The 235,587-nt window shown below is 42.5% G+C and overlaps 2 protein-coding genes across 2 annotated transcripts; one reads left to right on the forward strand and one right to left on the reverse strand.

Moving 5' to 3' along the window:
• Positions 1–4,550: 4,550 nt before the first annotated feature.
• On the reverse strand, positions 4,551–170,333 carry LAMA3 (laminin subunit alpha 3). The gene is made up of 75 exons (XM_056854930.1): positions 170,031–170,333; positions 161,626–161,778; positions 144,634–144,751; positions 138,008–138,126; positions 133,945–134,115; positions 127,103–127,200; positions 122,607–122,722; positions 121,520–121,638; positions 114,469–114,559; positions 113,403–113,534; positions 109,975–110,037; positions 107,847–107,987; positions 102,337–102,474; positions 101,317–101,363; positions 100,465–100,564; positions 98,647–98,699; positions 97,642–97,747; positions 96,777–96,876; positions 95,601–95,757; positions 91,088–91,220; positions 87,873–88,018; positions 84,452–84,552; positions 84,192–84,345; positions 80,984–81,144; positions 79,295–79,403; positions 78,428–78,525; positions 77,480–77,651; positions 76,445–76,571; positions 76,224–76,363; positions 75,892–76,007; positions 73,753–73,964; positions 72,966–73,170; positions 69,873–70,017; positions 67,260–67,400; positions 65,602–65,763; positions 64,245–64,346; positions 63,176–63,259; positions 60,094–60,324; positions 52,774–52,887; positions 50,220–50,329; positions 47,376–47,456; positions 45,793–45,899; positions 43,080–43,130; positions 42,572–42,723; positions 41,348–41,458; positions 40,464–40,575; positions 38,973–39,140; positions 37,407–37,603; positions 34,425–34,541; positions 33,938–34,092; positions 31,204–31,345; positions 29,693–29,792; positions 28,092–28,208; positions 27,285–27,464; positions 25,669–25,811; positions 23,991–24,164; positions 22,382–22,533; positions 22,122–22,284; positions 20,599–20,732; positions 19,993–20,146; positions 19,641–19,760; positions 18,473–18,603; positions 17,144–17,264; positions 16,399–16,539; positions 16,165–16,295; positions 14,208–14,339; positions 11,766–11,910; positions 11,012–11,175; positions 10,299–10,491; positions 9,669–9,809; positions 8,246–8,405; positions 7,867–7,997; positions 6,784–6,877; positions 5,643–5,762; positions 4,551–4,704 (listed from the first exon to the last, which is right to left on the reverse strand). The coding sequence occupies exons 1-75, from the start codon at positions 170,331–170,333 to the stop codon at positions 4,559–4,561; spliced, it is 10,068 nt and encodes a 3,355-aa protein (XP_056710908.1). The 3' UTR covers positions 4,551–4,558.
• A 22,986-nt stretch (positions 170,334–193,319) lies between these two features.
• ANKRD29 (ankyrin repeat domain 29) lies at positions 193,320–221,751 on the forward strand. Its single transcript, XM_056854804.1, has 10 exons — positions 193,320–193,365; positions 200,929–201,039; positions 204,425–204,523; positions 207,929–208,027; positions 212,604–212,702; positions 215,544–215,642; positions 217,823–217,921; positions 218,889–218,984; positions 219,699–219,797; positions 221,659–221,751. The coding sequence occupies exons 1-10, from the start codon at positions 193,345–193,347 to the stop codon at positions 221,740–221,742; spliced, it is 906 nt and encodes a 301-aa protein (XP_056710782.1). The 5' UTR covers positions 193,320–193,344; the 3' UTR covers positions 221,743–221,751.
• The last annotated feature ends 13,836 nt before the right edge of the window (positions 221,752–235,587 follow it).

Consider the following 235,587-nt stretch of genomic DNA (forward strand, 5'->3'; position numbering starts at 1 on the left):
ACACTATGCCAGTGATGGCAGTACTTAGTGGTTATTTCCCAGTGCTATTGGACTGTCATGCTAAACTGGCATTACTGGCTTCGTATAACCATTATGATGACGATGATGATGTTGCTGCAGGTGAGCTTGTCACCCTGAACAACCACTTGCTTACTTAGATTCTTGGCGTTTGCCAGGGGCTCAGGGTGGATTATAGTATTCATGGAATCACAGAATCCCATGATAGAAGGGCCTGAAGGTCACCGAGTCATCACATGCCAGCACTTAAATTTCATTGTTCACATTAAACCAAGATCCCCAATGGCTTTTGTTTGATATTGTCTCTGCTTTTATGATTGGCTATCTAGGAAGGCTTTTATGTCACTGGTGTTGTACAGCTCTGCACGCATTTCTAATTGTCCTTCAAATATATCAGTACATGCAATAATTTAAAAATAGACTTCTGCATTAAACATTACTAAATCTTTTAACAGCAGTGCTTAGAGAAGATAATTAGCAATGATAACCATTGTAACTATGGTTCAGTGATATAATTTAGCTCCCAGTTCTAACAAATGCAACTAATGGAACGCCACATTATTTGTAACTCATTTAGGGCCATTTTAATTTTTTTAATTATATAAAATAGCACATGACACTGCCTTGTACTGAGTCAGACCATTGGTTCATCTAACTCAGTATTGTCTTTCAGGTGGACACGAAAAACAAATTTCATCGCATTCCATCCAAATCAGTTGTTCCACAAAGTCTCATTCAACCTAATCACTTTTATGACTACAGTGACCGCCCCCCTAAAAAAAGTACATCCACAAAACACATACGGCTTTTGATTTAACTTCTGTGAGGTTTTGGTTGGTTTTATTCTATTGGGTTTTAACATTTGTTAGCATTTTTAGATTGTTGGATATTGTCTTTTGACTGTATGTTGCAAGCCACTCTGGAAATCCTTGCAAACTAAAAAGTAGAGTCTAAATATTTCAATAAGTGAAGAGAGGCCAAAGACCCTTAAGAAGAAACCTTTTTATCACAGCTTACTCCAGAAAAATGGCATCCTGATTCTCTGAGGTAGAAATTGAACCTAAATTCAATTCTTGAAAAGTTTTTTAAGGGTTAGCAGGAACTACTATGTCTGCCAGTCAATTCCTATCATTCTACTTTAGCTTTGGTTAACATCCCAGATTTCTTAGGTCACTTCCACAGGCTCTTGCTCCACTTTGCCTCCACAACTGCAGCAGTTCTTAAGTGGCTTCGAGACGTTATCTGGCCACCCCCCCTCCAGATTTTCCTCAGCTCTGCTGCACGTTTTCATAAAAGATCCTACTCAAAACAGATTTGTAGAAAATGTGGAGATTTCAGCACCTCCCCACCCACATTCAGTGCTATTCCCTCACCACCGACAGTGGATTTTTAAAATTGTTGGTAGTAAATATTTTACAAAACATTATAGCAACACAGGATATCTGTTTTTAAAAGGCTAGTGGAGACCCCTACAGAGTCATGGGGAATGGTGGTAGGGAGGGGAAAGAACGTGGAATCTCCCTGTGCTTTGGATTCCCAGTAGCAATGACAGCAAACTGAACAACTGCCCCTGTGCAGAAGCAGGCTTACAGTGAAATCATATGCAGAGACATTCCACTAAAATCAATAGGCTTAGGCTGGAGTTACTCTGCATAAGATTATATTGTTAGTCATTGAACACCTCTGCAGGGGATATGGCTGAAAGACTCAGCAAATCAATACCTTCCTATCCCTCACAGAAATGTAGGGTATGAGAATATAAGCAGCATGATAAAACACTTTTAAATTAAAAATTGAAATATGCCAAAGGGCAATTCAAGATAATAATCTCAGGGCAATCTTTTCTCCATGTATGTCATGGCTGAGTTTATGGGATTAACATCAGTGTAGAATGGCATTTAGCCCTGACCTGGATGGCCCAGGCTAGCCTGATCTCGTCAGATCTCAGAAGCTAAGCAGGGTCAGCCCTGGTTAGTATTTGGATGGGAGACCACCAAGGAAGTCCAGGGTTGCTGTGCAGAGGAAGGCACTGGCAAACCACCTCTGTTAGTCTCTTGCCATGAAAACCCCAAAAAGGGGTCGCCATAAGTCAGCTGCGACTTGACGGCACTTTACACCCACACACAGAATGGCATTTATGGTGGCTGGACCTGATTCAATAAAGCAAAAGATTGGTGTTACCCTTGCAGGCAAGAAGCTGTATTTGCTATGCACCTAAGAAACTATGTTTGCTGTAACCGGGTGGTGATGTGCATTTCAGCAGGCTTTCCAAATGGAAGCAAGAAGACAGGCAGGAGGAGACAGGGAGAGCTGGTAGGACAGATAATTGCTAGTCAGAGCAGTAAATAATCACTTGCTTAACGGTGCACTTATATGAATGTAAATGCTGTGATCCCTTTTTAGGATGCTCCCCTCCATATTATGCAAAGTAGAACAGGAAAGGTGGGAAGGTTAGAAAGCAAGAGAAAGTGGCAGGTACTACTTCCCAGGAGCTGCTTTTGCCCTCTGGCCCTCACCATGCTATGCTACAAAGGTTCGGAGCAAACAAGGGGTTGTGCGATGTTTGTAACACATTTATAAATGCGAATCCAAACCACAAAGGTAACCAAAAATTTAACTAGGGCTGCAGTCCTAAGGACATGTTCTTGGGAGTAAGCCCCATTGAATAATATGGCAGTTACTTCTGAGTAGACCAGCTTCGTCTTGCTCCCCAGGGCTCCTATGCAGCAGTTATTTCTATTGTGATTGTTTAGGTTATACTGAAGGGGTGGTGGATATATATACAATATCATCCAACCAGTGTGCCACAAGCAAAGCAATGCATAATCTGCTAGATGTGTTGATGTGGCGATGATGTTCTAGTGATTCGTGATGGGTGAACCAAGGTTTTTCTCCTTTTTTCTTTTTCAATAAGTTGATAAATGTATTTTAACTTGTCTATTTTAGGATATTTTATTTTATTCTCTTCACTTAACCGCATATATGTACCTGCAGTGTTTTGTAATTTTATGCTGGTCATTGGCTATAACAACAATAAACGTTCTAGTGATTAGAAATGAGAAATACAGGCCCAAAGGGGCAATTGCATGCTTACTGGCTTGTTAATTTAAAAAAATATTACGAGACTGTTTTTGGAATTGTTCTATGGACCAACATGCCTACCTACAATTTTTGCATAGTACATGTGGCCATTACCTTCAGTTCTTTTTATTAGGCTGTAACCCTATCAGGTTTGTACAAGCCATTCATTGAAATATCTTCACAAGTAGAATATTTATTGATGGGAATATTTCAATCCACTGAGAACTTTTCCTTCAGAAGCCTGGTAGAAATGAATGGGGCTTGTGCAACTGAGCAGCCGTGTTCTTACAACCTGGAGAACGACCCTGGTCCAAACAGCCTGGTTGTGCACACATCTAGGATTGTGTGCTATACATTGCAACTAGAAGGAGAAATGTGAAAACGCACTTTTACATGACCCAGGAGAGCAACAGTTTAGAAAGGAGAAAAAAATATCTGAGCTACATGCACTAGTATCCCCATGAACACTCCCAAATCTGATGAACGGATTACATTGATCAGTCATGGTATAGCCTGCATGTGAGTGCATGTTGGTATGTGTTTCTTACTGTATAACTCAGTTTCTGGAATACTGTACCTCATACTAGCAGCAGCATCTTTACACTTCCTGTTGTGGCTGCTTCAGCAGAAAATAGCAAAATGAGTATTTGTCAGCGCATCAGTCTCTTATTACCAGATCTTTTTAAACTGGAGATATTGAGGACTGAACCTGGAACCTTCTGTATGCAAAGCAGGTGCTCCACCATTCAGCCATAGCCATTTACCCTAGTGGTGGTGTTATTCAGAGAAATTATACTACACAGAAAAATCATATGCACTAAGATAATGAGCCTGTCCAGTTCTTTGTTTCAAGCTGATGGATACATGGAATGTGTCAGTACAATAAACACCGTGAAGATTTTTTAAAAAGCAAATTGCGTTTATTTGGTCATAGTCTGCTGCAGACTGTCACCTCTGGGTTCCCACTCTTTTTAAAAGTGCTTCAAATTCATGCTATTTTTGTCATTGTGAAATCCACATTTCAGTATAAAAGAATAGATTCAGCAACCCAGAATCATTTTTTATATTTTTATGAAGTTCTGCTTGCATCCCCCAAATCCTCCAGTTCTAATCTAGACAGTACTTGCCTGGGCAAGAGCCTCAGGACTGTGGCTGTTACATCAACGCAATCGCTCTAGTTATGCATCACCGTGGCCGAGAGCAGAACCTCACCAGATTGTGTCATACACAAGGCCATTTTGTATTTCACAGGGGCTCTGTTACACACAATGAACTGTACGCTGAAAAGCAAACAGCATTTCATGAGAAGCCTAACGAAGACAGCACAGTCCACAGATACACATCCTTAAACCAAGACATCCATAGATCGCAAGACTAACACAGGGGATGAGAAGAGGTGAAAGCATATTGTGGCAATTTGTACAGTACTTTAAGAAAATTCACCCTGAATGGTAGACTGTTAATTGACAGGGCACCCTTGTAAGCTGACAATACCATGAATGTCTGACATTTTGTTGACTAAGTGAGGTTTCTCGTTGATTTTAACATCCTTCAGGCAGCCAAGGAACACGTCCTGAACAGGAAGCCATGGGGTTTTCAAATTAACTGTAAAGACAAAGAGGAAAGAAGGACACAAGCAATTTGGTAAAGGGTTGTAGAAAGCATACACCTGATGCAGAAATATTCTTCAATATCTACTTTCTATAGAAGACAGTTTGAATAAAATATGTTAAATTCCCAAGTGAAAATGTTTCCTTCCTTGTAACGCATAAAAGTTTTTTTAACTACTTTGAATATAGCTCTGATTTTAGATAAGCCCACTTCCCTATCATTAAACTTAGGAGCCTCTTTTATTGACTTCAGTGGACTTAGAAGGGTGTAACTCTGTCTGTAGGTTGGGCAGTTTCATAATGACAATACAAAGTTCAGTAGTTGAATTTCTTCTATATTCCTCTCCTTCAACATACTGTGTCTCACACACATAATATATATGTTTCCTGCCTTCTCCAATGGTAGTTAAAGACATCAGAGACTCCACTTGCTTAACCCAATACTGAGGCAATGACCAAGGGAACAGTGGAATACATGCAAGACGGTGAACTGCACAGTGAGGAGGTGGTTGGTTAAACATCCTCTCGTTGTATCCATAACAAATGCAGACGCTATAGGACTGCCATCATGTCTCATATTTCATGCATTTGTATTTTACGAAGTTGGCCTTTAGAAGCACTGTGTTAGGTTGACTTGGGAGTAAGTTTGTGAGTATCGTCCAAGATCTTACTAATACATTATTTCAATTTCTCTCTATGACAGAAAGCAAAATTCCATGAACAAAGTAATCATCACTTCCCGTAGTTGGTGATTAGTTGGATTAACCACAGTGTACACTGTGTGTACCTGAGAAAGAAAATCCTAACTTTCCCTCAAAAGAAGAGATACTCTCAGTTTTCCGCTGTGAGTTCTTCCCTATAAATGTGATAGCATAACCAGGATGTGCAAAACAAAAGTTGCAATATTGTAAGGTTAATTAACAAGGGTCCTACCTGGAATTCTCCCAAAATAAAGTGGTTGGGCTGGTCTGGTAGGAAGTATAGCTGATGGTCCACTTGTGTAATTCCTCTTTGAATCTACAGTTAGATGAACAATGTTCTGCTTCTGAGTAACTGTAAAGAATACAACAAGTCAGTCCAAATCTTTGTCCCACCCATGAATTTCACTAATTTCCTTTCTTCTTAGATGATCCCCTTCTACTTGGGGCAAATTTAGTAATCATATCATGTGCCTGGATTTAAGGCCAAACATAAACTACAGCTGCATGGATAATTAGTTCAGTGCTGAAGCCTTCCATTGCCCCTGACATTTTCCCTCCCCAGGCTGCTTTAACCATTACTGGGTTCTAGACCTTGCAGATCTGAACCTGGAGCCTTGTGGCAGGGGGTGAGGGAAAGCTGGGGGAGAAGTTTCAGCACAAAAGGGGCTTAAGGAAAGGGTTAAACATTCCTTGCTCCTTCTCTGATTCAAGGCACCCCTCTTAAGCACACTTTGTAATGAAGACAAGACCAACTAGTTAACATGACAGACAGATGAAGTGTAACATGTAGTTTGGCCCATAAACATAAGGGAATTTTTGCTGACACTTATTCATACAGGAATGTAACTTGTAAAGCTATTTTATGTGTCTTATTCCAATGATAAAAGCACATCAGATAAAGCCTTTAAAACACAGCAACCAAAGCCAATACCTCTAAGCATTTATTCCAGAATAATCTTGTTGAAGTCTCATTGAAATCTATTTATCAATTTATATTTCATCTTGAAACTCAAAGCAGTATCCATCAGATTCCCATGAAGTATACTATCCAAGCAAAGCCTTACTATCCAGACAAAGCCTTACTTAGCTTCAATAAGGTGTACCATGTGCCTTCCAACAATATCCCAGGAGCACTTCAGGATTATTCCAATATGGTTTATTGATTGAGATCATAATACATTTACAATCAAGAGTTCATAGCAATAGGAAAAACGTAAATAAATGCAGGTTATGTTATGCATTTAAAGAATGTTGATTAAAATGCATAAAATATAGCTTATCTTCTTTTTAAAAAGCAAAGGCATCAAATTTGGGAGCACAAAAATGTATTTTATCCTTTTTCTAAAGAACTGTTCGATGAAACTGTGCAGTACCTGCTACAGTATGCCATTTCCCATCACACAGAGGCTGCTGAGGTGTGACGGACGTTGAAAATTCTCCAGCACCGTTATTTCCAGAGGCAATGAGCTGTGAAAAAGCCATCTTTTGAATTACCAGTAACAAAACATAAAACAAGAGGGCAGACACACCAATATGCTACTATAAAGATTAATTTTGCCAATGCTTTTATTTATTAAGATTTATTATTTGCTTTTCAGCATAAACCTCTTAAATAAATGTATAAATAAAATAATAAAACAATGGGTTTGATCCAGTAATCCATCAGCAGAAGGTGCTGACAGATGCACTTCTTGTTCCCCCAGGAGTCCTTTCCTAACCCAAGAAAGTTGATTCCTGCAGTCAGAAGACCTACCTGGATGAACAAGAATATAATTCAGAGGACTGCACTGAACAGGGAAAAGGGGGAAAATCCCCCCTCCCACTGCTTCCATCTGTAGAGTTGTGGTGGTGGAAGGAGAGGGTATGCAGGGGGTAGGTGTAAGCCCCTCAACCTGTGCACTTTCTAATTCAATACAATACTTCATATATAAATCAGATTACAATTCTTATAATCTAAATCATTAATCTTAATAACATTTCTACCTTAATCAATTGAAGTAGAACAAAACATAACCTTCAATACTTCCCAATTTAAATTCATTTTGACAAATTAAATGCAAAGGTGACAATAAACTTATCAAAAAGTTAGAGGAGGAGAGAAGGGAAGTCAACGTAAATATATGAATTAATTAGTTATATACAATAGAGAAGTATTGTTTATATCATATAATCATCTTAATGAATGTTGGAAACTACTGTAATATAAAAAACAATAAAAAATGTTATATATATATTAAAAAAAAAACCTGTGCACTTTGTTCCCAATCTAAATTGGCTCCACAAACCTGAAAATCTAAGTTTCACCTGGGAACTCCCATTACAAGTCTCCTTGACAGGACCCAAGAACAATGTATTGTATAATCAAGGCCTCAATAATTCAATGTCCCTTGCTACCCCTCCCCAGTGAATGTTGACACTACAGGTCAGGGAGAAAACACAATGAAAGCCAAACTTACTGTGCCTTGTTCCACGTAAACAGTTAAGTAGTTCCTTTGTTTATTGCCAGTATGGATTAAAATACCAGTTAAACTTCTTGGACGAATGTTAAATATGATTGTATATTCCAAGTCCATCGAAAAAGAGTTTTCTGGGATTACAACAATAATTGGAACAGTATATTAGAAAAGATACCAAGGAGTATGTATTCAGTTTTATGTACTCAGTCTCAGCTTGATACTGGGCTTTTTTGCTTAGGAGTGCCAATAAAATGGGTCAGCACTGCATATGCCGAAATCCCTTCATTCATTAGAATGACTGGGTTAATCATGTGTGTAGTGAGAGATCTGAGTGAAAACAGAGCTGTTAATCAGAATTAACAACTCCTTCAATACTCACCAAGGACAATATGTCCCCCTTCATTGAAGAAAAAGACTCCATTTTCCAATGTGTTATCAAAACATGGCAGAACTCCCTTGTTCTGATGATGAATGTGCGAGACTTTTACTCCCACATGAAAGTTTCTCAGGCAACCCACAAAACTTTTTTTGGGTACATTCTGAAAATATAAATTCAGCCTATATTGTGATAAACTGATTGATATGTATTTAGCAATACATCACTAAATACAATATGTATTTAGCAATACATTCATGCAAAGTAACAGAAGAGTGGATTGGCAAATGTATCCCAACAGTTTTTAGGCTAAATGTTTCCTCTTGACCTAAACAGATTTTCAGAAAGCTTATATTCCTATAGTCAGGTATGGCCTGATCTGCGAATATTTAAATCTGCAAATCAGGGCCACACTGACATAAACCAGATAGTTCTGCCAACTTGGGGGACACCCCAGGTCTGCAGAAAAATCAAAAATTGTACAAAAATTACATTGAGGGAGTTTTTAAATCCCCCTTCAAATCCCATCCCACCTACTCCTCTGTTGTCAGGCAGCACCAGCAATTGGGGGTGGGGGGGCTAAGAGCTACACTCAGCCCAGTGCTGGGAGGGAGGAAGGAAGCCACAGCACTGGGCCAGTGGGGTAGGCCTCAAGCCGTGCCGGGATTGCAGATGGCAGTGGTGACACTATGTGGGGTAGCCAGCAGCTGTACCAGGCCCAGCAGCAGTGACAGTGGGTGCTGCAGGAGCCTGGGGGCAGCAAGGAATGAAAGGAAAGGTAAAAGGGGGGAAGAGATCCCCCCATGAGTATCGTGGGTCCCCATTTGTAATGGATCAATTTCAGATGTAATAAATTTCACCTCCCAAAGGATTAAGGAAATTAGAATACAGGTTAAAGGAAGAACAGAACAGAGGAGCAAAAAATCCTGGAGAAAAGGCAGAAGCAGAGATCTAAACCCAGGTAGGGTGCTTATCTGTCCCATCGCTAATGTTTTTAGGGTCACAAGTCATGTTAAACACAGTTAAAACAATTTAACAGTAACAAATGCTGATGTTGACTATGGAAACGTTTACAAATGCTGGCCTGGAATAGCTCTTGCAAAAATGATACACGCAGGGTAGCTTTTCACCAATGAAACAAATAAAATGGGAACAGTGCTCTTAGTTCTCATTTTGATGCCAATCTGAACTAGGCTCCACGTCTCTAAAAGTCCATCGACAATTATCAGTGGGAGTTAAGATGTGTTACAGGCTTGTCATATATTGGCTTTTGCTTATTTACATACAGCTGGAAGAGTAAGAGAAAAGTGTTTACCTGACTTAAAGCTTGGCATTAATGTGGGGTTAAAGGTCAAATACATGTACTCTCTTTGAAGAGCCCAATCATAAAAAAACAAAAAAACAAAACAAAAAAACAGCTCTTTACCTTCAATCTTAATGAAGGAACCCCTCCTAGATAGATTGGTAACTCATTACTGGCAGAGTAATTATGTGGAATGTTGCCTTCTCGAGCCTTTAAGCCATCAATAACAAGACGCGCTCTCTTTTCACCAATGTTGAATGCCACCTTTTTGGGGAGACAAATATAATGTTGAATAAATATATGGGAGACACTAATCTATACTGAGCATTGTCTTGAACCAATACATGCCACTTTTTTCATTCAAATGGAAAATAACAATCCCTGTTTTGTAAGTGATAACAAAACCAAATGCTTTCCCAACTATTTCAATGTTTAACAAGGCTGGAGCGTTTTACCTCTTTAGAAATACAGGGACTATACTGTTACACCGATCTCTTTAAAATGTCTCGTATAATTCTTATCTTCACACACCTTTTAACAGCAGAACAATGGCTAGAATCCTGCCCCCTATGGCACTGGCAGCTTTGCCACTGAAGGAGGTAGTCTGCTGCCATAAATGAAAATGGCAAATAAGGCAAAGAGGAGCCAGTCTCACTCCTTTAAAGAGATACCCCATAGATGGGTCACAGTGGCAGACTCAGGAACTCTGAAGGGTGGCTAAAATACTTTAACCTAAGCAGCTATTGCACTCACATTATGCCACTGCCCATCATTGTATTTGGCTTTGCTTTTTATTTTTATCTTCCTCCCATCTTCAGCGGCAAAAGAAAGGACATAACGTCCTTTTGAAAGGTAAAGAGCCATGTAGCTGCTCTGTAGCATTTTCCCCATGAAGAAGATCAAGCCTCCAGATGATGATGTCCGTACCTCAATTGCAAAATGAGACCTTGAATGTGAAGGGACAAAAGGCATTGGAGAGGATGAAACAGAAATTTATTTATTTTATTATTTACATTTATATACCGCTGTCCTTCCCGGCAAGCCAGGCTCAGGGCGGCTCAACAAAGAATATAAAACATCAATTAAAATCTATATTAAAACATCTATATTAAAACAAAAGAAGCTCTCAATACACTATTATTAGTTTTCATTATAGCAATGTAAACTATGCACAAAGCTCTCTTTTACATCCCCCAAAATTGTGAAATAATCATTTGCCCAAGACCATCCAGTGAACTTTCAAGGCTGAGAAGAAAGCTGAACATGAGAACGCCAAACCCAGGACTGAGCATTCTAGAAATAGCAACAAAAAAGCCATATTAGTCTGTATTATGATTATTGTAATAATTATAATAAATGATATTACTTCTGGCATGCCATAAAAAGCCCAATACTGAAATACCCCACACTTTCAGATTCTGAAGAGACAGGGAGAGAGAGAACAAAATGAAAATTAATCTAAGTACCTGTCTCTTGATGATATTTGGGAAGTTGTAAACAACAGATGAGTGCCAGGGGTATTGCCAAAGTGATATGCTCCAGTGACAAAATTTAACGGAGCACCTAAGGGATAGTTGTCACTGTTTTGCTTCTTGCTTGCATCTGTCAAGTAGATTGTGGGTTTTTTCTTCTGTAAGAACAAGAGAAAATTTAAATATTTTGCTTTGGCGCCTCTAAGAATAAGCAAATATATGAAGATCTTATTATCTTTTATTTTGGGGGGGTGTTTATATGCTTCCTTAAGATTATTTTGTGATCTTACTCAGCCCGTTTGAAAATCTAGATCCAATGAAAATTGATGAGGACTGGATTTCAGTTAATGAGTTTAGGTTGAGGGATTAAACCTGAAATCAGCTAATCAGTTAAGTCAAAATTTTGGCTTGTGGATCAAGATGCTAATCTTTATTATTCATGAATGAATTTTCATTCTAAGCACGAGAAAGTTTTGTGGCAGAACTTGAACTTTATATGATGGTTCCAGTGGATGTACGCTTACTGCTTCACAATATTTTAACAATTTCGAGCTCACACTCCTCTATCCACATTTAGAAACAATCGCCAATTTTCTATACCAAATTTCATATTTTTGCATCCAGAGTAAAAGAGGTAAATAAAGTAAATATGGGCCTATTTGCCTAAGAAGATAACATAAAAGAAGAAAGGGATTCTCAGTTGCACAGCTTTACGAATATTTTCTTGGCAGAACTCTGAGCTCCTGACCTTCAAAACCTTTGAATGGTGGGCATCTGTTAATTCTTTCAGCAGCATCAGCTGTGGTGGCTTCTTTATCATACAGGATCCTAAGGACACTTCAGGAGTCTTCGAAGTGTTTGTTAGATTTTGAACCTGAGGACTGTGTCCCGTTCTGGAACAGGGAGAAGAAATGAATTATGTGATGGTTCATTGCTTCATTAGAGTCAAACTGGCTAAGAGATCCATCAAGCTATACATGATGCGAGAGTTCTGTAACTGGGCCTCCAGTCCAAATGTGTAATTTGGCCCTTAAAAGGTGGCTGCAGAGGGGTCCCAAGTATGGATCAGGACCATGGTACTAGGAAAGGAGGCAGTTAATTCCCACTCCCCAAAGAGTTAACCCCCCCCCCCCACTGTTTTATGCCCAGTAGGAAAGATAGCCAGCGCAGTGTAGTGGTTAAGATGTCAAACTAGGACCTCAGAAACCCAGGTTCAAATCCCCACTTGCGCCATGGAAGCTTGCTGGGTGACCTTGGGCGAGTCACACACACTCAGCCCTGACTCTGGCTAGTATTTAGATGGGAGACTTCCAAGGATTACCAGGGTCATGACAAGGAGGTAGGCAACGGCAAACCACCTCCAAACATCTCTGGTCTTGAAAACCCCACCAAGGGTCGCCATAAATCAGCTGTGACTTGACAGCAAAAAAAATATATAAAAAAATATTTGGCACTTCCCCCCCTTTCTAGAGCTTAAAGCAGCCTTTCCTTCGAGGAACTCAGAGCAGCATACGTTGTTTTCCCTTCTCTATTTCATGCTCACTACAACCATATGAGGTACATAAGGCTGAGAAAGACTCACTGGGTCAACATCACCCCACTTTATAGCAGAGCAGGGATTAGGAGTAGGATGCTCTCAGGCTGAGACTCTAAGCACTATACCACTTGGGTCACAACGTGCTTATATCTACACCAGTGCTACATCAGAGGGTATTTTAAATGACTGTCTGCCCATATGACCCTACCTGCCAGCTTTAGAGGCCCTGCTCTCTACGTCTATACCTTTTAAGGGTTGGATCCAGACAAAAATTTCTGCTAATGGAAGGGAAGGGGAAATTCCCGCTGACTCCACCTTCCCATTGAAGACCCACCTCATGTCATTCTTCAGGGTCTACTATTCCCTCAGGAACACCATTTTGAGAAGATTAATAAGCTGCAATGGGAAAGGGTGGGGGGGAAGGAAACTTCCATCGCAGTGCTGGAAAATTTAGTCTGGATCCAACCCATCGTGAGGTGATTGTTTTAAGGTTCTTTGCATGGATTTTATTGTTCGTTTTGATGTGTTTTTTACTGAACTGCAAGCTGTCTCAGGGATCAAAACAAGGTCAACCGTGTGAGATACCCCAGAGTTTTAAATAGTAAGTAATAACAGAAAGATTTCAGATGGACTCTGCAATATCGAAGTAGGCCCAAAAGTATACCATTATAGCCACATACTGTGGGAGTGCCAATGAACTGGTGCACCATGCGCAAGCCCTGTAAGCCACCATGTGCCTGTATGTAAAATACACTCATTCCACAGGAAAGACTAGGCTTAATCCACAGGCAGTTCAGTTCACAGGAGAAGGATGCACAACCCCTGTACAATATGGGTCATACTGGATCCAACATTACCACTGGAGAAGCAAGTTAACACAGCAGCAAAATATGCTTTCTTCCAACTCAGTCTAGCCCAGAACATGGGCTCCCTACCTTGACCCAACTGACCTGGCCTCCTGGAGCCACACTATGGTAACATTAAGACTAGACTACTATGATGCACTCCACATAGAGGTCTCCCACTGAAGTCAACATGAAGGCTCCCACCCTCCTGGCTTTCAACAAACTATGCAAAACTAAGTTATTCAGGAGGGCTTTTTTACACAGGTAATAGGGCTGCACTGTAAAGAAATGGTTCAGAATGCTGCTTTAATAAAGGGATAGGGACTGAGGATTAATACTACTGTGTATAGTATGTACTGTCTGTTGCTCTAATCCTACTATGTAATTTCTGCATTGTTTAACATGTCATGTTAATACTTAGGCTATGTTTCAGCTCTGTTTCAAATTTCTGCTTGGTTTCATATTTCTACAATCCAAATCCTATTATGTTGTTCACTGGATGTCCTATCCTGTTGATTGTACTGATTTACACTTTGTAATCTCGAGTCTTGGTGAGAAAGGCGGACTATAAATGACGTAAATAAATACATAAATGGGCATCTTATACGTTGACATTTTAGTTCCACTTTCAGGCAGGCAGACATTCCTTCACTGATGTATACCCATACATCATCATCTGTGCCATTTTCATTTGGTTTTGCTCATTATAGATAAGCATTACAGGTTTTGTGAAGAAATATTTGGAAATGTCACTTGACCGATTGTACTTAATCTCCGTATGGAAACCCACATAATGAATTATACACACCTTTGTATGAAGATGTTGGAAATGCAACCTTCAAAATTATTCCCACCCATTTCTATTGGTCGACTTGAAGTTTTCCTTCCAAAGGTTCCCTCTATTGTTGATTCAGGCACATCATTAACAAGCAACCTTAGTCTTGAACAAGAAAAACAGGAGCCAGAGTTAAATTTTCAAAGCAAAACTACTGACCCATGTGAATGATTGTCTTTTGATTACAATTCATTTATTCAGCAGTGCAAATGAATTTACTTCAGTTGAGTCTTTTTCTATACTGGTCTGTGATTAATCCAGGTTATGGCTACAAAGTGGGCATGTGTGTCTCCTTATGCTCCTAGTTTTGCAAAGCAGTGCAAAACAGGAAGCATGGAAAACAGTGCCTGGGTAAAACAGAAAAATGTGGCATAGAGGATTGAAATTCTAACAATGCTCCTTTGCTCTTAAAAGTTGCAACACCAAAGAAAAGTGCAGCATGTTCTGTGGAGAGGCAAAGGGTCCATTTAGGCAATGTTCTCTTCCATGTGGCTGAATGCACGAATCCAAAAGTGTAAAATAATAAACAGCATTATAAATATGACCTTAGATCCTCTGCCTCATAGGAGGATGTGGCAGTGAGTCATAGCTTCTTTTAAAAGGGAGGGCTCTTTCCAGTGTTTACGAATTTTTTGTACTAAACTAACAGTGAAACCCTAAGCAAAGTTACACCCTTCTAAGCCCACTGCCTTCAGTTGACTTAGAAGGGTGTAACTCTAGTTAGCAGTGTTAGAAAAAAATATTATTTCCATTAGAAAAATGATTTGGGAATTCTGCTGATAGTGTGTGAGATGTTCTATCGATCATTTTTCTCAGTTACACATGCCAAGGGGTTACTAGATCACTGGTGTGGAAGATTTTATTAGTCACTAAAAAAATTATTTTGTGATACTGGAAAATGGCAATAAATGAATGACTGATACAGCAGAGAGGACAAACAGCTATGATGTATGTACACAGTATGGCTAATTGTTTTTTTTTCTTAATATGAACTAAAAAATAGAAAGAAAGAAAAAAGACATGTTCTTCGAAATAAACGGGTATATTTTAAAAGTTCCTAATAATGCAGAAAACAGAAAATGTCATCCTCTAAGGTTTTCCCATACAAATAGTATTCAAGCAGCTGGTTCTCATTCTAGTTGTCACGGGACAAGGTTATCACATGCCAAGTTATCTCCCACCAGCAGGGCTTTCATGTGATAAGACATGGTTTGTGACAGCCAATCAGTGATAGAAATTTCAATCAATGAGGTTACTATAAGTTATAATGATTATCACATGAGAATCTAAATTCTGAAAGGTTCTCCCCCCCACAAACCAATTACAAATAAATAGTGGGCACAGCCATCATGATCACTGCATCATTTACACATTTATTATATTTTCCAGCTGAGTGTATAGAACTCTGTCACGTTGCCAGAGAATGAACAGAATGCTTCTGTTGTACCCAATGAAACTTGAAGAAGGAAAATGGAATCCCTGTCTTCAGTAAGCCAAGAGAGCTATCTAAATGTGCTGAATGATCTAGCAATTTCAGTCCTATTTAGATGGTAGTAAGTCCAACTGAACTCAGTGTTGAATAAACTAGCACTGCACTGTATTGCATGCCTGTTTACAGAGCCTCATGTATGCAGGGTCTTCGTCTCACAGAAGAGTGTGAAATGCACTCTGTTAAATGCAGAGCTCTTGATAATAGCCTACGATGTGATGCATCGTACAACATTATTTTATCACTGATATGGCTGCAATGATCAAGAATGGAACTATGAAGAGCATTCTGCAAAGTGTCTCACAAAGCTGTCTTTCATATACACTGTTCACACAAATCCCAATGTAGTTTAATCTATATAAATGTTAATAAAAATCCACAGCATCTTGTCTCTAACAAAGCACACATTTTCCCCCTAATCAAACTGAATATTGGACTTACGTGTCGCCTTGTTTCATCACTGTTACATAATGCATTGTGCCAGCTTCATATTTCTTGCTAGACTGATGTTCTTCATCAGCTAACCTTACAATCACAGAGCCATTCCTCAGGAGAACAGAAAGCACATCAGGCTAAAAAAGAAATTACAAAATATTTCACTTTTTGAGCTCATAAAAAAGTTTAGGTTTGGCAGCAAAGTAATCTGATTATGTCTGGAAAATCTGTATTTCATACCCGTAGATTGTAATTTAATAACGTTCCATCGAGCACCAATGTACAAAAGCCAAATCCAACTTGGAAATCATTGGGAAATGGGAAACCATCATCACTCAAACTAAGTACTCCACGCTTGAAGAAAGTTGCAGTCCTTATAAGCTATAAAAAAACAAATTGTTAATGAATTAGGATTTCACTTTCAGAAGAGTGGGGTTCACACCTACTTTCCCTACTTCTGCTGTGAAGTGAGGTTCTGCTATAACGTGAGGTTAACAGATCTCATGTTTTTGGTGACTTTTTAAATGAATTAACCACAACTGATCTGAGATTGAATTGTCTTAATTGCTGCAGGCCAATGTATCCAGCAGGAGCATGCATCCAGGAGGTAATTAATCAAAATCCAGTCTGAACAAATCTTGTTTGTTAACCACAGAAGTTTAACTAAGCTGAATGAAATTTCATTGGACTCTCAGCTCCCCAAAGACAAAGCATGTTGTAGCCATTTTTATGGCACACTGCACACTGCTTTTGGTTTTCATGCTGTCTTTAAATTTCCATTCTCAGGCATAACAAGGGATAAAAGATGGGCTGTGAGGGGAGAGAGTGAATCAACAGATACGTGCCTGACAGTTACACCATCCAAACAAAACAGTTAACTTATGTTCATGCCACATAGCATCATTCCTCACTGGAATTTCTGTGCACAGATGTCACCAATAAAAATAGTATCGAGTATTTAAAGATGTTATGGTGCGCATATTACCTTCCAATCATCAGAACACTTCCTGCTGACACCAAGAGTATCAGAGAAGGAAGGGGAAGCATCGAAAGAGGTTCTCCAATTCATCATGCATCCACGAAATGGAGGTGTTGATATATTAAAACTGTTTCCAGAAATAAAAAAGCCATAAAGTTTTGACTATTTTTAAATTATTTGCACTTTTTCCTATTAAATATTTTTTAAATCCAACTCCAGAAGAATGTGATATAATAACTTCCATTCAGGACAAAATTTAATTCTGAAGTGTGACAGGCAGCAGTGTTCTTCCTCTTTCGGCAAGTCCTTTGCAGTGAAAGTCAGTTACTTTTAGGGGAATGTGATCCCTGACCTGGTACCTTTCACTTACAAAAAATAATAACCCTATGAAAATTCAGCCCCCCCCCTCCCCAAGCTGGCTACTGCACTGCTTTGACCATGATAATCAGTGTTAAGCAGTTGCACACAGCAACCAAACTATGTCTAGCAAGCCAAGAGAAGTCACTGCATCAGCTCTTGAAATAGCATGATAAGATGTGGGACTCTAACTGAACTTTTACACATGCTGAATAATGAACTTTCAACCCACTTGCAATGTAGTTTAATGATCGTTTGCAGATGGATTTTTATTTTTTTGATTACCCTTGCTGAGATTCTCATTGTTTTATTAACCACTTGTTGAAGTTGGTTTTGCTGTGTTTTTGTGCTGCTATATTTACTCTGCCATTTCATTGGTTTTACTAATTTTACTGGTATTCATTTATACTACATATAAATTTATACTACACGTATACTACATATAAAATGTAGTATAAATGAATACAATTCATTTATTGTATTCATTTATACTACATTTTATATGTAGTATACATGTACATTTAAACTACATTATCCTACATTTACATTTATGCTACATTTTTTTATGCTTTTTATATTTTGGGCAGATTTTATGGAGAACATAAAAGAACTAAATGAACCTCCTTAAAGACCAATGAAACAGGGCTCCCTTCTTCAAGGAGGTAAAAGGTTTCAAGAAAAGTAGCCTTCATTTTAGCTCAACCTTGGAAGGCACTATTAGTCTGAGCCTCTCTTCTACATGTTAATCTAAGTCAGGCATGCATGGTAATACCTATGAACCACCAAGTCTATCAGCTTCAGTATGATTGATGATGTTGCTTTAGCGATACTAAGTAGCTATCAAAAACAGGAGATGTATTGATCCCCCAACAGTTGGCTATATTCAGCTTGGTGGATCACCAGTTGTGTGGGCCTCATCTACATCCATAACAGACTCCACTAGAAATTTAGCTCTTTTCTTTTAAGACCATAACTCACCGTTCTCTTAGAGATGTCGGGATTCCACCCAAATAATATGAATCGAAACGAAACAAAGCTACATCTATTTCTAAAGGCTGTACAGACTTTAAAACCAGGACAATCTTGCTCTGAACAATGACTATACCAATCTGTAAAAGAATAAAACAGATTTAAAACCAACCCCCCAAAAATAAGTTAATATAGAACATCTTACAGTAAATACAAGGTGCCGTCTAGCTGTACACTGGTATAGCTGTCAAGATAAGAAATTCATTTCTGCTTTTCGCTCACTTGAATTATGCGCTTTACAGATGACAGATGACGGGCAGCACACCAAACCACCATCCTAAGCAAAGTGACACCCTTATAAGTCCACTGAAGTCATTTTTATTTACCTCCCATTTTATATATTGCTTTTCAATCATGAGGTAAGTCAAGATAGCTAAAAACGAATTAGCACAAACAGACATCACCAAAGCATGTACGCTAGTAGAATACAAATGAATTAAATATATATATATATATTTATAATCCACATTCTCCATTAAAAAGAGCCAGCCTGGCTTGCAGAACTCTCATTCAAAGCACATACCAATGACACAAGGGAAAACCAGCTTTAAAAGATAAGCTACTAAACAGCAGCAAATATATTAATTTCCAAGTAAAAGAAGCAGCAAATTAAAACAGCTTCTCTATTCATAAAAACAGTGGAAAAGTTAAAACAGTAAGAAAACTACAAGCCAATAATAATTTCGGTGACATGGAAAACATCAAGAATTATTGTTTAAAAAATCAACAACATCATACAATTTACCTAGTAGAAAAATAGCAAGAAAATAATTGAGAATTTCTGCCAAAACAAAAAGGCTTTAGCTGCCCATTTACAAGAACCAGCAGCAGAGTCTAAGCATAAATAGGATCCAGAGTTTCCGACTCTGTGTGACAAAGGGGCTCCTGGTTATGCTTTATGAGGACAGTGAAATATAGGAGGTGGGGTCTGATGCACACCGCCCTGAACCCCTTAGAGGAAGGGCAGGATAAAAATGTATTATGTAAATAATGTTTCAAATACTTACCATACTGAACACAGACACTACATAGTAGAAGTCCACACACCTGTTATGATGTGAAAGTTTGCATCATTTATAAAATACATGATATTTTCTGACATTTCTTTAAAACTTACTGGTTGATCCATTCCATTATTCACAACCACTCCAGATATTCTTTCTCCTGGAGGTTGTGAACCAACTTTGTATCTGATTACTAGATGCCCCTTTTCAATCTCCAAACTAAGGAAGTCATCCTGTAAGAAAGTAAGAATGCCTTTTTGAAATATGTTAGATACACATCTATTTGAAATGTGCATGTTTGCCCATGCTCTGTACAGCAGTTCTGAGAACTTCAGGTTTAATTTTGTTAAGCAAATGAACATACTCTAATAATTAATTCTAAATGTGGTGTTCTATTGCAGTAAGACATTGAACATTAGTCTTTACTTAATGTCATCTTTCCAGATTGCCATATAAATAAATTACCTGGTTTTCTGCAAAAAATACCAATCCTTCATCTGCAGTTGTCTGAATAGTTTGCTCATATCGAACTCTTGATGAAGGAGTACCTGGCAAAACAGGTTTAACATGAGCGTAACCTGTGCCTTCAAAATAAGTCTTAGCTGATGGTTCTGCATATCTGTAATAAGGAAATGTGACAAATGACATTAACTTGCCTTCTATGGGCACAATCAAAATGTGTACCGTAGCGCCCCACTCAGGGCTCTTCTCTGATGCCTCCATCCTGTAACCTTTTCTGTTCCTGGTAGGGCCAGCCTCAGACTGGGCAGGGACGCTGGATCAGGACTCCGGGCATCTCCCTTGCCTTGGACTTTTGCCTTCTCTCTCTCTCTCTCTCTCTCTCTCTCTCTCTCTCTCTCAGGACAACTGATGACCCAAAGTTTAGATACTGTACCCTTTCCCCCAACTTCATTCCAGACAGAGAGAATTACAATAAGATAGAAAAGAACACTCCTGAGAGGTAAGAAAACATTGATGCCAATCTATCCTTGACATGCTATATTAAGTATTGTGAAACGCCAAGTGTGCCTTTACAGGACATACACAAGTGTGTTAGACTTCTGTTTTTACCTTCTGCACGGTTGCACTTCTGTTGTATTGAGATTAAAAGTCCTCTTGAAGTTGTACAGGCTGATTATTCTTTCATTTAAACTATCTAATTCGATGCAGCCTTCATAACGGGGGTAGTCTAGAATTCTAGGCGGCTGCAAGGATAAAAACAGTTTTAATTTAGTAGCATTCCTACATAAACTAGCTACTCCCTGTGTAGATAACTGCAGAAGCACAATAGTTACTCATAAGAATGTAAGAAAAGCCATGCTAGATCTGACCAAGGCCCATCAACTCCAGCAGTCTGTTCACATAGTGTTCCATAGCACCTAATATATTAGGCATGCTCCTCTGTTCCTGGAGAGAACAGGCATGCATCATGACTAGTATCCATTTTTACTAGTAGCCACAAATACCCCTCTCCTCCATGAACATGTCCACTCCCCTCTTAAAGCCCTCCATGTTGGCAGCCATCACCACATCCTGGGGCAGGGAGTTCCACAATTTAACAATGTATTGTGTGAAGAAGTACTTCCTTTTATCTGTTTTGAATGTCTCACCCTCCAGTTTCAGCAGATGTCCCCACGTTCTAGTATTATGAAAGAGGGAGAAAAGCTTCTCCCTGTCCACTCTCTCCATACCATGTATAATTTTATGACTCTGCTCAATCTCCTGAGAGCTCAGTCTTGAAAATGGAGATTCTGGGGGTCACGCTAGGAATTTCCAGAGTATTTCCTTCTCCCATGATTCATTGATGGCCCCCAACTTGCAATATACAATAGTAGCAGCTGCCCCAATAATGAAAGCGGCAAAACCACAGCACCCTCAGAGAAGGCAGGGGTATGTACATACTCGGGGGACTTCCCTTGGCAGGCAGAAATATATTATTACTTTGTCAGTTAGTCAAAAGAAAAAGAAGATCCCCTTTAAAAAAAAAAAAACCAACTACAACTATCTGATGAAGACTAAATAGACTCCAAAAGGAATGGAATGCTGAAAGCAGATGAAAGTTATTGTTGGGGGGGCGGGGGAGAAGGGAGATCAATTTCTCAATCCTATGAAACCTACTGAATCCTGCGGGGAGAGATTTGAGAGGTGGCATGGGATTTCTGAATAGTTAATCCCTCCCATGAGTCCACACTGGACCCCAGCTTGTAAATTCAATATGTTTAACCAAAATAAAAGCCAGAAAATGCAACTGCTTCAGTAAGGCTGAATCAGGAATGGAGGTATTCCACACTCTCTTGATTGCATTACACAGGCACAGGTTTACCAGCTTTACACGGATCCTGACTCTCACTGTGGCTAGCAGATGCAGAAAACATAATGCCAAATCTGGAGAGGATTTTTTACCATAATGCATATTTCATTGTAGAATTCTGCTGCAAAATTTCATTTACTCTTGGAAAATGATTTTTTTTAAGTCACAGGACATACCCTGTTCAGGCTGTGAGATGATATTGCCAAGTTATGGGAAGCAAGGATCAGGGACAACTGTTTTTTAAAAGTGAGTATAACATCTCTGTAAATCAGAAAAACATTACTATAAAGTCTTCTGGGTATCCTCCAACATAGAAGACCACATTGTCAGGATCCAGGTTGAGGAGGGTGTGACTGCTTCCACTGCTGCTATTAAAAGGGCCAAGGCTTGAGGGTGAAGAAGAGGTTGCCCCTTTAACATAATTCAGCTTTGCATACTGATAGATTCTAAAAACGAAACAGGAAAGAAGAATATAGCTCAAAAATCAAACATCTCTGAAGAAGACAGTTCAGGTAAATAAGGGAGGCTTATGGAGTCCTGTACCTCTCAAATTTCACATGATCCAAAATGGCATCCTTGGTCTCACTCTGGTACACCGGTTCAGACACTTCTATTTCAGCTTCATTGCCGCCTAAACTATAGGCACAAATAAGACGGCTGCGCCGAACAGCCATGCCTATATAGTCCTTGGAACTCTACAAATGCAAGTTTAAGTTCATTAATAAGGGGTTTCTTTCACATACCTTTAAATACCTTTCAGTGCAGTAATAAACTAAATAAAGTGGCTGCTTGTGGAGCAAAAAGCACCTGGGCTGCACTGCACACATTACAGTGAATAATACTTTACCACACAGAGAAGAGATCTGCGTAGGAACACTGCCATGAGTGAAACAGACTTAGTCATTGGCAAATCCAGAAATACACCCTGTAATTATTTCAGGGAACTTTTAATGTTTCCTAGGAAAATATTTTGTCTACTATCTTCATTTGCTGAAATATTATTAATTTTGCATTAGAAATTTAAACTATTTAGGCATGACATGACAAAAGACAGGAGCCTCGTGGCGCAGAGTGTTAAGCTGCAGTACTGCAGTCAAAAGCTCTGCTCACGACCTGAGTTCGATCCCGACGGAAGTTGGTTTCAGGTAGCCGGCTCAAGGTTGACTCAGCCTTCCATCCTTCCGAGGTCGGTCAAATGAGGACCCAGCTTGCTGGGGGTAAAGGGAAGATGACTGGGGAAGGCACTGGCAAACCACCCCGCAAACAAAGTCTGCCTTGGAAACGTCGGGATGTGACGTCACCCCATGGGTCAGGAATGACCCGGTGCTTGCACAGGGGACCTTTACCTTTACCTTTATGACAAAAGACCTAAGCAAATAAGAGGATTGTCGTTCTAACATCCCATACACGACACACAATCACAGTTTTCTGGTTTCCTTAGGCAATAGTTATGATCACGAAACCAATTTAGTTCGGTAGTCTAGACATGCCCAAGTTCTGAAATACCTGATTATATTTAATATATGGAACCAATGTATTTTATTTCCTGTCACTTCACATTTGTCACCCAGAATTAAATAGTACTCAACAGGGCATTAGTACGTGTATTTAAATAAACAACTGCTATCCTACTTTGAGCTAATATTGTAGGTAGTAGGCAGGAGACAGAATACGCAAGCATGAACACAAGCCATAAACATACATGAAGTCATAAGGAAATTTTTAAATGTATTTTAAAACTATGTGCCTGAATTTGTTAAATGTTTTATTTGCTTAGAGAATTTTTCACAGCAGCTGCAAATATTAATCAATGAACTGTGACTTAAAGGCACACCAAGTGATTTTCAAAGCTATTTTGTTTTTGGTGTGTCACTGTAATAGGAATGAAAAGTAGAGCATCAGTGATGACCGTTTCTTCTTGCCCCACCAATCTTTTCTGTCAATATCCCCCGCTCCTTCTCAGTCAACCTACCCCCATTTCTCCCTTCCCTTCTGTCAACCTCCTCATTGCCCCCGTCTCCCCTCCCCTTATCTGTCAACCTACCCCCATCCCTTTTGCCCCCCCCCACTTCTCCCTCAATCTACTCACTAAAGGAATCTTCATATATTCAAATAATACAAATGATGGGGACAACAACAAAAGAATACTTACATCTTTGTTACCCAGGTACATAACAAACATGTTGGAAGTTTGTGGGGTATCCAACCTTGAGGTAGGTCTTTGAAGGAATAAAGAAAGGGAAGTGTAGCCTTTCAGGTCCTCAAGAATGCCCGGAGGTCGAACTTCAACCCCAGCACTGCCATTGAACCTCATGGGAATAGCAACCTGTTAAGAATATATATGATATACGATTGATTACATAACAAGTACTGTAATTTTCACATGTATCTGTTCTAAGTAGCTAAGTATGTCTGTAACATACAGTGCAATCCTTTGTATGTTTACTTGGAAGTAAATCCCACTGAGATCAGTAGCGCTTACTCTCAAGTAAGAATGCATAACATTGTAACCTTTAAAAAAATCATTAAAACAACACACGTAAACATTATCAATTTTAAGACATAAAACAAACCAAGAGCTCGGTGCAGCATAAGAACAACATAAAAAGATATCCATAAAATAGCCATCAGGCTAAAAACAGGGCACAAAAACACGTACTAAAAATTCAATTAAAAACTTGATGCAGATAAATGTTTTGGCCTGATGACTTAAGGGCAGAAAGGAGGCACTGGATGAGTCCTGATGGGCAGAGCATTCTAAAAGTGAGGTGCCACCACTGAAAAAGCCCTGGTTCTGGTGGCAACCTGCCCACCTGGCAACCTACTGGAGGGGGGCACAGACAGCAGGGCTTGGGAAGACGATCTTCAGGTAGAATGTTTAGAGTATTAAAGGTAAAAATCAGCAGTCTGAATTGTGCCCAGAAACGAATGTTCAGCCAATGTAGATCTTTCAGAACAGGCGTAATAACGATCCTTGTATAAGCCTCTGACAATAGTTTGGCTGCTGCATTTTGGACCAGCTGAGATTTCTATATAATTGTCAAAAACAGCCCCACATAAAATTCATCATAGTAACCTAACCTAGATGTGATCAGAGTATGGATCACCATGGCTAGATCACGCTTTTTGAGGAATGGCAGCACTTGGCACTACATGCAACAGTAGAGGCCTGGGCTCCAATTATAGGCCAGGATCCAGCACCACCTCCAAACTAGCTACTCCTGGAGGACTGCAACCCCCAACAGAAGATTGATTCCTCAATCCTTGAGAGGCTTTATCATTGACAAACAGCACCCCACTCTAGTCCTAGTCTGAAATTCAGTTTATAGGCCCACATCAAGCCCACCATCATCTGCAGGCATTGATTCAGGACCCCCATAGACCCACCCAGCTCAGCTGTTAGGAAGAAAGAGAAATGGGTGTCATCCACATATGGATGGCATAGTTAGCCAAATGATCTCTCCCAGAAGTTTAATGTAAATATTAGTAGAAAAGAGCAAGAGTCCAGTAGCACCTTAAAGACTAAGAAAATTTCTGTCAGGGATTGAGCTTTTGTGAGTCACAGCTCATTTCTTCAGATACCTGAAGAAGTATCTGAAAAAGTGAGCTGTGACTAACAAAAGCTGCCAGAAATTTTCTTAGTCTTTAAGGTGCAACTGGACTCTTGCTTTTTGCTACTGCTACAGACAGACTAACCTGGCTACCCATCGTGATCAATCCCAATGTTACTATCAAATAACATCTTGAAGTAATATTCTTGAGTGAACATACAATGACAGATGATTAAAAGGAACCCCCTGAGAGATTCCGCCACACACACACACGCACACCTTGTTTGCAGCATCTCTAGCTTGATGGATGAGCTCTCTGATGCGATTCAGATTCTCAGATATGTTACCTATTGGCATTAGTTGTTCGTTGATGCTCGTAATCTTGTTAAATAGATCCGGGAGGATGTTTGTTAAATTTGTTACTGTTTGTAAGATTAAAAACAGGAGAGGGGGGGTATGGGGAAGAATTATTTAATAAAATATCAAATGCGATTAACAATTTGCACAATGAATCACTCATTTATAGTGCAATCCTAATTCATTGAATTCATTGCGTTTAAGGATATAACTGCTTTTTTATTTCTTAAAAATTGTATTATTTTACTTTTACAGTACATACAGCATTAAGCTCTTTTGTATAATACATGTCTATGATAATCTCAAGCACAAATGTCAGTGAGATATGCAAATTATATATAACAATGCATAAACTCATAATTCAGCGAGATCAGCGGAATGTATTATATATAAGGGAATCCTCACCTTACTGAATTATCATATTACAATCATCCAATCACCTAAATATGGGAAATTATTTTAACATGTTTTATAGACTTCACAATAACTCATTACAGAAAAAACTTATCAGCCTCTAAACTCACTCTAATATCGGTTGAGGCACTTACCAATATTTAGCAAACTAAACCAAATATCTACAAATATCTACAAATTTTGAAGCTGACTATGATTTCTGTGTCCACATGTATTTACAGGTTGTAGTCTTATTCATAGTCCACACATACCAGACTTTATTTAACAACTGACTAATGATGGAGTAGATTGCTGCTTTGACTTCTGAGCTAAGATCATCCTGACAGCAATGACTAAATACTGTAAGAGGATTCTCTGATACTTTTCTATTCTAGATGGGGATTCAGCCAAAATATAAACCCCCAGCATTAAATAAAAATCATTTGTGGTCATGATAACTTTTAGCTTGGGTACACAGAGCTTAAGGGTCACGATTCTCTCAGCATGGTTTCCATGCACTTTTTATCACCTCAGTGACATATTGCTGTTTTTACACCTAGAAGCAAAAAAAAAAGGGGGGGGAGAAGCACTTCCTTCCTGAATAATTTCCCTAAGCATGAAAACATTTGTTCGCGGGGAAGGGGGGGGGGATATAGCTGCTCATACATGGCCAGAAGGTGAAGAAAGCGGCGGGGCTTAGTCACCCTCCACAAAGGTGGGAGGGCAACAACGGAGAAAGTCCAACCCTATCGGGCCAGAGTACTGCGCTTTGGGATTCTCAAGCATAGCCCCCTGCTCCTGTTAGCCTCAGACTTTTTCCTTAACATCAGGTCCGTGCATAGGCATTTTAAAGATCAGATTTTTAAAAGAAGCTTTGAGCGAGCATCAAAATCACCCATGCATAAAGGGCCTCAGGGTAGGTTAGTGAATGTTCAGCACTGGAGGATTCAGCCCACTATTATGATCACCCTTCCTCATAGAAACCCTCTCTCCTACACTGATTGTCTGAAAGGGAACAAAAAGAATAAAAATATTTCAACAATCACAACTATTTGTCTTTTACATAAAAGGAAATGCTAAAATCGACCTTTAAGAGTTTATATTGCAATTCAGAAAATATTAGAGTAAGCAAACAAATTATGTACCTGAATTGTTTGCCTCTATCAAAGCTGTGTTGAAGTCAGCACTATGCATGCTTTCATATGTATTTTTTATATTTTCAACATCTTTTTTAATTGGGTTCAGTTCTTCTAGTAGGTTGGCAGTAACATCTTTGGCATTTTGGACCATGTCCCTTGCATTTGTAATCATGCCGTCTATATCCTCTAACAGAAAACAAAGAGGCACACAGATTAATACTTTTCTCCTTCCTTAACATATAAAAAAGAGCAGCATTAGCCTACTGTATTGTCTAGCGACTGATCCATTCTGGCTGGCCTCCCTGACCCTGTTCCTGTCCCATCCCCTCCCATCCCTTTTTCTTTTCCTTCTCTTCCCCTCCCCCCTTCTCTTCCTTTTCCCTTCCTTTTTCTCCCTCCCTCTTCTCTGATTGCTCTCCCAATAATTACTATGAGCATTAGTTCGGAGGGGTAGTTTCTTGAATTTTAACGTTGATAAGGATTTTAAATGTCTGTATAGAGTATTTTATTCAACTGTATATTTTATTGGTTGTCAGCCACCCTGAGCCTAATTTTGGTCGGGGAAAGTGGGGGCAATAAACTAAACTAAACTAGCTCACACTCTTTCAAACAGATGAACAAACACCGTTGCCCGAAGTGGCCCTCCTGGTGGTTCTGGGAATCTCACCCAACCTAGTGCCAAACAATCTCCTTTGGTGTCCCTAAATTTTACCAGTATTTGAGAAAGATTTCTCTTGGGGAAAACATACAGATCCAGTATGTCTAATAAGAAATGCAGACTAAAATACACAGTAGTAAAAATTAAGTTAACACCTCTGTTTATCCCCTGAAGGTCATTTTGGAAGGTTGCAAGTTCTCCCTGTATGGAATTTTTCATGCGCTGAGCGTCTTCAACTCTGCTGTTTACTTGTTTGAGTGCTGGATTGATTCCTGTAAATAAAAAATCTGCCGTTACTCAGCCTGGTAATTATGAACTGCGCTTCAATTTTGCTTTGTTTTTTGTCATGTAAAGGTAAAGGTCCCCTGTGCCAGCACCGGGTCATTCCTGACCCATGGGGAGACGTCACATCTCGACGTTTTCTAGGCAGACTTTGTTTTGCGGGGTGGTTTGCCAGTGCCTTCCCCAGTCATATTCCCTTTACCCCCAGCAAGCTGGGTATTCATTTGACCGACCTCGGAAGGATGGAAGACTGAGTCAACCTTGAGCCGGCTACCTGAAACTGACTTCTGTCAGGATCGAACTCAGGTCGTGAGCAGAGCTTTTGACTGCAGTACTGCAGCTTAACACTCTGCGCCACGGGGCTCCTTTGTCATTTAGGTTGGTCATAAAAAAGGTATTATGTGACTTTGGTTTTTGCTTTGGACCAACATGGTCAATGCAACCTCTTTCTACTTTACTCTCTAGACTGTCTTTCACTACGCTGAGGAGAGTTGAATCTAAAAGAAGTCATATTCAGCTCTGATGTGATTGAATCTGGTCTTCTGCAATTTGCTTTAGGTTTTGGGAGAACATTAGATATACTCAGGAAAGTCATACTTCTGTGCTAAAAACCAAATATTCTACTACTAGAAAACAGCTTTCCTCAGGATCAGAGTGTGATGAGGAAATAGATGGTACAAATAAGCTTCCAGAAAAGCTCTAACTACTTTTATCAGCAAATAAAGCAGCTAGCTGAGGATTAAGCAGCACTGGGGACATTTGAACTCTGTTACATATCATCCCTCAGTGGACAGTACCTCAAATAATGTAGACTGTCACCGTATGATACAGTTCTGTATTTTGCAGATGGTATTCTACAGTCTGGTCACCTCTGCCCCCTTTTGACTTAAGCTCTAATAATAAAATCCTCAAGTAGCTATCATGAAGAGCAGTGCATACACACTCAGATAAATACTATATTAAAAAGTGGCATCTCTCTGATGCTTAATGTTTTGGGGATAATTTTTCCCCTCACATTCCAAACTGTAACCACAACTTTTTCTATACTCTCATTAAAATTTTCTAGGGTCACTAAGAACCAGACAAAACAGTTTGGATCCTCTAAACTGCCAGTGGAAAGTGCTGATGGTGTGTGTGTGAATCTTCCCCTCCTCTCCAAAGCCTCTTCTAACCCCTTAAAGCTTTATTCTTGGGCTCAAGTCTTTTGTTCAGTGCAGTTACTTAGAGCAAAATCCTAAGAAAATCCCACTGCACTCGGTGGGACTTACTCCCAAGTAAATGTACACAGGATTGCAGCCTTAGCCAATGTTTTCTTCAGTCAATTTCAAACTAATGGCTTTCAGCATGAAATGGGGATAGCAAAACCACCTCAGAAAAACTGTGAGTCGGTTCCCAATAAGGCCAAGTTGGGAACAGCAGCCTTAAAATCTTGCAAAACTTTTCTCATCCCTTATCTTACTTATTTTAAAGATACCTTCCAATGTCTTTTGAGCCTTCTGTGCTCGATCTAACAGATTGCTGCTGTCAGTCTTCAGTCTCCTGGCCTTCCCTGCTAGGTCATTTTTGTCCACTGTCTATAATGAAGCATTGTCAAATAAAATGTTAATATGAAATACAAAGAATACATAAAAAACATTTTAAATTGATAATCCATGGTACTACAAACAAGAGGGAATAGTAGAAGTTAACCATTAAACAAGAAAAGCAGAGAGAATAATGAACAAATGGGGAATTTGTGACGGCCACAAACCCGGTTAACTGTTGGGTTAAAGTACTTCTTCCTCTGCATGCTGCATGTCAAGATGGAAGACCAAAGTCTTCAGCTAAGTCCAATTAGTTGTGCTATCCAGACTTGGACTCCTTAATAAACTGAAGTTTGTTTATTTATCAGTAGCTGGGATTCTTAACCAGGATTAAACTGTGATTAAGAATCCTAGTTAATGAGAAAGAAATATGCTCACATGTGGATGTCACAATTAACTGGAGCTAGATGAAGATTTCCATCTTCAATCAGTGCTGCAAAAGGGGAGGAGCAGGAAGGAAGGAGAAACAGAAGCACATGAGACTATGTCTTGTGCACATCACAAACAAGCCATAGTGTGTGATTTCTGAATTAAGTCAGGAATAGGTAGAAGTATAGAAACTCTGTAGCACTTTGCCAGTCAGGGAGCTTTCATCTTCCCCAATTGACTTCTGTTTGTACTGAATGTAATTAAAAGTCTGCTACTCCATACAACCTCCATTAGTTTCAAAGACACATCATTACAAGTATATGCAATGTAGTCATCCTTAACTGAAGGGGCACCCGCAACATATTCTGAGCCCCGGGTCTCAAACCTATGACAACCGAGGTAATAATGAGATGAGATATCTCTGTGCATGTGCAAGTGGTTTTTCATCACAACTAGCTGAATGAATGTAAGTGGCTCTTTTGTATCTAAGGTTAGGAGTAGGGCTTCCCAGTCAGATGTCATTGTCTCCTTGGTTAGCCTGCATACTTGGGTAGTTCGTTGTTACAAATTAGTCAATGCTTTTAACCCACAAAATGTCACATTTATGCAATGGCAACATTTCACGACATACAAAATGTTAAATTTGTGAATGAAAAGTCCCTGTATTCCCAGTAAGAGTTACTTGATCCCACCTGCCCGCCTTATTCCTAATAGATCCCAATGCATAAGCTCAGCCAGCACCACACCTATTTTTCAAAAATTCAACAGCTGGAAAAACACATGAACACATGAAGCTGCCTTATACTGAATCAGACCCTTTGTCCATCAAAGTCAGTATTGTCTACTCAGACCGGCAGCGGCTCTCCAGGGCCTCAGACAGGGGTCTTTCACATCACCTACCTGCCTAGTCCCTTTAACTGGAGATGCCGGGGATTGAACCTGGGACTTTCTGCATGCCAAGCAGATGCTCTACCCCTGAGCCACAGCCCCTCCCCAAAGCGACCTTTATGAAGTGTTTTTAGAATATGCTTACTGATAAGGCTGAATCCGCGGCATTGGCTGCTTTGTTGGCGGCTGCTTCTGCTGCCTTGATGGCATTGATAATATTATCATAGGCAGAAGCGGCTTCCACAGCACACCTCACCAGGTCATCATTACTTGCATTTTTCTTGAGTCTGTGAGAAGAGCATAGACAATGTAGCAATCCAGGGAGTATAAGCTTAGAATCATAGAGTTGGAAGCGACCACCAGGGTAGGGCTGTCAATTCGGTTCGGTCCGAACTGAAAATCAACCGAATTTCCCCTGATTCGGTGATTTTCAGTTCGGACGGATCCGAACTCAAATCTGGCGGGCAACGGGGGGGGGGGGGCCGAATTCAGCGAGTTCGGGAGTTCGCGAATAAATTCGGCCAATTCGGCCCCCCCTTCAGGGCAGCCCGCTGAAAGGCGCGGGCTGCCCTTTAAACTCATCTGCGCCTCCCAGCTGGGAGGCTCAGATCAGTTTAAAGGGCAGCCCGCCTCCCTTCAGCGGGCTCCGCTGAAGGGGGGCGGGCTGCCCTTTAAACTCATCTGCGCCTCCCGGCCGGGAGGCACAGATGAGGTTAAATGACAGCCCGCCCCCCTGCAGGGAAGCCCGCTGAAGGGGGGCGGGCTGTCATTTAAACTCATCTGTGCCTCCCGCCCAGGGAGGCACAGATGAGTTAAAATGACAGCCCGCCCCCCCTGCAGGGAAGCCCGCTGAAGGGGGGCGGGCTGTCATTTAAACTCATCTGTGCCTCCCGGGCGGGAGGCACAGATGAGTTTAAATGACAGCCCGCCCCCCTGCAGGGAAGCCCGCTGAAGGGGGGCGGGCTGTCCTTTAAACTCATCTGCGCCTGGCGCAGATGAGTTTAAAGGGCAGCCGCGCCTCTCCAGCGGGCTCCGCTGGAGAGGCGCGGCTGTCATTTAAAGTCATCTGAGCCTCCTGCCCGGGAGGCTCAGATGAGTTTAAAGGGCAGCCCGCCCCCCTTCAGCGGAGCCCACTGAAGGGGGGCGTGCTGCCCTTTAAACTGATCTGCGCCTCCCAGCTGGGAGGCTCAGATCAGTTTAAAGGGCCCCCGCGCGCCTTCAGGGAATCCCTGAAGGCGCGCTTCGGCCGAATTTTCCCCCGAACTCCGGATCCCCCCGAATTACCGGGGATCCGAAGTGGGGGAGTTCGGACTTCGGACCGTACCGACCCCACAAGGGTCAAATTCGGCCGAATCCGAACTGTACCGAATTTTTTTTTTTTGATAGCCCTACACCAGGGTCATCTAGTCCAACCTCATGCACAGTGCAGGAAATTCACAACTATCTTCCCCCACATCCCCAGTGTCCCCTACTCCATGCCCAGAACATGGCCAAGATGCCCTCCCTCTCATCATCTGCTTAAGGTCATAGAATCAGCATTGCTGACAGATGGCCATCTAACCTCTTCTTAAAAGCCTCCAAGGAAGGAGAGCTTACCACCTCCCAAGGAAGCCTGTTCCACTGAGGAACCGCTCTAACTGTTAGAAAATTCTTCCTAATGTCTAGACGGAAACTCTTTTGATTTAATTTCAACTCGCTGGTTCTGGTCCAACCTTAAAATGTCTTTTTTGTTGATCTTAACACAATACGCAGCTACCAATTAAGAAAACATATGTTACTTAACGTGAGTGGTCTGACACATAGTATTTTAGTACTGAGGTGAGGCATTTGTTGATATGGACACTCCAGCGTCACAAACTATTCAAATCAAATTCCTCAGAGAGCTATAAATCAAGGTGGCCAGTCCCCAAGAACATGTTGCAAGAAACTAGAGTGAGAAGTTTATATAACAGAGTTGGATTCTTTCTCTGCCCTCTTTTCTCTCACACACACAGCCATCCCTGGTTTAAATTTAAGAAAGGGTGCAGTCCCGCCAAAGTTAAGCACTGCTGAATTCCATTGATTCTGCTTTGAGAAAGTTCATCACATGCTTAGTTCTCCCACTGAAATGGGCAGGACTGTGATTAATTGTGTGTTCTACTATACTTAACCTTAGCTGGATCATTCCCAAAATGTTTAGGCTATTGGTGGTACAATGCGACAGGAAGGGGGCACCTAAATAGTATTGGATTTACCATGTATATTAAATTATATTTAGATTTTTTTTTAAAAAATGGTGCTCATTGTGGTGAGCTGCTTTGTATAAAAGAGCATAATAGTGTTCTCTCTACATGGATGGGAATATGGCAGCTATTTTCCTAACTGTGCAAAAAGGCCCCATCTGAAGGTAGTCCATCTGCTCACCTTTGTGCATACATAGCTAGAGATGCCAGGCTTCAGACGATGACTGACAGTAAAAGCCTAATCAGGTCTATTCTATGGGACTTACTTCTAGGAAAATGTCCTTGACATTGTACACTCAATATAGAAATCTCCCTCCTATCTAGGGTTGCCAACCTCCAGGTGGTGGCTGGAGATCTCCTGCCATTACATTTGATCTCCAGGCAGCAGAGATCAGTTCACCTGGAGAAAACGGCTGCTTTGGAGACACTATGGCAGTTCATCCTATTGAAGTCCCTCCCCTCCCCAAACCCCACCCTCCTCAGGTTCCACTCCCAAAATCTCCTTGCTCTCATCCTTAAATCTTCTTACACAGACAAAATAAGGTGTTTTTTTTAAAGTTCACATTTAATACAGGTGAAATAGCATACTATGTACAATGCATTTTGGCAAGATGATTCTTATTCTTAAAGTATTCATCCACAGAAATGAAAACATACTCATCCAGCTGTCTTGCCAGGTCTTGTAAGGAGTTAGCATGTTCTTCAGCCCTCACCACAAGAGCCGTCTTGCTGCCAGCTAAAGAAAGGCTCCTCAGATTTTCCAACAGATCCTTCCTTGCACCATCAAACTGGGCCCCTAAATTTTCATATTCCTAAAGTTTGAGGAAAAACACTAATTTTGGCTGACACTCACACACACACACACAATAGAAAGCAACAAGAAATAAAAGGCGCATGTTTCTTTTGTGCGCCTTAGCTCTTCATGCAAATCCTGATGATTGTGTGCTTTCAAGCATAGCATGGCGGATTAAGCTACAGAGCTTTAGACAAAGATGAAATTTATATAACTTATATTTTGTGGGCAGCTTATTGCTTCCTACAAAGTACAGCCATTTATCGAAACATTTAAAAAAAAAATCCATTACAATGACATTCTTAATTTTTTTTCTGTCTTCACAGAATTAAAGCATTACTACTTCAATACCTCCTTACTCCTCTGCAGTAGTCCAAATATACTGTTCGTTTGAGACAAAGCTGCTTCAGCAGAACTCAAATGATCCAAGATATTGTTCTGTTGAATAGTCATCTCTTCAGTTCGTTTCTGACAAAGAAAAGGAAGCAAGTACTGCATTTTTTAACAGCAGAAAAGGGAGCTTGTGTCATCGTGCGTCACTGGAGGTATAATTAATGTATTCAACTACATATGAATAAGGTACACAATCCAGCCACAGACTGGCTTCACCTACCTATTCCACTCAATTTCAATTTTTTTTCAGTTTCAAATACCTTTATTGGCATAGTACAATTTGCCGTATATAAAAGGATAAAAGTTAAAATAAAATAAAATTAGTATACATCATTCCTTAATGTTGTGATTCTACTTTCGACTAGATCCCCATTGGTTGACTATTATCGTCAGAAATTTTGCCACGTTTTCGGTTATCTCAGGATCCTTATCAGCTAATAGTTTGTGAAATATTTTCGTGTTATTTGAGAAGTTCGAAACTATAGGTTTTATGAGGTTTCCTCTTGGGGAATCATAAAAATGGCAGTCCAAAAGAATATGAGACAGGGAGTCAGGACATCCTATGCAACATCTGCAGACTCTTTCTGCATAAGGTGTTTTCAGGAATCTGCCACGGAGGATCGCCAAAGGGAATGTGTTAGTCCTAGCTTGCATAAAGACTTTCCTGCGCTTAGGATTGTCAAGAGGGTCCAGGTATTTTAAACAGAAATTAGGTGGGAGTCCAAAGTATTGAGGTGAGCAAATTGGCGGTGTTAAAGGAAATTTGCACTGGAACTCGTGATCGGCTAGTCTTTGTTTTATTAGCCTTAGGATATGACTCTCGCTGGACAGAAGCAGGGAGTCCAGGTCGATGCCTATCTGGGCAATTTTCTTTTTTCATCTTGATTGTCCATTCAGAATGTTCAGTCCAGTAGGGGTATTCTAGTAGATATTTTAACAGGGTTGATTCCCCGGCATGGTAATGGATCCGGAGCCAAAATTTTATGGCAGATGACCAGGCCCTAGTTGTTACTAGTTTTTTGTTTCGGAGCAGATAGTGAGATAACAGACACAATTTGGGAGCCCCTATTCCACTGAAGAGAAGATCAAACATATTTAATTATGGGGTTACACTGACCCCAAGACAGGGTGATCCTGAGTCAATTGTGTGTGGGGGTTTTGGAAGTAAGTACAATTTTAGCTTCCTTGAGGATTCCCATTTTCAGTAGTTCAAGAGGGGAATACAGTGGTAAACAGCGTTGACGGTATAACCAACTTGCAATCTGAGAGAGATAAAGGGAAATCACAAGAATGGAAAGAAGGTAATCCCTCCAGACTCAAACTATCTAAGCCTACATCTGGAATACATCAAATATAAAAGTCCCTCAAGCGTGTTGCTTTTTATCAATCTTCTTTTTATTGCTGTTTTAAAGCAGGCTACTAGACTGTCCCACTTGGGGACAACTGAAAACAAGAATTCATAGGTAAGATCAAATTTCCCTTTCTGGGGAGGCTGGTGTTCAGTTCTAATTTAAAAAGAAGCAAGTCATTTTTAGGACAGGCTTTGGACTGGACTACCTCTGAATAAGAATTAAATAGACCATGTATCCCACACATTTCTTCACTTCCATAGCTGCAGGCAGTTAAAAAAAAACTTGGGGGAAATAAGCACAGCAGTATGCATGATGTGCAGTTCTACCCTAAGAAGGGGGTAAAGAGGAGAGGAAAGAAAAGTAGGACTTCTAAAACTTTAACTGTGCAATTCCATGCAGGGTTACTTCCTACCCTTACCCTTAGGTTTACTTATTTTTCCTTTATTCATTAGTTGGATTTGGTGGTTGTTTCCCTCCAACCTTTTTCTCCGCCCCTTCCTGTTTTATTATTTTTTCCTGTTTGATCATTGCTGGGGTGCCTTTCTGGTTTTTAGAATGTATAAGGTTTTAAATTTTATAATGTGTATCTTATATTGATTATTTCCTTCTGTTGGTAGCCGCCCAGAGCCTAGGGTTGCTAACCTCCAGGTGGTAACTGGAGATCTCCGGCTATTACAATTGATATCCAGGTGACAGAGATCAGTTACCCTGGAGGAAATGGCCGCTTTAGCAATTGGACCCTATGGCATTGAAGTCCCTCCCCTGCCCAAACCTTGCCCTCCTGAGGCTCCACCCCCAAAATCTTTAGCTATTTCCCAACCTGGAGCTGACAAAATCTAACTGAGCCTGACTATAGTCAGGAAAGAGCAGAATATACATCTAATAAACTAAATAAATTTCCTTTGAACTTAAACTGGAGTAACTGTATATAAGATGCCACTGTAAGGGCTGAACGGTTCAGATATGAGACATTTGAACTCTGCTTCCTGCAAAACAAGCATTTACCTAGAATGCTAAAGGGAACCCTTCCTTCCCCCAATTGATGCTGCCCTTCACAAAGACATTGCATTGCCATCAATAGGAGGATGAACCCCAGAACTGAAGACACGTTTTCCCCAAAAGCACTGGAGTATTATTTCTTTCAAGTAAAGGAAGTTGTTGCTTCCAAAACAGTTTTGCACTTCACAGGAATATCCTTGAGGCAAAAATGTTCAGCTCAAAAGGAAAAAAACAGAACAGGACGGAACAAATTTGTACATGTCTATATATGACAGTCACCCCAGGTATTCTCAAGATTAAAAAAAAGGGGTCTGGGCATGCTGTTTGAATAAATTATAGCTTTGTCCAGAGAAACCGAACAACTTATGTCAAATGTCTAAGAAATAAAGTAGCAAAAGAAAACAGAAATATCCTTATTCCTAGTTTCATTGGACTACTACAAAATTCTTTAAAGGGATAATAACACAAAACAAAGGATGCCACTGTATTGGGACAGTTGTAGCTTATTTTATCGCTTTCTTTGTAAAGGAATCTGACCTATTCTTCATCCGTTAAGCTAAGGAAAATCTAAAACACAACACAGTGTTACCTTAATATCTTCCAGGAGGACTTTATTCTCTCCATTCAAAGTGTCAGCCAGTTTGGTTTTTTCTTTCGCTTCCTTCAGAGATTCACGAAGATCACTGAGTTTGGATTCATAAGCATTTAATGAATCCCTTATCATTTTAATTAGCCCATGGTTTTTCTCTTGACGCTTTTGTAGTTCATTTTTTACACGATCCAGCACTATTCAATCAGAAAGGGCAGATTTTAGTATTGGATAACAAAAGTACAAATGCACCCCATCTTTCTATGAGCTTTACTGCTGTACGTAGAAGAGCTTCAACAGTTTCAGTCCTCTGTGGTGAATAGTCTTAGGTCTTTTATGCATGGCTGTTTCACTGGCCATCATCCTGCCAATGACTTTGGGTCTTTGCGTTGATTATGCATGCCGTTTCCGGCCGTCAGAGGTCGCCTTGCTCTCCCCCTGAGCTTCCCTACATTTTGCCCATGTTTTCAGAGACCTGTTTTATCTCGAATTTAAAAACGTGAGCAAAATGCAGGGAAACACAAGGGGACACCGAGACAACCTCTGACGGTCAGAAATGGCATGCATAATCCACACAAAGACCCAAAGTCATCAGAGGGGTGACAGTGAGTGAAACAGCCCTGCATAAAAGACCTTAGGCTTGAATTAAATGTGCGGCTGATGACAAAAAAGAGCTTCCCAGTGAGACTTTGCACAGGCTCAGGATCTTATTTAAACTGTGCTGGAATTTCTGCAAAGCACTTATGCATACTTGGTTTGCCCCTCAGCATAATATTTATTCATAACAGCTATGGATCTCTGGCATGCAAACTAAACACACATACCTGGTTTGAACAAGTTGTATCACAGTTTAAATGAAACTTTAATCTGAGGCAAAGTCACAGCACAGAAAACTTCTTAGCCTCGCCAGCATCACATATGGATCAGGCTTTGCATCTCGTCTACACTTGCAGAATGAGATAGTAATAGGGTGGCAGCGTGCTGAGAACACAGAATGGACTGTACCACTTCAGACTTCAGGAAAGAGAGTATATATTCCAAAGTTTGTTATATTCAGGACTGGCCCTATAATGGGGCAGCCTGAAGTGGTCACTCCCAGTGGCAGGTTTTAGGAGGAATCAACCTCCCATCCTACCCATTTTTAAAAAAATGGTAATAAACAGCACTCAAGGACAAGAATTCACATCCTGATCTGGTTAATCTCTTCTTTAGCTTAAACTTCAGAACCCATAACACTAGAATCCATATGGCTTCTTCATTCACATGCTCTTGTTTTCTTTGTCCACTCTACTATCTGTATCTCTGTTCCTTATTCTTCTCTTTTCTCTCTTTCTCTCATACTGACTTGGGAACGTCTGGTATGCTAAAAGATCTCTTGCATGTTGTTTTAATTCTGCTCTTTCCACCTCCAGTTCTACATTTACCTCCATTGCCCCAAGAGAGGTGCAAAGGGCTTCTCCAAACGAGTCCATATTTCTTCTTATGTGCCCAGTCCAAGCAAATCCCTACAAAGCATTTCCTCCTCCCAAGTTGTCACGCAACAGCAAACAATAATTAAGCTCTTACAATTCTCAGCTTTTCTTTTCTCCTTTTCCACTTCTAACAGCTGTTGGCCAAAATGGCGGTTTCGCATCTCTGTGACCATTTCCTGAGCTCGAGCCAGGTCTTTGGCAGCATTTCCCACAGGCAAAGAATTTCCTTCTGAAGAAATGTCAGCTATCTGTTCCAGCAGAACTACAATAAGAAAAAATATATTAAACTGAATGAAATACTTAGACACACTGGCCATTTATGCTTGGTAATCAGCAGCGCGTTCCAGGCCGAAGTGCCCTGCATATTTTTGTTGAGTTTTTCATGCTGAACCATTGTTCAGGAAGTGACTGCGAAGCCGACACATACCTGCTTCGTATTTCTTAAGAGCCCCTTTAACGCGACCTTTTGTGTTTGCTCCCCCCCCCGCATCGAAGAATCCCCTCAAGGAAGCATGCAAAATAACAGCCACACGTTAGCTATGCAAAGGCAGATGCTAATGGAAGGAATGAAGGAGCAGGCGAAAGTGTGTGTGTGGAATTTCTCCTTTTGCATCGGGACCGTGAATAGGCATTTTAAAGGTCGCATTGAAAAAAAGAGCTTTGAGCAAGAATCAAAATTGACCCTGCATAAATGGCCACTGTCTCTCAGACCAGTTTGTTCTTCTTTTAAAACATTCCACACAAATTCAAAAAAGTACCAATCACTCATCATGCCATACTCATGAAAATGCACCAATGTTCAATCCACTCAGCTTTGACCTCTTATTTAATGGAATTATATGTTGCCTTTTCTCTTAAATACCAGCAGGATAAGTTCACCATTAGCAGGGTTATACGTATGGTATGCTTTCCAAAGCAATGCTGCCCAAATGGCATTCCCAATTATGCATTTTCTAACCCACAGTTTTCTACATTGTTATATAGCCATATTTTAACTCTGTTTCTGGTAGTGCTTGTAGGATGCAGCTACTCTTTATGAGGACAATGCACACAGCAAAAAGCTACTAGACATTACAAGTTTGGGAAATAGAAAAACTGTCAGGGACATCCCATTTTCATTAATGATCCTGCAGGAAGCATAATAACATGTACAATCACAGCTGTCAACACCGAAGAAAATATTATCAACTACCAGGTTATGAAAGAGAATGTAGTGAGCCAGTGTGATATAGTGTTTGCTGTGACGGACAGGGCCCGAGACCCAGGTTCAAACACCTGTGCATCGTGGAACTCGCTAGATTACCTCGGACAAGTCATTCTCTCAGTCTAGCTTACTTTACAGAGCTGTTCAGACTATAAAATAGAGGAAGGGAAAAGCATGTATGCCACTATGAGCTCATAGGAGAAATATGGGATAAAAATGTAATAAATCATAAAGGCCACTGCCCATAAGCCTGGCTTTTTATAACAAACAAAATGCAGCAGAGAAGTGCCTAGTATGTCAAATTTCAGTAGAAAATTAAATTATCTGAAATTGTTTCCATAAAACAGGATATGATCAAGTAGGAGCAGAAGCTATTCTTACCATTAACATTGGTGACAACACTTTGTATCTTTGAAATCAAGTCTTTTCCTCTTTGGTTAGTTTTACTAAAATTATTGAACAGTGTCTCTGCTTTTCTGTAATTAATTTCAGCCTAATAAAAAAAACACACACACAAAAAACACACTCTAAGTTAACAACAACAAAAGAGACAGTTAATCAATATTGGGTTAAAGGAGTATTCACTATTGCCATTTAATCAAAATAATATATAAATACATATATTAGAGTAGATCTCAGAAACATTGTAAATTTGACATATAATGTTAGTTAAGATTTTAGAATGAAAATGTATCACAGGCTGTGTCTTGGCCCCCAGGTTCCTCCCTCATGGTCTCAGTTGGACAGAGGAGGGACTTCTGCCATATCTATGTCCTCCTCCTATCCTAATCAATTCTCTCCCATGTCCCCTTTAAAGGCAGCAATACAACTGGCACAGGCCTTTTTGTGGCTCCCCTCCCCTTACAGGGAGGGCTGACAGGCTTGCGAGAGCAGGACAGCCAATACACTAGGCAATAGCTCTTTAAAGGAGCCAGTCGCTGTAGTGACTGCTCCTCCCTCTACCATGAGGGTTTCCACCCAGCCCCTGACAAATGTCAGAAATATGGGGCTTTTAAAAAACATTTTCAAAAACGGAAATATGGGGCTTTTAAAAAACACTTACTGGAATGGCATGGTAAAAGACAATAATGAACATGAGGTCTCATTTGAACATCCTAGAAAAGGCACTTAATTTTTTAACTTTCACTGGAAGTTACCGTCTTAAAACCTCAAAATTTACTAGTAAGTGGAAATACTCATGACAATTTGTGACTTACTACAACATACATAACAATATAGAATTAGACAATATTCAAACAGCCCACCTTTTCTCTTAAAGCATTGACATTTTGGTTAAGGTCAATCGAGTCTGTCTCCAGTTCATCCACTTTTGTGCCCTGAGTCTTAATAGTGGAACGATAGCGGTTCAACTGAGTCTGAAAATAAAGGCAAACAGAAAAGGATGCATGACTGATCCCAGATAAACCAAAAGTTAGTAAACTGTAGATACATATTTTAGTAAGGGCTAAACTAGGCACAGCTGGGGCAGACACATTTCTTTTCACGTGTATGCCTCATTCACATTCATGTCTTAACAATAAAAGAAGCACACAGAAGAGAAGAGCTGAACTCTCTCTTCTACTGTGCCTGTGTTGCACCAGCTATTCAGCTCCCTTTCACTATGGAAAGGCAGAGCTGCTTCATGTTTGTGACTAGTGCCCAATGTAGGAATCACCTTTATGTAAGGCAATCCCACATGGGAACCCTGGGTAGAAGAAGAAGAGTTGGTTTTTATATGCTGACTTTCTCTACCACTTAAGGGAGACTCAAACCGGCTTACAATCACCTTCCCTTCCCCTCCCCACAACAGACACCCTATGAGGTAGGTGGAGCTGAGAGAGTTCTGAGAGAATGGTGACTGGCCCAAGGTCACCCAGCAGGCTTCATGTGGAGGAGTAGGGAAACCAAGCCGGTTCACCAGATTAGAGTCCGCTGCTCATGAGGAGGAGTGGGGAATCAAACCCAGTTCTCCAGATTATAGTCCACCGCTCCAAACCACGGCTGTTAACCACTACACCACACTGGCTCTCTGCATAGGGTTCTCAGTTTCTCTGTTGTTCTTTATACCTTCTCTTTTGGAAAATGGATGATGCATAGCACCTTGTTTCAGTTCCTGGGGTAGAAGAAGAAGTTGGTTTTTATTTTCTCTACCACTTAAGGAAGAATCAAACCGGTTTACAATCACCGTCCCTTTCCCTCCCCACAACAGACACCCTGTGAGGTAGGTGGGGCTGAGAGAGTTATGAAAGAGCTGTGAATGGCCCAAGGTCACCCAGCAGGCTTCATGTGGAGGAGTAGGGAAACCAAGCCGGTTCACCAGATTAGAGTCCACAGCTCATGTGGAGGAGTGGGGAATCAAGCCCAGTTCTCCTGATTATAGTCCACCGCTCCTAACCACTACACCATGCTGGGTAGTCACTTCCTATTTCTTTATTCCTCCCCCCACACACACACACATACAGATGTGGAACATCAGCTTTTTATGTTACCTTTAGGTCCATGGCACGGTTCTGCAGATTCTTCATCTGGCCCAGCACATGGGCATTGGCGTTGAGACTCTGCATCTGGGACTTAATCAGATGGAGCTCATCGCCCATTGTACTCAAATCTTTCAGCAAAGTAATTACGCAGCTATCACAAGCTGAATGGAAAAAGAGTGTGAATTGTCAATTTTTACTATGTGCAAACAACAACATATGGAGCACATTGATGTGACATTAAAAGAACACCCGTCAACAGATTGCATTGCTACATGGAAGAACAAAAACAAGAGAAAATCAAGCCCAAGGTGGCAACCAAAGCCCACAGCCCTCCACTGTGCATGTCTGTCTAGTCTTTTTACAGAGAAGAGTTTCTTTTTTGCTTTCCTTTAGGTACTTTGTGAATCAACTTTTAAAAAATGAGTTTACCTTAAAACAAATACTGTTGACCTTTAAAGTGATGATTAAATGAACTCTTATAAAAAGTAATCTAAACTAGTCAAGCATTATGACTTACAATCACAATCTTCATGAGGATCTACATCTTTTGGTTCTTGACTTATGCATTCTGGAAATTAAAAAGAGGAGTCAGATCATAACCACATCATGCAACACAGGTAACAAATTAAAGAGATTTTGAAATGGTCATTAAAAGGTGATACCATGAGATAGTGGGTGTTCTCTCTATGTTCTGCAAATGACTGTCATTGGCAGGAGACAGCCTCAGACTGTTAAAAATCAGTAATTGCTTCACATCAGAGGGCTTGTTTATGCTCTCTTCAGATATTTAAATCACATCTAGTCCTTATTAGGAGGAACAACGGACTGCAGTCCTTAAAGGGAACTAAGCCTAAACTACATGAAATATCTATGGGGGTTACCGCACTTGTATTCCCAGCGATGTATTAAGAACTTGAAAATGTTTTAAAAAATACTGTTTGCACTTTCTATGTATTCCCACCGATGTATTAAGAGTTTGAAAATGTTATAAAAAATACTGTTCGCACTTTGGCCCCTTTAGCTGTGAAGACGTCTTCCAACCATTTATTAGCCGTGATATCCAAAAACCCTTTTAAAGCGATGTTTTTTATAACATTTTCAAACTCTTAATATATCGCTGGGAATACAAAGTGCGGTAACCCCCTATGTCCAGTACCATGGCCATCTGACTTCATCTTTCCAGTGGAACGTCTTTCAGCCATCGAGCAATTTAAAAGGAATTAAACATAAAGCTTAAAAGCCAACACTGCTGGGCATGCAACCTAGCACTTTTACTCATTGATCACTACACTAAAAAAAAAACCTTTTGGATATATTTTATGATAGGTTTCAGTAAAGTGCCAATTAAATATGATTTTCATTATAGCCTGCACAGTAATAAGAACCACCGAAAGTGATGAAATTAAAGCCTTCGGATAGGCCTAGTACAAGACCACAGTGACATCAGAGCCCGGCTAAAACACACTGTGCTGCTGATCAAAGGTGATTCTACTGCCAATGTGGAGAAACAGAAGTAGCAGTTCAAAACTGGAAATTAAACTGAATACCAATTCAAGGTATTCACTTGTTCTGGCAACCTATTTCAGTAAGAGAGAAGGATTTTAAAAGACATTCTTCAGAATATGTCCACCAATAATATAGTTCTTTTGCGGTATGGAAACTAGTAAAAAAACAGTGTTGCCTTAGGGGAAAAGTCATTGTCAATGCAAACCCCACAGTTTCCTTTTGTGTATGTGTGTTTGTGCTTACACATGTGCAGCATATACAATACAAGATGCTCCCTTAACTACTACATATAGCCTGGTGAGTCGGAATATCTAGAAAACCAAGGGCAGTTCCAGACAAATGTGAACTGCTAGGTCCAGATACGTACCACATGGATATTTGTTCCCCCCCCCTTAAATTGCCCTGCAGATTAAGGTAAAATTATCTAAAGAGTAGGGTCGCCAACCTCCAGGTGGTGGATGGAGATCTCCCGCTATTACAACTGATCTCCAGGTGACAGAGATCAGTTCCCCTGGAGAAAATGGCTGTTTTGGCAATTGGCCTCTATAGCACTGAAGTCCCTGGTGGACGCTAATCTGGTGAACCGGGTTGGTTTCCCCACTCTTATACATGAAGCCTGCTCGGTGACCTTGGGCTAGTCACAGTTCTCTTCAAGCTCTCTCAGTCTCACCTACGTCACAAGGTGTCTGTTGTGGGGAGGGGAAGGAAAGGTGATTGTAAGCCAGTTTGATTCTTCCTTAAGTGGTAGAGAAAGTCGGCATGTAAAAAACCAACTCTTCTTCTTCTTCCATCAAAGCATCATGTAAAAAATGTTTCAAGCAATTTATCCGGTACCCCACGTGAATCATCCAGTTTTAACTAGGGCTTATTTTCCTACACATTGGTAAAATGAAGCAGCATTCCTCCATATCATCATGTCTATACTAATAGCCAAGTTGGCCAAATTTCAGGATACTTACATGTTTCTGAAGATGGGAGGAAGATAAAAATAGGTTCATAAATGGCTCAGAAGGCAAGAATGAGGCAGGGAAAGGGGAGAGGATATGGGGGTTGCTAGAGGGTGGGAAAGAGGAAATATTTTGGGGAAGGGTATACAGGGGAAAGTGAGGTGCCCCCCACAAGTCCTCCCCAAACATCACCATCCAAGGCTCCACTCCCAAATCTCCAGGAATTTCCTAACCTGTAGCTGGCAACCATAAGAACAGAAGGAAGCAAGAAAAGGGGAGAGTCTGGAGGAAGCAGAAATGACATGCCTCCCACAAGTCCTTGAGGGTTCCCTCTTGTTCTGCTTTATCATCCAAAAGACAGCAGTATGAGATGAAGAATTCTCTAGCCTTAAGCTGTACATCATTCCTAGGGATCACTGATGTCACAAGGGAAATAATAAACAAGACTTTTTGTATACCTAACACCACTATAATTCTACATGTGTTTAAACATTATTTTCTGGCCAGCGTCTGCTCTCGTGAGTCCTTTGCATATAGGTTATGAACACAGTGTAGGATTTTTTTAAGTGATGGTAGCTCCAGAGGCATAGATTAATATAGACTTCGCAGAATGTGCTATCTTGGGCAGTTTATTCAAGTGGAGAATCTTAACTTGTTTTTGCACTGGAGCTTCCTGGTAGAGTATTCAAGAGGTTTTTTGTAATACTATTTCCTTCATGTTCACTGTTCATTGAAATTAATTACATTTTCAAGTGGCATCTATAAATCTTTACTTACCCCCAGTCAGGCGATCACAGGTTGCAAGCTGACCATTACTAGGGCAATTACATTTCTGACAGTATCCTCCATATTTCAATGGGTTTCCAAAATAACCAGTAGCACAGCTACAATAAAGAAATAAGTTTTTGTTTTTATTAATTTTACTTCACTTATACCCTGCCCTTTGCCCCAATGGGGACCCAAAGAAGCTGACATCATTCTGCTCTCCTCCATTTTATCCTCACAACAACCCTGTGAGGTAGGTTAGGCCAAAAGTGTGTGACTGACCCAATGTCACCCAGCAAGTGTCTATGGCACAGCCTGGGTCTTCTTGATACTAGTTCAACTCTCTAACCACTACACCCCTCTCTACTACAATGCCTCTCTACTACAATATGGTAACTAAATAGATAATAAATAAATGCATTTTACATGTAACATTTGAACTGGACTCTGCTGGTTGGACAGAGATTTATTAGATTTATTATAATTGCCTATTTCAAGAAATATATTTTACTCGTAGAAAACATTCATTCATAGTTTCTAAACTGGGGTAAAGTGCAACACGAAAAATTTGGTAAGCGCAGAAAGAGATTCACAGTGCAAACCTACGCAGAGTTACTCTAGTCTAAGCCCACTGAAATCGATGGGTATAGACTAGAATAACTGGCATAGGATTGCACTGTCAGAATAGTCGATTGACGATTATCTGGTTTTTCCAATGTAACAGAGGATAACTCATTCAAGACAGTTTTGTATGCTACAAATAACTAATTGACTGTTCCTAACTGTTAGGGTGCCTAAGCCAGAGCACCTGGAGTCTCAACGCAAAATTAGTATTTATCTATGAAATTTAATATGGTGCAATTATATAACTTAATTTCAAGTTTATGTAAGCCAAGTTGAAAAGATAATCAGCCAGCAGAGATGAAGTTTCATAAAGTTGGAATTAAGAGAAAACAGCAGTGCAACATCATAAATAAGTACCACCAATAGCTGCCTGTCTTGGAGATCCATCTGTTCATCTTTAAACTAAGCCAGGACTATTACTCTGGTGGCAGCACTATTACCAGCTGAGCAGAAAAGTTCTGTCTATATTTTTAGCCGCTTCCAGTTCAGAGATACACACTGCAAAGTATTAGTCAAATTTAAATTTCAAGACACTCTTTCCCCACTGCTTAATTTTATACCCTTGCCCATTGTATACACATATATGGGGTCATCCAGACAGAAAAAAAAATCCTTGTGGAAATCAATGAAACTTGACCATACCTTCCTCTGTATTGGAGTAATACTTGACAACAGTGTTCAGATCTGAAAGTTTTGCCATGGCAGGCACAACTCTGAACAATTCACTTCAAAGCCAAGAAGTGTGCAAGACGCACCTCCATTCTCAATCACTGAAGTGAATGTAACAACTCCTGTTTGTAGAAAGCATGGCGTGTGTTTGAAGCCCTGCAGCACTGTGGATTGTGGCCCAACCATGTGAATACGGCATAGCTTAGAACGCGTAACATTACACAACTTGTCATTTGTTTTCCACTGAGGCAATCTGTTTGAACTTTCTATACAAAAACACAGTGGTGAGATCAGACCCATACCTTTCACAGTGCACTCCAGTATACCCTTCTTTGCAGAAGCACTGCATTTCTCCACCATTTTCCACACAGCCAAGAGCAAAGCTATGAGAGACAGAAATGTTGTATTCACGAGATGGAAATAAAAACAATTAATGTTTGTTTATTATTTAGAATGCCTAATTTTTCCTAAAAATAAAGATCTAAAGCTATGTTTATATGGTTTTCAGATTATTTACTATGTAAAATTTACAAATATAAATTGCTGCCAGAATATCAAGTAGGGTTGCCAACCTCCAGGTGGTGGCTAGAGTAATTTATCCTGAAATTACAATTGATTTCAACACTACAGAGATCAGTTCCCCTGGAGAAAATGGCTGCTTTGGAAAATGGATTATACCCTGCAGAGGTCCCTTCCCTCCCTAAACTAGGTTCTCTCCCCCAAATCTCCAGGAATTTTCCAACCCAGAGTGGGCAACCTTATGTACAGTTTAAAAATTAGCAGTCAAAAGGTAACCACTTTTTTTTTTGCTACTGTACTGTGTTATGTTCTTTTTTTCCTCAGTACTGAATGTACTCCTAATCCTCCAGCAAGCATCTCGTCCTTGAAAACAAAGCAAACTTTTCATTAATGAAAGGACACTGATTGATTGCTGAGCAAGTAGAAACCTCTACTGTTCTTCCTGGCATGTCCAGCCCACATAGATTTATGCAAAGGCTCCACAGTTGTATTCAGTGCAGAATTACAATGGATACTCTCCCCGTTCGCCATTCTTGTAAATAAGATTCATTATTTCTTTTGTGCTTCTGTAATAAAGCAGTTCATGCCAGTGACATTCACTGCTGCAGCACCTTATGTTTGATTCAAGAGCATGTGGCACCCATGCAGTTCCCTAGGTCCCACCTCGCTCACTAACACAGTGCAGACACAAAGGGCTCTGTAGCGGAGGAGTTGGTCCTTTCCTCTTTCCCAACAAACAACAGTTTGTTGCTTACATCTCATCTATACACTATTGGACAAGCTGTGCTGCTTGTCCAACAGAAGAACAGACAGCTGCAATCTTCCCTGATCCTGCCCCATCCCTTTATGATCAGGATTAAACTGCCAAAGGATTGTGTGTGTTATGCGCCATCACGCTGCTCCCAATTTACGACAACCCTACGAATTAAGTGTCCTAATTTGAGAAACCAGACTTTGTATGAAGAGATATACAGCATCTCAAAAGATAAAATAATTAAAATGAATAAGTAGGTTTCAATTATTCTTGAATAATAATTCTTCTCCCAAATAGAACATGTACCTCAACATGATTTCTAACAAATCATATGCATTGTCACTTTTTACTCACAGATCAGTTTTAGATCAAAGGATTCAAACCAGTGGTATGTGTGTGTTGTGTTAAGTGCCGTCAAGTCGCTTCCGACTCATGGCGACCTAAGAATCAATGTCCTCCAATATGTCCTACCGTATATACTCGGGTATAAGCCGACCCGAGTATAAGCCGAGGTGCCTAATTTCACCCCCAAAATAGAGGAAAATTAGGCACCCATGTATAGGCCGAGGGGGAAATGCACCCCTCCCCCCCTTGCAGGCTTACCTGACCAGGCTCCAGGCGCGCAGGCAGGCGGTGGCGGCAGCCCCCCTGCGCGCAGGAGGCCCCACAGGGTCATCTGGCAAGCGGGAGGACCGGCCCGGGTGAGGTGGGGGTGGGGGGAGAAGAAGCCGCCGCCACCCAGCAGAAGGCGGGGTGGGGGTGAAGAAACCGCCGCCTCCGCGCAGAAGGCGCGATCGCGCAAAAGGCGAGATCGGGTGGGGTGGGCTGGGGTGGGAAGAAACCACCGCCGCCGAGCAGAAGGCGCGATCGGGGGGGGGGGGGAAGAAGCCGCCACCGCCGCTGCGCAGAAGGCGCGATCGGGTGGGGTGGGAAGAAGGCGGGACAGCCCACCCATCAGCTGGCCGGCGGGGGCGCACTGGGAGAGGGCCCGGCAGGCAAATTACCATATTGACCCGAGTATAAGCAGAGGTGAGTTTTTTAAGCCAAAAATCATGGCTAAAAAACTCGGCTTATACTCGAGTATATATGGTATTTTGGATAGGACCTCCAAAATGTCCCCCTTTTGGATGCACACCTTAATATGGTGAGGGGGTTTGTGTGTGTCAGGGAAGCTGAGAGCAATACTGTAAGGGGTCTAGACTCTATCAAGAGACTAAACTCCTAGCAGAGTCACTCAAGACGCAATGGTCACAGCTGAGACACCAGACCAAGATGCATCCACCCCCTGAAGGGATCAATGCCACATCCACAGAAGAGAACAGCCAGTTCCAGTGGTGGTGGGGGCAGAGGAATCCTTGAAGGTTCGCTACTGGGCAGCAGCAGTAGTGGAAGGTGACACTGGCCGAGGAGCTTTCGTAGACAATGGCAGTGCCACTACAGCTAACCCTGGCTTGTTCTGTGCAGAAGAAGGCACTGGTAAACCACTTCTGACCAACCTTTACCTTGAAAACCCTATGATGAGACAAACCAGAGGTAGCCACCACCATTATCCTTATCATCCTTTATAGACATTTTAAAGGAGAGGAGCACCCCCATCCAATCCTGAAGTATGTTGAGGGTATTTGTAGTGACTTAGACATACAGGTGTGCCTTGTGAAAACCCCAGTACAATCAAAAGTAAGGAAGCAGCAAAGAGGGGGGGGGGAATGCTTGGGACATCAAAATTAGGGTGTTACGCTCTTTTAAAACAAACAAACCAAGCACTAAAATGGAAACAATGCTTAGTGAACGTAGCTCTTTTCGTTAAAACAACGGTCTTAAAATTGGAGCCAAACACAATAAAAACCATATGTCCTACCCAAGCCCACTCTACCTGTTTGAATAAGGGCAGTGACACTCCCTGCATGCTCCTTGACTGGCATCTCCAAAGTAACCTTCTTTGCAATGTTCACATTTCTCCCCCACAGTATTACGTTGGCAGTTCTTTGAAAAAACACAGAGATGTACAAATATATGCATAAACCGGAAAATTAACAGCAACCTAATTTATCAGGTTCCCCATTATTAGGAAGAGAAAATTACAGTTAATCTGCTCCAAGAGTTCATACCAGTTCTTTCACAGATTTATATCAATGCAAAGCTAAGCAATTGAATTGTACTCGATCAAAGAGAAATTGATATGGATAGTTTTACCCAGTTGGTGTCAGACATGTCAGCATATTAGATGCACAGACAGAATGAAAGCTGTATTTGGTAGTGGAAAGTTCCATCAAGTTGCAGCTGACTTCTGATCCATAGGGTTTTCAAGGCAAGAGACATTCAAAGGTGGTTTGCCATTGCCTGCCTCTGTGTGGCAACCCTAGACTTCCTTAGTGGTCTCCCATCTAAGTACTAACCAGGGCTGACCCTGCTTAGCTGCTGAGATCTGATGAGATTGAGCCAGCCTGGGCCATCCACATCAGGACGAAATATGATATCCAAAATAAAAATATGAAACTAATAGTGCAATTCTAAACCGAGATCCACTCTTCTAAATCCACTGACTTCAACTGGCACAGAAGGGTATAACTCCGCTTAGGACTACACTGTAACTTTAAGCTTGGATGGTTATTGATGTTGAAAATTTTGAGGTTTACAAAATTCTCATCTTGGACTGATATAAACTATCCCTCCTCCTGATCTTCCTGTAACTGTATTCTCTTGTCATGGCCTGTCTGTCTCTCCAATTAAAACATGCCTTATGATTCATACAGTCCATGGAACATGCTGATTTGGCTTACGACTCCATTCAACTCAAAGGGGTTTTGTCAAAACCAAAAGTTAAGTGAAGTCCTGCAGAACGGAAAAAGAAAAGGGAAGGAGAGAGGGAATCACCCATGCAATGAATCTGGCAGCATATGCATTTACGCGGGAAAACAAAAACCAAACTTTTTAAAGCTCCCAGGAATAATTTTTAAGAGCAAATCGCTGAGACAAAAGCATTAGAGACAAAAGCACTAGAACATAACAGACCAGAAGATTTTCTGAAGACTGCTGCTGATGCGAGCCCTTTTGCCGCAAAGAGTGCTGATAGTGGTGCATGATGGCAGAGCTGAACATTACCCTCTTTTAGAGCTACTGTCAGCATGGTTAGCTGGGGTCAGGGGGAAATATGCCTGACTGACAAATGCTCTTTCCCAACTCTGTCTGCATTATAACTGTCCATTTCCAATGAATATAACCACATCCCTCTTATGTTGGGCAGAACCAGATATTACAAGTGACACGGATCTGCTGCTGCTACTCTGTGCCTCATCCCGTCTACCTCGTAAAGAATTAAAAAAAAAATTTACAGAGCCCAATGAGACACTACTCTACACCCCAATTTTGGAGGGGTGGGATATGTTGGAGAATACACTGTGAAATGGCTTGTTGTGATAAACCACATCTCATTAAGACAGAAACGAGCAGCGGCAGCTCTGTATCTCTTATGGCATGTACTTCTACAATCACTTGTAAAGTAAAAAGTTAATGTAATCCTAGCTTTACTTGAAGGTGTCAAACCATCATTCACAGCCGCGTTCATGACAATCATTGTGTAAACAAAAAGTAGTCCAAACCAAATTATCCAAGGAGAATGAACTCCAAAACAAGTTATATATTTTTTATAAGATCACATCACATTTTTAACCAGACAGCACCCCAAAATAACTATTAAATACAGGCAGCAACAGCGATTATTGTGCCACATGTGATTTGCACAGCATTTGTTGTGAGGCTTCTCCTCGCTGTACTGGCTCACCTGCCCTCTGCCATCCTGGATGGGTCTGGGCCGGCCTTCCTGCCAGACTCAGAATGGGTAGGAGAGGGAGTTCAGGCACCCTGGTCCTCTCCCCCCACCTCGAGTGAGCACACCTTTGAACACCATAATCCTCTCCCCCTGTGTGCCCCACCCAGTTTTTCCTCCCAGGCCTGGCCCGAAAGCCTCCTTCATGTACCACCCTTGGCCCCACCCCCTGGGCCTTGGCCTCAATCAGGGTTCATCCCCGCCTCTTCCTGGAAGAGATAAAAGGATGGCGGGTACACATTCTCAGGACTACCTGTCCTTTGCTCTCCCTCCTGGGCTTTAAAAGTATCAGGCCCCACCTCCTTCCTCATTTCCCTCTTACCCTGGCCCTTCCTGACCACTGGCCTTTGCCCCTGTGGGCCAACGCCAGGCTGTCCATATCTCCACCCTCTAGCAGGACCCCTGCTTGGTTGGGGACTGATCCTGCCTGCTCTGCCAGGCATGCGTAGAATTCCTCCTCTAGAATGAATGAAGTAAGTAACCCTTATAGACTGGGGAGTTGTGTACAAACCAAAGGCCCAAGAGATATAGCAGAGATTTTAACAAATGAATACATTAAGAACAGCTATACATTTCAGTAAAGATCTTCATTTTTACTTACAATACAAATTCCAGCGCCATCCTGGCATGTGTTTGCATTTCCATTACAATTGCAAGGAACACACCATCCTGCATATAAGCCTTTGTTCTCACGATAAAATCCAGGGCTACACTCCTGACGAGATGAAACGGAGGAAAAAGTTAAACAATTGTTTGGTAGTAACTTTACAGAACTTATTTTAAGCTAGGAAAATCTAACATACGACAACAGACAACTGCTTTCCAATACCATGACATGCCTAAGCATTTCAAAAGGACAACATCCATCCATCAAAAGGACAAAAATCCACCCTTCCACCAAAAGGACAAAATCCATCCATCACAATCCATCCAAAATCCATCACAAAGATCTGAACTAGGGGTGTGCGTAATGAAACTGCCCGGTCGAACATATACACAGAAATGGCTGGTTCACGTTGGTACAGTGATTTCCTGGAACAATAATACAAATCCAGGGTTGTTAGTATAACAACACCCCTGCACCAGTGGGCTTTTTTTTTTGGTTCAGTTTCAGCATTTACCAGCAATGCAACATGCATTGATTCCATTGATTTTCTGTGCAAGGGCATGTCTCCCTTCCAATGAGATCCTTTAAAGGGAGGACCACCAAGCACTCCCAGCCAATCACCTTTAGAGACAAGCTACTTAGAGCTGCTGTTCTCCCTCCCTTGCTTCTTTATGTGGGGCGGAAGCCTTTTGTTCTTTGCAAATAGTATGGCTGTAAAAATGGCTGCAAGCTGGGGGCAGCTTGTTCTGCAATTGGAATGACTGCCCCCAAAGTAGAGTGACGGCCCCTGGGACTCAAACCCATGCTCAGAAACTGGAATGACAGCTCCCAGAGTGGAATGACAGCCCCTAGGCCCAGAGCACTGATTCCAGTCCCAGAGGTCATCATTCCTCTTTGGGTGCTGCCATTCCAATCCCAGAGCATTTTATTTGGGCCCAGGGACTGTCATTTCACTCTGGAGGCTGTCATTCTAGGTACAGGGAAGGTTTCTCATAATCCATTCCACATTTTCACTGCAACATTTGCATGCTGTAATGGATTTCAATGGAGCCTATGCAAGTAAATTGGCATTCCTGGGCCTTCAGATGGCAAGCCTCTCCCCTTATTCTGAATAGGCATTCTTGTCACTATCAGTCTTGTATATCCCCAGACCAACAGAAAGGGATTTGGGGGAGAGGGGGTCTGCAAAGGTTGCCACTTGTACTTTGTGAAAGGAAACAAACAGGCCACAACAAGGAAAGATGGCAAATACAGAATTTTCAGTGGAAAGTAGTGTTGCCAGCTCCGGGCTGGGAAATATCTGGAGATTTTTGGGGCGGAATCTGAGGAGGGTGGGGTTTGGGGAGGGAAGGGACTTCAATGCCACAGAGTCCAATTGCCAAAGGCGCCATTTTCTCCAGGTGAACTGATCTCTTTTGGCTGGAGATCAGTTGTAATAACAGGAGATTTCCAGCTAGTATCTGGAGGTTGGCAACCCTAGTGGAAAGTTATGAAATTTTTATTGTCAGTCACTGGAAAATGCAGACAGGTTTTTTTTAATGCTGCGGCAGGCTTGAGCTCTCCTGCTAGTGCCATTTTAGGATTCAGTGGAGAGAACTGAATCTCCTACTTTGAAAGGCTTCTACTTCGGGGATCTGTAAAATTGACCCACTTTGTCCAATTCACATGAAACTTGGCGGGACTTTCAATTACAGGGAGGACTGTGTGCAAATGTGGTGGCATTACCTTCTTAAATAGAGACCCCAGACCCTCATATACATTCTTCATTGAAAATTATGGTCCCAAACTCTGGAACCACATGCACAAATTCCGAACCAGTAATGTCCTACCCAAAAATAAGCAATCATGGCAACCCCCCCCCAAGTCTAGATGCAGAATGATAATGAATTTTTCATGGTGCACACCCCTAATCTGAACTCTAAAAGGATTCTGAGGCTATGAATAACGCAGGGGGATTTGTATTTTACAAATACTGTTTTGAGAGTAAGACTCTGAAGAGTAAAGTCCTCATTAGATAAGGTTTTGATTTGATTTGTTAAAATCCAGACACAGGTTTGTTAATTAGCATGTACCTAACATCTGTATTAAATTATAGTTTTCAGAAGTACTTGTGGAATGATGTCACTGCTGTATTAACTCATCCTCATTTCCTGACCTGTAGGTATATGAAACCAGGTTTAGACAATGTGAGGCATTCTTTAATATGCCGCACAATCCGTACGTACAGACTTGCCTAAACACAAATAAAGCATGAAAAGTATATTCATCAGCTAAAAGTATTTGGAAAGAAGAATTGCTCTTTTTATTATCAGGAGCTGAAAAATAATAACAAAGAAGCCAAAGAAACACAACTGTTAAAAATGACGATCTGGTCTAGTATGGCAGAATGAAACAACTGTGTAGATGTAACCGCTGAGAAGTCTGCGAGAACCTCAACCACACCCTTTGACAACCTACGGTGATCAAATACCATTCGTTCCATGATCCAACAGTAAATGACAACACGTTTATGTCTCTTTCTGCACCGTGTTTCAAGGCCATACATTCATGGAGATCACTATCTTGGCAAAATTCCCACCTGGGCAGATTCAAGGGAAAGAGTCAGAAATGTCAGGCCCTTTGGACCTCAAAATCTTTCCCTCAAAATAATTGAAGTGAACCACGAGTATTTGCTTTTAACTTTATCATTTTACAATTTCAGTGGTTCTCCCTCAGCCAGTCCCTTTATTTTATCCCACTGTACTCTTCAGTCTCACTCCTCCTCATTATTCTCTGCCTCCTCCAAACAGTTGTGAGCAAGCCTCAGCCACTAGCTGGGTAAAAAAAAAAAAAAAAGGAATCCAGTGTCTTGCAAGATCATCTTGTGAGATTTCTAGTGCCATTTTGGACTGACATAATAAGCAGCCAGACACCAAAGTGTATCATTCACATTATATGGCCTGTTCACAGAATACAGTCCCATTGGTTAAGGATCAGATACCCAAACAGGCTGAACACTGCGTGCTGTGCTGCAACTCCTCCTAGCAGAATGTGAGTTGGAAGCCTTGGATTTTGGCTGGGTTGCTACAACAACTTAGAATAACACTCCAAGTCTCACAAGAGTTTAGGTGCTATTTCTGTAGTCTTTGCAATATTAGCAGTCCATGGTGTATCTGAGATGCATATGCAAATTGCAGGAACCTGGGTTTTTTTTGGGGGGGGGGGTTGCCCCAGTTTGGGCATTGAGAGGAAGATGGATTTTGTTGTATACTTTAAAGTTCCCCCACATATGCGGAATCTTCTCCCCCTTCATGCATGGCCCCATTGTGTAGATTTTACTAGCCCCAAGTAGCCTAGGACTTCAAAATCAGATACATTGATTGCAGGCGTCTACACCTGGCCTACAGGCTTGTGTCCTGAGATTTTAGATATTAGACATTAACTTAACGGCATATACTAGGAGGGAAATCCTTCCTGAACTAAAGACTACATTACAGTATCATATTCACAATGGGACCATAGTTGACACACGTTTACTTTGCACAAAAGCATTTAGATGCTGCACGAGAGAAAAGTGGTTTGGGAGGGAGATACAAAGACTTACTTGTAGACCTATTACATTTGTAAGTAACACATCTATTCATATGAATGAATTTCTGAAAGATCAGACGACTATTTAATCATGAAAACTGCTAAATGCAGATTTTGGAGACTAATTAGCACATTTGTAGACTTTGGCAAAACAAAATCCTAAATGCAGCTGGTGCCATATGAATTTGCTAGTTATCAGGAGCAACCCGTGACTTTATATGAACACATGAAAACCAGGTGCTATCCTTCTGTGCTATATTTGATTAAAGAAGGATTGTGTACCCAAGATTAGTGAATGCAAAAAAGATATGGAATACATGATGCTAAACTACTGACTCCAGTAAGCAGTGAACTGTGTCTGTCCATGGATCTGGGAGCCCTTTCTTTGCCATGCATGCCCTGTTTAGCCCACCGCTCAAGATCTGTATCAATCTAACAGTGCATTCCTAAGGAGAGTTACTCCAGTCTAAGCCCATTCATTTCAATGGGCTTAGACTAGAGTAACTCTCCTTAGAAATGGACTGTAAACTCTTAATCTGTAAAACATTAACTGCATCAATCTGCCTCACAGGATTGTCATGAGGACAAACCCAGTGAAGGCTATAAAGCACTTTGCAAATAAAAAATGCTACATGGATGGCAGTAGTAGAAATTTTAAACTAAGGACTCAATTCACAAGAGGCTATTATCTCCCAGGGTGGCCACCTGCAGGAGTTTATGGTTTGGATTATTTCTAAAATAGCTGCAGAAACAAAACTACGGATGGCCCAATCCAACCAGCTATTAAAGAGAACTCATTATAAACTAAAAGGAATAAAACAGTTTAAAGTAGCCTGTGTTTTCTTCTTACCATCCAGTGAAATTAGCAAACAAAAAAATTAAGAGAAGTTGCTTCTAAAATTAAAGACAATTTCCTTGGACGGTCAAATGCTATTTCCTGCTTATGTCTTGCAGGACAATAAGATGACCCATAAATATAATGATTTTATTTAGCATGCCACACAGACACAGCAAAAGTCAACTAAGACACATGCTTGTTTTGCCTCATGCACAGCAAAATATATACTCCCTATCTGTTTCTGCACTGCCATTCTTTCATCCAAAAATTCAGCACAACAGAAACAAACAAACAAACGTGACATGTCTTATTTGTTTTGAAGAGTTATGGTTTGGAACAAGGATAGCAATCTTCAAGTCCCCAAAAAAACATTCTGGCTGACAATCTGCTACCCTCTTATAATGGTAGAATCTGGTTGAGTGGCTGAGGAATTGCCCAGCTCAAACGTGGAAAGGTACAGAATAACAGCACTAGGTTTTAGAAAGAGAATCCCCATTTGCTGAGAGAACAATGTAGCTCAACGGATAGAGATTTGCTTTTTGGATGTTTTGACCCCAAACGCTGCATAAAATACTTTTGTTGCATGTTTTCAAAGGGAGGGCGGATAAAAAGAGAGAAAGGCACATTACCTGTCTCGGTTTAAAATCCCAATCATTTTGTTGCTGGTGCCCTTGGCCGTGAAGGTAAGGAAACGCTACCCGCTGTTGCATAGCATGTCCCAAACAATGCCTCAGGCCCATGCACAAAATCAGCCATCCTATCATAATTGGCCTCTGCGTTCTGGCCGTCATTTTGCTTAGCTTTAGGCTGCACTGCTCACACGCAATCCTGCACAGCCCTTTTCTTATACTACCTCTTACTGTTTGGCTTCTGACTCAGATAAGCAAGTCTGTATGTGATATGCCCCTCCTTCAAACTCCATGCCCGAGTCAGGTTGTGCAACACATAACAGTTCCTGAGGTTAATGAACCATTCTGTAATTCCTGCAAATGAACGCACACCTGAATTGAGGTGTGGCAGGCATCCCCTTTCCCCTAACACAGTCAGACAGTACTAGATGATTAAAACAGTAAATCACTGGCTGAGTAATTCTGTAGAGACATGCAGGGTGTGGGAGCTACTGGCATGAGTAATTGTATGGCTTCCTTTGGGCTACGGGTTTTTTATAAGCCCAAGAAAAGAAAGCAAAACGGCCCAAAAGGCACGTTAGAGGTAGTGAAAAGTAACAGACCTGGGAAGTTTTTATATGTATATTTAACAAAAGCCTTTCCATGCCAACCAACTGGATTCATCACATACCAGACCGTGACTATTGTCTTAAAATAACCACGGATAGTATTTTCAAAGTGACGTTCAACCCAGAATATTTTATTGCAACTTGAGAAGAAAGCTGACAGACTTGTATAGTAATTCTACATACGTTTAGTGAAAAAAATAGATGGAGAATGATATCTAGGGGAAGGGGCCCTTTTTCTTTAATGATTGTGTAGGAGAAAGTTCAACAGATGCAGCTTTTCTCTCTCCTGTGTAACAAGCTGTATTTGCCAAAATTCCCCCTGGTATGAAGTTACTGTAAGTCCGCCTTTACCTCTGGTCACCCTGAAGGTAAGAGCCTAACAGAATTTTTTTTAAAACTAGCCCAAGGACACTTGGCCATCTGTAGCAAGTAGCAAGGAGAATTTTACTATACAAGAGATGCAGATCATAAGGAAGTCATATGGAAGAGTAAAGATTCTTTGGTACAGCAGTATCTAGGCCAAAAATATTCCAAGCAACTGCCTTTATGTTTCTGTTCAATTCACCGATTAAAATGTTCCTATGTCAGCAACCATTTACAGGTGTAGGGTAAAATGAATGATGAAATTGCTATCTACAACCACCATCAGGGTTGCCAGTTGCCTGGAGAAAAACGTTGTCCCTTCAATAGAGGCTTAAGGTGATGTTATTGACCTCCATGACAGGCAAATCTAACCATCAAAGACCTTTTATGCTTGGCTGTTTCCCTCGCAGTCACCCCTCTGATGGCTTTGGGTCTTTGCTTTGATTATGCATGCTGTTTCCGACCGTCAGAGGTCGCCTCGCCCTCCTCCTGAATTTCCCCACGTTTTGCTTGCATGCGGGCAAAATGTGAAGAAATGCAGGGGGAGAACAAGGTGACCTCTGACTGTCGGAAACGGCATGCATAATAAAAACAAAGACCCGAAGTCGTCGGAGGGGTGACTGCGAGGGAAACAGCCAAGCAAAAAAGGCCCTAGTGTTCTTAGACTCAAATTAGGAATACTATTCTGCATCTCAGCGGGCCTTGAGTTGGCAAGTGCTTGCAAACAACTGAAAAACTCAACATTATGAAAAGATACAAAGGACTTATTGTCAGTCTGTAACTCTGATTCAGTTATTTGCTCACGGTCACTGAGGAAAGCATGCAGCAGAGCTAAAAGTCAACCCCAATTCCAAAACTTAAAAAGGTTTGAGCACAAACCTATTCTCCCTCTTCTGTTCTTGAACATTTTTGACTAAGTTGGAGCAATATCACATGAAGACGTTTAGTAAATACCCATTCATATGGAGGAAGTTCTTTAGCAATGCATGGGTGAAAGAGGGCCCAAACTGCATGGCCATTACTACTGATTGTTAATTTAGGGGGAAAGGGACTCCCATACCAAATGGTAGTAGCACAGAAGAGGGGTTTGGGCTGGATCATAGTCTAAAGGTGCCAGGAAGGATACAAACTAAGGTCCACTATGCAAGATCAACCACTACGCAAGATCAAGGTCCACTATGCAAGTCAACCATCAGTCTCCCATTACTATAGCTAAATCAATAACGGGCATGATGAGTAATGTCTCAATAACGGTTATTATGAGCAATGTCTCATGAATTATACAGAACAGAGAAAAATCACCCACCTGACATGAATCACCAACATACTGAGGAGGGCAGGAACAGGTCTCCACATTGTAGGCAATGTTGCCAGTTCCTGTCCTGCTGGCTTCTTCCAGTCCAACCTCACCCAGTGTTAACCGCTGAGATTCTGTGAAATACAGCCCTCTGATGTGTAATCCATCTAGTCTAGACAGGATCGTCATCAGCTCTTCTCGAGATACCAGCTTATTGGTGTTTGCATGTCTGAAGTTTCTCTGTACATTAAAAAATACAATGGAAGTTTGGCTCTAGGATAAATGTCATATTCTAAGCACGCTCTCTCTAGGCATGTTGATTAAAAAAAAGGAAACTGCTACTGTCCAATATCACTGTAATACAATTCCAGGAGATTCAAGAGAGGGAAAGATCGGGTGCTGATAGTACAGAGGCCCAGGTTCAAATCCCTGCTTGACACAGGCCTCACAAGAGGAAATTGGGCCAGTCATTCTTTTTTAGCACTATTCACTTCCCAGGGTTTTTGTTATAATAAAATGGAGGAAGGAAGAACTGCGTGTGCCACCCTAAGCTTCTTGGAGGGAGGATGGGATGAAACGTTTTCATTTGGGATTCCACTAAAAAGATACTGAGAAAGGAGCAAGGGTGCTAAGCAATAGCTATCTTTTCCTATATATGAACTGCACCTAATGAAAAATAAGCAGCTTTGTTTTATGGTGTTAGTTTCCAATAAACATATTTTCAATTGACTGGAACAACAAGGTCTTGCTACTCACAAAAAATATAATGAAAAGGCAAGCAAGAGTTGGGGCTTTATCAAGGAAGGCCAGTCTCTGGTTCTTGGAATCCAGATCAACCGATATACTTTGGGCCTCACAGGGATGCCAGAGCAGATGGAACACAGACCAGAAGAATCTCTCTCTCTTTTGCCTGAGACTTGTCCTTTCCAAGTTCATTTGTATATCAGAGACTGCTAATATAATGTCTCCCTAATTATGAGGAACCATTTTCACTCTAGCTAGTCCAATCTATTTTCTTTCCATCGGGCTACACATGTGAATCATTATCTGATGGTTCTGAACAAAAAGGCTAATTTCCATATGCTAATCACTCAGACAAGAAGCAGCTGGGAATGTAGCAGTCTCTGCCCTGTACACCTTTCCTGGAATAAGCAAAAGGCCCTTTTCTGAAGAGATAATATGCCATAAAGGACATGTTTGAACGCACTTTCTTGGAATCATAATTAGCTGCTCCTCTGGCCATTGTCAAATGGAAATGAGGAAGTGCAAAAAGGGTTTGGGATATGAATAAAATCGTATATTAAAAAGATCCCACGTCCCTCCACGTTTTAGGGCATCAAAATGTAATATTAATAAAAGGGCTATGGCATAACTATAGTGTGTTCCTCCATAGGCACGTCTCATTCGCTATGCACAGGCAGCATCACCTAGTAAATGCCACTTACTCATGCTGATACTGCAATTTGAGAGGCATTAGTAGACTATGGCTAAGGAGCTAAAAGTAGGATCCACCTCTTACTTACTCTAGCACGTTTTTTAATTCCTGTGGGAAAAATCTCAAGACATTAAAACATGATTTCTTTGGAATGGTCCCCAACCATCAGCAAGCATATGTGTAACTGAAGACAGAAGATGAATGGGGCTTTAATCATTCAACCCTGAACATGAAGCAGACAAGAACCCAACACGACTATTAACTTTTAACAGGAAAAAAATTGCAACAAAACATGGTATATACCTTGATGCTAATTTTACAATTTCACTTTTCCATGCTCCTTACTGCTCTCTAGTGGTGAGAAATCCAGGGGCAGCACTGCAAGATTTGGGGGGGGAGAACTACATACTTACAGTGTCTCTGTATGCTCTATTTATTTACAAGCAAAGCATACTGGAAGCAGGAAAGATTCCTAAAGGAGGCAGCACAATCATTAATTCTAAAGCAGAACCCCAAAAACCATCTGTAGTCACTTTGGATCCTTCTCTGCAACGGGGATCCAAAGTGGCTTACATCCTCCTCCTATCCCGTTTTTATTCTCATAAACACCCTGTGAGGAAGGTTAGGCTGAGAGTGTATGACTGGCCCAAGGTCACCCAGCAAGCTTCCATGGCAGAGTGGAAGTTCAAACCTGGGTCTCTCAGATCCTAGTTAGACACGCTAACAGCTATACCATGTAACATTCCCAGCCTTGTGGAGGTCCCGTTTCCCCCCCCCCCCGCCGCCGCAACAAGCCAGTGAGCAGGGAGACAGCTGAGGTTGTCCAGAGGGCTGGTATCAAGCAAAAGAATCCCAACTTTCCTTGTGAGATTCCTTCTCTGGCCCCCAAAACCCTCACAAGAGTTTGACAGTGCTCCATTTGAACAACTGCCACTACTTCCCAATTAATCTCCTCAAAAAGCCCCTTAGAGTCAGGGAAGCACGAAGCCTAGATAAAGTGTAGCGTGAACAAGCAATCATGCCTGTGGGTAGGATACAGTGCTATCAAAACTAGCACGAAGCCTAGATAAAGTGTAGCGTGAACAAGCAATCATGCCTGTGGGTAGGATACAGTGCTATCAAAACTGCTTGTTTCATTCTGCAACGCATGAGGATATTCCACCACCACCCAATTGGGAAGGGCCATGCCTCAGTGGTAGAGCACGTGCTTTGCATGCAGAAGGTCCCAGTTCAGCCACTGGCATCTCCGTTAAATGGTCTCAGGTTGCAAATGCCTTTCTCTGTCAGAGGGCTGTTTCCAGACAGCATATACAATATTGAGCTAGATGAACCTGTGGTCCACTTTAGGCAAAAGGCAGCTTCACTTGCCCTATTAAAGAAATAGTCCCAACTTGTCCAAACTGCCCATGAGGCTAGGACGGCAGGCCTTCCTTTGACATATACACACTTCATTACAACAGGTTTTCCATGCCAGGTTAATACTTATATTTGCAACGCAGCTTCTTTATATATGCTCAAAATATGTGACTTCAACATTTCAATACGTATTTTGAAGGAAGAGCAATCGTATATGCTGTTTCCAATGCCGTGCTACAAAACAGGCAAAAAGAAAATCATTCTTGATTTTGAAGGAAGGTGAATTCTCACAGTTCTTACCTCAATCAACCGAACCGACCCATAATACTGTCTGCCAGGTGAAGGATTGTTAGGATCCACGTAGATTATTTTCAGCTGCTTTCCCTGTATAAAATATTACCATTTCATCATATAGCAATTATGTGCAGAATGGGCATGTTAATCAACACGGTGCTAACTTTAGATATAGAAGAAGAAGAGCTGGTTTTTATATCCGGCTTTTCTCTACCATAAGGAATCTAAACATGGCTTGCAATCGCTTCCCCTCCCCCGTCACTACAGGCACCTTGTGAGGTACGTGGGGCTGTGAGAGTTCTGAGAGAACTGTGACTAGCCCAAGGTCACCCAGCAGGCTTCATTGTGGAGGAGCAGGAAATCAAACCTGGTTCTCCAGATTAGAGTCTGCAGCTCTTAACCACTACACCACGCTGGCTTCTCCAGCTTAAATTCTAGTATTAGCAAATCTGAACAGAGAGGAACAAAGTGCAGTCAACACCAAAATAGTTTTGTGAAACTATGAATCGTAACTACAATATTTTATATATTGTGTCATTTAAAAAACAAACAAACTTAAAAGCAGCACTAAAGCTCTGTTGTGCCTGCCACAAATTCTCATTTGTCTGTGACATCCAAATTAGGTACAGGACAGGACCTGGGCAGAGATTAAGAGCAGCCTTCATCCCTCTCCCCCGTCAGCCTTCCCTCACAAGAAACAGCAAAGGCTCAAATAGAAGTCGGTGTTTATTTGACTGCTAAAGTATCTCCTCTACCTAAAGATTAAACCTTTTAGTAGATTTTCTTTCACAGTTTGCACTTCCCCACAGTCAGAAGAGAAGGAAATTTTTAAGCAAGGAGTGGGAAAGGGACTATGCAAGGGCAAGGGCAGCTTTCATTGAGTCACCTGATAAGACTATGAAGTTATCATCTGAAAAACATATACGGTTGGCTCGATTTTCTGCTGGTGAAAAAAGGATCCTCTCTCTGACCACTCAAAAAGGACAAGAACTGCACAAGGAAAAGCTGGCCAGATCCAACCCACAAGACTTCTTGAAAGCTGGCTTTCCTGAGTTACATAAAATATTATTCTTACTATTAGCAGCACATCAGGTCTTTTTTCCAGTAAGGTCATGCCTTCACTGGGTAAGCCAAAGGTTTTCACCTGATAACTCAGGTAGCCACCATATGAAGAAAGCTGAAAAAACACATTGAGGAATGGTTATGAATACAATTACAAGAACTTTTGGCATCATTTCTAGGCATTAAAAAACAAGCAAGCAATCTCAACGTTTTCAGCCCTCGCAAGGGCTTCACAAGCAATACCAGCAACGTTTTCAAAGAGGTACAGCAATGGAGAGATCAGGGGCAGATATGCATCTTCAGTCATACATCTCCTGAAGGCTTATCTACAGGAGCAAGAGGGCATTCGCTGAAAGAAAGTTGCTATGCCTTATGTGCTATTGATGAAGAATAGGAAAACACTGACAGGTGGTAACAGCATGATAAAAGATAGGGGGTGTGATCCAGCACAAGTACTGTACAAGAATTGTGGGAATTCTCCACTTTTCCGTCCTCCCAGCACTCATTTCTAATCCACAGGAGTGATTTGATAGAGTACAGTGAGGGGAGAGGGGGTTAAATCTCTCCCTTCTTTTTCCATTTGCAATACTCCACAGGAAGAGAAGTTCCTTCCTAATGTAGGCTATTAATCCACATGGAACCGGAATCAGCAGGAGTTAACTTTCCTGCTCTCAGAAAGGATTCCTGTGGAAAGGGCAAAGCAGGCAAGATCTGTCAAGGCTTCTGCTAATGAACTGCTGAAACCAACCCATGATGTGGAGAGAAAGAGAAAACCAGGAAAGTGACTCCAATGAGCAGGGAGAAAGAAGAGAACAAAATAGAAAAAGGAGGAGGAGAAGGTGATGGTTTTTATACCCCACTTTTCTCTACCAAAAGGAGTCTCAAAGCAGCTTAAAATCACCTTCCCTTCTCCCCCACCCCACAACAGGAACCTTGTGAGGTAGGTGGGGCTGAGAGAGTTCTGAGATAACCATGACTGGCCCAAGGTGACCCAGCAGGCTGCATGTGGCGAAATGGAGCATCGAACCTGGTTCTCCAAATTAGAGTCCACTGCTCTTAACCACGCTGGCTCTCTAGTTTGACAACTTTGAACAGAGTGGCAAATGTCACCCTGTAATATAAAATGGTCTGTATTGATTTTAGACATAAAAGGGAGGGGCTGTGGCTAAGTGGTAGAGCATCTGCTTGATATGCAGACGGTCCCAGGTTCAATCCCAGGCATCTCGTTAAAGGAACCAGGCAAGTAGGTGATGTGAAAGACTCTGGCCTGAGACCCTGGAGAGCCGCTGCTGGTCAGAGTAGACAATATTGACTTCAATGGAGCAAGGGTCTGATTCAGTACAAGGCAGCTTCATGTGTTCAACGCATACCTTTTCTCCCAGATAAGATGGTGGTGCCACCCAGTACAAATTCTGCACAGAGGGAGGCAACTCTTGAACGTCAGCAACAAGACTGTTGCTGCTTGGATTGAAAATGATAGGGACATCTGTACCATCCATTTCTTCTAGGTGCCAGTTCCTCATATCAACAAACTAATGGAAAAACAGACTAGATATTAAAAAGAGAAGCTTCTTTATGAATATACCTTTTCCTAGAGAACAAATTCATCCATGTGACTACTAGGTCTGTTGCAGAAAACTTTCCTCAGCTGTGGCATCTTCTGCTCTTCTGAGCAGGTTTTATGACTTTTCGTCACCACAAATCACCCCAGGCTATGGTCGAAAACGCATGGCGCCTGAAGGCGTGCGGGGGGGGGCCTTTAAACAAGCCCCTCTGCGCTGTCTGCGCAGGCAGCGCAGAGGGTTTCCAGGCCGGGAGGCACAGATCTATTTAAAGCCCCCCCCCCAGCCCTGCCTGGAGTCCCGGCAGGGCTGGCGGGGGGCTGGCAAGATCCTCTGCGCTGTCTGCGCAGACAGCGCAGAGGGTTTCCAGACCCCACCCCCAGCCCTTGCCAGCCCCCCGCCAGCCCTGCTGGGAGTCCCGGCAGGGCTGGGGGGGGCTTTAAATAGATTTGTGCCTCCCGGCCAGGAGGCACAGATCTGTTTAAAGGGCCCGCCGCGCGCCTCCAGGGAAGCTCCGCTTTCCATATGGAAGGTGCAGATCTGTTTAAAGGGGCCGAATTCGCCGAATTTATTCGGGAACATCCCGAACTCGGCAAATTCGGCTCCCTGGTTTCCCCCCCTTTTTGAGTTCGGTTCGTCTGAACCGAAAAACCGCCGAATTGCGGGAAATTCGGCTTTTTCAGTTTGGACCGAACCGAATCAACAGCCCTAGTCCCGATATAAATGGAAACTTCGCAGCCGCCGCGGGTGTTTGCCGTTGTGTTTCAACACACCGGCAGACTCCCTGCCGGGAGAAGCCACGGCCCGGCCCCGGCGGTAGCGTCAGCAGTGGCAGCACCTTTCTGCCCCCCTGGACCCGCGCCTCTCTCTCCCCCTCTCCCCTGCTCCCTCCTCTGCCTCCGCCCAGCGACCCCTTTGCTGGGTGGAGGCGGCGGCTGGAAGTGCATGGTGTTGGCACCGGAAGGAGCCACTGCCACTTCGCCTCTGACGGTGGGGCTCTGGGCTGCAGGCTACAGGCTGCTGTGAGGTGGACTGAAACCCTGGCTGGTGCTGGGGGAAGGCGGAGGAGAGCGCAGGAGCAGGGGAAGAGGGGGAGAAAGAGGCACAGGACTGGGGCGGAAAAGTGCCGCCGCTGCTGCTTTCTGCCCCTTCTTCAGGTCGTCATTTGTTTGTCCCTGTCCCCATGCGTTCAATTTTTTGAATGCAGGATTACAAAGCAGGGGACAGCAAAAGGACAAACAAATGCAAACATTGCCATGCATTAACGGCCTTTGTGTTAGGTTTGCCTAAAGGGGTCAGCCTCAAGCATACATTGGATGCGTTTCCCACACAAAAAACCCCAAGAGTATAATTAGCCTCATGAGGTGAGTTTCCCCAGGCAATCCTGCAACTACCAACAAATGGAGCTGGGAAACTGGTTAACATTTTCTACCAACAAAAACAAAAACAACATGTAGTAAACATACCTTAACTCTGCGTTTATTTGTACTGTGACAGTTACTGGTTACTCCGAAACAAAAGCAACTGGTGCAACCCTCTGGATTAGTGGAATCCAAGTAAAATGATCCAGGACGGCACATGTCACATTGCGTACCTTCAACATTCTCCTGTTAAGTCAGTTCAAGAAGTCATTAAATTTTTCCCCATAAAGATCCTGCAATCATATACACACAAACGTAGCAGCAAAAGACATTCACAATTATAAAGAATGTTGTTTTCCATCTTCTTTTCAGTTCACAGCAACAGGACAGCCAGTGTGGTGTAGTGGTTAAGAGCGGTGGTTTGGAGTGGTGGACTCTGATGTGGAGAACCGGTTTGATTCCCCACTCCTCCACAGGAGTGGCGGAGGCTAATCTGGTGAACTGGATTTGTTTCCCCACTCCTACGCATGAAGCCAGCTGGGTGACCTTGGGCTAGTCACAGCTCTCTTAGAGCTCTCTCAGCCTCACCTCCCTCACAGGGTGTGTGTTGTGAGAAGAGGAAGGGAAGGAGATTGTAAGACAGTTTTGATTCTCCTTAAAAAACAGAGAAAATCAGCATATAAAAACTACTCTTCTTCTAAAAGTGTTTGCTTTTGAAAAGACAATGTCAAGTCAAGGGCTGTTTACATTATTTCCCTCTGAAATACCTAACAGATTGCCTAACTTTCTATTTAGATATACATCAAAATGTTGTTGTTTTTTTAGTTAGGATCTTTCAGACAGTTTTGTGGATGATTGCAGGACGAGGTCCACTTTCGGGGAGCCCCCAGGCAAGATGTCCTCTGGTAGATCTCCCTTTCATGTACCCTTTCATGTACCTGTATGTACTCATAAGAGCACAGCTCTTACATGGCCTCTTCGGCTTTGCTGATATTGATAGGGCTTAAAGAAGCATGAAACAGTCCCTTTCCACAGCAATTGGAGGACAGAAAGCATGACTGCGCTTACCTGTAACTGTGGCTGACCTGCACAGTTCCCATGTGGGACTGCACAGAAGACACAACAATGACCTAGTTTTATCCTTAATTCCATGAAGAGATAATCAGCACCTTTAGGTGACAGCGCTAAACAAGCATTTCCCCACAGCACAGATGCATGTTCCCCTGAGCAGCCTTTGGGCTGTCAACAGTGGAGATCTGTATTTTTAAAGGCCATTCCAGCACTCCCTCCTTCGACAGAGTTTGCTGCCATCGGCAGAAGGGGAAAGTCAGCCAGCCTGACGTTGCATGCCACGGCACATTGTATCAGGGGCGGGGTGAGCAAAGAACATTTAAGGGGCCAACTTCAGTCACCATGCCCTCTTTTTTTAATTGGACTAAAGCAGCACCCACTCATCCTCCCATTATTTCAGAATAAGCACGAACTGGTCCCCCGCTTGGGGGTCAATTGGCCTTTAAGCAAGGGAATTGTCTATTGTATTTTAAAAATTGGAGAACCAAAGTCACCTAGCCTTCAGAAGGTTTAAAGTGGCACTATCCTGCTGTGGTGGTTGCAGTGTGGGTAAAGTTATTTGAGTGGTACCCAGTCAGGCTTAAATGAGCACACTGACACATCTGTAAGCAGAGTGAAGGGGCAATCCTCAGACCAGAAGCCTCGATGCCTTCATGGAATTGGGACTGAAACCCCTGGAGGAATGCGATTATCCTCCATCCATAGACCTCGCAGCTAGGGAGAAAGGACATGGCACAACTCCCTCGGGTACTAAAGAATGCTTTGCAAGGAGGAGCCTGAGCCGTAGACACTGCAACTTAGGGCTCAGAGCAAGGGTGGCCTCATCTGTGAAATCAGGGATATACAGGCAGAGGAGGCCTGATTCTTCTGCATTCCATCAACTGCTCATGCAGCAACAAGGTATGGAATGGGTCGGCCTGCGGGTGCTGTAGATCCTTCAGACGATATAAACGTAAAATAAATGTAGCCCTTTAATTATCCCATCTTGTGGGATCAGTTCTCCTTATTCCGCATCTGCCTGCAAAAGCCTTTCTCAACTCATGGATCCCTCCAGATAGATTTGTTTGTAACAATGAAGTCCAGTTCTGTTGAAGCCAGTGAGAGTTTGTTTATTTTAATGGGAGGTACACTGTGCCCTGAAACAAGGGAAGACTTGAAAGATATATGCTCAAGAATCAGTAGTGCTAGCATATACTTCCTTCTAACCTTTGACTTCTCCTTGTGAAATTGGTAACTGTTAATTACATTTTCTAATTACCTCTGATTTTCAAGTTAAGACAACTCAGGCAAGGAAGAAGTAACTATGGCTTGGATTCCACCTCAAATTTTTGCAGGGGGAAGAAATTCTGTCTGCACAGCCTGACCCACCCATCCCCAATCCTGCTGCAACCCAGAATGCCCCCCCATGAAATACTGCTCACGAAATGGGGGGACTTACAAGAATAGCCTATGGTTGGTGGCTGCCACAGAAGGGCGGGAAGCAGCAAAACCCGCCGCCTGCAGAAATTTCAGGCGGATTCCTGGCAATTATTTCTAATTAATATATTTTTATTATTCCTTAACAAAACAAGGCAATGTTAATTATGAAATAACAACTGAACTGTTAATATGGATAATCACAGTAACTTGAATGCAAAAGCACCTGACCTTACAGAGGCAAACTCCTGACTGTGGGTTGCAAATGGCAGGTTCTGTTCCCCCTCGGTTACATCTGCAGGGTTTACAGTCAGGAAAACCATAGGAACCTGGAGCACAGCGATCACACTGTCGACCAGTTATCCCCAAGCGGCATCTTCAGCAACAAAACAAAGCACAAAAATATTTTTTGAAAATTGCTGTTAGGAGATAAATCCAGGTAGTGTTAGACATTTTATATAATGTGAAAAATCTAAAGAAATGCAACACTGAAGTGGACTGTAAGAGCAATTAACCTCATCGTAAGAAAGATTTTTTTTAAGGAGTCATGGAACAAAATGTGGTTGCTTTGAACTCAGGCTTTAGATGGCTCTTACACTTTGAACAGTGTCACAGAGTGAAGAATTTCTTTTGTGTTACAGGGGGTGGGATCCAGCCAGCTTTTCAGCTACTGAAAAAGGAATGAGGGGTCTTCCCTTTGACCACCAAAGAATGCTACACTGGGGCTTGCATTGACAAAAGTCACACAGGACAGGAAATTTCCATTCTATGCCATTTTCAAAAATCCACTAATCCACTGGGACTTTGCAGCTGGAAAGATTATAACAATGTTATTTCTTTGAATGTTAGACTAGTGATATTAGTGGAGATTTTCTTCCTTGCTATTTCATGTACTTGGGATTTTAAATGAAATCACAGTGCTACAAAGATTTTACTCCCGTGCGACGTTTCCAATGCAATCTAATTGACACTTAAGGTAGGCAAGATAAGGTACAAAAAACTGAATTGCTAGATTAAGCCAACTGTAGTGACTTACCCATTTTAACATTGCAACTATCTTTAATATGCTAAAGTGCTTAACGATCTGTTCATTCTATAAAATAGGTCATCATTATTTACATTTTATTGACAGGGTATTGAGGCAAAGAGTGCTTTGCCTAATATTGCTCACTGATTCCATGACTCGGTGGGAGGGTCCTTTAAAATTAGGTGGACTGCAAAGGTACCGCGAGTCCTACAAACAGCGCCCACATCTCCACTGGAGTAAGCTATATGAGAGACAAGCCCATCAGATGAGCTGTACCAGCAAATAGTTGTTTAGGATGCATGAACACAACATCAAATTATAAATATGCCATGCTACTGTTCCTTGGATGTTACACAGAGGTGAACATGATGGTACATAGAGTTAGACGTGCCAGCTGCACTTCAGTACTATAGCCCAATTACAGTCCCAAGCATAACTGCTATATTAATAGTCTTTGCTCGCTGTAATGGACAAATGGACCATAGGCTTGCACTAATGAATTTTTAATGTGTGAGCTATAACTTAGCCTGTGGGGCTTTTTTAGCACAACTTCACAAGCCTTGATCAAAGTATATTACAATTGATAAGGCATGCAAGATAAGGCCTCTGCTTATGGTGAGGCACATTGTTAAGGGCATTACTGGAAAACGTTGATAACAAAGCAAGTTTGCACACTGGAGTAGGACTCTGGACTTGAGAACGTTCCATAAATCTCAATTTCACCGCCACAATGAAAAGAATTGTTCACTCATCAGTACTGTGCTTGGTGTTCAACGCTCATTCTCTGGACACAAAAGAGCAAGAGTCCAGTAGCACCTTAAAGACTAACGAAATTTCTGGCAGGTTATGAGCTTTCGTCAGTCACAGCTCACTTCATCAGCTGGTAGGTATGAGCTTTTGTGAGTCACAGCTCACTTCGTCAGCTGTGATTCACGAAAGCTCATACCTACCAGAAATCGTGTTAGTCTTTAAGGTGCCACTGGACTCTTGCTCTTTTGTACTACTACAGACTGACTAACATGGCTACCCATCGTGATCTATCTCTCTGGACACACTAAATGTATAAACCTAAATTAGTGGTAATGAAAGATGGCATTCTTATAAAGAACTACAAATCAATTCAATGCAAAGAAGCATGGACTTGGTCCAGATAAAACTATTGCCACTGATCTGGAGCATTGCATATGCTCCAACACACACATGAAGTGCCTTGCCTGCAAAAACGTTTCCATTCACTTTAATAGAGAAGGCACCCTACACGCAAAGAGAACTACTTCTGTTCTGGTGAAACCAATATGTGGGTTAGCTTTCTTTTATACAAAGAATATGGTCAAACTCTACCCCTCTGATAGGGTACCTCATAAGCCAAACAGATGGACGTGTATAGTAATTTTGGGCGGTGTGTGTTCAATAAGTGTAGAATGAGCTAGTAATTAGGTTGGCGAAAGGTACAAAAAGTTCAGTAATCAGAGAAAAAGAAGGCAGAGAGGTGGTTCATTGGAAAGTAAGAGGCCTTTGCTGCTGAGCAGCAACCGAGGAGGAGGACCCAACTTCTTACCAGTAGGCACCATGAGAGAGTGGTAGAAGAACGGCAAATGCTAAGCCAGCACTGCAAAAGCATGTAGCTGCTGACTGGAGCTCAGTTCCCAGCATGGGACATGATATTAGCAGCCCATACTGGGTGCTACTTGACTGGTCACAAGCCATGTGGTCTTTGTGGCGCCAACTTAGCAGCCACCATTCTTCCATCTTCACCCAGAAACACCATTCCATTTGCCCCTTATGGGAAGCCTCTGACTTCCCAGGCCATGACATCAGCTGCAGCCTTATTTCAGGCCATTTAACAATGCGTCAAGGAGCACTCTGGATTAGGGCTGGGAAGACAAGTTCAAGTTCCTTCCTGGTTGCTTACTGCCTGACTTTGGACCAGTCACTCTCTCAGCCTGGCAACTCACACAGGGTTGTTATGAGAATAAAACACAGAGTAAGGGAGAAACATGTACACTGCTCTGAGATCCTTGGGAGGTGTAGCAGGACAAAAACAAACACAGATATTCTAGGCATTCTATTCTCCCATAACAGTATGTTATACTCACATCAATAATGGAACAATCTAGTTCCTTCAAACTATTTAAATCAACTTCTTAAATATACATTTTGCTTTCCACACATTAATCAACAATGCATCAGTTCATGTGCAGATAAAAACACGCATCGCCTTGCCCTGCAATATTTTTCAAAGTACAAACATTCACATGTTTAATTATTGAAATTATAACCCAATAATATGGACTTACTTGCACTGCCCATCAATTTTATCACACTCTGGATCTGCCACATTGACGATTCCTTCGCTTGAGCAGTTGCATGCCTCACAGCCAGCGAGTGGGTGGTAGCTGAAGTGCTGCTTCAAGCACACTTCACATCTGGGCTTAACCGTTTCAGGGGGACAGATACATTTCCCAGTTACATCGTCACAAAGGCGCCGCCCACAAGTGCAAGCTAGGATGGGGGGGAACCATTTTATACATGAGTTAAATCCTTTGTGCACAAGTCATTGTTGACTTCACTCAGAAATCAAGAAAATCCAACTGTAGTTTATTTTGCCTTGTACAAACTTTTATTCCAGCTAGTTTCAAAACATTACAAAAATGAACATCACCCTCCCCAAACCAGTTTGAGACTAGTAGCTTAAGTTGGAAGAAACAGAGGTGAGAGGACAGGGTATTCGTGAATACAGCTTGAATAGCTGTAGATAACAAAATAGAGTGTACATTCAGACGCTAGAACTTAGTTTGTAGCTGTGGTTCAGGGACATAAACCCACTCTGTTCTTGTAAACGTATTTGTTCTGAAACCCACAAAGCCAAATGTTACACTGATGAATAAATAAATGTAATAGCTGCATTCATGTTGACTGTGGCTATTTTTTAAAAAATGCAAACGGATGAGCTGTGATATCAGTGTTGGAGAAAATTCTTAAAACAAGACAGACATTAAGTAAAGATAAAATATTCAACTCTTCAGGAAAAAAAGTAATGCAACTCGTGCAACTCCTCTATATCAGTAGCTAGGCCAGACTTACGTCTGCAAAACGGAAATCCATAATACCCCGTCTGGCACTTGTTACATCGCCGACCAATGATGTTGGCTTTGCAGCTGCACTGTCCCCCCACAGGGTTGCAGGTAGGACTCGTGGCACCATTTCTGTGGCAGTTGCAAGGCAGAGCTCCATTGTTGTAGGCCGCCACGAGGGACCTTGCAGAATTTTTACAGAATTCTGAGGAAGTCATAGGGCTGTTAAAAGAAGGAAATATAGAAAGTGTCCTGAGTTCTGGTATTTAACAACTGGCCAACTGATGTTCTGCACAGCATTTAGAAATTAAGTGCTGTTTGTTTTAATTCACAGGTACTGAACACTGATTATTAATTTCTTTTTTTAATAAACTTTATTACATACATAAAAATTACGTGTGTGTGTGTGTTAAGTGCCGTCAAGTCGCTTCCAACTCATGGCGACCCTATGAATTAAAGTCCTCCAAAATGTCCTATCTTTGACAGCCTTGCTCAGACCTTGCAAATTGAAGGCTGTGGCTTCCTTTATTGAGTCAATCCATCTCTTGTTGGGTCTTCCTCTTTTCCTGCTGCCCTCAACTCTTCCTAGCATGACTGTCTTTTCCAGTGACTCTTGACGTCTCATGACGTGACCAAAATACGATAGCCTCAGTTTAGTCATTTTAGGTTCTAGGGTCAGTTCAAGCCTGATTTGATCTATAACCCACTGATTTGTTTTTTTGGCAGTCCACGGAATCCGTAACTCTCTCCTCCAACACCACATTTCAAAAATTACATACATTTCAAAATTACATACATACATAAAATTGGGGGAAATAAAAAGAAACAAAAAATATCTATCAAATTTACATACCGTTACAGATAAGTTATAATAATAAAGGATAACGAATTCAGCTACACATATTAAAGCCAGTAAAAACATTACTCGTCTTCCTCTCCACGTTCCAGATTTTTGAAAGTTTTTTTCCCTTCTGGAGATTATTGGGGTCCAGACAGCATCTAGATCTTCGATATCTTTATCATTTTTATAATAAGTCAGCTTAATTAATACGTATGTTTGTTTAACCTTCTCTACTGATTATTAGGAGGGAAGGCAGCATGGTACAACCTGATCTTGTCAGATCTCAGAAGCTAAGCAGGGTCAGCCCGGGTTTAGTATTTGGATGGGAGACCACCAAGGAATACCAGGGTTGCTATGCAGAGGAAGGAACTGGCAAACCACCTCTGTTAGTCTCTTGCCATGAAAACCCAAAAGGGGTCGCCATAAGTCGGCTGCGACTTGACGGCACTTTACACACACACACACAGACACACAGATTATTAATTTACATACATTAAAAGAGTGTTCAACAAAATTCATGGTTTATTAAAGTATTACATTTTTTCCCCCTATAACAACCCTAAAAGGTAAAGGTCCCTGTGCAAGCACCGGATCATTCCTGACCCATGGGGTGATGTCACATCCCGACGTTTACTAGGCAGATTTTGTTTACGGGGTGGTTTGCCAGTGCCTTCCCCAGTCATCTCCCCTTTACCCCCAGCAAGCTGGGTACTCATTTTACCGATGGAAGGCTGAGTCAACCTTGAGCCGGCTACCTGAAACCAACTTCCGTTGGGATCGAACTCCGGTCGTGAGCAGAGCTTGGACTGCAGTACTGCAGCTTACCACTCTGCGCCCCAGGGCTTACATTTATTTAAATTATGTGCCCATCACTTCTAAACACAAGTTTCTTAAGGCGGTGCCATACGAGAATAAAAATAGCAATCAATAAAAACAGCAAAGGTAAATTTAAATCAGCACCAGGTAAAAGGAACAGGATATAATTTAACATGCCACAATAAAAGCCCACACTACTCAGAAACCCAATGGGGCCTCAAGTATAGGTCTTAATAACTGCACCACCTGATATGGGAAACCACAGCCCTTGAGATACCCCAGTTCCACACTGTGAGGCTTTAAAGGTAAGCACCAGCACTCTGAATTGTGCTCAGAAAGGAAAAGGCAGGCAGTGAAGCTCTTTCAAGACTGGTATGCCTTGCTCTCATGCAGATGTATACGTCAACTGCAACGTTGACACATGTGTACAGGCACTATTCACCCCAGGTAATCACATACAACAGACAGAGTCATTGTTTCTGAGTGACTTACTTAATGTGATAACTGTTTCCACCACATTGATTGATGAAAGCAAACGACTTGTCAACCGTGTCCTTGTGAAGAAGAGTGTAACTGTAACTTTCTGCCGGAATAACCAAGACACGTTCCTTAAAGAAATGAGAAAACAAAACTACATGGTAGGGAAAATTAACCTCAATAGGGCATGCTTCTCCAAGCACTCTTCCCAGGAAATTCCCATTTATTCTACCTGACAATGTTCATAAGAATACTCATTCTGCACTAGAAAAAGAAGGCACTTTAAAAAAAAAAAAAGGAATGCTCTTGAATCTAGAGATCAGAGTCTTATGTACAGGAAAACATACCAAAACTAACATTTTTCCATTGGGAATTTCCAAAGTTACTGAGAAGTCATGTTGAGGGATTTCAAGTTCAATTTGATTTTCTGCCATCACCAGATCCCGGCATCCAGTAGTATGTGGACAAAATGAAGCATTAAAGGAACCTAAAATAAACAAAGAAATTTTTTAATATGATCTGTGGCAGGTGTGTTAAACTCTTAGTCAACATAAAAAATCTAGCTCACCTGACCAGATGCGCCTTGCATCCACAGTAACAGGCACTGGAAATGTTGGGCTCTCTGGTTGGTAAAAATGGATGATCAATACAAATCTGCCCAAATGCATCACTCTGCCGCTCAGGGTAATTTGGTTCTGCCAACATAAATTTTTGACTTAAGTTTAATCAGTTCACATTTATTAGACTTTGGCTTAATGTCACTGCAGTGAAAAGGAGGCTATGTCCAAGCTCTCTCTGTACACTCTATTTTTTTCCTCAATTCGTCACTAAATTGAAAGTACAGGAAGACATCCCATTAAAAGAAATATAAAGCTCAAAAGGATTTTTTGCAGATCTATTACTTTTTTCTGTTTAAATAGTGTTGCCCGTTTTAATTTTGTTAATTCCCTGTTTGCCACATGACCCTAACAGGCTGTCTCCAGTGTGGCTTCTGGTGATATTAGGAAAATGAATCCAAAACCAATTGTTCTCAGCAGTAGAAAAGAGCAAGAGCCCCGTAGCACCTTAAAGATTAACAAAATTTCTGCCAGGGGTATGAGCTTTCGTGAGCCACAGCTCACTTCTTTAGATACTTTAGATAGGCAGTCAGCAGCTTTAGGGATAATGACGTGTGAGGGGGGAAGGAGGTGCGTTTTCCTTTTAAACTGCCGCATGAGCGCCTGCTGCAAGGAGAGCTGGTTCTCTGCTTTGGATTTTACAAAAGACAAACAAGGTCAGGAAATATTAATTCTGCTTCCTCCTCAAGGTGTAATGTTTGAACCCATCAGAAAGAGGGAGTGGGTGGGTGGGGGGACCATGACAGCAAGTGAGCAAATATTCAAACAAAAATATGTGCATTGGGCAGGTGGTTGGACTAGATGACTCTGGTAGTCCTATCCAACTCTATGATTCTATGAACCAAAAGCGGTTAACAATTAACTTTTCAAGAGCTTAGCTGCCATGTCAAGCCATAACTTTGCAAGAACTGAGCTGCTACAGCAAACCGACTGTGCTTTTAACTCTTTTGTATTGTGACCTATATTTCATCCAAAATAGGGACTACCTGTGAAGATGTCAAAGTTACGCCACTGGCTAGGTGAGAAGATAGTAATGGAGAACTTGCTGAACCCTGGTAGAAGGCATTGCTTTCCACTCCTACAACTTTCCCATCCCTCTGAGCATCCAAAACCAAGGCAACTGGAGGTGTTTCATGTTCTGAGGGGATGCATGAGGCACTAAAAGAAAAAAGATAACTTTGGTAGAGATAAACTTTTGTAAAGTAAAACTAAAAAAATGCCAAACATTATATACTATTCAGTTAATAGGTCTATAACAGTTTCCTGTTCTCTGAATTTGCTGTTAAGAGAATAGCCAATCCTTAAAGACTAACATACGGTATGTTATTGCAACAGAAACAATTATGGGCTAGAGACCAGGAAACTGCTACAACCTTGAACCCTAACAAAAGGCACAAGTAAACATTAACAGCCCTGACCTGGATGGCCCAGGCTAACCTGATCTCGTCAGATCTCAGAAGTTAAGCAGGGTCAGCTCTGGTTAGTATTTGGATGGGAGACCACCAAGGAATACCAGGGTTGCTGTGCAGAAGAAGGCACTGGCAAACCACCTCTGTTAGTCTCTTGCCATGAAAACCTCGAAAAGGGGTTGACATTAGTCGGCTGCGACTTGAAGGCACTTCACACACATACACACACAAACATTAACAACATTTGAAATGTTTAGGTTCTCACTCAGGTAAAACATTTATAGTAATTCTGAGGGATGTTAAAAAGAATTTATCTAAGATCATCCAACTTTTTCAGAGGCACCTGTAAGTGAAACCCTGCATAACTCTAGATGGGAAAAAAGAGCACCTGAGATCTATTGCCCTTACTTCAGAGTAGGCAGGACTGCAGACCTGCTACATGATAAGTGATGCTGTTATTGCAGAGTATAACCTTCTAGTATAATACTTCTAGTGAATCTTAAAGCCTTCTTAAAATAAACTTACCTTGAACCAGGTGTAGGGCCATAAGAAGCAACACAATGCACTTTAGGCTCCACGTACTCGAGGGAAAAGCCTTCCACAGGAATAATGCAAATTTTGTGCTAGGGAACAAAAAGGCAACATGTTGGTTTTACTTATTTTTACCAACTGACTGCAGAGTTGGAAATACAACAGCAACGATCTGTGCAGATAAGCATAGTTTGTTAATAAAAACCTTAAACAACGGTAGTGATCCAGTTTAGCAAAAAAACAGTGCAGTTTGTGGAGACATGTGATTGGAGAGCTTGTAGGCTTAAGAACAGGCCAGGAAACAGGAAGGCAGGGCACTAAATGTCCTTCTCTATGACCGCAAAGCTTTCTGTAGCCTCCTTCCCACATTAGGAAGATTTGTGGGAAGGAGGCAAAGGGCGAAGTCAGTGTGGCTGGGCACAGAGCTGCTATTATAACATTAGGGGGATTAAAAGTACGCTCTGCTGACAGCTATTCATTGCGTCGCTTTGGATAACAGAAGAAAATGAGGACCACAAGGAAGATTGGGTCTGGCTTTACTGTACAGGCAGAGGAAGATTATTCATTCAGACTCCATGCCTTCAAGCTGGTGGGTATTTCTGTGCAGTTTTTTTAAATATCACAATTGACATCTGTATTTATTTATTATTATGTATCTTAATACAATAAAGTGTGGGCATGCAAGAGTCAAAAGAGTAAAGTGATACCTTTGCACATAAACATATGACGATTTTACAATCTTGAGGATCTCTTAATTGTGGCAATTTACACTAATCTATCTAGATCATAAACATATTACAGGAAATAAAATGATAAGCAGAGTTTCCTCAATTTTTGCTCAGGAAAAAATTAGAAACTTACCAAGAAGAAATCTATTGATGATGCATGGAGATGTAACTTTGCATCAGCCAAAAGATCATACACTGCCACTCGATTCATAGCATCGACTACAACACTGCGACACGGGAAGCTGAAGCAGGCAGAGGGTTTTAAAAATAGTTATAATCGACTGCTATTCTTTCCACACAGCCCATACTGGAAGTTTTCCAGCCAAACAGGGTACCCCCCGTTTTTAACAAAGGAAAAAAGCATAAAGACATTTTTCAGGATTGTATCATATCTAGCAATGTTCCAACACAGAAAACCTATGTTAAACACAGAATATCTGGTAAGACCAATCTGACAAAAAGTTTGAAATTATTATTGCCATCAATGGGTTACAGGCATTAAAGGGTTAGGACCAGCGGAAACTGGGGGCTAGGGCATATTTGTCCATCCCTTCTTGCTCCTGCTTCCTTGGGAGGGAGCTTAAAAATGTATCCTTTTGAAAAAAGCATGATTATTGTTTTCACTCTGGAGTATTTTTTTGATGTTTATTAAAACAACTCCTCATATTATGTGAAAACAATAATCATGACATTGTCGAAGGCTTTCACGGTCAGAGTTCATTGGTTCTTGTAGGTTGTCCGGACTGTGTAACCGTGGTCTTGGTATTTTCTTTCCTGACGTTTCGCCCGCAGCTGTGGCAGGCATCTTCAGAGGAGTAACACTGAAGGACAGTGTCTCTGAGTGACAGAGACAGAGAGACACTGTCCTTCAGTGTTACTCCTCTGAAGATGCCTGCCACAGCTGCGGGCGAAACGTCAGGAAAGAAAATACCAAGACCACGGTTACACAGCCCGGATAACCTACAAGAACCAATAATCATGACCTTCCCGACTTTCCAATACAGAATTAAACTGATAATTTTTGAAGCTCGCAACCCAAAACTGAAGCCCATGAATTAAAACATGAAATTTGATTCAGATGGAGAAAACAAAAACATCCCATGCATATATTACGGCTGTGTCCTACTACAAAGACCTTCAGAAGGTAATTTTTTATATAGCTGGGATAATGATATAGCTTCAGAAGGTAATTTTTGATATAGCTGCGATATTTATATAGCTTAAGAAGGTAATTTTTGATATAGTTGGGATACTGCTGCCATTAGATCCTAATAGCATCCGCACCCTACATACAGATTAAAATAGCAGAGAAAAGAAAACCTACTCTATGGACCTGACACAAAGGTAGAAGAAAAAGGCAGACATATACAGTTGTTCAAGAACCAGAGGGGAAACCCATGCTTCAATGACAGAAAAGCAGGAGAATCAAGAATACAAGAAGGGATTCTGAAGAACAACCAGCTTATTAATAATAGAATAGTAATTTAGTAAAGATCAAAAAAAGAATAGGAAAAACAAGGACAGGGAACAAGAATAAGATGCAGCATTTAACAATAAAGTACACACTGGATCCAACAGAACATTTCTTGAAGTTGAAATAACTTTTGTCCACAAAGCATGACTTTCTTACCTCTCGCCTCCTACTAAAGCCCTAAATGCCCATAAAAATTCTGTTTTCCCCTCTCCCTCAGGAGCAACATGGGGGGCTTTTTGGGTTTTGTAGCGAGGGGGGAGGTGAGAAAGTGGGATTCCATGGACTGAAATCCTTTCATCTGTGGAAATGTTCCACTGGATCCAATTCATTAGTTTTACACTTTGTTACCTATATTTGCAGCTGTATATATACACCTTTGCCTCCATCACTTCCTCAGGGTCGTTAATCTTTACATCAGCAACATATATTTGATCGTGTTCATTAACATACTCCAGGACTACCACATACTGGCTGACTTGGAGAACATTCAGTCTTATGTTCAAATCCACCTAAGCAAGATCCAAACGGCATTTGAAGATTACCAAACCATTCACTACAAGTATGCATGAATTTGCTTTCAAGTACTTTCCACAAGCATTTAGATGCTCCTAAGCCAAGGTAAGCCTGCCTGAAGGCTAAATCCTGCTTGCCAAGGCCTTTCTTCTAGAAACAGACAAAACTCCTCTTCCTACTTCCTACAATATGATCTGAAGAGAGGCCCTCCAGATAGAAATCTCTCCTCAGCTTTTTCCCCTTAAGATAAACCCCTAATTTCGGAACTCTGTTCAATTAGTGAGGAAACCAGTTAAATGGACTGCAGAACTTAAAGACAAAGTAATAAACATTATACAATCTGATGTTAGTAATCTCCCTGATAGAAAGTCATTTTACCAACTTCAATTGGATCAAATGTTTGACTTATACTCAAAACATTCTAGAAATGTTTAGGTCAGTCTGTACAAAGACTGTACAAACCTCCTCTTCTTCAAACTTAAAACAATTTGAGTGCAGAAATAATTGGTTTGATAAAGACTGTTGAAATAGTCTAAGAGGAATTAGAGCAATGGTAAGAAAGTTTTGAACTTTCAACCTACCTATTTATTTAGCATTAGTAAAAATCTTAAAGAAGAGATACAAAAACTTAGTAAAAGAAAAGAAGCAAAACTTAGTAAAAGAAAAGACTGGGAGCTCCAAATTACAGCTGCCAATAGCAATGATCCGAGACTATTCTGGAAGATCATAAATACCAATCAAATTACCAAAGCTAGCACATCAGATTCCATTTCTCCTTCAAACTGGATCCAATATTTTGCTTCATTCTACGCAGACTACTCCAGTTTAGACGAACACCTTGTGAACTTTCAAAGCTCCCAATTCGTGTCTTGGCCTATAGTAACACCCGATGAGCTTGTTCCCCTAATAAAACAACTTAAACCTGCAAAGCCCCAGGTCCAGACATGATCCCCCTGGAACTCTTACTGGTTGATCCAGTCTGGTGGAGCACATTACTTGCTCCCATTTTCACGCAAATTAATTATCTGGGAATCATCTCGAGAGATTGGAGACACGCTATTATTGTTCCCATCTGTAGAAAAGGGGCAAAAGACAATCCTGTAAACTTCAGTCCTATTAGCCTTCTATATATCCCAGGCAAAGTTTATAGATTGAAAGAATGGGTGGACACAGAGCCAATTCTCCACCCTTAGCAGATAGGCTTTAGGAAAGGTGCCTCAGTACTAAACCACTGCCTTATCCTCTACCATCTTGCCGAGAAATACTCGGCCTTTCCTGGAGGCAGACTATAGACTGTATTTATGGATCTTCACGCAGCCTTCGATTCAATTTCAAGAACTCGTCTATGGACCAAACTTGCAAGGACTAACATTGACGGCAGACTCCTTTGATTAATTTCAAAACTACATGAAAACCAGATAGCACAAGACCATTATGGAGCAGAGGGGCAATTGACAGATCACTTCCCACTTGCAAGGGGAGTTAGGCAGGGTTGCTATTCAACCTCTATATAAACAACCTGGTTCCTTACTTCAAAAAAGATGCAAAGCACACTCCAATTCTAGCAGGGCGGGAAATCCCGATCTTATTATATGCTGACAACGCATTATTACTTTCAAGGTCGGAGTCAGGACTCAGGGCGGCAATAAACACATTTGCCAATTCCTGTAATAAGGTAGACCTCTCAATAAATTACCAGAAGTCAAAAATTTTGAGGTTCTCTAAAACGTCTTCTGGCAGTCTAAAAACATGGCTGGTCATGGAGGGGAAGATTGAGCAAGTCCTCCATTTTAAATTCTTAGGAATCATCTTCAGTTATGATCTCTCATGGAACACCCACATGCGCCTAGCATCCCAGGCAGCCAAGATTTCCTCCAGAGCACTTCTGAGATTTTTCCACACAAAAGGTGCCAAATACGTTCCTGCAGCCCTCAAAGTATTTAATATCAAAATAGTTCCTGAGTTACTATTTGGTGCCAGTATCTGGATCAAGAGAGTGACAGAAAAATTAGACAGCACACACTCCTACTTCCTGTGCAATATTGCAGGGGCACCAGGATGTGTGGTGAGCACAGCTCTCAGAATTGAATTTGCACAGCACTCCCTGGCAGCTAAAGCTTGGCTTGAGGCTCTAAAATTGAGGATCAAAATGTTTTTTACTGACCCCAATGCACAGAGTGGCTTCCTACACCTGATTGCCACAGACAATTACATCAGCTCTTGGGAACACCTAATAAATGGTAAATTAAATCTTCTTGGTCTTTCCCTGCAATCTCCAATTAGCTCTAGTAAGAAAAAATTCAGCAGTGAAATAAAAAGACTTTTAAACTTTGATTTCTGTAGTACTCAATGTAGAGTGCACAGATTCTGTTCCACTGTTGCAATGGGAATTCCTCCACCAGAGGTTCTTCCCATACACTTCAATCTCTTAACTTCCCCAACCCAAAGAAGTGTTTTCACCCTAGAAAGATTAAATGCATTCCCCACACAGGTCTTGAATGGCCGCTTTTTTAGAATCCCATTCAGCGACCGTCTGCGTGACTGCAGAGTTGGTGAAATTGAAACCTTAGGGCATCTACTTTTTTTTTGGTAAAAATTGGAACAAGGAGAGAACTAGGTGACTCATACCCATCCTAACTAAGTATAATCTTCCTCTAGGACTCTGGATTGTACCTTTTCTCTTATCAGACACTGAGAAAATTAACCAGGTGGCAAAATACTTAACCAAAGTAATGGCTTTAAAATTGGCCAGCTAAATGATACAGGTATTTTGCTCCAAGAGATATTGTTGGACTTGTACAGTTTATTAAATGTATTTTAGGGATTTTATGCATTCTGCATTTTAGGTATTCTATAAGTTTATATGTATTTATTTATGTACTTGCTCATGACTTGGTTAATGAGCAATAAAGTAAACTTCCTACAATACAACTGGGTCTATGATACATCACAAAACAAGAGATACTATGGGAATTCATGAAGCTGAACTATATTACCTTGATTCATACAGCAATACATCTAAATATAATTGGAGATGCCTTACCTCTTGGCCACTAATATGTGACATCATTGGATGTTGAGATGTTGGCTGTTGGAAAAGGACTTTCCTATACTCTCCCCCATACAGGAAAAACGCTACTTCTGAACCAAGCACACAAGAAAATCTGTCCAGTGGCAAATGTTTGTACTCTAGACAACTTTAAAAGAAGAGGGAAAACACAGTGATGTGTCATACTTTGTTTGAGCATTACATTAGAAATAAACCAAGAAAAATGTTCCCATTAATATGATAGAGACACTGACTTATCCATTGCAGCACGTCTTGTATATGTGCAAGGCTCTGTAACTGGTAGCTGTAAGATGGATGCTTCATAGTAATCACTAGGTAAGAGCACCAGATAGTCCTAAGAATATAGAAAAACAAGACCCCTGTAAGAATATTTACTGAACTCAGATAAAATGGTCAAGACAACACTGCAGCAAAGTTACACATTGCATATGATTCCACGGATGATTACGGTGCTTAACAAACCCTCTTCAAAATAACTCAGATCAAAGGTCCAATTCACAGATTTCATTTTCTGAAGATTTCAGATATATTAGAATCAGCAGTATCCTGGGACTGTGACATGCAACTTGTTTGCCGTGACAATAGACAGAGCTTGCCCAATTATATGCCATATTCTCTAGTTACATTTAGGTTGGCATCCCTAAGAGGATTAGTGCTTCTTTGTGGCAGGATTTCTCCTAATTCCCCCCACCCCGCAACACCACTGTTTACTGCACAAGCAGGCTTTTACAGTGCTTCTCTCCCCAATCCACGGGTATACATACTGGAACATTTTAACCCAAAGAACAGAAAAATTACAAAGAATAGGAAGGGGGGGGGGAGAATGACAGCATACCCTGTATTAGCTTTTTCTTTTATCTTTTTCTGTTCTGGGTATTTGTTTTAACTGTTTTGTTCTATATTAAATCCCATAGGCACAGATGAGCAAAAACATAGTGCCTATTTCAGGTTTGCTCCCAACTGCACATAATGTTGGTTCTTGTAGGTTATCCGGGCTGTGTGACCGTGGTCTTGGTATTTTCTTTCCTGACGTTTCGCCAGCAGCTGTGGCAGGCATCTTCAGAGGAGTAACACTGAAGGACAGTGTCTCTCAGTGTCAAGTGTGTAGGAAGAGTAATATATAGTCAGAAGGGGGTTGGGTTTGAGCTGAGTCATTGTCCTGCAAAGTATTAAAGGTAATGTGCTAATCATTGTCCTGTAAGTATCAAGATAATGTGCTAATGAGGGTGTGGTATGTTAATGTGGAACCATTGTATCTTGAAGTGATCTGTTAACATGTGGAATCCAAAGCTAATCCGCATGGCTATTGTGGACTGTAGTCTTTGTTAGTCTGGAGGACAGGAAGCCAAGCTTTATTATTTTGGGAATGTCTACTGTTAAATTTGCACATTACCTTTAATACTTTGCAGGACAATGACTCAGCTCAAACCCAACCCCCTTCTGACTATATATTACTCTTCCTACACACTTGACACTGAGAGACAGTGTTACTCCTCTGAAGATGCCTGGCCCAGCTGCTGGCGAAACGTCAGGAAAGTGAGACAGCAAGGTAGACTTCCCCTGACTATGGAAGATCCACTGATTTTGCAATTTGTAATAATCTCTTTTCCTTTCTGTAAATGTATTGAAATGTATTAGGACAGCAAGGGAATAGCTTGTTGCTGGGCAGGGTATCTCTGTGTGTCTGTGTGATAGTAATTGGGGCAAGAGTCACGGAGGGTTACAGTGAACCATAACAAGAACTGGGTGAAACTGTTACTATAATGAGCTGAATTTTTTCAGGAAACCCGGAAATAATCCCATATTTACTGGTATGGGTATTCGACTTATTTAGGGTTTACTGGGGGTTGGGAATGGGCCCAATAAACCCGAAATTTACCAATTTTTTTTTTTTTTGCACAACCATACCCACCAGGGTTCAATAGGAACCTATTCCAGACTCCTCTGCAACACACAGGGTTTCAATGGCAGGCATGCTGGAGTGGAAAGTAGACCATCTGAGAACATCATAGGCAAAGCTACGTCATACTTTTTCCTGGAACCATCCCAAACAACATTTTTATCATTCATATTTCTACTATGGATGGAGGGCAGGTCACACACTGTAGAAAACTTGCCCCCTACTGCAGACTTCAGTTCTGCCCATAAGGAATGACTGAAACCCATCCAAAGAACATCCCTAAATCCCTGCTTCTGCCTCCGAGCATCTCAACAGGGCGACCAGGCCCACGGTGTTAGCCCACTTAAGAGGAGTTACCAGGAGTTAGCCACTGACATCAATGGATTTAGAAGAGTGAAACTTTGCTTAGGATGGTGTTATTACTTCTCCATGGAATCCTGTGATGAATCAGTGGGAGGAATCAGTTTACAAGGATCAGGGGTTGGATCCTTTTTTTGGCAGTGAAAAAGGGAAGAGGAAGTTCCGTTTGACCCGCAAATAGGCTGTGCTGGGGATCATGGGATGGGAGCTGTACTAAGATGGTGCATTGGGTGAGACTGAATGAAAACACTGTCTGGATCCAGCCTCAAGTATTTATTATTTTTCATAGGCTCTGCTTGCACCCTCGCTGACAATGAATGATAAGTGGAACACTGAACAGGACGAAGCCTCAAATTTTAACAAGTATTCAAACCCCAAATTCCCTTTGCTCAAAAAAGCCCTTTTATGCAAAAGTGTACTCAAACCCTAGCAGCATCAGCTTATGGATTTAAACTTAGGAACATCTAAACTGCAGCTTGTGATGCAATATGGGGGATGTTGCTGTTCAGAAAATATTCAGCAGAGGGGCGAAATGCAAGGACTCAGCCAGGGCCGCACATCTAAGCCACTGGACCACACAGGCTGAACAGAGATGTTATGAGAATCCTCTTTCTTTGCTGGACATGATCACAGCTTGTTGTCATGCCTGTGTACTCTCCTCCCCCCGCCCATGTGCAGAACACACAGTTGAGGCTTTCTAGTTTTGGAAACTTTGAATCAAGTTCCAATTTTCCATGACAGCGAAAACAGTAATTGGTTTCCTCTCCAGAAATATGGATGCTAAATCTTTGTTTAATACAAGTGTACAGTCCCAGCTTATGGAGAAAAACAAACAAATTTCATGTTGCTTTGGGATGTTACAACCAATTGTACCTTGATTCTACGCAGGTTGCATTGCACAAAATGGTTTACAAAGTTACCTGGCTAAATGATTAGAGACTGTTGTTTATACTACTATGTATAGCTTGATGTACATAGGATCCTACTATGTAATTCTTGCAGCATTTAATGTCTCATGTTAACACTTACGCTTTGCTTCATTTCTACTTTTTAGATTTGTTTGGTTCCAGACTTCTACAATCCTAACCCAATGTCACTGTTTATTGAATGTCTTATCCTGTGGATTGTACTGACTCACTCTGTGTAATCCACCTTGAGTCCCAATGAGAAAGACAGATTACACGTAACACAGATAAATAAATAAGAAGTATTCGGTTGTGTTCTATGGAGGGAGAAGGCAAAGCAGAAGCAGCCACAAGCTCTCATTATGTGTATTAGTTTTTATGTTTTTAACTTCCCCCACTGACATTCCTCCTGTATTTCCTTACGTTGTATGCCTGCGCACATTCAGTTCTCAAAAGTACGAGCACTATAACAAAAGATGAACTTCTTACCAGAAGAACCCCTTCCCCTGCCATGATTTTAAAAATCCAAGTTCCAGTGGCGAGTGAAAATGGATCTGCAAAGCTCCTTCCTGGGACAGTTACAAACGCCGGCTCCCTACTGGGCATGAACATAATGTCTTTGGTCTGCGCAGTCCCTGTCAGCAAACACGTACATTTTTTTAAAAAAAAGATTGATTATTAATTATTTGAAAACAACATTTTATTTGCTGAAACTAGACAGACATCAGATCAGTGGGTTAAAGAAGCAACTAAAGAGTCTGAATCTCTTCTGCCTGCATCAACACCCTTCTCTGGAGTGCAGGAAATTAGGCTGTAGAATAGAACCTAAGGGGGTTCTCTATCCCCTTTTTGCTGGTTCTGCTAGTTTTCTACTTGCAGAGAGTGTTTAAAACAATGAAACATTCCAAAACGTGATCCTTCACGTTCCTCCACCTGTACTCTGAAGTGGTGTAATTCAACCTACAATCTAAGAACTGTGCCACGTCATCCTCAACTCGTTCTCCTGCACATGTGACCCAATCATATGGGTGTACCATTCACTAAGGGATGAAATGCAGAGGGAAGGGTAGAATAATTACCTGAATATACCATGCATTTTTCAACTTGGGGATTCTCTAAGGCCCATTTCCCACTTTACGCAAGCAATGAACTGAGGGTGAACACTTGAAAGCTCTTGGTAAGCAGTACGAGTCAAAACCCAGAATCTATATCATCCCACATTCTTCTGTAGCCTAGAGAGGTTTCCGCTTCTTAGATTAAAGCAATTCCTAAATTTTAATCAGGGAATGATTAGTTCTTAAATGAAGATTATTAAATCTAAAGCAGCTTTCCTCAAAGTATTTGCCATGAATGTCTCTCAGGGAGCATCTGTCAGTACCGAGTATCTAAAAGTGGCAAGCTATTAACACGAGGAATATGTATTAATAAATAAGAACATGGGTATCATGCGCAAGGCAGCATTTGGTGACAGCAAAATAATCTAGACAACTACAGCAACAATTAGCAAACATAGGGGATGTCTTCATAATCACTCATTCAGAGAAAATCCAGTCTGGATTTGTCTATTCACATTTCATTCCATTGGTCGAGATATTTACAGTGCAATCTTAAGCGGAGTTATACCTGTCTAAGCTCACTGATGTCAACTGACTTAGAAGGGTCTAACTCTGCTTAGGCTTGCAGTTATTTACCAAAATAATCAGACCAACAGGTCACTGGCAGAACAGGTGCATAATGTATGACAACGCAAAGGGAAGGGGCAACTGCACCTATCTGTGAAGCCCCCAGAACCAGGGGCTGCTTTTCCACTTGGGTGTTCCATCTGTCTCCAGACTCTTCAATAACAGGCTGACACCAGAGTGATAGGTTGGGGTGCAGTTTATTGTTGTTCTCCTGAATAACAGAGTCCCAGGTTCAAATACCTGATAATAGCCTTGAAGTCTGCTTATCTCTAATCTTCTCAACCTGTTTACATTAAGACTCTGCTTGTACTCCCAGGCCTGGGTTCCTGCTTAGAATACCATGGTTGGGGTCTCTATCCACTCCGCCCTTATCAGAGAGTTAGGCCTTACGTTGATCAGGCCTCCTACTGCTTTCCTGGCCTGGAATACTACCTCCTGGGTCCCTTCGGACTTCCCAGACTTTTCCAGCTGTCTTTCCTCCCTCCCCTTCCTCCTGCCACATCCACTCCCTTGGACTCTTGGCCCACATCTGAATAGGCCTTTATTACCCAGAAGGCCCCTAGTCCCAAGACAGCCACTTGCTCTTTAGGTGCCCTCAGCATCTGCCTTTCCCTCCTCCTCTTAGCCAATGAGGTCTATAAAATTATGCATAGTATGGAGAGAGAGGACAGGGAGCAGCTTTTCTCCCTCTCTCATAATACTAGAATGCGGGGTCATCTGCTGAAGCTGGAGGGTGAGAGATTCAAAACAGATAACAGGAAGTATTTCTTCACACAATACATAGTTAAATTGTGGAACTCCCTGCCCCAGGATGTGGTGATGGCTGCCAACTTGGAAGGCTTTAAGAGGGGAGTGGACATTCATGGCCACTAGTAAAAATGGATACTAGTCATGACACATACCTATTCTCTCCAGGATCAGAGGAGCATGCCTATTATATTAGGTGCTTTGGACCACAGGCAGGATAATGCTGCTGCAGTCATCTTTTTTGTGGGCCTCCTAGAGGCACCTGGCTGGCCACTGTGTGAACAGACTGCTGGACTTGATGGGCCTTGGTCTGATCCAGCATGGCTTTTTTTAGGTTCTTATGTGTTTAATTAAAACATCTGGATCCTCAGACGTTTTGCTATCAAACGAAGAAACCAATGGTTTAAAAAAATCTTATAACACATCTGATTTTTGCATTGTGTACATTCATGTGTGTGGCAACAGCTCATGGGGTAGAGTGAAGAGAATATTCCAACCTCTACCACAGTGTGTCTCTGCAGGATGGGGGAAGGTGTAACCCTCACTGGCAGGCAATGGGAAGCAGCAGCGTAGTCACAGCACAGCGCAGGTGCAGTTTCTTAGTGACTAGGGAAATCTTGTGGCAGAGGCTGGGATATTCCCTTCAACCCACCCCACAAGCTGCCACTCTGGGTGTGTGCATGATAGCGTGTGCATGTATGTTTATGCACATACCAGCATCACTCCCTTTTCAGGTCTGACAAAAATTAATGTTGAAAATGTTACGTTTCTAGCGAGAGGCTGAAAACGGCACAAAAAAGCTCAAATGGAACAAGACCTCTGGAACCACTTCAATATCCCAAATCATGTAAACATACTCCATAGATCACACAGTCAGTTGACCTTGCAACTACACTACATGTTATGTAAATGGATCCCCCCTACCATATAGTTATGGATGAGGCCTTTGTTGTTCTGTGGAAGGAAAAGATTAACTCTTTTCCCATACGCTGTTTTGCTACTGAAAATTTCTCCTCCCCCAACCACAGACTTCTATGAGTCCCAGAAAGGAAAAAAGACAGGTACCTTCTCGTTGCCTGTCTTTTCCCCAACCTGTGAATGATAGCTTGAGAAGTGGGCAGTAGCGGTGGTTTCAATGGGGGGGGGGAGAGAATGTTACCCTGTTCCCCCTTTTCCAGCAGAACTCCTGATTTTTAAGCATACCTCTCCAACATAATGTGCAGTGTAACTCTTAGATCAATGCGTGAAGAAGTTTGTCAGTTGTGCTTTACATACCTTTCTGAAGCCGAGACTGATAAGCGATTATGTGGCCAGATACTACTGTGTTTCCAGGATTAATATATCTCAAGATAACATGAAATAAATAGAGGTTTGATTTCTCCACATTCAAAGTTATCCTCACTTCATTCTGTAAATGGGAAGTTAATAAAACAAGAAGAAGAAAAAAAAACAGCCATAAAGTGCCAAACTGATAAACAGCTAGAAGCCGTGCAAGCAAAATACTCAATTCCTACTGGGAGAAAATATACAAACACCGCATAGGTAGACACATATGCAGAGAAAAAAGCATTTTCTGGATAAGGAAGAAGAAGAAGACAGGCAAACCTAGCAAGAAATGTAATTCACTTACAAGTGTTATAAGGGTCAAAATGCTTTCCCTCAGCAACTGAGATCCTCCCTTTAGAGCTTTTTGAAACCAAGCTGACATAGTGCAGAATTAGGTGGAAGGGCTTAGGAGAAGCCACAGTGACAGGCACTACCACCTCTGGCTGGGAAAACAGAAGCAAAGAAGAGGACAGGAAAGCATATTATTTAACACTACCACCCAAAGACAGAGAACATTCCAGAAATCATTTAGCACATGTAGACATTCCCAAAATAATACAGCAGGTTTTGATGAGTCACTCCTCACATATCTTCATAATGAATATAAGGTATTAATAATTGAATCCTAATTGGACAAACTTGGAAGTATGTCCCACTGACAATAGACTGGAGATCATTTGTAAATAAATTTATTTGTAGTATTTTCATGACACAAAGCCACGACATACTTCTACCACACCATATCATAGTTTTCTACAACCATGATGCAATTTTTCTGTACCATACTGTGAGTGCCTCCCTCTTCTAAGAAACCTCAGAGACACAACCTTAGCCCTTGGCTAATGCTGCTGGGCACCTTTAGTCCCCAGGGTGCTCCTGTGGGCCTGCTTTATCACTGGCCCTGCTGGGTAAGGTTTCGCTTATTCCTTATCGATCCCTTGTATGTTGCACGCTTCTGTAGTGATTCCTGACACGGGGCTCTAGAGTTTCCTCACGCTGGTATCTCCTCAGGCAAGCTGTCCATTTCCCAAGATGTGGACTTTCCTGAGGCCCATATAAACACAAGACCCACAAGGCCCCACAGAGGCATTGGAACCTTCCAGTCATCTACTGGCCCTGGCTAGTCAGTGAGAGAACTGTTATTGCAACCTCCAGCCTGAATTCTCCCAAATTGCCCTGATGCTCTTCCCAGGGCTGCTTATATAGTCACTTGAGGTCACTTTTCATTTCAATAGCCAGCTGCAACATCACTTCCTGTTTGCTGAAAAGGGCTGAGGCAGCCATCACACCTTGGTTAGGGTCTTCCTCATATTTCTTACATAGCTGAATAGCCGAGTATGTTGTTTTTTTTTTTTTTGGCTCAGCTCATCTGGTTTGTCTTTCCTGCTTTCTCCATAGCTCTCAGATTTCTCAATACCAACTGAAAAGTCTAAACAAGTTTTGAAGAGGTACGTTGGGTGATTTTAAAATACAATTTATTTACAAATTGGAGTTTTTGATTTCCCCCCCCTTTACTAAGAAATCATACCCTGATATCTCTAAAGTTATGCTTGTTCCTGTGTTCTGTGATGAGGATATTGGATACAGTGGATGTACACATATGTTTACTTTGGATTTTATTATTTAAAGTGAACCTTAGGAGGCATTTTTGCACAAGTGGTGTATACATTTAAGGCACTATTAAAAATCCAATTGTATAAAAAAAAAGTACATGGACAATGTTCATGGATAATTTTAATTACATACAACAGGGGATTTGTTTTAACCTCCCCTCTAAGCATCTACACTGGTAAACAAAAACTACAAAAAGAAAAGAAAACAGCCATGCATGGAGGGATAGGCAGAACTAATGTTTCTACTCCGTAGCCACAGAACAAGTCAGCAAGAGCAGAGGAGTCCTTGTCCCATATTCTATTATATTGTGAACTCTATGAGGAATTTAGAAGATCTATAATCGAGCCCTGGTTACAACAATATGGTTATTTGCATCAACCTATAATGGAAGAAAGATTAATTATCCAATTTCTGCTTGAAGATAAAAACCCTGCTATTTCTTATGATGTAGCCAAATTTTGCTGGAAGGCCATTATTAAAAGGAATGATCAAAACAAAAAGGGTTATGCTATTAGTGACATATCAGATGATGAGCGAAGGGTGAAGCCATGCACAATATATAATGTACAATGTTTATCTGGTACCCTGTCATGTTGATGGTGTGTTTGATCAGTTTGTTTTTGGTTGTTCTGCTGTATTTCCTCCCCCCCCCTTTTTTATTGTTGTTTTTACTGGTGTTGTATGGGTACCTGAACTGCTCTGTTGTTTTGTGCTGGCCAATGGTCGTAACAATAAAATGTAATGTCCTGTACAACAAAGAAACAAGCAAACGTGCCCACATTCCCTAAGTGGAAAGCAGGTTGCTTGTATTCACCTCTGCCATGGGACTTTCCCTAAGTGAAAAGCAGGTTGCTTGTAGTAAAGTTGCAAGCTAATATGATTTTCAAATATATTAACCTGGTATTTTAAGGAGATTATTCTCCTCCTTGCATGGAACTAACCTTAGGATTGCTGGTCACAACAGAGAGAACCCAATGTAACAATGCAATGGGGACAATTTGCAGGTACCCAGCTTGCAGGGCTGTAACTGGGGGGCGGGGGGTGGCAAGGAGGGCAGCCGCCACCACCGTGGCATGCAGAGAGGGTGGCAGAACTGCCTCTCCTACCCGGCACAGAGGCGCCTACAGGAGAGGCAGTTCTGCTGCCCCCTCTGCCTGCTTCAGGGGTGGCTGCCCTCCTCGTTCCACTCCCCCCCCCAGTTACGGCCCTGCCAGCTCATGCCTGTTGCTTGACAGATCTTTCTGTCCCCCCTCCATCCTCACCTGCTGCAGGGAAATAATAACATCCCACCTGCTAACCAAGTAACACTGTTCACAAATAAAATCACCTCTAAGCACTTGACAGACAAGAATACTGAATTTTAAAGGTTAGCAGTTAATTGTACCAGAAAATGCCATCCATATTTCCCCATAAGTTTCACAAAGTATTTGTTTTCTTGTGTTCCTTGATTTTTTCATATCATATCCATTGGACAGCCTCCTTTTTTCTCTTCCTCCAAGAATTTTCTTTTGGTTTTCATTTCCCACCAGTCAACTGCAAGCTAGCCATCAGACCCCGTCCACCAAACATTCAGAGAGCAATCCTGAGCAGGTCCACTCAGGCTCCCACTCAGGTCTATACAGCGGGCCTCACCCCTATTAGGGGATCGGGGCCCCAGTTCCTGTAAAGGGAACCCCGATCTTTAATTTATCTGCTACCAAATCAGAGGGAATGGATCGTTCCTCTTGAACTATGAGAATTGAGATCACACACACGCACAAAAGAGGCAAGACGCATTTGTCTTGAAGTAAAACAATCTTTACTCTAACTCAGGGTAGGAAAAAGTCACTGGGATACAAAACAAATAATATCTGTCTACATTCTATGTTTCCTATACTTGCCAAAAGCCTTTGGCAAGGCACTAAGCTTACTTACGAGTAGGCACCCTTAGCAAAAGGAGAGCCTCTCTCCATCCTGCCTGTTCAGCAGTCAAGCAAGGAGAAAGTGATCAACTACTTTCTCTTCTAACAAAGAAATCGAAAGCAGTTGAACATGCAAAGTAGTTGTATACGTGACCCTCGGGGCACGACTGCAATGGCCACTACACTGACCAAATGGTCAGTTACAATATTAACCCTTTAACTGTCTGACATGTAACAAAGCTCGCTCTCTAATACCCAACAACCCCCACCAAAAGCGTTCTTAGGATTGGACTGTCACTCCTTTTCCTTATCAAATACACACATATACAAAAATGGGGATGGTAAATATTGAAGATGGAAAGTGTAGTAATTCTTCCCTTCCTCTAACTGATCCCTTTAACTAATCCTAATCTCTTAAGTAAACTTAGTAGGGAAGAGAAGAAAGACAATTTATTATATATTATAGTTCTCCAACAGCTTCTCTGTACATGCTGCGGTTGCCACACAAATGCTGGAGATGGACTTTCCAAACAATGAAAGAGCATCAAAAATGATATCCAGATATCCCTCGTAGATAAATTTATCTCATTTTTTTCTGAAAAGGTCACTTCATTTGTTTGGCACTTCAGACTACCTTTGTGAGCCTATACACAAAGGTAGTCCAGGATATTCACTGATAAACTGTTGTTTTTAATATAAGCCACTTGGTTGTTGGAACCCCAAAACTGTACAGTCCTGACCTTTCTGAAAAACGTTTTCTTCTGCACCCCATCCGTGACAACCTAAATCTTCTGGGAGGCTTTACAACACACGGAAGTAACTTCTTCCAAAAAATAAAGGAGGGCTAGAGAGATTAACTGATGCAGATGTTTATCTTGTGAAATGGTCTTGGGAAGAGGGACTAAGTTAAACAGATACTTATAAGAAAAAACAACAACAACACATACTTGTATAGAGGACATCTGTGCATAACCTCTCCAACTAAAGCCAGGGAATTCTTGAGGAACATATCCAAACCGGATTCTTCTTCCACTTGGAGTTGTACCATCTTCAATTTCAAACTTCAGGTGATGCAAGTCAGGAAAATAGTAGTTCTTTTCAGGCCTTTCATAAATACAAAATTAATATAAAATTCTCTTCTACATGTTAAAAAAAAGTGAGGACTACCTAGTCCAGAATTCTGTTTCCAACAGCTGCCAACCCACTATCTCTGGCAGGTCACAGGAAAAGCATTAAGGCAACAGTCCTCACTTCTGCCAGTTCTCAACATCTAGCAATTAGAAGCGTCGGCCCAAACTAAACATGACAACCTCCTTGTGGCTACCACAAGGACTCCACCACCATTTAAAAGGGAGCACAGCAGCCTCAGGCACTTGTGGTCCCCTCGACTCATGCCTTATCAAGTGCCACAATGGCAACACGCACACTTTCAGCATCTAATGAGATGTGCGTGAACAAAAATGCTGCCCTGTGAGCCCAATCCTGATTGGATTCTCACTAGGGTTGCCAGCTCTGGGATGGGAAATACCTTGAGATTTTTAGGGCGGAGGCTGAGGAGGGCAGGGTTTGGGGAGGGGAGGGACTTCAACGCCATAGAGTCCAATTGCCAAAGCGGCCATTTTATCCAGGGGAACTGATCTCTATCGGCTGGAGATCAGTTGTAATAGCAGGAGATCTCCAGCTAGTACCTGGAGGTTGGCAACTTTAGTCCTCACAGCATTTAAAAATGGCTGCACCATTCTCCTGGCAGTCACGTGGACGCCGCCATGCCTAGTGTCTCTGCACATGAAGGTTCCATTCAACTATCATAACAAACCACCCTTATTATACTGATAGTAATTATACATTTTGAGTTTATGTTTTTAATGTATTTTATACAATGTGTTTTATCTAGGCTTGCAAGCCACCTTGAGCTCTCTATAAGGAATAAAGGTGGCAAATAAATGTTTTAAATAAATAAAGATCCTCCTTGAATTTAGGACCTACCATTACAAGAACAATTTCTTATGCAATTAGTAGCTGATTTGACAGCAGACCTGACAATCCTTTACTGAACAGCAAGCAAGAAATCTTAAGGAACACGCAGTTCTGGTACACCAACTTCACTTTCTCAGCTCACTTACTCATTGCAGGACTTTCCAACGATGTGTCTTCTGCATTGGCAGGCACCTGACTGATCACTGCACACATGACTTACAGACCCCCCCACATCACACTGGCATCCTGCAAAGGAAGAAAAAAGAGTGCTGTTTTTTTTTTAATCGCTACAGTATAAAATATATGTTATGAAAAGATGGACCAGTAGGTTCCTTCTAATGGTAGGGAAAGAAATGGAAGAGAGTACTTTCTTTAAATCCCTTTAGAGTTACCCCGTAAAAACACAATGTGCAAAGTCTCTCCTAAGGAATGTACATATGGGGATGTGTCTTGAATATGCCGGCACAGCCCCAGCAAAAATAAAATGGGAGAAGGAGAGACTTAATAGCGCAATGGCTGATGTGGTAATTCTATGTCCCCTTTCATAAATGCTCATGCTGAAATAAATAGTTGCAGCAGGTCCAGCCACACCATGAAGCAATGTGAAGTATGTGCTTCAGGCAACAGATTCCAGAAGAGGTGCCTGGTTGTTCCTGCCTCCAACCTTCATGTATCATTAAAGGAAATGAACAGAAGAGGATATCACTGTGACTTTTTCCTTGAAGTGTATGTACATGGAAAACTAGCACTGGTCTGAGGCATTTGCATTCTCCCATGCGAGGCTGCCCCCAACAAAAGCGCTTCCCAAAAGTTCAAGGCAGCTAACAAGATTTTTCCAAAGTACAATAATCTAAAAATTACCTAAAAGATTAGCTCAGTTACATAACAAATTAAAAACCAAGGTAATGGGGACTTGACTCCTTGTTGATGCCAAACAGACTTACTTCACCGAAAGAAGGGATTGTTATCTTTTAGAAATGTTTTTGGTCATATACAAAACCTCAGTTGTACCTTGACATCCAAAATAATTCCAGCCTTCAAGACCATAATAACCATCCTCACAAGTATCACAGGAGTCACCACAAACATTTGGTTTGCAGTAACAATTGCCATCCACCTGTAAAGAAAACAATCGTGAAATTTTCCATCCTCTCCCTTGATATATTTCTTATTTTAAACAATTATAAAATAGTTTGTGTTTATACACACATGAAGAAAGGCTCTCAGTATCAACTGGGAACTGGCTTGTAGCTACAGGAAGGGCATGTAAGTAGATTGCCATTCAAGTTGAGAAGAAGCCCAACTGTACCCACTTTTGTAGGCATGGTCATATGTGGTCAACCCAAAGAGAGCAGGTTCTAGGTCATAAGCTACTGTGGGGGGTTTTCTGTTCACATCTGTCACATCTCAAACTAGCAGCTTTTTGGTGTGGGGCCTTGTTAAGAGGATTAGGTGGGTCCAAGACCAGTTTGCTGAGCAACAGAATCTACTTGCAGACTATTTAAGCTACATCCTACACATCACTACCTGAGAATCTCCCACTGAATTCAATGGAATTTAATTCTGAGCAAACATGAAAAGGAGGATCAAGCGGTTATTGTATTTTTCAAAAAATCTGGCAGCATATGGTGAGTTCCCAGCTACCTGTTCACAGGGCTTTATTCAGAAGAAGAAGAGTCGGTTTTTTATATGCCGACTTTCTCTACCACTTAAGGAAGAATCAAACCAGCTTACAATCACCTTCCCTTCCCCTCCCCACAACAGATACCCTGAGAGGTAGGTGGGGCTGAGAGAGTGTGACTAGCCCAAGGTCATCCAAATGGCTACTTGTGCAGGAGTGGGGAAACAAATCCATTTCCCCAGATTAGCCTCCGCCACCCATGTGAAGGAGTGAGGAATCAAACCCGGTTCTCCAGATCAGACTCCACCACTCCAAATCACCACTCTTAACTACCACACCATGCTTAGAATGTAAACAATATGTAAGCCCAATTATTTGTAAATGAAATGTTTCACCTGCTGACATTCTCCGACGCCACTCAGAGTTCCTTCTGTAGCACACTGACACTCTGCAAAGGCAAATAAAGCCATTTGGATCACCTTCCTCTAATCCTTTTATATCACTGGCATTTCTGGAGAGCGTGAAGAGACCTGATGACTTTTCATATACAAGTATATCTTGGAGATATTTTGGGTTCGGTTCCAGACCACCGCAATACAGCAAGTCATACGAATGTTTTGGTTTCCAAGTGCATATAAAAGTTATGTTTACACAATACTGTAGTCTATTAAGTGTGTAATAGCATTATGTCTGAAAAACAATGTACTGTAATAATAAAGAAAAAGTCTGAAATATTACGAGAATTACCAAAATGTGACACAGAGACACGAAGTGAGCACATGCTGTTGGGAAAATGGCGCTGACAGACTTGCTCGAAAACGCAATATCTGCAAAGCACAACAAAGCAAAGTGCGATGAAATTAAGTGTGCCTGTTTTATTCCATCACAGATACTCTACATGTGAAGGTGTGTGATCTCATCAACTCCCCCGCCTCTCTCATCATATGAAGAAGGTAGCATCTGGAACAAGGTCACCCTGCCCTTACAATACAGAGCCCTCTTGAAAGCAGGACTGGTATGAGGGGGTCGAGATGATCCCATTCAGTTTCTTGCAGTTCAGGTATTAAGTTCTAAATTGGGGGGGGGGGAGGCACATGAGCCTGAACCTGCTTTCCCTGAGTGTAGAGGTTCTTAGGGGTACTGAAACTCGTTTTTCATCCTTGTAATGCTGTTTCCTAAATTTGTGCCATACTGCAGAACTATTATCCACCCCCCCCCCCTAATTCTCCTGCAATTGAAAAAGTCTTTTTTGGGAACTCTCTGCCGACCCAAGTGCAGTGTGCCTTCATGTAAGTTCAATATAAGTCATTATTTTGGCTAGATTGATGGATGCAAATTACTGAAAAGATGATGTGAACATTCTTTGGAAAAGACTATTTTAGGACTCATTCCCATAAAGCTAGACCTTTCAAAGGCATGTCACGGATTGCTGCAAATATTTCCACTTGTTTTTCTATTAATGTTTTTTTTTTGTCACACTCTACACCTCTGCAAAACTCAAGGTTGCCAATCAACCCAGCACAAAGCAGTACAGAAAACATCAAACAAAAGGCATCTTGAACAAATAAACACCTATTCTCCAAACTAAAAGCCTTGCTGAAATTCCAAATATCCCAAATTACTCCATATATTTAATATCAGGAAACACCAGAGGGCAGAATTTGGCTAAGTATCCATTAAGTATTGCTATTACTAACAGGGATCAGAGTCTTAAAACTGCAGGAATCATGGATTATTCAATAATATCTCCCGAACAGTGAGAAATATACTTTGACGGAAATACACCGCAAGACTTTGCAACAGATAAGCAGCCGAGCCCAAGTGCTGCATGAGCAACTACCTCTTCACAATATATTTACTTACTTGACTTACAGCCTGGCCTTTCTCCCCAAGCAGCTTATATCGTTCTCCTCTCCTGCTCACAACAACCCTGTGAAGTAGTCTAGGCTGCGATTATGTGACTGGCCCAAGGTCACCCAGCAAGGGGATTTAAACGTGGGTCTTCCCAATCCTAGCCTGACACTCTAACCATTACAAGACAATGGCTCTCTAATCCACTGTACAGTAGCACCTTAAAGACCTCTTCACAAGATACTCTAAGGGCTGAACAAAAAAATAACAGCCAACTATGAGAACCTGGATCAAATGGAAAACAGCTGCAAGAAAGCACAAATGGTGTGTTCATAACATGAGGTATGTCAATGCAGCCTTACCTATGCATCCATCAGGGTTTTCTCTAGCCAAATTCCAGTACAGTGGTTTGCAGATGCTACAGGTTGGACCTTCTACATTTTGCAGACACTGGCAATAGCCCTAATATACAATGGGAATAATGTATTTGTCATTAAAGGAAATGAAGGACTTTTATAAAACAATAATGCATGTCAACAGAATTTCCATTATACAAAAGGATGAGGTAGCAAGTTGCTCAAATACACACAGTGTGTCTGCTGCAAATGTGAGCCTTAAACTCAAGTTCAGATCTCAAGTTCATACAACGGCTGGCATCCATGGAGGTCTGAGCTCTGGGCCCATCAGGCTTGAGGGAATCAGATGAGCTGAAGGAATAGGGTAGGGTTGGGGGAGGGGGCCTTTCAGACAAATTTGTCTTACAGCTATGAAATTAGAATAGTACGGAGGAATATTTATTACAAAGAGTTTCTGATTTACACACACACATCCTTAAAATCTCACAAGTTGTGAAAATTAGGAGATATTTACAGGCACATTCACCACTAGGGCCAGGCCTCTGCTATGATGCCTTCTATGTACTGGCAGCTTCCCTGTGGCGCCCCCTTGCCTCATTCCCCACAAAGTGGCAAGGGAAAAGGATTAAACCCTTGCCCTCTGGCCTATATTCGAAGCCATTTGCTGTAATGGGAATATCTATTTGGATATATCCTGCTATCCAACATTTGGAATATCTATTTGGACAGCAAGTACTAATACAGCGCCAGCAATTTGATTATTTCTCTTCCTAATAACCTTCACTCTGTCAGCACAAACCCAAGGAAGTCAACATAAATTCTGCCTATGCAAACCAGTTATACAGTGTTATAACTTACATAATATGAATCCAGAGTTCCAGCAGGGTCACATTCACTGCTGACACCTTTTCAACAAAAACAAAACAATATGCACTTATCTGAGAGTATTTTCAACTATTTCTAAGTATACAAAATGTTTCTAAGCATACCTGCGGAACAGGTGATAATCATTATAAGATTATTATTAATCAAATAAATAATGCTTCTTATGTGCAGAGTGTCTCACAGTAACCCCGTGATCAATGTTATTCCCATTTTATAGATATGGAACTGAGGCTGAGAATGTGACTTGTCCAGTTAACTGAGAGCGTATGGCTGTTCACTGGATCACTCGGGTCCTGACTGACTTGGCCAACACTAATGAATGAATGAGTTCCATGACCACAGGAGGGCAGACAGAGAGATTTGCACCTACATCTCTTATCAAAATGCCAGCCAAATACTCTATTCATTAAGCCAGACAGGAAACTTTCAGTATCAAGTAAAGGGTTTGAACCACGAACCCTGTACATCAGACACTGGTCACTTGTACTACCAAGCTTCCTTCTCACTGGAATTGCAACTACAGATAATTCCAGATGGAAGAGCTACACACCAGTCAATAACATCAGAATAAACCAAAGATCAATCCATACCACTGATCTTCCAAATGAAACGTTTTTCCTCAGCTGGATTATTATTAATTTTTTTTACTGAGTGAGGCCAACAGGCCCTACCTACTTCTGCACCACTTTGCCATCAAACATTGATAACCTTACCCCTTGCCTGTTGTCCAAGGCACTCACACATTCTCAGGTCCAGGTTGCTAACTCTTAGCAAGGGTACCTTTTTTAAAAAGCTACTGCAAGATACAGTGGAGGATGAACTGGTTTGTGGGTGCAGTCCTAAACCCTTTCCTGGGAGTATGACATGAGATTTATTTCTGAGTGGCCCTGCTTAGGACTACTCCCAAAATCACCTAGTGTCATACAAGTCCATGTTATTTGCAGACTTCCTCTAGAATTCTGTCATAAAGAGTAATTTCCTTGTGACTATTACCTTGACAGTGAGGAAAGTGGTGGGCGGCTGAAAGACATTTGTCACACTGTTGGCCCATAATTCCTGGTCGACATTCACACTGCCCTGTTGCTGAATTGCATGAGTCACCGTAGGAGCCAATGGATGAACACTGGCAAGCTGTAGAAAGATGTCAAATGTAAAATATATGCTAGAATTTACATGATGGATGCTACCAACTGAATGCTTCTCCAGCAAAGCTCTAATTGAAATGAATGAGGAGCTCATGGGACTACTGCTTTAAAGTGTTGAAGGTACTTTCCAGCAAGAATGGCTTTTTTCTGGGTCTATGTGACTGCTGTATACCATGTGTCTCCTTTAGGAGAGATTAAGATTACAAATTGCTGTACAACCAATCTCTCCAAGGACTTAAAACCAGAGCAGAACATTAACAAAAGACATCCCTATGCAAAGTGCTTCCATTCAAATACTGAATAGTTTGGGCCTGTGTTGGAAAAAATAGTTCACACAAAGATGACCTTTTGCGAGTTGGACACATTCAAATCAATCAGCTTCAAATGACAATTTGCTCAAAGTGTTCAGCTTCAGCCACTCTCAGGTTTCAGTGGCAAAGTTCAGACTTCTCCATTTTTGAAAGTAAAATTTTGTAATAACCTTCAAGTTATTGCTTGCCATTACTACAGGGAGGCAAGTCTTTTGTAAGGATTCAGTTATATGTTGCACTCAATCCATCCCCTGTGTTGCCCACCCCCCACAGCAGAAAATAGATTGGACGGACTGCCTGCCGATAAGGCAGGGGATTTGTAAAAATTGTATCTAGCAAGTTAAATGTTTTATTTCCATGCAAAACAGTTTAAACTCAGGCACTGTCAGCACAACAAGGACATTTGTTACATTTTTTAATTCAATCCTTCCTCCAATGAGCTCAGAGTAGTATCCATGGTTCTCTACCACCGGTTTTTAACCAGTCTTCTAAGTACATAAGAACATAAGAAAAGCCCTGCTGGATCAGACCAAGGCCCATCAAGTCCAGCAGTCTGTTCATAAAGTGGCCAACCAGGTGCCTGATATAGCTGAGGAAGAGGAAGACGAAGAAGAGTTGGTTTTTATATGCTGACTTTCTCTACCACTTAAGGAAGAATCAAACTGGCTTACGATCACCTTCCCTCCCCCTTTCCACAACAGATACCCTTGAAGTAGGTAGGGCTGAAAGAGCTCTAAGAGAACTGTGACTAACCCAAGCTCACCCAGCTGGCTTCATTTGTAGGAGTGGGGAAACCAGATTAGTGTCCACCGCTCCTGCGGAGGAGTGGGGAATCAAACCCAGTTCTCCAGATTAGAGTCCACAGCTCCAAAACATTGCTCTTAACCACTACACCATGCTGGTGAGACAGTGTGACTGGCTCAAGAGCATTCAATAAGCTTCATGGCTGAATAAGTATGGAAAACCAGGCCTCCCACATCCTAGAATGACCCTCTAACCAATATACCACTATTTCACTTCCAGGTGGAAGAAGAAAATTGGTTGTTCACTCACGCAAGCAACTGGGGTAGCTGTAATAACCAGGAGCACACTGGTTGCACTGTGGCCCAGCATAGTTTCTATGGCAAAAACAATAACCTTGGGGGCCACATGTATTGTCAACAGACCCAACTGCATCGCAATTACACCCTGCATGGAAAAAACAACAAATGATTATATTTACAGTTATTTTCTAGAATTTTTCTTTAAAACATAATTTTCTATACGCTTTAGGATCTAAAGCAAAACTCAAGAAACCCAATTTAAATTCTAATTCTTCTGGGATAGGAGAGGAAAGCAACCTTCAGTGAAAATTGCCCATGAATAAATTAATGATGCTTTTCTTACAATAGCTATGCTTACAATGAATATAAAGACTTAATTCATCTATTTAAAAGCTGTTCAACACCAGGGCTTTTCAAGGGGACCAGTACATTACAACCAAATGAGAATCTTTTTGCCTTTTAAAATATTTCTACAGAATTTGTAGAAAAGACACTCAGAGGACCAAACACAAGTGAGATAAGAAGCCCATGAAAGACAACACACATTATTTTAAGGAAGTGCTTATGCTATTCCTACATGGTATAACAGTGAGAATTTATTGTGTCTGGTGGGCACTGATTAATATACTTGAACTCCTGCTGTGTCATCTATTAGTACAATCTCCTGATGTTCAGTATGTATTTAAAAATGCTGATCAATTTGAACTCAGCAAAAACAAACTGCTAGATGATTGGCTAAATATAGCCAAAAGTAAAGTATTTATTTTGCTGCTATCTAGAAATATCCATTACCAGTGACATGCTCTTCATGCAGTTCAGGGATCTGAAATATAGTTCCAGTTAGCTGATTTAAAAAAAAAAAACATACATGGGTGTATTAAATGCCATCATCACTTCCGACTTACGGCAACCCTATGAATCAAATATCTCCAAACTGAGGGCCATGGCTTCCTTTATAGAGTCAATCCATCTCATGTTGGGTCTTCCTCTTTTCTTGCTGCCTTCAACTCTTCCTAACCTTATTGTCTTTTCCAGCAAGTCTTATCTTCTCATAATGTGACCAAAGTACAATAGCCTCAGTTTAGTCATTTAAGCTTCTAGGGACAGTTCAGGCTTGATTTGATCTAGCATTGTTTGAAACATTTTAAGCTTTTGTTGGTTGTTGTTATTCAGAATCAACTTCATTAATTCGCCTTCTGCTCACTCCACTAGGATTCAGAAAGGGAGCAGGAATCGCTCAGCAGCCAACAAAAAGAGGAAAAGCAAATTTGTTAAAACTAATTCACATTTCCACCCTGTTCTAAATTAGCAATTTGAGAGCTACAGACATCACTGGAGGCTATCTTAATTGCAATTCTCATTCCTGCTGCTGAATTACAGTTGATATTCAAACTAAAGTCAATGCATTTACCTGGGCTGAATAAAAACCTTGCATTCATGGCCCATTACCAATGCTGATTTCTCCACACCCATCTCTCCCCTGGACATCACAGACTCTTCTGCATATCACACCTAATCCAATCAAGCCTGCTATTCACATTTACATACTGTTCCTCTACTTAAAGACCGATGGATTCACATTCTAGCTGTATCTGAAGAAGTGAGCTGTGGCTCACGAAAGCTCATACCCTACCAGAAAATATTTTTGTTAGTCTTTAAGGTGCTACTGGACTCTTGCCCTTTTTGATCATTCCAATGAGAATGCTGATTCCCCACAGACAGTGATTACAGGAGTAGTCTTCACAGCTGGCTTTTAGAGGTGAGCAAGAGGTTAATGAAGGCAGAAGAGGGGTCAAGGGAAGCAGTGGCCTTTTTCTAGGACACTTTCCATGAACCCAACCGGGAGTTGCTATCTAGATATGCTCAGTGGAGTGGGGTGGAGTGGGAGATACAAAGATGAAGTGATGTCTTTCATTGCACTGCCTTGGATTTGTAATACTCAGTAACTGCAAAATGAAGACTGAATTCTACCCACTGCCTTGAAAGCCCTTGAAGGTTATCAAGAGGCACTCGGTCATACAGCATAATGAAAAGGGTGGTTCCCAGGCCTAGGAAACTTTGAAAGTACTACTCCTAAGCAGCAGTACTCAGAACCTCTATAAAGGCTGCAGATTCTGACCTGATCACTGGATTCATTAACAAGCTAGACACTAGCTTTTTAGAACTCAATAAGAATAATAATTTTTTTATTATACTACAAGTGATAAACTAACCTGAAAGTTTATGAAGATGGTGTTATCACCTGTTAATGCTATTTTGAACAGCTACTGTACAATTATCATTCTCAACTGAACAGCCAGAACAGCCCAGCAAAGTGCCCTTCCCTCTCCCTTTTACTGACGAAAACAAAGTATTGAAGGCTTGCAATACTGTCATGCTTCTCTAGCAAACCCAACAGTCATTCAGATCTTAGTTATTTATTAAAGGTACAAGTGCGACTTCTATTATGGGGGTGGGTTAATTCCCCAATGTATTTTTTTAAGACTTCCGATTTTTCTGCAAACCTGGAGCTTATCTCAAGTTTGTAGAAAGATCTGTCTTGCCTATGTATGGCCCCAATCTCTGAACAAAATGCAGCACACCTCATTTCAAAGGAACAGGGATGGATAATCACAAACAAAACAAAATAGTGCTGTGTGTAAGTGACTGGGGAAAGTTGATCCACTGCTGAGTGTGATTTTGGAAAAGAGTTTTGGACATGGTGGCAAAATGCTGGATTGAATTACCAGCAGAAGAGACTGAACTAGCATATTTCTGCGGCCTTTTATAAACTTGGAAAACACACAGATGATTTAATGAAAAACATAAACTATACTCATAAGCTAGCACATCGGAACTTTTCTCTGGAAATGAATCAAGTCACAATCTACTGGAGAAATAGCAACCCAAATTGGTTGGCTTACATCTCCAATGTCCAGAAAACACAGCCTCAAACACAGCAGTGCTGACTGGGAAAGAGGGTAGGATGATGGGTTACAGTAATGGTTCTGCTTTTTCCACAGTTGCAAAGAGGTGATTTGGGGAGGTGATGAAGCCAAACCGACAGACCCTTTTTTCCTGTAGAGCAGGGGTGGGGAACGTCAGGCCCGGGGGCCGTTTAAGGCCCGCTAAATCATTTGGTCTGGCCCTTCATGGGTCCTGGCAGATCTCTAGCTCAGAAGGATCTAAGACTGGCGATCCGCCCCCTCCCGTGGACAGGAATAGCCTTTATTCAAGGCGGATGTGAGTTTGTTTTGCTGAGAAAAGGAACCTTTTCCCCTCTTACAGAAGAGTCATTAGCTATGGAGCTGCTAGGACTGCCCAAGAAACTGTGTTAACCCTTTCGCACCTGGGCAGTGGAGAAACGTATTCCCTCAGTACTACAAGACGGCTGGGGGCGGAAGTGGCGACAATGAACAAGTTAAAGGGGGCAGGGCCAGAATGCACGGCGGGGGGGAGCGAGTTCGTAGCCAGTGTGTCTTCACCCCTGCAGGCGGAGGTAGAAGGAGCCGGCTGTAAAATCCGCCCCCTACCATGCGGAACAGGAGCAACTCTGGCGTGTGGCTGGACGGCTATGTCTGGCTGGTGCAACAGACCATCCTGTGCCACCAGGTGGCAAGTGTGCCACCGAATGGATGCCTGCCTACTTGCTTGCACCTTGTGGGGTCATCTGGGGCAGCTGCCTGCTTGGGGCTTGGCCGGCTAATTTTAAAGTGGATAATTTTGTATGGCCCGCGAATGATGTTAGAAATATCCAAATGGCCCTTGGTGGAAAAAAGGTTCCCCACCCCTGCTGTAGAGTGATATGCGCCCTCAATTATAATTCAGAAAACTGTACCACAGGTCTCAACAATTTGGAAAAGCGAATTCTCTGTGTATTTTCATGGCATGTTCCAATCTATGCAGAAGGATTCAGTCAGGATCCTACTTCTCTAGCACCTGCTAAAAAAGGAAGTCTTATTTTTTAGGGGTTTTCCATGAACTCTCCAGGATTGTGGATGTCTTCAAATGGAAAGATCACTTACTCTGGCAGAAAGGGTAATGGAAATACCCCGTTGCACAGCTATCGCAGGCAATCCCCTGAAACCCGACACGGCATCTGCATTGTCCTGTTCTTCTGTCACAATCGCTGCTGCTTAACACACCTGAGCCGTAGCATCGACAACCTGGACAGTACAAATTTAAAGAAAGAGTTTAATAGTCTCGAGTTTTACATTACTCTGGATTTTAAAATGTCGGATGACATTTGTACTGCATTTGACTTTGGCATCTAAAAGCAGAATTGCCCTTGCAACTGACAATGTGAGCTAAAGCAATCCTGGTTTGCAGCCTTCTTTGCATAGAAAAGGAAGAAAAACACAGCAGCATTATTGCACAAGCAAGTAAAAGGAACCCTTACCCATACTAGAAGAGAGAGGGGCCTAGTGCTGTCTGCGGACAATATTACTTGTTAAAGAACAAAGCTTAAGCAACTCTATTGCTAAGGGAAATGCAAGTAATTTCCAGCCCCAGGTTTAAGTAAAAGGTTTTCAGTTCTAAGCAGTAAACAAGCCCTTGGCTGTTGGAAAAGTCTTGTGAGGGATGATGAGCTTGAGGGGGGAAAGGTTAGCTTTCTCTGCAGGTGTGTGCATGTGTAGAACTGCACCTATTTTTAAAATTTCTTTCATTTTTAAATTAGTATTTCTACAACTTTTAAAACACGAACAACCCAAAGTGTTATTCTGGTCACCCTGGGTAATTAAGGAAAACTGGAACTCAAGGAGCCTGATCAAAGGCAAATCAACGTCATTCGCTGTGACAATCTGCAGCTTCTGCGTGTTTACTCAGACACAAGTCCTACTGAATTCAATTGAACTTACTTTCAAGTAAGCGTGCATGGGATTATAGTGTTTGACCACTGATTGCAAAGGTATTAAGACAAGCTTATATGATTAAAAACCTATGTGAGTTTGTTGCTCTTTTTCTGTATTCCAAATAAGCTTTTAACAGCTTGTATTAAAGCCCACGTGGGTAAAAATGGTCTAGTGTTTGAAATAGTCTCTCTTTTTTTTATGAAGCTCCTCTCTCATGTGCCTCAGCTTTTTCTTCTTCCCTGAATCACTTGTCTGCATACCGTATAATAAGTTCAATCTCCAGCTATGGAATTGGGAGATGTTTACCCTGCTCTATCAGGCAGGCAGTATTTCTTTGTGTTATTCCTAATACTACGTTGTAATGGCTGTTTTCTGCCACTAGGTGTATAATGTGTGTGTAAAGTGCCGTCAAGTCACAGCCGACTTATGGCGACCCCTTATGGGGTTTTCAAGGCAAGAGACTACGGTAAAAGAGGTGGTTTTGCCAGTGCCTTCCTATGCACCGCAACCCTGGACTTCCTTGGTGGTCTCCCATCCAAATACTTACCAGGGCTGATCCTGCTTAGCTTCTGAGATACTAGCTGCTATTTCTCAATATCTGAGGCTTAGGGCTAAACTGCACGACATGTTTATGATTTGTCTCCAGATTCGGCACTTTGATTGGAGTCACACGTCAGCTCCAAGATTGCTGCATTAAATGCCTGAGAAGCTGATTTTGCTGACAATGAGCAGGATGGGTGGAGGAGTGCCCTCCCCCCCCCAACTTCTTCCTTAGCCTCAAGAACACTCAGTGGGAAGTTACTGGAGCAAATAACTTCCCACTGGAGGTTCTTCAGGCTCAGGAAAAAACGGAGAGGGAAAGGCTGGGGGCTAGATGAAGCCCCCTCCTCCACCCATCTCACCCGTTGTCAGCAAAATCAGCTTTTTGGGCTTTTAAAGCAACCTTCTTGGAGTCGACGCGTGACTTTGATCGAAGTGATGATCCCGGAGACAATTAGTAAACATACATATTGTATTGTTTAGCCTTTAGTGTTGAAACAAACAACAAGAAAGAAGAGCTTGGCCACAAACATTAAAGCAGAGTAATGAGACACCAATCGAAGGGGGCCAAGAATCCACATGTTCTAATACAAAAAGGTTACATATAAGCTCACCACCCTCAGACATCCCCACACAAGTACATAAAGGTAACCAACCACAGAAAGAAACCCTATCAACTAAGGTAGATACACGTATTGAGAATATCTAGTTTTCTCAGGATTGTGCCTAAGACTGTTAAAACAAAAAGAGGAGAACTTGCCAAGTATATGACCTGCTGAAGGATCTTCAGGGCTTGGAGTAGCAACAGGAAAAACAGAAGTCCCTTTTAATTGAAAAAATAAATAAAGCCCATTAGGAAATTTGTTAATGATTACATTATAGATCAAATTTGTTTTCTTATATATTAATGTAAGCGGGGACCACAAGGAATTGTAAAGGGGAGGGCAGGAAAGTCAAAGCTGTGATCTTTACTTTCTTTTTACCTCCTTTCATATTCTGGCAGCCCCACTTGTCCCCCAATCATTATCCTTTTCTTTTCCTTTCTCCTCCTGCCCTAATCTTTGAAGATATCAATAAGTCCACTCCTTGACAACCTCTTCCCTCCCCTTGGGATGTAACCCAGCCCTCTGGTTCATGATGTAGCTGGGTGACCTGAAAAGCTAAGAGATGTCTAGAATGGCGCTGGCAGAGAGCTCATACTGAATCTGACAGCTCATGTTATAGAGCTCACTGTAAGACCTATGAAGCAGCAGTGCCAGAGGCTAAGAAATGTTACTTCTCTGCTACGATTGCATCAGCTAGTTCACAATCATCCCAATTGTTTAATGTAACACAGCATTTACCGACCTCAGCCCACGTTCCCTCCTTTTGGCACAAGGCTTCTGCCACAGCTAGAGACCCTCTCCTAACCTGCCTTCCCACAATTGTAGGTCACTGAAATGTCCTCATGAGGATATCCAATTTTACAAATGCAGAGAGTGAGAATCTAAAATGATGTATCTTTATTCTATCAGGGCCATATTCTGTCAGCAGATGCCATATAATATCACAACAGAAACATTCTATAGCATTAAAAGGCCAACAAAAAGCAATGGGGAGGGGGGGAAGCACTAGGGGTGTGCATAATGAAATACCCAAGCCAGAGGTATACACAGAAATTGGATCATTACTGTGTTTTTTCAGAATAGTATTAGGAATCCAGGATTCTTAATGAAACAAAAGTACCCTCCCTGAAGAATCCATGTTGTTTTCGAGTTCTGCAGCCACTTGCAGGCTACAGTAGGTGCTCATGTTTTTCCTTAGTTCTACTGGTTGCTCGAGCAATTGCATTTCTCCTTTCCAATAGGATATTTGTAAGGGAGGAGCACAGAGCACTTCCAGCTAATCACCTTTGGAGACAAGCCACAGAGAGCCACGATTCTCTATTTTCCATTTGTGTGTTTGTGTGTGGGGGGGGAAGCACTTTTGTTCTTCTATGGCTGGGTAAATAGACAGCTGGGGCAGGATGTACTAAAACAAATGAAAAGAATGCCCGCTGAGAATAATGGGAGACACGTGAAGGCTCATTGGATATAATGGGAGCCAGGAATGCCAATGGACTTCCATGGGCTTCACTGAAATACATTACAGCAAACAAAAGCTGCAACACAAATGTGGAACGGATTTAGAGAGACCTGCCCTGGGCCTGGAATGACTGCCCCCAGAGTGGAATGATGGTCTCTGGACCGAGACAGACTGCTCTGGGGCTGGAATGATGGTCCTACCAGAAAATATTTTTGTTAGTCTTTAAGGTGCTACTAAACTCTTGCCCTTTTCTACCCTGGGGTAGCGTAAGTGTTCAGGGACTGGAACGACAGCCCTCAGAGTGGAATTATGCCCCTGGGGATAGCAGAAGTCTGTTATTCTGGTCCCAGAACACTTCTGCTACTTTCAGGGACCACCATTTCACTCTAAGGGCTTTCATTTCAGTCCCAGACTATTGACTATAGTCCCAGGGAGGTCATTCTACTCCCAGAGCACTGATTCCAGTCTCAGGTACTGTCATTCCAGTCTAGGGGCTGTCATCCCAGTTCCAGAGTAGTTTATCTGGGTCCAGGGACTGTCATTCCACTCTGGGGACTGTCATTCCTGTCTCAGAGCACTGATTCTAATGCCAAGGGCCATCATTCCACTCTTAGGGCTGTCATTCCAGGCCTAGTGCACTTATGCTAACCCTAAGGACCAGCGTTCCACTCTGGTGGTTTTTATTATAGGCCCATAGCAGGCTAGGCCCAGAGCAATATATCTGGGCCCAGGGACAGTAATTGCTTTGTGGAAGCTGTCATGCCTAAGACAGGTTTCTCAAAATCTTTTCTGCATTTTCAATTGCAACGTTTGTGTGCTGTAATGTATTTCAGTGGAGCTCATGCAAGTCAATCGGCATTCCTGGCTCCCACTATATCCAGTAGGCCTTTAAGCCTCTCCCATTGTTTCCAGTAAGCATTCCTGTCATTCATTTTAGTACATCCCCATAACAGAAGAATGACAGAAAGGGAGCCACTTTTACTTTGTGAAAGGAAACTAACAGGCCACCACAAGGAAGTGTGGCAAATGCAGAGTTTTCAGTGGAAAGGTAAGGAATTTTTCTTGTCATTCAGCCACTGTAAAAGTAGGAAAATGCAGGGTTTTTTGGGAGGGGTTGTAGCTGTTTTTTAAATGCCACGGTTTGCCAGAGCTCTCCTGCTAGGCTGCTTTGACCGCCATTTTAGGAATCAGTGGAGAGAACTGAGTCTGTGCCAAGAGGTATCTACCTCGGGGGTCTGTAAAATTGACCCCCTTCATCCAATTCATTTTGGGGGGAGGTCTTAGATTACAGTGAGAACTGTGTTGTATGCAAATCTGGAGGCATTATCTTTATAAACAACAGCCAAGACCCTCATATACATTCCCCATTGAAAATAATGGTCCCAAACTCCAAAACCACACACATTTGAATTCCAAACCTGGAATCTCCTACCCCAAAATAAGCAAACATGGTAAAAATCCCCCCCAAGCCTGGATCCAAAGTAATAACAAACTTGTTCTTGGTGCACACCTCTAGAAAGCACGCCTACGCTCTCATTCAAAGAACATTTAAAAATAGAACTTACAGAAGTCTGCTCCCCCACCCATTCAACCAATCAGCGAAAGATAACCAATTACTAGTTGTGAAATCCAATTTTATCTCAGATTTCAGTAATGACTGCTGCTTTTACGTACACTGCATGGCAAAATTCAGAATATTTACTTACTTGTCTTTTTTGGGGTAATAATATCATTTATTGATAGTTTAAAGGTAAAGGTCCCCTGTGCAAGCACCAGATCATTCCTGACCCATGGGGTGACGTCACATCCCGACGTTTTCTAGGCAGACTTTGTTTGCGGGGTGGTTTGCCAGTGCCTTCCCCAGTCATCTTCCTTTTACCCCCAGCAAGCTGGGTATTCATTTTACCGACCTCGGAAGGATGGAAGGCTGAGTCAACCTTGAGCCGGCTACCTGAAACTGACTTCTGCCGGGATCGAACTCAGGTCGTGAGCAGAGTTTGGACTGCAGTACTGCAGCTTAACACTCTGCGTAGTGCACCATAATTAGAATTAATTGATGGAGGTGCATGTTCAATAAAACAAAGGATGCAAATGCAAAGATGTGCTTGATACACTGATACTCACGGTCACAGAAAGGAAAGCCATGGTATCCTTCGGCACACCGGTCACAGTGCCTGCCCTGATAATTTGGTTGACAGTAACAGTGACCTGATCCTTCCTCACAGCCGTTAGAATGTTCCGGATTACAGCTGCAAGCTAAATAAAATCACATCAGCACAAAAGCTTTCCTCTACACAATTTATTTATTTATTGAAGGTTCATGTTGCAACTACAACAAATTCTATTATACATGTGACTGCTTCATTGTTTAGATAAATCTGTAAATTGGAAGTGGAATGTGATTTCATATATTTACAGTGCTATGTGAGTTAACCATGCTAATATACAGTCTTCCTTCTGACAGTAACTTATGCTAAAGAAATGACTAGTAACTATCAGCCAGAGGTTAAGCTTTCTTACATGATTGACAACTCTGCCTTCTCGGCTCATGGCTGTCTGCTACCTTTTTAGAAAGCTGACTATGTTTGTCAACTTGTACTCAGGAGTCAAACTTCAGTTTACTGAGGAGATCCATCATCTGATGTCTTGACAGGTTTTTAATGCTAAAGAGCAGCTGCAAGAGGACAATTTTGACCAGAGCTCTGGCTACAGAGGAGAGGGTGATGTCTGCCAATTCTCTCTATATCTCACACTATTACTGAGGGTCCCCCCTCATGAATGACTTTTCAGAGGGTGCAGGGACTGCCACAAGAAAGGGAAGGTGGCCAAGATCCATTCTGCTTATGCCATTCTGTTCTCAGTTCCTTAGATCTGGTGCCTGGGCACAGCGACACACTGGTGGGTGCGCTTTTCCCCAGCATAGTGCAACAGCAATAAAAGCAGCTATTCTTGTCAGCCGTCTGCTTGCTAAGCGGACATTTGAAGCTGCAACCTTATAGTTTCTGCTATCTGCTAGCTTGAATCAAAGACACCAACAATGGGATCCTAGCAGAGTTACACACTTCTAAGCCCATAGACAATAAATATACTAACTATATACAGTAACAAATACTGAAATGAACTTCAGATTTCCCACCTTTGAAATAAAGAAAAAAATTCAAACTAAAAAGTTGAAAAGAAAGCAACCTACGTATACATCCGTTTGGTGCTGTCACCGGAACACCATGAGGACGATAATAGCCCTTCGAACATCTCTCACAGTTTACACCAGCTGTGTTGTGCTAGGCAGGTTAAAGTGAGAGAAAAATGTAACTAGAGAAATACAGTTGTTAAGAGCAGGCAGGCAGGAAATGAAGTAAACACAGCCATTTTAAAAATGCATCAATACTGCAAAGTAAATATGGCAGACAGGAGGCTTATTTTTGCTTATACAGCAAAACTGTCATCTTGGACTACATTATATTATCATAAAACACATAAAATGATTAATGTATGGTGAAATGCTTAAACCAGTGTGAGATAAAGTCCTGGCTTCTGTCCCTGGACTCTTTCCATTTAATAATAAGAGATTTACATAAGGACAGCGTGCCAGCAACAAACATTATCTAGTCTTATTGATAAAATCAATAAAATATGATATGAAATACTTATTTTACTAAAAGATTCACCCCAGCTTCCTTGTATTTAATACACATAACACAATAACTCTTTTTTTGTTCTCTCCCTGCATTTACATGAGGATAGAGTGCTCAAAACAGAGTTACATGTCTCCCTTAGATTGCAAAACAAAACACAGGGGGAAATGTCCAAAACGTAGGGTTGCCGGGTCCCTCTTTGCCACCGGCGGGAGGTTTTTAGGGCAGAGCCTGAGGAGGGTGGGGTTGGGGAGGGACTTCAATGCCATAGAGTCCAATTGCCAAAGCGGCCATTTCCCCAGGTGAACTGATCTCTATCGGCTGGAGATCAGTTGTAATAGCAGGAGATCTCCAGCTAATACCTAGAGGCTGGCAACCCTACCAAAACGACAAAAATATTTTTTAAAGGGAAAAGTGTAAAACCAACTTAATTGGACAGCAGAGATGTTTGAACCTTTGTGATTGTCTATAGATCATTCAAATAAACAGATCTATTGCAAGAAAACGATATGCGTGTCACAGTGATGCACTGCAGGATACACGTCGGGCTGGACCCAGCATAAAATTCCAGAAACACATGAAAAAGACCACAGCAGCGGCTTTCACAAAGTCCAACTTGCTGTATTTCCACTTGTATCTCCACTTGCACAAAACCGTGCACTACCCATTTTGGGGCACTATAATACATAAGGTGGAAAGTGCTAGGTGTTGCACAAAACCTTGGGCAAGTGTAACTGCCCTAAGCCTATTTACCTTGCGCATCACTGGATTTAAGCCATTGGTCTTTGAAAAATGATAAATCATACTATCTCTGTACGCCATATCCCAATTTGCATAATGTCATTCATGCATAGTTCCCACTGTGTTTCGATGATACAAACAGGAAAAAAAAACTACAGTTCATCTGCTTCTCCTGTTGGGAAAACCTGTAATTACATTTCCTTTCCTTTCCTTCCTTTTATCCCTTAGAAGCTCCTTGATCAATTGATCTTGAGAAGCATATATCTAGTGTTGGAGGGATATAAGGACTGAAACAAATCTTGACACTGACAATGTAGCCTTGGGGTCCCTGTCGCTTAGTAAAAAAGGCATTATGTCAGTCACAGAGGCATTGGATTTGTATATTAAAAGGGGGGAAATATAGTGCGATCGAAGTTCCTCGTAAAAGCGGCATTCCAAAAGGGCATGGGCTAATGTGTCAATAGAGCCAGAAGAGCAAGGGCAGATCCTGCCTGAGTATGGTATATTCAGAATTCTGCCCTGCATTACCATAGAAGGGTTAGCATTCAATCTAGCCAAGCAAAAAGCTCTAGAGACGAGGAGTTGTCAGATAATATGTATAGGCAGGCAGACCACGTGGAGGGGGTATTCCGAAGAACTGGGATGAACAGACGCAACGAGCACGAAAAGTAGTGCTGTTATAATCGAGCTGTTTAATGCGCTTTTTAATTTTGGCAAAAGCTTCAGTTTTCCCAAGAACTGATAACATATCCTGCGAGAAGCCCGGCAACGCCAGTTTCTCATTTAAGATTTTTTGCCATGAGGATTTGAAAGGGTCATGCTTCAGAGAAGCTAGGAACCCCTCAGTGCTAAAGCGTAATTACATTTCAGGGCTAAGTAGTTTCACCCAACCTAATTTCCACAAAATTAAATTATGACCAATCATCATCAGTTGTCTGGGCAGTATTTCTTAGATTCCAGTGACTTTTCCAGGAAGATTAGCAAACATGTTATTTCATGGGCAAGACACAAAGAGGAAGTTCTAAATAGAAACAACAAATGGAAAACAAAGATAATCCTTCTTTCTTTGAAACAATAAAAAAAACTATATCCAAGTACATATCACACACAACCTGGTTTTAGTTTAATACATGGATAAAAATACATGACATTTAGTTACTCTGCACTTTCCCCCTGATTTTCACATCTCAAGTAGAAGACTGCCTGCCATCTGGAGACATTTTATTTATAATTTTTAGCTTCCTGTCCTTCATCCTGAACTCAAGGTCACTTACACATTAGATTTCCCATTCTGGTTGGATCCTGACCTGCTATATCATGTGCCCCATAACCATATCCTAGGCATTACCAAGCACAGGCTCTTCTCTGACCCTCCCCTTCAATTCTGCACGTTTTGATTTCTTGGCAGACTTAATATGGATCTGCCTCCCGTTTCTAATCATCATAACCATAATGGCTGTATTGACTGATGGGAATTTTTTCAATGTTCTTCCTTTTCCACAGCCTTTTTGGTCTTAGAATGTACTATCAAGTCGAAATACGTGAGCTGCTTTGGCCTGGGCTTTTCCATGGAATCTGTGGGTCTTTTCCATTATTTAGAAGGTTAGAAGATTACTTCTTGATTCGTTGAAGGGTTTCGACTCAATCCATTTCCTCTTGTCAGGGCCCTTTTTTGAATTTGAAAGCAAGTCAAATTTAATTTTGAATAAATGATCTTGTAAGGCTCCTAATGTTTCCAAGCTTCAAAATTGCCCTTGCTTCAAAAACAATTTGGCAGCCGGAAATAGACCAGTGGAAGGGGGGGGGGGAGCGATCTACATGGCCAGAGTGATGATGTCACTTCCTGGTTGACATGGATGCAACAGCATTGAGCTAGGGGACGCTCTAGCAATTTCCCCAAAAAACTCTATGGAAACTATAGAGTTTTTGGGAAGAGTGCTAGAGTCTGCCTTGCGCGATGCCGGTGCTTCCGCATCAACCTGAAAATGATGTCATCGCACTAGGTGCACAGATTGCTGCCCCCGAACCCATCTCCATGAAGCTCCTGTTGGGGCAGGAGAGGAGGGTGCAACTCTGGTGTGGCAAGAGCTGCAGTCCTGGGGAAAGGAGGAGGAATAAGGTGGCGCAACCCCCTTCCCTTCCCCATTCAGAAGCTTGGGGAGACCTTCCAGAGACACCCAGCAAGACAGCTGAGGGCAAGCATCAGAGCTGGACAGAGAGGAGCCTCACCAGTGCAAGAAGGAAACGTGTATGACGTATCACTGATCACTTTTTTGGCATTCCACTTCAGCTTATTCTCACCAAAATTAGGATGTTTCCAGACATCATTGCAGTACTGCCTGTAATGATCCCCCAAATCTGCCTGAACTAATAAGCACCCCAAACATGTGTATATGCTCTGATTCAAGGTACTGGCAATTGCAAAACGCTATATCCAAAGTGCCTTTAGAATCTTACATAACAGATAGAAATATTATTATAATTAGTCTGGAACAAAGCCTTATAATGTCCCTCTTACCAGGCATTGTCTCATCTAGGGTCTCTTTCTAAAAAATAATATTTAAAACAGATTTTGCACAAATAAATAATGTATCATTGTAATCAGCTCAAAAGAAAAAAGTATTTCATCAAAGGCATCACTTGGGACTTACTTCTAAGCAGACCTGTTCAGGATTGCTTTAAAGGCTACTAAATTTAGCCATTACAATGTGTGTGTGTGTGTGTGTGTGTGTGTGTTAAGCATCGTGAAGTCACTTCTGACTTATGGCGACCCTAGGAATTAATGACCTCCAAAACATCCCATGATTCCTTGATCAAATCAATCCATCTCATATTGGGTCTTCCTCTTTTCCTACTGCCTTCAATTTTTCCTAGCTTTATTGTCTTTTCCGGTAACTCTTATCTTTTCATAACATGACCAAAGTTCAACAGCATCAGTTTGGTCATTTTAGCTTCTAGGCAGAGTTCAGGCTTGATTTGATCTAGAACCCACTTGTTTGTCTTTTTGTTGGTCCATGGTATCCGTAAAACTCTCCTCCAACACCACATGTCAAATGAATCAACTTTCTTCCTGGCAGCTTTCCTGTCAACTTTCTTCACTGTCAAACTTTCATACATAGTAATGGGGAACACTATATAATGCTACTATATCATCCTAACTTTTCCCTATTATTTAAATCGCTGTTCGTCCTATTTCTTCTAGAGGCTTAAAACTATAGTTTAGTCTTTCACTAGGTTGGAACCCGGCAGCTTTTCACTTGTCTCATCCAATTCCCCTTCTTATCATAGTACCCACCGAATGTGAATTTGGTCCATGAGTCCCCTGATTGCCAGTGTAGCCTTTTGGGTGATCTGAGGGGACCCCTTCCTCCCATTTTCACCAGCAGAAAAGCAAACTGGATCCAACATATTGTTTTACGTATCAAGGGATAAGAGATCTGAGCCAAAAGCTATAAAAGACTGAGAAGGTTGTTTTTGGAAAATTTGTAATGACTTGACATGGCTTCTGAATACAGGCAGAATATGGAACATTTTAGTATTCTTTGCAAAGGAGCTGCCATCTTATTATTTAGTGGATTATGTGTCGCACAGACAAAAAGCTGTACTGATTTTTCAAATTGCATTCTAAAAGAATGTTTGTTAGGCTTAGCTTTCAAAGACCAACATAAAGTTCTAAAACAGTGAAAACTGAGCAAACATTTTCTTCAGAGAACAGTGTGACAACATCCGATCTCCAGACCTAGAAAGTAGGGACTTAAATTTCACACCCTACGAACCTCTTTTGTTTTTTTGTAAAAATACTTTCATTTTTACAATGGAGGCTTCTGGACGACTTAGGGCATTAACGCATGGGCAGAATGTTCCTGGTTCGCTCCTCTGTTATCCCACAATATTTTAATCCCACAATATTTAAGTCTGGATAAACGCATGATGCCAGCCTATCCCACATTAAGTCTGAAACAAGTAGCTGCTGGAGGCTCCCCGTGCGTTTGAACCAACCATATAATGTGGGATAGTTCGCAGTGCGGGATAGCAGGGGAGTGACATCGCCCAAGGATTGGCTGAGGGGTTATCCAATCAAAGGGCGATTCTCCCCTTTTTTTCTTGGAACACCAGCGTTCCGGTATACCATCGTCTCAACCTGTTAAGAATTGATCTTCTCAGGCATAAAATGGCTTTTTGGAGTGGGGCAGTGGAATGCATACTAGAGTGAGGGAGGTGCGTTGGTGCTACTGAAAAAATGATGTGGGTATTTTTTTGCTGAGATGTTAGAAAACCGGCAATCTGGTGAAGCTAGCATACCTCAGAAGTTTACAGGCATTGCAAACGAACTCACTAGTAGAAGCTGGTGTGGATGACAGGATGGATTGTGCTAGTCCCATGGGCTGTCATTCCAGTTCCAGAGCTCTGGGTTTAGAGATCTTACTGGAAAATCCATTCCACATTTTCTTTGCAACTCTGTTTGTGCTGTAATGTATTTCAATGGAGCTCATGCAAGGCAATTGGCAATCCAGGCTCCTTCAATAGGCTATGCATCCTCTCCCATTGTTTCTAATCGGCTAGCCTGTCATTCATTTTAGTGCATCCCGACTTCACCTCTTTGCTTCCACCCACACCCGGAAACTAGCTGCGATGATCCCAATGATCCCGAGGTGGCCAGCCCAGAGGAGAGGGGAAGGAAAGCCTTGTACATTTTTCAGCGTGCCGCTTCAGAGGCTCGCAACAGCACAGCGGATGGGAACGCGTTGATCAGATTGACGGACCACGTTTTGCTTCCACCCAAAGCTGGAAAGTTGTGCCTTTTCCTTCCCAGTGTAAATAAAGCTGTGTTGTGAGGGCGAGGCAACAAAACTGGCTGGGCTTATTCAAAACAGGACAAAATGGGCATTTTAATTAAAAAAGACGGGACGGCCAGGAAATGTGACAAAAAACGGGTCAGCCTATACAAAAGGAAGGTAGGACAGGACTGTGCTTCAGCTGCCATTTGCCTTGGGGTGGGGGCTCAGTCCCCCCTCGCAAGTTCGGGGGGGGGCTCGAGGGCTTGAGCCCCCCCAAAGTTTACGCCTATGTGAGGGAGACCAGTAAGGGGTGTGTCCTTGAACGAAAGGAGGTTAGTAGCGGGCTAGTCATGTGATTACACGCACGCCGGCGTTCCAGTAATGTAGCGAAATTAAAAAAAAGTAGCGGTTTAGCACTGAAAAGATCGCTAGAAAACAGGGATTGCTTAACCCGGGTTTTTTTGCCTTAATTCGCGACTAAGGTGGGTCCGATGCGCAGCACTTGGACGGTCGTGCGTGTGGACCACGGAGATTCGCTACTATTAAGGCACAAAAGCGAGACAAATTGGCCGTGCGTTAAACCCCTTAATCTCCTGGACGACTTAATCTCCTGGTCCTCGATGATAACAATCCTATTATGAAGGGATTATAGACTTGAAGGAACCACACAGAAGGCATGATGAAAACTAAGAAAACAAGTTTATATCAGTGGTATGCATGGCTTGATTATTTCTCTGTTTTCCTTTTCTCCAGCCCTCTCGGTATTACAGTAGCAAAGTGACTGGAGAGCTGGGGCCTGAGAAAGCGTAACAGTTATGAAGCAGATTTTTTGTTTGACTGATCCAAACTTATAATATGGAACAGAAAGGCTTTTAACTGCTTTTTACAGGAACATCACTCACACTCTACCTATCTTTAATGGACTCCCTGCCTATCCAGCAGTCCTCCTAACCCCTCTCCCACCAAAATCCAACCACCACCAACTCCGTCAGTTGGCAAGCAACTAAACCATCCAACACAAACAGATTCTTATCTAACTTGCAACTCTTATTTATATATAGCCTGTGAGAACAAAATTCTATTTTACCTGGCAATCAATGCAAACTCCTCCACCTTGATACTGTCCAGAGAGATTTAGGCTCTCTTTACGCTGCTCAACCTCAGGACTATAATAGCAGTCACTGGCATGCCCATGGCAGTTGCAGGCTGGAAGAAATTGTGGGTTAGATTTCATTATAACAATGGCGTAAACGAGCGGCAGAATACAGAAGAACAAAGCTGCTCAAATTCTTGGAGAACGTGCAATACAGATAAAATGACTTCCAAAGCACACAGGGAAGCTACCTAAGAAGCATGCATAAAGTTTATCAGATCCCAAATGCCATGTAACAGCTATATAAACAGCACCTCCAACCAACAGAGGATCCAGTACTTAGTCCTCACAGTTTAATCAGGACTTGGTGTGTCTTGTTGTGTCTTAAGCCAGCCTCTAGAAGTTCTGATCTATTCTGAAGGCTTGGATAACTTGCACATTATTAAAATTTTGTGTCTCTAAGCAAATGTTTTGCTTATAGAAGGACTTTCATTCATAGGGTCGCCATGAGTCGGAAGCGACTTGACGGCACTTAACACACACACACAAGCAAATGTTAATCCAATTTAATATACCCCAACCCAGCAAACCAAATCAGATTGCACAAAAGAAAACTTTACATGTGATCGACAAAAATTTGTTTAAACAACCTCCCTGGTTTATTTTTACACAAATTAAGCCATCAAGAAATGTATATTGTGTCCTCATATCCCTATGCAGTCAATTTATACACACCTTCAATTTAGGGATTACACAAATTACCATTTTATTGACTGTACTGTAATTTCATTTTGGATACAATGGGATAAATTGTTTAGGAATCTTTTCTGACTACCTGTTCAGGTGAGCAGAACAGAAAAGAGAAGTCATTATATTAGATCAAGTAGCTAAAATTCACAAAGATATCATGTATTCCATCTGTGTTTTCAGGGTCACTTCAACACAGGACTTGTTTACCTTTTGTACTCTTCTATCCAGGCTTTCAGAATTGTGTGTTAAACATGCATATTTATAACATTCACTTTATTTACTCTTCCCTTTCACACCCCATAACTAAGCCAGAACCTTTTAATGTACTTACATTCACACTGGTTTGTGCTGGTGGCTGTTGCAGGTTGCCACTGTCTCTGGTTATATCCCACACAGCAGTGGTCACAGGTTTCCCCACAAGTGTTGTGCTGACATACGCACTGATACCTGGATATTTAAGCAATTGTTATTTATTTTATTCTTTTTTTCTCTTCCTTCTGAGTTGTTCACAGAACACAGTGTGTGCATCAATAATCTATTCAACATTACACTTCACTAGAATGTTCTTCCAAAACATATTAATGCAGCTTAACACATTTTCCAGCACGGAAGTAGAAAACTTATTTTTATTTATTTAACAAAATATTTATATCCCACCTTTCAACACAAAGATCACCAAACAAGAACAGCCAGGTATTCACTGAAAGAACAGCAGAGATGGGGTCAAGTAGCTTACTTCAGCAAGAATTCCACAGCTTGGGCACTATATCTGAAAAGGCCATCTATGGCCAAGATGTCTGGGGACATGTACAATTCAGGGCCTCTACTGTTGATCTGAGTGCTCAGGTAATCTTTAAGACTGTATTTTGATACCATAAATCATGGTATCCTTCTGGACTGTCCCGAGATGCAGCCCACGCCCGACGTCTCGGGAATACTGGCCCCGCCAGCCCCACCCGAACACCCGCCAACCCCACCTGCCGCCATGTGCCCTTTTACCTCCAGGCCAGCTGGGGAGGAGGACCCAGGACCCAGTGGAAGGGCCGAAACGAAGGTCATGGGAGGCGCCGCAATCCGGGGAGAGGTATGCCTAGCTGGGGCGGAGGCTGCAGCTACACACAGCCTCGTGGAAACCGTGGCACCGCACAGTTCCCACCCCGTGACCAGCAGAAGGGGGTTTGGCTCAGCAATCAGGCTGCTGTCTGGCCCACAGGGCAGGGCAAAATGGCCCTCGCTGACTTGGGAGGGGGGAAGCAAGGGAAGCCCAGAAAAGCCCAGAAAAATCAGCCACGGAGCTAATGGGCCCAGCGTTGTAACTTCAGGAGGGAGGAAGTCAGGGAGGAGGGTGGATGAGAAGGGGCGGGACTTCCCCTATATAAGAGAGGCCCTGGCCTAGTCCGAGGAGGAGTGAGCAGTCTCGGACGCCAACACCCAGAGAGAGTGAAGGGTGGCCCAAGGCTGCAGGGAGAGGGGGACAGTGCTGCTTAACCCCCCCTCCTTTTCTGAGGCCAGTTAGAGCTCCCAGCTGAAACCTTCACCCAAGGGGAGACGATGCAGGCGGGGAAATGGGCTCCAACTTCGACAGGACAGACCCGCCACCACCCACCGCCGCAACCCAGGTGACCCAGGGAGGCCGAGCAGGAGCGCCAATGGACCATCTTTCCAGGCTGGGACTGGAGGACACCATTCTGCAGTTATTCTGGTCCTACCTGGAGGGTAGGTTTCAGAAGGTGGTGCTGGGAGACTCTTGGTCAGCCCTCTGACCTGTGGAGTCCCGCAGGGTTCCAGTTTGTCTTCTAGGCTTTTCAGCAACTACATTAGGCTTCTGGGTGAGGTCATCCAGAGATCTGGACTGTCACCAATATACAGGGGACACTCTGCTTTATCTTGCACGTCTGGCTGATTCCAGGGAGTCTGTAGAAACCCTGAACCAGTGCCTGGAGGCAGTTTTGGAGTAGAAGCCTAATAAACTAAAGCTTAACTCCAACAAGATGGAAGTGCTACTGGTGAGCAGAAGGTCTGACCCAGGAACTGAAGGTGTCACCCTTTCTGGATGGGACTGCACTCTCCTTGAAGGAATAGGCCCATATACTGTCGAAGGCTTTCACGGTCAGAGTTCATTGGTTCTTGTAGGTTATCCGGGCTGTGTAACCGTGGTCTTGGAATTTTCTTTCCTGACGTTTCGCCAGCAACTGTGGCAGGCATCTTCAGAGTAGTAACACTGAAGGACAGTGTCTCTCAGTGTCAAGGGTGTAGGAAGAGTAATATATAGTCAGAAAGGGGTTGGGTTTGAGCTGAGTATTGTCCTGCAAAAGTAATGTGCTAATCATTGTCCTGTAAGTATCAAGATAATGTGCTAATGAGGATATGGTATGTTAATATGGAACCATTGTATCCTGAAGTGATCTGTTAATGTGTGTAATCCAAAACTAATCTGCATGGCTATTGTTGAATGTTGTCTTTGTTAGTCTGGAGGTTTTTTAGAACAGGAAGCCAAGCCTTATTCATTCTTAAACTCTCCTCTTTTCTGTTAAAGTTGTGCTGATGTTTATGAATTTCAATGGCTTCTCTGTGCAATCTGACAAAATAGTATCCCTCTTTACCAAGGTTCCAGTAAAAGACACAATCTCATTGATTAACCAGATTTTTCCAGAAGATATAACAGCCTTATTTCACCATTGTTTGACAACAAGTTACTTCCTATGGGATCAAGAATTTTATGAACAGATTGATGGAGTAGCTATGGGAAGTCCACTCAGTCCAGTAATAGCAAACTTTTACATGGAATATTTTGAAAAGACAGCATTAGAATCAGCACCTTACAAACCTACAGTCTGGTTCAGGTTCGTAGATGATACATTTACTATTTGGAGCCATGGTGAAGAAAAATTAATGGACTTTCTAAACCATCTTAATAATATCCATCCAAACATTCAGTTTACCATGGAAAAGGAAATTGAGGGTAAACTCCCATTTCTTGATACCCTTGTCATCCGTAAAACAAACTTTCAGTTAGGTCACAAGGTCTACCGGAAACCAACTCACACAGATCGCTACTTACACAAAAACTCCAACCACCACCCTCGACAGAAAAGAGGAATAATCAAAACATTAATGGACCGTGCAAGACGGATCTGTGAACCACAGTTTCTCAAGGAAGAAACTAATCATCTAAATCACGCACTGCTAGCAAACGGCTACTCCAAGAATGAAATCAGAAGGGCCATTAAACCAAACAAAAATCAGAAAACTCAGGAAAAACAGTCTCCCATAGGAAAGGTATTCTTGCCATTTATTAAAGGAATCACTGATAGGATGGAGAAACGTTTGAAAAAACATAACCTACAAACAGTGTTTAAACCCACCAAGAAAATACAACAAATGCTACGATCAGCAAAAGACAAAAGAGACCCCCTCACCTCTGCAGGAGTATATCGTATACCTTGCAGCTGTGGAGAAGTTTACATCGGGACCACAAAACGCAGCATACAAACAAGGATAAAAGAACATGAAAGATACTGCAGACTTGGCCAACCTGAGAAATCAGCAGTGGCTGAACATGGACTGACACAAACAGGACACAGGGTCTTATTCCAAGACACTGAAAGACTGGACAATTCTACCAACTATTTTGTCAGATTGCACAGAGAAGCCATTGAAATTCATAAACATCAGCACAACTTTAACAGAAAAGAGGAGAGTTTAAGAATGAATAAGGCTTGGCTTCCTGTTCTAAAAAACCTCCAGACTAACAAAGACAACATTCAACAATAGCCATGCAGATTAGCTTTGGATTACACACATTAACAGATCACTTCAGGATACAATGGTTCCATATTAACATACCATATCCTCATTAGCACATTATCTTGATACTTACAGGACAATGATTAGCACATTACTTTTGCAGGACAATACTCAGCTCAAACCCAACCCCTTTCTGACTATATATTACTCTTCCTACACCCTTGACACTGAGAGACACTGTCCTTCAGTGTTACTACTCTGAAGATGCCTGCCACAGTTGCTGGCGAAACGTCAGGAAAGAAAATTCCAAGACCACGGTTACACAGCCCGGATAACCTACAAGAACGAATAGGCCCATAGTTTGAGGCTGCTGTTGGACCCAGGCCTACTGTTGAATAAGCAGAGGGCAGCTGAGGCCAGGAGTGCTGGCACATTTACCAGGGTCTCAGACTGACCCAGAATAATCGGCTAAGTCCCTTAGGGATCCTCCTCAGCCTCCCCATGTAGCACAGTTCTTGTTCTCACCACCCAGTCCCCTCATAAACCAGCTTAAACCTGCTCTGCAGTTCTACAGACCTCTAGGTGTTGCCCTGTTGAAGCCTGATGTACCAGCCTTGGCTGGAGGGTCATTGCTCCACGCCCTGGCTGTCCACTCCTGCATCAAGGGCCCCACATGTGACTGTCTGTGCAGACTTCCTAGGTCTCTTTCCCTAACACTGACCCTCTAGAAATCTCCTGCTCCTGAGCTCTGGCTGTCCCCACACCGGCACCGCCTTGCTCCCATGTTGGTGGCCCTGATCATAGCAGACAGGAGGAATATAAATTTTGGAAATAAATAAAATAAATGATTATTCTTTAAAAAGAAAAAGAAGAAAATGGTTATTTTGTACCATTTGAACAGTTGCGCTATGGTTTTCAATGTACAAATATCAAAAAGAATATATATAGAGAGAGTTAGCAAATATTCCTTTTTTGACCGAGGGATTTATTTCCAACTCAGAAATACTGATGTGCCGGAAAACTAGGAAATTATCATTTTTACAGCCACATTTATTTTGTTTATATGTCAGGTTTCCTTACCTGAATGGGCTCTGGTCACTTTTTGAATCACAGACATCAGCATGTCCATTGCAAGCACACTGCCCACCAACGCTGATGTCTTTTATACTGTAGTAATACTAGACAACAGAAAGGAAATTTGCAGATAATTAGCTGAGTGGTTCTGTCCTTGGTACGTCCTGCCAATGGTTATGGATTCTAGACCCCAGAAGGTATATTGTGAAATATATTAATGGCTAGAGGTACATTCTCCCTGTCCTGGCTAGCCCAGGCTAGCCAGTCTTTTTCAGATATCAGAAGCTATGCAGGGTCAGCCCTGGTTAGCATTTGGATGGGAGACCACCAGGGAAGTTCAGGGTCGCTATGCAGAGGCAGGCAATGGCAAATCACCTCTGAATGTCTCTTGCCTTGAAAATCCTATGGAGTCACCATAAGTTGGCTGCAACTTGACGACACTTTCCACCACCACTAGAGGTACATTCTCCTACAATAGATTCAGCTTATAAACTTTTTTTTTTACAATGTTGAATTTTTATGGACAAATGGAGGGAAGTGCCTCAATTGGACATAGGTATACTGTAGTAACAAAAAGTAATAGCCACAGTTGAAGGGAAGGGACACGTTGAGGTGGCAATGGCCCAACTGAGCTGGTATCCAGTCTGAGTAGACAATACTGACTTTGATGGACCAAGGGTCTGATTCGGTAAAAGGCAGCTTCATGTATGTTTATGTGTGTATTGTTTCGTTATTGAATTTGCTCATGATGGCTTTTCATTATAACACTGCCAATATTCAGGTTAACATAAGACTACCGTATATACTCGCGTATAAGCCGAGTTTTTCAGCCCCAAAAATGGGCTGAAAAAGCCGGCCTCGGCTTATACGCGGGTCAATACGGGGGGAGGGAGGGAGGAGGGAGGGGGGAAACTTACCGCCGCCGCCGGGCCCGTGCTGCTTCCTGCCGCTGGGAGCGGCCTGGGGCAGCCTCCTGCAGCCGCAGGAAGGCTGCCCCGCCTCCCCCGGCCCCCGCCGCCATTTTTCCCGGGCGGGAGGGGCCATGGGAAGCCTCCTGCAGCCGCAGGATGGCTGCCCAAGGCCCCCCCCGCCGCCATTTTTCCCGGGCGGGAGGGGCCATGGGAAGCCTCCTGCAGCCGCAGGAAGGCTGCCCTGGCCCTTCCCACCCCCGCCGCCATTTTTCCTGGGCGGGAGGGGCCTTGGGCAGCCTCCTGCAGCCGCAGGATGGCTGCCCAAGGCCCCCCCCGCCGCCATTTTTCCCGGGCGGGAGGGGCCATGGGAAGCCTCCTGCAGCCGCAGGAAGGCTGCCCTGGCCCTTCCCACCCCCGCCGCCATTTTTCCTGGGCGGGAGGGGCCTTGGGCAGCCTCCTGCAGCCGCAGGATGGCTGCCCAAGGCCCCCCCGCCCCCGCTGCCATTTTTCCCGGGCGGGAGGGGCCTTGGGCAGCCTCCTGCAGCCGCAGGAAGGCTGCACCAGCCCTTCCCGCCCCCCCCTGCCATTTTTCCCGGGCGGGAGGGGCCTTGGGCAGCCTCCTGCAGCCGCAGGAAGGCTGCTCCGGGTCCCCCTGGGCCTCGCCGCCGCTTCCTTCAGCAGGGAGCGGCCTGGGGCAGCCTCCTGCAGCCGCAGGAAGGCTGCCCAGGCCCCCCGGGCCGCGCCGCCGCCGGACCCTCGCCGCTGGAGAGCCCTGTCAGGTAAGCCTGCGGGGGGGGAGGGGTTATAAGCCGACCCTCGGCTTATACGCGGGTGCCTAATTTTCCCCCATTTTTGGGGAGAAATTAGGCACCTCGGCTTATACGCGGGTTGGCTTATACATGGGTATATACGGTAATATACGCTTATTTAGAAGCAAGTACTACTGAAAACAGTGGGTTTATATTGAGTAAATATACAAAGGATTGGGCTGTAAGTCATATGCAAGCATTACTGAATGGTGTTCAACAGAGAGCTTAACCTTGTTAACTTAGAAACACTCCCTGCCACCAACACATGCATTCAGTACAGGGGCGACAAAATTGTACAATAACAATTACTGTTAAGTGCAACCAATATTTATCCTATGGTGTCTAAATACAACTATACATATAAACATACAGTGTTATGTACAAGCATACAAAAATAACAAGCACAACCAAACAAGTCCACATGGATGGTGACACAGACACTAACAAAATTCACAAAAATGCAAGGTCTTTGGCAAGGTGCTGCATTCTTCTATAAGTCCCATGCAGGTAAGTGTGCAATTCTAGCAGAAATACCAATTTTAGAGGAGTAACTTGATGGAGGATACGGCCGTTTCAAATTCTTATGGGTAGAATTCTTCATCAGTCCTTCATATAGATTCCTCTAATATTGCACATCTTAAAGATTAAATTTCAAAATACTGGATGCATGTTAGTTCCCACGAAGGGTAATTATCCTTAAGGCAGCCATGGCTTAAGCCAAGGATAATTACTCTTCGTGGGAACTAACATGCATCCAGTATTTTGAAATTTAATCTTTAAGATGTGCAATATTAGAGGAATCTATATGAAGGACTGATGAAGAATTCTACCCATAAGAATTTGAAACGGCCGTATCCTCCATCAAGTTACTCCTCTAAAATTGGTATTTCTGCTAGAATTGCACACTTACCTGCATGGGACTTATAGAAGAATGCAGCACCTTGCCAAAGACCTTGCATTTTTGTGAATTTTGTTAGTGTCTGTGTCACCATCCATGTGGACTTGTTTGGTTGTGCTTGTTATTTTTGTATGCTTGTACATAACACTATATGGTTATGTCCTGCGACCCCCGGAGGCCTGGGAGTCGCCGGACTTGGCGGGGCTCCCCCTCCGTCCCCGGGGGGGGCAGGCCAAGGGAGGAGGTGTTGGAGCCGCCGCCGCTTGCGGCGGCGGGGTTCGGGCCGACAGGGAAGCAGACAGGCGGCGCGGGGAGACACAGGGAGGCGGGGAAGAGACCCGACTCCCCCGAGAACTCACCGGGCCCCCCGGTCTCCTTCGCAGGGGGCCGTGGACCTCGCCGGCGGAGGGACGGGCCGGAGGGCGACAGCGGCGGCGGAGGGGGAGAGGGGCGACGGCCAGGAGGCAGCCCCGAAGAGGAGCGGAGGGGGCGGAGGCCCGCGGGCCAGCTGACGGGCGGCCGCGCCCGGAGCGGAAGGGGGCGGGGAATCCCAGCCCTGCGTCGAGAGGCAGGGAGGGGGGAACGGCTGGGAAGCCTGAGGGACGACAGCTGGGGCGAGACAGGGAAAGTCACGGGGACGGGTGGAGGGCGGGACCGGGGGGGAGGAGGATAAAAGGGTGGAGGATGCGGAGGCCGAGGAGGAGCAGTAGAGGAGGGGTCTTTTGGGGATCGACTGGGCAGGCGGCACAGCGATCCTGGCTTCCTCTGCGGGGGAATTGAAGCCAGACCAGCTCCTGGAAAGGTATGAGGCCAAGGAAGCTCCTCCACCTCGAACTCCTCCTGCACCGGTGGGAGGCGCCCCGAGCGCAGAGGGGACAGGGCGCCCCACAGGTTATATGTATAGTTGTATTTAGACACCATAGGATAAATATTGGTTGCACTTAACAGTAATTGTTATTGTACAATTTTGTCGCCCCTGTACTGATTTCCTAATCTCCTGATAGTAATACAGTGGTGTCTTTTTCTCCTACCAACACATGCATGGCAGATAAAGTTATTTGGGTTGAATCAACACTAATGTCAATTAGGGCTGTCAAAAAAAAAAATTCGGTACAGTTCGGATTCGGCCGAATTTGGCCCTTGTGGGTTCGGTACATGCCGAAGTCCGAACTCCCCCACTTCGGATCCGTTCAATTCGGCGGGAATTCAAAGTTCGGGGAAAAAATTCGGCCGAATAAAGGCATTAAAAACACAATCGCGCCTTTCCGCGGCTCTGGGGGGGCATTTTTGGGCTTAGAGGTCCCAAACTTTCAGCAGAGCTTCAAAGGACGTATATTGAAAGACTCCCCAAGTTTTGTAAAGATTGGGTCAGGGGGGGCTGAGATATGGGCCCTGAAAGGGGTCCCCCCACCCTTATTGTGCATCTCTCAGCAGAGCTTGCCACCCATGCACAAAGCTCCTAGCCCCGACAAACAGCTGATGAGAGCAAGGGCGGGGCAGGTGCTAAGAACTTTGCAAAGCAACACAACTGAAAAGCAACACCTTTGCAAACATGAAAAGGGCGGGGCAGGTGTGAAGAATTTTGCAAAACAATACAACTGCGAAGCAACACAAGCACGCAATGCAACACCTTTGCAACAGTGCAAAGCAACACCTGACACCTGGGAGTTTGCATACCATGGAAAGGGACAGAGGCAGCTAGCTATGCATAATGAGCAGGAGGGGGTGGAATTTCTCCTTTTGCATTGGACTTGGGACCAGGCAGATGCATTCTTTAAGTCACCATTTGAAAACCAGTTTTGAGCAAGCATCAAAATAACCTAACTGATCTTATGAATGAGGAAAAACCTGAAGAATAAAAATGAAGCCCCCCCTCAAACCAGGGAGAGATTGGAGGGGGAACACACACCCCAGGCAGAACCGGCAAAAGCCCCCTTTGGCTTCCCCCCCACCCACAGAAACTGCTCCCTCCCCACACACACACACACACAGACTCTGCTTTCCCCCCCCACACACACACAGAAAAGAAAAATTATAGATTAAAGCCCCCAAAGGGGTCTTACTGTGGCTGTCTTCTGTTCCAGCAGGAGGGGCTGGGAGGCTGGGTAATCCAATATGATTCCATTTGTATCCAATATAAGATCCATATGTATGCATCTCTCGAGGGTGATCCATTCATCCCAATAGGGAAAAGGGGAAAGCCCATATCTCGGGGGGCCCTGACCCAATGTTTACAAAACTTGGGTGGTCTCTTAAAAAGCCTTGTCTGAAGCTCCGCTGAAAGTTTGGGGTCGGCACACCCAAAAATGCGCCCCCTGCAGCCACAGAAAGAGAAAAGGGGGGGAGCCGATATTTCAGCCCCCACTGAACCCATCTTTACAAAACTTGGGTGGTCTCTTAAGAGGGATTGTCTGAAGCTATGATAAAATTTTGGGGGTTGCACTCCAAAAAAAGCGCCCCCTGCAGCCACGAAAATGGAAAAGGGGGGAGAGGAAAAAGGGGTGGAGCCCATATCTCGGGACCCCCTGACTCAGTGTTTACAAAACTTGGGGGGTATCTTAAGAAGCCTTGTCTGATGCTCCGCTAAAAGTTTGGGGTTGGCACACCCAAAAATGCGCCCTCTGCAGCCATGGAAAGAAAAAGGGGGGGAGCCCATATCTCGGGACCCCCTGACCCAATGTTTACAAAACTTGGGTGGTCTCTTAAGAAAACTTGTCTGAATATCCCCTGAAAGTTTGGGGTCTGTACCCCAAAAAATGCGCCCCCTGCAGCCACGGAAAGGAGCGAATGTGCACAAGCACCCCTCACACACACATGAGGATTTCCCTCTCTCTATCTCTTTCCCCGGCCGGCCGCACATCAGCTGATTCCTCCAGTACTCAATCCTGACTGATTGGCCAGAAGAAGACCCAGCTTGGCCACCGATTGGCCGGGGGAGGAGAATGCTGCTTACTGAAGGCTATGATGCTTACTGACGGCCAAGAATTGGCCGAATTTATTCGCGAACTCCCGAACTCGCTGAATTCGGGCCCCCCGGTTGCCCACCAGTTTTGAGTTCGGTTCCTCTCGAACTAAAAACCGCCGAATCAAGGGAAATTCGGCTGATTTTCAGTTCGGGCCGAACCGAATTGACAGCCCTAATGTCAATATTTACTGTTATTTCTATGTACACTTAAACTGAGAGTAAGATTACCCACCCTACCTTAGCTGTACTGATGTAAAATAAAAAAGAAAAAAGAAAGGAAGCCAAATGTGGCATTTTATCTGCAAGGAACAGGAAAGGCAAAAAGTTGAATCTGTGAGGGAATTTGCATCTGTGAGGCTAATTCACATGAATGTTCATCCTGTGGTGGAAAGTGCTGTAAGTCACAGCTGACATATGGTTACCCTGTAGCGTTTTCAAGGCAAGAGACTTTGGGAGGTGGTTTGCCATTGCCTGCCTCCACCTGGGCCGAGAGAGTTCTGAGAGAACTGTGACTGGCCCAAGGTCACCCAACAGTCTTCATGTGAAGGAGTGGGGAATCAAATCTGGTTCTCCAGATTAGTGTTTGCAGCTCTTAACCACTACACCAACTGGCTCAATGTTCCCCCTACCCCAAATTAAAAATTCCATACAGTGGAGCCATCTAGGGCTAAACTAGACATTGCAGGAAAATAGTTAAATGGGGGAGAAACAAACAAGTTTAAAAATGCTGAGCACTCATGAGACTAACTCACAAGATCTCAGCAGTGATTTTGGAGTACTTAGGAAACACTCTGCAGTTTCATTTTGACGTTCAAAGACATAAATTGGTAGGGGGACTGGGAAGGCCAGGCAAACATACAGTGGAGGGGGAGGAAGCAGATCTGAAATGGAGGAAAGTAGGCAAATGGAGCAAATAGAAGCTCGTGATGGAGGGAGGAAATATCCCTCCCACATAAGTCCTTGAGGGCCACCTCACATCTCATAAATTTTAATTTACATCATCCATAAATGAATCCCACTTTCATCTGATGACCCTAGTAACATAACAGTGGATTTGGGCAATATAATTGTGAAGCAAAATGGGATCATAAATGGCCTCGGTTTCCACCTTCCCTATTCTTCAGTAATGTCCAAAGCGAGGTCTTGCCATGTTCTATATCGAAGATGTGTGGAAACAAGGGGATAAGTGTTATGTTGGACATCAAGTGTTATGTTGCTGCCTCTTCACACCAATCCTAATTTCCACTCTGAGAGTATTTACTCACTCTGCGAGTCACTGTGGGATCCCGTTGAGCTTTAGATATCAAGTGTCCAAGAAGAGTATTGGTTCTGAGGAAACGTAATCGAATATTTGTTGCTTTGGTAAATTCTCTAAGTGCAGGAGAGTGGGTGAAATTATTTGCTCCTGGACGACCATTAACCAATGATATCACAATCTAATTAGAGAGAGTGAGAAAATGTGGCATTAGAAACAACAACAGACAAAATAGTACCAAGAAAAATACAGATCTGTACAAAAAGGGTGAGTGCATTAGGCTACTGGCACCATTTATACAACCATTACTTAACACAATGGGTGATCCTGGTTCTTAAACGCACCAGCCACTTACCCTGCAAGTTACACGCGTCCAGTACGCAAGTATCCAAAACGCCTTTAAATTCCTGTCCCCACCGCACCTCCTTTCTCCGCTGCATTTGATAATCCCCAGACCGGCACGCTCCCACGCATGCCCAGTCGGCTGCTTCGAGCAAGGACGGCGATTGGTCCAGCGTGAGTAAGGGAGGCGGGGGGAGTGCAGGGATTGGCTGGCAGCAGGAAGCGGGCTGGAAGCAGGAAGCGGATCGGACACACTTTGCATGTTCCCACTGTAAGGCACCGGGTGTGGAGGATGTTTCATTTTTTTAATTCGCCGTATAAGCGGATGCGCTTAATGCGGCGAAATTGCGCTCTGGAGACGTCCTCGGAATCCTTCGGGTGTGTTGCAGTGGGAACATGCAAGGAAAGCCCGCAGAAGCCGGCGCTGCAAATGGTAAGTGCGGATATGGCCCTGGACAAGCGCAGAGCAAGGGTTGCTACGCAATTTGCTAGGAATTATCCACTAGATTCATTGCAAAATTCATATGATATACATGATATTCTTTATCTAAAAAAGCTCTTTCTCATGTTGAAATGTAACCCATACCATAAATGGAACTTTAGATACGGTCTCCTTATATATAAACATTCCACAGTTAGAAGCACTGTCAATTATAGAAAATACACTTCTGAAGAGACAGGATGGCCATCCACCAACATTTTTTCCTGTGACACTAGCTGAACTAGCACTAACCAAGAATTACGTTTCTTTCAATGAATTGTTTTTGGGAGGCAGATTCAGCATATTGCTATGGAGTCCCCTGTGGAACCGGAGATCACTAATTTGTATGTTGGCAATTTTGAGGAGAAATTTGTATATTCAGAGAGGAATCCTTTTCATATATTTATATCTATATGGTAGAGATTTATTGATGATGTATTTTTAATATGAAAACACAGTTGTTCTCAGTTGCATGAATTTCGCAGGTGGTTCAACGTTCAGGATAATAACATAAAATTTGAAATACATTTCAATGAACATCCTATTAATTTCCTGGATATCATGATTAATAAAATGGCAATATGATTTGGACAAACATATATAAACAAATCTATAGTTTCCTTTTTAAGTTTTGATCGTTTTCACCCAGCCCATATAAAAAATAATGTATTTCACAGTCAATTCTTGAGGGTTAGAAGGAATTGCATAAAAATTGACGATTATCAAAGGAAGGCAAGAACTCTGAAACAAAACCTTGCCACAAGAAGTTACCCAGAACACATCTTACAAACAGCGTATGAAAAGGCCATAGCTGAAGAAGGGAAGATGTATTAAACAACAATAAAAATAAGGCTGCAATCCTGAAGGGGGGGGTGAATCTCCTTAGGAGCCGGCATGACCCCCCTGCTGGCATAGGTGCCACTTTATTACTGAGGACAAACACACCGGCATCCGGGACTCACAGAGCTCTGCCAGCCCCCACCGCCAGTGCAGCCACTCCGGGAACTAAATCCTAGAAGAGAATGCTCGCATCAGCATGGAGGAGGTGTTCCCGGGGGCAGAGCTGCCTTTGGGCAGCTTCCTAACCCTGTTTGCTCCAGGAATGCCCCCTTGAGCTGTGGCATGGCTTCACCACCTTTTTTGGTGGTGCAGCCTCACTTTGATCAAAGGGGCATTTCCCCCGTTTTTTCCTTTTATTGATTTTAAACTGCTTTTAAACAGAACTTGGCAGGTCATACCTAGACCTCAGCTGAGAAAATAGCAAAAATGTATCATCACAGTCTGTCAAATTGGTTCAAAACAAAACAAAAGAAAAACCCTATATGTCCAAGCCTTCCATAAAAAAGATTTCTTCCCAATTTTTAAATCTGGATCGGACCACAGTGTTAATTTGGAATGTGAAAAGGGGTCAAATTGATATTGCTGTGACATTGTACACCATAATTCTCTACCTGCAGAAACTGAAGGAGGAACTGGATCTATTTTAGCATGAATAGACTCTAATGCATTCCATTTAAAGAGGGGCACCAGGCAAGAAACTTCCCAAATAGCCCAAGTTGGACAGACCAACTGAGAAGAATAATCCCAATAATTAGTACAAGTTAACAGATATGCCTGATGATATTCAGTAAGAGCAGGAAAACCAAATCCTCCTTCATTAAATTACCTAAACCATCCTTCTTTTGGTCTCCCCCTCATTATTTCATCTCTACCACTGTCACTTCATATTAGCTTGTTGGTGATCCCCTTTTGTATTAATATTGGTATTAAACATATATGGAGTGAAACATAGTTAGGGTGCCATGTATTTAGTTTGGTTTTTTAGGTTTTCTAGGATTTTCAATACTGACACTAATTTATATTTTTTCAATGCTTCTATTTGTTTTGGTTTATATATTATTATGCTGTCTATTGAACAGCTGTAAGCTGCCCTGGGCCTGGCCTCGGCTGGGAAAGGGCAGGATATAAATCCAATGAAATTTTAAAAATAAAATAAAATAAACCACAGATGTTCAAAAGGCTGTAGTTGCCTGCTCTTCCGAACTATTTCTGCGATAACAAGAATCTCAACTTCTCTTAAATGCTAGCTGCAAATGAGGCCTGTTGATTAATGGCCCTTTATGACAGCAAGAAAATAGAGAATATTATTTTGGAATTCCCCCCCAACAGAAGCAGGTTTTTTTTCCTGATCATTAAAGAAAATGCTTCAAAGCTCTTTTTAACAAGAGCTCATTGTACAATAAATGAAATCTGTAGTCGCTCAGAACTCAGTTCTTGGAACTATGCTCTTTTAGGAGCATGCTGAAATCGTTAATCCATGACAATAAGCATTTATTAGCACAAGAAGTCCCACTGAAAAAGTTATTGTTTACACAAAGAAAGCAAGGACAGCTGTAAGGAACTGTGACAGTGAACCTAAGCACATGTGGTGGACAAAGGAATGGAGGGAAAGAGGGCTTTCTGTCCCCGAGGCTGTAGGACTGACATCCCAGTACTCATCACTATATGAACCCCTTGGCCGGTGAGGAAGATAACCTAGGAAGTAAGAAATGTGCAAACTGAAGATTTACACTGTATCACTTTAATTCTTGTATTGTATTAAATTTTGTAATCCGGCTTTAGTCTCAGCAAGAAAGATGGACTATTAAAAAAAGAGCATAAATATAAATAAAGTAAATAAGATTCCTGAGGGGGGGTGGACCAAAACACCTATTCAGGAACCTGAATATTTTGAGCAGCAATTTTCCACTCACCCAAGAGGAGTCACAATTACTTATTTTGTTTATTCCCCCAGTGGGGACCCAATGCAGCTTACACAACTCTTCTCCTCTCCTCTATTTTATCCTCACAACAAACCTGTGAGGTACATTAGGCTGAGAATGTGTGGCTGGCCCTAGGTCACCAAGCCAGTTTCCATGGCATGGCATGTATTCGAATTTGGATCTCCCAGATCCTAGCTTAACACTCTAACCCCTATACTAAACTGGTTCTCATATGGTATAGATGAAGTAAATAAATAAATGCTAGCTTGACCTGATATCTGAATGTAGCCTAGATAACTTGAAGCGAATTGGAAAATTTTAGTTTTAATGCTACATAATAGTATTTAACACTGGTCATTACAAACCAATTGCGGTTTTTATGATGTTTTATTTATAGTGTAAGCCACCTTGAATTCTGCAAAGGTAGCTAATAAATGTCTTAAATAAATAATAAACACTCAGTGCTATAGCTGTTGTCCTGTACTTACCTCACCATTTTCTAAAGGCACAATCCGGGAATATTCTGTGGTGCATATGACATCATCATCTCTTCTAACACGAACATTAGCCTCCTTTCTAAAACTTTCCCAGCAGTCTGTCTTAGAATCTAATTTAAAAATTAGAATAAATGTTTAAAAAAATAATCTTTATCTGTTTTATAACACGTTTTAATTGAGTCTTCAGAAGTATGCAAGGTATCATCCAGCATAACCGTTAGTCAGATATGAACTTCTTTTGGTCTGATTTGGTATCAACTTGGACTTTAAACGCTCTCTTAAAGAATTTAAGAACATAAGACCATAAGAAAGGCCCTGCTGGATCAGACCAAGGCCCATCAAGTCTAGCAGTCTGTTCACACAAGGGCAATTTAAATCATTTAAGAATCTTGGGAAGAAAGAATTAAACACCCCAACCCCAGCAACCCTTTCCCAATATTCAGAGGAGTAACATGACACTGCTCATTAAACTCCACATCAAAAATCTGGTTTGGCCCTATTCTACACAGAATTCTAATTCTATGGCACTCTTTGAAAGCTTCATAATTAGTCTTAAAACATTTAAGCCATCTCTTGTTAAATATGCAATCACGGCAATATTGCTGTTAACTCAATTAGCTTGGGGCAGGTCTCTCATGAACAGAGCTAGATAAGACCATAAGAACCTAAGGAAAGCCCTGCTGGATCAGACCAAGGCCCATCAAGTCCAGCAGTCTGTTCACACAGTGGCAACCAAGTGCATCTAGGAAGCCCACAAACAACCACAGCAGCATTGTCCTGCCTGTGTTCCACAGCACCGAATATAATAGGCATACATTATATAGTAAAGAACAGGCGATATACGTTATATAGAACAGGTGATATACGCTTGCAGATTGCACCAGTTGGTGGTGAAGAAAACAGAGTTGCACTTACCTGTTCATTGAGGTCTTCTGTGCAGACACACATGGGACTGCGCCTGCGCGCAGGCCTGCCACTGGCCTGATATTCTAGCTAATAAAAAAATTTACCACCAGGGGGAGCTCTACTCCCCATCGCCATGACGCTGCTCCCCCCACAGCATCACATGGCTAAGGGAGGAGTCTCCCCCTGTCCTCCCAGTTCCTGACCGCCGCCGTGAACACCCCTTCCCTGATGCTACCACCAATAAGTGAGCTCACAGCGGGGCCGGAAGGAGGGATGTGTGTTTGCACAGAAGACCTCAATGAACAGCAGTTACAGGTAAGTGCAACTCTGTTTTCATCTTCGGTCATCAGCACAGCCCCACATGGGATTATAGCAAGCTTACCCATGAAGGTGGTGGGTAGCGATCTTACTGGAACAGTGCCTGCAGCACGGCTCTCCCAAACTCTGCATCCGCTCTTGTCTGCAGATCTACAGCATAATGCTTAACAAATGTCTCTTGGGTGTCCCAAAGAGGCACCTTCTGCTGGAATGCAGCTGATGATCCTAGGGCTCGAGCAGAATGTGCCCTGACCCCCAACGGGCAAGGCTTTCCCGCAGATCTATATGCCCCAAGTACAGCTGACACCACCCACCTGGATATCGTCTGTGGTGATGCTGCTTTCCCTTTCTTTGGGCCCCAAAAACAAATAAAAAGTGCCTTGTCCTTCCTGAAGTGTTTGGTTCTTTCTAAATAGTAAAGTATTGCCCTCCTAACATCAAGGGAGTGCAGTGCCCTCTTCGCCTCTGATGTGGGCTGGGGGGAAAAATACCGGAAGGGATATGTCCTGGGCCAGGTGAAAACTTGATACTACCTTGGGGAGAAACTCCCAACTAGGGTGCAAAGTAACCTTCTCCTGAAAAATCTTTATGAATGGAGGATCAATCCTAAGGGCTGCCAATTCCCCCACCCTCGTGGTTGACATGATTGCAACCAAGAATGCCACCTTCACGGAGAGATGACTCAAGGAACAGGATACCATGGGTTCAAATGGGGCCGAAATCAACTTTGATAACACCAGGGATAATGACCACTGTGGGGCTAGTTTAGGTCTCGGAGGGTACATGTCCAAGAGGCCCTTTAAGAAGCGCTTCACTAACACATGGGAGAACAGGGTCTTTCCCTCAATACCCTCATGTGAAGCCGAAATTGCGGCAAGGTGCACCTTTATTGATGACACCGCCAGCCCTCTCTTTGCTAAATACAGGAGGTAGTCTAAAACTTCCCCTACTCCACATGTAAATGGGGACAAACCTTGCTTCTGTGCCCATTCTTCGAATCCCATCTACTTTCTCTCACAGGATTTTCTAGTTGAGGGCTTCCGAGACTGCAAGAGTACCTGCTGCACTGATGCTGACAATCCTATTGCCTGAGGTCCACTAGCCACGCTGTAAGGTGCAGGTGGGATATCTTGTGATGGCCCACTCCTTCCCATTCCAGGAGATCCAGAGTTTCTGGGAACTCCCAAGTGTTGGCCCTGCCAGCCTCTGAAGCAGAGGGTACCAAACCTGTCGAGGCCATAACAGGGCTACTAGTATGACCCATGATCGGTCTGCTACAATTTTCCCTAACACTCTGGGGATTCGGGGAAACGGAGGAAAGGCATAGAGTAGCCTTCCCTGCCAAGTGATCTGGAATGCATCGCTGAGAGATTGCGGGTCGTGCCCAGCTATAGAACAGAAGTGGATCGCCTTCCTGTTGATTCTGGAGGCAAACAGGTCCACCTCTCGGACCCTCCAGCAATTGAAAATTGGTTCCAGGTAATGAGGGCAGACAGACCATTCGTGGTTTGTTTGGAAACTTTGGCTGAGACGATCTGCTAAGATATTCTGAACCCCAGCGATGTGAATTGCTTTGATGGCCATCTGGCGTGATAGAGCTAAGTTCCAGGTAGCTTGTGCTTCCCTGCACAGGGGGAGTGAACCTGTTCCCGCTTGCTTGTTGATATAGTATACCACTAAGGTATTGTCTGTTTGGATTAAGACACACTTGCCCCAAAGCATACCTGCAAAAGAAGTTAAGGCAAACCTCACCGCACACAGTTCCAACACGTTAATGTGGCGGTTTTGCGTACCTTCCCCCCACCGTGCTTGTACCGATCTGTCACCCATGTGTGCGCCCCAAACCAGTCGTGACGCATCTGTAGTCACCATCCTGTGTGGGGACCAGCATCCAAATTGTCTACCCGAGAATAAATTGGTATCCACCATCCACCAGTCTAGTGACCTTACCACTGATCTGGGTATGGATAAGCGATGATATTGTGGGAGCCTCCTAGGATTGAATCTCCTGATGAACCAGTTCTGGAGATCCCTCATGAATAATCTGGCCATCTCCACTACTGCTGTTGTGGAGGCCATTAGCCCCAGCAGATGTTGAATCGTCCAGGCTGATTGCCACCTAGACCTCCTAATAGAGTGAATCAAGCCCCTGATAGCTATGGCTCTCTCTTTAGGTAGGAATGCCCTGGCCTGTCTAGAGTCCAGGACTTCCCCTACGTGTTGTATTTTTTGGAGGGGGTGAAGCCTTGACTCTTCCCAGTTTACCAATAACCCTAGATCAACACATGTCTGGATTACCAATTCCTTTTGCTCCCTTAAAACTGCCGCTGACTCAGCCATCAGCAGCCAGTCATCTAAGTAAGGGAATAAACAGCAACCCCGCATCCTCAGGTATGCCACCACCACGGTCATGCATTTAGTGAATACCTGTGGGGCTGTAGCTAAACCAAAAGGTAGGACTGTGTATTGGTAAGCGTCCTGTTCACATCTGAACCTCAAATACTTCCTATGGTCAAGGTGGATGGCTATATGGAAATATGCATCTTTTAGGTCAACCACCCCAAACCAAGAACCTTCTGGAAGTAACTCAATAACTTCAGGAAGGGAGACCATACTAAACTTAGAAATTTTTAAACATTTATTTAGTTCTCTCAGATCTAGTATAGGTCTGTATCCCCCATCCTTTTTCTCTATCACAAACATTCTGGAATGAAAACCCCGGTCTGAGTGATGGTTTTCCACTCTTTCTACCGCTCCCTTTGTCAGCAGATCCCTTAATGGGGCTGCTAGTTCCAGCAGGGGGTTATCTTGTGCTGATCCAACATTGGAACCAACTGGAACCTGTTTAAACTCTAAATTATACCGGATGCTACAATTTGTAGTACCCATTATTCAGAACAGAGTTTGGTCCATTGGGGATAACAACGGGCCAGCCGACACCCAAAGGGCTTCTCCTCCAATGGAACCAATTGGTACAGTCAGAATCTCTTATTGTGCCCCTGCTCCTTCTGGTTTTGTTGAGGGGGAGGGTTGGGCCTGGGTCTAGCTCCTCCTCTGCGCCTACCCCCCTGTTGCTGGTGGTACGAGGGGTAGAACTGCTGCTGCTGAAAAAATCTCTGTTGAGGATACTGATGAAATGGGGCCTCAGGGCGCTGGAACTTATTTCCTCTGAAATATGTGCTGTAGCCTTGTTGCTTGTATGGAGGTTTATCCCTGCCTTGACCATAAGGTAGGATTTCATAGGACCTTGCAGTTTTCCTCTCTTCTGTCATGTTCTTCAAGAACTCAGTGGTTGAGGCTGCAAAGAGGGTCTCTCCCTCGAATGGCAGGTCTTCTACTTGAGCCCTTGTGTGTATTGGAAGGGCCGTAGTACAAAGCCAGGCATGTCGGCGGATAGTCACCCCTGCTGTTAACGCTCTGATTGACACCTCTGCAGAATGTCTCCCAGCAGATATCTCCTGCTTAGATAATGTAGCAGCTTCTGCTTGGATCATTTGTATAGGTGACCCAAATTCTTCTGGGATGCTCTGGAGGTGTGCAGCGACCTTCTCCCACAAGAACAATTGATAACCTGCCATTATTGTTTGGTAGTTAGCCATCTTGAAATTCAGTGCTGCAGCAGTGTAAATACGGCAACCAAGAGAGTCCAGGCGTTTGCTCTTCTTGCCGGCTGGAGATGAGCATTGGCCTATTTTTTGTTTGGCCTGCATTTCTGTTGTCACAATCGATGAAGGTGGGGGGTGCGTAGATAGAAAATCTGCAGCCCCAGGCTTGATTCTATAGATGCTCTCCAGCTTCCTAGCAGAGGGGGGAGCCGATGCTGGCCTCTTGCAGATGGTTTCCTTAAGTTCGGTAAGCCCTTCCAAGACCGGGAAGGCTGCCACCGTAGGAGTCTCTCAGTGTAATCTACTCAATATCTTATCCCTGGGTCTCTCTTGGGATGTATAAATGTCAATATCCAAGGCCTCCGCCATACGCAACATCTGTTCCGTATGTAACTTTATGTCCTCGCTGGACAACGTGGGGCTAGGTTCCATCCCTCTGTCCTCCGGAGATGCACCGGAGAAGGACTCAGAACCAAGAGTAGAGGGTCTATCCATATCGGAGAAGGACTCAGAACCAAGAGTAGAGGGTCTATCCATATCCGGTTCCGATTCATTATATTCCGATAATTGGGTAAATGGAGGCAAAAACCGGCATTAGGAGGGGGCACAGGGTGGAATCCCTGTCCCGTTGCTTTTTCGAATTGACGGATCCGACAGAATTCAATCCAGTCTTGGAACTGAACCGGGTCGAGGGGCTGAGCTCGAGCCATCGGTTCCACTGTTGGTTCCAGAATCATAGGCATCGTCAGCAAATAGCATGTCCAGAACCATATCGGAGAATGAATGGGATGGTGAGCTCGACAGCAACGAAGGGGTTCGCGAGGGGGTTTGTGCCCATTGCAAATTCACCTGTCTTCTTCCATTTAGTGGAGGTAAATATGTTTACTCTTGTCCCGGTGCTTCTTAGGCGCCGGTTCTGATTCCTCTCCCCTTTTTTTCTTTACACTTGGGGGTCGATTTAGGGGGCTGCATAGTGGGGGTAGATTCCTCTTCCGGAATCGAAACTGGAACCGAGGCCGGTCCTTTGGTTGCTTCGGTCGGACGGACTGCAGCCGCTTCCCCGCCCCTAGTTGAAGGGGGAGATTGCACGGAGGAAGGGCCTGGTATAGCCTGGTCCTGATTCGGGGCCATCATTGCTTGTCTCCAGAGGGCTGGCTTGAGCCGAGCCACTCTGTCCCTTCTTGCCTTGGGGGTAAAATTCGCACATACCTTACAAGCCTGTGCATTGTGCGATTCGCCAGGGCATAGTAAGCTGAGTTGATACGCATCTGTGTGAGGCATCTTCGTCAAGCATTTCTCGCATTTTTTGAATAGGGCCTTGGAGGCCATAGTACTGGGTATTTCATCGCTATACAGCCGAATACCAACACTGCAATTCCATATCCCTGTCGGGGGATCACAAGCAGTCACAAGTCCCCCAGCTCCTCTTGGCGATGTTGCCTCAGAGCTGTTGTTAATAAAACAAAAATAAAATAAAATAAAAACCTTTTCTTCCAATTTTTGAGTGGCACGCGCTAGATAACAACCCGACACGGCGGCGGCAAGAAAGGAACTGGGAGGGCAGGGGGAGACTCCTCCCTTAGCCATGTGACGCTGTGGGGGGAGCAGCGTCGTGGCAACGGGGAGTAGAAAATTTATTAGCTAGAATATCAGGCCGGTGGCAGGCCCGCGCGCAGGCGCAGTCCCATGTGGGGCTGCACTGAAGACCGAAGATGAAATGTTTACGACTGTAAAAAGATTAACCCCTTCATTAAAATCCGCATAAACACTTAAAATGTTGATACTCACAAGCAAAAAATTGCCACGGTGTGTAACTTCTCCCAAAGTCTACTGATCTCTCTAATACCCACAGATCTGGACGAGGAGAGTTGGCAAATTTGATGAGGACATAGGCCACGTGAAAGAACTGGTAATAAAATACATGTAAGGAACACATAAATACATGTAAAGAAACATTATATTAATATAAATAGCTATGCTTACAAAGTTGCAGTTATATTTACTCTTCTGTGCAGTACAAGGAGAAGGCTAATCCTGTTAGTTCTTGAGAAAACAGCACAGTAAAGTGGCATGTATTGAAGTAGCTGGCCTAGGTTTTCTACATGTACATGTATAGTAAATATTTTCTCTTCTATACACATGCGATTCAGTGTTCTACGAATCTGATGTGTTATAATAAGCCTAAGAAAGTAAAGAGATACTTTATGAACTGGAACCCTGGTACAAGAAGACAATAAAATAATAACATTACAGATCAATTCAGATGACCGGTTCTCCCACTAAGGCTGCTTTTGGAGATCACAACATACGTAAATTTCTAAAATAACCACCGGCAGCTGGGTCTTATAGTAACACATGAGAACCTTTAGTGCAAAAACCTGAGGAGCAGATTTCACATAGGAGCACCACACATAACAAGCAAGAAAAGGACAGAATAGGAAAGCTGAAAGCAGAATCACTTAACAACGTGGCTATCTCCTCTTAACAGTATTTTTTTTTACATCAGGTATTTTAAAACAGTATTTTCAGCCAGTCACCCTGTTCACCATTTCCATTTTCAGCTGAGCACAGTAATTGTACTTCCAGCTGAGAACAGCAATTTTATTTCCATATGAGAAGCGTGGCTGGCTGAGAAGAATTCCCCCCTCCCCCAACTTCGGGATGTTTATTTTCTAAACATCAGCGCAACTTTGACAGAAGAGAATTTAAGAATGAATAAGGCTTGGCTTCCTGTCCCGAAAAACTCCAGACTAACAAAGACTACAGTCCACAATAGCCATGCAGATTAGCCTTGGATTCCACATGTTAACAGATCACTTCAGGATACAATGGCTCCACATTAACATACCACACCCTCATTAGCACATTACCTTGATACTTAAAGGACAATGATTAGCACATTACTTTTGCAGGACAATGACTCAGCTCAAACTCAACCCCCTTCTGACTATATATATTACTCTTCCAACACACTTTGACACTGAGAGACAGTGTTCTTCAGTGTTACTCCTCTGAAGATGCTGCCACAGCTGCTGGCGAAACGTCAGGAAAGAAAATACCAAGACCACGGTCACACAGCCCGGATAACCTAGAAGAACTGATGAACTCTGACTGTGAAAGCCTTCGACAATATTTATTTTCTGTGTTCATAAGTAACAGCTTCTACTCAAGAATTTACTTTTGGGTGATGCACACTCACCTAACAATATTACAAAGATTAGACAAAACAGGTGTAAATTTTATATTGGATGTTAGAGTCTACATGCAATTTCATGACAGTATATGATTCTTCAGCCATAAGGAGACAGCAAATGGGTTCTTCCCCAGTTCTACACTGCTGAAAGTATTACAAAGTATTGTGTGTGAAATTATGTCACAGGATATTATTTCTAATGTGGTATAGTCGTGATTTATGACGTACACTGATATACATTAATAAAGTGTTTTATACATTCCCTATATAAATATTTTTTATGTGATGCTTTATTTTGCTGTATTTTCACAGCACTACCCTTATTCTCTTTGATCGTGCTAACATAAATAAAACAATCTTTTCTTCACTGTCTAATAAAGAGAAACAAGTCTCATGTCAATATTGTCCTGAAACTATGAGGAACATGACTTCAGCAGAGCTGCTGTGAACAGTTTTAAAACTGCAGCCTTGGGCTTCAGCCTTCCTAATTCCTCTGTCAGCACTATGCTCTGTTATGATGTTTTAGTTGGAACAGTGCCCTGGGGCTGGGCTTACTTAACATCAAAGGGAATAATTAACAGAGCTGAAGCCTACACTGCATGAAGATGAGCCTGTATGCCTAAACGTGGAAGTGTTGCATGGCTGTTGCATGACCCATGCTTATGAGTTCTGGATTTCTGAGTAACGAGTACAATCTAAACCTGAAATCTCTTTTGCACCTAGACCAGTCTAGCTCAATTAAGTTGGCATAATACCTTCAATGCTCCACCAGTACTACACTGTGGCACTTTTACATCATTGTGCAGGCTGTTGGACTAGATGACCCTGGTGGTCCCTTCCAAGTCTATGATTCTATGTCTGGAAGCATCTTTTCCTCTCCTCCTCCCTTCCTTTTTGGTGGTTATTTTTCCTGAACATCTATCATTCCAGGGAACTTCAGAGCTTGCTCAATTGTTTATACTTTACTCTGTCCCAATAAACCATTGTGTTACTATTATTGCTTTTGACTGTTAAAAATCAACCGGACTGGCCACCTACAACTGTTTAGATTTTTTTTTAAATCAAGCACCAGCAATGCAATAATTACAAATGAAACAGAGCAGCACATTTCAGTATCCACTGAATGCAAGAAATAACTGTATTTTAATAACTAGTATTTTAAATAACTAGTATTTTTAAAAAAGATTAGTGTGGTTTTTCCTCACTCTCTGATAAAAAGAATCAAATGACAAAGATACCTAGAGCGATCTTTTATCCAAGCTATTATATTAGTTACTCCCTTTTGATTTTCCAGTGTTTCTTCTATCCTGGTATGTAGCAGAGGAAGGTAATTTTGCTCTTCCCATCTCATCAAGCTGCCAAGAATATCTAATTCAGTAATAACACAGAATATTCTACAGTATTTCATCACACATTGTTTAGAAAATCTCATATTCATACCTGAATAGTAACCAAACATCACAAACTTTCACCACTGCATTTCATGCCAGAACATTTTAGCATCAATGAACAGCTCTGTAAAAAAAATCTTGAGTCACCCTGGAGACTAACATACTTCTTGTGCCTCAAGTTTGATAAAGAAGAGCCTATTTAGAAAGTATACTTAATGTTGTATTTCATTTCAGATTCCAATTTGAAATCTGCTGGGCAAGGGAGAGAACATTTGGACATTTTTGACAAGGAAGAGAAGGAAATATTGTCGAAGGCTTTCACGGTCAGAGTTCATCGGTTATCTGGGCTGTGTGACCGTGGTCTTGGTATTTTCTTTCCTGACGTTTCGCCAGCAGCTGTGGCAGGCATCTTCAGAGGAGTAAGACACTTTGGGTTCCCACTTGGGGGGGGGGGATGCAGGGTACAAATGAAATAAATAAAAAAATTATATCCACCTACACCACTTTGATATAACAACAGAAGATCAGTTAACATATCTATCACAATTTTCAAAAATGGTTAAGAAGCAGCCATAGAAAGAAATGGTCATGATTCAGATCCTGGGCAGGGCAGGAAAGGAAGCACCCCTTACATTGTTTTCATGATCTTAATCTTCCCCTTTCCCAATCATGATGAAAACATATATACGCCAGTATAGTGCCTGACATTTTTTCCTGATGGGGCAGGGCTGCAGGGTGGGAGCTGAGATCACAAAAAATACATGGGAGGGGAAAAACAGTTGGTCCATGGCCATAATCCAAATGGAGACCCCCTGCAGTTGCTAGTTAGTTTTAAAAGGCATAGGAAATTCATTCCTGAATCTCCCATCATCATCTCTAGTCTGACCTTGAGCCAACATTTTATAAGAGGCAATTAATCAAAACAGAAGACAAAAGTCAAAACAGAAGACAATACTGCAAGAGGGTATGAGGATATATGTGCATGCATATTCAACAAAAGGTACGCTTTAAGTACAGAGTTCTGAACATTTCAAAAGAAAACTATTAAATCACATGTAATACCAATAGCAGATGAAATATGTATTGAGATGTACTGTAACTCAGTATTAGAATATATGCGATTTCACAGCTGTTTATTACTTTAAGAGAAAATGTGCAAGAAAATTATTAGAAAGCACCTCCATGACTTTTGGAGTATTTACCTTGATATGTACATAGTAATATTTAAAATGCAAGTATTAGTAGTATTAGGGTAAAAATAGATGACATAGTAGGAAAGGCTGTGATGAGCTGCATTATCAAACAGATTTAAAAGAAGAAAGACACCTGAAAATGGGCTGGGTTTCCATTTCTACATGAAGGGCCCTGCAGTGGCTTCTGCTCATTTGTTGGGGAAAAGCAAAAATAACTCTGTTGTGAAGGTTCCTGGATTGGAGATCTAATCCCCCAGGGCCCCGTGCAAGATTTGATGGATGAGGGCAGCCTGGAAGAAGCCATCCTTGCCTGGTTTGCCCGCAGCACCATCAATCAAGCAGCAAATACATACACACAACAGAGAGTGAAAACACAGACGTGAATGACAACACTGCATCGCAAGAGCTCTGAGTATACATGCTCAGATATCAGATGGTATGAGAAAGTAAGGTAGATGCAAACTTGTTACAGAAGGCTTGGCAAAAGAGGGTTAGAAACTCAAACATTTCTGGGAATGTACTATATTAACATTCAGTATGTTTGGGAGTTGTCAGAGGAGGTATCTGTACTGTGGATACGGAGAGTTCTCATCTACATGGCAGTCATAGTGTACTCATCATTCTCCTGCAACTGCTTTAAAATTACTGTTATATGGGGCTGAGCACATCCATTCATCTCAAACCCATGAGTGGATCCCCACACAGACTAAACATCTGCACGATATGGCCACTTAGAGATAGGGTATAGGTCTTTGCAAACCCAGGGAAACCCTCAGGTTTCCAGAAAGATATCAAATGTTTTAAAAACAAAAACCATGTGTGTGAAAAAACAAACAAACAAACCAAAACCCAGTGATGTCTATGTTTCTGCAGATACCCAAAAAGTAACAACAGAGTTACTTGCTTATCAAGCTCTCATGTGAAGGCCTCCATTGTCATTTTGGGTTGCTGAGACAACTGTCCATAATACCAATTCAGTTCACCAAAACACAACACAAGAAGGAGGAATTCCCATTGTATGGTATGCTTCAGCAACCCAGAAGGCCATATGGCAGTGGTCATAACCAGGAGAAGGAAATGAGGAGTGGAAATGGGTACCAGAACCAGTGGGGAAATAAGGAGCCAAAAAGGAGTGGAAATGGAGAAAGAACCAGTATGGGGGAGCAGGAAGTAGGGGCAAGGAAAGGAGGAGGAGGAGGAGGAGTTGGTTCTTATATGCCAACTTTCTCCACCACTTTAGGAACTCAAACCGGCTTACAATTACCTTCCCCTCCTGTCCCTACAACAGAAACCCTGTGAGATAGGTGGAGCTGAGAGAGCTCTAACAGCTGTGACATGTGAGGATCTGGCTGCAACATCTGTCACCCCACTGATCGCCAGGGTTGATTCGGCAGAGCTGGCTAGCTAGGCGGGTGTCCCCTACCTCCCTCACTGTTCCATGTGCGTCCCTCCTGAAGCTGCGTGCTCGGTGGAAGAGGACAACCATCCCAGATAGGAGTGTACTGTTCTTCGGTCAAGGGTATACAACTAGCCCAAGGTCACCCAGCTGGTTTCATGTGTAGTAATGGGGAAACAAATCCAGTTCATCAGATTAGAGTCTGCCGCTGCTCATGTGGAGAAGTGGGGAATCAAACCCAGTTCTCCAGATCAGAGTCCACCGCTCCAAACCACCGCTCTTAACCACTACACCACGTGGGAAAGGCAAACAGGAAGATCAAGTGTGTGGATGAATACGGAGGGGGAAACCAAACAGAGAAGGAAGAGGAAGAAAAAACAGAGCCAGAGCAGGGAAATGAGGGTCAGAGTGGAATTCCCTTGCCTAACAAATCCTCACAGGTCCACCTCTTATGGTAGTTGTTACTAAAAAGACAAACATTCTGTACGCTGAACTACCCATCTAAATGTCCTTCCAGATGCCAGCCTCCACTGGCTGATGATGGAATAATGGAGTTGCATTATGACCACCTAGCAGCACATGATAAAACAAAACAATGTTAGTATAAACAAAATAAGCTAGTAATGCTGAGAGCTATTCTATGCCACCCATCAATGACAATGTTACACAAGACAATAACTCCCATAGTGTCCATACAATGAAAAGACCAGCAAATATGCAGAGATGGTGATTATGTCTTTATCTTTTGCACAAAGCCAGGAAGACGTCATGTCAAAGGAACACCTGAGGTACTGTGCTATGATTGGTCACTAAGGGTGCAACTACATGATAATAGGTTCAAGCACATCATGTAAGCGATGTCTTTACTGGGGCATGTGCAGCCAGAGAAAATGGGCAAAAAGCCCCCCCCCCGCTGATGAAGGCTGAGTGGGAGGGAAACCGGAAGCTCCTTCGCCCCCACCCCTCGCAACATGAGTGCTTTTTAATGTGAGTTTCCCCACATATGTCTGACTGAGAGTACAGTTGCGCACCTGTGACCTGCCACATGTCAGTTGTATCATGTGGTTTGGCCCACAGGGTAAGGGAGTAGAAAGGGTAAAGAGGCCTGAAATACTCCCTACTATTTGTCTATGCACTGAGGACATCTTTTGAATAATTATATTACTTGGAGTGTAGTTCTCTCCAGTTCAGATAGGAACTTTTAACATGTAGCACAAAGTGGAGGAAAGGGCAGCCACCTGTAAGAATCTACACCACCAGCTGTAAGAAATGTAAAAGCTCTACTATTTCCCTGCTCATTCACTCAAGACTTAATCAACTGTTCTTTCCCCCTGCCTTCTTCAACAACCATCCACCTACTAAAATTAATGCTCCAGTTGTATCAATCCATACTCACAGCTTGAGAACTAGAGTCCCCTGAAAATACACAACATGATACGTGAAAGGTAAGTTATATCATTCACTTTCTGCTACCCTCCATTGGGTTAAAACGCACTCTATACATTAAAAAAAATGATTCATTTTGGTTAGGAAATCCTTAATGCTCCAAGGGAAACCAAGATAAATTCAGCCATAGTTTCACATGCACTTCATTTATACCCTGCCTTTCTCTCCAATGACACCAATGGGGACGCAAAGCGGTTTACACCATTCTTCTCTCCCCCATTTTACCCTCAGAACAACCCTGTGAGGTAGGTTAGGCTGAGAGTGTGTGACTGGCCCAAGGTCACCCAATGGGCTTCCATAGCAGGTTAGGAATTTGAACCTGAATCTCTCAGATCCTAGTCTGATATTCTAACCATTACACCACACCAGCTGTCTTACTCTATAGGAATTATCTCATACATAAGTGGTTCTTCCGCCTGCCAGTTATTAACTCTCAAGTTTGTTTGTTTATTTATTTCCCGCCTTTCTCCCCCAATTTATTTATTTATTTATTTATACCCTGCCTTTCTCCCCAATGGCAGCTTATATTGTTCTCTTCTCCTCCACTTTATCATAACACTGAGGATGTGCGATTGGCCCGAGGTCACCCAGCAAGCTCCCATAGCAGAGTGGGAATTCAGATGTGAGAAACTTTATATTACTCAAAGGTCCATCTGAATCAGCCAGTTTCTTAAATGTTGCAATGATGAGTAATTGGTAAATGAGTAACATGTATGTTATTGCACAGCAACACAGTAAAGGAGGTAAGTAACTATTTTCAAGGTGCCCCTGGTGTGTACAGTTCACATATGATACAGATCTGAGAAAAGGAAAATTAAGCCAGTAAAAAAATGTTTTCTTCATCTGGAAACAAGCAGAGACCTGTGTCCTCCAGATAGTGAAAGTACCGTCTTTGTTGCAAGAACTCAATTTATCAAGAACAATGTTCTTAGGCTGCAATGACACATTATGAGGCAAACACAGCATACCCAACCCCATGTTTGTTTGCTAATGCACAGACAGGGAAGCATTTGCAGAAGAGAAGTAATAGTTAGGAAATGGTCCTTAACCCATTTCTTATTGCCTATTTCTCTCCTGCAGAGACTCCAGGATATTTTTATTGATTCCCCATTACAGAACAGAGACCTGTGCATATAGGAAAGGTTGTGCATACTTCTGTCCAATGATTTCCCCCTGCAAATCTTGCCTTCACTTAGCTAGGCAAAAGCAGATTTGGGAATGCATTTGCTGAGGCAACATGCAGTATACCCTTGGCTTAGAATAGACAATGATCTCATAATATCTTGCTAGGTACCTGTCATGCACTGCCCAAGGTTAGCATGGGAGGAGGAGCCCTTACTGGAGGAGGAGGAGGACCTGCCCCCAAGCCCACCCAGGCTGATGCTTCACTGCGAGGCAGATGCCCTAGTGCCTCCCCAAAAGGAACCTTCGCCAGCAAAGTGTGCACGGACCAATTGTCTTATATTGTATTCATAGTATGGTTCTGAAGTCCATATTAACACTGTAAAATCTCAAAAGGTCAGGAAAATGGCAAAGCAGTCTAATCTATATAGCATAAGGGTCTGAGCAACTGATATCCAGGTAACAGTTATAAAGCATTATGAAAATATTGAAACAAACAAGAACATAAAGTTTCTTAGAATAAAACAGTAGATTATCTACTGTTATAAACTTGAGATGCAGCTATTCATACATAATATAAAGCTTGGGCGATTAAAAAACATTGTGTCTGGAAGAAACCTAAGTAACATTTAATGTAACTAACTGCCCACAGAACACGTATCCCAACCCAAGGCATCTCAAGTTGATGCTTATGTAACTTTTCCCAGCAGCCTCAAAGAAAACAGATCCAAGAAATAACCTTGGCAGTGTATTCCCTTGCTGAATTGCCCTGATGATCACAACAATGTCCAAATATTTAATATAGATTCACTGTTGTTTAAAGCAATGCTTTATGATTTCACTTGCATCTTTTTAAATATAGATACCACAATGTATATCCTTCCTCCACTTTTTTGCACTCTACTGACCTTTTTTTACATTAAGATGTGAATGAGCCCACATGTCTGTGCATGTACTTCTGTATGCACCCAGTTTTATCCTGGGGCAACATAAATCCAAAATAATTCTGTGAAGTAAAACAGTCACTGTGTTACTATGCAGGCCAAGCCAGAGCAAAATCGGATGAAATAATACAAAGTCTGCAAAAGGACTTCAAAAGACTTTTAAAAATATGCTCTCCTAATTTTTCCTTGTATGACCATGTATGACGTGGCTTTCAACAATAGTTCTCAAGTGATGTGGTAGGAAGGCAATTCTAATCCTCTCTGCATCTAGCAGAAACGAGCAGGCAGCAAATTAAACTTTATTTTTTTGAAGAGCTGAACAGTACATTAAACCAGCATGTCCAACTAGAATCTGAGAGACTCAGGTTGGAATCACCAGTGGGCCATGGAAGCTTGCTTGGTATTGGTAGGGTTGCCAGGTCCCTCTTCACCACCGGCGGAAGGTTTTTGGGTTGGAGCCTGAGGAGGGCGGGGACTGGGGAGGGGAGGGACTTCAATGTCATAAAGTCCAATTGCCAAAGCGGCCATTTTCCCCGGGTGAACTGATCACTATTGGCTGTAGATCAATTGTAATAGCAGGAGATCTCCAGCTAGTACCTGGAGGTTGGCAACCCTATTGCTTGGTGACTTTGAGCCAGTCATTTGCTCTCAGCCAAGGTGGTAGTGGTTGTGAGGAAAAAATGGATGAGGGAAGAGTGTAAGCCTATCTGGGTCCTCACTGGTCTGAAAAGAGTGATATAATAGCTACACACACACACATTCAGAAATAGACCAATGTTTAAAATATCTCCCATGTAATAAAAGTATCCCTCACCTCTAGAATGCCCTCGCTTGCTGCCTTCCATACTGTCTTTTAGGTGCCAGGCCAAAACACTTCTTTTTACCCAGGCTTTTAAGTGAAGGGTTTTATCTTTTTAGCTGTTTTATGGATATATTTCTAGTCCGAGGTCTGTTCTTAGTGTGCTCATTGGCTGTTTTATGGTGTACTTATTTATTTGAAACATTTTTATGCTGCTTTTCAACCCGACCGGAGTCCCCAAGGCTGTAAACATACAAACATCTGAACAATTAAAAACATTTAAAATTATAAAATAATTCAACAAAAACAGATTCAGAACCAAGGAGGTCCAATAACGGTTTGGGGTATGCCAAACAAGATTAAATAAGTCTCCACCTGCTGGCAGAAAACACCGATAGAGGGAGACAGACAAATCTCCCTGGGGAGGGAATTCCACCACTATTGACATGGCCCTTGCTAGGGCTGCCACCCATCTAGCGTCAGATAGTGTGGGCAACCAAAATATGGCTTCCAAAGATGACCTGAGTGAATGGGTTAGTTCATTTGAGAGAAGGTGGCCCTTAAGGTATGTTGGTTTCTGGCCCATTTTTATATAGTTAATTTTTTAAAATGATTTTATTGTATTGTTTTACTTGTAAGTCATCATAAATTAGGCTCCATCATAAATTAGGCTCCAGAGAGGCAGCTTATAAATTCCCAAACTTCTACAAGTGTCTACCTTCTCCTCTCCAGGTATTTTGCTGGAGAGGGTGTAAGAAGTGTGGTCTGAGATAAAGAAGGTAGACTGTGCTTAAGGAACGTGCAGCCTTTCAATTGGAACAAAAATTGCCAAAGGCCCCTTCCCATAGGCCTTTACAAGCATCTCAGAACTGTATGCCTAAAAATCAACACCCATCATAACAAGGAAAGGGGAGAAGATTGATGGGTTAAACAGGTGTGAAGCAAAGGGTCAAGAATAAATGTGGCCATATAGCTATGAACAATAACCAGCACAGCTACTATCCAGAAACATGACAATGTGGCACGACAGAACTTGGGAAAGCATTCTTTATGACCTGGCAAACTGGGTGGGAATCTCCAAGATTAATAACTATGGTTTTGCCAAATCATACTCTTCTGTCTTAGTATTAATGAGCTTATTGCTATGATTCTGCCTTGGCAGATTAATGGCTAGGCAGGAATGTAATAGCGTTAACTGCGGATGGTTGCCTTAATGTCCTGGAAATCTCTCTCGCTTGCCTTTGGAATGTGACATTAGTAACAGCTATTGGGATGAACAGAGAAACAGTTTATAGCAAGTTTCAATGTAGAGATATAGCAACATGGCTCAGTTCAGCCGTAATGTTAAACCAAGGTCTGCATATACATGAAGAAAACTGGTGTTCACCTGCCCTGTTTCCTCTCACTCCAGCCCTTCCATATTCTAATTCAGGTTTTCCCCCTAGTTGTTGTTAATTATTGTGAACTATGCTTTGCACTAAAGAAGAAGAAAAAGAGTTGGTTTTTATATGCCGACTTTCTCTACCTTTTAAAGAGAATCAAACCAGCTTATAATTTCCTTCCCTTCCTCTCCCCACAACAGACACCTTGCGAGGTAGGTGAGGCTGAGAGAGCTCTAAGAGAGCTGGGACTAGCCCAAGGTCACCAGCCGGCTGCATGTGTAGGAGTGGGAAAACAACCCAGTTAAGAGTCCACTGCTCTTAAACCACTACACCACGCTGCCTCTCAATCAAATAGTGACTAATTGAAATGGTGAATGCAAGAGAAAAAGGGAGGCGAACACAGAGGGAACACATGAGCATACGGCTCATTCCTAGATGGTTGGATGTCACATCTGAATTCAGCTACAGAGGCAGAGTGATACAAGTCAGGTTCAGGGACCCTCACCGAGAATCCGATTTAGGGTGAGCAGTGTTGCTGTCTGCTTTCAGTATGCTCTGCTGATGGATTTGTAAACAGGCTGGTTATCAGCAGTCAACGTGTTCAATGAAATAAACAAATAAGTGCTCTTCCAAAGAATCCTTAACTAGAATACTCCCATTGGACATGAATACCGGTGGGGGGGTAGGGAGCCTTTGCATACCCAAGCAGCATTTGGTTTTTCAAGAAAATAAAGCTAGAGGATATTGTTTCCCACTCTTTAAAAAGTTCTGAAATATTACATTCAGGACGGAAGGGAGTCACTGGTCATCTTTAAGAAAGAATAGGAGGAACACAGCATCTGAAAAACCTGTAGTTTCATTTGCTACCCCCTTCCTCTAATTGTGCATATTTAATGGCAGTTCATTTTATAAGAGAGCTAAGGAATGCCACACAATGCAGTATTTTTTTCCTAACCTGAAGGAAGTGTAAAATAGTGTGTTGCCCTAGGTTGCAGAGTAATCTGGATAAACTTTCTATAATGGTCTCCACCCTGCTAAATACTTTAGACCCCATTTAAGAAAGTATTTAAATACAATCTCAACCTGAAGCTGGCAATTCTCTCAGGAGGAAGGACAAAATAGATGTTTTCTTTGTACATTCACAGAGCTACTCCATCCCCAACGTAAACTACAGGGCAGGTGATGAACTAGAACATTATATGCACATATTCCCAACTTACATGACTCTTCTCTCTCAGCACAGGGAAGGATAAACATCATACATGTGTATGGCTGTGAATCTGTAACACCAGCATCACACTTCGCATCGTACACAGTTCAGCAGGCATGTGTGCCCACTGCCACACTACATGCAGGATTCCCAGTCTGGTGCCAAAGGGTAGGTGTAGAGTGGCCAATAAGTCTAGAAATCTGCTGGAATCCAATGTAACAGTGATTTGTAATGGATCCAAGTTTGGTCTGACTGATGCCATTTTCAAAAGTACTGGGTTAGGTCCAGCCATTTTCCAAGTAGCCTTCTGCCAGCCTAAGTAGCCTTCCTCCAACTTGTGGCCCTACTTCCAACAGTAGAACTACAAGTTAGAGGATGGCTTCAAAGCTGAAACAAAAGGAAAAGTGAATTATAAATAGTTTAATAAACAAACTTTTCTCAATGGACTGGTAGGAAAGGGTTAAGATGCACCCCGGTATTATTCCATTCTGAAGACTGCACTTGCAGAGCCAATTACTTGTAATTAACGATAAATCCAAGGAGCCCCATGGCGCTGAGTGGTAAGCTGCAGCACTGCAGTCCAAGCTCTGCTCACAACCTGAGTTCGATCCCGATGGAAGTCGGTTTCAGGTAGCCGGCTCAAGGTTGACTCAGCCTTCCATCCTTCCGAGGTCAGTCAAATGAGTACCCAGTTTGCTGGGGGTAAAGGGAAGATGACTGGGAAAGGCACTGGTAAACCACCCCATAAACAAAGTCTGCCTAGTAAACGTCGGGATGTGACGTCACCCCATGGGTCAGTAATGACCTGGTGCTTGCACAGGGGACCTTTACCTTTTTAATGATAAATCCAGAGGGGTGGCTGTGTAAATCGGTTGCAGTAAATTTCAAGAGAATTCCAGTGGCACTTAAGACACAATTTATTCCAGCATTAATGTCACAGCTCGCCATCATCCAAATGCAGGGGTCCTCAATATGACACCCATAGGCAGCATGGGGCCTGCCAGAACCTTTCCTGGTGCCCACCAAATGTTTTTAGAACGTGGGCAGAGGCAGGTGGGGCTTTTGCCAGAAAGGCTTCTGATTGACTAAGCAGATTTTTAAAGACTTACTTTGGCGGCAGCTGCCACCATAGCACAAGGATCTTCACTGGGTGACTGAAGGTAAGCAAGAAAATATTTTAAAACAATACATTCACTTTATAAGGCAGCCTATTTTTTTTAAGATTCATGAGTGGATTTATTTAATGAATTTCTACTTTATTGCATTGTTTGCCTTCCCTGAGTCAACATTCATCCTCACTTTCCTCCTCATCCTCTGATGTGCTTGGATCCTCCTCCCCTTCATCCAAAGAGTCTTCATTGGGCTGGTCATTCCAAATCATAGTGAAACGCATGTTCTGCCTAGCAGGGGAAGTATTGTAGCGAACCCCGCTGGCAAAGAGACATTGTCCCAAGTTCCAGCAAACGACATAATACACAGAAACCAGCCAGAGGAGCAGTCCGGTGATGAAAGCAGCAAGGATTATACGGGTGGCTGGCCCAATGCACTCCTGTATGTTCAATGCGTACCAACGCACTCGGAACAACTGCATGAAGAAAGTTCTCAAATCCCAGGTTGATTCCTTTGGAAGTACCTTTCTATGATTCTGGATGGGGCTATGGCGCTTCCTCCGACTGGGTGCCTCATTCTGAATGAGCAGAGCTGACTTTACCGTCTCTATTGTGTGGTTTTCTTCCACATTCCATTTGGGTTCCAAGCTCCTGTTCTTGTTGAGGCTCTTCTTTAATTCCCTGGAGACATCCGGGCGGCCAATTTGCCGAAGAGCTCGGGCTAGCCGATCCCAATCAACAGTACCTCTTTCCATCTCCAGCCAATGGTTTAAGATTTTTTTACACTGCGCCACGCTGGAGATTTCTTGCCATTGGCTCGAAGGGAATGGATCCTTCTCCTCAAGTGGTTCCTTGGCATCCTTTTGAGGGATGGCGATCCGAATGTAGAGCTCATGACATTCCTCTGGGCTCAGGAGCTCAGAGATACAGTCTAATGTGGTGGCCTCTGGACCAGTAACTGCCATATTTATGTATGAAGTGTGGGTGGCCAGTAAGAGAAGAACAACGCTCATTAGCACCAACATGGTGGAAAAGTTGGGGTTGTAGCCCTGGGTCAAGATCAGTTCTAATCTCCTGCATTTAGCACTCTGGCTGCTGGCCTAGTCATGCTGCTTGCCTCTCTGGAGTGCTGCACGCTCCTGTAAGTCGCCCTTCTGGGCTCCTGTGAGGTCAATGAGACCTCATCACATGAGCTCACAACTCCTGCTTAAAGGTTACTGGAGCTTTTGCTATGTGACCATTTAAAGTGGTGTTGGCTGAGCCATTACTTTTGTGTCTTCCTTGGGCCATGGATAAGCAAATACTTCCCAACTTAACGTCTTTTTTACATTTTGTTCACGTTTTGTCAACGGCTTCGGTTCTCTGCTGTGTAGAATCATTTTGTGGAATCAATTTTTTAAAAATTAAATAATTTTACAAACAGAAAACCACCACCCAAACAAACCACAATAACAAAAAAAAACCTTTTAAAAACACAAACATAAAATAAGAATAAGAATAATAAAAAAACGCCATACAGTTGAATCAGATTATTGGCAGAAGGCTTAGAAGGCAACCTGTTAAACAGAGCTTCTGACTGAAATGTTGGAGTTACTATTACAGTTTTGCATGGCTGCACTCCCTGATATTTTGTGGTCGGCTCTGCATCTTGTGGCAATGATTCTGTGGTTAACTCTGCTTGCCTGCAACAGCCATTCAGCCGTTGCACCCTCCACCCTGTGTCAGAATTCCAAAGGTGCCTTCAGGCTCTAAAAGGCTGGGGACCCCTGATCTAATATATCGCTTCCTCTTTCTGTTGTCTAGTTTCCTAGTTGAGTAACTGGTGGTCTAGAATTAGAATGTGTGTGTGTCAAGTGCCGTCAAGTCGCAGCTGACTTATGGCGACCCCTTATGGGGTTTTCAAGGCAAGAGACTAACAGAGGTGGTTTGCCAGTGCCTTCCTCTGTATAGCAACTTCCTTGGTGGTCTCCCATCCAAATACTAACCGGGGCTGACCCTGCTTAGCTTCTGAGATCTGACGAGATCAGGCTAGCCTGGGCCATCCAGGTCACGGCAGAATTAGAATACCCAGGAGAAAAAGTCTGGATATTATATCTGTTCTCCTTATCTCCACCAAGGCTCTCAATTAAGATGCAAACAGCCATCAGTGCACTGTGGAGATTTGGTCACACATCTTGGGTGTTTGATGTCACTAATGGCTCACAGGGTTCTCACTGACCAAGGGGTGCAAAGGCCTAATCTGGATACTGTGATGGGTGGTTTCAAGCTCAGCCCTCCAGGAGTCTCAGCCAATTACTTTCAAATGGTGGATTAGAATTTTGAAATGGAAAAAAAAGGAAGAGTTAACTGCTGGCCAACTGACAGAGTTTAAGCTTGTTGGATTTTAGTGGGAGAAGGGTTAGCAGGCCCATTACGGACTTCAAGTATTTGGAAGATAGGTAGAATTTAACTGTCAAGAACAGTTAAAAAGTTACGCCTTTCTATTCCATGATATAAATCTGAATCAGTCAAACAAGAAACCTGCTCTGTAGCTGTTACATTTTCTCAGGCCCTAGCTCAAGTAGCTTTGTTACTAATACTGAGAGGGCTAGAGAAAAGGAAAATAAAGAAATAATCAAGCCACCAATACCATTGAAATAAACCTGTTTCTTAAGCTGTTTTCATCAAGCCTACTGTGTGGTTCCTTCAAGCCTATAATCCCCTTATAATAGGCCAAGGGAATCCAAGCATTGCCCTCACTGAGGACCAGGACACTATGCAGTTCCAAAAGTCTCAATTATAAAAATTAAAATATTTTTTAAAAAGTTTGTAGGGTATGAAATTTAAGACCCTGGGTTCTAGAACTGAAGATGAAGAGTCATCAAAGCCCTAATGGAAAGAGGAGAGTTTAATTGACAATTAAACCACACTAGAAATCTACTGGATTCGCTGGAGAACATGAGAATCCATTAAACATGTGGTTGACTGTACTGAGCTCTTGTATGATGAACAAAGGACCTCAGAATGTGTAAGTGTATTAGCCTTTTGTCGGTAACCCCATTTAAGAAAAACAGACACTGAACCAGGTTCAGTCATTTTTTGCTTTCTTTGTTTTCCAGGTACGAAGACTCTGATGCTATCTTTCTTCATTTAAAAACTGCTTTGTTAAATAAGCATATGCCCATGATCAATTAAGAGTGCACTCATACTTTATTGAAGAGACTGAAAGGCACAACAAGACCATATAGACTATTTTGTTTCATGTTTTCTTCTAAACGACACTAGGTCCATATTTGCAAGGGGAACCCATTTGTAGAAGACCTTGAAGTTCTCCCTCAAAGCTTGTGCTTGGTTTTGGGACGTCCCAGGAGTTGGTGGCAGCAGCTATTAGACTCTAGTTCCTTGGCAAGAAAATCCAGCCATCAAACCCTTTTGCTCAAGGATGACACAGCTAACATTTTTGGGGAAGAAACTCACCAGTATAGCTAAATGTTCCAGAACAAAAGCTAACTTGCACAGAAAGACAGTGTCCTCCTAGCAAATTATCTTTCATCTTTCTTTTGGATCATTGTGTAGAATAAAGAAAACAGTCAATGTCAACAATATCCACACTTACCTGTCCTAGGTCTAAAGTGACATTAACTTCATCATACTTCAAACCTTGCGAGAGAGAAGGACTCTGCCACCAGCGCTCTGTCCCATCTACAGCATTGGTTATTGGGTGGGCTTTGTTGGGATCAGCAGCATTGCAATAGTCACAAAACTGGCCCTGCAAGAGAAGTCAAAAAGACATAAGAATAAACATAACGGGCCTGAAACTGGTTTGTACTTAACCAGCATTAAGGTAAAAGGTAAAGGTCCCCTGTGCAAACACCAGTCATTACTGACCCATGGGGTGACATCACATCCCGACGTTTACTAGGCACTTTGTTTGCGGGGTGGTTTGCCAGTGCCTTCCCTAGTCATCTTCCCTTTATCCCCAGCAAGCTGGGTACTCATTTTACCGACCTCAGAAGGATGGAAGGCTGAGTCAACCTTGAGCCGGCTACCTGAAACCGACTTCCGTCGGGATCGAACTCAGGTTGTGAGCAGAGCTTGGACTGCATAGATCAGTGTAAATAATTCTGAAAGATCCAGTAGAATTTTACTGCCATTTCTTCTGCGATGTTTGGAAGAGACAGTGAGAACAGCTCCATCAGAGGTTGTACCTACTTCTACCCTCCTGCCCAGAATTTATTAGATAGATGCCCTTCTGAAAAACATTATCTGAAACATACCCACTACTTCTCTCTTCAGTATGGAGACAGAAAGGAATAGCAATAGTTTATTTCTCTCACTAAAGTGTCAGGGCTGAAGTCGTTTGCTCCTGATGCTACTTCTGGAGTTACTCAGTGCTGTTTGAAACAGGCAGGGGCAAACAGAACCCAAGTGAGAAAATGCAGACAAGGGCTGAATCAGGACTCTGTGGCTTCAACTGAGTTCTACAGAGAAAAAGATAAAAGGGTTGCCTTTTAGGACAGAACAAACCTGTTGACCATCAGGGCAGGAGAGAAGGTTTATCTCCCATTCCAACGGTGTTTTTGAGTGCGTGCCTTCACCCACACCCTTTCCACACAGAAGGCTCATATTTGTTCCTCTGGAGAGGAAAATAAGCACTACACTTGCTGGCTCAGTCTCTACTGATATGGATCCCTTGCAGAGAGCAAGAGATCAAAGATTACTGCCTCCCTCTGTGATTGCAGCAAAGGGCCAGGGGGTTGCACTGCTTCTTCCTGCAAACTAGAGGCATGGAGGGAAGGAAGGAGTGCTGTGTTCCAACGTGTACCGAAGGATGCAGTTACTGGGGGGGGGGGGGAAGAGTAGCACTGCGAGTCTGAAAAATAAGCCCTGATCCTACCCTTTCCTTTCCAGGCAGCAGTGGTCTTTCTATTTGGGGAGGAGAGGAGAGGTAGTGACATTTGGTAAACAGAGAAAGACACTGGGAACTATTAGCAGTGAGTAGGGTTAGGAGAACTGGGCCAGGACACAAGTGTCATTCCTCTGAATCCAGTACACACTTGTGACATGGCTCCACACACACACACACACACACACATCCACAAATGACACCATTCTATACATGTACTCTCATGAATCATGAAAGAAAAATATTTTATTTCTGAAATAACATGGCAATGAGCTTTCAGCATGTGCTTTACCACCTTCCAGTAAAGAGCATTCATCCCTACCATACACACAAGGGCCCTGAATGGGACTCTCTAACCCTGGTGCTCTAACCCTGTCAAACTTGATAAGATTTTAGCTTGCTACCAGTTATTAGGCTTTTTGGAGAGTTGTTACTACTTAACTAGGTCACTTGGTGTGCTGAAGACAAGGTTTAGTAATGTTTCCAACATGTACGTCAAAACATTCTCCAGGAACAGAAAGTATTTTAGTTATTTAAAGTACATTCCACAAGAGCTGCCAATAAAGGTGGCGGAGGGGAGCTGAGGGAAAACAGGTCATTGGATAAAGCCTTCCCCTTCACTTCACATTGGCAATCGCTGCGTCTCTCTGATATGGTACACATGCCTCAATTCCAACAGACTAGGCCCCATGTTTAAAATCTGGTTGGTATTCATCATTAAAGCAGGTGTGCATGTCCTAACGATTACATCATCTGTTTCTCCTAGAGTTGTCATGAACATACAGGATTTTGAGATATACGGAAATATGGCCTGGGGTCTTGTTGTTTAGAAATTTTTCTTCCCAAACTTAGAGAAGTAGGAAACTTTAATTTAAAAGCTAGAATAGTATAGTGGTAGAGTAGTGGACGAAAATCTGGGAGAGCTGGGTTAAATTTCTCACTCTGCCATGGAAACTTACACAGCTACCTTGAGCTAGACACTCTCAGTCTAACCTACTCCACAGTGTTTTTGTCATGAGACAAAAAGAGGCAAGGGGAGAATTATGTTATAAAATGGAGAAAAGTGGGGTATAAACAGACTGGCTAGAAGCACAGCCAGCATTGTGTAGTGGTTACGGTGTTGGACTAGGATCTGGGAAACTCAAAACTGACTAGCCCACTGTCATCCAGCTGGCTTCATGTACAGGAGTGGGGAAACCAATCCAGTTCACCAGATTAGAGTCCACTGCTCTTAACCTCTATACCATGCTGGCTCTCAGCAGGTTTAGAACGTGTAAACTGGACTACTGCCAACATCTACACTTCTTCTTTAGCTTCCAGACTATTTCTAAGCCCAAATCAAGGTGTTGTTTTGAAATTTAAATTCCTACATGATTCGGAGACTGGATATCATAAAGATTGCCTTGTTCCATATGAAGCTACCTGTGTTCCCTGGTTATTAGAGGAGGGCCTGCTCTATGTTTGTTGTTGTGGGTATGGGTGACCAGCCTTCTCGGTTGTGTGCCCAGGTTTTGGAATTCCAGGTCCCAGGAGGCTCCTCTATCACACTTCCTGCTCACCTTCAGGCACCAGATCCAGACACAGCTATTTCATCATACCTTCTGCCTCCTTGGGAGGGGCTGTGGCTCAGTGATAGAGCATCTGCTTTGGCATGCAGAAGGTCCCAGGTTCAATCCCCAGCATCTCCAGTTAAAGGGACTAGGCAAGTAGGTGATGTGAAAGACCTCTACCTGAGACCCTGGAGAACCGCTGCCAGTCTGAGTAGTCAATACTGACTTTGATAGACCAAGGGTCTGATTCAGTATAAGGCAGCTTCATGTGTTCATGTGTTCCTTCTCTCCACTATAATTATATGCATATTTGCTATGTTTTACTTTTTTAAATTAATTATAGTTGTTTTAATTTGGCTGTTACTGATAGTTGTTACTAATTTGGCCATTCAATATTGATTACCATCTTGGGGAATCTCTCCAATTGTTGCAGTTTGTTTTTCTAAATTTTGTAATCCAGTTGTTGCACTGTTCATGGTACATTTTATATTGTTTTTCTTTATCGCATTCTTTTTCTAATTCTGTAATCTGCCTTGAGTCCTAGCAAGAAAGGCAAACTATAAGTAAGCAAATAGATGAACATGGATAGGCAAATTATACACATTCCTGTCAGGGTATAACTCTTGAAACTTCTTCATAACTGGGGGGGTGGGGAGATCATCCCAAATATTACCTCCACCTCTCTAAAACTTTGAAAGAGTTTATCAGGTAGGAGCTAGAAATTTTTGCGAAATCAATAAAAGAAAACAAAAAAGAGCTTGAATGTATAAGGGGAAATGGATTGCATTTCACAAGTGGAAGGTAGTGCAGACTTTTTGAGAGTACTAGATGTTAATAAGTATGCATAGTACGTTTGGTGATTAACGATATGTGCGCTGAACTCCAGGAGGCAGCAAGAAGATTACAGGAAGATTCCCAAGAAGATTTGGGGATTTTCCACCAAGCTCAGTACTGCAGCCAAGACTTCTACAATTACCAATGAGGATGTTACTCTGACAAGGGAAAGAGATGTAAATCACGAAGAGAAAATATTTGTGCAGGAATGAGAAGTACTCCATGCCCATCTCATAGAGAAGTTACAATCCTGAAAGTATGGTTAAAGATTTGAGCACATAAATATGCTGCTGTTGGTTAGTACAGAGTGGAAGCAGTCATGAACCTATTACCCCGAATTCTGTTCTTAAAGTAGCGACAGAACATTTTAACATCCAGCAAAAACAAATTACTAATCGTATTAGCCTTCCCTGGCAGTCTTCCATCCAAGGACTAACTATGGCCGACCCTGCTGAGCTTCCAAGCTCTGACGAGATCAGGCTCTTCAGGTTGCTTGGCATAAACCACTTTTAATCGACAGCCTGTGTAGGTGTAGGAATTTAGAAGTTTGGCATACCTCACTGAGAATTCTCTTTGGGGTACCTGAGGACTATTACCCTGTCAGACCACTTATATGCATTTAAAATCTGCATTATGCGTTCTTACCGATGGCAAATGCATTTCAAGAAATGAAGACAAGAATCATACATGACTCTGAAGCACCACAGGGCTGTGGCATAGCAAGGACAACATCGCAGCTTAGCCTGGAATTTCCAGCTGCAGGTGCTGTAATGTATCTTGCCCTTATGATTACCTGAAATTTCCAAAGGTTTCGTTTTTCTCTGCCTTGTTATACCAAGGACATTAATATATGTGCGCATATCACTTCACACACACACACATCTGTTTAAACTCTCTCCTATTTCTCTGAATTCATGTTCGGCGGGGGGGGGGTGAGTTGAACCACAAAATGCTATTCCATAACTAAGGCTGCAATCCAGGGAGGGGGGGATCTCCTTAGGAGGTGGTATAACCCCGTGCTGGCGTAGGTGCCACTTTATCATGGGATAAAGTGGCAAACACGCCGGCGTCCCCTGCTGCCGAGGCAGCCAGTCTGGGACCTAAATCCCTGAACAGAACGGCCGCACCAGCATGGGGGGACATTCCAGAGGGCAGAGCTCCCTTTGGGCAACTTCCTAACCCCATTTGCCCCAGGAACGCCCCGTTGAGTGGCGGTGGCGCAGCCCTACTGTTTTCAATGGGGCCATTTCTTTTTTCTAATTTTAAATCCCTTTTTTTCTCCACGGCAGCTGGGAAGCCTCAGAGGAGGAAGCGCGGCTCCAGCACTCCCAACCCCTGAGGATCTACCCGTCCTTTACAAATGGGCTGCCCCGTTCCTTTGCACTAGAAAAGTGTGATAGTATATACATTGTACTGTTCCAGAATTGATTTTCCAGAATTGATTTCCCCAGCCTTTTGAAAGAATTTGGAACTCCTCTTGAAGAAGAATGCCTGGTAAACTGCAGAAGTATTCATGCTATGTGTCTCAATGAGGCTTTGTTAGAAACCGGAGAGGGACAAGGCTGCTGCATTCACATTTAGACAAATACTGTACACAGCACAGCATGTTTCCTTGTGCCAAGGCAGATCTATCAGTAATCCTTCTGGGAACTTGGATCAGACACAAAACACAACTGACCTCTCTACTGGAATCTAAGACAAATATTAAATAAGAGGAGTCCTCCTGTTCTCTACAATCCTAGTGCATACAGAAGAATTATATTCATTCACCCTTAAGCCACATGATGTTAATTTCATAAGCAGAAATAAAAACAATAGCCTTGAAACTGTATCCTTGGCTTAGTTCATGTGTTTTGTTTCTTAGATTGTTGTAATAATTTTTACACCCCCTCTCACCCTGCAATCCTAAACAGAGTTACACTCTTCTATGCCCATTGACTTCAGTGGACATAGTACGGTGTAACTCTGTTTGGGACTCCTCTACTAATGTCAAAACATGATAGTCTGCAGCCCGATATTTTCCCCTTGACATGTTCTTCAATAACCTTAGTAAACTTTGCTTCCTATACCACCACTAATCTCCTGCACAGCACATAAATACTATTTGGAAAATCATCTCCAACAAGGATTGCCATCTCCCCTGGAAAACAAAAACAACCTAAACTCTTTTACATCCATTAGTTCATTTCAACACGTGGGTGTGTAAAGTGTCATCAAGTTGCAGCTGACTTACGGCAAACCAGTAGGGTTTTCAAGACAAGAGACTAACAGAGGTGGTTTGCCTCAAGCTAAAACTGTCCATTAATTAGCACTGAGAACCAGTTAAATGGATGGAAATCAAACATATACAAAGCAAACTGGCTAATTTAAAACTTGCCTGGCAACCAACCTGCATCACTCCTCATCAGATTAGCCAATGTAGAACTAATGATCCATAATATATGATACTGTTTTGTTAAAATCTGTTTATTTGGTACATTTTTATCCCACTTACTTCAAAGAGCTTAAGGCAGCATACATGGTTTCCCCTTCCTCCATTTTATCCTCAGGACAATCTGGTGAGGTAGGTTAGGCGGAGAAAGATTATTTAGCCCAAGGTCACCAAATAAGCAGGGATCTGAGTCCGGGTCTCCTTGGTCCTAGTCCAACACTGATCATTACATCACCCTGGCTCTCTTCATCTTATTCTACTGTTGTTTCCAGATAGACAAGATCCTACAAGTTACTGCCAAAACACCTAAGGGAAGTGTATTTTCTTAAAGCCAACCCTGAAATATTGTCTCTGAATTTTCATTTTACTGTTGTGATAACCATATAATACACATAAGTACAAAAACCAGAGCTTGGCAGTTTTGCCATTTTTGTGCTCCGGAGACACTAACAGTGCCATCCTAAGCAGAGTTACACCCTTCTAAGCCCACTGACTTTAAAAGACGTAGAAGGATATAACTCTAATTTAGGACTCTAAACAGATTATTTGATTCTCATGCTCTTCACATCCATTTGGGCAACAGGCAATAAGTGACTTAAGTTTAGTTTAGAAGGGTCAGGGATTCTGGACTTGGAAAACCAAGCCATGTATTTAAATAGTATTTTAAAAAGACACCTTGCCATGAGAAGCAGCGGATCGTAAATTTAGTTGAATCAAACACAGTAGGAAGGTAGGTTCATGGACCCTGTAGAACATTACATACCTACATATAGCTCGAGAACAGCAAGAGTAAACGGCATTACACCCTGACACATAGAAGAAAAAGATTCCAGAATGCAGGAATCTGTTTTGTTCCTGGTTATCTGATTTTTTCCTCTTCCAACAACACAGTGATTGCTTTAAAAAATTCAATCATAAAAGTGATTATTCTATCATCTAGCTGGTTTCAATTACATTTCCTACAACAAGCATAATAACCAACACTATAACAGTATGGGAAGAAGAGTGCAGGTTAGAAACCAAGGAGGCCCCAAGGTTCAACCTCACACTGCACCACCTGGGTCAGAGGAGGTGCAGCTTCGGATTGCCTGGGGAAAACAGGTGCTGCTCCCTTATTCAAAACTCATCTCAAAAACTCTGGTGGAATACACGTTTCCTCATTTCTAAAATGACAATATTGCAGTCCTAATATTTCACTAATTCCTTTAGTGATTCTGTCACCATGGATTCAGAACAACTAACTACTACATCCTGGTTCTGTGCGCACAATCAATAACAAGCAGTAGATGTTCATTAATCCAAAATAACGACCACCCTTTGATTTCATTGAAATGAGGGGAACTGTCATGTCACTCATAAAGAGGCGCTGAACACTTTCTTTTAGCCACCTGGACTGTGAGCAGGAGGTTAAAGCAAGGACGAATAACCGGTATTAAATGATCTTCAGTACATACAGCAGGTTCTTATTTCCTCCCCCCCCCCTTTTTTTTTTAATCGGCAAGCCTTCTGGCCAAAGGCCATTTATGCCCGGGAGGTTTTGCCGCTCTCTAGATGCCCATTTTCCCCATCCAAATGCTCAAAACTCAACAATAAGCCCTCATGCAGAGTTCTGAGAATTCAGATGGGGAAAACGTGCATCTAGAGAGCGGCAAACCCAAGGCAAAACCTCCCGGGCATAAATGGCCTTTAACAGGTTCGCGACGCGCACATATTCAACTGGCGCCGGGTCCGGCAGCGGAGACAGGATGGAGAGCTGCACCTGTTGAAACGCTGTCTTGCAGGCGTTCCGCCATAGGGTGGCGAGCCTACGCCTCTGTGCCAGCATGCCCGCTCTCGGTAGACACGGAAGCCTCGCCGGGATGGGATCCTCCCTTCTACCATTCCTTACGCGGCCCTTATTACGCGCTGGAGCAAGGGGGGTCCCGCGCCAAGCGCCACTTCGGAGGCAAACCTGGCTGAGCCGCTCCGGCGCAGTTGGGCCATTTACGCACGGGAGGCGATGCCTTGGCGTTACCTCTCGCTATATGCACATTTCCCCCAACCCAAAAGGGCACTGACGCACGGGAGGTTTTGCCTTGGACTTGCTGCTCTCTAGACGCACATTTCCCCCAGCCAAATCCTCCAAACTCAACCCAAAGCCCCCATGCAGAGTTTTGAGACTTCGGATGGGGACAGCGTGCGTCTAGAGAGCGGCAAAGCCTCGCGTGCATCCCTGGCCTGGCGACTCTGCCCGGGGGGCTCGGTCCGTCCCGCTGCCTCCGCAGCCAACCAGCCTAGCTCCGCCGCCCCCCGCGGCTTACCTGGATGGCTTGGCCGGCGGGGGCGGCGGCGGGGCCCCCGACGAGCTTGCAGTAGAGCTCCAGGCGCGGCGTCCGGCTCTCGTCCTGGCCGCAGGTGGCCGTGGCCCAAAGGCGGGCCGCCCCCGCCAGGTTGAAGTCCGGCGGCTGGAGGCTGAGCCCCGGCTCCTGCGGGGAGCCCAGCGGGGCCGCCTGAGCGCCGCCGGGGGGCCAGCAGCAGCAGCAGCAGCAGCAGAGCGCCAGGACCGTGCAGGCCCCCGGGGGCGTCAAGGCGGCGAGGGGGGCTGCCCGGCGGCTCGGGGCCATGGCTCCCTCCGGCGCGCGCGGAGTCCCCCCGGCCGGGCAGCTTGGCCCGGATTAGGAGCGGAGAGAGGCGGTGGCGCAGGCGAGGACGCCCCGGAGAGTTCCCCCTGTGCGCGCGGGGCGGCGCTGCTGCTCCCGCTGGGATCCCAAGTCAGCGCGCGGACCCGGGGAAGCGGGAGGCCCTGCTCTGGCCTCTCCCGCCCGGCCAATGGAGACCCGGCAGCCAGGCGTCCGCCCACGGGTGGGCCTCGTGGCCGACACGGCGGGGTAGGAGGGCTGAGAACAAGGCTGTCCCCCCTTCCAGATCCGAACCGGCGACGGGACTGGTTTCTGTGCAAACATCGGTGGCATGCACGTTGCTTTCACGCGTGCCAAATAATGCCCTCTCAATGCCCGGTCAATGCACTGGGTTTGACTGGGCGAGCTGGCCACATCCACTTGCAACCGATGGCTCGAGTGCATTCCAAGTGGATTATGGAGCACATGTGAAAGGTGCTTGGAAATGAACGCGGTCTTCCAGCATTGCGTGTCGGTCGGGAGAAAATAGGATAGGAATGTTTCCCACAAAATAAACCAACGGATGTAAATAGAAATTCACGGGAGGTGTTAAGAAGGCCGTTGGGACTTCTCCCGCTATTTGTAAATGAACGTTTGTAACGAAGAACAGAATAAGGTTGCCCTTGCTCACAAATGCCCACATCACATTTACGTTACAGACCACTTTCAGGCTTCTGAAAATGGCAATTAAACTTGTGAGCGCTGAATGTCCAGGATGTCAGTGTCACTATGAACAGTGAAGCAAAACACTTTTAAATTTTAAACGTAGGCATTATGTTCCAATACACTTGGCAAAACTAATTTACGAGCCGTGTGAAAATGGTCTTATGCCTGAAAAACATTCTCACCACAAGTATGTTCTATTCTTACGTAGCACGTGTAGGGCAGTTTCTTCTTCTTCGAGATGTAATTCTATGTTACACCATAATATATAAAATGGGGAAGCACCAGTGACAGGACAGGCCAATTACACAGTGGTTTCCCACATTCCTCTGGCATACAAGTTACCACTCCCATGTGGTTCCCTGCTTCAAATGTTAACAGCATGGCACATTAACAGTGCAATTCTGAGCAGTTACACCCTTCTAAACCCATTGAAGAGGAGTGTAACTCTATTTAGGATTGCACTGTAAACAACCTTTCATTGAGTCAGATCATTACTCTACAAAGGGCAATATTGCCAACAGGCAGCAGGGGTCTTTTGACGTTACCTTCTACCTGATCCTTTTAACTAGAGATGCCACTGAACCATAGCCCCTACAGATGAGAGCAGCAGTGACATACACATTAACATAAAAATGTGCATAGTTGGGAAATAATGTGCATAGTTGGGAAATTCTCTTATTTATGAGACACAGTTTCCAATCAGTAAAACAGGAAGAACAAACGGGAATTTGCAAGGGGAATCTAATTTCCCCCTCCTCCACTATTTCTTTCCCTCCCCCTTCCCTGAAAGCCCCTGGCCTATAACTTCTCCCCATTTCCTGCTTTCTTCTCTTTTCCACCCAACAGCCAACCTACCTTTATCTGCCTCTCTTTTACCCCCTCCCCCTCCTGCAGCCTCTTCCTAGGGAAATTATGTCCCAGTTGTGTGGTGCCCGCTGCTGGACCAAGTCCACTTGCATGGTAGGGAACCCTCAAGGACATCACTTTCCCTGTGTCCCCCTCCCCACATTATTTCCCCTTTCCCTCCTCCTGGCAACCCCAATATCCTCTCCCCTTCCCTGCTTCTTTCTCTCCTTCTCACCCACCAACAGGATCCTCATGTTGGTATGAGACTGGTCCAAAATCACCCGGTGAGCTTCCACAGCAAGATTGGGATTCGAACGTGGCTCTCCCATATCCTACTCTGAAGCGCTGTTACACCACACTGGCTTTCATAGGGTGGCTGCTATTGAACAGTAGCAAGCACTCAGGCCTGGTTGAGTCATGCAAGTCGGATGGTATCAAGTCACCTAGAGGTTTCGTCCAGCCCTAGGGTTGTCAGCCTCCAGGTGGGACCTAAAAATGTCCCAGATTTACAACTGAACTCCAGATGACAGAGAGTTGTCACCCTGGAGAAAATGACTGCTTTGGAGACTGGGCTCTATGGCATTATATTCAGGTGAGACCTCTCATATTAGGGCAAGACCTCTCCCTTCCCCAAACCTTGCCCTCCTCAGACTCTACCACAAAATCTCTAGGAATTTCCCAACCTGAAACTGGCAACTCTGGGACTCAGGGCTGGCCCCAATGAGTCCTCTCTCAAAGGGCAAAAAAGGCCTGGAAAGGACCCTGCTCCTCCCCCTGCCTTTTTATGGACAGAACCAAGCCTGGAATAGTGTGGTTGCCTAGCAACAGCCACTGAGGGAATCCATTGCTTAAAGCTACAGGCATTCATTTTATCATTTTAGGGTTTTGTTTTTTAAACCCAATATATATATTTTAAATTTCGCATTTTTCTGCAAACCTGAGGCCCCTTTCAAGTTTCCAGAAAGATCTGTCTTACTTGTTCATAGCTCCAGTCACCGGATTTAAGTATCCTCAGATTCAGCCGACTTCACTATTAGTATACAGACAAGCAGGGACCCGCAAGGAATGTGCAGGGGCAACCATTCCATTCACCCCACCATTGCCTTCCCCCCATACACTACTATCATTCCTTCTCTCTCTGTTTCTGTTGGGTTTTTTTCATTTTGGCCATGGCTGTCATCCTCCCTCCCCCACTACCGTTATTCCTTCTTTTTTCTGTCTCTCTCTCTCTCCCCAAGCCAATCCCCTACTTTCTTTCTCTCCCCCCAAGCCAATCCCTTCTTACTCTGTTCCCTCCAAGCCAATTCTCCCTTCTATTCTCTCCCCACCAAGTCAATCCCCCTTCTTTTTTCTCTCCACACCCAGAGTAGCCCTGTGCAGCAGCTGGGAGTAGAGCCTCTCCTGGTGTCTTCTGCCACCACAGCCGGGCGCAGAGCCTCTCCCAGAGTCCTTCTGGGATGGCTGAAGAAGCCACAGGAGCCGCCACTGGGGCCCTTGAAGGTCTGTGCATGTACAGCTTTTTTATTTTGGGAGGAATTTAACCCCCCTCAAATGTATTTTTAAGTATGTCAGATGTTCCTGCAAACCTGGGGTATCCCCTAAGTTTGCAGAAACTTCTGTTTGGGGTAAGTGTGGCCCCGTTCCATGGATTTAGATAACCAAAGATATAGGGCATACTTGGGAAATAGATATATAGATGATGATGACAGTTCCACAGATCTGAGGGTAAAACAGCTGAAAATTGTAAAATGTGTAATAGTAATATTTATTACAATGCTACCTAAATTGGTCTGCTAATATAAGAAAATACTAAAGAAAGAGAATGGACTGGAACATGATGTTGTTTATATGCCATTATGAGCTTTATTATGGTGGTCCAAGAGAGAACAGTTTAAGTCAGTAGATATCTTGACAGTTTTTGCAATCATGGAACAAATACTAAAAATTATTATATCCAAATATTTATTTTATAGAATTGGTCATTCAACAATCAGACTTTCATTGTAAGAAAGGGTTGATCTTTGGGAAACTGTGAGTGATCTGGAAATTAAGTTGTATATGCTTCCACAAGATGGTTAATGCATGTTATGAGTGCACTTCATATGACGTAGGAATAGTAGTCACCTGCTGTTGTTATGAAAATTAAGACAATAACAAAGGTAAACACTCTGATCTCAAAAAATATATGTTACCAATCATGAATGATGGGCTCCTTGTCTTCATCCAGCATTCTCACAGGGCTAATCTACTGCTCAGTGGGAAATAATCATTTGAATGAGAGATTGTTACAAATGGGGAAGTGATTACTTTTGTCCTACCTCAAATTTAGATCTGGCTGTAATGGAGAACCACCATAGGGAGAGACAATGTTCCTTTGGTACTCAAATCGTACATCATCACTGCCTCTAGCCAATTTTGGTGTGCTCCAGTGTAAACAGAGCAGCCAAAAGGTGCTCAAAAGTGTATGCACCCAGCACATCCAGAACATCTGCATCACACACAGCACATGTCAAGAGTATTCAAATAAGTATCCTCTCCATTATTACTCTGTTCACTGGATTCCCCCCACCAAAAAAAGACTGTGTTCTCATTTATGCATGTGTGCACATCTCTCGATTATGCTATGCTTCTATACTTCATGGCTGGCATCTGAAAGCATATTTGAGGTGATGCAAAAGGTTTTCCTGCAGTATTAGATATGTGGTGGCTAGAACTGGTGCACTGAATTGCCAGAGGTGGCCAGTTGGCAACCTGTTCTATGACCTTGGTCCGATGTTGCTAAATATTCCATAACTCCAAGAATGGTGATGCATATGTAGCAGTTTAACTTTATTGTTTCATTATGGCGTAATTTGCTGGCAAGGCCAGGAGTAACGGCTGCTCACCCCTTAGCATTATGGCAATCAGAGCCAAATTTAACAGCATAGCAAAGCTTCCCCTATTGGTCATCTTGTGTAACTTCAGGCAGCTCCAAATAAAATACAAGCCATCATCAAGTCCCCAAATGACTCCTTTCTGCAGGAACAGGATAATTACTTTCCTTTTTTTCCCTCCATTTAATTCTTTAAAATTGTAACTGCAGACTTTCTTTGGTATTCCAGGAAAAAAGCCAATGAGAAGAACCGTTTAGTTAAACGCTGCTTTACTAGGTTGATACCTGCACATAGTATTTGAGAGACTTATACTAACCAGTATTACAAGAACCTATTATACCAGATGTTTGAGTAATTGAGAATATAATTTACAACATATACCCATGCCTGGTTGGTTTGAACTGTTTGTATTTGTATTCATCAATTTATTTTTGTAAATGTGTGCAGGTTTACAAAGGGTTTTAATTAACCACTGATGAAGGCCCCATAGGCCGTAACGTGTTTGGTACATGGTTATAGTTATCAACCTCAGGAAATGCCATTGTGCTATTTTAATGCTTTTAAATAATTTTAACTTTTATATAGCGCTTCTAATAAATTATTCTTTCAGTATTTATACATAGACATATATATTTTCCTTTCACCGAACCTTGGGTACCCAGCTTTTATTCCACTCCTTTTTTCTTCCACTACCGTTTAGTTAAACGTACACATTTAATAGAAACATTACCCGATGTTGTTAGAAGCTATAGCTCATTATAATTTTTCTGAAGATAATTTCATTTTCTTACAATACTGTAACTAGTTTGTATTCAGAATTATCATAAGTAACAGATCTGCTGATGATTAAAGTATCTTTTGCTTGCTCGAAATAAAATTAATGCTTTATAAATATATAGAGACATGTGAGACTTATGAGAATATTGTATACACAGCTAGGCTACCTTTCGCCACATACCCCTTTGCAGTTCCCATGCATGCACAGAGTACACATGCAAGTAACCTTTTTTCTGCAGAGTATCCAAATTAACTCTCAGCAACTGTAAATAGAGACGCTGCATTGTGTTCTCGCTGCCAAGGGCTAGTTCAGCACTCAGTCAAGGTTATGTGTGAGTAAAGTGAACGTTTTATCTTACAACTTGCTGCCAACATCTTCTTTAGAAATTTTTGATGAGCACAACAAAAAGAGAAATGCAGAGCACATTTCTGTTCTTCAGAAACAATAACACCGTTTGCTTGTTGGGGGGTTTGCTCCGTGACCTGTTAAACCCGGTCACAAGATGCATCAGAAAAGTTGCATCAATTTCATTCTTTATTTTAAAAAATCATCATGCAAATCACATGACAGCTTTACAGTAACGGACTAACAAGAATTAAACAATGGACGAATGAAACTGAAGGGCCAATTCAGATGACCAGTGCTAACAGTTGGTCACCTTCTCCTCCCTGCACCCCCAACACACTTGTGCTGAACCAGGTTAATGTTGAGCAAGGTCAATCCATGTTGAAACATTTGTCAGAGGGTGCAAAATGCCAGGTTGTTCAAATTAAGATGGGGGGATACAACAGACAATAAGCGGAAGGGTGTCACAAACTGGCTTTTAGGCCTGATATAAATATGTTGCAGGAGAAACTGGGGAGGGGCTGTAGCTCAGTGGTAGAGCATCTGCTTGGCATGCAGAAGGTCCCAGGTTCAATCCCTGGCTTCTCCAGTTAAAGGACTAGGCAGGTAGGTGATATGAAAGACCTCTGCCTGAGACCCTGGAGAGCCACTGCCGGTCTGAGTAGACAATACTGACTTTGATGGACCAAGGGTCTGATTCAGTGGAAGGCAGCTTTATGTGTTCATGTGTTCAGTGTTGCATGCATCCAATATTTGGTTTGTATTGGACTATTATATGTGCAGTAATGGTTACACGCAACATCACATAATAGCTACGATGCAGCAATTCTTAAATTTCAGTGCCTTTGGAGTAATCTTAAGAAATCACCTAATATAAAAAGGAACAATTTGTATGTACAGTATTTATAGTACCATTCTAAGCAGCGTTACACCCTTCTAAGTCTGTTGAATTAAGTGAGCTTAGAAGGGTGTGACTCTTCTTAGGATGGCACTGTTATTTTAATAATATTCCAAACCATTGATTTGTTTTATGATACATTTCTGCTTCCATGGAAGCAGGACCTGTGTGGTTCATTTGATATAAGAGAAACATTCAATCATCTACTGGTTTTTATATTTTTCAATTGGAGACTTCCATTTAACGTTCTTGCCAGAGTGCTGAAGGCACAACCTTATACCAGCTGCACCCAGCACCACCCCAATCTATTTGCCTGGCATTTAACATAGGATTTTGACATGTCACCTCAAGATCAAGGCCTGAAACATAATTTTCCCCTAATGACTTTTTAACATCCCAGAATGATGAGGAGTTCTGGAGAACTCAAAGGTTTGCCTAATGTTTTATATTATTTTCATCGAGCCTAATAATTGGTATTACATGGCTTTCATTTCTGAATTTTGCTTTAAACCAACACAGCTACCTGCATTTTCATATCAAGGATATGAAATATATTTAACCTAAGCAGCTTGAAATTGTACAGACAGTGAGAACATGGCAGAGTGGCTTCAGCCATCTACAATTTCATTTATGCAGTTTTTAGTGCTCGAAACTAAATAATTCATACGTTTATTTATTAATTAATTCATATTCACCGAGGTGATGGTCTTAGTTATACATGAAGTTATTTGTATTTGATTTATAGTTCCACCTTCTGCATTTTCTGAATAGAGTGCTATTAAATTACCAGTCTTTTCCTCTCTAATTGAATTTTTAAAAGTACTTATAGAGGTCGTAAAGGTTACAGCAGACATTTACTGGCTGGAGATTATGTCAGTGTGCCAGGAATGCTTCTCTGCCTTGGGTAGACCTGCTGGTAGCATCACTCTTATCCTCTGAGAAAGCCACATATATAAAGGAGCTCTTGAAATAGAGCTACTAGCAGTGCTGTCTTCAGGCAAATCTAGCCTGTTCTATCTTGGTCCAGAAATATATTTATTTATTAAAATATATTTATTAAAATATGTACATGCCCACTGTTCTCCTGAGCATCTCAGGACCCAAGGGGGGTAACAACAATGTTAAAACAATTTTATGAAACAAACATTAAAAACAACAGATATAAAAAAAATTAAAACCTGTCTAAAATCACTTTATTCCACCCACCTGCAGGTATTCGCCCTTTACCCAGGCTCCTGTTGCCCCACAAACTCTCTGGAACAACTCTGTCTTGCAGCCTTGCCAGAAAATCAGGGAGAACCCCCCCCCCTCAAAAGATCTTCTGGGATGCAGTTCTAGAGGCATGGGGAGGCCACTGAAAAGGCTCAAGCATTACAGTTGCAGAATGTGCCTTTGTCAGAAGATCCTACTGGGAAGAACAAGGGTGCCACATGGGAACCTACAGGAATATGACATGCTTCTCCTATTAATGTATTCTGGAAGCCGCATCATCCATTATCAAAAGGGTGGTGACAGCAGCCCCGCTAACCATCTTGGCATCAAGGATATCTCTCCCAGGCACTAAGGTTGGGAGGCCAGATATCACATCACTGCCTTTGAATTGGTACTTGAAGAACTATTCCACAAAGACTGCAATGTGGCAGGGACGTTAAACTAATTGTCTTGATAAGCCCTAATATTTGTTTCTAATCCAAAACAGGCACATTAACCTGATCTAGGAAAACACTTAAAGCAGCCAAGACAGTCATTTGTGTGATTTTAGTCAGGAAGCATTTAGGTGTTTTAGTTTTCCTTACTTGGTAATATCATTCGAAACAAATTAGGCTTCTTGTTTCTCTTGTCTCATTGGAGTTTTGCCCAGGCCAGTGTTGTATAAACATAAATAAGAAAACACTTGCCAGATAATAAAGACATAAATAAAGGCAGTTTCAAAAAGCCTACATAAGACTGAGGCTTAGAATTGATCCCGTAGGTCTCTGAGAGCAGTAAGTGCAGAAATAAGGCATAATGTATTATATGTACCCCACATCACCAAGCACTGAAATGTTCTAGGGGCAATTAGTTACCTTTGGGCAAGAGAGAACTGGAGGGTTTTTTGTAGCATTTGCTTTATTTACAAATATATAGGAAAAATGTGCAGGGGCAGCCCTACCAGGGAACAGAGCCACTACCCCTCTGATCACTGTAGGAGTATCTACAGTCTATATCAGGGGTCTCAAACGTATGGCCCAGCAGCTGGATCTGGCCCCTTGAGAGCTATTATCTGTCCCACAAGCCAGCCAAGGCCGCCGCCCCCCTGTTGCCAATCTGGGCAGCGAGCCAGCTGGGGCCACTGCCACCCCCAATCCCGATCTGCGCTGGAGAGCCTGCTGCAGGCTTGCCAGCCGAGGCCGCCACCCCCGCCCCAATCCCGAGGTGTCAATTATCACAGACTGTTGTTTGTATTTTAAGTAAAAAAATAATATCATTAATTGGCTTTGCCGGTGCCTTCTATAAAGTTTGTATCTCTGGCCCCTGCATTATATTTTATGGTACACATGGCCCGGCCCGACCAAATGACATTTATGTCATATCTGGCCCTCGTAACAAATGAGTTTGATACCCCTGATCTACATTATATAGACATCCACAATGATCAGTGGCCTATGATATGTTTGTAATGCTATATGCAAGAAGAGTATCTTTACAGATGACTCTGGTAGTAAAATTAATAATATTCTAATATAATTTTAATATTCTTATACTATTCTTATGCACGGCATACTCACTTTCCATTAATTGACCTTTTAATTCATGGCTCCAAATGCTTACAATTGTTTTCTGTAAAGCTCTGTCTGCATTCTGATACTCCTTTTGCAATTCTTGTGACATCCCTATGTAGCATGCTTTGTTGAGTGCATCCCTGTGTTCCATGCATAACTAAGTTTGATGCCTAATTTGCACTATGGTACATAGCAAGAACAACTGTGATATTCAAATGCCTGGGGTCTTGCACAAATCTAAGTGATTAGTTTAGAAATCTATATAAATTATTTGTGGTGTCTGTTCAAATGATGCGCCAGGTAATTTTCTCTTGCTTCTTTAGGAACTGCTATCCGTATAGCCAAAATTATGTTGATAGATTCCTGTAAATAGGTACTTGTAGGTAACCTGGGGATCTTAAAAGCAAGAAACAGCAGCTATGACTCACTTGTTCCAAGAGCTACTGATACAGCACTCTCTGCTTCTATCTTGCCAAACAAATACCTGGGGAAAACTGATGCTCAGTCTCTTGAACTGACATCCTGTTTTTGTTATGAGCAGCTGCCAGTTTTCTTTCTTTTCGTTGCTTAGGTCAGGGAAGGTGGCTTTTAATGCGCTTTTGCCATGGCAGTCACAACAGCAACTGTGGGGCGGGGCCTTGGTGGTGGGGGGGTTTAAAGCCAGCGAGCCCCGCTCCCTGTCGCTCCAGGAAAGCTTCCTCAGCCTCAGACCAGTCCGACGGGGAGTCTGAGCTGTCCTCCCCGTCAGTTGTAGCCAGCTTGACTCCTGGTGTTCACGCACATCCAATAGTCAGCCACTACGTTAGCTCTCCTCCTCGGCCTCCACTCACCCTGGCTTTTATCCCTTCCCTCCACCTCTTGTCCTCCTCCCCCTTGACTGGACCCGTCCCCTTGAGCCCTCCCCCGAGGCCATAAAGAGGGCTTGGGCTTACCTGCCCATCCCCCAGGTTCGCCCTTCCTCTGGCTCTGCAGCTCCGTCCCTGCCCCTTCCGGGCTCTACCGCCCGCCACCTGGGCTGGAGAGGGGGCAGGGGTGGCGTCTCTGGGGCCGTGCCACCGGTTGGTCACCCCACCTGGCTCCCTGGCCCTCGTGGGCGCCCCGCTGCCCATCAGACGGTGCCTGGACTGGGGCTTCTGAACAATCGGGCCTATGTCACAATGACAAAATATCTTCCACTGATTATTACATCTGGGAACTCCCACTATTAAAAAAAAAAAAAGCATTTGGTGGTGTGCCAAGATGTAAGAATAAGCCCTAGCTAAGGTTATTATTATCTGTTATTATTTACAACATTTATATCCCGTCTTTCTGGGCCACCAAGGCAGCTAACAATTAAAACAGCATAATAATATTCACCATACAACCAATTAAAAACAGACCTAAAATACATATATGAAACAGAAGGCAGGATGGGGGGGGGGGGAATCAGGGAACACCAGATGAAATAAAAAAAGTGGCAGAATACAGTGATACAAGGGGGCAAATGAATATCCATGGGGAGGGAGTTCCATAATTTTGAGACCACAACGAGAAGGCCCTCTTTTGGATAGACACCCACCTAGTCTCAGAAAGGGAGTACATCTGAAGCAGGGCCTCAGAGGATGACCATAGCAGTTGGGAAGATTTGCATAGGAGTAGCTAGTCCTTAAGGTATGCTGGTCCTGAACAATATAGGGCTTTAAAGGTCAAAGGTCAACACCAGCACCTTGAACTGGGCTGGGAAACAAATTGGGAGCCAGTACAGATGGACAAAGACTGAACTGATGTGGTCTCTATGACCCCTTCCAGTCAACATCCTGTATGAAGCATTCTGTACCAGTTGAGGTTTCTGAGCACTTTGCAAGGACAGCCCCGTGTAGACCACATGGTAGTAATCTAATCTAGATGTTAGCAGGGCATGCACCACAGTGGCCATATCTTTTCTGCCCAGGAAAAGCAACAGATGGTTAACCTTTCAAAGCTAGCAAAAGGAAGAAGAAGAAGAGTTGGTTTTTATACCCCATTTTTCTCTACCTTTAAGGAGTCTTGAAGTGGCTTACAATCACCTTTCCTTCCCCTCCCCACAAAATACACCTTGTGAGATAAGTGGGGCTGAGAGAGTTCTGAGAGAACTGTGAATAGTCCATTGTCACCCAGCAGGCTTAATGTGAAGGAGTGAAGAAACAAACCTGGCTCACCAGATTAGAGTCCACCGCTCATTTGGAAGAGTGGAGAATCAAACCTGGATCTCCAGATTAGAATCCACCACTTTTAACCACTACACCATGCTGGCTCTCCTGGACACAGCTGCCACCTGCTTATTCAGCAGTAGGCTTGATTCCAACCATCCCAAGCTACTGACCTGCGTTTAGGGTTGCCAATTCCAGGTTGAGAAATTCCTGGAGGTTTGGGGACAGAGTCTGGAGAGGATGGAGGAGAGGGAACTCAGCAGGGATGTAATGCTATACAGTCCTCCCTCTGAAGCTGCCATTTTTTCCAGGGGAACTGATGTCTGTACCGTAGTATGGAGATCAGCTGTAGTTTTGGAAGAACTCTAGGTCCCCCCTGTTCCTTCAAGGTTAGTGCAATTCCACCCAGAGCTGGAAACACCTCAAATCCCAGGTTAGTCCTTCCAGCCACCTATTGTATCTTTAACTTAAAAAGAGACACACACACACAAGCTTTTAAAACACTGCAAGATAGGATATTGTGGAATAAAATAATACAGCATATGAGTACAGCCCTCAAGCAAGCATTGTTACCCTAAGCAGGCAGTCTCCTCTTACATTTGGGAGAATTAGTTGGAGACAGAGAGCGAGAGGGAGTAACTGGGATCGATAACCTGTGTATACCAGGATCGTCTGGGTGAGCTCTTAAATGAGCAGGTGGTTGTATAATTGAATTGGTTTTATTAAAGAATAAATATAGTAAAACAATAAATATATTTCAAACAAGGAACACACACACACAAAGCATACAAGAGCTGACTAAGAGAAATGGGAGGAAGTTGGATCGGGTTTCAGGGATGGGTGATAGTTACCAGTCTTGAAGAGATATCCAGGGAAAGCAGTGCTGAAGAGGAAAAAGACCAGCGTTTCCAGAAGCAAAAGAAAGAGCCCTCATGGAAGTAGGGGTGCCCACACGGATCCAGAATACACACACACTATGAATGGCCAAATTTATGTCCCCAAATGGGTCCTGAGGCGGTATGAAGTAAGCTGGCAGGAACACCAGAGACGAAGGATTGATTGCTTTTTCAGGGTTCCAACAATAAGACAGGAGAGGCTTGATGAGTCCTCAGGACCCAAGAGAATCCCTGGGTTATTCTCTTGAATACTGATTGATTGATGGGATGGGAGCAAATAGGGTAAGTAATGGACTGCTCAGAGTGCTGATTTAATCACCTTAAGGCGACACAATGGGGATTAGCTGGCCCCATCATCCAGCCGGGCAAACCTTAGGGCCAGGGGGAAAGAACAGCGGCCAACCGCCTTCCTGCCCAGGCTTGACACACAAGATGGATCCCAAAACCCTCTGAGAGGCATCCATTTGTGGGAAGCAGCGTCTTGCTCTTATGCCAATCTTTGGAGCCCATGCCTCCATGACACCCCTTAGTGGAAGGAGGGGTCCAATTGCTTACAGCATAATGGGGGGAGGTGAAAGCGAGTCAGACAGTAATCTGAATACTTAAAAGGGAATCCACTCCATTGAATAAAATTGGCCTTACTTCATAGTAGACACGCATAAGATTGTGTTGTCAGACAATGATTTTTGGCAAGAGAATATTTTCATCTGTGAAATGTAAAAGGATGGGAGATTTTAGTTATCATTCTCTTGTGTGTGTTTAGATAAGATTGCATGTTTTGTTCATGTGTTCATCCTGTGAATAAACACATTGCCTTTTCCACACCCAAAACACACAGAAATGTGCTAAAAATAGACTTTACTGGAATTTAACTTTTTTATTCCAAATTGTCTACTAGTTATTTGTATCCCTTAGCTTCTAGTTTTTGGGATGCCAAATGCTGATGCTAATGTTAGCAGTTTAGTGGAATCCACATTAGTAAAGTGCCTGAAAAGGCAGGAGATCCAACAGAAAGGGACTGAAACCTCCTTCAGCTGTTTTATTGAGTCAATGGAGAACAGGTAAACAGTTAACTTCAGACTGAATCATAAAACACACAAAGAGAAAAAGGAGGGGCCTGAAAAGTTGGCAAAAGGGTGCATGAAATCATAACCTGCACATAGTGTTCTAAACTTTTTTTTTTTTAAAGCATAAAGGAAAAAATTCCAATGCTGGGAGGAGAACAGAATATTTTTAAACTTATTGTACATATATACAGAGGAAATTGTTTATATTCTAAGAATTAAACTCATAGTGCAATCCTAAACAGTGTTACACCCTTCTAAGCCCATTGACTTCATTGGCCATAGTTGGGTGTAACTTTTCTGAAGATTATACAGTCAGTGATACAAGGCAAAAGAGATAATTTTATTTAAGATTTAATGTTTGGAGGTGGAAGTTGGCTCTGAATAATATGCAGAACTGTGCCACTGACTTGTGTCCAGATTAACATTTAGACAGCTGTTTTGCCCAGCAGTGTGTGCCAACCTGGGGTGCAATGCTAAGGCCAGTCTGTAAATTGCTTAGGATAACAAAGCTCCACACCAGTATGACACAGAGATATACCACGCTGCTGGTGACACACCAATGTAAACCTGGTGCAGCTCTGCATAGGGACCAGGAATTGGCAGTGCAGGAACATACTAGGGTATTCTAATCACCACCACCCCAGCCCACATCCAAGAGCTAGTTTAACATTACCACCAAAATCACTTGTCAGAAGTATAAACATTCCCATTGGATTCAATGGCATGAAAAACGAAGTCCCCCTTCTGCCTGCCTCCCACCATGCCTACACAGCCATGGCAAAGCTTAGGATACTGGCCAAATCTGTAGGTAAGCTCAGCTCTCCTAGGCACTACATAAACCCAGCCAAGACATGTGGGGGACTTCAGTGACAGGAACTCTAGAAATAAGCCACTTTGCACAAACAGCTAAGGATGGAAATCAACAGCATATTGCTAATACTGCGCTGCTCTTTATAGGTATTGGACCTCACAACACTAATTCACACAGTTAAGCAGGGAAGGGAATCCCCTCAAACCTTTACAGCCACAAATGCCTCCCACCCCCCTCTGGCCACATGTAACTACTGTGTATTACCTCAAAATGCTTCCTCTCTCAAAAGTTGCTAGCAGTGTCTTCCACACAGCTGGAACAGCGTATGTATGCACAGTGTAGAAAAGGGGATCCCTATTGACACAATGCCATGTTGGTGAATACCCCACATGTGGGAGAAACAGGGAACACAAGCACATTTCTGGATGATTACCACCCAACCATTGCTACTGTGGGCCAAACACTTTGCAAGGTAAGAGTCCCACGGAGCAACCTCAACAGAAGCTGCATACTGTATTCCAATACAACTCCTAACAACAACAGATCAGTAAATACCGGCAAAAGGCTACAGTGTCTGCATCAGCAAGTGGATCGTACTTAATATTAAGGGGAGGGAGGTATAGGAACCCGAAGAGCACCTGGGTGGTGCCACTCTCTCAGATGCATAACTCACACCATGTGCAAAGTACTTGGAACCACTTGGTGTTTGTTACTACTGGTGAATGATACTCGTTGTTGTTGTGGTGTCTCTTTTGGCACTTTCCAGGTAGCCCTCCAACAGTGATGGAGCCCAGGATGGGTCTGTGCTGTTCCACACTAGTACACCCTTCACTGCAGTATTCCCTGCCCTAGGATATATGGCTGGTTTTGACACCAGGGCCAGTGGAGGATTCCAGATGCCCAATGAAGTGTCTTTATTCCTGTGTGTCCAGTTGGGTGTGTGGATAAATTTGATCAAAGAAATGCTCTGCTGTATGTGAGGTGTGTGGATTCTATTCCTAGTTTCTGTTTTACTGCAGCCAAAAGAAGAGTTGTGCCTTATTTCCAGCTTCTCCCTTGGTGGGAGTTGAACCCCCTCACTCCTGATTCTCACCTAAGTGCTTTCTCACAGTGGGCTATTGAGCGAATGATGGGAATACTTTGAGAATATTCTGTTGTGTGTTCTTCTGCTGCTGTCCTAGTGTCTGTTATCCCCTTGCTCTGCAAAAAAACAACAACCCAACACTGCTTGATTGGATATTCTCTACCCCCTCCAGGATGTGAACCCTTGCCTGGGAGAACCTGAGGGCTTTGTGTGGGGGTTTCCTCAGCCTAATGAGCTGTCTAGGTGATATAACTGGTATGACCATGCTTCTTCTCTGTGTCAGCCTGTCAAAAGCAAATGCATTTGCAGGAGAGGATCTAATTCCCATCTGTAGAGCTCTCAAGAGTGTGGTAGTTATAGGGGCATCCTATAGGGCAAACCTACGGCGGTGTGCTGTGTTTCCCAAGTTCCTTCCCTTGTGTTTTATGGTGGGTGGGAGAAGGGTAATCTCAGAGCATGTGTGCTGACATCAGCATGGATTTGTTGACAGTTTCTTTATATAGTTGACACAAGGATGTGGTCGGCATGCTGCTCCATGATTGGTGATAATGACCAGTGTCTCTGTGGACTCCATCGAGTTGCTAGTCTCAGCTCCTTGGAGTTACATTTTCCCCCCTTTTATTTTCTCGATTGAGAAAACATAGGATATGGACTAACTATGCTGGCTCAAGCTTCATTAGTGATGCCTAAGAATCTGGAGTTTAGGATGAGGCTGTTTACTCTTCACATATGCATGATGGTAAATAAGCCACACACCTGTTGAACCAATTCGAAGGGTTCCAGGAAGAAACCACCAAAAGCTGCCTAATGGTCTGTGTGGGGAACCTGTGAGTCTGCAGTTTACTAGACATGTTAGCCCAAGTGTCTCAAGTTCGCTTTTGAATACCGGGCTCTGATCTGGAGTGCATGGGGCAGCTAGCTCCTAAAGGCTGGCTCTGTGATTCATCAGCCCCAATGTGCTTTACTAATTCTTTGATGAACTTTTCTAGAAAGAAACTACCGAAGTCTCTTCAGTTGATCAAGATGAGGAGGCACCTCCCTCAACATCCCTTTGACATTCGAGGTTTTCTCAAACTGCCTTCTAACACCAATACTCACCTATCATAATCAGCATGCAATTATCATAACTCAGACCAAAATATAACAGTAAACATGGTATTGTTCTCTGTATGCAATTGGAAGGAGCTGTATCCAGACTTTATTGTGTAAAACTGTATTATCGTTATTCCTCCCCCTGCAGAAAATTAAAGTAATTCTTCTGTATCATAAGAGCTGGATGCTCTGCCACTTCCTGGGTCCACAGCAGAAATAATAAATTGATACTGAGTTGAAATCACTGCACGGGTCACTGCTTTATAAAATGATGTACGCATGGAGTGAAGAAAGTGAAAAGAGCCCCCCCGCCCGGCTTCCCTAATACTAAAACGCAGGGGCACCCAAGGAAATTGTTGGCAAATAGGTTCAGGACAGACAAAATGAAGTACTTCTTTACTCAACAAATAATTAAATTGTGAAATTCACTGCCAGTGAAGGTAGTGGTAGCCACGACTATAGTTGACTTTAAAAAGGGGTTAGGCAGTTTCATGAAGGAGAGGTCCAACCATGGCTACTAGCCACGGTGAGTAATGGGAACCTCCATATTCAGAGGTAGCAAACCTCTGAATATCAGTGCTGGGAGACAGCATCTGGGTTTTAGCCTCTATGCCGTTTGTCCTCCCGAGCCACTGGTCAACTGCTGTGTGAAACAGTATGCTGGACTAGATGTCCCACTGGTCTGATCCAGCAGGGCTCTTCCCCTCCCCTAAATTAATTAACTGTTTATTTACCAATAAATAGTTGAACAAAGGGCAAGAAGGCTTAATTTCAAAATACTATAAAACAGTAAACCACGAAATCAAATAACAATGGAAATTGCAGTAAAAACACACACAACTAAGCCTACAGCAAGAGGAAAAGAAAAACAACAACAACTAAAAGGGCAGGAGCCCTTACATTCTTATGTTCTTCAAGTTCTTATTGATCCTAATAATCTGTCCCTTATTGCCTTACATGAAGTGCCTTGGCCTCAAAGAGTGCAATACAAACGGTATTAGTTTGTGGCTCTATAGAAATTGTTTATCTAGCCTATTTCTTTTCTGCCGTTCTTAAAATGTCCACTCGAGCAGTACCACTGTGCATGCTGATATGGCACAGCACTGGCCATAATATATTTGCTATCCATGTTAGCTCCTTCTTCACATTGTTTTTCTGCCTAACACTTTCACTGGCATTTGCATTGGCAGTACATTTGTACATTTGCAGGGCTGATATCAGATGTAGGCATCATTACCCAGCTGCTGCTGCTCTGCAGCCTTGGTTGACCCTACCCTTGAGTGGCAGTAGTGTTCAGATGCTCTACCCCCCAGACATGGCATTGATCTAATCTGGAAGAAGGGCTAGGCCTGGCAGTCTTTTCTCTCCTTTGGCAACATGCCACCAATACAGGTAGAGATAATGTCTCTTCCTCTTTCACCACCACCTGCCACAGCAAGCAGTGATGACTAATAGGCATACCAGCAGCTTCCACCAATGAGAGAGCGTGTGAGCAAGAGAGGCAACCTAGTGAGCAGCAGCGCTGCCCCTAGTGGTCATGGCTGCTTGTTTGCCTAGGCAGGTAAGTGAGAAGCAGTGGCAACTAGAAGCAGCTGGCATTCCCTCTATCAATGCCATGGTTACACTTACTGCACAGTATGTTGCCAAACATTCCCAAAAGGTGTAACACATACTTTTGAACAAAAATGGCACCACTGACCAACCTTCCATATCCATTTTCTCTTAGCTTGAGATCTCTCCTTTTTTTCCCTCAGAGAAAGAAACCTCCGCCTCAAAAAAAACATGATCTCACCTAACCTATTCATGACCCTCTACATTTATGTATTTGCATAATACAAAGATTAACTTGCTTGTCAGAAAAATAGATTTGCTACATTCCCGAACTGTAATTGGTTTCATCTTTACTGAACTGATGCAAAATGTTAGTGTTATGAAGACTGCACAAATACAGACAAGACCTGGCATGCATGTCTCTGCGTGTCAGGAAAACACACTTCCAGATTACAACATATACCTTATAATCTCTTAAAAGTTAGCCATGCTTGTTTTCAACTTCAGTGTAATATCCTGTGAAGCATGATGCGTAAGAATGAAATTATCTATCCTGCTTCGGTTCACCCTTTGGCGTCTGTTCTGTAACCCACACAAATGAGATTCTGGCAAGAGTTGTTCAGAGGGGGCTTTGCCATTGCCTGCCTCAGCATAGTGACCCTGGACTTCCTCGGTGGTCTCCCATCCAAGTACTAACCAGGGCTGATCCTGCTTAGCTTCCAGGATCTGAGGAGACCGGGCTAGCCTGGCTCGTCCAAGTCAGGGCAGTAGATCTGTGGCAACTGTATAAAAATCCATGAAGATCCATGAGAATCTTTACCTCAGATGCATGTATTGGAGTCATGATCACAAGAGAAGCTTGGTCACAGGTTTGCATCCTATAGTTATGGACGTGATTAACCAGTGGATTTGGACTGTCTATAAAATCATGGTGTTTCATGTGGATTTGTGCCTCATATGTATGCTTTCTGTATCATGGCAATTGTATAAGACTTATTTATTTATTCAAACATTTCCAATGCAGTCTTAAGCAGAGTTACACCCTTCTTAAATCCATGGACTCTGCACTGTCATACCCTGCCCTGCTCAGTGCAATGGAGCAAGACAAAAGAGCTTTTACCTCAAAACTTTAAAACACAAAGAAATCAACAGCTTTGCCTAAGAAAATCAGCCCTCAGTCATCTTATACAGCCCTCAACAGAACACCTTGTTGAACACAACAGACTTTAACAAGAATGGAAGGACTCCCTCAGGAAGCCATTCCAATGAGCAGAACAGTCATCAAAAACGTGCTTGAATGCACAGTGGCAGTACATGCCACTTGTGGTGAGGGCACTACAAGGAGCTGTTTGGCCAGGCAAAGCTGCCACATGGGCATAGACAGCTGCCACACTGGAGGTAGTATAGTGCTATCTGTGGGCATGCGTGTGGGCTATTCATAGAGTTGAAAGGGACCACCAGGGTCATCTAGACCAATCCCCTGCACAATGCAGGAATTTAACAACTACCTCCCCCCCACACCCCCAGTGAGCCCTACTCCGTGCCAGGAAGATGGCCAAGATGCCCTCCCTCTCATGAACTTATTAAGTGACAAACTAGAGGAGGAGTTGGCATAGTTGTTAATGGATCCCCTGAGAGTATTTACTTGAGTACCCCAACTTGGATCTGGCCTGTGTATTGTTGGACTAATCCTTCAACCAATACCATGTCCTCAGCTGCAAATGCCCTAGAGCTGAAGTTTATTGCATTGGAGGAAACATATTGGTTTCCTGTTCCTTTCCCCCATCAGGGTAAATAGCAGTTATACAAGACTGTTAGAAGTCAGGAAAATGACAGAAGGAGAAAAGGGTTAAACCGCCCTCTCCCCACACTGTAGTCCTGATTTGAATTTCTGGTTGAGCATGCTAGTTACCAGTTAAAGACACCTGGGGAATCCGTTTTATAGTCTCTTAGTGCCTTCCTAGTTTAACTTTCAGATTTTGAGGTATCTGCCTGTAAAACTCATAAGCATCTGTGCTTCCTTGGCTGTTATTTTACTACTTCAGAGTCCTGGATGCAAGTTTTTTCATAACAGTTTGTGGGCAACTATGCAATCTGTAATCAAGGCAGTGAATTGTGGAACTGTGTATAAAAACACCAGTGATTAATGAGGATTTGGGCCCCAGGGATACACATATAGTGCATTTTTTATCCCCCCTTTTCCTCAAGGAGCTCAAAACATGGTATCTGAATGATCCCCCATTTTCCCTCATAGCCAGCCTATGAGGTAGGTAAAGCAGAGAATAACTGGCCCCAGGTCACCCAGTCAGGTTCATGGCTCATGGAGGATTTGAACGTGGGTCTCCCAAGCCTACGCATTGCTGCAGCAGCACCACAAAGTTGTAGTTCAGTGAAGTTTTATCCTGTGCTCTATGGGCCCCCATGATCTGCAACAGATGGATTTGGGCTATCTCCATGCTAAAAAAATCATGAGGCTCTGTGGAAACTGACTTTTCCATTTCAGCTTCCAGATTACGTCTGTGTTGGGTATATATGTATCATTTCTGGATAGTAGGACTGCCAAGTGGCCCGAAAACAACCCGCCCAGCCTGCCTGTTCTTATTTTAGAGACCAGCAAGAGCAACAACCCGGCGATGATTACTATCAATAGCTAATCTGTGCCCTTCAAGGTGCACAGCTGCAGCAGCTGGACAAAAAGTTGGCAGCCCTACCAGACAGAATGACCTGTTGCAAAGGAGAACACCATTCATCGTATCAGTACATGCAAATTTCCTCAGCCATGGCATACATGGCAAATGACGCTGGTCCCCAATCCCTGCCTGGAAAGCAGCCTTTAAGACCCAGGCTCTTCAGTAAGGGAGCCCCGCACGCAGTGGTAGACTGGGTCTAAAAATATTGATTGCCAGGAGACAAAGGGGGCCCACCCGCAACTATAAGGCTATCATTTAATTTTTATAAGAAATAAATAATTAAAAAAATACATAAGTGGGAAAAAGGTAAATAGTAAAGATCCGAGCCTATAATACATAACCCAAACCAGAATTATTTTTCCAGTTATTATTTTCTTAAATTTCAAGTATCCTTCAAAAATGATTTTATTTAAAAAATATTAAAATAGTAACACAACGTAATTTTAGTTGCATAAATAGGGTTGCCAGGTCCCTCTTCACCACCGGAGGTTTTTGGGGTGGAGCCTGAGGAGGGCGGGGTTTGGGGAGGGACGGCACCCCCTATCATTTTTAGAAGCTAAAAGAATCCTTTCCGAGGTTGACCTGCGCAAGCTCAGTCCCAATGTGGGACTGCACAGAAGATTGCACCCGAACTATCATATTTTTAAGCAGCCCAGGCTAGCCTGATCTGGTCAGATCTCAGAAGCTAAGCAGGGTCAGCCCTGGTTAGTATTTAGATGGGAGACCACCCAGGAATACCAGGGTTGATGTGCAGAGGAAGGCACTGGCAAACCACCTCTGTTAGTCTCTTGCCATGAAAACCCCAAAAAGGGGTGGCCATAAGTTGGCTGCGAGTTGAAAGCACTTTATACACACAAAAGGCCATTAACCTTTTTAACATATTGGGCGAAAATGCAGGGTCGCTTTATCCTCCTGGATCAAATGCATGCGTTTCACTGAACGTGTATTTGATCCTGGCTAAAACAGGGATTAAAGGAGGATAAAGCGACCACGCATTTTCGCCCATTGTCTAATAATGTTGAAGGTATTGGAATATCTATCGTGGAGATATTCCTGTATTTAGCAGAGTGCCTTAAGTTTAGCGAACAGCGGGAGCTGACGCTTGCGTGCGTAAAAATAAAGAGAGAGCAGTCGTTTGCTCTATTCAAACTAAATACATTTATTGTGGAAATACACTTTAGATAGGAAAGGACATACAGGGTCCCCTATCCTGGTCTATCTGGCTAATTCCTTTGATATAGAACACGTTACCTGCCTTCCACTCCATCTTTGGAGTGGGAAGGTCTGAGCTCACGAAGAGCCTGGCTCTATGCGACTTGCATCGAAGAAGGGTAAAAAGGGAAGAGAGAGAGAAGAGGATATTGTTCCTGACAATATAGCTCTAAACATGAAAGGGCAGGAAATGAGGGGAGAGGTGCAACTGCTAATAACCTCCCATCTGGTTCTCGTAGGTTATCCGGGATGTGTAACCGTGGTCTTGGTATTTTCTTTCCTAACGTTTTGCCAGCAGCTGTGGCAGGCATCTTCAGAGGAGTAACACTGAAGGACAGTGTCTCTCAGTGTCAAGTGTGTAGGAAGAGTAATATAGTCAGAAAGGGGGGGGTGAGCTGAATCATTGTCCTGCAAAAAGCATCAAAGGTAATGTGCTAACCATTGTCCTGTAAGTATCAAGATAATGTGCTAATGAGGGTGTGGTATGTTAATATGGAACCATTGTATCCTGAAGTGATCTGTTAATGTGTGAAATCCAAGGCTAATCCGCATGGCTATTGTTGACTGTAGTCTTTGTTAGTCTGGAGGTTTTCAGGACAGGAAGCCAAGCCTTATTCATTCTTAAACTCTCTTCTTTTCTGTTAAAGTTGTGCTGATGTTTATGAATTTCAATTTCCCATCTATCTATCTGACTATCTGGTCAGTTCCCCCCTTTGAGCGTGGAGGCAAGTGACCCCGTTAGGGAGAGCCCAATTTCCAACGGAAGGGGCCTCACTTCATCAGGGGCCCACTCGCCATCGGGCCAACTCCCACCCGGGCCCAGCCCGCCACTGCCCGCAATGCCTCATCCTGCGCAAGGCCTCCCCGGCCACGGCTCCAGCGGGCTGCCTCAGCAGAGCGGCTCGGCCAGCCGCTCCGGCTTGCGGTGTTCACTGAGCCGGGTGAGGGGAACTGCGGGCGGGCGGGGGGAGGGCATGCAGGTCGCCAAGCAGAGCAGGCCTCGTGGCCGCCGGGCCGCTTGGCAGCCGCCGCTGTTACCCAGGCGCCGGCTCGAGCGCGCCGCCTGCAGCCAGCCAGTCGGCGGCTCTGCTCCAGCCGCTCTGCGAAGCGGGCCCGATGCTCAGCCCCCCGCCAACGCCGGGGAAGGCCCGGCCGGCGGGGCCGGCGCCAGCGATGCGGCGACTCCCTTCGGGGTCCCCGGCATGAAGGCCTTGGAGGATGGACACGATGTCGTTCAAGGTGAGCCCTTCCCCCGCCCGCTTGGGGGCTGAGGGCGGCGGCGGTTGGGGGGGGTCGTCTCCGGGAGAACCTCCCGCGGCTCTGACCTCCTGCGAGCGCCGCAGAGGCCGTCGCGGGCCTCAGCCTGGCTGCCCCCAGGGCAGCTGGTGAAGACGGGGAAGTAGTTCAAAGATGGGGCGGGGGGGGGGAGCGATTATCAAACGGGAATCGGAAAGTACCAAGTTTGAGCCACACGGCTTCCTAGTTTAGACTATGCTGGATTCCCGTTTGTATTTACAAAGAAGAGGTGATTCACAGTGGGTCGCCGTGTTAGTCTGTCTGCAGTAGTCGAAAAGGGCCAGAGTCCAGTAACACCTAAAAGACTAACAAGAATATTTTCTGGTAGGGTATGAGCTTTCGTGAGCCACAGCTCACTTCTTCAGATACAGCGAGAATGTGGCTCACGAAAGCTCATACCCTACCAGAAAATATTCTTGTTAGTCTTTAAGGTGTTACTGGACTCTGGCCCTTTTCTACTGCAGGCAGACTAACCCGGCTACCCACTGTGAATTTCTCATTTAAGTTAATGAGGGCAAAAAACGCATGGGAGGTTTTGCCTTGGATTTGCCTCTCTCTCAATGCACATTTCCCCCAGCCAAATGACCAAAATCCAAAAACGGACCCCCCCCCCCCCCCACGCAGGGCTTTGAGAATTCAGACGGGGAAATGTGCATCTAAGAGAGCCGCAAATCCAAGGCAGTCTTTTTGAATGGATAATTCACAGTGGGCCGCCGTGTTAGTCTGTCTGCAGTAGTAGAAAAGGGCAAGAGTCCAGTAGCACCTTAAAGACTAACAAGAATGTTTTCTGGTAGGGTATGAGCTTTCGTGAGCCACATCTCATGAAGAGGTTGTGAGAAGTCGCCCTCCGCCCTGATCCTATCTCATTGCGGGCTAGTTATGGTTTCTGAAAGGCGAGGGTGGGGGGAGGGGAAGCTTTCTGTACATGCTCCAAAGCATTCTGTTTCCATTTATGACTTCTCATAGCGCAGAGTGGCGTCCTGGCGTCGACTACCAATACCGTGGAGAAGTGTCTTCAGAGGTGCGTTATGCGGCCCTAAAGGGCCGGAGTGCTTGCCTGAGGATTGTGTCAAGGGTCTGCCGGCAATCGTTTTGGTTGTGTGTGTGTGTTTCCCCAGTTTACAGAAAAGGGCAAGAGTCCAGCAGCACCTTAAAGACTAACAAAAATATTTTCTGATAGGGTATGAGCTTTCGTGAGCCACAGCTCACTTCTTCAGTGGCTCACGAAAGCTCATACCCTACCAGAAAACATTTTTGTTAGTCTTTAAGGTGCTACTAGACTCTTGCCCTTTTCTACTACTGCAGACAGACTAACACGGCTACCCACTGTGAATTATCCCCAGTTTATGTTACTCATTTGTTTTTCACCAAAACATGTTGTCAGAAGTCCCTTTCCAGATCGCAGTTCTTTTTTTCCCCACTGGCTCACTTCACTGGTTCCTTCATCCTTGATTGACTTCATGCAGTCTCCGATTGCACACATGTTCAATGCAATCCTAAAAACACTTTCCTGGGATTAAAGCCCTGTTGAATAGATTTGAGCGGGATTCTGAGTAGAGCTGCTTAACATTGCTCTTGGTTTTCACATTCAAAAACTAAAATAATGATCAAAATGTCTAAAAAGCAGATGCGCACAGTCAACAAATGATAAGTTAGCATTTTAGCCATGATGAGATGTCATTTGTGCATTTAACAGTTTTTGCCTCCTTGAAGTTGCTTATTGAATTTAATATGCTACAAACATATCACTGGTGAGATTTAAAAAAATTCTTATAGGAAAGGAGTGCTGAAAATCCAGTTGCTTTTAGAAACTGATGATTGACAATTGTTGCTGGAGTATTTTAACCAAAGTGGATAAAAATCAATGAATTAAAAAAAAATTAAAAAATGGATTTTAAAATTTAAATCAGGTTTTTAAAAATAAATTTTTTTGAGGAAAAATCTATTTAACATACATTATAGTAAAAAGGATTAGTTTTTAATTATGTAGCATGAGGCTGTATATTCATGCGATGTTTAAATTTTTTGGTACGGTAAATGAATTCCATTAATCTATAACCAGAGGTTTCTTATAAGATTATTTTGGGCAGTTTTTCTACCTAGAAGATATTATCACAGATTCTTGGTTTTACAGTTCTCAAAACTGAGAATTTGGGTCTGCAGAGATAACATGCCTCTTCTTCACAGCAAAAATGTTATAAAATAAACATACAGAGTTAGGGAAAATATCTCAGTCCCATTGTTTGTTTGCAAATCTATATATACAGAATCAGCCCCTTACCCCTTAAGTGCTAAATTGCAAGAAGTCACTGAATAGAAATATGTTTGGAGTGGAATAGATCTGCACAAGGAGCTAAGTGTGAGGAGGAAGGGGCAAGCAGTAAAAATGAAAGTGAAACCTTTTGAGCAGAATTCTCCACAAGTCTTGGGATCTTTGTGTGTATAGTCTGAGGTTTATCATATTATTCTCTCCCTGGAGGAGAAAACCTATAATGGCAGCAGGCCGTAAAATAATCTAGAAAACCGTGATTTACGTCTAGTCTTAATGACTAGTGATTTAAATCGATTTGATTTAAATCAAATCCACCCTGATTTAAACCATTTGCAGTTAACTCCACGGAAGGAGGGGCTGTGGCTCAGTGGCAGAGCATCTGCATGGCATGCTGAAGGTCTTACGTTCAATCCCTGGCATCTCCAGATAAAGAATCTGGCAGCAGGTGATGTGAAAGACACCAGCCTGAGACCCTGAAGACCTGCTGCCGGTCTGAGTAGACAAGAACTGTACTGACTGTGATGGACCCATGGCCTGATTTAGTATAAGGCAGCTTCATGTGAGTTCAACTGACCTGGAATTCACTCAGTATTTATAAAATGTTTGGAACTATGTAGTTTTATTTTCACATTTTGTTTTGTGGTTACCAAACTTTTTGAGGGGGGTGAATTAAGATGGGCTTATTGGAAGGAATGTTTTAAATAGTCCTATCTGCCTGAATTCATTGATCTCGTAAAGAGAGAGGATTACAATTGATCAGAAAACAAGAGATGATAAATAATAGCACAGAAACAGAGGGCTACTTTTGTTGATGATAAATTCTTTTTTTGATTGTTCATTTTTAAGTGACATCGATTTCCGATTCAGAGTTTGATGAAATTGCATTTTGGTCTTCATCCTGCATTGTATTGTGCTGTAACTTCTTTTTTATATAATTATGCATTTTTAATTATTGCATTGTAAGTTTGGATAACTTGGTGATCATGAGTGGGCCTATCACTGTTGTTTTGTTTAGTATACTTGACAAATGTGCCTGGAATTTATCTCCAGCCTTAAGAATGTAACGCCCTTTAGCTTTTGTGGGAGAAACACTAACACAGCCAGAAACAGTTACCGTACTGCCATTTAGACAGTCAGTCAGCGAGAGACAGAAAATTGTGAATTGGCTGAAGGTGAAACCGTTCTTTTTCAGAATCTGATGTGAGATTAGTGCCTGTGCTGCTGGTTTTTAGGAGTCTGCTTATTTCCAATAGGTGCTGCCTCCATATTTGTACATAAACAGATTTGAAAGAGACTATGGATGGATCCAATGAACCGCTCACAACATGGGTGAGCATTCCTTCTTCGAGCTGCAGTCTCCTGTCCCCTCAGAAATGCCTCAGGGTCCCTCGACCCTCAGGAGTGGTGTGGGATGCATAATGGGGGAAGGGGCCATCTGTGGAAATCCTTCTCTTGTGTAAGTGGAAGTGCTTTTTCACTCATGGAAGAGGACAAGTGGATTAACTTGGGGAAAATGGATGCAATTGAGCCACAGTACAGGAAATGGGAGCAGCATATTTAGTAGAAATCAGTGTCTTAGCACCAAATAGAGCATCTCTTTTAAAATGATCTTAAAACAAGCATAAAACTGTTTGGAAAGGTCTCATAGAATCATGGAAAGGGCCATACAGGCCATCTAGTCCAACCCCCTACTCAATGCAGGATAAACACAACTGAAGCCAAGTGTCTTAAAGAAAGGGAATGAGAGCTGACCCGGAATCCCAGCTGCAGAGTACCTAATTGGAGGGAGGAGACATTAAGGAGGTCTGTGAGGTAGATGAGCAGCTGACTCTTGGACTGTAGAGCATTGTAGTCAGTAGCTGAGAATCAACAGGCTTTGTCCTGGAGACAGCCAGAGGGGATGATGGAAAAAGGGAAGACCCGTATCTGGGACTGGAAAACTGCACAGAGGAGAGAGTGCAGCAAGAAGCTGGAGTTGTCCTGGAGGAGACCAGCTGCAACCTGGAGTTGTGGGTAAGTGAGGAAAAAAACCTTACAGAAGTTTAACCCATGAGGAGGCCTCTGTGCATCAATTTAGGCCCCTACAGTGGGAGTAATCCAGAAGCCAGTAAATTATGGAAGCAAAATGAACTGGGATGACTATTGCTGAGATCTTCCTGAATACACAAGATGGGATGATGGAGAGAAAGGGAAATTACTGAGTTAGCTAGCCTGAATAGATCAATCTTGCTGACCAACAGTCTGTTCCCTCTAAATAAAGATTTAGTGAAGGCATTTGATCAGCACTTAGGGCAAGGACATGTCAGAGGGGTGGGCAGGAAACCAGTACAGGAGTGGCAAGAAGAAGAAGGGAACCCCTTTAGAAAACCAGCAGAAGATTTGAAGCTGGGCATGCCCAGATACTTGCAGAGCAAAGTAGGAAATTTTGGTAAATACTCTCTGTGTTGGGCGACAATTTGCGAGGGACTTTCTACTTAGTTGAATTATTCAGCAATATATTCATAATATAGTTTCCAGTTCTTTGTAAAATCTTCTCTCGGTTTTTTATTAACAATGTTTGTCAGCTTGGCCAACACTGTATACTCTGCAAGTTTATCTAGGACCACCAACAATGAAAGAGTATTCCACTCTTCTTCCAAGGAGCTGGGTTTGGCATACATAGATATTCATTCCTCCACTTAATCTTCACAGCAATCCTGTGGGGTAGGTTAGGCTGAAATCAATCAGGGATTTGAACCCAGGTCTTCCCAGTTCTATTGCAGTGTTTTAACCATTACATCACTCATGTGAAAACATGGTGGTGATGACCACCAGAAGAAAGTTGAAAGATTAATCTAAAGCTGGCTGGGTTGCTTCCAAAACAACCTTTTTCTTCCTCTTTCCCCTCCCTCGCTTTGCTGCCATGGTGGAAGTGGAGAGGTGGGCAGGCAGAAGGAACCAGGTAAGATTGGAGGGTGGGCAGGGTGAGGGAACGAGCCCAGCAAGAGGGAAGGAAAGAGTAAGTAGTGGTAAGAGCATAGGGTTACTAGCCTCCAGGTGGTAGCTTTAGATTTCCCACTATTACAACTGATCTCCAGATGACAGAAAGCAGTTCACCAGAGAAAATGGCTGCTTTGGAAGGTGAACTTTATGGCATTATACCCCATTGAAGTCCCTCCCCAAACCCTGCCCTTGTCAGTCTCCATCCCTAAAATCTCCAGGTATTTTCCAACCCAGAACTGGCAACCCTATAAGAGCAGCAGGCGGGGATTTAAGCAAAGCCATAGAGAGGTGAGCTGGCCAGGGAACAGTTAGGGAGGGATGGGATTTCCTCTTCCCCATGCATCCTCTTATTTGATTCTTTTTATATATATATAATTTTTTACTGATTAAGTAGATGGTTAGGATACCATAAGCTTCCAGTGCTCTGTCTTATCTAAAGGAAGCTAAACCTTGTCACATGACCACTTGTTGCTGCTCAGTACTGCATGGAGTACTATCAATACTGCATGGAGTACTATCAGTACTTCTCAAAATATTGTGACATCCTTCATCATCATCATCATCTTATTACAGAAGTGAGAAAATGATTTATCAGGACAACACACACATTTGTACAACAATACCCTGAATTTCAAAGCGAATAAATTTCATACTGAAAAGAAATCCTGTATTGTGTGACTGCATTGTTTATCCTAACCACTTCCTTATTGTGGAAATGCAGGCTCGCAAGGGAGCTGGCGGGAAGGCTGGAGTACAATAAAGTTATTTCCTTTGAATGGGATGGAACCCCTGTCCTGCCCCTTCTGCAGCGATCCTGATTTAGGTGGTCGCCCTTGTTTTGATGAATATTTTATCCTGCTCCCCTGCAAAGGGGAGTACTGTAGCTATTCAGATGGTTTTTACAGTGGGACTGATGCTAGTTGAAATCATTTTTCTGTCTCCGTATCATGTTTATGAATTACAGTTTATGAATTACAGCTTTTAAAACAATCACAACTTAAAAAAATACTGGCATCTTTCATATCACTGCCATATCTAAAAATGTTGTATTGATTTCTTGGAATGTGTTTATTGCAGAAAATATTGTGTGTGTGTGTAAAGTGTCGTCAAGTCGCAACCAACTTATGGTGACCCGTTTGGGGTTTTCATGGCAAGAGACTAACAGAGGTGATTTGCCAGTGCCTTCCTCTGCACAGCAACCCTGGTATTACTTGGTCTCCCATCCAAATACCAACCAGGGCTGACCCTGCTTAGCTTCGGAGATCTGATGAGATCAGGCTAGCCTGGGCCATCCAGGTCAGGGAGCAGAAAATATTACCACCTAACAAAAATAATTGAATATCCTTATCTTGAATGCATTGCCTGGAATCTCCACTTGCTATGAATGATTATTTGTTTTAAATCAGGCGATGTAATTTTGTTTGATACACACAGAAAATCTCTAGAGGATTTAAGTTCTGTTCAATGACCAGCTGGGTGAAATCAGCCTTCTGTCAGAGAAGAATATGAGAGGGAGCTTAGTTGCTTCCCTGTTACAGGGTTAATGATCACCTTAGATTTACACTGCTTTTCAAAATATGAGGATTTCCTGACTGAACAATACGAGGGGGGGAGGGGGGGAGGAATAGAAACTTATATGGTTTCCTTGACAGATAAGTGACTGTACAAAACCAATACCGCAGAGGATTATACGACTTATTGGCCCTTATTTGTATTAAAAATAGAGTTCTTCTCTATCCTTTACTAGTCCCTTTCACATATCTTTGACAGTAGCCTGGCCATGCAGCGGGTGAAACTGCTCCTGGCATGGAAACACAGCACTGAGTTAAAGAATCACATTCTAAATGTTTGCATGCCAGGCTGTTGTTGAACTGAGCCAATGATGAAGTTGCCATTCCTAATGAAGCTGAAAATTAGAGATTGTACTTCAATGGCCTGATCCTGCAGACCTCTGATATGTTAATGTATATTCTCTCTTGTGGGACCTAGAACAAAAACCAAAGCAGGTTACAGGTTGGCAAGGCGCTGCGCTTGCATCAGTGCAGGCAGTCAAAAAGAAAGAAAAAAGGATGGCTGTATTTCTGTTCATGGCTTTAACAATAAAGTAGAAGGATTTTTGCTATTAAGAACAAAAGAGCTTGCCAGGAAAACATTTTTATTGGTGATATTTCTTGCATCTAGGCTTGTATGTACATAATAATCTGAAACTGGTTTTAGTAAATTTTTGTTGTGTTTTCATTTTGTTTTAACAGAAGGAGACGCCACTTGCAAATGCGGCATTTTGGGCTGCAAGGAAAGGAAACCTGGCTCTTCTTCAGCTACTGCTGAACAGTGGACGTGTAGACATAGACTGCAAAGACAGTGTAAGCACCCTGGATGAATGGCAAGAGTCTGATTTTACATCTGTGGGTCAAAGTGGATGAAGTGCTGGGTAATTTGTAGCTAGAAATTCTGCAGGTTTTTTTACATGATTAAAGGAACCTGTGTAGAGCCTCAGTTTGGATCACGGCCATAGCACAGGAGAAGGAATAATTTTTAATATTTTTCCTATGGCTTTTCCTAATGCACACACTTGGCATATGGTACCTGTATGGTGCCTACAAATAAGGCCCAGTAAGGGCATGTTTGTATCTGGAAAAGGGCACAGACTATGCCTATTAAAGGTTAATGAGTATGAGTATGAAAAGGGCACAGTCTGCGGCTATAATTAATCCCTTTCCTCAGCTACTTTCCCTTTTAAAAGACTTGCATGGAGAGATCCTGTTATGACAGTGTGCCATTCTAAGCAGAGTTACACACCCTTCTGAAGTCTTAGAAGAGTGTAACTCTGTTCAGAAGTGCCCTGTATACCATCTAGTGTGGCCTTAGTTTGTGGAGAAAGAACCCGATTCATTTCATCACTTTGTTCTGCACGGTGTAGTGGTTAAAAGTGGTGGTTTGGAGTAGTGCTTTGATCTGGAAAACCGGGTTTGATTCCCCACTCCTCCACATGAGTGGCAGAGGCTAATCTGGTGAACCGGGTTGAAGAAGAAGAGTTTATTTTTATATGCCGACTTTTTCTACCACTTAAGGAAGAAACAAACCGGCTTACAATCACCTTCCCTTCCCCTCTAGACAACCGACACCCTGTGAGGTTGGTAGGGCTGAGGGAGCTGTGACTTGCCCAAGGTCACCCAGCTGGCTTCATGTGGAGGAGTGGGGAAACCCCGGTTCACCAGATTAGCCTCCGCAGTTCATGTGGAGGAGTGGGGAATCAAACCCGAGGGAATCAGAGTCCACTGCTCCAAACCACCACTCTTAGCCACTACACCACGCTCAGCCCCACCTACCTCACAGGGTGTCTGTTGTGGGGAGGGGAGGGGAAGGATTGTAAACCAGTTTGATTCTTCCTTAAGTGGTAGAGAAAGTCGGCATGTAAAAACCAACTCTTCTTCGTTTGATTAAAAGTAAGATTTTAAAACATTTATTACTTTGGAATACAGTTTTGTAAATGAACAGTGTTATTCTGAACAGTTACATCCTTCTACATCCTTTGACTTCAGTGGACTTAGAAGGGTGTAACCTATTTTTAGGATTGCATCATGAATTGCAAATTACATTAGTATTAGTTGTGTGCATATTAGAGGTGTGATTAGATAATTCAATATCTGCTTACCCTGGAATAAATCTTTGGAATTTACTCCCAAGCAAGCCTGTGTAAGATCTAGGGTAGCCAACCTCCAGGTGGCACCTGGAGACCTCCCAGAATTACACCACCTCTCCAGGTCAGTTCCACTGAAGAAAATAGCTAACTTGGAGGGTGAACTCTATGGTGAGGTACCTCCCCTCCCCAAACTCCATCCTCCTCAGGTTCTACTCCCAAATCTCCAGGAATTTCTCAAACCAGAGTTGGCAGCCCTAGTAGGATCAGACTGCATACATTCCTTCGTAGACATATACAAACTCCCCCTTCCCCATATGCAACTTTGGGTACATGTATAGTTTTCACTAAAAATAATGCTATTATATTACACAGAGAAAAGTATTTGATATTGATGCTAATGCCACGGTATGATTAGAATAGCATTTTGGCTAAAGTGGTATTTGAGGACGATGCTCTATATATGCTGAATTCTTAAACTGAGTTTCTGTTTCTGGCTCTGCTTTTATGGCTCTAATTGACTATGTGCCTCTGAGTTTGTCAATATAGGAAATTGGGGTGATGAGTCTTAGCCATTAAATATCTTCTAATGAAATGAATATATCAATATTTCTAGTTCTTAATTTGACCCTATTTGTGGATACTTAATCCATAGTTTGGGGGTATGAACAGACAATACAAATCTTTCTCTAAACTTGAGAAAAGCCCCAGCTTTACAGAAAAATCTGAAATCTTAAGGGGAAAAAATACATTGGGGAATTGACCATCCCATGATAGAAGCAGCACCTGTAGCTTTAAGAAACAAATATCCTCAGTGGCCATTGCTAGGCAACCACAATAGCATTGCCTTCAGCAGTGGCTTTACAGGGGGAGTTGCAGGAAGGCAGGAAATGTATGCAAAGTCCCTTGGTTTGTGGTCTTTGATTCATTGAACAGTGGTGTCCTGAATGGGCTGCGATATTGATTTCTTGGAACAATCTTTATTGTTAAAGCCTGTAATGAATTTCGTATGGAGGACTGTTACCCAATCATATATGATTGGAGCCTTAAGCACTGCTGGTGAATGGTTTTGATTATAGAGGCCCTGTCATAAGCTCAGATACATTGCTCAAAGCCCCGTGTACAAAAACAACACCAGAATACAAACTTCACCACCCGTCAAACTCTGCAGTTAAATAGCTTGATCCTCAAACTTCTTTGCTACAAGACCCCATCGAAGCAAGCAAATGATGCTATGGGGGATATCATGAAGATCGGGTATAAAGACAAATCAACAAAGTAGAGCTATATAGCATAGGAGGAAAAATGAAAGGGTACTGGATGACAGTTGCAGTCTTGGTACACCAGAAGAAGAAGAGTTGGTTTTTATATGCCGACTTTCTCTACCACTTAAGGGAGAATCAAACCAGCTTACAATCACCTTCCCTTCCCCTCCCCACAAGGGACACCCTGTGAGGTAGGTGGGGCTGAGAGAGTTCAGAGAGAACTGTGATGAGCCCAAGGTCACCCAGCAGGCTTCATGTGTAGGAGTGGGGAAACCAACCCGGTTCTCCAGATTAGCCTCCACCGCTCATGAGGAGTGGGGAATCAAACCTGGTTCTCCAGATCAAAGTCTGCCGCTCCAAACCACCACTCTTAACCACTTCACCACCCTGGCTACGCCAGCAGAACATGACAAGTTTTTATAAGAATATCACTCAAGAGTGTGGTGTAGTGAAAGTAGAGAAAGTTTTGCGCAGTGGAAAAATTATTATCAGACATCATTAACTGTCCTTTAGTGTTGCAACGTATCTTTACAACCAGATGATCAAGAAGACTGCAAAGACAATAAAATTGAGGGCATTATCTGTGCTCCTTCTAATTTTAACGTTTTACAAATTGAGGTGGTGTGACTCTCAAGCAGATCTGAGTCCCATCTGCGAATGCCTTCTTACCGCCTCTGATATAAAAAGAGCTTTCAATAGTTAGTCTCTAGTAATGGGAAGGCCTTCTGTGCATACTCTGCAGTATCTGCTCCATTCAGTCAGCAGGTGCAGAGGAACTGTATGGGAGGTTCAGGCTAGTATTTTATACATTTCATGTACTGAATTGTATTTCTTTATCCCCAGCTTGGTACAACAGCACTTATGGTAGCATCATACTATGGCCACAAAGAGTGCGTCCGAGAACTGGTGCTGCAAGGAGCTGACATCAATCTTCAGAGGGAGGTACTGTAAAATTCTGCATTTAAGGACAGATTTCTAAAAGAGACTGTTGTTGACTGGAATGGTTGTAAGTACAGACCAGACATTCAAGATCTGTTATTATACTGTGGAGACTTTGGTCTTTCCCAGGAGTCTGCTTTTAAAGAGCCAAATAGCCCACCCCTTCCCTGGGTGTACCCAGCCTCTCTGAGGGAGCAACCCACAAAATAAACACAAAATACCCTATGCTGAACAAAGTAATACTATATAAATATATCAGCACGCAGGCTCACAATATCAAACTACCCAAGAAATACATGCACTACTGTAAATAACACTCCCACAGCTGCTTCCACTCCTGCCTGCCCATGTGGGGCTCCTGCAGGTGGCAATTGCCATCCTCGCTCAGAGCGAAGAGCATCTCTTGCTTGACCACGATGGGGAGCATTCAGAGGGACAGTGATTCTTGCACTGCGTCCTGACCTTTTGCCCAAGGTCCCAGAATCACTAAGCTTACCCCTGTTTTGTTGGGGAGTTAGCCTGTCTGGTTTCTAGCTAGTACCTCTGACCAAGTTGTTTTCTGGAGGTCTTCAACTGATGACAGAAAACAGTAACGAATAGGATGGATGGCACTGATATTCTGAACTTTCTCGGTTACTTGCAACCAGGATAGCAATTTCTTGCTCTAGGGTTTCTTGTCAGGCTTTTGTATTATCAGGAAGGACTGATTGCCATAAAACCGCAAAGAGAAGGAAACCGTAATCACACTCAGGGTTAGTCTGACTCAGTCAGAGATAAATATCCCTCAGCTACGGTGTGTCTTAATCATCCTCTTTCATGCTGGCCTTTGAACTGCATATCTCAAAGGGACTGCAGTTGTATGCACAGTTGCAGTTGCCAATATGGAGGGGGGGGGCTTTTTGTTATTTGAACCTAAAACGAATTTTAATTATTAATAAGGTTGCAGGATTTTTTTTCCTAGTAGGGCTCCTCCTGTATCTTTCACATAGATATGGCCGGCATTAATTCAAGAGGTTACCATTTCTCAGACCTTTTCTCCAAGCTAGAAAAGCTTCATGCTGTTTGGCATGGAGGCACAGATGAGGGGGGGAAAGCGTGAATGCTCAATGTCACGAAAATACCTTCCAGAAGCATATAGTATGTCTTTGAATTCATATATAGTCTGTCAAGATTTGCATCAGAATTGTTCAGAAGCCGTGTGCTGAAGTCCTGAAACAGTAGTAGTTTTGTCAGGAATTTGAAGTGATTTTGAACTGATCAAAAAACAGAGGTCATTTGAAAGACTGACCTCGTTGTTTGTTTGTTTGTAACACTGATACACACTCGTTTGGCTAAAATAAGCCACCAAAGCAGTTAACAAATAAGAGAAATTTTAAACGAATAACAACAAGTAAATAAGGTAACTATGGTCTTTATAAAGCAAGTAAATAACTTAAGCTTGAACAATGTCATAGCTGGGCTGAAATGAGATTGGGTCCATCAATGGCTGTTAGCCATGCTAAATGGAGCTTTCGTGTTCTTATGTACTAAACTTCTAAATACCAGTTGATGAGGGACAGCAACAGGGAGAGGAATTGGCATTTGTGCCCCTTTGGGCCTTCCAGTGCTTCTTATTTTCCACTGTGGAGAAAATATGCTGGACTTAATGGATTTTGATCTGGTCCAGCATGACTCATCTGAAACTTTGTCCAATAGCAGCAGGGGTGGTCAAAAATCAAAAAGTACAGCAGGTGCCATTTGAATGCAGGATCCAAAGGCTTTCTTGACAATAAGAGTTTTTACCTGATGGCAAAATGCTGTCAGGGAAGGCACAAAAGAGACTTCCTAGGGAGGGATCTCCATAATCTTGTCCCCACCGTTGAAGAGGCCCTATCCAACGTGTCCACCAATAGACCTCTGATGGAAATGGCACACAGTGAAGGGCCTCCGATGCAGTTCTTCATGTTCAGCAAGGATCCTGATCTGTTTCCAGGCTCAATTTAAAAAGTGGGGTTTGTTTTTAAAGCCCTAAACAAACTGGCAACTAATGAAATCAGTAGAAAATTAGTAGAATATCGTCCAATTGGATAGTCCAAGCTAGCAATCAGGTGGCTGTATACTGTAGCTGCTTGAAAGCAATCCTGTGTAGAACATAGTACCATGGTCAAGGGGTCATAATTAAGGCATGCATGACTATGGATAAGTCATTTCTTTCCAAGAAAGGGACAATCCAACTGATCTGGAATTAGGGATATCAATCCCTATGCCAAATTACAACATCACCGGATCTAACAGTGGACAAATGGGTATTCTTACATGAATTCAAGTAGGCTAGAATTTCTGCTATGAGGCTTTCATCCAACAAAGCACTTAATGTATGTGAATAGTTCTGTTATCTCCATGTATTTAATCATCTGATAAAGGGACCTAGGAGAATAAAGCTAGTGTAACCATGACTGTACCTACAAAATTAGAAAGGCGTAGTCGTGCATCTCCATGAACACATTCTGTTTGAGTAAAGATGACTGGCTTACCACATGGTAACATGCACATATCTGTAAGCTACCAGCTGATAAACGGTTCCCTGTTCTCACCCACAGATGTTCCCATAGAGCCAGCATGGTGTACTGGTTTGGAGTGGTAGACTCTAATCTGGAGAACCCGGTTTGATTCCGCGCTCCTCCACGTGAGCGGCGAACTCTAATATGGTGAACCGGGTTGGTTTCCCCACTCCTACACATGAAGCCAACTGGGTGATATTGGAGTAGTCACAGCTCTCTTAGAGCTCTTTCATCCCCACCTATGTGTTGTGGGGACGGGAAGGGAAGGGGGTTGTTTATCAGGTTTGATTCTTCCTTAAGTGGTAGAGAAAGTCGGCATATAAAAACCAACTCTTCTGTTCAGGTGTCTTTTGTTAACAAAATTTGGATCACATCTTGCATTCACCAAAACACTGATATACAGTAACGCCTGAATGAAAAGTAAGGGTGTCTATGTCAAGATGTCCGACAAGGCCTTGCACAGCTTGCAAGGTGTATTCCACTATCAGAGACAATGGGCCCATTCCCCCTTCCCTCACAGCTACAGACAGAAATGTAACAGCTTCAGTACTCAGCACATGTACTAAAATTGAAATGATACAGACATGTAACAGCTTCAGCTTTCTCTGTGGTTATCTGTGCAATGAGAAATGCATTCGCTAACCTTTAAATGAATAGGAGTTTTACTGGGGGGAAATGTTGGTAATTCTGTAAGTGACATTCTCTAAGCGTGCCATTCTTCAAGAATATCTCCTGCTATACGTGAGACTTTGAGTGCACCTAAGGCCTCAGGCAGCACTGGCCTTTCCATTTAAAGTATAAATGCAGTCTATACTTAATTCAAACGCAATCCCATGCTACATGCGATCTTCCTGTCTGTCTTTTTCAGTCTGGTGCCACTGCCCTATTCTTCGCTGCCCAACAAGGTCACGATGATGTTGTGAAGTTTCTGTTCGAGTATGGAGCCTCCACAGAGTTTAAAACCCAAGTAAGAGATTATGCTTGATTTTGGTGGATTTAGGCAGGAAGGAAAAGGCTGCTGTTTTCTGCTGATCAGAGACTTGGCCCGGAAAGCAAGCAAGAGGCCCATGAAGTAATCTTCCCCTCTTGCCATGCAGTTCTCTGGCAGGACACTGATCCCAGTCTGGCTTTTATTGCTTATTTTTCATTGCATGGGTGTTCCTTCGTTTCCTTACACTTTGTACTCTTACATTTTGAAACGGCAGAATGAAAGCTGACCAGATTGATTGCCGTATTTATGCTGTTCAGTCATGTGAAAGCCAGAAGCACAGACATGGCTCTCTCATTAGATGTCAGAGTGTGAGGGTATGGAATTGCTACTGCAGGCACTCTGGTAACTGGATTTTTTTAAAAAAAGATGTTGTCATTTTATGTACACTTGTATACCTGCTAGAATAAAATAACTCATAAGATTGAGCTGGTATGGTCTGGATTGTGCAGGAATCTTTCTTCGTCTTCTTTTTTAATTATACTGTACAGACGATTAACAACTACCCTGTGAAACAGGGATCCCCAACCTTGTTGAGCCTGTGGGAACTTTTGGAATTTTGAGAAATGATAATGGGCACCACTGCAAAATAATTGCTTTAGGAGGCAATTACAAAAAAAAAAAGGCGGGAAATAAAAGCCAAGCGTCCTCCTGAGCAGCATTTCCAAATGATGCCTCCTGGAGTCTTCTGAAATACCTTAAGTAAAGTTCAGGAAAGCCAGCATTGGTTGTTTGCTTTGAGGAAGTGGTGTTTTGGACACCAGGCAAGTGGACAACAGGGAAGATGACTGGGGAAGGCACTGGCAAACCACCCCGTAAACAAAGTCTGCCTAGGAAACGTCGGGATGTGATGTCACCCCATGGGTCAGGAATGACCCGGTGCTTGCACAGGGGACCTTTACCTTTTTAACTTCCTATAGTATGCTAGTTTGACATTAAAATGCACTCATTCTCAATAAATTCATTAGTTTGGGAGTTCCTTAACTTCTTATAGCATGCTAGTTTGACATTAAAACAATCTCCCAGATGCTTTTAAACCATTCTGCTGGTACTGGTGCATTAACTTTCTTCCAAAAAGGGGTCGCCATAAGTTGGCTGCGACTTGACGGCACTTTACACACACACAGTGAGAAACAGTGCACATTTGGGAAGCAGTGATTACATTCAAAACTATATCTCTTAAATCTTTTTCTTCTACTCTGCCCCTTAGTTATCTCAGAAGGACTGCCTTAGGATCAGCTGGGAAACCATATCTAGTTATAGCCTTAATTAATTATACTATCTTTTGCTAAAAGCCTTTATGTTGGAACAGTGCCAAAATATATGAATAAAATCTGCATTTGAACTCTTAACACTGCCAGTAGCTATCCAAAATAGGATAGGATGCAACTCAATTGATGTGGTGTTAAATACCATTGATAATTATCTCTTGTAAGATTTTTCTCTTAATTAAGTTGGTATCAGGTTTGGTAAAGATAATTTGTGAAATGTGCAGAGTATGTGTACTGCATCCGGTATAATTGTTTCATGCTGAGCATATATGAATGAATTGCAACAGTATGGAAACAAAAAGCTGTTCTTACATCACAGCTGTCTCTGATCTTGCACCAACAGGGTGGTAGCTTCCTTGTGGCGCAGGGTTGTTTTTCACTCAACATCTCCTCACTTTTAGCTTCACCAAAGATGAGAAAACTAAACTCAGAAATAAACACATGCACATCATATCTAGGATCATATTAGACAAGACATAGTTCACAGATCTATGTCTTTTAAAGGTAAACTTCAGATGGATCGGTTTGGATTGGGGCCTTTTGGGAAGGCCAGAGGGGATTTAATCCTTCCAGCCCTGCATGATTTTACCTATCCACACACATACCTGTGCTCCTGTTTGGAAAGGGGAAAAAAGATGGGCACCTATCCTAAGAGTGTATGTGGAGGGGGGGGGGCGGTTCAGTAGGCAAAATGGTTTGGTGGAGGAAAGCTTCATCTCTGTTTCTGCATTGCTCCAATAGGAGTCAGGACTGTTCCTGAAATGTATTAAACAACAACACTGGTAGGATCTGGTCATGTACCTCCCAGCACAGGGCTGGATTAACCATTAAGCAAAATAAGCACGTGCTTAAGGCATCAAGGGGAGGGGGGCACCACAGAAAGTTTCCATTGCCGGATTTACCATGGACCATAAGGTGCAAAACTGCAACTGGTGCAGCTGAACCAGGGTCTGCAAAAAGCCCCCCCACACACAATAAATGAAGAAAATTACATACATACAGTGACTTAAAAACAAACCCTGAACATCACAATTTTTACTCTTATCCTTTAAAAAAACATAAGGATGAAGAAAAAGTGGGAACTGAGAATAATCAATCACACTAGGCTCAATATATTATTTTTTATTTTATTAAATAATTTAATATATTTTTATTTTTATATTAAATAATTTAATATTTTACACACACACATATATATTTATGGGGGCACCAAAATCTTATAAGTGCTTAGGGCCTCTAAAGGTCTTAATCCGGCCCTGTCCCAGCGTCTCCTCTATTTTGCTCCTTAGAGTTGAAGAAAATAAGTCGCCTGTTTTTTCTGAACTAGAACGCATGTTTCTGCCATTAGAATTATCGGGCGCATTCTGTGGGGTGGGTCCTGGGGACAGCACCTTTCTAGGCTGGTTTATAGGACAATGTTGAACTTCTTTGGCTACCACTAGTACATCGCTGGTATACTTTTCTGAACAGAAGAGCTCTATGCAATTAGCACATGGCTTGTCCTCACTAAATCGGTGTGAGGCTGGTCCCTATTATTTCCAATATTCACCTAGATAATTTAGGCTGAGAGACACTGACCTGCCTGAGATGACAGACTGGTGTGAACAGATGTGCTTCTCAAACACAGATCTTGAACACAGATCACTCAGTTCTGGACCCTTTCACTTGTGGGACTATCCCAGACTGCAACAAAATATATTAAATTTCAGGGCGCCAGCTGCAAAGAAATCTCAGTAGTAGCTGATCGATGTCAGTCACCACTTGGTCAGTCTGGCCACGCTGCAAAAAAACCCCAACCTGATGGTGGCTTTGCATATCACAGGAAGTGCCGAATAGTGCTTTTCTTTTTTTTGGACTTCTAGGTTGATGTGCTAATAAGGAATTGGCTCAGCTCCATGAAGAGGAAATGCAGCAGTTCCTCTTTTACACATTGCCTGGAAAGCGCAAAAAGCATTTAAGTGACGATTAGAAATTACCTGCTTTTTTGATGCTTTCTGTTATGGTATAAGGATGCTTGAACTCTGCCATTGTCAATAAAAGCAAGTGTGCTGACCGGCCGTGCATTGCTATTTGGACTTTAATATATTACACTGTAATTGTAGGTCAGTTTGTAAAAGCATTGTATATTGGCTGAGAGCCGTGTTTTTATGGCATGAAAGGGTTGCTATCCGTAGCAGTTTCATCTGTTCTAAATGCTCAGCATCAATGGTACAGTTTTTGCCTCTGCTTTCTGGCTGAAAAGATCTGATGTATACAATTGACGATTTCTTGGTAACCTTACAGTCCTTATGCTAATATCTCTGTTTGGATTTGCTCCCATTCAATTGTGCTAGTGCTGGATTTGACTCTCAGAGTTTCCACCAATGTGAGCCAACAAGAACAACAGCAGTGCCATCTCAGCTAATTCCTTACAGATGTGGTCAAAATTGTTCCAGAATTAAAGGAGTCCTAGCCTTACAAAGAAAGGGCAGAGAAAACTATGAACGATGCGGAAAACCTTCCGTATTAAGGGCTATCTGGCCTGTTACCATTTAAATGAAGTCAAGTAAGCGAATCCCTAGATTGTTACCATATACACCATTTCTATAGCACCATCTATTGATCATGTATACAGAAGAAGACAATTCTCTTTCCTGAGGTGCTTACAATCTAAAATTTGACCTAAAAGACACTGTGGGGGAGAGAGGGAGGTGAAGGTAAGAATAAAATTATTCTTTCCAGCTGCAGGTGCTTGAGCTTAGTTTCAATAGAGGTTTTGCCAAAGATGGTTGCAGTTTAATGACTGTCTGTTTCACCCTCTCCCCCCTAACCGTTGTATGTGCATGAAACGGAATGCTTTGTGTCTGTCATTGAGGAGAGATTTGAGGATATGTCTCTGCTGCCTTCTTGTATCATTTGAAGTTAAGTGGTGCCTGCCAACCCGGAAGAGTGTGTTTCTGATAGTGAAAAGGCAAGAGAAGAAGAGAGAGCACTGAACTGTCTTTGGCTTCCAAGATACTTTTCACATACTGGGAACACTGCAGGGAATTAGAAGTGGCAGGTCCCTACAAGCAATAGAATGTGTATAAGATCTTGGTGCTCTGCTCAGATTTCTTAGGAAGGTTCAGATTCTTTTAAAAGGTTGGGCATTTTATGTAAAGGGGAACTGAGAGAAACAGGGAAAGGAGGTTTGTTTCCAGCCTCTGTGAGCCAGATACTAAGAAATGTTCAGCACTTTCTGTTCTCTTCAGCCTTTGTTTATTTCTCTTTCCTTGTGCCCAGTCTGGTTTTTTCCTCCCCTTCAGGACGGAGGCACTGCACTGCTAGCTGCTTGTCAGTACGGGCATAGGAAAGTGGCGGAGACCTTGCTGAAGCATGGTGCCAACATTCATGATCAGCTTTACGTGAGTTGCCTTGGAGTCATATTCATAGCTCATCCTCCCTTTCCCCTGAAAATTGGAAAGCCTAGGGAGCCTTTCCAGGGTTCATTCCTTTTCTAAATAGAGAGTAAAGAGCTAAAACTGAACCGTTTCTCTATAAGTTTACACATTGGGATGTACTAGAGGGACAATATCATAGGTTGACCCATCTCTCCCCATATGCTCCACATATTGCATGGAATTAAATTCTAAACTAAGGTGCTAGAATTCCAGACTGTATCTTTTCAAACTGTACGTGGAAGTCATTTTTTAAAAAATCTTTCTCATGTAAAACAATTCTCATTACCTAGAAGACAAGCACATCAGGGCATGGTTAAGCATAGGTTATTCCCTTGAGAGTTCTAGTCTTCTTCACGCAAGGATCTCTTTACATTGGAGGAGCATTAGTCTAAAAGGGTACAGTCCACAATTCTGCCTCCTCAGTCTGTATAATGTATTACATGGCTCTTGGACACAGACGCTGAAAGTCCTTGAGTGTAAAAATGAGAGGTGACGTGAATCCTGGGAGGAATTTAGGGCTCTTCTAGCAATGGCTGATGTATCTGTAGGAAAATCTGCCTCATACGTGAAAAATCCTTGCTTTTATTCAGTCACTATGAAAAGAATTCTTCTGTAATGGAGACCCCTGGGCAGAAAAAAAAGGAAGATATGTAATATATGCCTGGTGGGATGTGGAATAGTATATAGCCTGATCTCGTCAGATCTTGGAAGCTAAGCTGGGTCAGTACTTGGAAGGGAGACCTCCAAGGAAAGGCTCTGCAGAGGAAGGCAATGGCCAACCATCTCCGCTTAATCACTTGCCTTGAAAACCCCACTAGGGGTTGCTATAAGTCGGCTGTGACTTGGCGGCATTTTGCATACTCGATATATGCCTGGAGGTTTCTGGTGGATCTGTTTTATCTGTTTGTGTTACTCTTCCTACTTCTCTGTTGCTTCAGCATCTTCTTACCCTCTGTTCTTTCAACATCTGCTCAGAATACCTTCATCTTTTCCATCCGTTCTCCCGGTCTTCTCTGATCATTTCTACTGCCTTCTTCTTTTATTGAGCATGGTGTTATTACACTTATTGAAAATTAACATTCATTCAGGGTTTTGAAAAGAACGGTTTGTATGACACAGAAGTCATGTCGATCAATCTGGGTTGCTTCACATTACAAACTCACACCTGATAAAAGGCAGAGTAAGAATTCTGAAAGACACAAAAAAATGGTTGCAATCCAGCTCTAATCAAACACTGGATTGCCTGGGACCTAGATAATCATTACTGTGCAGACACAGAACTGTACTAACTATATGTTCAGAAGCAGGAAGCTTTCAGTGTATTCCACAGGAGGGGGGTGGGGAAATGTCCATGAGCAGGACAGCAAGATTCATTTCATTCATGTCTCTCAGGAACAAATAGGTTTGTTGTGTGGTCTGAATGCAGCTTCTGGTTTTCAAAGCTAATGCAAAACTGCTATTTATGATGAAGAACTTAAATTTCAAAATGACACTGTTATGTAAATACTTAAGAGGTGGAAAGTTATATACTTTGGTTATTTTCATTCAAAGATGGAGGCTTTTTATTAATTATTAGAACAAGCTAAAACCAGAGGAAGATGTAAAAACAGAGGTATTGTTATATGTCCAGGCTTCATGTTTATTCGTAATCCACCGTATTGTAATTGAGGGATGTTATGTAGGTTGGGATATTGTCATGTATTTAGACTTAAGGTCACTATTTAGTTAATATACAGGGCAGTATAGTTAGATACACAGTATGCTCCATATGCATGAGTTTACTATTAGTGCAGCCTTTTGTATATTTCTATATTCCACTTTCAATTTTTTGAGGATTAAATTTTGTTTAAAAAATATAATTGTAATATAATTGTAAATGTGTAAGTGCTTTTGCATTTCTAAAAGAAATTGGTCATGATGCAGCCAGAGCTAAACACATTGAAGAGTCTGAGAAATCAGTTGTAGGGTTAAGCACATGCTTATTTTTAAAAAGACTCTATTAGATTGCTTTGAATAATTTAATAAAATAGTTGAGAAAGATTTGGGAGATCCAGGCCCTTGCTTAATCAAACTACTCTCGGTCACCATTCAAAAATGTTAATGTATTTAATGTTAAAACACATAAGGAAGTTTTAAAAATAAAAAGAAGTCTCTCTCATCCAAGCCTTTGCTTATCTTCTGTTGCTCAATTATGCTAGCGAGGGGCTTTCTGACTGGCCGACTGCCATGAAAGCCAGTCTTCAAATACACACTTGCTGGAACAATTACTCAGAAAACCTTCAGACTTGTAGCTTAATCTTTCAATTGATTACATATAAGGATGGGAACAGACTAATTAAACAGCAGCCTTGCCTGTTGCTTTTATCAGCAGTGAGTAAAGAAATCTGGCCTCCCTTCCCCTTCCTCCTCATTTCAACTGGACTGATTTAATTGGGGATCCTGACGGTTCTCCTTTGGGCTGGCTGCTGACCTGTATGCTGATGAACTGGAACCAGCTGGATCTTAGAGCTAGAGAATAATGGTTTTAATTGTAAATTATTTTATAGGTTGATGTATTTATGACTTATTGTATATGAATTTTTAATTGATGTTAGCTGCTCTGAGCTCGGCCTTAGCTGGGATAGAGCAGGGTAAAATTTTTAAAATAAATACAATAAATAAATGCCTTGTGGTAAACCAGAAAAGCATATCTGTGGTTATGGGGAAAGTAAAAGGATTTTTGCATTGTAATGGGAATGACAGGAGATAGTCCTATTAAGAACATTTTGCTACCTTAAACATAATTACATATTTTTTCATACAAAGGATGGAGCAACTAGCGTGTTCCTGGCTGCCCAAGGTGGCTACCTGGATTTAATTCGGTTATTACTGGGTTCAGGAGCAAAGGTCAACCAGCCAAGGCAGGTAATGTTCTGCATTATTAAGACAGCATTTTGTTCTCCCTCTCTTGGTTTTTTGTTTGTTTTAAAGATTCCCTCCTCTGTTACATGCTAAAATTATGACCTGTCGTGACTTAATACTTAGTAAATTCCAACAAATGCTGTGTTTTGGTTCTTAAGTTAATATTTGATAACAGTTGGAATTGTATGTTAATATTTGGCTCCCTGTGCAGACTGCCGAAGTTGTAGGTTAACTTGCTTTGATAATTTGGCATCTCTACAGCTACATCTTCTCTTCTGAAATGCTCAGCATTTTGTTCCCTAGTGATTCAACCTGATAAAACAATGGAGCTAAATAAACCCTAGTTACACATCTTCTCTTTGTATATGATCTTGTTTAAAACCACATATTAGGTGTTGTTTATTTTAAAATGTTTATTCTGCCTTAAATACTCTCAAAGTGGTTAACAAAAGTAATAGGAAAAAACCCTATAAAGCCACAGAACAATAAGCCCAATTAAAAACAATAAATACAGCAATAAAAGAAAACATATATATTAAGAGCAGTTATAATCCAAAAGAGATTAAAAGTGTGAATAAACAGGTGGATTTTGGATCGGGTGCTGTTTCCAAACAAACTTTAAAGGTAGCCTTTGTACAACTCATTGTCGTAATCAAACTTGGATGTAAATATAGTATTATGGATAACATTGGCATGAACATTTGTATCCAGGGAAGATTATCAACTTAAACTAGTAAAAAACACTTCAAGCATCAGATGTTGCATGAAATGGAATCCAGAAGTTACCCTCAAACTGTGTATCTGATCCTTAAGTGGGAGTGTAAGCCCATCCAGAACAGAAGAATTCCACTTTATTTAGTCAATTCACATCTAGACTGAGTTGATTCACTACTGACTCCACCTGTTTAGAGCACCTACTGCATTAATGGACAAGTAGAGCTGGGTATCGCCACATATTAATGACTCCAAATCTCTGGGTGACCTCAGTCCATTGTTTCACATATACACATGAAGCTGCCTTATACTGAATCAGACCCTTGGTCCATCAAAGTCAGTATTGTCTACTCAGACCAGCAACGGCTCTCCAGGGTCTCAGGCAGGGGTCTTTCACATCACGTACTTGTCAGAGATTGAACCTGGGACCTTCTGCATGCCAAGCAGATGCTCTACCACTGAGCCACAGCCCCTTCTCAATTAAATAGCATGTGTAGGGAATAGATCTTTGAGGACAAATGCCCCATAACTTTAATTTCAGCTCTACCTTCTGCACCCTCTCTGATAGATAAGAGCAGAACCACCAAAGCTTGACACCTCCTACTGCTAATCCAGGCAAACAGGATCTCAGCAAGCCAGAATACCATGCCAGAGTGTCTATGGGGAGCCCTGCTCTTTATTTTATTTCAGTGAAGAAAGATGTCTGCCAGTGACGAATTACTTTTCTGATGGAAAAGTCTTTCTTTGTTGAAGGAAGATTGGGAAAGAAGGGAGTCATAGGATCCAACCCAATGTGCTCTGATAGTCATGCCTTTTTACAGCATAAAAAATGAAGGGTTTTTAAAAGTGAAAATATCATCATTGTCATACAGAGTAATGTTTTCATATTACTAATGTGTTTAATTAGTAATGCGTTTAATAAGAGCCCTGTGGCGCAGAGTGGTAAGCTGCAGTACTTCAGTCCAAGCTCTGCTCACGACCTGAGTTCTATTATGATGGAAGTCAGTTTCAGGTAGCTGGCTCAAGATTGACTCAGCCTTCCATCCTTCCGAGGTCAGTAAAATGAGTACCCAGCTTGCTGGGGGTAAAGGAAAGATGACTGGGGAAGGCACTGGCAAACCACCCCGCAAACAAAGTCTGCCTAGAAAATGTCGGGATGTGACGTCACCCCATGGGTCAGGAATGACCCGGTGCTTGCACAGGGGACCTTGACATTAATGCGTTTAATGTTTCTTCTGAGTCAAGAAAATGTCCATGTATCCACAAGAGTATATTGAATATTCCATTCACATTTGATCTGTACATTGTGTCCCTTCACAGGACAAAAAATGTCCTCCAGGGATCGAGTTTCATAACATCCTTGAGCTCTAGCCAGAATCTTGTGAGGAGCTGCCAGAGGTGTTTAGTGTTGCAAAATGATGCCCGTATTAATTCAGTCCATCGTGGGACTTTTTTTTTTCCCCTTAAAGGATGGGACAGCTCCATTGTGGATTGCTTCTCAGATGGGTCACAGCGAGGTAGTGAGAGTAATGCTGCTCCGCGGAGCAGACCGAGATGCTGCGAGGGAAGTAAGTCACTACCATTTGTGGACCTAATGTTGGGAGGAAAATGTCAACACAGTTCTGAGATATGGTGGATTTCTACTTTTAATCAATTTATTTTTATTGATAGCCAACCCTTCCTGCAAGGAGCTGTGGGTGATATACATGGTCCGTCTATCCCCACATTTTATTCTCACAATAGTCTTGTGAGAGCCAGCGTGGTGTAGTGGCTAAGAGCAGTGGTTTGGAGTGGTGGACTCTGATCTGGAGAACTGGGTTTGATTCCCCACTCCTCCACATGAGGTGCGGAGGCTAATCTGGTGAACTGGATTTGTTTATCCACTCCTACACATGAAGCCAGCTGGGTGACCTTGGGCAATTCACTCTCTCTCACCCCCACCTACCTCACAGGGTTTCTGTTGTGGGGAGGGGAAGGGAAGGTGATTGTAAGCCGGTTTGAGTCTCCCTTAAGTGGTAGAGAAAGTCGGCATATAAAAACCAACTCCTCTTCTTCTTGTAAGGTGGCTTTAGCCGAGTGAGAGACTGGCAAAAGGTCACTGAGGCTGTGACAGTGAAGTTTTGAACCTGGTTCTTGGTACAACTACACCTCATTGGCCCTTCAGTTATAAAATAATCATTGTCTGCACTATTATCTTTGCTAACATGTTACTCAAGTGAGGCCTTTAGGAACAGGCGTATAAAAGATCAGTCCTTCTTCCTATTGAAGTGAAAATACATCTGTGAATATAGCTTGAAGTTGAGAATGTGGAGGGGAGGTGAAGTAGCATGACGGCCATGAATGCAGTGTTGATGTGTAGAAGTGGCCTATGGGGGAGGCTGTGCATGTGCTCCACTTCACCCTACCTGTGGGGTCCATAACATCTAAACTAGTTCTGTATGAGAACTGTCATTGGGAGGGATCTTCTCATGTGAATTTGACTAAATGACAAATGATCACCCTAATTCCTTTTCTTTCCTTTCTTTTATCTTGAAGGATGGCACAACAGCTTTGTTTAAAGCAGCAAACAAAGGCTATAGTAGTGTTATAGAAGAATTGCTTAAATTTTCCCCTGCACTGGGTTTATTGAAGGCAAGTACTGAGAAACTCTTTGGGACGCATAATTCATTGGGAAGGTGTGGGGCTTGCTTGAAAGATCAGCTGGCAGCACTCCAAAATCCTAAGTTGCTTATCACATTCTCTTTTATATTGTCTAGTGCTAGAGGCGCCATCACTAAGTCCCAGTTGGTATAGTAGATTTGCTTGGTGGTTCTTGTAATGTGCATCTTGGGCAATAGAGCTAGGAGGCTGAAGGCTTTCAGTCTTTTCTCTTTTGAAACAAATGTGGAAAAGGCTACTCCCAGCACTTCTTGAGCCAATGCCAACAGAAACTTGTGATGGTGTTTCATTATTCTTCTGCATATGCCTGCTTGGCTTACATCTGCATTCTTCACACAACGCATAGTTAAATTGTGGAACTCCCTGCCCCAGGATGTGGTGATGGCTGCCAATTTAGAAGGCTTTAAGAAGGGAGTGGACATGTTCATGGAGGAGAGGGGTATTCATGGCCACTGGTCAAAATGGATACTAGTCATGATGCATATCTATTCTTTCCAGGATCAGAGGAGCATGCCTATTATATTAGGTGCTTTGGAACACAGGCAGGATAATGTTGCTGCAGTTGTTTGTGGGCTTGCTAGAGGCCCCTGGTTGGCCAGTGTATGAACAGACTGCTGGACTTGATGGACCTTGGTCTGATCCAGCATGGCCTTTCTTATGGATATATCCATGTTTTCTGTTTCACAGAATGGAACCTCAGCTCTCCATGCAGCCGTTCTTGGTGGCAACTTAAGAGCAGTAGCACTACTCTTGGAAGCAGGAGCAGATCCCTTCCTTAAGAACAAGGTAGTGTATGTGGGTGTTTGCTTTAAACTCGATGGAACGTAGAGACTTACGAAACATTCAGTACACTTAAATAAACCCTGTGCAGACAACTTGTTTATTTATGTATTTAGTTATTTTATTTAAAACATTTATTAGCCACCTTTCTTCCCTGCGGTGCTCAAAGCGACTTACAAGCATCGACATAGGATAAAATACATTAATAATATAAAACCAAAATTTAAAATCACTGCTCAGGATTGCTTACTAAACTTAACCAAATGCAGTCCTAACTAAAATCGTCTTCAAGATATCTGTATACAGGCAGTATCCTTTGGGGTGGGATAGTGCCACGTGCATTCAGCCTACCACACACAGCCCGTACACTAACTGTGTACATAGGCTTTGTACAGTAGGCTGAATACACGTGACTATATGATCAAGAAGACTTGAAAAGCAGTGTCAACCCTTGAAGTGTCTAGAAAATCTCCAGATTGCTTCTTTAGAATAATATAAATAGACTGCATTTATGTATTATAAATATTCACTAGATGGCAGCAGAACTGCTTTCTACAGAACTGCTTTCTACATCCATTTACTGCTTGGCTTATATCTGCATTTCTCAATCATACAGAAAATGATGCATGCTAACCATAATGCTGGTAATTTGCTAATGTATACAGAAGTCAATGTCATTAATTTCTTTAAGGGATACAGGAGATCCAATTCTGAAACCCAATGCAGTGTAGGGCTTGTTCAGAAGCTACAGAGTCCAACAAAACTTTTGTATTCCTTTAGCTTAGATGATAACCTTGAGCATTTCTATGCAGCTAATATGCTCCCAAAGATACCAGAGATGTATCTATAGCACATGACATCTTATCACAGGCATAAGATGTTTCATGAGAAAAGAACTTTAGCACAGGAAAAAAATAACGAAATTTCACATGTAGACTGTGACTGCAGCAGTCACACTCCTGTGCATTTTGCTGTGTTACAGGTGCTGGGAAGAATGTATTTGGCTGCTGTTTCTATTCAAAACAGTAAATGCACATTAGCAATAATCTCTCCAGCTAACCATCTGTTTAGCTGGAGCAGGTTTCCTGCTTCAGTCCCAACAAACTCTCCTTGGATAGATAAGGTAGAGCAAAACACACAGTCTCATGGCAGAGGCTATTCCTGCGTGGTTTTTGGAGAGGGGAATTGCCCTAGTTTTTAGCATCAGTTCACCGCCTCCAATCGTATGAGCAAAACCGCTTCAAAACTGAGTTAGTGAGTAGTGTGCCAGCATGAGTTGAATGCAGACCAATCCTATTCCTGTTACTTGTCCGGAAGTTTCTATCGAGTTCAATAGAACTTACTTGCAAACAAGTGTGCATTGAATTGAAGGCATAGAAATAAAATCTAGGGTTTGTACAACAGATTATGGTATAAGTAAATGGCTGTTTAGGGAAAGTTACCATGAAAATTATGTAACATTACCCTAACTATGATTATTACATAAATGTTGACTATTTCTGACACCGTCTCTCTGCAAAAATATCCTCTTTTAACCTTTATGGTTGTTGTTTTTTTATATAAGGAACAGTATAAACTGATTCTAATAGGTTAATTTGTATGCCCCTTCCCAATACATGCAAATCTTATCCTACTGACTACTTTCTGTCAGTTGATTTTCTGATTTTACTCCAAACATGTTTTGCAAGCCTACTTTGAAATATGATTGCTATTGAGCAAGCCTTATGAAAGATTCGGGAATGATATATTGTCTAATTGTTAGAGTATAGTTCACAATTGGATGCGGATACTTTTTTCTGAACTCTGCATTCAAGCCCACACCCCAAACCTTCTGTCTGTTTTCCAGCCAAGTTGTTTCTTGTTTCAGAAAAACGAACTGCCTTCAGATCTGACGAAAAACGAGCGCATCCTACAGCTCCTGCAGCCCCGAGGAAAGCACAGAAAGAGCTAACGCAAGTTCACATTTTGAGAGCAGAGAAGCCTTGCCTAATGCTAGCCCTTGAGCAAAGCTAGTATTCCTGCAGAACTGGAAAATGTCTTGCTGAGACTTGAGCATGTCCTGGCTTCTACTCTGAGAAAGCTCAGGATGCTTCAAGGAGTGGCACTGCTGAGGTTTTTGTTGCTGGCTTCGGTGCAGAGGAGGTTGTTGTCTCTGATGTAGCTTTCCCAAATTACAGCCTTTTCTGTCCCATGGGAAGCTTCTTTGCTATAGCCTCTCCCCCTTCCTCCTGATACTTCTGGTGTTGCACGGGCCTTTCCAGTCCTGCTGTGACTTCCTAAGCACTAACCAAATTCTTTAAAATATATAGAGGGATAGCTGTGTCAGTCTATTGCAGCAGAAATAAACGGGTCTTGTGGCACCTTAAAGACCAGCAGAATTTTATTCTCGCATAAGCTTTCACGGACTGGAGCCCATTTCTTCAGACTCACTTTGTACTCATTTATGTGGAAGCTGGAAAAGGAAAAACCTGCAGGGCCTCATAAAATGCAGCTAAGTACAGAGTGACATGTAATTATATAAAATTGGGATGGGGGGGTCCAAAGCTTCTACATAATGATTGCAAAGTGAAGATTCAGTCATAGCATCTGAAATGGGTTCTAGTTTACAAAAGCTTATGCTTGATTTTTTTTTTAAGTCTTTAAGGTGCTGTAAGACTCCTTCTCATCTTGAAAACATGTCAGCTTGGCCAGTTCGTTGTGAACTGTTCCCGGGCTGTGTAGATGGAAAGCAGGCTATAGCACTGACAGCTTGGTTTCCCATGAGGCTTTCGCCTTTCTAGCAATTAATTTAAATGCTTTCCTGCTCAACAATGTCGCAAAGATTGGCAAGAAAAATGTGCAGGTTAGTCACTTGTAGCATCAAGCTAATCCACACCACTGCTGAACCACAGGACTCCGGTTGTCACACTGGGATGCTCTGCCTACAAGAATTATTTCACACACAGATCCATAATAATATTTTAAGACACAGAAAAATTGTATGATTGGGCCTCACTTAGCACTGAAAGCATGCCATGCAAACGTTTCAGGGTTCCAGTAGGTTTTGGAGTTGCATAGCCATGCAAAAAAATGTCGTGGGCACAGTTGACATGCTAAAGAAATAGACAAGTGAGACCATTAAATTAGAAAGCATATATGGCATAGTATTTACAGACTGCATGAAATAATTTAGCTTTGTTCTGAGACTGAGATGCAGAAATTAGACATGATAATCATTTCATTTCCTAAACCTATTATTTAATGTTGTTGCAAGCTTTCAGAGTTTACAAGTCTCTTCTTCAGGCATTGTTTGTTCAGAGAAAAAGCAAAATAATACAGAATGGAATAAGTTCCTTTGTGTTTGTGTGTATACTTGCTAGTCTTTGCATCATTCAGGATTAATTCCACTGTCGCCTCCCACCTAGCTGGATACATGACTGACTATTCCAAAGCAGAATCAGTTATTACATTTATACATTGTGTTTCTTAATTATGACATATACATGCATCCGCATAGACAATGTGAAGGTTATTGGTTGTTTATGTATTTACGTTATTTACTGTCTGCCTTTTTCACTGAGACTTAAGGCGAATTGCATAGTGTAAGTCAAGTATAATCAACAGGATGGGGCATCCAATAAACAGACCAATCGGACTTGAATTGTGGAAAACTGGAGCCAACTAGAAGTCTGAAACCTGATAACAAAGCATATGAATTTAAACATGACACAGTAAATGATGCAGAAATTACATAGTGGGGGCATACTTACAGAACAGATACATCATTACAAGACTTCCTTTTTTTAGCTGCCTCTCTAATTTATTTTTCTATTGTTTTGGCCAGAGGGGGTGAGAGTATGTCCTGATACCAGATTACTTTAAGGCTTGCCATTTTCATCCACAGTGATTTTGTGGAATGCATTATTCCAATTAAGTTTTCTGATGTATACCCTGTTGAGATCCCACTTCTATGCCTGTTTTGTACATGTAATAGAAAGACCTGGATTTCAGTGTTCTCGACAGTGTACATTTGTCTTCCAGGATCTCACAACTACTTTTACAGGGGGTGGGAAGGAGTAGGTAGCGATACAGATGCAGCCAAGATAATGCATGTCTGTCACTCCCCACCCCATATAGCATAAACTGATGGGGCAGTGCAATCCTAAGAACACTTTCCTAGGAGGAAGCCCCATTGAATAAAAAGGGATGTTCTTCTGAATAGACCTCAGTATTGCGCTCTAAGGATTGGATTACTTTTTCCCTAGGCCCTGATCTGTTGGAGATTTTCTCTGAAGAAATTTTAATTATATGCCTGAGACCCTGGAGAGCCGCTGCCAGTCTGAGTAAACAAAACTCACCTTGATGGACTTGATTCGATATAAGACAGCTTCATGTGTTCATGTGTGTGCTTGCTCATAATATTTTCATTTGGTATCTTCTACAAAACCTGAGGGGGAAAACGCCTGGAAGACCTTTTTCTGCAAAATGAGGATATGTGAGATCATGGGGACCATTTATATAGTGTAGGTGGGGACCTTGGAGTGAATGAGGTGAGTTTGGCAAACCTTAAGGTGGGTAGGAGAAGGAAGGGCGAACCTGTGTTCTTGGGCCATGCCTTTTTAGGAGGCTGGGTGGTATTGCTGCACACCTCCTAGGGTGACTGTTCATAATGTGCTGAGTGGATGAGGTGAGTCTGGGGACGAGTTTGTGAGAAGACCTGTGAGATTGTAGTTCGGCTTGCCGATCCCTGGTCCATCCTTGGGGGTTTGGGAGGGCTCTCGGGGTTACCTTGGCATTGACCTTGACGTCCTGTAACACCAAGTCTGCTTCCACGAAGTCTCCATTTTGCCTAATCTCTTGGGGTCAGTCTGACCTGTTTGGATGATGGTGTCCTCTGGGAGTCTGTCTCCTTTAGCTGATTGTGGGAACCTCGTGGTGGGAGCCAGGGGCAGGCTGGGTATCCTCTTGATAGGGAGAGACCGTGGCTCAGTGGTAGAGCATCTGCTTGGCATGCAGAAGAACCCAGGTTCAATCCCCGGCATCTCCAGTTAAAGGGACTAGGCAAGTAGGTGATGTGAAAGACCTCAGCCTGAGACCCTGGGGAGCCGCTGCCAGTCTGAGTGGACAATACTGACTTTGATGGACCAAGGGTTTGATTCAGTATAAGGCAGCTTTGTGTGCTCGTGTGACTTAAGTAACATAAAACTTTGCACTTTACCGTATAGAACTATCAACAGAAAAACCTGGTTATTCATTATAGTTGATTCTGTGTCTGTATTCCACAGTTAGTTTGCCTCAGTCAGCTGTGGGTTTAAGGACAGTTTTATATTCTGTTGCATTGTACCACTGGAACGACACAATCTTTACATATCTTAATAGATTAACAAGTTACTGAGCAACTCAGAAGTGTTGAAGATGGTTGCCAAATAAAGTCAGTACTGCTCTTAAATCATGCCAATATGTAACATATTTTAGCCTGCGATACCAACTTACAGGTGTTTTGAACACCCACTGTGCTATGAAACTCTTATTGCCAATATTACTGCCTGTATATTGGACCTGATGCACAAACAGAAGTTTGGAATAGTAGGCAGGTGCCCTTCCAAACAGATGCAACACCAATTAAATTGGAATGCTCACCTGAATCATTGGTGCCACATGAATCAATGGTGCTAAAAAAATCAACTTTACCTATAGCTGATAATTATGCTGCAGCCTCTTTTTCTATCACAGTCAGGGATGATGTTGACTTACGCCAGAGAGAATATAGCAAACATTTCCCTAGCTGAATGGCCATTGTTTATGAGATAACAGTATCTATGTAAACTGTTATGTGCATGTGTATACACACACACACACACACACACACACACTGTTGTCTTCAGGGACAAAGCAATTACAAAACAGATGTCCTGATAACAGAAGAGGGGGGAAAGGGCTCTGATAAATGACAAAAAATATTTACTTTAGCCAACAAAATATTATTCTTATTTTTAAAATGTATGTCATTCTTTTCCCAAGTTGCACAAGTTTTTTTTTAAAAAACAACCTATGTGAGTAGGTTATACTACTGCAGTTTCATATATTTAATGCTTTTTTTGCTTGTGATGTTTCACTTGGCTCACATGGTATTTAAGAAATATATGGGAGGCATGAAACTTTTCATGCATGACAACTGGTGCCTGATCTTGTTGTAAAAGGGCATCTTCTTTGCCTCTCTTTGGACACAAGGACTTAAACTTTATTTAAAAATTAATTATTTAATTGACATGCTGTGTCATTCCAAGAAGTTACACCCTTCTAAGGCTGTTGAGGTCAATGAGATAAGAAGAGGTAACTGCTTCGGATGAAATTTAAATCTCATGTTCTCCAACAGTAATGTACTCTGTGATTCCTTAGAGGTTATTTAGTAGAAACTATTTTATCTATTAATGGCTATGAGGAAATAGATTGGATTGCTAGCCATCATATGAAGTATAGGTAAGACCCTGGCAAAAGGAACATTCTATAGTTAAAGAATGGAAAGTAGAATTTGGAATCTCTGTGACCATTGTCTGAGTCACTTTCAAAATCTGGGCATGATTACTGTTCCGTAACACTCTTTAGGATTGCACTGTTAGCGAAGCAGTGAAGAGGCTGTTTCGCTTCTAATTCACCAACTGTGGAATTTGGCAGGGGAGCAGTTTGAGTTGTTGGACAAGTCTATTCTGGGTTGCTGGGCAAGTCCGAATGAAATATTTTCTCATTAGTAAGGAAGAGCTACAGTTACCAGATGATACCGCTATGTCTCCTTTCTGCATAGCAGGGTTCCTTGGAGATGGCCATTGTCTACAGCCACAACCTGTTTGTTGTTTATGCAATTCCTCCTTCAAATAAATATTAAATGCAAGATGCCACGTCAGCAGACCATGTTAAATGCACTTTATTATCACAGATTAAATACTGCGGGCTTTCCATCATTTTACCTTTCCTCTTGTTTAAAAATCTTAATTTTTCAGTAGCTAAAAGAAATTACATATAGGATCGAAACCTGCTCTTGTGCAAGGGGAACAACTTCCATTTGTGCCAGACAGATCTATAGTTTCTACTGGTTTCACACTTGAGGTGTAGCATCCCTGTGCTGTCTATCCCATGCTGTTGTTGAAGATTGCCTGAGCCTTGGGAGTGGGTGGGTGAGTGGTGCAAAGGCCTGCAGAGTGGTGAGAAAGATTTATTCAGCAAGTAGAGTAGACCTCGCAGTACATTTGAATCCAACCAGTAACACAGCCATGGCAATACACCTTATCAGAGATACATGACAATTCACCCACGTGCACTGGATTCACAAATTTAATTTTCTGATTACTAGTTGGTTCACAATGGGTAGCTGTGTTTGTCTGTAGCAGTAGAAAAGAGCAAGAGTCCAGTAGCACTTTAAAGATTAGCAAATTTTCTGGCAGGGTATGAGTTTTCGTGAGTCACAGCTCACTTCTTCAGATACAGCTAGAATGTGAGTCAATCTATCCTTTGATAGAGAAGAGTGAATTAGACACACAATGACAATGTAAATGTCAAAAACAAGTAAATTACACTAGCAGTTGTGAGTGGCTTAGGTAGGGTACACAGATGTATGCCATCACATGTCAGCAATGCCCTTCCACCCTCTACGCTGGACAAACAGGCCAGTCCCTGCGACAAAAATTAAATGGACATAAGTCTGACATCAGAAACCACAACATTTAGAAACCAGTGGATTTCAAAGGGAGATTAGAGAGACTGCCAAATTACAACTCATAATGAAACTCAAGACTATGCATTCTCCTGGATTGAATAGAGATCTGGAATTACTGTATCATTACCAATGCTAATTTCTCTATGCCTACTATCCCTCTGCTTTCCTCTGCACCATGGCACAGAGTGGTAAACTGCAGTACTGCAGTCAAAAGCTCTGCTCATGACCTGAGTTTGATTATGATGGAAGTCAGTTTCAGGTAGCCGGCTCAAGGTTGACTCACCCATCCTTCCAAGGTTGGTAAAATGAGTACCCAGCTTTCTGGGGGTAAAGTGTAGATGACTGGGGAAGCCTGTGGCAAACCACCCGGTAAGCATTGGCCATTTATGCATGGGAGGTTTTGCCTTGGATTTGCTGCTCTCTGGATGCACATTTCCCCCATCCAAATTCTCAAAACAAGCCTCCATGCAGAGTTTTGAAAATTTGGATGGGGGGAAATGTGCATCTAGAGAGAAGCAAAACTTCCCAAGCATAAATAGTCTGCCAAGTAAACTTCAGAATGTGATGTCACCCCATGGGTCAGACCTTTACTTTTTTTTTTACTATCCTTCTGCATTATCACACCTAATCCAGTCACGCCTGCTAATATCATTTATTTGCTTTTGACATTTACATTGCCACTGTCTAATTCACTCTTCTCTACTTAAGGATAGATGGACTCACATTCTAGCTGTATCTGAAGAAGTGAGCTGTGACTCACAAAAGCTCATACCCTGCAAGAAATGTTGTTAGTCTTGAAGATGCTACTGCACTCTTGCTCTTTTCTACTGATTAATAGTTAAGTCTAATTCCAGTGTAAGCCTACGTGTGTGTTAAGTGCCGTCAAGTTGCTTCCGACTCATGGCGACCCTGTGAATGAAAGTCCTCCAAAATGTCCTATCTTTGACAGCCCTGTTCAGATCCTGCAAATTGAAAGCCGTGGCTTCCTTTATTGAGTCAATCCATCTCTTGTTGGGTCTTCCTCTTTTCCTGCTGCCCTCAACTTTTCCTAGCATGACACAGGATTGTTCCTGTGCATTGGTCTTGCTTTTCCAGTGACTCTTGTCGTCTCATGACGTGACCAAAATACGACAGCCTCAGTTTAGTCATTTTAGCTTCTAGGGTCAGTTCAGGCTTGATTTGATCTAGAACCCACTGATTTGATCTAGAACCCAGCCAAGACTGCAGCCTACATAGGGCACTGATCAATATTAATCAGACTGTTCCATCCAGTAAGTTTTCTCCTGTGGATACAAGGGTGGGAAAGCTAATACACAAAGAGCTTTACTCAGTTGTATACAACTGGCAAGAAAGACACCCGTAAGGCCAGACTTAAATCTTACATGTTACACTTTCCCCTGAATAATCTAAATGAGGGGGTGATCCCTATATGTACCTAAGTGTTAGGACCTTGATCTGAAATATTTGTGCCTGTTGCTGGAGGATATTATTTTAGGGTTTTGTTTTTTAAGTTATGTGAGTGTAGCTGTTTGTTTTTCCAGTGATAAGTAATTAGATATTGCACAAAGTCTTAAGGTTGGTGTGCAAGATACTGAAGTACCGGTATATTTTAAAACCTGAGGCTGTATTCCTTTTGTGAGAGCATTTAGAATTGCAGTATGCATTATGCAAATAATTCATTTAGAGAAGCTGGCCTATAATACTTGAATTAAATGAGGAAATCCCCATGTGTAATTTTCTAGTTCACTCTTGAATTACACAAAATTGATTTATATTGTAGCTGACACTTTTAAAATACACGCATCAGCTATACTTACAAAGTCACATTCCACTATTTTCTTCAAGAGGCTTATTCACAAGAAAAACTGACAAAGAAGCAACTTTAAAGAAAAAACTGCCAATGGAAGAAAGAATACCTTCAAAACACTTCGCTAGAACCCTGTTGATCCTGTCATGTTAGAACACCAGTTATGCTTTGTTCAGAGCAACCTAACCAAAGACTGTATAAATATGTCAGGGACGTGTGACCATGTGCATGGAGAGAAACAGCTTCTGCAGTTCTGCCTTGCAACAGTTCTGCATTTGCTGGAGAGGGTATTCCAGTTTAAATTGTTTTCTCTTAATTTTGCATATTACTGTGTATGTGCAGGAAAAACCCCTATGTACTACGTTGATTCCTGAAGTAGTACAGCTCATGCTGCTTTCTTGTGCACTCATTAAAATTAATATGTTGGTGAGTTTGTCTTGCTTCTTTATATTCAATTTTTGTTGTCATTTCATGATAAAGTATAATTTGAGTATGAATAAGATGGTGATTCGTTTTCAGTATACTATCTCAATACAGACTGGGTTTGACGAATTTCATCACCTGTGCTAGATAAGGGTTTTGCTTCTGAGCAATCAGAGGCACTATCTTTTTATGAGTGACAAAATGAGGCAACTTTAAAGAGTTTTTAAAATGTGTACCAGCAAGTAGATGAGCTCATAGCAACAGTGCTGAAAAGTTAGCACAGGTAATGTCCAACCAAATTTTAAAATGGCAGAGAGGCAGCAACAGGTCTGGGAAGGGGATAACGGTGGCTACAAGCCATTGTGCAAAAACGAGGAAGGAGAGAGGATTCATAAGACTCTTGTGGTTTTCTATACTGCAAGTTGCTCATCATGAACATTTTATGCAACAATAGTATAAACGTTCCTGATCTCCAACTTTGTTGTTTGTTTTTTACTGACCAAAGACCATCACCACACCTATCCCACTTTACGCCATCCTTGGCTACAAACACAAATTCCACAGTCCTAGATAGCAATGTATCACCAGTTTAAATAGAATGAGGGAGAGACTTAGGAAACTACCGTATTTAAGGCGCTATCAGGTAAGCTCTTTTGTGTTTCAGGTATCACTTCCTAATTTTGACAATGATTCAGTCATTTTTTTAGAATGAGGTGGTGTGCTGCTGGCTATCTTTGGAACCTTGGAAGACCTGATAATGAGCCCAACCCCCACGCCCCCCAATTTAAACAATAAACAAAAATTGTGTGTGAGGAAATGTGAATTTTTTTTCCCTGGGCCAGATGTTTGCTGAATAATTTCTAAGGTCCTTGGCCTGTTTGTTGAAAGGAACAACCTCACCAGCATTTTTACGGTTCTTCAACTTGGGAACAATTTTGTTCTGAGTTCTTGATCTAATCATGGCAGGGAGATGACAATGGGTCAAAGGTCACAAGATTAGGCAAGGGCCACAAAATACTGACTCAGCCCCCATGCGTAAGAATATGAACAATTGTTTCTTCTTGTGATGTATAATTATGCAATTGAAAGGGAACAAAGGGACATGCAGAGCTGCTCTACAAACTTAACAATACAGAAAAACCAGTGTAAAGAACTGTCATTGTGAACCCTTCCAAAATGTCCTTTACTTTTTTCCGTTGCTTGTCTTCAGCATGTCACATGCCTTGTGGCTAGCCAGCCCAAACTATTTGGCTGCTGCGTGAAACAGGATTCTGGACTAGATGGACCACAGGGCTGATCCAGCAGGCCTGTTCTTATGTTCAACGGCTCTCAAAGCCTCCTTATAGCAGTACATTGGGGTAGGCGCCCTCAAAACAGAACATCCAATTCACATCAGATAGAGGTAGGGTTGCCAGGTCCCTCTTCGCCACTGGTGGGAGGTTTTTAGGGCGGTGCCTGAGGGTGGGGTTTGGGGAAGGGACTTTAATGCCATAGAGTCCAATTGCCAAAGTGGCCATTTTCTGCAGGTGAACTGATGTCTATCAGCTGGAGATCAGTTATAATAGCAGGATATAATAGCTAGTACCTGGAGGTTGGCAACCCTAGATAGAGGGCACAAATGCCCAGTATGCTCCACTCAGCTGCTCACAGTCTTGGAGTGAGACCCATAACCAACAAGTAAAAATGTGGAATGATTTTCTAGCATTTAAAATACAGTGACAAAATGTTTCTGTACTTGTAGAACAGGTTACCACACTTTACAAAATATTTTTGAAATGCATACAAGGAAATGGTGGGTAGAGAACTAAAACTATGCTTTGGATTAAACATCCTTGACCACAAGTTGTAAATCACCACCTTCTATAACCGTCAGTTCAGAAAATGGATACGAGCACACCAAAAACTGCCTTTCTGTCTTTAGCAGATACCAACAGCAGGAGAGAGTCCCCCTGCAACAAAACTAGCTGGTTACTTAGGCAATACTATTATTGGATCCAATAATATAGATCAGTAATACCATCTGGGGCTCATCCTTTTGTTCACCTCCCCAGTGTAATACACAGCATCATGTGATAACAATGCCCTTCTGTTCTCTACATTGAACAAACAGGTAAGTCCATATGAAAAAGAACAAATGGACACAAATTTAAACAAACCAGCAATATTCAGAAACCATTTTCTGGAAGATGGAAAGCTTTAATCTCTCTGGCGGCTCTGTTACTGACCTAAGAGATGCAATTATCCAACAGAGGAACTTCAAAGGGAAAGTTACATGTTGAACTGTTGAATTAGAAGTTATTAGGCTTAAATGGATAAAAGGCTTAAATGGATAAAAAAATCCAAACAAAATTTCTCCTATGCCAAGTTATTAGTCATCAAAGAAGTCCTCTAACAATACCTACTTTATTAGCAGTGGGTAGCCGTGTTAGTCTGTTTGCAGTAGTCAAAAAGGGCAAGAGTCCAGTAGCACCTTAAAGACTAACAAAAATATTTTCTGGTAGGGTATGAGCTTTCGTGAGCAACAGCTCATCTGAAGAAGTGAGCTGTGGCTCACGAAAGCTCATACCCTACAAGAAAATATTTTTGTTAGTCTTTAAGGTGCTACTGGACTCTTGCCCTTTTTGACTACTTTATTAGCAATCTTTGCTTTGTACCCTCATATCTCCCAAATATTGAAAAATACCTGGAAGAGCTCCTGATATAGTAGTTTGTTACCTTTGTAATTGCATGTTATTTGGAGCTGATAATGTATATATTTATAACTTAAAACAAAGAGTAAAAATTCCATTAAAACAAACACTGAATGATAATTTTATTTTTCGTGATTTATGTTTTTACCAGTAGATGGCGGCAGCTAGGCTGAGAACTGTTTTGGTTGCTGTAGTAACAGCTGATTGACAAACTTCCTCTCTCTCCTGTTTAGTCATGTTGTCACATTACATCCACGTTAGGGGATTGGAACTGCTCTCAATTGCAACACTAAGTCAGGCCACTTTACGTAAGTACTATGCACACAAATTTTATCCTCATGTAAACAAATTATACTGGGCTGCAATAATTTTAGTTGCATCTCCAGCAAAAATCTATGATAACACATGACATAAATGTGGTCCGTAATCCTCTTGCATAATGCGGCTAATTAACTGAAGTAATTTTTTAAAGAGAAGGTTCTATTAATATTACAATCACATACATATACAATCACATATCTGGGAATAAAATGGGCTGAAATCCGTTAACTCACTTTTAGGAAAGAATGCATAAAAGCAACCTGTACATCTCTTTAATAGTATGTTATTATAGTAGTAATAGTAATAATATTATTAAATATAATAGTAATAATATTATTAAATCAAGTAAAGCTTTCAAAATGTTGTCTTTGAAGTTATTCAGAATTTTAATCTGTAGAATGCAGTCAAAATTAATTCCTATGGAAGTACCAAGGTCTGCTGAGCTGGTGGCTCCAATCCAGGGCTGCCTAGAAGGTTTATGGGACCTGGGGCCAGGTTTCATGGATCCTACAACACCCTTGTGTAGGGCCCACATGTGAGAATTATTGTACACACAGACCACATGCATTAATTATTGCTGGCAGCTCTTCCTTGCCCTGGAACATGTGGGGCTTTCCTCCTTTGTTCTGTAGCAAGGATAGCTAAGCAGATAAGGTTTACCTCAGAGACAGTATACTAAAGCAAAACAACAGCTTGTGAGCAAAATATTGATTAACTCATGTTACAAAGTTAAGAACTAAAGAACAAAATGAGAAGAGCAGAATCAGAGACACCTCCGTGCTTTTAGGTACATGCAAGGAGAATTGGGAAAATATTTTAACTGTATGGAATTTGTGGTGCCTGTTTATTTAAGAGAAGTGGCATGGAAAAAAGTGAAGTGAGTCAGAATTGGCCTTGTGACTCTCTTTCAAAGTGCCCTCCAGTTACTCGGTTGGATTCAACACATTTTTTTTCTTAATGTGGCCTATTCCCCTCTTTATTACAATTTCCATCCCACATGACTTTTGTCCATGGATGTCCTATGATCCCCAGCAATGGCCCTTTTGTGGTCCAAGTTGTCCCCTCCCTTCCTTTCTAACCAGAGGAGATGTTGGTTGAATCCAACCCATTGTTCACACTCTTGGCAGAATCTAGCTAATAAACAGGCCTCTCCCTTCCAGTTTTCCAAGGATGCATTCTATAGCTAGTTTAAGTTTGACCAAGGAGCAAAAAGAATCCAGTTAACCTGTTACGGATCACCTGCATAACTAAGGTTTCCAGCCTCCAGGTGGTGGCTAGAGCTCTCTTGCTATTACAACTGATCTTCGGGTGATAGAAATCAGTTCACCTGAAGAAAATGGCCACTTTGGCAACTGGACTCTATGGCATTGAAGCCCCTCCTCTCTCCAAACTCAGCCCTCCTCAGACTCCACCCCCAAAATCTCCAGGTACTTCCTAACCTGGAGCTGGCAATCCTATGCATAACAGTGTTTTAAACAATCACTTAAATCTATTATTACCAACCTCAAGATGGGCCCCTGAGTTCTCCTGAAATTTCAACTGATCACAAGGTTACAGAGATTAGTTCCCTGGGAGAAAATGGCAGCATGGATAGGCAAACTCTCTATGGCGTCACATCCCTGTTGTGCTATCACCCCTCCCCACCCTCCTCAGGTATCTCCCCCAAAATCTTCAGGAACTTCCCAGGCCAGAGTTGGCAACTGTACTTAAGTCTCAAATAGCACATTTTCTGTTTCCCACACAACTAGATACAATATTCACTTTACCATGGTTGGGGATGGTCCCGCTATTTTACAATTGCATGTTGAGATTCAGGGTCATCTAATACATTTCTTTTTTTTAATGACAATTTTAAACAAAATATCAACAATTAAGGTGAGGGACATGACAGGGCAAGGGCAGGGGCTAATAGTATGCACAAACGCTGAGGCAAGAGTCGCCTATGCAGACACCTGGGGCAAATTGCTCTGCTCAAGCAGTTCTGACCATAACACCACTGCTACACACGAAATTTACTAATTTTCTTTCATGTCGAAATTTAAACTGATGAAGAAAAGCTATCATTAAATGGTTGTAGTGTGGATCTCCTCAACAAAACTGCAAGGGGATCTCTTTGCTGTGGACTTGCAAAATCTTATGACAAGTGTGCCGAATGCTTCTGATGTAGATGTGCACCTGTGGCCACTATTTGCTCACTTCCCTATGGAAAAACAGCCAAAAATGTGGATGAAATCAACAAACATCAGGAAGACATCACAGGTGCACCTGTGGCCACTATTTGCTCACTTCCCTATGGAAAAACAGCCCAAAATGTGGATGAAATCAACAAACATCAGGAAGACATCACAGATACAAAGTACTGGTACAGGAGCAATGAATCACAGCAGTATAAATTCCCTATACAGGGGTAACGTTTGCTCACAGTCAGAAACTAGGGGCCTTATTGAAAATAACGCCGTAAGAATCAGGCTTTAAAAAAAAAAAAAACGCTGACAGGACGTTTTAAAATGAAGAACATCTGCAGGGTTTGGAGCAAAACGTCTCACACCCTTGTGATCATAGCCTAGAGGGCGTAAACAGATCGCAGGGCCGGGACTTCAAGCAAACCACAGGATTAGTTCGCTTCCAACGAAAACCGACTGTGGCCATTTATGCATGGGGGGTTTTGCCTTGGATTTGCCGCTCTCTAGACGCACAATTTCCCCATCCGGATTCTCAAAACTCTGCGTGGGGGCTTCTTTTTGAGTTCTGAGAATTTGGATGGGGAATATGGGCATCTAGTGAGCGGCAAATCCAAGGCAAAAAACCCCATGCATAAATAGCCTGTATTTAGACCCAAAAGCGGGGTGGGGGAGGGGAAACTCC

The sequence above is a fragment of the Euleptes europaea genome, chromosome 8, assembly GCF_029931775.1.
Source record: "Euleptes europaea isolate rEulEur1 chromosome 8, rEulEur1.hap1, whole genome shotgun sequence".
Lineage (NCBI taxonomy): Eukaryota > Metazoa > Chordata > Lepidosauria > Squamata > Sphaerodactylidae > Euleptes > Euleptes europaea.

Bases quoted from the DNA above. Each gene is read 5' to 3' on its own strand.
- LAMA3 (XM_056854930.1), bottom strand. From the start codon at position 170,333: ATGGCCCCGAGCCGCCGGGCAGCCCCCCTCGCCGCCTTGACGCCCCCG. The intron at 113,535-114,468 runs GTAGGTTGCTTT...GATTTTATTTAG, and splicing joins AGCACCAAACGGATGTATAC to CTTGCAGCTGTAATCCGGAA. The intron at 110,038-113,402 runs GTGAGTATCAGT...TTCAATTAAAAG, and splicing joins TGGCTTTCCTTTCTGTGACC to GGACTTCTGTTTTTCCTGTT.
- ANKRD29 (XM_056854804.1), top strand. From the start codon at position 193,345: ATGGACACGATGTCGTTCAAG. The intron at 193,366-200,928 runs GTGAGCCCTTCC...TTGTTTTAACAG, and splicing joins TGGACACGATGTCGTTCAAG to AAGGAGACGCCACTTGCAAA. The intron at 219,798-221,658 runs GTAGTGTATGTG...TTCTTGTTTCAG, and splicing joins ATCCCTTCCTTAAGAACAAG to AAAAACGAACTGCCTTCAGA.